General features: G+C 37.3%; 4 protein-coding genes across 5 annotated transcripts; all 4 read left to right on the forward strand.

Annotated features, from left to right (window-relative positions):
* The first annotated feature begins 22,001 nt into the window (after positions 1-22,001).
* On the forward strand, positions 22,002-52,813 carry DCN (decorin). The gene is made up of 8 exons (XM_014056490.2): positions 22,002-22,173; positions 25,809-26,040; positions 33,088-33,200; positions 42,721-42,934; positions 45,715-45,828; positions 48,630-48,723; positions 49,510-49,648; positions 51,151-52,813. The coding sequence occupies exons 2-8, from the start codon at positions 25,845-25,847 to the stop codon at positions 51,343-51,345; spliced, it is 1,065 nt and encodes a 354-aa protein (XP_013911965.1). The 5' UTR covers positions 22,002-22,173; positions 25,809-25,844; the 3' UTR covers positions 51,346-52,813.
* Positions 52,814-68,777: 15,964 nt separating this feature from the next.
* LUM (lumican) lies at positions 68,778-80,676 on the forward strand. 2 transcript variants are annotated; one of them, XM_014056492.2, is made up of 4 exons: positions 68,778-69,162; positions 71,730-71,775; positions 77,302-78,201; positions 80,412-80,676. In XM_014056492.2, the coding sequence occupies exons 3-4, from the start codon at positions 77,322-77,324 to the stop codon at positions 80,564-80,566; spliced, it is 1,035 nt and encodes a 344-aa protein (XP_013911967.1). In that variant the 5' UTR covers positions 68,778-69,162; positions 71,730-71,775; positions 77,302-77,321; the 3' UTR covers positions 80,567-80,676. The 2 variants fall into 2 exon arrangements, with proteins under 2 accessions (XP_013911967.1, XP_013911966.1); XM_014056491.2 differs by lacking the exon at positions 71,730-71,775.
* Positions 80,677-90,004: 9,328 nt separating this feature from the next.
* On the forward strand, positions 90,005-94,886 carry KERA (keratocan). Its single transcript, XM_087722540.1, has 2 exons — positions 90,005-90,890; positions 94,720-94,886. The coding sequence occupies exons 1-2, from the start codon at positions 90,005-90,007 to the stop codon at positions 94,884-94,886; spliced, it is 1,053 nt and encodes a 350-aa protein (XP_087578666.1).
* Positions 94,887-100,107: 5,221 nt separating this feature from the next.
* On the forward strand, positions 100,108-238,773 carry EPYC (epiphycan). Its single transcript, XM_087722548.1, is given in 8 exon segments — positions 100,108-100,142; positions 101,413-101,548; positions 119,973-120,117; positions 121,369-121,523; positions 122,021-122,191; positions 123,006-123,101; positions 126,471-126,537; positions 238,607-238,773. Coding segments are annotated over 8 exon segments (972 nt in total).
* The last annotated feature ends 49,585 nt before the right edge of the window (positions 238,774-288,358 follow it).

A 288,358-nucleotide genomic window follows, 5' to 3' on the forward strand; every position in this document is an offset into this window, starting at 1 on the left:
AACAACATCTTTTTAGAAAGGGGAAACTCAATTTTGGCATAGGACATTATATATTATATACATAGGACATTATGCATATATATACATACACACACACAAGCATACATACATACAAACAAACAAACAATTCTACAGTAAAAGGCTACTCTTAACAACATAATTACAACATAATTACAACTGCCTGCAGTTCCACAAAAGAGTATATTATAATACATACGCTGGAATTTTGGGCACCACAAAGGTGTTTGTTTTTTCTTTGTATGCTGTTGTTATTGTGTCTCAAAAATATAAGAGCCAACAAGATGGCAATTTTAATTAACACAACCACCGGATCATTGCTTCAGAAATAATTTCTTACCAGGTCTTTCAATGCTATTTGACAATGGTAGAGCTTCTAATAATTCTTAAACATTCAGATAAACATTCAGATATGTGTCTACCTTGAAAATAGTCCATGTTGAACTGTATAGCACATCACCACAGGAAATGTTTTATGAAATTTTGTATTATGTCATAAAATGCTTTATGAAAACACAGAATGTTGGTTGCTCCAAGGTTTACCCCAGTGGTGGGTTCCAGAACCTGTTGCAACCGGTGCAGTTGCAACAGGGCCCAGCATCGTCCACATGAATGTGCGGGCTGCATATGTGCACACACATAGCGAGCGCATGCGTCTTACCATCCAGCGATGTCTCCGCAAGACTCCACGACGGTCAGCTGCTCAGCAGAATGTCGCACAGGCGTTGTACGCACCATGTGCATGCACGGAAGCGCTGAAGGGTTTAAAGACAGGTAATGAGCGTGGACAGGTGGTGGGCCCTCTGGAGCACAGGAACGATACCCAGTGCTCCAGTACGCCCATACCGGGGCATTCCACCCACCACTGATTTTTCCATATTACAAACCTGTTGCAGAAGTTGCATTGGCTCACAGTTTTTTAATAATTGCAATTCAAGATACTGGTTATCACCTTTAAAGTCCTACATAACACAGGCTGAGATTATATGCATTGCAACTGAGGGTATCTGCCCATCCCACCATGCTACAGATTCCTTTTTTCAAATATGGCTATATTGTGGGTCTTTGTAAGCATGTCTTTTCTATTGCAGCCCCTGCACAATGGAACACCCTCAACTCTGAGATCCAATAGGCCTCCATCCCTTTATCTGCTTAAAAAGAATGTAAAACTTGGCTCTTTCTTCAGGCACTGGAAGAATGAACTGAAAATGTGGGTTGCAGCAGAGAAGTGTGGTTGTGGCACCAGGTTTTTCTGGCTTTTTGTTTAATTGGTTGGTTTATTGTATATAATGGTTTGTTAGTTGTAAGTTGCCCAATTTGTTTCTAAAAGTTGGTTTTAAAACATTTGTTTCCAATAAATAAGTAAATAAATAAATACATATTATGCTGTGTTATGTTCCACAGATGTTTAATTCAGTGGTTTGTCAGCAAAGCACAAATCTATATTTATTCTACAAATGTCTCTATATGGAAGTAAGACAATGATTTTTGCAAGAAAGAGAGAGCAAATCATACTGAGGACTGGTTGATCTATACTGTCAGACATGCAATGCTGAATTAAGCCATTCATAAAAGGTTATTCCCCCTGTAGACTAGGGTTACAGCTCTAGACTAATGGACTGTCACATTCTGGACATTATCAGTGGAACGTTATGGTTTAGATTTCTTTGTAAATCTATACTACCCTTGTGTATCTTGTATTGTATGCTACAAAATACTGACCTTGCAAAGTAATGGTTTCTAATAATACTCAAAACAGTAGTTGAATTGCAGAAAGTACTAGCTAGGAGTGCCAAAAGTTTAACAAACGCTGCAATTGTCAGCGAAATGGATTGCTTCTTTAGTAACCATCAATCATTCTGTCTTGCATGCAATCAAAAGAAACTCAGCAAAATCCATCTAATACATTTACTGTAATTCTCCCTATGTGGAGCCTCTGATGCACATTTATGATATTCAGAAAACATTTTTGTGTCTTGCCAACCATCTAAGTCAGTATTTGTCTCAGGTTTATAATTTTTTTTCAAAGTGTCTCTGCAATGAAAAACATACTTCTTGCTTTCACTCATATATTTTTTCTTTCCCTGAAGACTACCTACAATATACTTTGCTGCTTTATATTATTGGAGCGGTCTTGACTTGTATGTTTTTTTCCATTACTCTGACTTTCTCAGAGATGAAATATTTTCATGAATCAGTACTTGACTTAAGGCATTAGAATGAAAAATAAAACTCAAGACAAATAAGTAAATAAAAAACTACACAGTGAGTCAAAGATACCCAAAGATATACATACTAATGATGTTTCAATTGGTGATTATTAGGGATTATAATGAATAACTAGATGAAAATGTTGGGAATGATTAGAAAAGCAACTAAAAACAACACTGTCTGAATACTGTTGCATGAACTCTATACAAGTCCATGGTGAAACCTATATTTAGAACATTGTGTACAATTCTGGTCATCAGAAAAAAGAAAAAAGTATGCAAATTTTTGAACACAATTGGTGGATTGTTCATTTCCAATTTAATAAAAGACAGCAGTTAATGCCAACCAACAATGTATTAATGATTGCAAAGTAATTAGTCATACCCGTACTGTCAGTACTATTCCAGATAAAACAAAACATGTATAAGATCTTCCTAAAACCCAGAGCTATCGATGTTTCTTTCTGAGGGAAATAAGTACATAGCCCACATCTCCTATAGAATTAGACCCTTTACATCCTTTCCCTTGAAGGTAATCTCAGGTGCGCCAAATCTCTGCTGGGGAGACATTTCGTGTACATCAAAATAACCAATACTATGACCCATAGGTGAATCAGGAGCCACAAAAGGACAAATATGATCAAGGCAGTAATGAGGAAACATAAAATACTCAGAGCTTCAAAATGTAAGGGAGGGGGGAGTAAATAAATAGAGACAGGATCAAGTGGAAATAGTAGACAAGTAAAAATGTCAAATTCTTCCTTATACTCAATTAAATTACATTTTAATGAAAGTAATTTAAATTTAGATTTCTATTTTATTAAACTTTCAGAGAAAATTGATGAATAATGATGATTCTTAGTCCATTGAATCACATAATATATGTATATGTGGAAAGTCACAGGTGGGGGATGGGGATGGGATAAAGATGGGGTTAAAAAAAAGGTGGGCAAAGTGCAAGGGAGAAAATGGGAAAAGAGCCAAAAGAAGAAAGTAACTTGCTTTTCTTCAATACAAATATAAAATACACTAACTTTTTGATCTGAAATTCAGTAATTCAGTAATACACAGATAATCATAAACAATTCTAATAATCAAATCCCACAATTAATATAGAATTCTTTTTAGTCTCCAAAAGTGATTTCCACACAGAAACAAAACTAAAGTTGTTCTTTAATCAGAGTAATTAGTTTCAATATCCAGTCCGTTATGGGAATCTGTGGATCTCTGTGTATGGAAACGTCCCATGGCTGTTATCATAGGTAAATACAAAGTCCCATTGTTTTTTTCTCAACTGCTTATCATCACACTTAGAAGGGAAAAAAAACTTATACTTATTTTAAGAATTTTTTGAATTAATACACATATCTGATCTCAATAACTTACCATTCTTACATGTCCACCAAAGGTGATAAGCAATACCTTTGGATTGATTACAATTCCAATATATATTTTAAACATTATTAAACATCTTAGACAACTTAATAGGTGTTAAATTCTGGGGGGGGGGAATGTTCATGTTAATTACTGAGATACTGCTTAGTAATGACAATTATATTTTATTCCATTTCAACAAGTCCTTTTAAATATCATTCCATGTCTTAACATAATGATTCTGAAACAACATACAGTTCATATAAGTGAATGTAACTCCCAGATATTTAACCTTTTTCTCAATTTTGAAACCAGCCTTTTTCATCAGCCTCTTGATCTTCTGCAATCATATTCTTAACCAACTTCTTTGGTTTTGGTTTATTTTAAAACAAAAGTTCTTCAGTTTCTTCATTAAGTATTTAGTGCTATCACTTGGCTCTGGTAAAATCAAAACTAAATCATTAGCAAAAGCCCTCAGTTTATAAGTGTCTTTCTTTTAAATTTTCAGACCCCTTATTTACTCATCCTAATGTTTTTGTTCAACTCTTCTGAAACTAAAATAAAAAGCAAAGGGGAGAAAGGATAGCCTTGTCTTGTCCCCTCTTAGTTAAACCATAATTAAGCTTAATTAAAGCATATAATGTGTGACTTTTGAGATGTGTATATCAATTTAACCCCATGTTTAAAATTCACTCCAAAGTCCATATCCTCCAAGACTTTAAACATAAAAAAACAGTTCAAATGATGAAAAGCATTATCTATATCCCAAAAAAATCAGTGCTGCTTCATTCTTGTTATGTTGTTGTAAATGCTCTATCACATCCAATATAATTTTCATATGGTCTCTCAATTGTCTTCTGGGTAAAAATCCACAATGATCCACGCAAATAAAATCCTATAAGTTTTTCTTTAATCTATCAACCAATATTGTAAATATTTTATAGCCCAGCTTTTGAGACCAGTTTGGTGTAGTGGTTAAGACATCAGGTTAGAAACAGAGAGTTTTAGAGTCATTTTTGGCATGAAGCCAGCTGGGTTTCCTTGAGCCAGTCACTTTCAGCTCTAGGAAGGCAGCAATGCAAAACACTTCTGGAAAAACTGCCAATAAAATTGTGGAGACTTGTCCAGGTAGTTTCTGAGAACTGGACATGATTGAATGGAAGGAAAAAAATAGCTAAAGTAAGTTTTACATGAATCATATCTGACTATGGTGTTACACAGAATTAAAGGGAAACAAGCCATACTTTTGAATCTGTGCTTGATTTTATGTCTATAATTGCATATTGAGTAAAGCCCTGCATTTACAAGGTTCCACATGATCTGAAACTTTTAGTTTTTCACCATTTGTATCCAACTTGCAATTATTCACTCCATTTCTCTGGTAAATACAGTAAGCTTATTTTGTTCTTGGATACATTGATTTTGAAATCTATACTCCTCCCTTTATCATACAATATAATATTTACTTCAAATCATCAGGCTTTCTCAGAAAATAACACAGCATTGTTGTACATGTACATTCATGTCCACAATAGGTGTTGGAGACTGCTTGCCTAATTTCAAAAAATATCATTTCATCAAAATAATTTTGTATTTTCTTTACCTTTTTTAATTGTAAGCATTCTTTGCTCCCTTTTTGCGTATTATTTGCTACTTTTTTCTTCTGTACACATTAGATTGTAAAATATAATTTTTTGCTTTGCTTTTTTATAGCAATAATTATTTTGTAGTCTTCTCTATAGTCTTTCAGGGAGAAATCAATAAGGTAAAATGCCTGTAGAATGTGCAGGTTTCTTGATAAGTAGAATTGTTTATATCTACTTTGGTTGCACTCCACATAGACACAATTCGCTAGAGTGAACAAAGTAGGATTTTGCATAGTTAACTGATATTTTTGAGCTTATTTAACATCTAAAACTGAATAGAGGCTTCAGAGGAGGAACTCTGCATCTATTGGATGGATCCTTGTCATTCTTGGTTGAAATGTTCTGTGAATGTGAATCTTCCTGAGAATCGAAATTTGACCTGACTTGATTAGTGATGTGGCCTTTATTACTGTAACAGAAGAGATATTTGTTTGCAGGAATAGGCAAAGTTGGTCACTAGCTAGCCTCATCTTACCAGGAGAAGACTCAAAAAGCATATGCTCCATGTGCGAGTACCTGGGAAGAAAAGCAGAAGAAAGTGACTTCAAATGATCCTAGAAAAAAAACAGACATCAGTTTTGAGATGAAAATGGATCTGGTTGTTCCTTGTCAGTGATCTTTGTTGCAACCTGAATAAGGAGTGTGTCCCTCTTGTCTTATCAGACTTCTCACAGTATTCTGTACCATGGTGTCTTACTGGACCGTCTAGAAGGGTTAGAAGTCGTGGACATTCTATTGTTCTTGTCCTATCTGAGTGGGTAATTCCAGTTTATAATCATAGGGAAACATATGTTCATAGCCCTAATTGCTTCCAATCCCTTTTACTTCATCATTCCACTAAGCATACCTCCTGTTTGTCAGTCTCTTCACTTTCATTACATGTTGTTCTATTTTCCTTTACTTCCAGGTCCATTTTTCCTAACAGCTTTTTTTGTAATAATGAAATAATGGTGTCCATCCAGAAATTCTTATTGTCCTTGTGTTTCATCAAAAACAATCAAACCATGCCCAAATGAAGGCGAATACGTTTGTAGCCGTGTCTGCCCTGTCAGGTTATACCGCTGAAATGGAGAATAAATTGGAAAGCTTGGAGGAGGCTAATTCTAATTTGACTACTAATATCCAAACATTACAACAAAAAATTAGAGATACTCAAGAACAGCTCGTTATGATAAACTTTAACAAGAAGGCATTTGCAATAAGAGTCAGAGGATTCCGTGAAAAGGAGCGAGAGAATCTGAAACAGACCTTTGTTGAAGCCCTCAGCCATGCGGTGGGAAGCCCGGGACTTAATTTTGATTGGCAGATTCGGAAAATCTATCGCCAGAATTCGTTGGTAGCGGAACAGCGACAGCTCCCGAGGGACATAATTATATATTTCTCCACAAAAGAATCCAGAAACGCGATCATGCAAAAGTTTCACAATAATAGTTTGCGAGTTGATGGCCAGGATTTGATTGTCTTCAAAGAAATACCATCCCAGATGTTAAAAGCAAGAAGAGACTATACTTTCTTAACTAAAGAGCTTAGAAATCATCAGATTCAATATAAATGGGAGGCCCCAGCCGGCATTACGGTCACATTTGAGAATCAAAGACTTCGTCTCAATTCTGTTTCGGAGGCTCGAGATTTCTATTACAAGACTTTGAAGGCGGGACTTCCTGATTCACTTGGAAAAGAGGAAAGACAAGCCGAAGGAGAAGGCAAGCAACAGACCACATGGCTGCAAGATGGAGGGGGTAGCTCTCCCTCCCTCGGAGAAGCAGAAAAGCGGAGATCGAGGATTTAGATATTCTAAAATATTCGTCAAAGTTGTGGATTGAATGGGGCTTTGCGACCTCTCTCCGGTAGAAAAAGCGGAATTGGATATTGGTGGGGTGAAGCTGAATGTATATTTGTAAAATGCATGCAGAATGATTTACGCTGTTTAAATCCTGTTAGAAGGGAAAGTTTGATGAGACTATTTTAAAATAGAAGGTAAACTGATTCTTGTTGAAAGTATTATTTGAATATGTGGAATGATCCATGCTATTTAATTTTTATTAGAAGGGAAAGCTTGGTGAAATTATTTTGAGCTAGATTGTAAACTAATGTCTGCATAAATTTCATAGTGGTAAATATCAGAGAAGCAAGGGATGAGGGTAAAATGCATGTGGAATGATTTACGTTGTTTAAATCCTATTAGAAGGGAAAGCTGGATGGGATCATTTTAAGATAGAATGCAAACTGATTTTTGTGTAAAGTAATATTTGATCCACGCTGCTTAAATTTTACTAGAAGGGAAAGTTTGGTCAGATTATTTTGAGCTAGATTGTAAATTGATGTTTGCACAAATTTGTATAAATTTTGACTCTTGTGTGAATTACTGTTTGAAAACAAGGTTAAGAAAGATTATCTGGAGGGATTATGGGAAATAGTGGTAAATATTAGAGAAGCAAGGGACGAAGGTAAAATGCACGCGGAATGATTTACGCTGTTTAAATCCTATTAGAAGGGAAAGTTTGATGAGATTATTCTTCTGTAAAGTAATATTTGAATATGTTGAATGATCCACGCTGCTTAAATTTTACTAGAAGGGAAAGTTTGGGGAGATTACTTTTGAGCTAGATTGTATACTGATGTCTATACAAATTTGTATAAATGTTTATCTGAATATAAGGTTAAGGAAGAGGAACTGGAGAGTCTACAGCAGGTTGGGGTAAATAACAAAGAAGCAAGAGACGAGAATAAAATACATATAGAATGACTTACACTATTTAAACATAAATAAAGATGGGGGCTGAGCTTAATACAAAGAGTTCTTTTTTTCTTTTTTTTCTTTTCTTTTTTTTTCTTTCTTTTCCTTTATATAATTTGTATTTTCTTTCTATCTATTTTTTTTAATATATTACTTTTATTTTTAATCCATACGATCATAAGATACTTTAGATAGAGGGCAGTGCCAGGTGTGGGCCCTGGGAAGTCGGGAGGATTAGGGATGGGGATTTATGGGGGGTGGGTGGGTGGGTGTTAATATAGTCTCAATAAGAAAAAGAATGCACTTGTATACGGTTATTCTTTTTTTTTCCTCTTTTCTTTCTTTATATTTTTTTTCCTTGGTTTATTTTATTTTTTATCATATTATATTAATAAACAACAGTTGAATAAAGGAATACACCAAGGAGGGAGGTAGAGGGAAAGAAGAGGGAGGAGTAAGGAAGGAGTAAGGGCGTGCTGGGAGTAAGGGGAGAAGGAAGGCTTGAGGGGAAAGGGAAGTAGGAGGGGAGTGTTAGAAGGAGGAAAGGAAAGTTGGAGGGGGAAGATGGGGTGTATGGAGGATGGAAGTGTCAGGTGGGGTTGTGAATGATGAGTTGTGTTTTCTTTTTTATTTTGTTTTATTTCTTTTCTTATAGCAAATATCCAGTATATAAGTGACTGTAAAATGGAATGTGAAAATGAATAAAATATATTTGAAAAAAAAAACAACAATCAAACCATTTGTTTTCCATATAAATATACACAAATTGACTGATTCTTAAGTTTCATATAGAAAACAAGCAGTCATTTTTCTAAGTAAATTCTCAACAATTATTCTCAGTTGTATTTGGGTACAAATAAACTAATTACTTTTTCTGCTGGTTCTCATTTCAGTTCCACCCATCTGTCACCTAAGGAACTAATTATTTCCACATGTCACATTCCTATACAATGCAATGCAATACAATTCCACAGTTTTCCCCAAGAGATATTCCTAGTTTTTCCATTATCATCTTTCACAGATTACAATGGCTGTTATTATTATTATCATCATCAGTATAGCAATAGTGTATTCATTACATTAAAAAGTGATGATCAAGTGATCAAGAAAATATCTACTCTAGCTGCTGCCACCATCAAATTAGCACCATGATTCCTATGACTAGGATATGATATTTAATTCTTACAATTAATGGCCAGTATATTTCTTCTCTTGATTTATCAGATCCACTTTTAAAGTTTTCATTTCCAGCAGTAATTATCCTGAGGATTGTATCTCAAGTGGGTAACTTAGTTTTTCCCTTGAGAATGCAAGGCTATTTCTGCTGCTCCTGCTCAATTCACAAAAGAAATAGCAAAGATGTACCTAATGAATTCACTCAGTGAAATGATACATACATGGAGCTTGGCTGTGAGCTATTGCTATTTTTTCCTTAACACATCAATGATGCTTTAGCTTTTCTTCAAAGAGGTAATATACTCCAACTCTTTGCACATTTCAGTTGCAAAGAGTTAGATTGTTTGCATGTCTTCAAGTTGCATGCATATTTGGTGCTTCCTGAATTCTTGGTTTAATATTTTCATGAAGGACCTGGTGAATAAATTGTTCTGAGATTCCTGCTCCTCTTTTGGAGGAATCCCTATTGAGAACATCACCAACTGAACTGTACTGCACATGGATTGTACTTTTGTCTTTCCATGTAAACTCTGTATTATAAGAGAGAGATGAGCAAGCCTTGGAGGAAGGAATGCCCAGAATATCCCATTAAATTACTGGAGGAAAGGTAGGAAATAACTCTAATAAAGAAATACAGTACAATAAATAAAATCTTTGGGACCAACATTTGAGCAAAACTATGATAGAAAAAAATTGTAAATAGGTATAATCTGGTAAAGTACAGAAAGTTTATACATTAAAATATAGTATTGCTTGTATTATGGCTGGATGAAATTAGATTCCCAATCATGTTGTAATCAAAAGAAATAATAGTAATGAAAATACTAATAGAAGTGCTCTAATGCACTGAAAATAAATATCAAGTAGTGTTTATTAACTAAAATTATCTTGTTTAATTTCTGCAATGCATTCCCTATTCCTATATTGTGCATATATATGAATAATTTCAAATGGAAAAGGAATAAAGAATAACACCCCAGTTTTCACATTTATCAAAGCAGCCCAAAGAACACTACTATCAGCAGCCATAATGCCAACCTTGTCTTAGCGAATAAAATTCTATAAGCGATGCATAAGAGTTGAAATAATGAAGATCTTTCCTTTACCAGAAGGAAGACCTGATAGGCTCCAGTAAATTTAATCATTTACTTTTCATAATATATGTTTATTTTACTTAATTACTATGACTGAGATGGTTGCAGTCCAAACTCCTGCCTTTCTTCATCTAACAAAGAAACACTTTAAAAGTGTAAGGGAAAGAATGAACATACCAACACTTTAAACAATGGTCTGTAGTTAGCAGAATTGCATTGGATTTTGGTGTCTGTTTTATAAAAAAAAGTTGTGCAGCTGGATAAGAACTAAAATATTTTGTTGTTTTGTTATATTTTGAATAGTTTGGAGATATATGCTTTTGATAACAGTCTAGTTACCAGTTAACTGTAAAATTAAGATGGCATATGTTATGTGATAATAGTTCAAGCATTGGATAATTTCCAGAGACAAGTCCGAGTATGCATTTCATGAACTTTGAATCTCAGGCTCTCTATACAAAATAAACAGTTTGAGATTCATAATTTGCACGGCTATGAACACCATACCGTATCTCTGGTTTTTTTCCCAGTCCAAGAAAAAAAAAACTACCAATGCATTTCATGAGAATTCCACTATTTCATTAAAAATGAAAATGCTAACATTCATTTTGATGCCTATTTGACTAGTTTACTAAATGAGTTAGAAATTTAGGCTTTTTTCGTTAGAGTTTCATTAGAATTATATAACTAATGATACAGTAAGCCTGCTACAACATGAAATTATGATATAATTTCAATAAGCAAGTTCAACAGGAAATATATCATTACTAAGTCAAAAAAGCTACAAGCAAAGCAAAAGAACAGCCAACCATAACCATAATAATTTGTTTTGGATTTGCTCATAGGATTAATGAAATGAAATGAAAAAAGCAAAAATGAATTAGAAATAAATTATACAATTCTCTCATCTAATTTGTGCAATTTATTTATTTACTACAGTAAATTATTAAAAACAAAATGTTTGTGTTTTGATTAGTACATTTGATATTAGTCAGTGTAAATATCACTTTAGTTTACACTCCAGAATTTACTGCTGGGGTCATTTATTGATTTATACTATTGTAAAGAATTAGGGGGGGGGCATTAAAAAGTAAATTTATTTAGATACAATAAATAGTGCTGTGGAATGATTTCCATGTTATCCACCAAACATATAGACTACCAAAATAGTCAGATTTGATGATGACCAAAGATTTATTTTTAGTACAATAGCTGATAATCCAAATCAAGTATCTTCAAATATCAATCATGAATATGTACAGTAGATTAAAAAAAATAATTAACCAGAAGACATCTGTTTATTAATGATTACATTATTTGGGAATTTAAAGTTGATTTTCCTGCTTTTGTTTTGTTTATTGATTTAGTACTCTGTCCATTATAATAGGCAATACACATCTGCTCAACATAAGGAATGAGAGCTCAAGATACAGTATTCTAGTTTTTCTCAACCCCGGGAGCTTGAAGATGAGTGAACTTCAACTCCCAGAATTCTTCCTCAGCTAACTAGGCCACCAAGCTTGAAAAACACTGCAGTATTCCAAATATGGAAGAATTCAACTCAAATGGTATCCTACTATGAAATTCTGTGAATATTTATTTTTCTTAATTATTGAGTTCACTGCCACTGCTCTTACCTTCAATACAGAATATGATCAAATATCTATGAAGGAGTATCAGTAAAATAAATGAGCTTCTACTATACTGTATATATACAGGTCAGTATATTTTTTGATGCTGGGATTACATTTGTCTAGAGAAATATTCCAGGTTAGGAATAAGTTCTGTAAAACATTTATAATAGCAATAGCAATAGCAATAGCAGTTAGACTTATATACCGCTTCATAGGGCTTTCAGCCCTCTCTAAGCGGTTTACAGAGTCAGCATATTGCCCCCACAGTCTGGGTCCTCATTTTACCCACCTCGGAAGGATGGAAGGCTGAGTCAACCCTGAGCCGGTGAGATTTGAACCGCCGAACTGCAACTAGCAGTCAGCTGAAGTGGCTGCAGTACTGCACTCTAACCACTGCGCCACCTCGGCTGGCGTTGCCATTATAACAGTGCTGGGAAGGACCTTCTGGTCCAACTCCCTGCTCAGGCAGGAAGCTCTATACCATTTCAGACAAATGATTGTCCAATGTCTTTTTAAAAAACTTCCAGTGCTAGAGCATTCACAACTTCTGGAGGCAAGTTGTTTAATTGATTAATTGGTCTGTCAGGAAATTTTTCCTTAGTTCTAGGCTGTTTCTCTCTTGATTAGTTTCCATCCATTGCTTCTTGTTCTTCCTTCAGGACAAGTGTTGGAAGGCCACATCCATTCTGCTACTTCAAATATCAATACAATTACGGCTTGAAAACATGAAGCAAAATTTCACATTTGTTATGATATAGTGAGGCTTTCGGCTAGTTAGTGGGAAAATTGTCAGGAAATTAATGGTCAGAACGCAATATTGATCTTACTTGTTATCATGTTGGGTAAGTTCAAGACAGTGGACGTCTATCTAGCTTTTTTTGCCTATGATCATTTCTCTCATAATTCCTTCAAACTGTGCATGATGTGTAACAAAACAAAATATTATTTGGGTTCTTTTTAAAAAAAAATATCAATGATCCATAGAAAATAAATTTGAAGAATTACTTAGAAAATGTTGTTTGTGCTTTTCCCATCTCTTTATAAAATTATTTCCAGATCATCTCATATGGTTGTGGCATATTCAAATATGTAGCAGTGATTATTCCTAGCTACTCTGGATACAATTTTTGAGAGTTATGATTCTAACATATCTGAAATATGCCAGGTCAAGGAGTGGAATTGTATTCTTAAATGCTAAACAGTCAATATATCTTGCAGTCTTTGTCCTGGCAATATGAAGGCCACTTGATTAGATATAGTGAATAAAAACAATGAACTTGGGCCTGAAGAGTACATATTGAAGCTCACTATAAACCAGGATCATACATTCTTTTTCACATACATTACATTATCATATGCATAGACTCTTATGAGTCATAACTGTTAAATTATATTTCATACATTTTAAAATTATGAATTTCACATCAAATGGTAAATGTATTTATTCTACATTTTAAACATAATATCTATTTTGAAGATGAATTTTGCAATTTATTTTTGTCAAATGGATCTGGCTATATAGGTAGTCCTTGACTTACAAAAATTGATTTAGTGACCATTCAAAGTTACAACAGCACTGAAAAAAGTGACTTATGACCATTTTTCTCAGTTACAACCTTTGTGGCATTCCCGTGATCATGTGATCAAACTCCAGGTGCTTGGCAACTGTTTCATACTTATGACTATTAATGTGTCAAAGTCATGTGATCACCTTTTGTGACCTTCTGAGAAGCAAAATCAATAGAGAAGCCAGATTCCCTTGACAACCAGGTTATTAACCTATCAACTGCAATGATTCATTTAACAACTGTGGCACAAAAGTTCATAAAATGGGAAGAAATGGGAGGAAACTCACTTAATAAATGTCTCACTTAATATATATATATATATTGACATTTTATTAGGATTTATAGGCCGCCCTTTTCCCTGAGGGGACTCAGGGCGGCTTACAATCGTAGGGAAGGGGGTGCAATACAAAAACAAACAATATGTGAACAAAATAAAATGATAAGACACAACTTGCATTCAACAGTCAACACTCGGGCGGGTAAATTGGGAACCTATCCCCAGGCCTGATGGGATAGCCAGGTCTTAAGGGCTATGCGGAAGGTCTGGACGGTGGTGAGGGTGCGATAACAAAAATTTTGGGCTCCATTGTGATCATAAGTCAAGGACTACCTGTATTTATATATATTCATATACAGAATTTTTGGATATGTAAATTCTGCCATCAACGTGCTATTCTTATTGAGAACAATAATTCTGACTATTATACTATATGCATTTTCTACCATACTATAAGCCAGTCTTAAAACAATAGATCACAGTCTTGCAAGCAAATCTTTAAAAATTGATCAAACTGTATGTGAGGAATGATTTTAAAATTAAGCAGATACTTAATGATTTTTAGTAAATACTTAATGTCTCATAGTAATGGTGCTTATTCTATGTAAAAGGTAAAGGTTCCCCTCACACATATGTATTAATTGTTCTCCCTGGTCAGGTGGCCAGCATGGCTAAGGCACACAGAACACTGTTACCTTCCCACCAACGGTGGTTCCTATTTTTCTACTTGCATTTTTACATGCTTTCGAAATGCTAGGTTGGCATAAGCTGTTGTGGCACTAAGGATTCTAACCGCCAAAGTGCCGACCTTTCTGATCGACAAGTTCAGGTCTTAGCCACTGAGCCACTGAGCCACTGCGTCCCTATTCTGTGTAGCTCACACTTACATTTTTTTCTGCAATAATGATGCTGATGATGATGCCATAGAAACTTTCAATCACTTATAAAGTAAACTTTTAAGAAAAAAAGATATTGTAAATTAGATAGAGAAATAAATAAAATTAATCAATTAATCATAATAATACCAGAAATAAAGAAACAATTCATAGAATCAAAATCTATAATTTATCTTTCAAAACAAACAAACCATAATGTTGATTAACAAAAGCATCCCCCTGAGCTTTCAGAAGGTCAGTTACCAAGAAGACCAGTGAAGATGGAGATGATTCCAAATAATGATAGAAAACCATGCTTTCTAGCTTTAGCCACCCACACCTCGTGTAAATACAACACTACCAGCATCTTCTCCCAGGACTTCCTTAGTCAACAAAGGTTGGAGTCAGTAGTACTGCAAATATCTTGAGGCGTGTGTGTGTGTGTGTGTGTGTGTGTGTGTGTATTTTGTGTCATCACCCCTCCCATATTTGGGCATACCAGGGATTGTGACACAAAATACATACCTATTTCCCTGGCACTATACTAGTCTCCCTTTATTTATTTATCAGCACAAATGCAATGTATGTATGTATGTATGTATGTATGTATGTATGTATGTATATATATATATACTTTGAACTGCACTCATAAACCTATTTGCAGTATAACCAGTGGAAGGTGACACGATATGTGTAATGTGAACATAGCAATCAAATATATAGTCTTCAAAGGCAGCCCCATGGAAAGTAGGTAAAGGAGTTCCTGTGGATTTTATTCTGCTAGTCGTAGCCAACTTTAGCGGGAAATGCTCATCTGTTACTTTAAGCCATTCAGACAGTGCTGTCCAAAGATGCTTCTGTGGCCAGTATGACATCATGCCACAGCACAAAGCATATGGTGAAATATGGAATGCTGTTACCTTCCCACCAAAGGGGTACCTATTTATCTACTTTCCTTTACATGCTTTCAAACTGCTAGATTGGCAGGAACTGAGGCATGTGACAGGAGCTCATTCCGTCACATGGTGGTAGGATCTGACCTGCCAAAGTGTAGATTTCTCTGGCATCTTTTAAGCCACTGAGCCACTGCACCTATCCCATGAAAATACATTGCAGAAAACAATATGAGTTACAGTAGCCAAATATTTCCACTCATTATATGACTATAATGAATGACTAGTCAATGCCTTTACCTGACTATCAAACAAAAATTGTGAGTCCAGAACACTTCTAAGTCACAATCTGCTTCCTCAGAGACAATGCCACACTTTCAGGATATATACCCTGTTTCCCTGAAAATAAGACTTCCCCAGATAATAAGCCCAATTGGGCTTTTGAGCACATGGACTAAAATAAGCCCTCCCCAAAAATATTGCAACACAGTAGCAGCCATGAGGTGACCTCACTCACCACTTCCTGCACCTCAAAAGTAATAAGACCTCCCAAAAATAAGGCCAAGTACTTATTTCGTGGGTCAAAAGTAAGGTGACCAGACATCCCGCTTTTGGCGAGACAGTCTCAATTTTTAACAATTTGTCCTGCGTCCCGCGGCATTTTAAAAAAGTTCCAATTTTTGTATAAATAACTGAGTTACATAGAGGTCACACACCTCGTTTGAATGGCAGCCTAAGTAAGGATGATGCCCAGAAGCGTGTCTAATTTGGGGCGCGGGTCTAATCTGAAGCATCGGGCAGGAAAGGGTGAGACTGTTAGCTGTGAAAGAGATATTGAGATTTATTAGACTTATATGCCGCCCTTCTCCCAGGGACTCAGGGTGGCGTACAACAATTAAAAGAAACACATAATACAAAAGTTAAAAAAAATATTAAATGGGATATCCGAAACCCAATTAAAATTGACAATACATTTTTTTAAAAAAATTTGAATTAAAATTAACAGTGATCTATAAGTTATTTTGTTTTGTTCAGGCCAGACTGGCTTGCTGGAAAAGTCAACTTTTTAGGGCGCGTCCGAAGGACTGGAGGTCGGGGATTATACGGAGCTCCAGGGGCAGCTCATTCCAGAGGGAAGGCGCTCCCACAGAGAAGGCTCTCCCCCTGGGGGTCACTAGCCGACACTGTCTGGCCGATGGTACCCAGAGGAGGCCAACTCTGTGGGATTGACACTGGACGATGGGAGGCTACCGGTGGCAGTAGGTGGTCTTGCAGGTACCCTGGGCCTAAGCCATGGAGCACTTTAAAGGTCATAATTATTACCTTGAATCGCACCTGGAAGACAACTGGCAGCCAGTGCAGGCCGCCTAAAAGGGGTGTAACATGGGAGCACCTAGGTGCCCCCATGATAACCTGCGCAGCCGCATTCTGGACCAGTTGAAGCTTCCAGGTGCTCTTCAAGGGCAGCCCCATGTAGAGAGCATTACAGTAGTCCAGGCGAGAAAGGATGAGGGCATGAGTGACTGTGCACAGAGCATCCCGATCCAGGAAGGGGCGCAACTGACGTACCAGGCGAACCTGGTAAAAGGCCCCATGATCACGGCCGTCAGGTGTTCTTCTAAACTAAGCCGTGTACCCAGGCGGATGCCCAGATTGCGGGCCAGGGAGGGAGGGAGAGATGGGGCTGAATGGTCATACGTGATTTGCACCGAGCGGCGGTCACCCAGGGTAGTTTAGTAGGAGCTGGGTTCCCCCTTTTGAGTTGTATTAAAATAATAATAATCCCGGGAGACTTTTGTGGGATTTGCAAAACTGATAGCAATTTGCTAGGAAGAGGGGGAAAAATCCATCCCAGATGGCCAGATCAGCAGAAGGCAGGTTCTCTTGCAAGCCGTGATCATTTTGCACCCGGGAGAAAGCGCTTGCTCGGCTTACGTGCCGCTGGCAAAGGATGGGTTCCGTGGGCGGGGAACAGCCGAGTGAGTGGCCAGGTGTGTGGGATGTCGACCGTGTGCCTCTAATATCCTAGGCCGGTCACATGCAGGTGTGAGGAGTGCAGGTGTGGCATGATTGCCGAACGTGCCAGGCGGAGTGAAAAGGTGTGCGCAGGAGCAGCTGCTTTGCCTAACTCTCTTGTTAAGGAGTAGGCTTGGATCATCTGGGACTCTGCCGAGTTCAAGCTTTGGTTGGGGCTTTTATCAGGTTAGAGCCTCGTCGAAGTGGTGGGGGGGGGGGTGAAAAATGGGTGGGTGGAAGGAATGAGGGGAGACTGGTTTGCCACCACCTTGAAGTAGGCTATGAATTAGCCAGGATAGGACTTAGTTGGTTTTCACATTTTCTTGCGCCGCCCTTTTAAGCGCAATATAGTCTGACTTTTTATACTTTCTTTTCCAGGGTTCCTGTAAAAAAAAAAAAAAAAAGAACTTAAAATGTAGAGGGTTGTGTAGGTAAAAACCTGAGAGCTTCTGTTGTGCTAAAGCCGAGGACCATAGGCTTATTTGGGTGTGGTGTATATGGACAATGGACCATATAGACCAAATTTTTAATCAAGAACACCCCCCCCCTCCGTCAATGGTGTCCCGCTTTACCAATGTTAAAAACTGGTCACCTTAGTCAAAAGAAAATAAGACGCCATCTTATTTTTGGGAAAACATGGTAACATTTCATGTGGTATAGAATTGTGATGATCAAACATTAATTTCAACTTGTCAGGGTTCAATATTATTAATCTAAAACCCAGATAATTTTACCCTTTTCACTTCTTTTCATATGTCAGGTCTTTATTATAACATAGGAAAAATTCTTTGTTCATTAGTAGGACTGAGTTAGATTTTTTTCCCCATTTGCCTTTTGTAAAGGCAAAATGCATAAAAATATCTTGTAAAATATAAGGCCAAATATAAGGTAAAAGATTAGGGCTTGGAGTTATACTAGCCAATGCTGTGCAAAGCTTTATTGTAGAACTGTATTCTGTCTGTAGTTTTCCTTGATGAAGTATAAGACATTACAGAACTAAAACATAGACCTGAATTGTAAGTAGGTTCCATTTAACTATCCTCTCTATTTTAATTATAAACACAAGTCCACAGTGTGTTTTCATTTTTGAGTAAGAATTCTTCAGATATGATTTCACAGAAGAAGGAATAAAATGTTTCCAGACAGACTGAACCTTTCCTTTGAGGTCCAAGAAATATTTTAGTCAATATAAAGCCAATCTGCTGTCTCCAGTATATTTAGTGGAAACATTTTGTACATAGTTTACTGTGATATTACTGATTAATTGCAAAGCATAATGGTTTTGAAAAGACAACTGGAAGAAAATATTTTACTTCCTTTATTTAGAATCCTTTACAGAATTAGTGAATGATAGTGGGAGAAAATTAGCTTTAAAATAAATGTGGCACAATTTTATTTATTATTTCATTTTTATGCAGTCTTGGCCCTGGGTGGTTCAATTTTGGGATATCTTGGTGTCCAGCTTTTGCTGGTAAATGAAGCTGTATATAGAATAGCACCACATCTATATAAAAAAGTGATGTATAAATATGCCAACCTGGTCTGTATATCTGAAAACTGGCAACAGAGCAACAAGGGAGCCTTATTGGAAATTTGCCCACTCAGGTTTTAGGTCCTTTGGCCATTATAATCCCAAGGCTGGAAGTGAGCTGCAGCCCTAATCATGACAGACTTAGAAAGCTGTACTTAATTGTATCTGCTGAGTAGAGAAACATCACAAACCCCTGGAAGATTGAGTATGCTGTTGAAGTTTCCAGTTTTCTTCATTTGGATGACTTCAACACCTATCCCTGGAGGAAGGTTCCAGTGCATGAATTAGTGGCATCCACAATGATGATGGGCTTATCACATGTGGTTGTGGTCCCAGCACACATAGGTGGGCACACTCTTAACTCCACCTTTAATACTAAGCAGATCAGATAATTGGACATGGCATCTTCCTTTTCCAAGGTCATATCTCTCTATCTCCAATAGGTCAAATTCCTTATAGCTCCTATAATACCTTAAAATCAGTAAAAGGAGAATAAATATTACATTCATGTTCCTGAAACATTAAGGGCACCTTCACACATACATTTGTGTCTGTTATCACCATCATTGTGCTGTTTCTGTTTCATTATCCATGGATACCTGAAACTTATAGATGACACATCTCAAATAGTATCATTTCCTTTTTGACGTTTGTGATAGTGCTGTTTCATGGACTAGGTTAGAATAGAATAGAATAGAATAGAATAACAGACTTGGAAGGGACCTTGGAAGTCTTTTAGTCCAACCCCCTACTTAGGCGGGAAACCCTACACCACTACAGACAAATGGTTATCCAATATCTTCTTAAAAACTTTCAGTATTGGAGCATTCACAACTTCTGGATGCAAGTTGTTCCACTGACTAATTGTTCTGTCAGGAAATTTCTCCTTAGTTCTAAATTGCTTCCCTCCTTGATTAGTTTCCACCCATTGCTCCTTGTCCTACTCTCAGGTGCTTTGGAGAATAGTTGAAATAGGCTTTCTTCAACAACCTGTATTTGGAGTCTTCTAATAGATTCTCAGGCAGTTTTCTCAATAAACCCAATCATATGCTAGACATTTTGACAATTCCCATGAAAACCTGCCTCAGTTAATTTCTTTTTCCCCTCCCTTCATTGATTTCTTGTCTCGCCCTCCTTCCCAATCCCTATGTTTATGTGCTATTTAATGCCACCCCAGTGACCCCACCTTAAAGATGACATATTGCATGTACAATCATAGTTATAGCATGTACCGAATTCTCCCTTTTTCTACATGGGGTGGAGATATGGATTTTTGTTATTTCAGAAGCCATTTTAAGGCCCTGATGGATTATATTTGACCTTATTGGAATTGAGTATGTCAAGTTTAATAAAAAGAAGGAATAGAGGGAATATGATAGCAATGTTCCAGTATCTAAGGGACTGTCACTCAGTATTCTTCAAAACACATGAAGGTAAGACAAAAAGCGATAGATGGAAATTAATTAAAGAGAAAACCAACCTAAGGAAATTTTTTTTGATACTTAGAACAATTGATCAGTGGAACAATTTGCTTCCAGAAATTGTGAGTACTCCAACACTAGATGTTTTTAAGAAGAGATTGGACAACCATTTTTCTGAAATGGAATAAGGTTTCCTGCTTGAGCTGGTGGTTGGATTAGAAGATCTCCAAGGTACCTTCCAACTATGTTATTTTGCTATTCTGTTATATGGTTGGAAGAAACACTGATTGATGCCTGCATGTTAGTATTTCGAGGTGACAATTGTAGAACTGACTTAAAATGTTTTGGAAGGATGATGGAATGAAAACAAAGCCACATAAAAATATTAAAAAAACCAGCTTTCTCTGACAGAATCATTGTAAGTAAAATTTGAATGAACCTCTTAACCTAATTACTTTTGAGTTTCTGGTTTCCTTTTAACCATGTTCAAATAAATGAATTAGCTATTATTTCCAAACTTCCAGGTCTAATAATGCATATCCCCTTCTCCCCCTCTTTCTCTCTTAAGCTGATAGCATTCACACCTGGATGCAGCCTGAGGGGGATGGAGAACGGTGCAAGTCTAAACAGAGCCACAAATCTACTCATTTTATTCAAGGAAGGTAAAAATCCAGAGAAGTCCCATATACTTATTTGATAGTTAGCTCTCAGTCCTGTTCCTATATTCCAAACAACACTGGATTGTTTTTTTTTTTCTAAAACAGGAATTATGAGTAACTTTAAAGGCCAATTATTATAGTTGTCCTCACTGGGACATGCAAAGTACAGGTTCTGCAGTTCAGAGAGTCATATTACAATATATGCATCAAAAGCTGTGCTTTGCTATATATCATTTCAAATTAAAATAAAGAAATGAAAGTGTGATTTTATATTGCTGGGCCTATTTTAGAATTTGGTTCATGCAAATATCTATTGTGCACTTATTATGTTATTTAAAATTGTCAATATGACACATTTGTAGACTTCACCTTAAGTAAGGGATATAAGATTACAGTCTCAAACAGTTTATAAACACCTATTGAATTACTTTATGGCAATTATAGATATAAAGATACTTGCAAGAAAATCTATTATTTAGCATTTACTCTCCAGCATAATTATATATCATTTCAAATTTAACTTGTCTTCCACTTCTTTCAGTATCATTTTTTTTTTTAAAAAACTTTCTGAATAAGTTTTTTCCTCTGATATATAATTTAAAGCTTGGGGGTGGGGTGGGAATGCTCCAAAGCTAGAAAATCCTCAAATTAAGTTGATAGTTGGGCATGCTAAAGGGGAAAAAATGACCCATTATTCTGGCTAATCTGTAAAAGTATTTAGGAAGTTGAACACATGAAAAAGAAATAAAGGAAAAGGGAGAAAATGGGGGCTGATAAAGTTTCTGGCTACAATACAGGAGACATATCATTACCATATGATGTACTGTGGGTGTCAGCTGCCTGGAATCTTTTCATTGAGGAAAACTTTGCTTTTTAACTGTGCTATGGAATAGAAGAAGCAGGAGGGGTTCTTACCAAGTGACAGTCTCGCCTCACTCAACTACCCCTCCTCCTTTCCACACCTGCAGGATCTTCTGCCTGGCTCTTTTCGGTTAATTGCATCTCAGCTCCAAGAGTGCCTGTTGCAAATCCCTGGATGAAAAGGTATGGATTTCATTAATAATTGTTCTGAATGCATTTTCACTTTTAAGAAGCAAAATCTTTCTGAGAGTGTAAGAAAAGTTTTAGTTGTGGAGGGAAATGTTGTGGTGGGGAATGTTGTGTCTGTAATATTTGAGAACGTTATTGAGAATATTTGATATTTCCTAAACGTATTGAACCTTTTAGGGAGATTTGTTTTGGTTGTTATTTTTAGAATGCTTTTTAAGGCATTTTGCAGCTATGGATTTTCTTGCATTGTGGAGTTTGGAGAGGGTGATATTGTAAGAGAAAAGAACTGTGAGATTTCATGTTTGCACTTGAAAAACTGGAATGTTTTTCTTCCCAATGATTATTTTAAATTAAAGAGGAAATTCATTCCCCCTAGGATCAAAGGTCCTTACAGTCTAAAGTTGTATATTTCGCATGTATGTAGTTGTTAGATATTTTAGACAGGGAAATTCTCAGCTGAAAAGTACTAAAGACAAACAAACGGAGCTGTACAGTGGTAAAAGCAAAGAACTGTAAAAGCAGATACTCACTCTGTCTGAAAATTGATATTCATATGTTTCTCTAAGACTCTGACTGCATCCTGCAGAATACCAAATTTAACTCACCAGTTAGCAATCCTTAGTTAGTTAGTTTTGGATACCTGAAATCCATTTACAGCTTTATCAAAGAATGATTATCAAAGGATAATTCTGAAATAAAACAGAACTGTAGTTTCCTCTTGTGTAAAAGCAAGGTAAAGTATTGTCTGCCACCAGTCAGTTAAGTTAAATATTTATTTCAAGGATTGTGGCTACAGCTGATTCATCTTGCAGGAAGAGATCTAAAATACTGGACAGAAATACCACAACAAAATGCAATATGCACCACCACCTCTGTGCTCAGTGTAATGTAATGTATTGTTTTAAAATATGTTTCCCATAGCTAGTTTGTAGTTTTTGTTGCTTGAGGAATTCAGAGGTTTTGTATGTTTCTTAACCATGCATGTTTATTCTGAATTTCCTATTCAAATTTATGCAGAAGAATAATCCATTAGGCTCATGGAACTCATTCCCATTGTACAGTCTTGGAGAACTTGATGAAAGATCCTACAGTTACTAAAGAATACAGCAGGTTAAGGCCCATTATTAAGGGTAGAATGACCTTGTTTAATTATAGATTATTAAAATGCTTCTAAAGACAGCATTGGCTTATGAAATGTAATAATCATGTATTATTTATACTTCCAAACCAATAATCTAAATTAGTTAATCTTTAATTGAAAATCCTTTAAAGTATACACTATCTAATCCAAAGCATCCCTTTGTTTTTATAGTGTCATGATATTTCATTACTATTAGAGAATTAAAAATCATCATCATATGAATTAGTCTATATGCGATGACTAATTTGATGGCCAAAATAGCAATTTTAGTATATATTTTAATTTTAATGCCCTAGAACATCTGTTACCCTGATATTCTTTCGAAATAGAAAAATACATTTATTCACTATACACTAATGAATCAGTTAATGCAAAATAAGGCAATTGGCTAGAATTTCTGGGCTCTCTAGTCTAGTATAAACTATCTACATAGTTTTGGGTTGAGGTAGTTAGCTCTGGAGTGTTAAGATCTGGGTGCTAGTTTATATCCCATAATGCAATTTAAGAGGTGACTTTGGGGCATTTTCCTCTCCTGCTTTTCCCCCATAAGATGATTATGGTAACAAAAGATAATGCATGCATATGTGAAGGAATCATGAGGATAATCCAATGTTTCATAAAGGAGAATCCATTTGTACAATGGAAGTTTTCCCCCCCTCCTTTTCTCCTTTCTATGCTGCATTCTCTGCAGCCTTTTATGGATAGCTGCAGAGAGAATCAAAAATGCCTCTTCTTTATCTAAGTCTTGAATAATTTCCACCTCTGGAAAACCTGATTGAATTTCATTCCCTATTTTGTACAAGGATTTATCTGAAAATATAATTCTATAATTTTGTTACTTCCACTATAATTTCCCTGCAATTAAATAGATCACCTAGTAAATTACTATTTCAATAAAATTGCATGATGGTTTTCTGGTGTACAGATATTAAGATACAGTTTTCATATCATTTTGGAAAATAGCAAGGTTTCATGTCACAAATATATATAAAGAGCAAACAAGTAAAGGACATTTTTTTTCCTTTTCACAAATGACAATGTTCATGTGGGAAATAATTGCCAACCATTTGCCTCATGAAACTTACGTTGATAAATATTTATTGACCCTAATTAGGATTGATAAGAGGGTGACTTTTATGCCACACTAATACCATCTAAATTAGATCCAAAGAAACAACAAAAAAACAACATATTTGTCTGAATAAATATACTATTTATTCATATACTATTTTTATTCTAAAAATGTATTAAGAACAGTGAGCATTTGTGTTCATTCCATTTGTTCATGGAACAATGAAATATTTTTAAATACTCTAGCAATAATATCAATATTTTCTGTCATTTGACTTTTGTTTACTTTTGCTCTTGTATACAAATTAAGTATACAAAAGGAGCTTTATATAAATTTCTATTTATAGAAATCCTTTCAGCTCCTCCCATTTCTCCTTGCATCATTCACCCTGGAAGACCTGAATCTGCAATTAAATATCAGTTGCCTAATTAGTAATTTAAGTTCCTTACTATTTTATCAGCTTAAAGTTCATTTGCACTAATATGACAACTGAAGGTTTTTTTCTCCCTTTGTTGCATAAAGTTCATTTTAGGCAATTAAAACTTCTTTTCACAGAGTATAACTACCTGATAACTTTGTTGATTGTCAAAATCAATCAAGCAATCTCACCTACTCAAACCCCACTCATAAGTTTCAGAACTTCAGAAAAACCATCCAAATATAAAAAGTAGGGAGAGAAAGATTTCAGTTCAGTTTCTACGTTGACTAAGAATTAGAGATGGAAAGTTTGTGTGACTTTTAACCATCATTATTGTTCCAGTAAAGGCATCTGTTATTAATAAAATGTAAGCTAAATCAGTGATATATACAATTGTCTCTATGTTGCTTTTTGTAACTCTGGGTTACAATGGTCCTCTGTTTCTTGTATAAATTGTGAAAATACAATCCTTCATTGTATTGACATGTGGACAGATAGACAAACATGCCCACATTTTATTACCATTCTATTCATTTAAAACGGAAACCCCCCCACAATGCTAAAAATGTTTTAAAATAATTTAATAAAGGACTTCTAAAATATTTTTTAAAATCCAAACTTTACCTGAAAACTATATAAGATATAATAACAATATCATGCAAGAACAGAAGGACCAGAAATGTCATAACTGTGTTTGCATGGGGTCAGAAGGTGTCAAATGACACAAGATACATCATGCTGCTGTAATACAAGCCCTGCCCTCTTCGTATATGCATTATGGCATCACACACATGTATGAAATAGGTACAGTTTGGGTTGTAACAACACAATGATCTCTTGTCAGTTTGACAAAAGCACTGGATACTTTGGATATGTTTGACCAGACATCTGGAAAATGGCACCAGAATACTGTGACACTAGAAGCTTGTTAAATGATAAATGTGCAAAAGATGCCCAAATTATGTTTCCATCTTGTATACCTTTGCTTTGACTTCTAGATCCATTCCTGCTCTGCTGAATAGATGAACTAAGTCATGAAACTGGCTATCTTTTTTCTTCTATTCCTGCCACTTTGCTTGGCCAAACCATTTTATCAAAGAGGCTTGTTTGATTTTATGCTTGAAGATGAAGCAGGATCTGGAACGCCTGAACCTGCAGGATATCCTCCAATGCCAGTATGCCCATTTCGTTGTCAATGCCACCTCCGGGTTGTTCAGTGCTCCGATTTAGGTAAGTTGAATGAAATGTTACCTCATAAAATGTTTGTTTTGATTGATTTAAATGAGTTTGAATTAGCCTGTGGCAATAACACTGTGTTCAATGTGTTGAATTTCCTCTAATTAAATTGAAATATGTGATGTTGAATAATCTTATCAACATGTAGAAAAGTAAGGCCTTGGTTTCCAGTTCCTTTCCATTCTCTTTATTCTGTATTGTCTGCCTAATCATATGAAGAACAAAAGAGATATAATTAAATAAAGAGAAACTTCATATAATTTATCGGTTTAACTGCAAGTTATTCATCTAGCATTAATAATATATTTTGTCCTCTTTCAACCCACGTTGTACATGTGTTTTTAAGACTGGCTGAGGCAGAAGAAAAACAATTCAGTACAATGTATCAATAATAAATAATCAGAACATGAATGAAAAATATTGAATATAAAGGCTATAATATCATTATACTTTGAAGTTTTCCTAAATACCTTCAACTATAGTAAGTTGCAAGTATAATGGAAATAGCTTTTTATCTCCTGAGTTGTTTTCTATCTTCAGTTCTTATCATTTTCAGTTCTTTCTTCCAGTTACAAACTCTTTCTAATATGTAATGCACATTAATTATGTTTTATTATTTCTTCCCTTAAGTTGTATAAGAGGTCATTTTCCAGAGGCATTAACTATTTAGTAGAAATATAGATATGCAGAAATCATGTGATTGTCAGAAAGCTAATAAATATTTGTATTAATCAGTCATTCTTAACCATTTAGAAATCCAAAAAATTGAAATTTATATCATTCACTTGCTTGAAAAGAAGTGCCATCATGGCCTGGTAATTCATTTCTAAAACAATTTGCATTTCACATATTGATGCCATACATCTGAAACCCTGCTATATTTCATATATAATGGCAGTGAGTGATGACAAAGTAAACCATAAACTGAAAACTCTTAAAAAGTTTTTTTTTCTACATCACAAAATGTTGGTTTAGTATTTGTGTTCACATTATGAGCTGCATTGTTCCTAAGTGATAAACAGTACATAGAAAAATGAAATCTGAGCATTAACCAAAGACTCTTGGCCCTATATCTTAAAAGGAATTTCAAGTTTTCTTAAATTTCCTATTGGGATCATAAGAATTATATAAAAGTTTAAACAGTAGCATATATTGATTTTTTTGAGCACATTATGCATTTCTGGATATAATTTTTGGATTTACTGAGAGTATAAGCGTATACAATGTTTTTGACAATACCTGAATCAGACAATTCATCCAAAACATTTTAAATGGTTATTAAAAGTGGGCGTATATTAATTATTATCCATATTAATCTGCACTGAATTATTTCCTGAATTATATTTTCTCCAGTTTTGAAAATACTTGAGTAGAAGCAATTAAGATACTTCTTTTCAAAAAGATTAAACATATTTAAGTTTAAAATCCTTTGATGCTTTTATGAACTTCTAAAGGGTGTATCTATCTTGTATTCGTGGTTGACTTTTCCTTAAAATGTTTTTTTTAAAATGTTTTTAAAATGAAATGGTTGAAATAACGACAAATGATGCTATGGAACTTTGAGTATAGTTTTATTTCAATGCAGTGTTTCATTTACATATATTTATAGAATTCCAAAGATAAATACTGTCCTTGCTGTAAAAGAGGAAATTGTTATGTTGCCTACTAGGTAGTTGTGTTGCCACAAGTAAGTTCCAAAGGATATGACAGAGCTCCACAGATTCTCTGTTCAAATGTCGGGTCAAAGATTCTGATTATATTCTAATTCATCAACATATTTTATAACTCTAATAAATGATTTGTATTGCTCATATATCTAAGTATATATTGCTTTATTCCAAATTACTGGGCTAAAAAAATAGGAAATCTGCTTTCCCTTCTTCCCACATCAGCAAACTATTGCTTTGCAATCAGCAGTAGAAGCTTCCCAGACTGCAAGTGAATTAATGTTGCTATGCTGTAACAAGGCTAATTGCTGCTCTGCAGATTTCCCCATTTCCAATGGAGAAAATGATATTATCGCCAAACATCAAAATACCACTTCTTTACAAGCTTAATTGCATAGAAATATTCTTTAATTGCACATTGGGCCAAATTTGGTAGTCAGTGATAGTACTGATTTAACTGTATAACAATTTGGGTGGATATTGAATTTCATAACTGGTCTTAATCTCTCTCACACGCAAACACAAACAGAGAGGGGCGGAGAGGGGGAGAGAGGGATACACATACATTTCCCCATTCTTTGTTGTATCCACAATATCATGCTTTATTGAATCCACAACTATAATTCCATTCTAACAGACAAAGGCATGTTGAATCATTGATTCTAGGGGCACAATGGTTAAGCAGTTTAAAGATGAGTTTGTCAGCTGGAAAACTGACAGCCTGGGTTTGAGACCTGAGCACTGTGCAATAGGGTGAATTCCTGTTACTTGCCTCAGCTCCTGACCACCTAGCAGTTGAAAATCATGCAAATTCAAGTAGACAAATAGCTATCCCTTTGGTGGAAAGGTAATAGTTTTCTGTGCACCTCAATGTATAGCTGGCCCCATGACCATGGAAGTATCTTCAGACAATGCTGGCTCCCTCTACTAAGAAACAGAAATGAACACCTGCTCTAGAGTCAGACACAACTGGACAGTGGAAACCTTTACCTTTCTATTCTTAAGTTCTGAGTGACTTATTTTCAAGAATTTGACCTAATAAGTACTTGTAAGAGTTAATTTGTTATTTGAATTTAGGTGACCCCAGAAGAATAGCCATTTTGCAGTTCACCACTCATTTTGGTTTATTAACAGGCATTCTTCCCAATACAGATTCTTAAGGAATCTAAGCATTTGTATGGTTCCTTTGGCAAGAATGTATACTTTATTTTTATTCTCTGTTTTCCATCATGTTGGCTTCCCAATCTTCTCTGGTGTAGGCCCTCTTAGCAACATGATACATGTATTTATTAGAAGATAAACAATTTCATAGCTGAATTCTTTGTGAACCATCAGATGGATACCATCTGGACTGAATCTAGTGCTCTGTTTGTTTTCAGTATTTCAGGGGGGGGGGGGGAAGCTAAATATTCATATTTAAAACCTCTCTGGAAAACTTACTTCTTTCATCTCTCTATCTGATTTTCTCCAGCTGATGTATTTAAATGTTTAAAACTATTTAAACTATTTAAACTTAAGGTTTTTAATTTTAATATCATCTTAATATCCTGTTTTGTGTCCATTGCTATTTTCTTCTAGTTTTGTATTTTTTTGCAAGTATCTGTTTTTGTTACCATTTGCAAACAAATACCTTTCTCTAATGTATCCTTTACTGCCTACTGACCATGTTGGGAATCCTTTAGACTATATTAATTTCTTGATCTTCTAAGTTTCTGTTATTGTGGTTTTAATTAATTTTTCAAATAACCCTTCAGTTTTGGAGTTATTTGATATTCATGATTATTCTTCCAATTTCTATGTTACCAGTTCCTTAATTTTCCAGAAGTTTCCTCTTAGAAATATGACTATATTAGTTAGAAATGTTATATGTATATATACATACGTATGTACGTACGTACGTATGTATGTATGTATATATATATAACATTTCTAACTAATATAGTCATATTTCTAAGAGGAAACTTCTGGAAAATTAAGGAACTGGTAACATAGAAATATATAAACTTGATTGGCAATTAGAATTTATTCTACAAAAGATAGAAAAAACAATGGACATATATTGGTCGTCAGGCTAAGCCTGAGTCATGTGTGAATAATAAATGGAGAAAATGTTACAGAAAATCAATCATTGCCATATGGTTTCTTAAGATTGGATTTATTTCATGTAATATAATTTGATAAAAATCCAAAAAGGATAAATTATACAAATGTCTTCAACCTGCGTTTATAAGAAATTTGACAGATAAGAGATGACATAGGTGGCAAGGTTCCTTATTTTAATTTTAATTTTAATCCTTAAAAATCAAATGCTCATTAGACAAACTCTACAGCTGATTTTTACAGCCTCACAATTGATAGAATTTAGACTTTGAAATAGAGGCTAGAAATGGTTTAAACAACAGGAAACCAAGAGTGAATTACTTTCTCTGAAAAAGTATTGGATAAAACAGACAAGTAAGTTTAGAGACAAGAATCTGGAGTTTTATAGTTTTGATTTAATTTTGATAATTTTTGCCAAAATGATATATTTCATATAATTAAGCAAAATTATAAACCACAGTAGACACTTTAAGTATACAGCATCTTACTTTCTTAATACAGCAGCAATCATTACATTTCTAATTCGTTTATCTCCAAATCTTTTGAAGAAAGGTAGCCTATACCAGTAATATATGGTTCTGCATCTAGTAAGCACAGAGGTTCAAAACTTTGTTGCCAGTTGGCAAAATGGCCTCTTACTATTTGCTGTTTGCTTTTCTATCCCTACTTTGAAAATTGCTTCTCTTCTCCTTGTCCTGTAAATGCTCCAATAGTTCCCTTTTACAGTAGTTTTGTCTACCTGTAGTGGAAAGATTACTTATTTCTCAGTGATAGACATAAAAAATACAGGAGATTTCAGATGCAATAAGAATTGGCACCACCAGAATAAAAAATGCCATTAAGGATTAGCATATCCTAAGCACTCCCCACCCCTCATCAGTGTAATTTATACCTTTATAAAATATACCACATCATATAAGGCATCCAGAATAAAGCACCCACTGAAAGACAATGTAGTAGATCATAGCAGGTTTCAGCTTGATTACATGATTAGCTGTACATAAATGTTTTGTGCATTTTGAATCCTGGAAAAAGAAAATACTGCAAAAGAAATTGCTACTTGATATAGTTAACTTCTGACAAATCGCTTTAACTGTGTTTAGTGCCTAGAAGGGAGACATCTGGAAATTCATTCATGCCACTACTGGCTTTTTTATGAAAAAAAAAAAGATGAGATATAAATATGCTAAAATACAGTTAAACTGATGAACAACAAGTAAAGTCACTTCAACTCTCTTTTTACAATTTGTTATCCTATTACAAAACAATACTAAAAACCCCTTTTTAAATATTCCATAGTTGTGTGGTCCTATTTTTTATCATGCAATAATAACACAGAACCCAGGAACACATGCTACAAGAATATACAATAGGTCATTTAGACTGTGGGTAAAGTGAGATTGTATGAAATAATTTTAATTCCATGTAAACTGTATTTGAAAATGGCTGCACATTTTAAGCAATCTGTCTGATGGTATTAAAGCATAGATAGCTGTTGTGGCCCAGCAGGAGCCATTGGAGCTGCCACCAGACTCCGACAGTGAGGGGCCTTATGAGTCGGCTCTGGACCCTGGAGAGGGTTCTGACTCCGAGCAGGGCGCAGAGAGGCTGGTTGGCCACCAGGAGGCGCCTAAGCCTTGGACCAGTGTGGAGGGGACAAGGGAGTGTGATCCAGACGTCAGCACTGGGGAGGAGCCAAGGGAGTTGTTCCTAGATGCCCAGCACCGGAGAGCTAATAGGCGTAAGGAGCAATTACGCAATTACAGGAGGTAATTGCACTCAGCTGGTGGTCATTAGGCTCCTCTCCAGACTATAAAAAGACTGCTTGTGCACACGCCTCTTTTGCAGAAGACAACACAGGAACTAATGTTGGAGAACATTATTGTGAGCTTGGCAGGCTGGATTGCTGCCACGGCTTATCTGTACTGGATTACTGCCCGTTTGCGCCGGTTTGCTGCCAAGGACCTGTCTGTCTGTTAATTAAATGCCATAACTTATCTTTGGCTTGGAGTGTGTGTTGGTGTGGGACAAGGTGGGTCAGAACAGACAGCTAAGTAGAAATACATTCTTCACATAACACATAAACATGTATGCACAGTCACGTATACATACACAAACACATGCTTTTACATCGTGAGGGAAGACGCAGGAGCCATGGATTGCAAGAACCAGATCTTTATTAAGTACAAGATGACAGCGATTCAAACTTCCCTGAAACGGTCAGGGTATTTATACTCGAACCCAAAGCAACTGTCAAATGACCAGCCAATCAGGGCTGGTAACCGGCTAGCAACAGGCTATGCTGCGTCCCAGCCAGCATAGGCCAGCATCAGGGCGCAGCACAGGCTGTTGCTGGCCTAAAACTATTTGCATATTCAACACTCCTTCCCCCCAGTTATTTGCATACACAGTTATTTGCATATTCAACACATGCAACTTGAATATAGTCTCAGTTTCAAAAAGAAATAATAAAGTTCATACAGTTCAATCAAGAAATATGTTTAGCTTTTATTAATCCAATAAAGTGAGCATTTACATTGTGATCAGTCATATGAGTGTATTAGTCCTTTTTAAAACGTATTTTGGAATTGTGATCATTACAGAAATAATTTCACAGTTTATTTTAGTAGAAGGATACATATCCAATTAAACAACTGCTTGATCTGCCCATACTGATTGTATACAATTTACTCTCTTCAGATCCCAGACAAGTAACTGAACCCAAACAAGGCCTTTCTTCAAGCATTTGTCTGACGAAACCTGCAGAATATAATATTGAGAAAGTTTCCAAGTCTGGCCTCAGATTGTTGTACAGAATTATAGTCTAGTTCTAACTGACCATAATTAGAACATGGAATTTTCAAAATGATTGAATGCGTTTAAATCTTTACCTAACTTTTTATTTATTTTACATACATACATGCATAAATCACCAGTTTACAATAGTGAAAAATGAAAAAGCAATGGACATCTGAGAGTATTAATGAAATTGGGAACTATGATTAGTAATTGGCTTTTTAATCCTTTCACATCAATATGAATAGCATTTAAACTGTATGAGCTTTCAGAAATTCCACTTAGATAAAAAGAGAAAGGATCACAATGATTTATATTACAAATTGAATATGATTTTTTCATAACTTTTAGATAATAAGGTCTAGTATATATTTGTTTGCAGTAATTCTGATTAAGTTGAAAGTCTAAAATATAATTAACTTCTTTCAGGTATCTTTATTCTTTGGTTGTAATAATATTTCATCCCCGCCCCTTATAGGTTTGAAGGAAGTTCCGAAAGATCTTCCCCCAGATACTACTCTACTTGACTTACAGAACAATAAAATAACCGAAATAAAGGATGGAGATTTCAAAAATCTGAAGGATCTTCATGTAAGTTATAGTGAACCACACTATGTTATTAGTGTTAAAGGGATAATGTACAAAGGAATAATGTACGAACACCTTCATCCCAATTTTCCATCTCAATATGGCATAAGGTATAACTTTCTTTCAAGGTAATGAAAGTCTAGTGCTGTGGGTTAGCAGAAAAGAACAAAAAGTAGTGATCAAATGGGAATGAAAAAGGATGAAAAAGGAGAAGCAGGAAAGGAAATACTCCAAGTCAATCTCCTAGACCAGTGGTCTCCAACCTTAGCAACTTTAAGGCTGGCTGAGGAACTCTGGGAGTTGAAGTCCACAGGTCTTAAAGTTGCCAACATTGGAGACCACTGTCCTAGACCATCTTGGGACCATTTTAGATGTGTGTGTGTGTGAGGGGGGAGAGAGAGGGAGGGAGAGATATTTACAATTGCCAATGGAAACACTATTATTTGATGTTTGATAATAAGATCATTCTTAAATCTAAGGAATTTGTTGGAATGTGCATCTAGGAATTCAGGGCTGCTAAAGTTTCCAGAAAATGACCATTCTCCAAAAAAAAAAAAAAGCTTTTTTGTTTCCATGGCAAGTATACTTTGGCTCTTGCATTGCTCTTTTAATGTCTAAACTATTTAACATCTACATAAAGCCATCAATTGAGGTTTATCTGGAGCTTAAGAGTGCCACGCATGCCATCAATACACCGATAACAAGATTTCTCTTTCTCATGAAATCCCCGAGGAGAAGGGAAAATGTTTAATCAGTGTTTGCCAGTAATGGACTAGGTAAAGACAATGCACCTTAATCTTATGCATGCATCAAAGAAATACTGTTAATAGATGATTTTATATCATTTTATTGGTCAGCTTTGCATATTTACTCTAAGAAATCATGATTTCATGCATGACTCCAAGACAACATAGCATCAAATGTACGTACACATTATACATGCTCAAGAGGGAAACACTTCTATTTATGTCCTCTATGTCTTTAAGAAACCCTGAAAAAGGATAGGGAGAACTTCTTCTTCCCTTCCTTCCAAAGGTAAGACCAGAAATGGAAAGGAAAACTCTTATTCACAATTAATCTATGGAATTCAGTACCAGGAAGATTTTAATAGCCATTAGTATGCATACATGGTTTTAAGAGAAAATTAGATTCATTTAGTTTCCAAGCTATTAATCTTGAAGGCTTAATGTTACCATACCTCTAAATATTTGTTACAAAGAAACAATAGTGGATAAGGGGTATGTCTTCATCTCCATCTTCCAGGGCTACTTGGTTAGCTACTGGGGAAAAAACAGAATGCAGGCTTGGCTTGTTCTGACAAGTTTGTTCTTACATTATTTGTTCTTATGTTGGAGTTGATCCATGGATTTCCCTTCTGTTGGATATTAATCCACCGGTTCACATTATCTTGCTTAATATTATATCATTTAGGCAACTAGTTCAAAAGAATAACTTTAGAGAGCCCTGATTTAAAGTTCTTTAAGCTCCACAATTCTTTGGATTGATTCTAATGGTGATTAACATAGAATGTCCTATACAGCTGATTCAGATGGACAACGGATCATTCTTATCAGAAGGTCCTAAATTCTAATCCTATAAACAGAATGTATTAAAGAAGCAATGTGGTAGGGCATCATAACAGTTCAACAGTGTCTGATGGTACACATCAAGCCCAATACAAACTTAATTTAGTGATTTTTCATTCACATCACATATGGATGGAACTAAGCTACTGTGATATGTCAACATGTATAATTTCTCTGAACCCTGGTCCAGAGTGACTCTGCCTTGCTAGTAATTTATACTGTTATTACATGATCAAGGATCTTAAAACATTTTTTTAAAGCATATCCATTTCAATTTGGAAGGTGCAACTGGCTACAAGCAAATGAAGTTCAATTCACTTTTAATTGAGATTGATGTAACTGAAAGAGTAGGATTACATGTCAAGTTAACATGTTGGCATCAGTGTCTATGGAATAGCCTTCCTTCCTCCCTCCCTCCCTCCCTTTCTCCATTCTTCCCTTCTTTTCCTTTCCCTTCCCTTTCCCTCTTTCTTATATTCTTAAAAAAGAAGTTGCTTAGCAACCTTTATTTGTATTGTGGAAAAAGAGACAATCCAAGCTCAGTAATATTCAGAGACTGGTATTAAAACAGATTAAATTTTATTCAGCAAGTGGATGTTCTTGCAATTCTTATCTTGGACTGAAAAGTATTCCTATACCTTCATATGAATGGTAAATGGTTTTAGGAGGGTATGACGGGATGGGGGAGACTCCTTCTAGTGCTGTTAAACTGTGCATGACCTTTTCGTCTCCCAAATGTGCCCATTGCTGCTTAGAACCTAGAATTAAAACCATATGCATATCTAGATATGCACAACAGACCCATCTGTAAAATATACCTCCTGTTTTTACTCATGATGAACAGGAAATGATATACATCAGGGACAGAATGCTCTACAACACAAACTCTTCAAAATGACAGTTTCTTTACTTTTTGTGGACACTTTCCCTCCTCACTTTTTCCCCCAGAGCTGAACATTTTGATTTTCATTAATGTTCCTTTCTTTAACATGTGTTACTTTTACAGATATCTTCTGTATAACTAATGATGAAAGAATTTCAAATGGCTAAAAATCAAAGCATAAAGAGAGGAACCATCTGTTTTTCCCAGTCTTGCAAATAAGATGATGCATTTAGTGGATAAAAATGTTTTGCAGCTGTACTACAATGGTTTTAGAATAATAAGGCAACTTGTCCTTGAAAAAGTATTGTTCCCCAAGTATCTCAAAGCTCTTCTCTTAATACTCAAGTGTATAATGAGGAAATAGGTAAGCAGAAATGATAGCATGAGATTTATGTAACAGTTTCTAAACTTATAATTTACTAAAAAGAGAAAGCAAATAGGTTATTCCATATAAGTCTTGCAATGTGTATATCTGATTCTCTTTGTGGTTATTGTTGTCATAAAAAGTGTAGGAGTGAAGATGAGAGACAAGAGTAGTAGATTCATTCTGGAGCCATGCAGAGGTGGCTAGAAGATGCTTGACTATGCAAATATGTTAAATAAATAAATCCTGCTACTGATTGGTTGATTTTGTTCAAATGTTTTTTTCAGTCACTTCCAACTCACTGAATGATGATATCCATGTAGTCCAAATGAACCTGAAATCCTCTCGCCTGTATTCTTCCACTGTTCTTTCTACATTATGTTTTGTGTAGGCATGCCTTTATCACCTCCTAACAAAAGCAAAATTATCATGAGAGAGAGGAAGTTTGGTTCCTGCTTGCAGATCAGAACTCTCTCATCATCAATTGTTTCTACTAAGTTCTGCTGCAGAAATTTCTGTAGGAAGGCATAAGATCTAATCATATAGGTTTTTTTTGTTACTTTTTAAAATTATATTTGTATCTTATATTTTATATGTTTGTCTGTTTCTGATACATTATTTAATTTTCTTCATTTTTTTAAGTCTTAGCATTTAGGTTTCATATAACTCATTCACAGCTTTTTCTGTAGAGGGTCATTACTTTTGTATTTTTTTTAAATCTTGCTGTCATTGACCATAATGGAATTTTGGGTTGAATGATTGTTCTTATTTTTCAGTTGTGTGCATCTGTTTTCTACCTAGAGGGAAGCAGTCATAACTTTGGCTTTGTCAAAAACAGATCATGCCAGACAACTCTTATTGCTTTCTTTTACAAAATGACAAAATTAGTGGACCCAAGAAATACTGCAAGGAATTTGATAAAGTAGCCTACAACCTACTATTTGTTAAGATAGAAAAATGTGGGTTAGACAGCATCACCACCAAATGGATTCTTAATTGCCTGATCAACCATACTCAATATGTAGTTCTTTAATGAGACTGCATTACCATGGTAAGCAGTGGTATACCCCAGGACTCTGACTTAGGCTCAGTACTCTTCAATAATTTAGATAAGGGGAACTCATAAATTTGCAGGTGACACCAAGATGGCAGGAATAGCCAAAACTCCCGAAGATAAGTGCATGATATAGAAGACTTGAACACCTGCTCTATCTAACAAATTAGATTAATTTGAAGTATTAACAGAGGGATACAATTGAAGATCGTGTGAAGTGTTAGTACCACTTTATAATGGCCTGGTAGGACGAAGTTGGAATATTGCATCCAGTTTTGATTGCCACGATATAAAAAAAGATGTCAGGATGTGAGAAAGAGTGCGGAGAAGAGAAACAAAGAGGATTAGAGGATTGGAGGCTATAACATACTAAGAACAGCTGAAGGAATTGGATGTGTCTACTTTAATGAAAAGAAGGAGTAGGGGTGGCATGATAGCAGTTCCAGTATCTAAACGGCTGCTACAAAAAAGACGGGGCCAATCTATTTTCCAAAGCACCTGAAGGCGGAAGCAAATCAAAGAGAGAATCAGTCTAGCTCTAAGGAGAAACTCTGTAATTCTGTTTGTGAATGTTTCACTATCATTGTCAGAATTCTTAGCTCATGCTTGAACTATTTAGTAATAACATTTAGTTATTTTGCTTTTTTTTGTCTAAAGGGTCTTCTCCAAACTGGTTTTTGACTTATGCATTTAAAATATTTAAGTGTTAGTTTCATTTTTCAGACTTCCAGTGAACAGTCTGACTTTACTTTATCCTGTATGGAATTATTTGTTCTTCTTCTAGTCTAAGATATTCTCAGTTATTTTCTTTAACAGCACAATTCAAAGGCATATTTTTTTCTTCCTTCAGTTTTTGGAATGGTCCAATTTTTCACAGCCATATATTACAACTCAAAAATCATAGTCTTAACAGTATGTAAATTTATCATCAGTATGACATTTCTGCACTTTAGTGTTTTATGTAGATCTGTCTTTCTTCCAAATGGCATATCTCTATTTTATGGATATAGTAATCATTCTAAGCTTAAGAAGGAAAAGTCTTGTTATTTTTCTCTGTGTATTTGCAATGCAGGGGTTATTTCCTATTGTTGCATATCAATGTTTGCACTCTCTCTTTTAATAAATATCTTCAGCAAGATACTTATTAAAGTTTGATTCAGTTCCACCTATCAGAAAGATACCAAGGTAACTGGAGTTGTTAGTGTTGTTAGCTTTTCACTAAACATTGCTTGTTAGTAATGTTGGACTGTCTCTTCTGATTTCAAAATATACATCTGGTAGTTCTCATTCCAATATTTGCAAATCTGGAATGGAACATTTTGAACATTATCTTAATAGCATGTGAGATAAGGGCAATTGTTTGGTGATTTGAGTGCAATTTAGTACTTTTTTAAAAAAACTGGAAAAAGAACAGTTATTTTCCCCTGCCTTGATCATTATTGCATTTTCCATATCAGGAATCTAGTAAAATTTTAAACTCTTATGCTAGCATTTCAATAATTTCTATCTTTTGATTAGGAGATTTGAGCGGCTTCTGACTCACATAGCAGGTGGCAGCCCTGCCTATGGGGCCTTTTGCACAAATCCATTTTCTGCATCAGTGATAGTCACCCATGCCTTGTCACTTTCCAATTAGAGTTCTACAATGTGGTCTATATGGGTTGCTGTTGAAGAACATTCAGAAGCTTCAGCTGATCCTGACTACAGTGGTATACATTGTTTTCGGAACACCAATTTAATTAATTGCTGCTGGAGTTGTACTAGATCCCAGTGTACTTCCAAGGTTCTGACTTTCACTGTTAAAGCACTGCACAGCACAGGGCCAGACTCTTGTGAAATGCCTCTTCCCTAGCGTTTCTGTCCAGGCCACCAGATCTGACATGTGGGTGCAGTTCAGGTCCCTTCTATCAAACATTATCATGTGGTGGGACCTAGAAAATTTCCCTTTTCTGTTGTAGCACCTGCATTATGAGCCGACCTTTCCTCACCCCGAGATCCAGATGGCCTGGACTCTCTTGGACATTAGGAAAGCTGTAAAACATCTTCCTCCAGGCCCTAGGCCAGGATGTTTGTTGAGCTCAATGTTCATTGTTTATTGCAAGTTTGCTATGTTACCTTGGTTAATTGGTTGGGGTTTTTTTAATTTAAAAGCCAAGAATTCATTTAAAATATTTATTTAAAGTTCTTTAAAGTATTTATTTATGTCAGACAAAGTCTGTGAAAGGTTATTTTTGGAAGAGTGATAGGACAAAATGACGTCTTTATGAACAAAACTTTCCTGGATTCAGCTGTATTGTAAGAGTAGTATAGAAACCAGTAGTTTCTCAGGCCTAGGAGGTAAACATGTCTCAACTGCTTCCCAAGGCTTCCAAGCCACTTGACAAGCATACATTCATTCAAGAGAGTTTGAAGTATAAATATGTAAGCATCTGTCTTCTTTGGACCATATTGGGAAATCAACTAATGGATGATGTTTCATTCTTGTTTGGAGCATAGATTTTAAAGTAATCAAGTGAAGTCTGCAAATCTTCTGCCAAATTTATCTGAAATCTGAAATAGGATTACATATTTGAAGACCTGTCTTTCAGCCCTAGCTATGAAGGGCAGATTTCCCCAGGACTGAAAGAAGAATGAAGGTTAAAAGAAGATAATTATGCAACAAATTCACTTGTGGATAGGGAGGCTAGAAAAGAGCTAAGGAAATTTGAAATAAGCAAAGTATGAGGAGGAGAGTTATTTAACTGCATAGATATTGCAGGAAGGGATTGGTATAAAAGGAAAATGCTGAAACCTGGCGTTTAGAATAGAATAGAATTTTGACACCTACTGGATTATTCTGTAAAATTATATATTAAATGTCAGAAAGAATATTACCGCATGATTGTACCAGTGGTGGGTTCTTACCGGTTCGGCTGAACCGTTAGCTCTGATTGCAAGCTGAGAGCGAACCAGTTCTCTGTTTTCATGAAGTTGGGCAGCCTGTCGCCCCTGGCTTATACTGGCCTTTATTTCTGCTTCTGAAGCCCAACAGATCAGTGGCAGCAGACTGAATTACCGCTCCTCAGCTGGTATCCTTGCTCCTTTCCTTATTTGCAATGTGGAAGTTCTGTTTTTGAGAACCTGCACACACACATGTAGTGATGCAAAGCCCGCGTGAAGCGAACCGGTTGTCTAGCTGGTAGGAACCTACCTCTGGATTGTACTTAATATGAGTGCAACTTGCATGAGAAATAAATAAGATGAACAAACATGGTTTTATAGCTATAGTAAAATCTTAAGGGATGAAACGTTTCTGAAATTAAGGAACAATAATAATACCTATATATCTATATCTACAAAACCTACATCTACATATACTTACCTACATATCTCAGCTCAGAAAACCAAGTGAATGGACTTGGGAAGGCTGTTGGAAAGGATATGATTTTAAAAGGAAGAAATAAAAGCAGTGCAGTTGTTAGAATCAACTGTCATCTATCCAACCAAGGAGAAGACGCAAATAATGCATTTTCACCTGAGTCAAATAGCCATTACTTTTCCCCTCATACTCATAGAGATACTGACTGCAATCTACATTGCTCAAGCTATTGTGAAACATCTAGTTAACAAACTGGGACAAGTAATGGGAGCTCACTCTGTTAGGTGGTGTTAGAGATTCAAACCTTCGAACTGTCGACCTTTCTGATCAACAAGCTCAGAGTCTTAGCCACTGAGCCAGTATGTCCCTTATTTCAACTATAAATACACTTTAATTATAGCCTTAATGGAATCTAGAGAAACATTTTGTTTCATCATTCAAAAATTGTAAATTAGTCTGAAATATTTTATATACATTTGGTTTTCAATATGAAACCTAATTCAGTCATATTAGCATTCATTGTGCAGAGAGAGAGAGAGACTGACTTAGATGTCCCAGCTTTGATTTGTTATTAGTAACTAAGGTTCAAATTGTCACCAGGAACTTGACTTTGTGACCTGGCATACCAGCATTCACAAAATGGCTAGAGATCAGATATTATACAGGGGGATCATTCTACTTTCAGCAGTTTTTCTTCCCCCAAGTTCAAGAGTAGAGAAATGAAATAAACCACCACTCTGTACATAGAAGTATGTCTCTTTCCCTTTGGCTCAGACGCCCCCATTCAAGTCACCCTTTGCTGTTTCCCACAGACCCCACCAACCATATATCTGAAATACATTTGAAAATATGATGATGCACACTTTCACAGCCTCGAGCTTTCACAGCCAGCACCAATCCAATTGCAATGCGCTTCTAGGCTAATAGGATATCAACATTGGATATTTGGGGTGAAAAAGTCCAAAGAACCTGGTTCAATTTTAAATGGTTGGTTGGTTTCTTGGTTTATTGGATTTATATGCCGCTCTTCTCCCAAGGACTCAGGGCGGCATACAACATTAAAAAAAAACACATATTACAAAAGTTTAAAAAAAATTAGATAGAATATCCAAAAAACAAACCCAATTAAGATTAACTAATAACATTTTTTAAAAAAATTCAATTAAAATTAAGAATAATCAATAATTTATTTTGTTTTGTTCAGGCCAGGCTAGCTTGCTGGAAAAGCCAACTTTTTAGGGCGTGTTAGAAGGACTGGAGGTTGAGGATTATACGAAGCTCCGGGGCAACTCATTCCAGAGGGAAGGCGCTCCCACAGAGAAGGCTCTCCCCCTAGGGGTCGCTAGCTGACACTGTCTGGCCGACGGCACTCTGAGGAGGCCAACTCTGTGGGATCGCACTGCATGGTGGGAGGCTACTGGTGGCAGTAGGTGGTCTCGCAGGTATCCTGGGCCTCAGCCATGGAGCGCTTTAAAGGTCATAATTATTACCTTGAAATGGAAAGGGGTTAACTCAGAGGTTAAAGACACTGAGCTTATCAACTGGAAAGATTCAACACCAAGTGCCACATCACAGGATACACTCCCATTACTTGCCCCAGCTTCTGCCCACGTAGCAGTTTGAAAGCTTGCAAATACAAATAGATAAATATGACCAATGTGTCCCTCATTGAATAGTCATGCTGGTTACATGACCATGGAGATATCATCACACAACACTGGCTCACTCTATTAAGAAATAGAGATAAACCTCACCCCTTAGAGTTGAACATGACTGGACACAATCTTTACCTTTTTAAAAATGAATACAGAAGGATTCAAAAGTCTGGTTATCTGGATGTGCCCTTAGTTTTCAGGATTCTTACTGAATGAGCTATAATTGATGTTGAGCTCTCATCCCATTTGAAAAGCTAAATAAGATTTCTCAGTAGATATTTGTACCCATCTTTCATTGAAATTTTGAACATTGAAGTGAACGTGATAGAGGCAGTGTCAAGGCAGAGTTAAAGTTCCTTCTCTTCTGCCACAATCTTAATCCAAGTATTTCTCCCACTCTATTTGGCAGTTATTGTAAAATTTCAGCCAAACCACATTTCATTTTGCACTCATATAAATACTGACTGCATAAAAGTAGCACAGCCAACATGTACTTCAAAAATAAAATTCAAAACAGGCCATTGTGAGATTAGCATACAAGTATTCTGGTGAATGTTTATAATCTTGCTTCTGATAATATGTTTCCTGTCTGGCATTAACAACTGTCCTACTTTACTATTCAGGCATTGATCATTGTTAACAACAAAATCAGCAAAATCAGTCCTGGAGCTTTTTCTCCACTCAAGAAACTGGAGAGACTTTATCTTTCCAAAAACAACTTGAAGGAACTCCCAGAAAACATGCCAAAAAGTTTGCAGGAACTGCGTGCACATGAAAATGATATTGTCAAATTAAAGAAATCTGCCTTCAGTGGACTGAATAATATGATTGTCATAGGTATGCAACACTACTTATAAATATAAGTTTATAAGAGGAACTTATTAGTAGGTAAAATGGAAAATAATGTTGACATTTTATGAAATCCAAATTTCATTAGAGCTCCTTCATTGGAATGTTAAGGTAAATTTCCAAAGAGAATTAAGTAATTATGTCACAATTAATAGTTCAGTATTAAAAAATTTGAAACTTTTTAATTATATATAAGATATGTTTTATGGTTCATGCTGAGGTTAAAAAAAGGTAGTCATTTGCATCATACATTGGATTCTATGTCAAGAGACATTTTGGGTTGCATTGGGATATAAATGTCAGGAATAACCCACTAAACATTTTTAAAGAATGTTCATGTGTACAACTTTTATCCAATCTCAATCTATTTTGGAAGAATCTTCCTCTAGCTTTTCTGGGTTTGAAGCAACACTTTCCCTGTTCTTCTGAAACGTTTAGTATACATATGTTTCTTGATGAAGCTTGCTATCATGTACTCAGGCAGAGTTCTCCTCAGCTTCCAGTGATCAGATTTGGATGCTATAAGCATACCCTTCTCTCCCAATCACTGGGCTCTACTCTTCATGGCCAGTTTGGCTTGAGCAGGACAGGAAGTTGGCACCTTTTGCAGAGATACATGTTCACATATTGCCTAAGCAGCACTCTGCAAACTATACACATACATACACATACACATGCACATGCACATACACACACACACACACACACACACATATACACATAGATACATAGATGCATACACATACACACATGCATACATACATACATACAAGTCATGTATTTGAAAAAAACTATATATATATATAAGGAGTCGAGCTCTGTAGCTCAGTGGTTAACACATCTGCCTTAGAGGCAATACAGCACAGGTTCGATTCCCAATAAGGGTATGGCTAGCTGATGAGAGCTAAATAGCTTGAAATAGATCTATACTAGTCTCCCTTTATTTATTTATCAGCATAAATATAACAAATGTAACAAAAAGGCAACAGTAAAAAACATTGGGTTTCTGTCTGGATTGTCTCTTGTGACGAGCCGAAGACAGAGAGTGGAAGTGTGACCTTCCTCCCATATTTGGGCATACCAGGGGTTGTGACTTTATATATATATATATATATATATATATATATATATATATATATATATATATATATATATATATATGTGTGTGTGTGTGTGTGTGTGTGTGTGTGTGTGTGTGTGTGTGTGTGTGTGTGTGTGTGTGTGTGTGTGTGTGTGTGTGTGTGTGTGCGCGTGTGTGTGCGTGTGTGTGTGTGCGTGCGTACATACATATATATACATATATATACATATATATACATATATATACACATATATACACATATATACACATATATACACATATATACACATATATACACATATACATATACACATACACATACACATACACATACACATACACATACACATACACATACACACACATACACATATAATATAAATATATATATAGTTTTTTATATAGTTTTATATAGTTTTTTTCAAATACATGACTTGTCATGTTTTGAAAGAGCAACACACCTATGTTTAAATAAATAGCAAAACATCATTTCTATACAAAAGATTGGTATGGATTTGTTGCAAATTGATTTATCTCAAATGTAACCATTACATATTTTAAGATGTTTCTGCTAATTTTATTTCTCCAGTCCTAGTGACAGGTCACAACAAAAGCACTTTCTCATATTTGCTGAACTTCTCTATACCACATGTTAAGGAAAGCAAATTGGGACAGTTTTTCTCACTGGCTAATGATGGTTGGAAAAGGATTCAGTCAATCACAGCATTAAATTATCTGCCAATTGAAGAAACTGAGGAATGCACATTAACACAACTGCAAGGAAATATTTTATTTTGCTAGTAATATTCAAATTTTTAAGGTGATAGATAAGAAAAAAATTAAAGGAAGTGTTGCAGAAAATAATATTTATTTCCTTGTTTAATGTTTTTGTTTACCACTTTCTATTATGAAGAGTGAAGTCTTTACAAATGTAGAAAAATAACATTCAATTTAAAAAGAGAAGTGAATAAAAGCAACAAAAATGATCGGCACAACGTTCATAAAAGGAAGGCCTGGATGAAGGACTGCATTTAACAGAGGCCTAATGATAAGAAGAAGAAAAAAACATTGGTGCCTTAGATATATTCTAAGCATTTGGAGTGACCACAAAGTGCAATTTTTAATCATCAATCTACCTGGCTGGTAGCAGGAGGGGCCGTCTGTTAGTTCTCCTGGTTCCAAATTACTTAGGGTCCTAAATATTAAAATCAGCAGTCTGATCTGGCTTGGTACTAATTGATAAATACTCCATATATTAGAACAAATAAAACTTTTTCACTTTTTAGGCTTGCCAATAAGCTTCTATTTATTTTTAATTAATCATATTTCACATATCTAAAAATCAGAGTGAAACAGCATGGGGTCCACCATTGAACCCCTAAATACTTAATCAGGCTACTTGTCTTATTCTAATTCTAAAATTAGAATTTTAGAATTCTAATTCTAAAATCTAAGAACACTGTCAGGTAAAGGAAATTCCAATAGATGGCTACAGACTGAATCCTATTACCTTTTATCCATTTCCTTCAAAATCAAGAATAATTTTATAGAGATGCAACAATTAACTGCATTAATTAATTAGCAAAATTAACTAGATAAGTTAGAATTAATATATAACTTGGTGATGGTGATTCTATAACTAGTATACTGTTTGTTTGTTTGTTTGTTTCTTCCTAATGTATTTTAGAATTGGGCACCAATCCATTAAAAAGCTCAGGGATTGAAAATGGAGCCTTTCTAGGAATGAAGAAGCTCTCCTACATCCGTATTTCAGACACAAATATAACTTCTATTCCTAAAGGTAAAATCACTTTTTTAGAGATCACCGTATGTGAAACATCAGCATTCAAGTAACCTGTTGTTTATATTTCATTTTAAAATATATATAAAATAAATGATGTCTAGATAAAAGGAATACATCATGTGAGAAAATGTTAATGTTCTGAAATTAGGATAAAATGCATTTTAATCTTAGTAATACCTTAAATTTGTATTTGGCTATTTTTTAATTTTCAATTTAAGGAAAATGGCTACGAATGTAAAGGACACATACATTTAACTTTTTATTTTGCTAATGTGTTGAGTTTATTATCTTTATACAACTTTTTTCTGTCCCCTATCAAGAAATGGTTACCATTTACCACTATGGTAGTGTTTCTCAACTTGTGGATCACGACCCCTTTGGCGGCCAAATGACCCTTTCACAGGGGTTGCCTAAGACCATCCACCTCCACTGGCATCGCCCATGCTCAGGAGCGTATCCTGAAGTGGCAGGTGCATGAAGAGCACCGGGTGGTGAAGCAGCCTCCTCCTAGCTCTGAGCACAACCTAGATGCCACCCCGCCTGATCTCCATGCCAGGGAAAGCCCAAGGCGCTTAAGTGGGAGAGAGACGGATTCTTCTGGGTGGCAGATCAGCCTCGGCTTCAATGGACGTCCGAAGGGAGTGCGGTCGGCGGTGCTGCTTCAGCCCAGCTGCCTGCACAGGGGCTCGAAGGCGCCCATAGAACAGAAGACCAGTAGGGCATTTGGGCCACCTGCTTAAGCCGGCAAGACAGGCTCTCGCCCAGGCAGACACATGCCAGGATTCAAGCCGCCTTGGGCCTGAACGCTGCCTTTGCCGCCCCCGCCGCCGGTCCTGTCCGGCGGGCTAAACTGAGCTCAGAGGCTTTTGGGACCCCAGGAAGGGCTGGCAGGAGAAGCCAGAGGGGAGAGTGGTCCCGCCCACCCATTCCTTCCGTCCCGAGGAATTCCACTCAGGACGGAAGCACAGTTTGATGTAGCTTAAGCCTCTGTTTAAAATCCCATTTAAAGGGCAACTTCTTAATCTGTGTTTAAGAAATAAAGAAGAGGGAGGGAGGGAGAAATGGAAGGAAAGAAAGAAGAAAAGGGAGGAAGGAATGGAAAGAAAAGAAAATGGAAGGAGGAATGGAAAGAAAGAAAGAAAGAAAGAAAGAAAGAAAAGAAAAGAAAAGAGGGCAGAATGGAAAGAAAGAAAATAAAAGGGAAGGCAAAATGGAAAGAAAGAAAGAAGAAAAGGGAGGGAGGAATGGAAAGAAGGAAGGAAAGAAGGAAACAAAAATAAAGAAAGAAAAAACGGTGGGTGGAGAGGAAATGGAATGTAAAAAAAGTAAACTTAATAAAGTGAAACTCATGTAAACCACGGACTGCTGCTGGAGGCAGGCAGGGTGGTTGTTTTATCCTGGAAAATCCCAACCTGGCTGATCTTCTCCCAAACCAAGATTGGCAGATTAATCACTATGCTTTAATTATGTTCAATTTGTAATAATGTAATACATACTGCATATCAGATATTTACATTACTATTCATAACAATAGTGAAATTACAGTTATGAAGTAGCAAGAAAAATAATTTTATGGTTGGGGGCACCACAACATGAAGAACTGCATTAAAGGGTCAGGGCATTGGGAAGGTTAAGAACCACTGCACTATGGCATCAGCCCCTCGGAGTCCTTCGGGATTGGGCGGCATATAAATATATTTAATAAATAAATTTAATAAATAAATCAGATAAAGGAATACATAGATGCAAAGAATGCCTATTAAATAGAGTACTTCAGCGGACAGACGGGAATTCCACAGGAGAGATGTACGCAATAAAAACATAGCTTCTTTACAACTTCTCAGAATCTTTTTAGTATATACATTTCTAGTCTATGTGTATTTGTTATGAATACATTAGTTGCAGGTCCAATTTCAAATGGAACAAAGGAAAAGAAAGTGCCTAAATTAGTTTTCAAGTCTTTCTTACAGAATTATTTATTAAATGGATGTGTTACTGTAAGAGTCAAAACGTTTAGCCTTTCTTTCAGCTTATTGGGACAGGAATGATATTCCAATTTCAGTCTCTTGCTAACAAATCTCAAGAAGCAGGACTGCACCAGTTCAGTATTATATAACCCACATACACATTTAGATGTAGGAAACTAATCTGAATGCTTGTGGCAGAGTTGGAACAATACAAATAATTATGAGCTAGACAGAAGCAAAATACACCTTCAGCACATCAATCTCACAGTCTTGTCCTTATACTGATAGTATTCAGTGTTCAGTGTTTATCAAGATGATTTATACTTCTCTAGCTCCATATGTTGATTCCTCACTTGGGATGTAAGACCTGACACATCAAACTAATTAAGCATTCTAGCAAGATTGATGCAATACTTTCCAAAATTCACTCTTCTTAAACAATAGAAAGCATGGAAGAATCCTTTCATATCTGAACAGGAGTGTATGTTAATTGCAGTAAAGACATGGTGAACCGTTAATCCAAAAATCACTAATACGTCTGACTATAATTTTTCAAGATGATTTAAATGCGAAGGGTAATTGAATTTCAGTAGGTCTTTCTTGTTGCATGACTGTATTATCATAAAAACTGGCAAATGAGCTTAAGAGTAGTTTGTATATAAGAGATCCAGAGTGACTCAATGCCAACAGTAAAAAAAATATGCTGTTAGTTAAACTGCAAAATTGTTTTTCATCAGTGTCATGTGATACCTAAATTAAAAAAATAATCTTCCTAGGAATTGTGCAGTTGTATGCAACATATATACATAAACACATTTTTTTAAATTTTAGGTCTTCCTGTATCTCTGACAGAACTTCATCTTGATGGCAACAAAATCAGCAAAATTGATGCAGATAGTTTAAGTGAACTTCCCAATTTGGCTAAGTATGATTTTTTAATATATATATAAATATATTAAGGCAGATTTAACTCTGTAACAGTGAGATCTTTTAGTTTTGATCATGCCTGACATGTTTGCAGAGAAAATTAGAAATATAGAAGAATATCAATATTAAAGCTACTATAGAAAACAGACATTTTAAAATACTAGTTTTAACTAGTTATATGAACTAGTTTTTCAAATCAACTAGTTTTTTTCTAATCTTGAACAGTTATCTTCATTATTTTAATAACTTTATCAAGGTAGATTAAAATTCAATAACACCATACTTTAAAAACTGGTGTGAAAAGATTTAAGGGGTAAAATTTCAGATCATTAGAACAACTATATGCTTGAATATATAAAAACAGAACACCCCAAAATATGGGGTCCTAAGTGATGCTATTGAGGTTTCTGTAAGGTTTAAAAAATTTGCTTTATCTATTAAAATTTTCACTCAATGACAGTCAAAATATTATGTCTATGCCTATTCTGGGATCATACACAGCTGAGGATCTGAAGGGATCACATGCAGCCCACATATATTCTACCTGCTGTAAAGCATTAGTTTTTAAAAATGTCTTCCTTTTGCTGGGGCTTTCATAAATCTTTAAACTCTATACAGGGCATCTGACTTCTGTGGAATTGCACCTGCCAGCTTGCAGCATAGTTAAGACTCCATAGAATACAAATAAAATCACAAGAAATCAAGGTGTTAAATTATGTTTAATGAACATGCAGAAACAAACTTTTACTTCAGCATAGTTGGCACAATGTTTTTCTCCTTATAGGCTTGGCCTCAGTTACAATCGCATTGCTAGTGTGGAAAATGGATCTTTAACCAATGTGCCACATTTGAGAGAACTCCATTTAGACAACAATGATTTGGCCAAAGTACCTGCTGGACTAGGAGAACACAAATACATACAGGTATAGTATATACTAAGGAGAATAATTAGAAATATTGTTAAACGCACAGATAAAATGCACTATGTTGGAGAGGTGTCTTGGCCTGAAAAAGACATGTGCAGAAAAATGCTGCATTTTGGCTTCAGAATTATAGCCTGAGTAATTGCCATTTTAATAACATGATCATGCATGTCTTGATAGAAAACAATGGTCTGAAGATAGTAAATACAACAGGAAACCCGAAAGAAAGTTAGTTTGGGTTCATGATAAGTATCTAGATGAGAGTTTACACAGCAACCTTAACCTTGGAGTTTATAATAAACATGCAATAATATTAAAACCTCTCTGACTATACATATTTCCTAATTTAGTAACTTCTTTTGAATTTAATTATGCAGGGAAACATTGGAAATTTTACATTGCTACAGATGTAATTTTATAATGTAGCATAAACTGTTTGTTTTATGCTCTCCTGTAATTGGAGGTGGTACATCATACCCGTGAGAATGTAATCATTTTTCCACCATATAGAATCATAGGTTTGGAAGTGATTATTTAGGGGATGAAGTCCAATCTCCAGTAGAAGAAATATTTATTGCAGCATTTAATGTTGCACTTGAGAGACCGCCTGCTGCCAATCACCTCCACTAGACCGATCAGATCCCACAGATTAGGCCTCCTCCGAATTCCATCCGCCGGCGAGTGTCGACTGGCGACTACCCGGAGGAGAGCCTTCTCTGTGGCTGCTCCGACCCTCTGGTACGAACTCCCTGTGGAGATTCGAACCCTCACCACCCTCCAGGCCTTCCACAAAGCCCTCAAAACCTGGTTGTTCCGACAGGCCTGGGGCTAAAGAGCTGTTGCCCCCGTCTCGAATGGTATGACTGTTGTGAGTTTTAAATTATATATTGTTATGCTGATGTTTTTAAAAATTCTTGTCTGTATCCCCCTCCCCGGTTCGAGTTGTGAGCCACCCTGAGTCCCCTTCGGGGGAAAAGGGCAGCATAGAAATTTAATAAATCTAATCTAATCTAATCTGATTATATTTTATTTTACGTTATAAAAATAGCACAGCTAGTTCAATCTTGTAGTGGTCAGGATTATTACAAAAAACATTATGAAAGAATATTTCATTACTCAATATTAACAAATGAAGATTTTCAGATTCCTGAGTTCTACAGAAGGATATCAAATATCTGTGATTAGAACTCATGCTTTAACATCTTGTAGCTGGTAAAGCCTAGCATCAGAAATTTATGTACCTGAAATATTCATTTAGTTTGTGGAATGTAAGTATTTGGAATGTACAAATATATGGAAATGACAAACAACAGCAAGATAAGGCACCAAAATTTCCTTGCTATCCCAAACTGATTACATGTGTTTATGATCCTTTCCAATGAGAATGGATATAGTTGAAAAGTATTTTGGCTCAAACATTTAGATATTCTTACATATTAATTTTGCCTTTTTACAATTGACTACAGTAAAACAGTTTTATTTCTATGTTTTTTTATTTTCAGGTTGTCTACCTTCACAACAACAAAATTGCTGCTGTTGGCCCTAATGATTTCTGTCCTCTTGGATACAACAGCAAAAAAGCTGCTTATTCAGGAGTAAGCCTGTTTAGTAACCCTGTGCAATTCTGGGAAATTCAGCCATCTGCTTTTCGATGCATCTATGAACGATCTGTAATACAACTTGGAAACTACAAATAAATGCACAAAAGTGTTTCCACTTAAATACCTGTTGCTTTTTAAAATTGCTGGTAACTATTAAAGCCTGATATTGGAGACTTAACTGCAGAGTGGATATTATTATATTTGTAAAAGACCCATGAGATAATTTCCAGAGAAAAATAAGTGAATTTATTTTGGGGTTGAGTTTTTTTTTCCCCTTCATCAACAACACCTGAGATAGTTAGTGGTATCTCTCCCTTAGGTGAGCACAAAATATTTTTTTAAACATTCCAGAGAATGTTGAGATTTGGGGGTAAATATTGGTCAAGCATTTCATAATTATAAATAGTATAAAGCACATTTTTACTCTAAAGCTACACAAAAAAATTATTTTGGGGACAAAGTAATGAGGCATACTTTAAAAAAAAACCCAATCAAGTCTTAATAAACTCCCATCTATTTAAAATTTATATCAGAAGTGCAGGTATTAAAATATTAGATATTCAGATAAGCAATATAGAAATGTTGCTTTTGTTAATATTTTTGGTTAAAATACTATTTTAATATATACCTATTTTCTTTTCTATGATTTTATGTTAAAATCTTCCCAGATAATTTATGTACAATTAGGAAAATATTCTACAGGCTTAAAATATATTCATGACCCTGGCTTTTTCTTGAATATATCAGCTAATGCTGATACTGATGCTTTTATGTCCCCATGGAATGGAGATAGTGGTGCCTCACCCATCTTGTAATGAAAGTCACTAAGAACTTTTGCTGTTTAACTGAATTTACAATAAGCATTAGGTAATCTTGCCTTTATCATTTAGCATGCAGGGAAAGGACTTGGAGCCTTGTCCACAAATTCCTGCTTCATTCTCCAATTTTTCATTGTCATTTTTACCTTCTAGGTGACAAAGCTAATGTTTTCAAAATGCAATTTATTTCTCATTGCTCACACAATGACTGTTCCTGTTCATAATCTGATAAAAATAGTCACACAGAATTCTCATTAATTTGGGAGTCTTTGAGAAAATACTATGTGGATTGTGACTCGTAAATCTGCAACCATGTATAAATTAAGCAATATTGGCCTACTATATTAAGTTCTAAAATGCAAGAGTGGACATTCACACATTTTAACTGATTTTAATTTTAACACTGTTTTCAAATGTAATGTAAACAAATATTCAGATTATTTGCTCAACAATACATAGTTTCACAGGGGATTATCAAGTGGCCAGAAGTAGAAGAACATTATCTAAAATAATATTTTAAGACACATCTGAAAGCAAAGTTTATTTTTACATCACTATAACTGGTTTTATGTAGTAGCAATAATATAAAAAATGGCTGTACATTTCTGGGAAACCTATCTCCAAATTTAACTGTATTTCTTTCAACATGACACATTAAAAAAAAGTTTGGATGCCTCTTAATTGTTCAAAATACAATATTTTCAATGTATGTATGTTTTATATTAAACAGTACTGGCAAACTCCAAGATCCTGGTGTGTGTTATATAGGCTCTGCCATCTAAAGCAGTGGAAACGAACCTATTGCAAAGGGACAGATTAACAATCATTTTCTAGTGCTATTCAAAGTAGTTGAATCCAGTTAGTTATCATATAGCAGATTTTCATAAAATGAAATAGCTAAAGTTAAAACCTGGTTTATCACATACACTAATATATGAGAATATATAGAGATTTATTTTCTTTTAATAACCATGTAATAATCCCTTGCATTAGAGTGGAATCGGGGAGACTGAATGTAGCTGAGTGTTTACAGGCCAGATGCCCTTCCTAACACCTATGTGCAGCTCAAAGCAGATATTTTCTATTTGCGCCCAGAGAGAAAAATATATCTCATGAGGATCGACTTACAGTTTCTCGATTGTGAGGCAAGAGCTCCACTTCTAGCCAAGCACAGCACTCTTATATAGAATATGCAATATTAAAAAAAAAACCTCCTTTTTACGACTGTAATCCCTTAATTTGAGGTGGATTTTGCTGGATGCCCTTCCTGATGCCATGTGGAGTTTTTTCTTTGTTTTCTTTGAAACATCTGCCACTAAGACTGAATTCTCAACTTTCTGAGGTGAACATCTTCACCATGCCACTCACGTAGTATATACAATATAATTGTTCATAAATTAATTAATATATTTATTGAAAGATAAAAGTGTAAAAATAACAGCTCTTTCTTTTACTTGTACAAAATGTTAGATTTTAATCTAACATTAAATTATATAGAGAAACCTCTTTATATGACCAAATTGAGGGGAATTACACTATAACAATTTCTCTGATACAGCAAAAATAATGGAAAATCTTACAGTACCCTAAAGATATACTATGTCATGAATGTTCACTGTAGCTGCTTCACAAATGCATAAGAATGATATTTGAGAGGGTAGTATACAGGCATCTGTTGTTATGAAAGGCAGATAGTAAGAAGAAGGGATAAGGAAAAATGTAATGAAGAAATTATAGTTGAATTCCTGTTTTATGAATGCTGTTCATAAAACAGCTACTTGTACAATACAGATAGTAACCAAATATCTATTGACATTTCAATAATAATAAAAGATAAAAGTTTCTCTGCCCAGTTGTGTTTGACTTTAGAGCAGAGCGCTGATCTCTGTTTCTTGGATGAGGAGCCAGAGTTGTCATAAAATAAAATAAAATAATAATAAGTTGCTAAGATCATTTATTGGAAATTGTGCCAGAAGTTTGAATTTGAGTACAGCAAAAACCACTGGGAACATCATGTTGAGAAGGTGCTAGAGAATGAAAAAGTCAAGATCCTGTGAGATTTCAGAATTCAGACTGACAAGTACTTGGCCTACAACACACCTGACATAACAACAGTTGAAAAGAAAAAAAGTTTGGTTCATTGATATTGCAGTGATGCGCAAATAAACGTTATGACGTCCTAGATCCCTGGGTGGGGCCCGATTAGTAATCAATGCTAAATCCGGCGAAACAACTGACCGCTGTGTTACAATTCTGTTGTTGCAATAATAATAATAATAACCAGGACTTAAAAATTGAAATTCAACGACTATGGCACAAACCAGCAGTGGTAATTCCAGTGGTAATTGGCACACTGGGTGCTATTCCAAAAGCACTGGAATTACATTTAAAACAGTTGAAAATTGACAAAATCACCATCAGTCAAATGCAAAAAGCCGCACTGCTTGGATCTGCACGCATATTACAAAAATACGTTACGATGTCCTAGGCCCCTGGGTGGGGCCCAACTAGTAACCAATGCCAAATCTGGTGAAACAACTGGCTGCTGTGATACAATTGTATAATAATAATGTAATATTTTTAAAAGATGCACACTGTCAACAACAAATATTATTTCAATTAAGATTTTGATCGTACCAGGATAAAACTATATCCAGTCTTATGTTCTATGTCAGCCTTCTCCAACATGATGTCCTCTACTATGTTGAAGTCCAGCTTCTATAATTGTGTCACCTGAATATTTATGTGAATTGAAAGGTAACATATCTGATAGGATTTGGTTGGAATAACTTATTCTACACCTTCCATCCATTAACTCAGTTAAAATTCTCAGCTTTTCTGATTAAAATCTTCTGGAAGTCATAAAAAAAATGCAAAACACAAAACTGCAGTCAGGCATTATCTTATAGATAGGTCAACAGACTGAAGGCATTGAGGCAGCTAATAAACTGAAAACCACAAGGATTTGTATTGGATTCTGAAGGAAGAACATTCTGAATGGAATAAAATATTGGAATTTTCACAATTTTTCTCATGACTTTTTCCCAAATAAAATTACTGCTTTATGTACCGGTAATTGGAAAAATGCAGTGCATACTTGAAAGTCCATCACCATTAGTGTCATGGGGGTTGTTTATGAAAAGTTCAAAAGAGTTTGGTAATGCAATCATCTGATTTATCTCTGAGCTATTTAAAACAGCTATGTGATATTGGGGGAGTCTACTGTATGTTTCTATTACCAAAACAACTTTGGAGGAAAGAAGTATTCAAGATAATGTTTAAGTTAAGGAGATATTAAAACAGATAATGGGAATACTTTGTGTTTTTATGGTCTGCATCAGCGGTAGTTGCTCCTGGTTTGGCCCAGATTGGGCGAACCAGTAGTAGTGGTGACAGGAGACTTTGCAAACCTGCCCGGACACTTCTTTTTACTACTTTACCGATAGTAAAAAATTTGGAAACCCACCACTGGTCTGCATACAAACATACATACAGATGGACACACATACAGAAAGAAAAAGGGAGAGGGAGACAGTCAGAGATACAAACATGTTTATTCTTAAAATTAATAACACAATAGTAGTGCCCCTAGAAAAGATGCATCAAATTTCTCTCTTCTGATCCATATTTCTAACTCTGGAACTGAGATATTTACAAATAAGGCAAATATGAGTGTCCCAGGATAATTGCAGGATCCAAGAAGATTATAGGATCCAATTGGGTCAGTCACCTGGACCAGAGGTTTGGTCTTCTGAGCTTTCAGACTTGTGTTGGAGCCCATCCTCAGGGAGTTTCTCTTTAATAAGCCAATATTTAAAGCAATTTATGTTTGTTAATTGTCCAACTCCTTTTTGAATAGGACAGAAATGTAAAAAAAAATGAATTAATATTTTGTCCAAGAAAAGTAGCCAGAGCTCATAAAAAACTTGGCAGAAATAGAAAAATCAAGCTTTAGATAAAGAAGCCAAACATGTTCAACTGTTAAAAGAATGTAGCTAATTTTGCAGACTAGTGCAGAATAAAACATTATTAACTTAAGTTTAAAAAACATGGAAGCATATAAAGATTTTGTGAGTAAATTGAAGATTCCTACAAAATTAAATTGATTGAACTGGGATTAGGATTTTGAGAACTCAAGAGTTGAAAAATATTATATTTTAGGGTGGATGAATTTAATCCTGGTGACCCTTAATTCCTTGCCCAAGTACCTTCACGAAAGTCAAGTAGTTAACCAATAAGTGTGACAGTGGCCTCTAGTGATCAGACATTTTCCTTACATGCTTTTTGAACTAAAAGAAAAAAGTCATTTCATATATTTATTATAGCTACACAGCATGTGAATAATTTCCCATTAAGAGATATTCTTTTCTTCAGAGAATTTTTAATTTAATATGTTGTAGTTTATTGTTATCTATTAACCTTTAAAAAATGAACTGCTTTTTTAAAAGTAATGATCTCTCTGGTAATAAAACAGGATTATATTTTTTTCATTACATGAGGTTTGTATAAACTTCTATAGAAATTTACTACATTTCCTGAAACTGTTGATAAATATAAGTACATCACCAATATTTTTAAAGAAATTTACAACATATTTTTTTTTATATCTACATATCTCTACCTCTATATCTCTAATTCCACATGAAATCCTGTATGGTTTCAGAGTCTACTTATTCATGTACTGTGCTAAGCAAAGCTATTACTGCATGATTCAACAATGCTTTTGTTTAGCAACTGTTTTTTTTTTCAGATTGGGGTTGAGAGGGAGAAATGCTACAAGGTCGACCAGATGGTTATGGGCAGGCTAGAACGTGAATCTCTTTATTCATAGTGCAGGATGTCAATCACTATACCACATGGGCTTTCTCATTAAATGATCATAAATCGCATATTAATGAAGGGTGGGCTGGGTGAACAATGAAAGTTAATACCTTGTATAATCCTCTTCAAAAAAAGCTATCAAAATCTTGGCATCAACCTATAGCAAAGGAGTTGAATGATATCTTACACAACTCAAGGGGTTCTTACCTGCTTTTAAAATTATTGTCATAAAGGCTTCATAATTTGATAATAATGTTGCCCCTTTTACCAAGGATTTCTAAAAGATTTCCCCAGAAATAGGCATTTAAAATATTTCACCCAGCTGAAACTGACAAAAGAGATTTCTAGAAGATATATTCCTTAAAAAAAACCTCACAGTATTTAAATGGATATTTCTATGTTTTCAGAAAATATTTTTTTTACAAAATTCCAAAAATTGGAAAATAATTTATGTATGATCACTAGGAATTAGGGATGCGATGACCCAGTGGTTAAGATGATGAGCATCTTGGCTGGAAAGCTGATACCCCAGTCGAGACTTGAGCGCCATGCAATGGGACAAACTCCTGTTACTTGCTTCTGTTCCTGCCTACCTAGAAGTTTGACAACATGTAAATGCAAGAAGATAAATAGGTACCACTTAACAGCATTCCACGTATCTCAGTGAATAGTCATGCTGGCCACATGACTACAGAAGTGTCTTCAGACAATGCTGGCTCCCTCATCTAAGAAACAAAGATGAGCACTGACCCCTAGAGGGGGAACCTTTACCTTTACTAAGAATTACTAAGGGCTGCCATTTAACTTGTAGTTATAACAGGTAGTCTTCAATTTACAACCAGTTGTTTAGCATATCCCCAAAAGGTACTTATGACCCAGCTAAAAGTTCTGATGGCGGACCTACAGTCACATGACTACATTTAGGCACTTTGCCACATTTAAGACCATTTGCAGTGCCCCATGGTCATGTGACTCTGATTTACAATATTTTTGCTGAAAACCAGTGTTTATTTCTAGTTTACATCCTACACCTCCAAATAAGTTTAGAGTTTGCCTAGGTCCACTGTCCTACTATTCCAAAGCTTAAGGGAATGACCAGGTGTTTACACTCTCAAAAGGCTAGGAAACTAATAACCTACTGGATCTCTAGGGGTTGGGTGGGATCTTCCAAAGGAAGGAGGCAACTACCAAGAAGGCATGCTGTCTAGGTGCTACACGGTGGCAACATTTAAGAGAAAGGACCTGGAACTTACCAATACTGTCAGACTTAATGAAATGGGCAGGTACCAAATTATCCATAAGACAATCACTAATTCCTTGAATCATATCCAAAAAGATGTGTAACATGGGGAAACCAGGTGGCAAAAACTGCAGGTCTGCTGAACTACAGACAGTTATAATTTTCAAATGGTTGTCTAGGCACAAGACATAAAGATTGGATATATAATTCCTAACACAGGTATTCAAAACTTCTGTTTATGCTATTTTTGTTTCTTTCTATTATTTCAAACATAAACAAAATTTTCCATTGTTACCAGATAATGAATAGAAACTATAATTGAACCAATACTAAATTTACCTTTTAAATCAACAATTAATTGATATATTAAAATACTTTGCCATCCAAGATAGATATCCAGATTTATTTTTGATGTTTAAATACTATTGGTGTAGTATTATAGTAATACTATAGCAGTGGTGGGTTTCAAAACTTTTTAGAATCTCTTCTGTAGGTGTGGCCTGCTTTGTGGGAGTGGCTTGCTGGCTATGTGACTGGGTGGGAGTGGCTTGCCAGCCATTTGACCGGATGGGAGTGGCTTGCCAGCCATGTGACTCGATGGATGTGGCCAACTTGAAAAATGTGGTGAAACTCACTTAACAATGCTCTTGCTTAGCAACCAAAATGTTGGCTCAGAAACTCTGGCATTTGAAGCACATAAGTCTTAAAGCTGTCAAGTTACAAGACCCTTGCATCCCTAACCCTTTAGAAAAAAAACACCAGGGGTGTTCAAACTTAACAGCTTTAAGGCTTGTGGACTTCAACTCTCAGAATTCCTTCTCTCGCTCTTCATCTTGATGATGTGCCGAGGGGGGTGGGGAAGGAAGCTGGAACCAGTTTTAAATGGCACTGTAGATTTGTGGAACCCTTCTATAGAAGAGGTTAGAACTGGCAGGAACCCACCCCTGTACTATAGTATAGTATAGTAATTCCTTTCTATTTCATGCTTCATGGTTTCTATGATGTTTTCAACCAAAGAGAAGGCTAAGCAGCCACTTTCCTTTGTATGTACTGTATATAATGCTTTAGAGATCTAAAGAGTGGCTGCTTAGCCTCCTTATCTCCTTTTATCATCAGAATAATTTCATTCTATGATTCCTTGGGTTTTGGGCAGTGTATTGTTATGTAAGATATGAAGTAAAATGAAGCAAGAAAAGGAAAAGACCCATTCTTCATTTCACCAAATACATTGCTATCATTTTAGTTGCTAGTCCCTGAAAAGTAAATAAACGGAAAAGCAGTGTGAGTTTGGAGTTGAGGAATTGGCACAAAAGTTAGATCCATTGTCTGAACCTTTAAATTGGCTTGAAAAGAATGACCAGAGTTTCAGTTAATCCAATGACAAATCTTCGAACTCCACTTGGTTTGTCCCCATCTGCTTGATGTCTCATTCCATGCATGAGAAATGAGCTTCAGTATTGTCTTCTAAAAATACAATATTTTACTGCATGCTTTGTCAGCCTCAGCAAGCTAAATTATTGCATAATTTAAACCATCTTCATAATTTACATATGGTGATAAAATGAAAAGTTATGTATGTGATCATGACCATACACCCAAGACATTGTGTAATCAGAGAGAGAAAAATAAAATCCAAATTGATGCTTTTCTCACCCTTCTTTAATTATCAATTCAATAACTTTTTCAAATACATCTGGCAACACTGAAGCCTCCAAGATGGACTCAGTCAGAATTATATCCAAAACTAATAAAATTGTGTTGTGTTTTATTTCATCAATATATTTACAGCTTGTGTATAATTTTTTCAAATAATTTATTACTCATACTGGCCTGCTTTTCTTGTTCTTTCACTCTGTGTACTATTTTAGCCTCTAATTTAGACTTTCTTATTTTTCTTTAATCTCTTTCAATCCTCACAAAGTAATTTATTTCACTTGGATTTCACATGGGCTGCTGCCTTTTAGCCCAGCTGAAGTTTCTAAATAGTATTTAAAAGGAGCTTCATGTGGAGATGTAGAATGCATGGCATTCGTCTAGCCAGATAGTAATGGTTATAGTCACAATGAGTATAGGAAGGATCCCTCTAACTATAGTTTCCACCTGATGCTTGAGTATGATCCATTGAGCCGTAGCACCGCAGTGGTTAGAGTACAGTACTGCAGGCTACTTCTGCTGATCACCGGCTGCCAGCAATTTGGCAGATTGAATCTCACCAGGCTAAAGGTTGACTTAGCATTCCATTCTTCCGAGGTGGGTAAAATAAGGATCCAGATTGTTGGGGGCAATATGCTGACTCTGTAAACCGCTTAGAGAAGGCTGTAAAGCACTATGGAGCGATATATTGTGCTATTGCTATTATGCAGAAGGATCCTGAATTGCAAAGATGCCCCCTCAAAGATAATTGAAATCTGTCCAAAGAAAACATTTGTGTCAACTGACAATCTGGATGAACAAACCACAATTACAATTTATCTGGTTTAATTCCAGTATTTTCTCTCCCATCCACAACCAATCTTCAAGTTCCTTGGAATAAGGGATGGATATCATCTCTCTATAGCATGGGGTATCAATGTAAAGTTAAGTATAGTGAATGCACTCACGATACCACATATTATACAGGGTTGGAGATAAGACTGAACCTTGTAGCATCAATCAGTCAGGGGCTTCTGGACCAATGTCTCACCCTTTGCCACTATGAATTGAAGTGTTGTGTTGAAAAAAGGGAAGACCCCTGCACAACAGTGCCCTAATCTCCAGTCATTGCAGACAGTTCTGATAATGGTATCAAAAGCCATCGGCTGGTTAAAACAGACCAGCAAAATACCACTATGCATATTCAGGTCCTTTTTAACCAGCTGTTATGTTATCAACAACAGCAACCAATGCAATCTCATCCCCATCCCCATCCCTGGATCTGAATCTTGACTAAAAAGGGTCCAGATTATTCACTTCTTCCAAACTGAACATTCTAGCAACTAATAAAAACACAACTATCCCAAGCTACACAATGTGCTGAGTTCTCCTCATGAAGTGTCCTCTTCTGTAAGAAATACAAAAAAACACAAATTACGTTGTATACGTTGTATACGTTGTATACGGGCTAACTGATGCAGGCTTAGCATTAGGATGTCCTTCAGAAAAAAGCTCAGAAAGAGCCCAACAATTCACACAAATCAGGTTAGATAAAGCTTCTGATTTAAATAGGGTTTTAAATATTGGCTTCCATGCCAGCCTTTGGAACAGTAAGCCAAAATACATAATTCTTTAAAAGAACTTATAGTTCTCATTTACCATGACACATGTAATAATACATTTCTCTCACAAAATCATCTACAGCACTAATCTCCTTCTTCTCTTCCTCTTTTGTCTTAATCCCATGAAAATAAAATAAAAGAGTAAGTCCATATTTTACAGCTGTATTTACAACACAATCCTTTTCTTTAAATTTGAAGGAGAAAAAGATAGTTGTCCTTTCCAAATATCATTTTTTTTCTAATTACAAGATTAATTGCAATTTATATATAAAAAAACAGAGCTACCATATCTGAGCTTCAACATTTCAGATATCCACAAGATGGCAGAAAAAAATAGTTTTATGTATCTCTTGTCTGCTATCTAGTGGTTATCTGGATTTTTGCAGATTAGATAAGCCTTAGTTTGTGCTTGGTGATTTATTCATTTGTTTTATGTTAGTTGAAATTCTAATGTAATTTTGTCACTGAAGTAAATTGAGATGTAAAATTAGTAAAAATAAAGTCTAACTATTGATGTCAAATAAAAAGCTTGATGCAATTTATCACCTAGATATGTCACCTGGATATTAATTTTGACAGTCTCTTTTTTATATGTGCATTTCTATTTCCTTAGATTAGGAAGAATCTAAAAGTATCTGGTACTGTCAAAGCACTCTTATTTTCCCCCCAAAATCCTTCTTTGTGCCTTGTGAAATAAGACAGTAAGAAACAACATGGGTTAATGGTAGTCAGTTTCATATATTTTGAAGAAGTGAAACAAGGCAATACGTAATTCTTAATTCCCATAAAAATGATATAGTGTTTCAGTAAGGAATCTTGTGGTCTGCTAATAGGGTGTACAGAAATACTACTTTGTAAATCCTCAAATCTCTCATTTCCATTTTAGGAATAAAAAACAAGTCTAAAATGACCACAAATTCCCAAACTCTAATTACAGTATGTGTCCTAATACTTTCCATTTGAAAAGTGAGTGCTGCGTGGATGTTAGGCAAAATGAATTATAGATTTGGGGCCTCCCTATTTAAAATAATGAAGGCTTTTATTTGTTGAAGTTCAGTGTCATACACTTCTGTAGAAATCAAAGCCTGGTTGTATTTCTAAAAATAAAAGAATTCCAAGAAAATTAAATTGTTGCTAAAATGTAGGGACAATATGATATTCTTCTTCAGGTGGAAGCAATAATGCCTATATTTATTCATTTCCTAAAAAGCACACTTGTAATTTTTCATGTTATGTGTCCAATATTTTTAATGACAAGTGCTACTTGTTTGTTTATTTATTTGTCATTTGTGTGTCTGTGTGTGTGTGTGTGTGTGTGTCTGTGTCTGTGTCTGTGTGTGTGTGTATGGTATGCCCAAATATGGGAGGAAGTTCACTGCTTCCATTCTCTGTCCATTGGCTCGTCATAAGAGACCATCCAGACAGAAACCCAATTTTTTTTTTACTGTTGCCTTTGTTACCTTTGTGTTGTATTTATGCTGATAGATGCACTGCCTAAGATGCAATACAGCACAGATTCTAATCCCAGTAAGGGTATGGCTAGCTGATGAGAGCTAAATAGCTTGAAATAGATCTATACTAGTCTCCCTTTATTTATTTATCAGCATAAATACAACACAGACACAGACACAGACACAGACACAGACACAGACACAGACACAGACACAGACACAGACACAGACACAGACACAGACACAGACACAGACACAGACACAGACAGACAGACAGACAGACACACACACACACACACACACACATATATATACTTAAAGTCACAACCCCTGGTATGCCCAAGTATGGGAGGAAGGTCACACTTCCACTCTCTGTCATTAGGCTCGTCACAAGAGACCATCCAGACAGAAACCCAATATGGCTAGCTGATGAGAGCTAAATTGCTTGAAATAGATCTATACTAGTCTCCCTTTATTTATTTATCAGCATAAATATAACATATTTATATATATATAACCAATTTCACTCACAGAGTTTGCACAAAAGTTTACACAGTTTGATGGTCAAAACATCTTCTATCTAGTAAATAACAGTATATAGTTCATCCACACCCATTGTTTGGCCTTGAAGACGTGGCTGTGTCAGCTATCCTGGATCCCTATTGGGGATGTGGCACTTTGGTGGTGACTAATGGAGTAGATGGCACCCCACCTAGTTCTTAAGTGCACTTTGTTTTCTTTGTCTTTATCCTGGTTAATTTTAATTGAATTTTAAATGTTATGATCATATGAACCTTATTCATTGCTTTAATGTTTTCTGGTGCATTTTAATTGAATGTCTGTCGTCTGTGGCAAGATGGGCTGCATACAAGTTTATTAGATAGATGTACATAGATAGAGGACAGACAGACAGGGTCTTGGCCTTATTTTCAGGGAGGTTTTATTATTTTTGAGGTGCAGGAGTCAGCACGCATGGTCACCTCATGGCTACTGCTGTGTTGCAATATTTTCGGGGAGGACTTATTTTTGGGGAAGAGCTAATTTTAGTGCATGTGCTCAAAAGCCCAATTGGGCTTATTATCTGGGGAGGTCTTATTCAGGAAAACAGGGTTGATAGATGATTGATGGATGATAGATGATAGATAGGTGATAGGTGATAGATGATAGATGATAGATGATAGACAGACAGACAGACAGACAGACAGACAGATGATAGATAACTCACTACAGGCATTATTGGCATTTACTTAAGACAATATATAAATTAGGGTATGGACATGGTGAAAGGACTGTGTATCAACAGAAAGAAACAGTGAAAGGTGTTGATTCCTTTACACCTACCCTATTCCCTTGTCTCTTTAATTTAATTTGGTTAGGTATTTTTTTTAAATTTTTCTAGAAATTTTATGGAAGAAATTTTGTGAAAGAAATTTTATGAAAGGCTATTTATATATACCTAAGGTACAATATATTTATAATGTAGGGCAAATAGAGTCTTACCCAGCTACTCTTAGTCAATATTGACAAATAATGTAAAGTCAGATCTGACTGGTACTCAGGCATGAGATCTCCTGAATATGCCAATGCTAGACAGGGAAGAGAACAATAGCAATTATTTTTAATGGCTGCCAAGAAAATATAGCAATGAAATCTTCAGGAGTTAAGTTGGCCCAAGGATTTTTTTTAAAATGCAGATGAAAATGCTCTGAACTTTTATCAAGGATCCTGAATTCTAACTCAAAGGATCAAAGGATTTCAAATCATATTTAAGCTGAGAAATATGATGGAAAGATGCTAGTCATGACATCACAAAGGCACTATGATGAAAAAATAATCTAATGTTATTTTTGTATTTTAGCTATAAATAAAGCTAGTAGTTCTAATGCATAAGTTAGTTTAAATCAAAGGCGATGGAAATGCAGAAACACTCAGTTGAAAAAAAAACCCAATATTGCTGAAGCAAACTTATTTTCCATGATGTTTCATACAATGTTTCCAATGTTCTAGTAATGCATCTCTGTATACATTTCTTGTTTAGAGAAGTTGATGTGAAATTTGGAAAAAAAACATATTTTGTTTCATTTTACTATGGTAAGCAGATATTCAGAAATGGGTTGTGCAGTACTTTTGAATTGAGAGAACTAAGGTTCTTTGGAACACACAGTGGCACTGGTCCTTCAAAGCAGTTTTTTCTTTTCCTCTCTTTTTAAATTAAAGGATAAAATGGGATACAGTTTTTTATGCAAATAAAGTATTGATTTGAACCTTGTGAAACATTGCTTTTATAGGAAACTAAGGTAAAGAATGGTGTAAGTTGTATATTAGAAGTTGGCAGAGACAGAAAAGGCAAAACGTTTCTAAATATATTTTGATCCCCAGTGTGTTTTCATGTGCCTGGGCTGTTCTGGTGCCTGATAGAAGTACAAATTCTTTGCTTTCATTTATTTTATTGTTAAAACAAGTACTATATGCTGCATCTTCCTTTAAATTAGCTCATTATGTAAACTCACAATAAATTAATTATGAAAAGTAAAAGTTGACAATGTATAATGTACAGCAACTATGAAATATACAGTTAAAACTACCCAAATCACTCTCAAAGTTGTGACATGATTGACTTGAAGGTTTATCATACACTTCAATATACTTGTGAACATATTATTCTCATGCAAAGGGTATAATTTAGTACTAAATATCAAGACATATGATGTCAATATGTACATTGATCAATTGCGTTGTGATGAATATTTTGACATTAGATGGCCTACGCAGAAGGGTAGAGCAGTTCAAAAAGCTCCAACATCTTCCAGCAATGTTTTGTGTTGCCACTGAGTAGGTCTAATGGGTTGCTCTGTACTTAGACAAGAAGCTTGCATAAGTATTTGGACAATTCTGTTTAACAGATTACGTCTATGCTTCTGTATCTATTTCCTGGGTGTAATTCTTGCTGAAACTCAGTAAAATTAAGATCTAAATGTTTTATTTAAATATAGATAATTAATTGAGAGTAAACTCAGATATGACAATCTGGTGCAGTGGTTTAAGGAATCAGACTAGAAACCAAGAAACTAGCTGGATGACCTTGGACCAATCTCTCTGTCTTAGCTTTGGGAAGGAGGCAATAGCAAACCACTTCTGAAACCTTGTCAAGAAAATTGCAGAGACAGGCCATCAATACTGGCTAAAGTCATGCAGAAACACAACACAAACTCAGATATGATTGCATTTTAAATGACTTGTGTTCTTCTTCAATACTTTCAGCACATTTTGAAGCTAGAGCCATACTCATGCAAAGAACTCTTGAAAGATATTTAATACAACCTGTGCCATCAAATTTGTTGTCACTGTTGGAACTGTGCAAGTCTTTGAAATAGCCACTTTGGAAAGCATAGAAGAAATTATGAATTCCTTCTTTTCCAATAATTAAAGCAGCTGTGTCTTTTTCCAGGTTCATACAGAACCTCCCAGCCCTTTATATATCCTCCTGCATTCATAGCCACTTTGCTTTACATCCCGCAGAACAAAGTAAAATGATCAGGACCAGTTTCTAAAGCAGCTATGGTAATCCTAAAATATGCAACTTTAGTAATTTAGAAAGTAATGCTTTGTATGCACTCCTACATTTTCAGAAGAACCGCTTTAAAGGATGTCCAGAACTCTATAATTTTGCACAAATCATGGACTCATAATGAGGAATACAGTAAACAGTGAGACAGAAAGCTCCTCCAAATACTTTAAGTACTGGTATTTGTTAAATAAATCCTGTGATTTTTTTAAATATATGAAATATATAGTAACACACAGAACAAATGTTATTAGTGGTAATAGAGTTTTAGCAAGTTTTTAATGCTTGTTTTTACTGAAATTAGAGAAAATTTATTTCAGATTAAATAATTGATTTAAGATTTCAACTCTGAAATTCTTTTTTTTTTTGCTAAGTTCTTGCTAATATTGATTCTAATTCTCTTTTACTGTTGCACGGACATTAAAAAATTTTATTCTTGGAAAGCATTCTTTGATTTTGCACATATGTTATTTTACAATTCTCTATCAATATCAGTTTTTGATATAGCTGCAAAATCTGCATATAGGGATGTAAGAATGCCACTGCTTAAAGGCAAATTGGGGGGAAAAATCCATACAATGATATTGAGGTGACATTTTGCAAAATGCAAGTTGACTTGCTTAAACATGGCTGCCAGAATAAATTATGTAATTCATGTAAAATTACATAATGTATTGTTTATCTTTGAATATTTGGAGCCCAAAAAGATTAAAAGAATGTAAGATAATCTCTCCGAGGTGGCGCAGTGGTTAGGGTGCAGTACTGCAGGCCACTTCAGCTGACTGTTATCTGCAGTTCAGCGGTTCTAATCTCACCGGCTCAAGGTTGACTCAGCCTTCCATCCTTCTGAGGTGGGTGAAATGAGGACCCAGACTGTGGGGGCGATATGCTGACTCTGTAAACCGCTTAGAGAGGGCTGAAAGCCCTATGAAGCGGTATATAAGTCTAACTGCTATTGCTATTGCTATTTCTCTCTCTCATTCATTTTCCCACCTTTTGGTCTGCTATTGTTTCACATCTCTCCTTTTGTTTCTCCTCTCCCCTAGTACCACAATGAATATATGAGTCCAGTGCATCACATAGCTATTTAGATGAAACTATATTCCTTAAAAGGATGTGGTGGCTCAGTGGCTAAGATGCTGACCTTGTTGATCAGAAGATCGGCAGTTCAGCAGTTCAAATCCCTAGCGCTACATAACTAAGTTAGCTCCCATTACTTGTCCCAGCTTCTGCCAACCTAGCAGTTCGAAAGCACATAAAAATGTAGAAAAATAGGGACCACTTTGGTGCGAAGGTAAGAGTGCTCTGTGCACCATTAGCATTTAGTCTTGCCGGCCACGTCTTAGGAGACATCTTAGGACAGTGCTGGCTCTTCGGCTCTAGGAGCACCACCCCTAGAGCCTGAGAAAACCAGCATGCATGTACAGGGGAACCTTTACTTATATTCCTTAAATTGAATCATGTGACCATGGGAAACCAGGGCAAGAAGTTCCTTCTTCCTATATGGATGTATCACCAGACCAATACTTATTGCCTTGTAAATAGCAAGCCACATCACTGCAGACATGTCACAGTACAACATAGTGCATTTTGGCATTCAGTCAGTGAAGCAAACCTCTGAAGATGTACAAATTTAGTTATCCATTATTAACACTCCTACAAATATTACATATCATAAATATACAGTTGATAACTTTTTTCTTTGATATTCTTTCTAGGTGATTTTGAAAAGTTCCTACTTCTTTTTGTCATTTATAGTTAGGCCCTTAAAGGAAGCATCTATCTCAGACAAACAAGGTCCCTCGTGGGAATTTCTTGGTGATATTAAACCCAGAATGAATACTTCAGAGGTTTGCCAATCATTTTTTATTATTATTTTATTACATTTTTGGCAAGGTCTCTTTCAACAACATTTGCATCCAAGCTTTAGGATGCATTCTTGAACAGCATCCATAAATAAGAAACTTGATTGGTTCCAGATCCTAATAATTCTAAACGTGACAAATGTTTGTGTACTTTTAGAAAGCTGCCAAATATTTATCTCTTATTACAGACAATTCATCGCTGTTATGTAAATATTTAGATGAATACATATACCATAAACAACATATAGGATCTTAATCTGTGCTAATGAACTTTTTTGTTCGACATGACAAAGAAAAAATGTACATGATTCCTTCATTATTTTGTATTGCAAAGACTTAGTGAGTAAATAAGTTTAGTAAGACTTTTAGGCTGTACATAACTTAGTGGGAAGAAAATAATGAAAAAGTGAATGAGTCACTTGGTTGAAAACTTATGGTTGAACTGACGCTTGAGGGTTATTTGTTAGATCTTGCTAAAGGTTATAAAGTGAGTTGGGGAAATGAAATGTCTGTTTGCAATCTGGACATTGTTTAGAATAATGTCTCCCTTTAGAGGTCTGTTGTTTGTGCTGTAGCAGAGCTTGAACTTTTCTTAGGTTGCAAAAGGGGTTATCTCTCATTGCATGGAAAGAACAGATGTGTTGTCTTTTACCCTTTTCAGCCTCCACCTGCATTTGATTAGAGACAGCAGCAGTTCTACATATCCCATTCCAGAATACCATGATGACATAGCAGCTTCAGACAACAGCGTGACTAGGATTTTTTTCCCCTAAACCCTTGAATCACAGAGGATCTGGCAGCCAGTTACCATCTGACACTGTTTATAGCATATATTGTTCGATCCACTCCCTTACTGAATCTGCTGTGGGAATTAAAGCAAGCAGTTACAAGTCAGAAAGGTAAGTTCTCTTGCATGTTTTAAACACTTAGAATCAAGCAACTGAACAAAGCAGCACTGAAAATACAACTCACCTTTGTCAGTTTGCAGACACAACTACTGTTGTGAATTTGTTTTCTGAGTTTATGTTAAAATGCTCTTCATATTTTTTGGGTTACTGTTGCATTTCTTTGCAAAATTTAATCACTTCCAGAAGAGCTATTCCATACCATAGGGAGGAACAGAATATCTATCTAATAAATATTTCAATTTCAACTCTTATAATATCAAATAGGTGGATTACTCTGAAAATTGCATTGATAAAAACAATAGTTCATGTCACTGAAGAACATAACTATTAAAGGTTATTCGTCTATTAATGTTAATCAAACTTTTATGGAACTGCAATGGTGGTTTTAGTGTGAAACTTTGAAAAGTGTATAGAATAAGATTCCCTCTTTTTAACTGCTAGTGAAAAAGATTTTTCCATATGAGGGAAGGTGCCAACTGACAATTGTAACCTTTGCATGCAAATTTTTAGCAGATATTCACAGGAATATTTATATATTTGTACTAGAGAAATAAAGATTTGTACTAGATATTTGTACTAGAGAAGTATCTATATACTCTGCTAACTTCTGGTTCCTGCTCATCTTTTAGGAACCAGACCAAATTTTCACAAACAAGTTTATGAAATGTACACAGAGCAGAGAAGGGTCTCACAAATTTCAGAAATTATAACCTTGCATGAAAAAGATTATCCTTGATTTTTTTTTATGTTCATAGATTATTCACATGATTAACAAATATAATACTGCACTTTTGTTGGATAAATATTACTATTACTATATTACTAAATATTAGTATCTTGAAGCAAATATTTAAGTCTGAAAAATGTAAAACTACTTTATAATATTTTGAAATGTTTAACTAAATATTAATATACTTTATTAATATAGAGTGGCTTACCAGTCTGTAATTCAGTAAGTCAAATGGATACAAAAAGTATAAAGTAGTACAAATATATCAGAAATATATGAGAAATATTTCCAATACCAAACTGTGTGATTCTAAACAAGACCTTACATTATTATATTTCTTTTAAATAGAAGCAGGAAATGTTTCTTAACCTATTAAAGGGAAGATTGTAAAGTATCTCTGATCAACCAACTCAGTTCAGTGTACTGTAACAACAACTAAGGCTACTGATTTACAGTTAATACTATGTTCTTATAGAAAGACATTTACAATTGAAATCTGTACAATGAGACCTAAACTCTAACCAATCTTTCCAGTATCTCCAACAACAATTCCATTACATAAAACAATATTAATTTCACACTATATATATTTAATATATAAATTTGCAAGCCACAGAATTGCCTGACATGTGGAAACATTTATTAGACAAATTAAAATATTCCATAAATATATGCCAAAATACATAATAATTTACTGATCAGAACTAAAACTTCAGTTATTTTATATTCAGCTGTAATCTACCATGTTACTTCAACACCCCCCCTTTTTTTTTACAACTGACATTGTTTCTAGCTAATTTTGTAATTCTTCTCTAGTGTGTTACACAAAATGGTATTTTCTTTTAGTTCATTAATTTTAACCCTCCTTTTTCATTCAAAAAAAGAATTGGGGAAAATAGTTTTTGGGACATTAATATAGGAACTTGTTTCTTATAAATCCAAGATGTCCTTCCATGAAGATATAATTGGCAAAGAAATCAAGTGATACCAGATTATATTGTAGTATACCTATCCATTCAAATCCAGCTGTGATAGCTTTATTTCAAAGATGCAAGTTTCATTATAATTCAGCTGTCTATTTTTCTAATACTAAACCTCATACCACAAACATCTTCAGTGGAATCATTTCATGGGGTTGGTGGTTCTTATGCACTCTGAAGCCAACACATCTTGTACTATTTAGTAGAGTGACTAATTATTTTTAAGATGAGGATGAAAGAACTAAAGAAGATAAAAGAGCTTTTATCCTGGCAACTGAACTGAATGAACTGCATCTACCCCTCCCACTGTATTCTCTGTGTGTTGGCCAAACCTCCTCCAAATTTTTGGAATAAAACTAGACTGAGTATGTTCAGAGAACTTAACAGACAAGTAAACAGCAAGAGGATATCCATTTCATGAGAGAAAGTCTATACTTTTGAATATGGCCCTTGTCCTAATCTATATCAAAATTGTAAATATTCAGTCATGTCTCTGTCATATAATTATCTACTTTTTGGTTAAAGTATTAAATTTATTATTCCATATATAGTCTTCATTGAGAAAAAAGCATCAAATCATCTATAATAACAATTAAGAAGTGCAAATGCCTAATTTTACATGAAAATGCAGAAGGGCAAAAACCTCCTTGTGGTTATTTATTTATTTACATTTGTTATAACTACCTATCTATAATAGACTCTGGGTGGCATACACAACCCAAAAATATATAAAACCCCATAAAATGAAATTCTGTGAAAAAATATGGGTTTTCCCAAACCACACAATATAAGGAAATGCAATAGTTTTTATGATACTGACAAAAGCTCAATATAGATTTTATCTACAGGCATATATCTTAGGAACTTCACTGTGAAACAGAGAAATATAACAAAGTAAGTCAGTATTAGACTTGTTTATACCAATAATATTTTTTACTGATGCTGTATGCCCCTTTATCTGTCCTTAGGTTTTGGCTCTTTCTACTTACCTGGTTTCTGTGGTCCATGATCTGCAGCACATCCTTATATTTTCATCAAGTTTTTAGTTTCCAACAGCTCTTCTGAAGCTGAGCTAATTAGATTCAGGGCCAGAATAGCTTCTGCATTAACATTAAGCATTTTGCAGCATTAAGATTGAAGTGGAATACCACTTCTGAGAATTCATGTACAACCCATCCTCCTTATCTCTTTCCTTACCCTTCTATAGTTAAGATACTACAGCATCTTACCAATTATTTCATTATATTTCTTAAATTTAAAAAACAGGTATTCTCTCTCCCCGCATTCCCTCCTTCCTTCCCTCCCTCTCATTCAACCTTTCATTGCATTAAAAAAAAACAATAATTGCCTTGAGTCTCATATAAGATTGGGGGAATAAAATGGTGGTTAGTTCCAATTATGCATACTGTTGCATCAGAGATTGTCTGGAGATAAGATAAGATTGATGATAGATGATAATGATGTTAAATAGATAGGTGATAGATAGAATGGTGAATGGTGAAATGATTAAGTAAAGTGAAAAATTATCACTCCAAATCTCTGCTAGCCCCAAAACTTGTTGATTTGTTTCTGAACTGGCTTTCTCAAGCCTCCATATCATAAAGATTTTGGGTGAAAACCCACTAGTTTCTTGGTCTTTTTTGCCCAGGAAGAAGTAGATTTATCAACAAACACTACTCGCACCCTCATGGCAGCATCACATGATGTATCGGGACTTTTTTTCTTCTTTGCTAAACCAGGAGGGGGTGGGGCCAGCACATGACACATCCAGGCTGTGGGCTTCTGGTTTGACAGCCCTGATCTACATGAAGCCACTGTAGGAGATCATCTATCAGTACAAAGTTAGGGTTTATCAGTATGTGAGTGATTTTAATATATCAACTTCAGGACAGATTGGAAATGCAGGTGGGGCTCTTTCTTAAGGCTTTTAGATTCTAAAAGCAGACTTAGAACTTATCATCAAGGTAAGAGTAATTGTATCTGATAAGCCATCCAATGCCAGTGTTGTTCCATTTTTGGTTGTGGTTGTGATCATTCTTCTCACCACCTATCCATGTTGAACATTTTGAAATTATTTCTACTTATTGGCAGATCACTGCTATGGCCAGAAAGGCCCTCACATGGTTTTATCTTTTGTGCCAGATATGACCATTACTAGATTGGGAAACTCATAGTCATCATCTTTCACATGGAGCTGACCATGAGGTCCACTTAGAATATATTGCTAATTCACAGTGTAGCAGTTTGAGTAGTTATGGTTATAATTAGGTTGCCATGTAACATCACTATTTTGAGAGTAGCCTTGTTAATAGTTGACTTTCAGGTGCAATTCTAAGTGCTGGTTGCTACCTTCAAAGGTTTATATGGATCAGGACTTGGGTTTCAGTAATAAACCTCCAAGTTGCCTCCAAGTTGCCTCCAATATATGAAGAAGTAGCGTTTAGTGTGGAATAGTGGAGGGCCAATTTTTCTTTGCATTCATTGCCTGGGACCAGGCACTCTTAACCTTCTTGTGAGACCTTTTGAGAGCTTTTTGAGAAAAATCTATTAATTAAGTATATTTAATAAAATAAAATGGATATATAGATTGCACTATAAATAAACCCAAGTATACTCAAATGTAATTATTAATATATTAAAAATAATGATATGATGTAGAAATGTGTATTTCTTTATTAACCCATTAAATCAATAACATGACAAACTAAATTTCAGTTAGAAGTTAGTGAAAATAAATTTGTAGTTGTTTTTCTCATCCAAGTTCACAGACCTCCTGAAATCTATTTGTAGACCTATACTAAGAATCCCTGCCTTTGACCTTCCTACCTAATTTGAAAATGGGTTTATTTGCCAACAATGTATGGAGAAACCTGATGCTATACAAAACATGAATATTGGAATTAATATAGAAGTTAAAGGGAAGAAGACTAAATATGCATCCATGTCTAACTCATTTTAAAATAAGAATTGAAACAGATTTCCAAAGATAACTCATCTAACGTATATCAACATAATTAATTGAAAAAAGAGTAATGTATAGTTGCTTCTGCCAGTTTAACTATAGATTGATTTTGGTTACTGAGTCTAAGCTACACTCATGGAAGCCAAAATAAAATGTTTCATATAAATTGAACAGAATAGAATACTATTCTGCCAAATACTGAAACAAAATCCTTTATGAAACATTAACAAATCAGTTCTAAACCCAAGACCTTGGCTAGCATCTTATCTAGAATAACATGAATGGTATCAGAGTCAGCAGATTGATGTGGAATGAGATCTTGAAGTAAATACCAAAATTCCAAGAAAGTGTCAATGCAATGTTTATCCAGTGTAAGAAAGGCCAGTAGCATAATAGGAATAATAAGAAAAAGTACTGCAAATAAGGAGACCAATATTTTAATGTCCTTATATAAATGGTGTGATTCAATTCTAGAATATTGTGTGCAGGTTTGCTAGCCATACCTCAAAAAGGAGATAGTGGAAATAGAGAAGGTTTAGAGGAGGCCAACAAAATGGGATATGATTGAGGTATACAAAATTGCATGCCATAAATAAAATGGCTAAATCTCCCAAAATACACAAACAAGAGGTTATCTAGTTAAAGTAAATACTGGAAGAAACAGGAAACATTTTTTCTACAATGCAGATAATTAAGTTTTGAAATTCACTCCTATAAGATGTGGTATAGCTACCAGACTGTCTGGCCAGATATTTGGACCTATACATACTGGTAGAAATCATGAAGATCAATGGCTCTTAGCCTTTATGATGGTCTTATGGTATGCTGGGAGAGAAATCTGCTTCTTTCTACAGATAGTTAGCTATTTTGAGAACTAGTGCAAGCTGGACTAGATGGGCCAGAGATATTGATCCATTATGTCACTGATGATGTTGTTATGTTCATAGTCATTCAATACATTTCACATATAGATCTCCAGGCCAGTTTCCTCCCTTTGGCATCTGAGTTTTACTCAGCCTGAGTAATAAGGGAAGAGAATACTGGGAACCACCAGTCATAATTTATAAAACCACCAACTGTGATTTTTTCCCCCTTTCTTAAAATAGGGCTTTTGTCTAAAATCAAATGATGGATTCATTCAAAGGGTAGCATAAGAATGCTTCCCAGAGAAGTGGGATATGAATCTGGTGAATCTGATCCCAGTTGAATTTATTTACAAATTAATTTATTCAGTTAGTTATATATTCAAAAAAAATGGAAGAATATAAGAATAAATTTCTTGGTTAAGTTCAGTATTTTGTTTCTCACCGGCCAATGACAGAGACAAATTGCTTTCCCACCATTGTTCTCTTCAACTCAGATCTGGGAAGTCTCCAAACCACAGATAGCAACACGTTTCAAGAAAAGTAGTCCTTCATAGACTTGATCATAAATGTATTAATTCCCATTTCTTTATTTAATTTAAATACCATCCAAATTGTATGATTCCTGGCAGTTTCCAATTGAAAAGTTTATCTATATAGATTAGGTGGTCATCACTACATCTCAGGATAAATATCCATTGTGTTCTTTACCTGTTCTAAATATCCTTCTAAACATCTATGTTGGTTGATGTCCTAGCATTTTGAGAAGCAGAAAGATAGAACTCTGCTTTTCTATTTTTCTATGATTTCAGTCAAAACAAAACAATGTTCCCTTTAGAAGCCCTGTTTTTGAAGCTAAAGCAGACTTTTCTTGTAAAATAGCTATTGGAACCTATCATAATCTTATCTCCAGCATTATATTCCTTTCCAGATATGATGAGCAGACCTATGCACATTTTTACAGATGCAAATTTACATCATATGAATATTTGTTTATGGAATTCCTCTCTGTTTTTTTAACTGAAATTAGTCATTATGCTGGACTTATTGAACATGCTCACCATCAAGTAAATTATGAATCAGCATTTTACAACCATTATGTTTTGATGGAGGAGTCACTTGGTAAACTGCCAAGTAAACTACTGTGTATACCTTCCATTTCCCTCCTCCATGGGTAAAGCTATTTTTACTCACATAGACAAATATTTGGAAAATAATGGTTGGCCCAAGTGATCCATTTCCTTAATCTCTAGAAGTTTTAAGTCAACATTTTAGCAATTAGAATTGTTAATAATATATAAGGACATGGTGGCTCAGTGGCTAAGAAGCTGAGCTTGTTGATTGAAAGGTCGGCAGTTTAGTGATTCGAATCCCTAGTGCCGCATAACAAGGTGTCCTCCCGTTACTTGCTCCAGCTTCTGCCAACCTAGCAGTTTGAAAGCACATAAAAATGCAAGTAGAAAAATAGGGATCACTTTGGTGGGAAGGTAATAGCGTTCCATGCATCTTTGACGTCTAGTCATGCCGGGCACATGACCACAGAGATGTTTTCGAACAGTGTTGGCTCTTTGGCTTTGAAATGGAGATGAGCACCACCCCCTACAGTCAGAAATGACTAGCACATATGTGTGATGGGAACCTTTATCTTTACCTTACCTTTACCTAATAATATATTAAATTTCTCTATACTTTCATATAAAATTCATATCATCTGTATGTAATAACATTATAGAAAGTTTATTTTCCATATAAATATTTAATAACCATTGCCATGTCATATCAGAAACACTTAGCCGCACCCTGCGTGTGTGCACACCCATCACCTTGTGACCCAGAGTGAAACCACCCAGAAATTAATCATGAATTGTTAGCATGAATTTCTTCAGTTTGTGTAGGTGGGACAGTGAGTCTTGGCAGCTGGCCCTGTCTTCTCCCCTGAATGGCAGCTTCAGGCCTCAGAACTTGTATTGACTTGTATTATTTAGTCATTGATGAAAGCTGTAAATACTTAATATAACATTATAATAATAGCCTATGCATATAACCATAATAAATACTACAGTTTTCAAAAAGTTATACCGTTTCCCCAAAAATAAGACCTATCCTGAAAATAAGTCCTAGCATGTTTTATACGTGCATCTAATATACTCCCTACCCCCAAAATAAGACCTACTTAAGAGCCTGCACAGCTGGCTGGCTGCCCATTCTGTCTGGTTGCTCAACGGTGCTGCACCACAAGGTGAGGTTGGGTGGTAGTGAACTGCCCTATGTGCACTGCACTGGCTTACCCCAGGGCCCCTGCAGCCAGCCATCCACACCCTGACACCTGTCTTGTGGTAGCAGCACCAGCAGCCATGTACAGCAGGAGCCCACCTGACTGCCACCCCACTTCTTCTGCTTGCTTGAAGATAGATAGATGATAGATGATAGATAGATAGATAGATAGATAGATAGATAGATAGATAGATAGATAGATAGATAGATAGATAGAGATAGAGATACACAGAAGTTATATTTTGTTTTGTTTTGTTCTTCTAATATGCTTCTTTATTACAACATTGAGGTAACTCTATGTTTTTTTATCTCCTTTAACAGAAACAATCCTGGCTGCAAAGATGTATCTGACTTCTCTTCCTTTCTTCCTTTTTTTTATCACCGGCATCTTCTGTCAATATGATTACGAGCCTAACCCAGATTTTTCTTATTATTTTTCAATGTTAGAGCTATCATCGGTCTGTGCCCCAGAATGTCATTGTCCTATAACTTACCCCTCAGCCATGTATTGTGATGATCTTAAACTGAAGAGTTTCCCCATTATTCCTAAAGGAATCAAATACCTGTATCTCCGCAATAATCTGCTTGAAGGCATAGAAGATAATGCTTTTGAGAATGTGACAGATCTGGAGTGGCTAATCCTAGACAATAACCAACTGAAAAATTCTAATATTAAAGGCAAAGTCTTTGCCAAATTAAAGAATTTAAAAAAGCTGCACATCAATCACAACAATTTAACTGAAGTTGTTGGGCCACTTCCCAGCACTCTGGATGACCTGCAACTCACTCATAACCAGATTTCCAAAATCACTCCCAATACACTTGAGGGACTAGTGAATCTGACTGTCATTCACCTACAGCACAATGAACTGACTGAAGGTACACTCTCTGGAGTTTTTAAAGGCTTAAAATCACTTTTGTATCTGGACTTGAGCAATAATAAACTGACTAAACTGCCTACAGGACTGCCTAATAATTTATTGATGCTGTATTTTGATCATAATCAGATTAGTGGCGTTCCTGATCAGTATTTCCAAGGTTTAAAAGTACTGCAGTATTTACGTCTTTCTCACAATAAACTGACAGATTCTGGAATACCAAGCAATGTATTCAATATCTCTTCACTTGTGGAGCTGGATCTCTCCTATAATCAGCTAAAGAACATTCCGACAGTCAATGAGCACCTTGAAAACTACTACCTCCAAGTCAACGAAATTACCAGTGAGTATTATTTCCATTAAAAGAAGAGAAGAGAGAAGAGGGTTGGTAATAGTTAAATTAGATTATCTTATTTAATTCTCAATCCTAATATAACCATTGTATCCCAGTCTTTATGTTCATTCCATCTCTTTTTAAAAATAATAGGTATTATGATACAAATTTGCAATTGTTTTAAAGATAATTGGTAATCATACATATTCTAGCTAGCAACAGCAGAAGTCCATAGGTCCTGCTTTCACTTCATGATGTGAAAGCCTTCTATTCTGGAAGTAATAGTTTCAAGCCATGTCTCGATTTTGACTCATAATAAATTATGTTGATGAAGATAGTCATAATTATGATGGCTCATCAAAACAGTTTGGTCAGGGTTTTTTAAAACCCATCATTTACTTTTACTACCAAACAAATTCCATAGTCTGCTATGTAATGCATTTTATTCATCAAGCATCATTGCTCAAATTTTAATAACTATTTTAGTTTTGATGCCATTTATTATAGCAAATTTTCAATTGAAAAAAATCAATTTCACTATACTTCTCACTATAATAGAAATAAATAACAACAACAACAACAACAACAACAACAACAACTTGGTAATAACTATCCACAAATCTATGATTATTATGCATCTTGATGTGACCAGGATATGAGAATTCCTAAAATAGTAATAAAAACAAAGCTTTATTTGAAAATACTTGAAAATAGATTAGGGAACTAGCATAGATATTAACCATACTACTTTCTGTTACTCTCAGCAAGAGATTAAACAAACACATTAAAAACTCATTAATATAACTCCTTCAGGATTATTTCAATGGGATAAAATCTGAAGCAGAAACTGGAAGCCACATATTTAATGATTGGCTATTTCCACAATCAAGCAACTGTGGCATAAAAAGAAAATGAGAAAAAAACAGTTGAAGAACCAGTGAAAATGACATCAATACTTCTTCTCCATACTTACCTGAGAATAAATCACAATAACGTTCCAAAAACTAAAACCAGGCAAGACAATAGATACTGCTGCACATTTTTGCTATTTTATTCTGTAATACTAAACAAATAAATACATTCTAGATTATGTTTCTCAGTTTCATATATATATATATATATATATATATATTGTTGGCACACCTTGTAACAAATATTTGTGACCATAATATTATAGCTTATTTAAGGAATAAGAACATTGCCTTCCAAAAAAAAGGGTGTAATTTATTTATTTATTTGTTTGTTTATTTGTTTATTTATTCATTCGTTCATTCGCTCGTTCACTCACTCACTCACTCACTCACACATTCACTCACTTACTTACTTACTTACTTACTTAACATGTGGCATACAAAATGTCAAGGAAATCTACAAATGGTAGACACAATACATAATAGCCCGACAGCCTAGATTGCTAGTTCATTCTGTTTGGTTCTTGTGTGTCTATCCTTGGTGCATTGCGAACTAGCGTTACACCAATTAACTAGCAGCTCTCTGGTTGCTGGATCTTCGAGGCTCCTCTGCTGGTCTTGCCCCACCTCTCCTAGTGTTGATGTGCCTCATATCTGGCCTGGCCCAGTGCCTGCTTTTGGTCTCATGAACATACAAACGCAGCTAGGTTCCCCTCCACAAAAAAAGTGGTATCCATTTATCTACTCACAATATTGCATTTGTTCAATATGCTGGATGTGCAGGAGCTAGAGATTGAACAATGGAGCTCACTCTGTCTCATGGAGCCGGGCTCAAACCGCTGGAATGGAGATCATTCTTGGCCAGCAATTTCAGCATCATTAAACCTCTAGGCCACCACATCCTGTATAAGGGTGTGAAAATCACATGACCTACAGACCAACTATAAAATAAATGTATCCTAGCTACAATAGGCACATTTCACTATATTAAAGCACAGTAAAGACAAATAAAGCTTGTAAGCAATACCATCATGTTGAATTGGTATGGAAGCATCTGTTCATCTCATTGCTTAAAACTAAAAGCTCTTTCTTAGATAATGTTTTTGTGTTTAAATTTTTCACATCAGGACTTTAAGCATAATGTCTGATATCTGGGTGCAATATAACATATATATAACTTATGGGAAATAGAATTTAATTAGCTGAGCAACCTAAAATGTGCTAGAACTCCTGGCATTAGTTAAATTTAGAAATATCTTAGACTGATTGTGAAAGTTATATTCTAATATTGTGTTATTTACATTACAGAATTTTCAGTGAAAAGCTTTTGTAAGGTTGTCGGGATACTGGCCTATTCCAGGGTATCTCATCTGCGTCTGGATGGAAATAATATCACAAGAGAGGATCTTCCACAGGAAACGTACAACTGTCTCCGAGTGGCCACTGAAATTTCTTTGAAATGAGTTGTACAACACTTTCTCTCATGATGCTTTACACACCATAGTAATACTTTAGTACTAAAATGTCACCTGGGATAAGATCATTTGTTTTGTTAATAAACAGCATTATTGTGTGGCTGGGTTTTTTTTTATGTGTATATGCTAGAATGCCTGTGATGCAGATTTGTTTTTTTTATAAAGCTAGAAAGTCCCATAGATTGTGGACAAAAATGTTCTTATGTTTATTTCTTAGATTGTTTTATTCACACAGCTATATACAGCCTGAGTTTGAAAATGTTTTTTTTTAAAAGCACTGGTGTATACTCACAATAAACTCTTACCACTCTCCTTGTGGGTGTGAACTTCTACTCAGGTTTGAAATCAGGCATTTTCTCATCAAAATAGTATATTTAGTACTTAGGGCTGGACCAGATATGTACAGTAGTTCACACTTTGAAATAAAATCTCTCCTGTTTTATTACATTACATAAAACAATAATTCAACATAACTATCTACATTCTTTATATATAAAGGAAAATAAAATTAAATATTACATCAGCATATCCATGCGAAGAATTCAGAAAATAGCGTCATTTTAAAGTTTTTATTTTATTAATGCATTTTATTTTGTTCTATTGAGGTCAGTTTAAAACTTTAAAGGAATGGTTATTTTACAGTAAAAATACTATTATTGTTATACTCTTATTTCTGCATGCTATATTAAATGACTTTAGAAAATAAAAACAGCAAATGAAAAATGTTGAGTGTATATTATTGTGAAAATAGATTTACATTTTTTTAAAAATGTAGATTGATGGAAACTAAAGTTTTTTTAAAAATACTTTGGTGAATGTAATGCTATTTATTTCATTCACATGAAATAAATTGTTTTATACATTCTAATCTTTAAAGATTCTTCAAACAATTTTTTAAATGGTTTTTATATCAGGCTTTGGATTCTACTATGTACTGCAAAATGACTATACCCATACAGTACAGAATGTAATTTACAAATTACCGTCATAAGAATCCCTAAAATCAATAAGATTTTACAGGGGGAACATTTTTGATGCAATTTGCATTAACAAATTGTATAACTGAACTGAACAACGGCACTGAAAAAGTGACTTATGACCATTCTAGAACTTATGACTGTTTTTCACGCATATGACCCCTTGGTCATGTGATCAAAATAAAGATGATTGGCATCTGAGTCATTATCTATGATGGTTGCACTGTCCCACCTTTTGCCACTACTAAAGCAAAGTCAACGGGGAAGCCAGATTCACTTAACAACTGCACAGTAATTGAAAAAGTTGACTTAATTTGGCATCTCCAGGTAAGATTTAAAAAATATTCATAAAAATTTACCTTCAGAAATTTTGGGTGGCCCAACACTGGGGGCTTTTAAGAATAGACTGAAGCCATCTGTCAGAAATAGTATAGGTCTTCTGCAAGAGCAGGGTGTTGAACTAAGTGACCTCCAAGATCCCTTCCAACTCTATTACTGTTAACTGCAGTGATTCATTGAACCACTGTGGCAAGAAAGGTCATAAAATGAGACAAAACTCACGTAACTGTCTTGCTTAGCAACAAAAATTTCACTCTCAATTGTTATCATGAGTTGAGGACTGTCTATAGTTGAGATGGTGCATGTTATGAAAATAGTAAGGACACGGTAATTGAAAAAGTTGACTGGAGTTGACATCTCCAGTTAAGGTTGAAAAATATTCATAACAAATAACAACTAGATGGACACATGGTATAGGCATTCTTTTATGAAAACTTTAATCTCAGCCTTGCCATAGGATTTTTCAGATATGTCATGCAATTCTGAAAAGTCTTCTTTGCTGAGGTTTTGTCATTGCTCATAATCATCAACCAAAGAAAGTCATGAGCTAGAAGTCCTCTGTCCAGGAGATACTTGCAGCTGCTTCTTTTTGTCCTACTTGTGAATGCAGGTAATAGGTGGAAGATGAACTGTTCATTACTTTTCCTATTGCATCCCTTGAGACATGAGCAGTAAAGCGCAACTATAGGAATTTGTTTCTTAAAGCAGACTCACTAAAGCTTTGCAAAGTGAGAGGCTATGTATGTATGTATGTATGTATGTATGTATGTATGTATGTATGTATGTATGTATGTATGTATGTAGCTGAAGTTTTTATGCCAAGTTCTTAAGCTGAAGATGTGCTGCTAAGGTTGAAAACTACTGATACACTAAATATTGCACTCTGGATTTTGTCACAAATCCTTTTTCATTAACTTGCTTTTTTATTCTGACTTTACATTTGTTGTTAAGTCTCAAATTCCATTTTAGTGTAAATTTTTCTGGGTTATGTTTTATAGACAGAATATCTAAAAGCTCTTTGTATAAGAGTGCACAGGTTTATAGCCAACAAGCAAACTGAAATCATTCCAAAAAAAATCAGAGGACAGAGGGGAGAAATATATATGCACAGACTACTTTTGGAAGAAATAAATTTATCTGGATCTTGTTATAATTTCATTTGACTTCAATAGGAATTCCTATTGAAGTCAAATGAAATTATAACAAGATCCAGATAAATTTAGTTTCTTCCAAAAGCCACATCATCACAAAATGTTGCCTTTTAAACTTCTAAGAATATTGGTAATCCATTACCCAAAATATCAGACAGGCAACTTCTAGTGATTTTCAATTGGTGCATAATCTGGGGCTTCCCCTGCAGTCCTTTCTTCCTGTTCATGCAGCAGATGGCAGCCATAGGCCGGACCATAGCCTTTGCACAATTACATCTTGCACACCAGTTATAGTTGTTTCATTTAGGAGGTATTGATCATGATCACCCATGGCTGCTTAGTTACTTCCTGACTGGATTATTGCAATATATTCTACTAAGTATTGGGGATTCACTTGAAGGGCATTACAAAACTGTAGTTGGTCCAGAACAAAGCAGCACATTAATTGTTTGGCACAACACTCCAGACATGGGATGCATTGTTTTGCAATGTCTTTCCTCCTTCTTGAATGACTGGTTCTAGTTGGGGAGGGCTGAGCTACGCGGAGAGGTCAATTTTTTTGAAGTAGTACACGGTTCTATACTACTTCTTTTTAATGTTTACATAAAGCAACTATGGGAGGTTTTTATTAGAATAGAGTTCACTATTATCAGATGATGCTGTAGAAATGCTGACCCAGTGTCTGAAGAAAAGATCAAACTCAGATTGTATCTTTCAAGAAGGGGTGGCATTTGTTTTATGGGTCAAATTATTCCAGGAAATACTAAATATGTTTCTGTATGGAGTTGTACTCCCCCATTTAAAGGTAATTCACAATTTGAGAATGTCTTCTCCAGTAACATTGTACTGCAAACTAGAACATACAAATCTTCCTGGAATCCACACTGTATGTTGGACATTAATACAATCGAGCAAGTCCAGAAGTATTTCATGAGAAGAGTACTCCATTCCTCTGCTCACAATAGAATCCCTGATGCCACCAGTCTTGAAATTTTGGGCTTGGACAACCTAGAACTTCACTGTCTACACTCTGACCTAAGCATAGTACACAGAATTGTCTGCTACAACATCCTGCCTTTTAATGACTACCTCAGCTTCAACTGCAATAATGCACAGGCAAACAATAGATACAAACTCAAGGTAAATCTCTCCAAAGAAGAAAGAAAAGATGACTTCAGCAACAGAATGGTTAATACCTGGCATGCACTACCTGATTCTTGTTACATCCTCAAACCCCCATAACTTTAAACTTAAATTGTCTAGTGTGGACCTCACCCCATCCCTAAGAGGTCTGTAAGGGGGTGTGCATAAGCGCACCAGCATGCCTACCATCCCTGTCCTTTGTCCCCATTTATTCGTACCATTTCCTGTGTTCATGTCCATGTTTATACATACCTATTATCTCCTACACATTTGACAAACTAAAGAAATAAAAAATAAATAAATTAGCAGTTCCTTTTCAATGAGCTCTTGACAGCTGTAGGAGGAAGGGCTTTGTCTCATGCATCAGTTGCACCAGTGGTGGGTTTCAATTTTTTTTAGAACCTCTTTTGTGGGTGTGGCCTGCTTCGTGGGAGTGGCTTGCCAGTCATGTGACTGGGTGGGCATGGCCAACTTGAAAAATGTGGTGAAACTCACTTAACGACCCTCTTGCTTAGCAACCAAAATGTTGGCTCAGAAACTCTGACATTTGAAGCACACAAGTCTTAAACTTGTCAAGTTACAAGACACTTGCACCCCTAACCCTTTACAAAAAAAACCCCAGGGATGTTCAAACTTGACAACTTTAAGACTTTAAGATTTAGATAGGATTCTTAGAGGTGGGCAGGGTGATTGGTGAGCCAGCCAATCAGTGAGTGGCAGGCGGGGTAAGCGTGGTGCAGACGGGTGGGGGGAGGGAGCTGGAACTGGTTCTAAATGGCACGGTAGATTTGTGGAACCTCTTCTATAGAAGAGGTTAGAACTGACAGGAACCTGCACCCAGTTTTCTCACAGTCACTTATATCTTAGTTACATGTGCTTGGATTACTGAAAAATATTTAAAACTATAGCTGGTATAAAATTGATGACCTGGGCAGGTACAGCTATCCTGATACTTTCAAGTGATGCAGTACTTTGGAAGCTGCATTGTTGCCATTTGGCTTTGGCTTGAATCATGTTTAGATATGTTCAAGGTCAGTTTATTTAAGGGCTTGCTTTGTCCAATATTCATCTACCTGACTGATTATAGCCAATTGGATCAGTTGTCTCCAGTTTTTCTCTACAAGATCATCATTTGATGGTAGGACGGGAAAGCACAGACAAAATAAACCAATTAAGGTATAGCTGACTCCTTCTCTTCCCAAAAAGCTTGGATAATTCTCCAGTCTTTTTGAATAAACAATCTTTCCTTTTCAGTCACTAGTCAGATGTTTCTAATCTGATGACAATCAAATGTTTGTTTGTAACTTGCTAATGTATAAATATTGGTTCTGGCCATGAAAGTTTCATTAAGCAATTAGGAATAATTAAGAGCTTCTGTGAATGGAATTCATTAAAGGAGCAGAGATGAAAAAGCTATGGGATGACTCAGCAGGTTCATTGAAATCATACCTTTCTCAATAGAAAATCCAGCTGAAAGAGGGTCTAAGGATAACTACACATCTTTCTAATCCTAATTATTGAATGTTAGGCTTCTTAAAGGACTTTGAACATTAATTTGCTTCTGAAATGGGCTAATAATTTTGTCTATCTGCAGGCTATAACTACTGAATAAAATAAGCAAAAAAATCAGATGCCATATTATGTTAAGAATTACAATGAAATTATTTTTCAGAGAAAACTGATCAAAATGAGAGAAACATAACTGATAAAGTTTGCACATAACTGTTCATTTCCAATTAACCTTTATTCCTCCCTCTTATTTTTCTAATTGACAGTAGAGGCTTTAGAGTTGTTTTACAGAACATACGTTTGTTGTACACAGATTTATCCAAACAAATAAAATGAAAAAACAAACAAAACAGGATGGCTAAAAAGGTGTTTGTCAGACCATAATTTTACTGAAGATGAAAAAGGTTACCATTTAAATTACAGCCTTTAGGTATTCAGTGGTGGGATTTAAATAATTTAACAAACGGTTCTCTGCCCTAATGATTTCTTCCAACAACCAGTTCACCAAATTGCTCAGAAACTTAACAACCGGTTTCCCAAAGTGGTGTGAACTGGCTAAATCCTACCACTAGTATTCTCCAATAGAAGACAGCATAGTAATGGCAGCAGAAGCACTGAAAGATTGTATTTTCATGGGACTTTAATTAACTTGGTACATTTCAAAGTATTTATCTTTAAAACTGAATTATTAAAGCTTTAAGTTCCCTGAAATTTACTACATAGCATACTCATAACTGCATTTATTTGAAATTCAGTGTTAAAACTTTGAATAAAGAATTTAGATGTGCCTGAAAGATAACTTTTTCTCCAAAAAAATTATTTTTTAATCAAAAGATCATCATATCATTATGAGTACAAAAAGGACACATATAAGAATTTTGGTGTGTGTGTGTGTGTGTGTGTGTGTGTGTTTGTGTTTGTGTGAGAGGTCTACCTCAACTTATTTTTCTAAGCCCACACAACTCCCAAGCAAGCATAGAATGAACTGGTTCTTTTAAGGAACTACTTACAGGTGCAATGAGAGTGCCAACTTTTACCTTTGAAACTGAATCCTGTGGATTTTCTATCTTATTCAGGACTGACCAGCTGGTTCTTTGATACTCTTACTACAGTAACTGTAATTAAATCCATAATCAAAAGGATCTTATTCTATTTCAATTGTGCAATTCCACATTCACTTATTTTTTTTCTTTCTTTCTTGGTTATATGCATTTACATATTCAAAAATTGTTAATATTTTCAACTCCAATTAGATTCCAGCTGGCATCATGTTCAATCCTTCCTTTTCTTTATAAATTTACTGTATAAATTAGAGATCTTAAGACAATAGGCATCCTCTATCATCCTCTATCATTCTCTTCCTTATTTTGAACTTCTTCATTTTAAAAATTTATAAGAAGAATAATCAGGTGTTCTGCTAGTCTTAATATTTTCCATATTATGCTATATTGTTAAAGAATTTGCCAATGAAACAAAAGTAAACTTCTTTCTTATATTCCCTTATTTTTCATTGTCTATTTAATACTCTCCATTTCATTTGACATTTTTCTTTCCATGTATGACTTTATTCAGCATAAGCAAAACTCTTTTTTCGTGATAAATTAGCAAGTGATTGAATAATTGCTCTTTCTCTTTCTTCTCCCCTTTTGTGATAATAGCATACATCTTTTCCACTTTCTAGGCTACTCAGTTTAATCCATATTTTCCATATTGTTGACACAGAGATGTTAGCATTCTATTTTCTATTTTCCTGCAACTTTTATGACCAGTAAGATTTATGGAAATTTTGATGTGAAAGTTGCACAGACTGAATATGGATTGGATTCTCTATCTATATCATAATGCAAAGGTTTCTCAGAAGGTTGCAAAATGCTTATATGATATTTTGGTATCACTATAACTGAACAGATATCATGTTTTTATAATGTCAGTCTCATGATGAAAGGAGATAGTAGAAGGAATTAAATTCAGTGCCTCTGTGGAGAGGCATTGGCTATTGCAAGCACTGGTTACATAAGAATCCAGTAGCCAATAAGGCATTTTCAAAAGTTAATTAAAGTAGATCTTCATGATGTTGAAGCCGATTCCACAAAACTCTGTTCCTTCTTCTCAACAACTACTGATGAAACATGTAGGCCATTTTGCTTGTTTGCTCTTCAGGTGCTAGATCAAGTGCTCTGTCATGAAAACCTAGAGCTGCTACAAGTCTAGGTTGATTGTACTAAATGAGATGATGAATCCATGCTTCACTCAATGAGACTCATAAGGTTATATAAGTATCTCTTACCCTACATCAGGGTGTCAAACTCAAGGCCCGGGTGCTTAAATGTGGCCTCCTGGACTGGGCTGGAACTAGCAAAGGACCAGCTCACAGTACCTGTGACAGCCAAAATGACTGGGGGGCTCACATGGTTTCCTCTTGCCCTGTTTTGCCTGGCAGCATGCTGCAGGAGGCATCCGTCCCATCTCCCCACTCTGGCCAGCCCGTGGAGAACTATAATGCTGATCTGGGCCTCAAAGAAATCCCCCTGCCCTACCTCATCAGCTGAATCAGCCAATGAAAAAGACAGATTTTCTGGAATGTTGATCTGGTTATGCTAATAGTAATGACTTTTGGTCCTATCTCTTCTTCCTTCCATGTGTCATACCCTTAGTTGGAAAACCAGATGTAAAGAAATTAAAATGATTTAAGATAAAAAATATAAATAGTGATTGTAAAAGAAAAATTTAGAATATGTGACAAAGTTTTAATCCTAGAAAATGTCCTTATTTTGGAGACAAGAAATTTTTCTTGTTCATGGAAAGTACAAGAATTGTATCAAACTCTTCCAATAGTAGCAAACATATTTCATCAAGATTTCTGAATTGTCTTCTCTAGTCTTCCTAATCAAGAATAATATCTGTAAAAGCATTCCTGCATCTGTTTTTGATCAAAATCAAATAAAAGGTTTCCACGGGAACAGATGGCACTAGTTTGAATACTTTGTTCTCTAATTGGAGTAGCTTGAAAATGAATGCAAATATCTGAATGTATCTGCATTAATATTACTGATTTCTACTACAATCACTCCATTATTTTAAACTTGAGTTTAGTATTTACTGGGAATGACTCCAAAGGCATCTTGATGGGAAATACAGAATTTCCTGTATTATATTGTGTAGGTGCTGAGGTAAGAAGTTATTTTAGGGGTTAAATTTGTAGTCACTGATGCACACACACACACACACATATATATGAGGTTGTATTCATAAAACACTGCCTGTTGCCTGATCAACTCATTTACTATAGTCTAGCAACAGTTATCATAGAAAGAAGAGAATCCAAGCTGAGGTAAGTTAGAATCTGAAACAGTGTTAAATTAGAAAAAATAATCAGGTATTTGGAGTGATGTATCTGTATATTTTAGACTTGAATGCTATAAATTTCTGAGAAATGAAACTACAACTAGTTTTGGAAGGAAAGTTATTTGTTTTTAATGATTTTTCAGGTGCCTCCTGTACCAAACCTGTACAGGAAAATGTTGGGAATGTTTATGTACCAGAAGGAAATGCAAAATTAATATTAATAAATTAATAAATTACAGTATTCCCTCAAAATTATTTAGCCTCCCTCTGTGTTTTTCCCTGAGTTTATATACCAAGAAATTTTGAAGGTTATTATCCATCAATTTCAAAGCCTATCAAAACATTGTGATGTTGGATTTCATGTTGTAGAGGAGCAGTATAGAAAGACAGCCAGCCCCCAACTCCCTGCACAACCATACAGAATGCAAATTATTGTTTTCCTGTTTCTTTAATAATCCCTTTAATTTTCAACATTAATATTGTTTGTTATTAATAAATGTACTTAGAACATTTCAGTATATATTTTTCCAGCTGGTCTCTCCTTTTTTAAATACTTATTTGTATCAATCAAGATCCTTATAATTTCAGATGTATTATTGAGAATTGTACAAATGCTACCATATAATAGAAAATTGGCTTGTAGGGCAGAATAAACTTGTATGGTATCAGTTAGTGAATCAAACTTATCTAAAGTTTCTTTTAAATAAATATTGACTGTGGATGCAGCTTAGTTGAGTAGAAACTTATAAGGACTCTAGACAAATCAGTTGCAGTGTGCTCTACTAAGCAATACTTCTGAAAATAAATGTTGGGGTATGGAACAGATAGAGATGATATAATACTATATTTTACTCTTATGAGAATACATTCAAATTTTATTATAAAATTAATGTTTTGTTGCTGGAAACAAAAGATACAGGTGTAGTGTGTAACTTCATTTTGCCCTCTTTTTAAGGTAAACTATGAATATAATATTTTGTTCCAGCCTTTTGGTATCCTTCTTAGCCAATATCGTGTGGACTCGCACTATCAGAACAATGGAGGATGAATCTGATCCATACAACTGGTTGTTTTATACCTTTGAGTGTCCACAAGAATGTGTCTGTCCTCCAAACTTTCCAAATGCTTTATACTGTGATAGCAAGGCAATTAAAGAAATACCTGCCATCCCACCGGGTATCTGGTACCTCTATCTCCAAAACAATCTCATTGAAACAATTACAGAGAAGTCTTTTGCGAATGCCACCCAACTAAAATGGATAAATCTGAACAATAACAAAATCACTACCAATGGAATTGAAAAAGGTGCATTTAACAATTTAAAAAGTTTACTCTACTTGTACCTGGAAGACAACTATTTAGAAGAAGTGCCAGATCCCCTGCCAAGAAGTCTTGAACAATTGCGTTTAGCAAGAAACAAAATCGGGATAATCCCTCAAGGTGTCTTCAATAATTTGGAAAACCTAACTATGTTAGACTTACATCAAAACAAACTGTTGGACAACACTCTGTCAAACAACACCTTCCAAGGACTGAGCAGTCTCATGCAACTTAATGTTGCTCAAAATTCCCTTACAAAAATGCCACCAATTCTTCCTGCTAATGTGAACCAGCTTTTTCTGGACAGTAATTCTATTGAAACAATACCAGACAATTATTTTGATGCAATGCTCAGATTAGTTTCCCTACGGCTGAACCACAATAAATTAACTGATGGAGGCATACCAAGCAAAGTCTTTAATATTTCATCCCTTCTTGATCTTCAGCTATCGTACAATGAACTCACCATAATCCCAGATATCAGTATCCATCTTGAGCATCTTCATCTTGATAACAACAGAATCAATAGTAAGTGTATATGGTCCATGCTTTTGCAGGAACTCTATTTTCCCACTATTTACATAAATTTGCCATCTGTACTTACATGTAAGTACATTTGTACTTAGAAGTCTCTCTTCTGAATAATATGCATTGGATTATGTTTCATATAGCAGCATAAAAAGGCAGCATTTTGAAATTGTTCACATGTATCATTATACCTTATCATTATTTATATATTTATTCATTAGTTTTCAAGGTAGCCCAAACATTCTGTGTGTCTCGTGTATGTATGTATGTATGTATGTATGTATGTATGTATATATATATATATTAGATTTTTACAACCCCTGGTAAACCCCAATTATGGGAGGAAGCTAACTGCTTCCATCATCTGTCAATCGGCTCGTCACAAGAGTCCATCACGACAGAAACCCAATATTTTTACTGTTGCCTTTGTTATATTTGTGGTTTTTTTATTTGTGCTGATAAATAAATAAAGGGAGACTAGTATAGATCTATTTCAAGCTATTTAGCTCTCATCAGCTAGCCATACCCTTACCCTTAGCCCAGGTTCAAATCCCAGTAAGGGTATGGCTAGCTGATGAGAGCTAAATAGCTTGAAATAGATCTATACTAGTCTCCCTTTATTTATTTATCAGCACAAATAAAAAAATAAAAATAAAAAAAATAAAAAAAACACAAATATAACAAAGGCAACAGTAAAAATATTGGGTTTCTGTCGTGATGGACTCTTGTGACGAGATATATATACCAGTGCTCATACAAAGCCATACAAATAACAAACAAATAATTGTCAAAATACTCGAATGCCAGGCATCAGGAAAAGCAAGTTTTGGGAGAATTCAGAATATTTGATGTATGTATCTCAGATGGGATGCTGTTGCCATGTTAGAGGAGGCATTTTCATCCTTGGTTATGCCAAATAACAATGTTTAACTTGAGGCATCCAAACACACCCACTTTGTGACAATTATACTAAATGGGTAGAAACTATTAGAAGCATACATTCCATCAAAGAACTAAACCCTATGCAATGAAGTGCTTTATAAATGACAACCAGTATCTTAAATTGCACTGGGAAGCCAAGTCATAATCCATGCAGCTCTCTAAGTAGTGATGAGAATGGGTATAACAAGAATTTTCTGTCATTGCCTATGTCACTGCCTATTGAATCACTTGTAATTTTGTATGGTTTTCAAAGGCAGTCCCATATACATTTCAATAGTCACATCAGAAATTGAATAGGGCATAACTGATGGTCTGAAGGACCTCTAAATTGAAAAAAAGGTTGCAGAATTGCTGTGCATGGCAGACCTATACAAAGGCCCTTCTGGACTTCTTTAAGCAAGATCTCAAAGCAGGAGAGCTCCCAAATTGTGTACTATGTCATGAATGCCAAAGTGCACCTCATCCAAGAACAGTATTTCTTGTACTACTATAGTGATACCCACGAAGTGCCAATCTAGGGAGCCCCAAACACCACAGACACGCAATCTTGACAGGATTGAGCATGAGTCTGTTCTTCTTAGCTTCCTTCTGAACAGCTTCCAACACTAGATAAATTCACGGACAGCTTCCCCTGCGCAGCCATGTAGTCTGTATTAATTGGTATATACAATGGGTGTCAAACTTGCTTTGTCACATTGCCATCACATGATGTTTCATGATGCTTTCCCCTTTGCGGAGCTGGGGTGGGTGTGGCCTGTGTGTGATGTATCCAGCCCGAGAGCCATCAGTTTGACACCCTGGTATATACAATTAATACAATATGATGATACTAGATTCTGAACTTACGAATAACATTACCAAGCAGTTTTATGCAAATGTTAAATGGAGAGAGGGTAAGAACATTTATCCCATTAGTGAGGGATTATGGGCACAATCTTTTCCCTATTCAATGCCAATTAAAACTAATTACTGAGGAAGGAAGCAAATCAGTGCAGCACAGATTCCCCAATTCCAACTCTCAAGCTAGTCAGAAGGATGCCATAGCCAATGTAATCAAAACACACTGAGAGTACAATAATAATATGAGAATGAATATACTACTTCTATCCCAGCACCGCAAAAGGTAATCGAACATATAATAATAGCCATAAAGGGAAGATTGGAAACCGGACAGTAAATATCTCCAGTGGCAAACCTCATGATGGTCCCTTGAGATGGGCCCACCTCCTTCAAGGTCAAAGTGATCATTTCTGCCCTCAAAGAGGCTGACATTATTGCATGGGTCTCCTACCAGGTCATCTTCCCATGAGAGGTCTGGATATAATAAACAGGTAGATGAAGTCACAGTTCAGAGGATCTTATTCACCTCATTGTAAACAATTGTAAGCAGAATCAAATTCAGCCAATTAGCATCATAAGACTGTCCTAGTGGCTCACTTTGTCTCTCCAATCAGAATCCAACTCCAAGTGAAATAATTAGAATGGATAACTAAAAAAAATGCTTATTTAATCAGAACTAGCCAGAAATCAGACATACAAATTATGTAGGATTATTTGATGTATTTTATCTATTGAAATGTCTATCACTACAACAATACAAGAACTAATTAGATAATCATGATGAATGCTACTCAGTATTCACAACAAAGTTTTGTCTACTCAAACTAGGAAGAGACATCAGAATAATAGTAATAATGGGATAATTTGATAGATGGATGCCAAATCCAATCTAAACATTTGATTGACTGTGCGACCAAACAAAATAATAATATCATCAAACAACATCTGGTTATCCTAGGTCCCTGGGAAGGACTTGATAGGAGAGTAAATACACTAAATGCAGTCTAAGCATCTGGCTGCTGTGCAGCCAACCATAATGGTATATTAAATTGATATGCCATCTGACTCCCAGTAACTCTGAGAATATTCTATCCTTTTTAATGTGAATATAAAGTAATAGGATGAGCATCAAATGGTTGAATCTTATGACAAGCAGAGATATCAACTCTAAAGTTTAGTAGTAGATAAATAAATGGGATGGGGGTTGGAGACAAAGTCCCGATCTGTATAATTCTCTGATATTTGCCCTTTGTAGCCCTCTTTAAAAGATGCAAAGAAAGGAAGAAATTAAATATTAAATTAAATGTGCCTCTGCATTAACCTCCCCTTTATCAGTGACTTCACTTTGATTACAATTCTTAGATTTATTTATTAAATTTACATATCATCCTGATTCCCAACAACTCTAAGCAGATAGATGGATGGATGGATGGATGGATGGATGGATGGATGGATGGATGGATGGATGGATGGATGGATGGGATGGGATGGGATGGATGGAGCTATTTAGGGAGATTGAGAACTCCTGCAATTTATTGCAAGTGCAGCTTAAAAAAACGAAGTAACTCGGTTAAGCTTGACTCCTTGGCAAAAATCAGAAGTGATTTTTAAACTGTCAATATTTCAACTTCTACCTGTAGTCTTTATCTAAAGATTAGAACCTATTTTTTGTAAATTTCCCATCCAAATTCTAACCAGATTTGACCCTGTTTAGCTTTTGAGCCTAGACAAGGCCAGCCAGATGCTGTTGTCTGCTGAGGCAAAAAACAAACAAACCTCTCAAACATCTTTATAACTTCAGAAATGACATTGACAGTACCTTGCCACTTAATTGATGGTTTACCAGCATAACATCTCTATTTTATTATCTTTCTCACCTTCCATAAACGAAAGAAGAACACCATGTTGACTGATGGTCTTACTGACTCCTGAGAAATGCAATTAATAATAATAATATTCCAAAGTATCAATAGCTTTTACCTAGTAATCTAATAAATTTATTATTAGTAACTTTTCACATATTTATTTCGTGTTGTTGTTTTTTTAGGTCTTAATGGAACTCAAGTATGTCCAATTCCTATCCCGGGAGATTATGTTTATGAGAGAAATTTACCACAGCTTCGTTATCTCCGCTTGGATGGCAATGGAATCAAACCCCCAATTCCATTGGACCTCATGTTGTGCTTCCGTCTCCTTCAGGCTCTTGTTATTTAAAGACTACTTTGTGATATAATGATTTAATGATCTTTGCTGGCAATTGACTTGTTACACTTTCCATATATTTTGTAACATTTTTTAAAAAGTTCCTGCAATATTGAAATATTTTCTATTTTTTTCCTAGTAACTCCTTTACTTTAAATTTCAGAGATGGATTCTAAGGGCCAGAAATATTAGTTTAAAACAGCTTTTGTTGTGGTATATTGTATGCATTTTGGCCTGGATATTCAGGAATTGTGTTTTGACCTATGTTAAGCAATAATAGTATAATCTTTATAGGTATAGTATTACAGTACTGCAAATGTCAGATTGCTGTGTTTAATTATGGAACTAACATCAGCAATCTTCCCCCTTTACTCACCATTTAAGCTGCATTATTTAAGCTCCATTATTTTACAATTAAAAAATAAGAAATACTTTTATCTATTGGGTAAAAAATGAAGATAGTTTTGTGTTTGAGCTACACATATCATTCTAGAGAATGTCATTCTATCCTTTTTAATAAAATGGTCTTCATTTCTATAGAAAAGCAAAACTTGTTTTAAGATTTACTCAAAGAGTGATGATAAGCTTTGTAAGACATTCATGTATTTGTAAACCCTGTCTTGCTGAAAACTTATTTTCTCCATATTAGTTCTGGATAGCTTAATCTATATAAAATATTGTATGTATATCAGATAGATACAGAAACACATACACATTAAATCTCTAAATATAAATAAAAGATAAGCATAGGATATAATAATAATATGGAATGGAAAATCATCAAGAATAATACTGGTCATAAAGAGGAGGAATAGACAAAATAGAAACACAAAATCAAGCAACCTGGGAGGTTACATCAGAGACTTCGTCTGACAAAATAATTTGACAAGCTTTGTACCCTTTGCCTTCTGAGTAGCAGAAACAATTCTTAGTTGTCAAGGAAAGAAAACATGAATACTAAGGACATCCTATTGTATAGTTGTTCCTTCATACTATTTACATTTAAATCAGAAAGAAGAAATTACTGAGCATGTTCCATAAAAGTGTTATCATGTAATATCTTTTTATGAATAAGCTGCAGTCTTGAACAAGCTCATTCTTTACTAACTGAATAATGACAAATTGGTGGCATGAAGATAATGATACCCAGTTAAATAGCAATACTAAGCCATATTTGGCTAATTAGGAACATAATTAAATAGATTGACCTATTAATGGGCCTGAAGGAAATCCCACAATCACAGGTTGTACTACAAACTATATGTCCATACACACATACATACATACATACATACATACATACATACATACATACATACATATGAAGAAAGAAACAGTAAATCTGTATTACGGTAAAGAATATATGTTCATATATCTAAAAAAAAAAGTCCCATAAGTCATTTTTAACCAGAAGAGAGCCTAACATTTTAAGACAAGCATTTCCAGCAGTAATAATTTATGCTTAGTTTAAATTCTGAACTCCAGTTCTTTTCAATTAATGCAAACTGTCGTACCTGCTGAATACAGAATATCATATGTTTATAAATATTGTTGCTAGATTCAAATCTCAAAATGAGCCTTGCACAAATAAAATGAATGACACTTAATTCAAAACTAACCTACCTTGAGGTTATGCAGATCTAAATGGGGGGTTTTCTAGACTGAGATTAGGATTGGTGAGCAATGTGAGATTCTGTTCACAGAACAGGTGGCATCTACAAACCGAAAAGTCTTTAATTAATGTAGCCGTAACTCCTATCTTGACCAGCACATCAGCATTCACTCATGGTTTAGTTATTTCATGTTCTGGCTGTTGCAACATACTCTACATGGGACTACCCTTGAAAACTATTTAGAAGCTACAGCTGTTCCAGAACACAATGGCATAGGTAGTTATAGTATAGCATCTCTGCTTCATGAACTGCACTTCTTATCAGTAGTTTTCTGGATATAACTCAAGATGCTGGTTATCATCTATAAAATCCTCCTGGCATATGACCTGGTTACCTGTCTTTTGCAGCTTTTATCCATCCTGGCAATTGGGCACAGTCAACCTGTGACTCACTGATTACAAACTAACACAGAAAATATTTCATTTTTTATATTGCATCACTCTAAAGTTTTTCCATTCCAGACTATCAACGTGTGTGTGTGTTTGTGTGTGTGTGTGTGTGTTGTGTGTATATAAGTAATAATTTATAAAGAAGAAAATCTTTCTAGTCATTAGGCAAGACTTATTGCTTTATTTTCAGTTGAGGACAAATGAGTCAAATGATTGACATGTCAATTTATTTTTTAAATTAGTCTGAGTTCTTTCTTTTTTCTTTTTTTATTATTGAAAATTTTAAAAAAGCTTTTACAAATATTTACCTCCCCTCTCCCACCCTCCCCGCCCAAACCCAACCCACCCAACCTTCCTTCCCCCCCCCCCGGCTTTCCAGAACAAATACAGGGTATAAATCTTTAACAAGCATATTCTATGATAAACTAAAAGAGAGTTAGTATCATCTTTCATTTGTGCTTTAACTCCTCTTTTGTTAGGCTAATTCTAAACAGATTATCTCATTCCTCACTTTTTTAGCCATAAACTATCTGGAATTTCTTAGTTTGTTACTTTTAATGTCCATTCTTGAATAGTAGGCAAATCTTCTTTCTTCCAGTATTGCGCCACCAACATTCTTGCTGCCGTTATTAAGTACAAAATCAAGTTAGTCTTGATTAAGTTAGTCTTATCCACTTGTTAAAAATATTTTGCATAATCCACCATATATGGTAATATGTAGCATCAACACAATCACATCTCCAGCATTTAGGTTGTAAATTCGGATACATGCAAGCCAGTTTTTTAGGATCTAAATGCCATCTATAAAACATCTTATAAAAATTCTCTCTCAGATTTTGGGCTTGCGTGAATTTTACATTTCTTACCCATATCTTTTCCCATGTATCCAACATTATTGGTTCTTCAAAATTTTGTGCCCACTTTATCATACGGTCTTTAACTAATTCTGTTTCAGAATCCATTTCTATTAATACATTATATAACCTTTTTATATGCATTTGACTTTGATCCCTAATTTGTTTTAGTAGATTGTCCTCATTTTGCATAATACCAATTTTCTGATCTTTTTTTCCATGTGGTCTGTACCTGTCCATACTGAAACCATGTTTGGATTGCCTTTTCCTCTTTTAGTACATTCAAAGGTTTTAACTGTAATATACCTCTTTCTATAGTAAGAAGTTGTCTATATATGGTTACATCCTCTTTTTGTGCTATACTTATGTTCTCTATTGCTCGTCTGGGAATTGCCCACATCTTATGGTTTAGTTTGTATTGATATTTTTTCCAGACACGCAATAGAGCATTCCTTAAAATATGACTTTTAAAATTCTTATCCACCTTCTTGTCATATATCAAATAAGCATGCCAACCGTATACCAAATCATGCCCTTCGATATTAAGTATTCTATCCTCTGTTGAATTGATCCAGTCACTGATTATTGATAAAACTACTGCTTCGTAGTATAGTTTTAAATTTGGCATTTTCAAGCCTCCTCTCTCACGTACATCTTGCATTATTTTAAGTTTTATTCTTGGCTTTTTCCCTGCCCATACATATTTGTTAATACCCTTCTGCCATTCAAGCAAATTTGCATCTTTTTTAAGTATTGGTATCATTTGGAAAAGAAATAGCAACTTAGGCAAGACATTCATTTTCACTGCTGCTATTCTTCCCAACATAGATAATTGTAGTTTTCCCCAATTTTTCATCTCTGCCTGTATACTATGCCATAGTGGCTCATAATTATACTTATATAGTTTCCTGTTTGAGGTTGAGATGTGAACTCCTAGATATTTAACCTTTTTAACTATTTCACATCCTGTTATTTTTTCTAAATCTTCCCTTTGATTAGTGTTCATATTTTTAACTAGGATCTTATTTTAAACCCACATACTTGGCCATATTGATTAATCATATTCATTAAAACTTTGATATATTTCCCAGGTTGGATTAAAGTTATAACCAAGTTGTCCGCAAATGCCCGTAATCTATATTCTTGATGCCTAATCTTGATTCCCTGTAAATCATCTGACCCCCGTATTTTATTCAGCAATAATTCCAAGGTTATAATAAACAATAATGGTGATAGGAGGCAACCCTGTCTTGTACCTTTCTCGATTTTAAATGGTTCTGTTAAACTTCCATTGACTATAATTTGTGTGTTTGTTCTTTTTATATTGCTTTAATTGATTGTAGAAAATATTATTATTTTTTCTTTTGAGGACATACAAAACAATTACAATAAAGAATTTACATATAAAAACCTAATATTAAAACAAATCTGTATGGTTTACTATAAATAATACAAAAGTGATTTTGTCTGTAGTTACTGTGTTTAAAGTTCACTTTTTATTGCTATATAGAAAAGAAATGGCATTAAGTATTCTAGTTTTCTGTTTGTTCTTGAAAATGGCATGAATGATGAATTAGTTATTTCAGTACAGACTTAGAAACATAATATCTTTCCTCAAAAATAAATTACACCTAACTACTCTACAAGGTTAGGCATTCAGAAGATGTTATCTGATTTGCTAAAACACCAAGACATTTCTCAGGATTTGATCTTTACCATACCATCCTCCCTCAGTCTCAGACCAGACCACAGCTGGCTAGAGTCAAATACTATCAATTCTTCATTCAACACTCAATAACTCTATGTGCCATTTGAGCAGGCAGAAGTAAAAGGTAAGCGTTCTCTTTCTTTTGTCATTTATAAGCCACTAGTTACACCTGGGAACACACACACATGCATGTACACACGCACACACACATCAAATTATATGATTATTTTTCAAACAATTTTAATTCTTTGAAAAGAGTAATAATTATAAGCATATATTTTAATTGTTTGCTTTTTAATTTGAGTTTGTGGTTTCCAAAGAAAATGTGACCTCAGCATCTCATTTAATGTTTGTACTATTTATTATCTTTGTCCAGCCACTGAAAAGATATATTTCTTTTAGTAGCATGATACCTCAAAAGAATATTCTAAATAAAGCATTGTTGAAAAGTTCAGTACAGTTAACCTTTGAATAAAAAATGAAAGTACAGAAACTTAGCTGCCTGTAGATTCTGCCTATTAGCTATTTTTTTTTAAAAAAACTGAAATACACAAGATGAAAATGAAGGCCTTCTGTTGTTTACTATTCCCATTGGAATCTCATACCTTCATGAGGAAATCTACTCCACAAAGGCCTTCTTTCAAGTATTTAATATCAGAATTTTTGAGTCAAGGCAACCTCAACAGCAGAAGTGTTTCATGAATTTCTAATATTATAAACACAGTTTATAAATGACTTCTTTAAAAAAAATAAAAGGCATGAGTGAAGTAGTCGGACATCAGATGTATCCATATTTTCCTCCCACATCAGTACTTCTTTTGTTCAGTATATGTGAATAATGAAAATGAAATTTTGTTTGTGAATGTTTATATTTTATTAAGACCCATTATGATCGGTGGTATATGAGGTGCAAATTATAAACGGAGTTAACAAAAACTGCACTGCAAAACCAATCATTACATTAAAAAAATAAAGTTAGTCAACTAAATCTAATACCTTCATGAGATTTCATGATAAACTAAATGTCAAGGAAAGAATATAAAAGTTATTGATAGGAATCATTCAAAAGAACCTACCTTTTTTGGCTGAATATCCATTATTATCAAATACTTTCATCCACCTCATTGCAGCAGCTTACCCATTTAATCATGGTTGCTATGATTATACCTGGGTAATTCTACTGAAATATAATCTTTCTGAGTTATTCTGCAGAATAATGTTAGGGGGTTAATACATGGAATTTAATTGCCTCAATCCAAATCCACTTCCAGAGATATTCAATCTCACCCTACTAATCTTCCCACTGGATGTGCTCTCCTAGTTTGCTAATTACTTGTCTTGGCTCTATCTGATATATCTTATACTCTTGCATGGTATATATAAAAAGTGAAATTGAACACACACACACACACACACACACACACACACACACACACACACACACACAAAGCATTGACTTGTTTGAACACTTGTTTGAATCATTCTATCCAGAAGCAAAACGTCTCCAAGGGGAAAAAAAAAGTCCAGTTGCCTTTTGAAAAAACACTTTTGAGACATACTTTGAAAGTAGTGCCAAAAATGTACTCTGAAGTAATTTTGAGTGGTAAATTAATAAAGGATGAAATTATATATTTATGTTCTTCAGAAATAGTTCCCTGATCATTAGTTACCTACCAGGCAGACTAGCCCTAAGTCACAGTAGTCTTAAAATAGGCTCTTGAAATAAACTATATCTAGAAATTTGTGCCTGGGATATTCCACATATGAGTACATAGTCATTGTTAAATGTATTATTATATGGTCACTGCTCTAATTTGCCTCTTAATAGAAATCCAAAAAGAGTTTTGTTATTATGAAAGTACCATTCCAGTAACATACATAACTCCCTTTTCCAGCAGGGGATGCCCCTTGAAGACTGTTGCAAGCCTTTGTCTTTGATGCTATTATGGCTGCTCCTACAATGAGTTCTGTAACTTATGTTTCCGAAATATATGAAGACCTGGATAAGTTACACGACCATGATGAAGAACTTTACATTGATCAAGCACAGGTAACTTAAATTATGCATGTTGATTTATTTATTATACAACATATATTGCTGAAGGATGTTGAAAGATTTTGAATGTGGGGCAGACTCTTCTTTGCTAAGAATAGATTTTAGGGAGAGATAATCATGTAAGAAAAGAAAAGAGGTGAAAGAAACTAGAACAAAGTAGAATGACTACAGGAATAAGACACAAAGTCCTATATGAATATAGATTCAAATTTCCCACAAGAAAAAAGAATGTGGAAATTGTTTGGAGTAGAGTAAAACAGAATTATGTTACAAGGTACCAGAGAAATGTGTGAAATTAAACAAATGGGAAGTATGAAAGAGAATATTTTGTGGACTCGGGAAGTGAAAGAGGCTCTAGAATCGTCAAACTGGTGGCCCATGGGCCAAATGTATCATGCACAAACCATGCCCACTCCAGCTCCATGTATCACAATACATCACAATATGTCACATGAGGCAATCGAGTTTGACACCCGTGCTCTATATGAACAAAAATGGAGGGAAGAGAATGACTGATAAATATGAAACCGAAGGACAGGAATTGTATAATAGGAGTCCTTTGGGATTGGATGGCCTATAAATCTATTAAATACAAATGCAAATACAGAGAAATAAATATATATCTAGGACACAATCAAACATGGCAAGAAACTGTTCACTTTTTAAAATTGCTTCAGAAAAGGGTTGAGAAGGGCTAAAGTATGGGTTTCCAGCAGAATGACTGGAATTAGAAATGACAGATTGAAGACTGATGACCATGGTGAAGAATGCAGCACTGGCCGATCAGCTTTTCAAATCTTTGTGAATAAAGGAGAGGACCAGGCATCACCCATAAATGTTCCAGACAGTTGTGCCTTATGAGGAAATAACACAACCACAGTCTCCACCCAGTTTTGAGCACTGGAAGATGAGGGAATAATCACCTTACTCAAACCATGATTGATTTCCTTTTCTAGTCATGTTCAAAAATTGCTTATTAACTACTATTCAGCTATTAGAAATCTTTGGATCAAGAAGTCTGAAAACAATGAGTGAGTCTGCTTTCAGTCTCATCATTGATCATGCCTATCTAGGAGCAGAACCTATCTTGTGGAAAAAAAACCCAACAACACTAGAATCTTAAGAGAGAAATATGACTTTCAGATCCTTTTAAATATTCTATATTATGGCTTCTTATTCCTTGAGACTTGAAGTTTTTCTCAAGATGTTTAGTAAAGTTCATTTTCTATGCAGATTGCAACTTTAGGAAGATGGTCTCAATTCCCATTCCATTCTTCTTTGTTCTCACTGTGTTGGTGAAAATCTTCAGAATGGGTAGTTAGTAGTTTGAAATAGAAGCCTGGATCTATTTGAATAATCTTCTTGTGATAGCTAACAATAGTGGAAAGTGTTGAAAATCTACTGTTCCTCAAAACTCTGCAGATGAGATGATATATTGGCTTCAATTTCTCATTTGGTTTCCAAGTCCTAGGAACTTGGAACTTTTTGAAAGATTTCCTGCTAAGGGAGTTATTGTTTAGAAGAGGACTTAAGGGAAAAATATTATTCAAGTAAATAATTTACGTGGGTGTTTCCAAGCAGAGACAACAGGAAAAAGGAAATGTTATAAGGAGGCAAACACGAGAACAAGGAAGATATGGTTAGGTCCAGCAGGAGAAAGGGACTAGGAAGGAGTGCATTCAGAAGGGTAGTTTTTACTCATTTTTACTCTAAAGGTGACCTTGTGAAAATGTTCCACAAAATGTTTTCATCAATATTTCTTTTATGAGATTTATCCAAGTTATCCCAGGAGTGCCTGAGTGTAAGCTTATTATTGGTAGAATATCCCAATTTTTATAAATTATTAGAATGGACACAGGTTTAATGTATCTTATTATGGTAGAAGCATCAGAGTGTTATGACAGCTACTTGACAGCTATTCTGAGGACTATCCTGAAATAAAAATAAGCAAAGCAACACAACACAAAATGTGAATCAGCTTGTAAAAGATAGGTTTCCAAACTTTAACAGCAATGTAAATCTAAAAGCAAGCTAAACCACAAATGGTTTTGAAAACAAACCCGTTTACTTTTAGCCTATGCTTCACATGTATAAAATTAATATATGCATACTGCTTCTCAGTCATAGAAGAAGAATTGATGTATTGTTATCATGATCTAATCACAGTCCCTTCTTATGATGTCTATAAAAAAGCTTTGTCAGTCGTCAATTTTTTTCCTCATCAGTGAAAGTTCAAGGGAAGCTCTACTTTGAGGCCACTTTTCATCATGGCCACTTTTCATTTTAAAGTGAAGTCAAGCAGCTGCCTTGGCTGTGCTCTGCTTCACAATTCCTTGTAGCTTTTCTGACTGTACTTGCTAAACAACTGTTTCTGCAGAAGGTGCTCTTCAGAAAAACCAAGCAGACTTTATCTGGTAGGTTTCTGTTCTGACCCCCTCCTTTGTCCAGTAACGAAAGCCGAGACATGCTTAATGAGAATGTCCTTTAACAGCAAATCCAGACTCTCGGTGGCTGAAAGCCAAGTAAACAAACAGATAAGGACCTTGGCAGCAAGTCCGACAAATCTTAGCAGCAATTCAAACAAACTCTGGCAGCAATCCAGCCTGCCAAGTTAGTTTCTCTTTAGTCCAAGCGTTGACTTCTGCAACAAGGGTGTGGCACAAGCAGGCTCTTTTATAGTCTGGAGAGGAGCCTAATGACCATCAGCTGAGTGTAATTACCTCCTGTAATTACGTAGTTGTTCTTGACGCCGAGTAGCTCTTTGACGGCGTGCATCCCGGAACAACTCACTGTTGGTTTCTGGATCACTCTCCCTTGTCTCCTCTTCACTGATCCAAGGCTCAAGTGGCCCTTGGTGGCCAACCAGTCTCTCTGCGCCCTGCTTGGAGTCAGAACCCTGTCCAGGGTCCTCCACATCCTCCAGGGCTGACTCATAGGGCCCTTTGCTGTCGGAGTCTGGTAGCAGCTCCAACGATTCCTGCTGGGCCACAAATTTTTGCAAACTGTGCTGGAGAACATACTCAGCATACCTTTGTCAGAACTGAAAAACTTTCTGCCGAAGACAATATTTGGATAGAAGGTAAGAGGTATAGCAGAGTTTTGATCCCTATGCCCAGGGGTTGTATATAAAACAAATTAGACAGCATAGCAGATAAATTAGCCTTTAATATTGCTGAAAACTAAAAGATGTGAAATTTCTTCCACTGGATACTTGAGTACCCAAAAAGAAAAGGCATAGTTGCTTTTGAGGAGCAACTTTGCCCTGCTCAACGTGCTTTAAGGTAGGTTGGTATTACTGCACAGCACTCCCTAAGCTTCCTCGGTTTTTAAAATCCCATTAGACTATTAATTATGACCAATGGAAGTCTGCTGAAAGTGACAACTAATCAAAATTTCATCCTTTTCCTCATTCATTCTTTAGCATATTGCCGTGTATGGGGAGCATGTTATTCAGCTAAGGTAGCAATAGCAATAACACTTATATACCACTCTACAGTGCTTTACAGCCCTCTCTAAGCAGTTTATAGAGTCAGCATATTGCCCCCAATAATCTGGGTCTTAATTTTACTGACCTCAGAAGGATGGAAGGCTGAGGGAACCTTAAGCCTGGTGAGATTCGAACTGCCAACAGTCAGCAGGAGTACCCTACAGTACTGCATTCTAACCACTGCACCACCGAGGCCATATAATATAGTGCAGTAATATGGCAAAGCCTTTGAATTCTGCCAGAGACAGTTGTTGACTATATCTTGGACTACACGCACAACAAATAAGAGATAAAACCAATTGCTAAATGGGAGCATTAAAAATAAAGTTAAACGTTAGATATTCTGGAGAAGCATGAATGCAAAGGTCATTGGGAAAGACTCCTAAAATTGGAAAACTGATGGCAATAAAAAGGCAGACAGTGATAAAGTTGATCAATATGCATAAATTAGAGTGCACAATAACTTAAATAGTTATTTATTGTTATATGCTTAGTTTAGATTTGAAGTGAAATGTATGTGAAACAAAACCTGAAGAGCAATATTATTCATTACAAAAGCATGATACACATCTAAGATTTTTGTGAGTGGACGTTCTGTTGCCTGACTTTGCCCATTATGTTGAAAAGGTTTTTAAAAGATTTCCAAAAACGACATTCATAAAGTTATACAACCATGTATTAACATCAAGCAGAGTTAAACCATTATTCATATTTCACCTCCTCTTAATTAGTCATCTTGTCTACTTAAAAGATCAGTAATGACTGTGACAAAAATATTCACAGAGTGAATATGTGTACTGAAAAATAATTTTCACAATGAACAATTGGGTTCAAATAATCAAAATACTTAAATACTAGACTTTGCTTTTGGAAAACGCAGCTCCTAATAATTCTAAAGGACTGTTGTTGCCAAAATTAAAGGTAAAATTCTGATTGCCCAAAGAACAAGAAATATTTTTTATGACCACCAATCAGGATTAATTTCTATATCTAACTTATAACTGTAATAACAATCCTTTCTGCCCTGAATGAAAGTTGCCCAACAGGTACTACATGTTGTTCTTGGCTTATGATTACAATCGAGCTCAAAATTTATGTTGCTAAGTGAGACATTTGTTAAGTGAGTTTTGCCCCATTTTACAACTTTTGTTGCATATTTGTTAAGTGCAGTTGCAGTTATTGAGTTAGTAACCCAATTGTTAAATGCATCTGGCTTCCCCATTGACTTTGCTTGTCAGAAGTTTGCAAAAAGTGATCACATGACCCCAGGACACTGCAACCGTTATAAATATGAACCAGCTGCCAAGCATCTGAATTTTGATCATGTGACTATATGGACGCTGCAATGGTCATAAGTGTCATAATAGTCATAAGTCACTTTTTTCATTGCCATTGTAACTTTGAATTGTCACTAACCGAACTGTTCTAAGTTGGGGTCTACCTGTATATTGTGATTGACATCATTTAGACTGTCTGGAATCTTAAGTAGGGCAAGTAATAAATAAGCAATTGAAACCACTCCATAGCTGCTTTAATCTGAGGGAAGAGTCTCATTTGTAAGAAATTCAAACTATCTGCTTAGGTAAGGGGAAAAAGGTTGAATGAAAAATTCATAAATAAAGCAGCAGAATCCAATTATGGATATTAATAATTTTATGTAATATTTTTATATCTAAAATAAAAACAGAAAATGCCTCATTCATATATGAGAGGGTTTGAACAACTTCATCTTGTTTCTGCCTTTCCTAGATCAGAAGACCCTGTGGTTGGTCACTCAAGCCCTAGTCATCTCACGTTTGGACTACAGCAATATGCTCTATGTGGAGCTACCCTTGAAGAATATTTGGAAGCTACAGCTGGGTCACAGTGCAGTGGTATAGGCGGTTCTTAGCAGAAGCTGATGATATTGTTAGGAATATAATCTAATGGTTGGGTTGGCAATATATATATCATGTAACAATGCTATACCTGTTTCTTTAAATCATACTGTGATTGGTAGCTGTTTTCCTCAATTGGCCATAAGAGGGAGCCAGAATGATTGTTAGCTCTCTGTTCGTTAGATGCTGGGCTGATCTGATTTGAGTGTTTTGGAAACTGGCTGTTAGAAAGTGCCGTGAGCTATTGTAAGTTTTGCAACTGCTAGCAAACTTTGAGTACTGAACTGATTATATGATACTGGACTATGTTATTTGGATTATCCCTTAACTGAAAGACATTGATGACTGACTGTCTTATCCATGCATGACTTGGACTGTTTGATGAACTCTGATACCTCTATTTCCACGAAAGTAAAAGCCTATTTAAACTGTAGTGTCTCTGTATGCTGGTTTGTGTGTTCTCCAACACAACTCTAACAACGCTTCTCTGAACATACTTGCTCTCCCAACAGGGAGCTTACTTAACAGATGTTATCCAGTTTTATAACGAAATGTCTACAAGAAAACAACCAAGTTCAAAAAGACCAAGGACCCCCTCCCCCCAAAAAATTTAGCCCTGAGTTACAAATATTCTCTTCTAAAGATATACCCTATCTTCAACATAATGGTATTTATAGAAAGGATATCAATTAAGTATCATGCTTTCCTCCCTTGGGTATTTATACCGTTATGCCCAGTTGCACACATCTGTTAATCTCAGTACATTTTTTCCTAAAATAAAGTCTAATTATTACTTAAAATTTCTTTTAGAAAAAGAGATGTTGCTTAGTATTCCACTGAGAAAAAATAAATGCTTTCCCTTCTCGTGAGTACAATATGTTGCATATTTATAATACAAGCAACATAGTGCTGTGCCAAGATATCTGAAATGCATTTCTCCCTCTAGGTTTCTTCCAGAAAACATCTGCCTTGATTTCCTGTTTCTTGGTCTTCTTTTTTTTTTAATTTGTCCCCAAGTCCATTTCTTTATAAACTGTCTTCCTTTCAAAATGACAGATGGCAACAATATGTTTTAGAGGCACACATATATACTCTAAAGATCTTCATTCTTATATATTTTCACCCTAGTGAAACAAGGACTACCACATCAAGTTTTTTATATGCAGTTTCTTGCAATAGCTTTAAAAAGGTATAAGAAAACAGATTCCGAGTTAACCTATCTATGATTTAACATTTTTTATAATATCCATTGCTTTTCTTGGAAAATGCCCACAAACATACATACATGATATTGTCAAGATTCCTTATAGTATGTGTGAAATAATATATTCACATATAATTAGGAGTAAACTATATTCAGTGCAATGTAACTTACATCCAACTAAAGATTCATAGAAATTGATTCACTGTGTGAAGTTCAACTATTGGGAGGAAAACCCACATATATTATCATAGTTCATGCATGATAATCTCACTTTAAGCTCACTTTACCATGTTAATAAAAAGATATTTCTTTCCATAAATTGACAGAATGTGAGGTAAAATTAGTTTATGTAGAAAGCTGAAATATTAACAATGCAATTAATTAAAAATGTGCTTCAAAGCTTTTAATTGGGTCAATTGTTTGATCATATTTCCACTCATGTGACTTTTAAAATCTCTCTGCATAGAAACTCATAGACATGTGGAATTGAAAGGGGCCTTCTTTGACATGCAGCCAACTCCCTATTTATTGCAAGGATTCAATTAAAACATCTCAAACAGATGGTTGTTTAACCTCTGACTGAACAGTCTGCTGCCTTTGAAATGAGTTTCGTTAATGGACTGCTTTTACTAATAGGAAGTTAGGAATCGGCCATTAATCCATTAATCTATGTTTTGCACTCTGGACTTGATGCAAAGCAGATCTTGACCTTCCATGGGGCACCTCCTCAGTTATATTATAACTGCCACTTCTTCATTCTTTTTTCACAGGTATTTCTGATCATCTTCAAGCCATTTCTCTAAACATTTTCACTTACCGTATTTAAAGTGTGTGCTTGACAGAATACTGTCATATTGGGTTTGACCAATGTAAAATAAAATGAGGTTCTTAACTCTTATTATTTTATGTTAATGAAGCCTAAAATGGCATTTGCCTCTTTGACTGACTCTGTTTTAATCAAGTATTACATCCAGATCTTTTTTACATTGCTACTGTCAACCAACCTTTAGTTTACCCCCAAGGTAAAAGTACTTTTGCCTTGGTTAAATTTCATTCTAATATTTTCAGTCAATTTCTGTGTCTTATCAAACTTTCCTTTATTTTTCTGCCTTCTGCTATATTAACTATCTTAAATGGGTTGGTAACATTTCCAAATTTATTAAATTTTCCCAGTTTTTTCATAAAACTCATTCATAAAAATGTTGAAAAATATAATATATGAGACTGAATCTTATAGAAAAATTTCATGGGATTTCCAAGCCAGCTATATATTAATTTAATTATATATATTAATTTAATATCCATTCTACCCATAATTTATTGGCTTACAAATATGAGTACCCTTTATTATATTGCCAAATGCATTGAAATAAAAATGAAATGAAATAAAAATAAGATATTAAGCTACAATTTACTGATGAGTTTACCTTATTAAAGTAGAATAAAAAGTTTACTCTGCTAAGACTTGTTCTTAGCAAATCCATGTTATTCTTTCTGAGGGTTTTCCAATTGATCCCATTATAATTTGCTCTAGAAGTTTTCCAGATATTGTTATTAAATAGTATGAATTTCATTAACCTCCCTCCCCCTCTTTTTCTTTTTCTGGGCTATGTACCATCCTCAATTCATTTGGTACTTAAACCATTAATCCATACAAGTTTTCTCAAGATAATTCATAAAGTTTCAACCAACAATCAGCAAGTTTATTCAGCATTCTAGAATGAAATTTATGATTTATGCCAGGGGTCTCCAACCTTAGCAACTTTATGACTTGTGGACTTCAACTCCCAGAATCCATCAGCCAGCACATATTGGCTGAGGAATTCTGGGAGTTGAAGTCCACAAGTCGTAAGGTTGCCAAATTTGGGGACCCCTAATTTATTTATTTATGCTTTCAAAATGAATTATTTTACGCTGACCATTTTTGTATAAATCCCAATTTCTGTTTTGCCCCTTACAGTTGTCTGATGAAACATATTTATATTGATGTGTTTGTTTAAATTATTATAGTGACCACAGTCAAAATGCTGCAATATTGTCAGGTTACAATAAATAGTAGCATAGAAATAGTAACCATACTGATAAATATAACATAATTAAAAGATTGCCCTTGGTTTTTTAGGTAGTTGCCAGATGACCTTTAAAAAAAGGTTTTGATGTCTTCCTGATTGACAGAAATTCAAGGCCCAGGTGTATCTCTGAGAATAGCATATTCCTTAAAGTGACAGCAACCATGGCCCTTTTAGAGCTGGAACCCTAAATAAGGGGTCCCAACCCTTGGTCTGTGGACCAGCACCAATCTGCAGGATGCCACAAACTGGGCCATGAAAACAAGGGAAGCCCCATCCGTGGCATGCAAGCAGCACATGAAACCACACCCTCTTGTCTGTGGAAAAACCTCTCTCCAGGGAATCAGTCCCTGGTGCCCAAAAGGTTGGGGGCGGCTGTCCTAAACAACCCTTCTATAGATTATGTCATGAATTATATTTTAAGTAGACAGAGCTAAAATATGAGTTGACCATCTTGTTGCAGCTGCTAATATGTTCATTGTACGTTTCTGAGTCATTCGAAGCCATGCCTCTTTAATGGCTTAAACTTAGCCCAGACAGTGTGAACATGAAGTGGGCAGAAGATTGTTGAGTTCTTTCACAAAGTTTAAATTGCATTACAGTCCCAAGGATGCTGATTGGCTTTTGAGGAGTCAAACACAGCCTCTCCAGTATATTTCCCTCTTAAACTGAGAAGCAAAAGATTTCCTGAATAATCTGAAATGATATAACATAAAATAGTGTCAAGCCCTGTAGACAAGGATCCTCTTTTCACCTTCCAGGCTGGAGGCTCCATCAGTCCTCAAGAATTGTCTTCCTGTCTCCCCTCTCCCCCCTTCTGAGCAATACAGTATGTACATAAAAGCCTACAAGTTAGCTTCTCAGCCCCTTTTCCCTGTCCTTTTTCTCCCCCTTCTCTATTTCACAAAGACTGTCTCCCAGTCCTCTTTCCCACTTTATTTTTATTTGCCTTAAATGCATAGATAAATGCATATTCCTTCCCTGCCTCAACATTTTGTAAGGCAAAAGGATTTATAAGGAGTACAGCAGTGATGGCTAACTTTTTTGTTGTTGGATGCCAAAAAAGCAATAGTACGTGCACATACCAGCATCCATAATGCAAAGTGCGCCCCACATGTGTATGCACACACAACCCACACACACGCTGTTTCCCCATGCACGCTGCACTGATCACCTGCAAGCTGAGCTTGGTATTTCTTCCTGTGGGCCACCAGAAGCCGTTTTCGGCCAGGCTCCAGGAAAGCCTCCGAAGCCTAGGGAGGGCGAAAACAACCAGCCCTCCGGAAGGCAGAAAATCAGCTGGCTCGTGTGTACATGCGTGCTGGAGCTGACGGCTCATGTACCAGCAGATATGGCTCTGTGTGTTACCTGTGGCACGCGTGTCATAGGTTCACCATCACAGAGCTACAGTATATGCTGTCCCATTGCTTACTTCCAGGGTATCTATCTCAGTGCTACCTCTTTTACAATGCTATTTTCCCTTTTATTGTAAATTCTCACTGGATGTTACATTCCATTATGAATGACTTAATCTTCTTTTCATCTCTTGCATGTGTGTCCTTTTAAATTTCAGAACTTTGGTAAACTTTCTGTGCCTCCACATTGGCTTCTTGTGATGGTCTTGTCATGACTGACTTTGTTTTACTTTATTCCTTCTGACATGGTTTCTAATTAGTAGTGATATTAAAATCTGTTTCTTCCTTTAAAAAAAACTAGTAGTATTTTTTGTCTTTTTATATACAATTGTCCATATGCCTTATAAGTAGCTTTGAAAAATTGTCAGCCTAAAAATTGGAATCAGTATTATCACCATTATCATAACTATCATCATCTCCTTTATCTCTATCTCTTCCTCCTTGATAGATAATTATCAGAGTTAATATTAAAATACTTGTAAAAGAATTTTTAAATCAGTATTGTCTAACAGCATCTCTTGCCGGTGAATTATGTAATGAATATACATTCAGATTTTATTCTTATACATTTTAATTGATCCATTTTGCATTTTCAATTTATACTAATTTATTACTTGCTGAATATTGCTTTAGACATGTGAAAAAGAGTCCTTGTAGCACAGACAATGATAAAGTCAATGCAAGGTAGCAATTTGCAATGCAATATGCTGTGATAAGGCACTTTCTGTCATGGAGGCATCAATATGCTTTTCATCCATTGTCTCAAAACTTCGTGGCAGTCCTTTAAGCAGAAACCTCTTTCAGTGTCCATTACATTGGTGGGCAGAAAGTTCCAGAAGACAGATTCCAAGCCAAGAATTCTGCCCCTTTGAAGATCTGCAGTTACAGAACTTACACCACTACAAAATGCCATCTGATGGTGATACAGTATGAACCACTTAGCGCAGGGGTATCAAACTAGATTTCGTTGAGGGCTGCATCAGAATTGTGTTTGACCTGGGGGGCGTGGCAGGGGTGGGCATGGCCAGCAATGTCACTTGTGTCGGGGGAGCCTGTGGTGACCCCAGCACTCTGCCAGTAAAAACAGAGCTCCATTTACACTGGCAGAGGCTTGCAGGAAGCAGTTGCAGCCAAAAATGGAGCTCGGTAGGGTTGAACGCAGCCCTTCCATGCTCCATTTTCTCTGGCAGAAGCACGATGGACTGGTCCTTCACTGTTTTCAGGGCAGCCCCACAGGCCAGATCTAAGCACCCACAGGCCAGATCCGGCCCATGGCCTTGAGTTTGACACCCTGCCCTGCCTTAGTGTAATGTCATTCTATTGCGGTGTTTCTCAATCTTGAAAAGTTTTACATATGCATCAGAGGTGGGTTCCTACCAGTTCGCACCTATTCGGTAGAACCGGTTCGTCAAATCTACTGAACCGGTTAGAAGAGGTTCCACCAGTGGACCCGGAAAGCAGGCCACACCTACAGAAGAGGTTCCAAAATTTTTTGAAACCCACCCCTGATATGCATCCATCTATGATTAGCCTGGGAGAAGAGGAGATTGCTGTCAGATTTCTCTGCCCAAAGCACCCAAGGATTCCAGGCTTGAAATCTTGATGAATCTATGGTGATTATAGCAGCAAATTCTTAGGAATCTAAATTTGCAAGTTATCTTTAGCAGCATTTTAAATAATATCTGGTATTTATTTATTTAAACACTGAATAGCCACCCATTCTATATTGAACTCTGAGCAGCTCCTCACCAACAATTAAAACATCATCAAAAATAAATTAACCTAAAATGTATATAAATCTATTAAAAACTGCAGATATTAAAAGCCTACTATTATTACTATTGATAATACTATTAATGCTTTGCCTACAAAAATATACAAAAAAAATCATGTAATCATTTTTTTCAACAAATGGCAGACTATTTTTTCTCACATAGTTTATTCTTGCCTATTATATTTATAGAACGTTCTATATTCTATAAATATAGAATATTTATAAGATGCCACTATTACTCTGAATTAATTAATATAGTATATATGAGAAAGTTTTATTAATAAAGCTACAGTGGATGCAGAACTGAACTGAGAATTCAATTCTCATTATTGATGAGAATTGTATTCTGGATGAAGAGAAATAAAATCAAATGAAAAAAATATTGTGATAAAGGAGTTACAGAAGTTCCACTATCTTTGTTTCAAAGCATATGCGCCATCTAGTGGATGTACAAAATAATAAAACAATATGCTGCATTTTATTCAGGGATCTAAAATCACTCTCAGGCATCCAGGTCATGGTTGTCCCAAAGGTGCTACTTTCAAGAGGCAAGTGGACTTTCTGTTTTTCCTTTGAAGATGTCTCACTTTTCATCCAAGAATATTCTTGTATGAGAAGCGAAATGTCTTCAAAGAGAAACAAGAAAGTCCAGTTGCCTCTTGAAAAAAGCACCTTTGGGGCAAAATTACAAAGAGTTTCTGAAAGTTCCCTCTATTCAAGAAGATACAATTCAAAACATTTGGGGTATGCTGAACTAATTGAAAAATTTCTTAATTCTGTGTTTTTCTGAATTGTTATGTTCTACCATTTTAAAAAAAAACATATACATTTGCCACTAGTAAAAGTCCTTGAAATAAAAACATTATTTACATTTGTTAGAAATTCCATAAAGGAAAAAATTTTCTTAAAAAATCAAGTTTCATTTAAAAAAAGCATACTCACACTCAGTATAGGTTTTTAAAGAAACATGGATTAATTTAAACATTCTTTAACCTTAATGACAATGATGAGTGATACAATCTATTGTAGGAAATTCAAATATACATTTCTGGGTATTTAGGACACAAATTAATGAATACTAAAACTATTACATCTTTCCTCTGAGCTAGTAAAAAAACATATTTTCCTTATAGAGACAATCTAACAAATAAGTTTTCATTGAGACAATCTTGATCCATTTCATTACATAAGCATGTAAAACATTTAGCAATAGCAATAGCAGTTAGACTTATTATTGTGTATTCATAAGTTCATTAATATGTATGAGCCATGCAAATGGCCTCACTGTTTCTTGTACTTCAGCACCTTTGTGCTGGCCAGCAACAGCCTCCTGCGTCTGGATTGGATAGGATGCGAGGGAGGCTGTTGCCGGCTGAAAGGATTGTTCCTATTGGTTGAAGCCCGAGTATATAAGGTTTGGCGGGCTAGTTTACGAACTGAATCGCTGTCATACTTATCTAGAATAAAGCCTGTTAGTTGTTCACCCTGTGGTCGCGTCCCTCATTCCGAACCTCTAAACTGGCGACGAAGGTGGGATCAGCGATTCCGCGACGCTAGGGTGAAAAGAGAGAGACAGACAGTTAGCTGCCGTTTCCAGACCGGCAACGAAAGCTGCCTGAAGAGGAAAAAAAATTTTTTTTTGTGGCCTCTCAGTATCTCTCCCTTCACGACCGTCAGGATGACATCTGCTCTACCTCCCTTTGCCCCCTTTGGTTCGGCCGGAGAATCATGGGAGGGGTTTATGGAGAGGTTTGAATGTTACCTGATCGCTTCCAAAAATCAGGCTCAAACCGAAGAGGAAAAATGCAGCTTTTTCCTCTCATGCTGCGAGCCATCTATGTTCGCCTCAGCAAGAGCTTTGGCAGCCCCACGGCCCGCATACAAGCTTGGGTGGGACGAACTCATGGCCAGATTGAAGAATCACTACGCACCCACCCCGTCAGTCATAGCTCGCCGTTTTGCCTTCCGCAGAAGAGTCCAAAAACAGAATGAATCAATCAGCCAATTTTTGGAGGCCCTGCGGATGGTGGCGGCCCAGTGCGAGTTCTCCAATCTTGAGGAAAATTTGGTGGAACAGTTTGTGTGCGGCGTCCGCGATGTCAACCTGCGGAGCCGCATGTTCAGAAATCACCGAATTACACTACTTCAGGCCGTGGAAACTGCCCGAGCCGCTGAACTATCTGAGCAGTCCACGGCCGATATTGAACGGTTGCAGATTGCCACACCGGAGCGTTCACCGCCTGAAGCATCGCCACAAGCCCACATGGTCGAGGACGACCTGGCTTATGAGGATCCAGAAGAAGAAGTGGTGGCCCAGATGAGGACTGTGACTAAGAGGAAGCCAAAGCCGCAACCTGCAGCGCAACAGGCGTCCGCAGTGCCCTGCCGGGGTTGCGGAGGCCGTCATAAACGCCAGGCTTGCCCATTTTTAAATGCCATCTGTAACCGGTGCAAGGGCGAAGGCCACCTGGCTAAGGTCTGCAGGGCCCTATTGCCTGCACCCTCGTTCCTTCAATCGCCCAGCCGTCCCCAGGCGCAACCGCGCCGCCAGCAGCAGCGGCCACCGAAGAGAGCGGAAGATTGCTACCAGTCCACCAGCCAACCATCTAATTTTGACAGTACGGCGAGCCACGCCGTTGCAGGGGCCCGGAAGGTCTCGACCTCCGTCCAGCTGGAAGGTCAGCCGTGCCGGATGGAGGTGGACTCTGGCTCCTCCCGGTCCCTCCTGCCCTGGTCGCTCTTCGCCAAGCTATGCCCTAAAGTGCCCCAGAAACGCCTAAGGCAATCTGAGGTCTCCCTAAGGGATTACCAAGGGAGGTTGATCCCTACGCTGGTATCCTTCCCTATCTCTGTATCTTATGGCCAATTCCAGGGGAAGCTACCCATCCTCATAGTCAGGGATGACCTGCCGGCCCTTCTGGGCCTGGACTGGTTCCCAGCCCTGGGATTATCCATTGGGGGGGTCCACCGGGTGGTTCCTAGCACCCTCGAGGACACATTAAGGGAATTTTCGGACGTTTTTGACGGCCAGTTGGGCTGTTATAAGGGGACCCCCATATCTTTAAGTTTAGACCCTCAGGTTGCTCCCATTAGGCTGAAAGCCCGCAGGGTGCCCTTTGCCTTAAGGGCCAAGGTTGACGCCGAACTTGATAAGTTGTTGGCGCAGGGAGTCATCGAGCCCGTAGATCACTCCCCTTGGGAGACCCCAATTGTTCTCCCAATTAAACCTGACGGGTCGGTGAGGATCTGCGCCGACTACAAGTCGACGATCAACTTGGCCCTTCAGGCAAACCCCTATCCAGTCCCTGTAGTGCAACACCTGCTCCATTCCCTGGGGCAGGGTTGCACATTCGCCAAACTGGATATGGCGCAGGCCTATCAACAGCTCCCGGTGGATGACGATGCGGCGGCTGTCCAGACCATCGTCACCCATCGTGGGGCTTTCCGTTGTCGCCGCCTGCAATTTGGTGTTTCCGTGGCCCCGGGGATCTTCCAAAGCCTGATGGAGCGGCTGCTCCATGGGCTGCCGGGCGTAGTTCCGTATTTCGATGACGTCCTGATCGCTGCTTCCAGCCGCTCAGAACTCATCGAAGTACTGCGGAAGGTCCTCAGTCGTTTCAGGGGCGCAGGCTTAAAACTGAAACGCAGCAAATGTTCATTTGCTGTTCCGAGGGTGGAATTCTTGGGCTTCATGATTGATGCCCAAGGCATCCACCCCACACCTTCTAAGGTCGCTGCCATTAGGAACGCCCCTGCACCCACCTCCAAGGCGGAGCTGCAGGCATTCCTAGGGCTTCTGAATTTTTACGCCCCTTTTATACCGCACAAGGCGTCACTAGCCGAGCCGCTGCATCGGTTGCTCGACCGATCTGCGGCCTGGCGCTGGGGGAGCCGCGAAGCGCATGCGTTCGCGGCTGTCAAAGAAGCTCTGACGTCAGCGGCAGTCCTGGTCCAGTACAATGACAGGATGCCACTGACGTTAGCTTGTGACGCCTCCCCCTATGGAGTCGGGGCCGTTCTAAGCCATGTCCTCCCAAATGGCTTAGAGGCCCCTGTGGCCTATTACTCACGGACACTCTCCTCGGCGGAGCGTAATTACAACCAGATAGACAAGGAGGCTCTGGCTGCAGTGTCCAGGATTAAGAGGTTCCACGACTACCTCTATGGTCGGCCTTTCACCCTTGTCACTGACCACAAGCCACTCCTTGGGCTTCTGGCAGGTGACAAGCCGACCCCCCCCATCCTCTCCCCCCGAATGACTAGATGGACGGAGTTCCTTGCAGCGTATTCTTATACGCTGCAGTACCGTCCAGGCAAGCAGCTGGGGCATGCCGATGCCTTAAGCCGCTGCCCGTTACCGGAGACCGACACCGCCCTAGTGCCCTGTCTCTCGGTCCTGTCTATCGCGTCTTCCGGTTTCCCGATTTCGGCCGCGGATGTCGCGGCCTGCACCAAGGCCGATCCGATCCTCTCCCAGGTCGCTTCCTGGGTCTCGAGGGGATGGCCAGTGGACAAAGTGGCAGAGGGCTTCAAGCCCTTTAAAATCCGGCAGGCGGAGCTCTCCCTCCACGGGGGGTGCCTTATTTGGGGGGATCGAGTGGTGATCCCCACCGCGCTGCGGCCACAAGTCCTGTCCCTGCTCCATAAGGATCATCCGGGCATAGCACGAATGAAGGCATTAGCCCGTAGCTATGTTTGGTGGCCCTTACTGGACTCAGAGATAGCGGCCTATGTTGGCCGCTGCCACCCCTGTCAGCAATCTAGGCCTAATCCCCCAGCCGGGCCGGCTCGTGAGTGGGAGGCTCCGAGAGGCCCATGGTCACGCCTCCACCTAGATTTTGCCGGTCCCTTTCACGGCCAGAACTTCTTGGTAGTGGTGGACGCTTACTCCCGCTGGGTGGAGCTGGTCCTCATGGGCTCCACCACAGCTGAGAGTATGGTCCGGGCCTTGAGAAGGCTATTCGCGACCCATGGGTTGCCGGACCTGATTGTTTCTGATAATGGGCCCCAATTTATGTCCACCACGTTCCAGGAGTTCCTGGCCATGCAAGGGATTCGACATGCGCCCATAGCCCCGTACCACCCGGCCAGCAATGGCCGGGCGGAGCGGGCGGTCCGCTCAGCAAAGGAGGCACTGGGCCGCATGGACCGGGGCGACTGGCAGGAGAAAGTGGCGGCTTACCTGCTAAGCCAACATTCCACTCCCTGCCCAACGACCAACCGAAGCCCCGCGGAGCTCTTGATGGGCAGGCGTCTGCGGACTCCCCTGGACCGGCTACATCCGTTGTATTCAGGGGATCAGCCGAGCAACCTGGGGGTTATCCCTTCCCGTTCATTTAAATTAGGGGACGCGGTATGGGCCCGGGCATTTTCGGGGCCTACGAGATGGGTGCCAGCCACTGTGACTGCCCTGACAGGCCCGTGTTCTTTTAGAGTCGGACTGGCTGACGGATCCCAATGGAGGCGTCACCTGGATCAATTGAGGAGACGCCTCCCACCGCCAGCCGGCAGCCCAGGCCCAACCGATGCCGGCACCGCCTGCCCGGAAAACCAGCGTGAGGCCTTCGCCGCTCCAGGCCTCTCCTGTCAACAACCGAGAGCTCAATCCGGAGAGAACACGCCGTGGGCCTTCGCCACACCAGGCCCAACCTGCCCGAGCGCCCCCTGCCGGGAACTTCCACAATCATCTCAAGCCGCCGCCGAACAATCCCCACCTAGGCCAAGTTTCCTCCCTCCCGACACGCCTTCCAAACACAACACTATCCCAGTGGACACGCCACCTCGCCCCTACTCACCAGTACAGTTGAGCCCTCCTTCTGGGCCATCCCAAGAAGGCGTGCCTTGGAGCTACACCCCCTTCCGGGAGGAGCTACCACAAGGAGGTCCTCCTCCGCCGACGACTAGTGGAGAACTGCGTAGATCAGGGCGGGTCCGGAACCGCCCCGCCTACTTAAAGGGCTACGCATGCTCCACCCGCGGAGCATGCGCGGAACTGGGGGGAAGGGGTATTGTGTATTCATAAGTTCATTAATATGTATGAGCCATGCAAATGGCCTCACTGTTTCTTGTACTTCAGCACCTTTGTGCTGGCCAGCAACAGCCTCCTGCGTCTGGATTGGATAGGATGCGAGGGAGGCTGTTGCCGGCTGAAAGGATTGTTCCTATTGGTTGAAGCCCGAGTATATAAGGTTTGGCGGGCTAGTTTACGAACTGAATCGCTGTCATACTTATCTAGAATAAAGCCTGTTAGTTGTTCACCCTGTGGTCGCGTCCCTCATTCCGAACCTCTAAACTTATATACCGCTTCATAGGGCTTTCAGCCCTCTCTAAGCGGTTTACAGAGTCAGCATATTGCCCCCAACAACATTCTGGGTCCTCATTTTACCCACCTCGGAAGGATGGAAGGCTGAGTCAACCCTGAGCCGGTGAGATTTGAACAGCTGAACTGCAGCTAACAGTCAGCTGAAGTACTGCATTCTAACCACTGCGCCACCTCGGCTCTTCTGCGCCACCTCGGCTCTTTAATACAGAAGATTGGAACAGAGTACTGAATGATACATTGGCCTTATTCTGTACAATTTTCTTTCTTTAGGCAGAGATCGGAGCAGTCTTATCTTCCATAATTCAAGCAATTTGTTTATCTTCTCCACTGTCAGAAAAACACGAAGAGAAAGCATCCACATTCAAACTTATTGATGGTTCTTTACCTCATAAACCAGAAGTTTGCAAGTCACATTGTGGTGAATTTCTACTTAATATAAACTTAGAACTTTGTCCACCCAGGAGTCCCACATTTTTATCTTATTTTTTGTTAAGTATGCAGTTCAGCAATTGTGTTCATTTGGATAAATCATGTTAACTATTTTTTTATTATCAATCCCTGAAGAGTAAGTTTGAAGTTTAAATCAGGATACTCATTAAGTTTAATCTTTATTCATATTAGACATCACTTGTTTTGTTGATTGGATCACACTAGAGAATAGCTCTAGCTATTTATTGCCTTTTCTATGGCATGTAAGTAGTTCAAGAATCACTTCCTAGACAGGCCCTTTGTAGAACTATATTATCCCAGATGTCTCATATTGTCTTATCTTATCCTCAGGTCTACACTGCTACTGTCTTCTTCAAACAGAAACTGGAGAAATGGAGACAGCTGCTCAAAAATATAGAGTATACGGGAACCTTTAACTTGGAAGAGAAATACAAATAAAGTGACTAGTATAAATAGAGAGGTCTTAATTTGAAGACCACCAGAAAGAAAGAAATAAAGTATATCTAAAAAATACAAATAGAAATATTTTTCCACTTAGCCCAAACATACTCATTAAGACTATCTTGCATTTTTATCAATGAATATATGCATATATTGGTGCATTCCAGGCCCAAAAGATTCATATATAATAATTTCATTATAATAGTTGTCAATAGTCCTGTGGTTCAAGCTATAACAAAGACGTACTGACAAGAACACAGTGAAAAACCACCGATACTGGTTTTGCCTTTTTTAAGAATGCATATAAAGCTTTGGATCGACATCTATATTAAGAGGGGGAGGGAGAGACATTATTTTAATTTCTTTTATCTCTACACATATCACACACTGTGGTGTGATGTCATGCTGGCCACATGACTGTGGAACTGTCTTCAGACAGCACTGATTCAATGGCCTTGAAATGGAGATGAGTACTGCCACTACGGTTGGCTATGACTAGTGGAATAAAAGCTGCAGAGACTCCTTTACCTTTACTTAGACATACTTAAATGTTAACTTTCCTCATCATGTTATGATAACATTATCCAGAGATTTCAAAGTGGTGCAAACTAATTATGATTTTTTTTTAAAAAAAACCTATGCATAACATAGAAATAGATATGCTATGCACACCAATATCATAAGACATTAGATACCATTTCATATTTCTAATTTTAAATAACCCTTGAAACAATTTTGTACCCCAAAGCAATTTGTTTCTTGTTTTGTATTTTAGCTGCCCAAACTTGTTTTCTTTGTACCTGTCTGTGTACCTCAATATACCGTGACGATCGTGAACTAGAAATTATCCCACCCTTGCTCAAGCAAAGCACCCATTTCTATGCTCGCTACAATAGAATAAAGAAGATAAGCAGAAATGTTTTTGCTCACCTGGATACGCTGATAACTTTCCTAAATTTTATTTTTAACATGGACTGTAATACAAAGAATTTGATGAGACTGAATTATTAATATGTAAGATGTGGCATCTTTTAGGTAGTAGGTAACAGATGTTTATTTGAGCCATGATGCCACAGTGCTTAGAATGCAGTATTAAAGGCTACTTCTGCTGACTGACTGCTGCCAGCTATTCAGCAGTTCAATTCTCACAGGCTCAAGGTTGACTCACCCTTCCATCCTTCCAAGGTTGGTAAATGAGGACGCAGATTGTTGGGTGACTCTGTAAACTGCTTAGAGAGAATTGTAAAACACTGTGAAGTGGTATATAAGTCTAGTGCTATTGCTATTTAAGACTTAGAACTAATGTTTTAGAACCATTTCTAGTACAAAATATTGTTAGCTTCCCCCTTCCTACACAAGCATTGGATATCAAACCAGTCAGAAATTCTAAGAGCACTTGTAAATATTTCCTTGTTTTATTTTCTTGGCTAGGCAACCTGAAAAAGTTTGATTTGACTTCTAATTTCATCTCAGAAGTGGATGAAGATGTCTTCAGAAATTTACTACAACTTTAGGAGCTGATACTTAGAGATAATAAAATAAGGCAACTTCCAGAATTACCAGCAACACTTATACAAATATTCATTGATATCATTCATTGATATCAATAATAACAGCAATAGCAATAGCAGTAGACTTATATACCGCTTCATAGGCCTTTCAGGCCTCTCTAAGCGGTTTACAGAGAGTCAGCATATTGCCCCCAACAATCTGGGTCCTCATTTTACCCACCTCGGAAGGATGGAAGGCTGAGTCAACCCTAAGCCGGTGAGATTTGAACCGCTGACCTGCTGATCTAGCAGTAACCTGCAGTGCTGCATTTAACCACTGCGCCACCTTGGCTTGATCACAAAGGAATAAAGCCAAAAACATAAAGTGAGTCCCTCTGCTTGATGTTAAAAATTCTCCCAATTGGGAAAATGATTTATACTAACATCCTGAGCAAAAGGTAGAATTTATAGGATGAGAGTCATCCTGGATTTGAGGTGCTATTACAGCACAAAAAAAACCTGCAGAAAATTCTGATTTATGCAAGAACTCAGACAGTGTAGTAGAATCTTTTATAATGTCCTCTAGTGGTTTTGAAGAGATTTGGGGTTAAATTAAAGATGAAAGGAACAGAACAAGAATTAAGTCAAGGACCACAGCTTGATTTAATTAACTAAAGCATATTATGCAGGTCATTAGTTCCTCATCTTAAGATCATAAGTCTTTTTTCTAGGTGCTCTAACTCATTTCCTTTGATTCCTTTCCATGCACATCTGTTAAAATTTCTGTATCTGAAGTATATAATAGTTTATTGTCTTCTTCTTGCTGTTGGCATATTTAAAGAAACTCTTCTTGCTAGAATATCATGCTTCATTTTGACTGAGATAAATATATTTATAGATCCCCCCCCCCTTTTTTCTGTAGGATATGATTGACTTGCACCATCTTTACATCACTAGTAATAATTTGGATCACATCCCAGTTCCACTCCCTGAAAGTCTCCAATCGCTTCATCTACAGGTATGCCACAATTTTCAGTGTATTTTGGTGTGGGGGTGGGGGTGGGGGGGTGGGGAGGTGTACAAAACATGATGGCATTTTATGGCTGCAATGTTTGGGCAGTTGTCTAAAAACAGCAGAATCTCATTTTGAAAATAGTAGATGCGTAAATCTGATTAATGTGTGTGTGCCTTCAAGTCACTGTTGAATCCTTGGAAATGTATGAACAAGTTTCCATGATTTTGGAAGTGACTTGACATTGTATTCTTCCTAGGCTGAGAAAGAATTATTGGCCTAAAGTCACCCAGCTGACTTTGTTCCTAAACTCTCCTAGTTTCTAGCTCAGTGTCTTAATCAGTACACCAAACTAACTCTCTCAAAATACAAATTGTAAATGATAAGTTTTTAATTCCAAGTTATTAATCCACTTTGTTGTTTCATTTGGATTCACTACAGTTTGAAATGTAGTACTCAGAGCTTGATGCAATATTGTATTGTATTGTAACCAGCACAGAATGAAGAGAAATAATGAATTCCATTGAGCTTAGATTTTAGTGCATATGTCCCATTTAAAGTTCAGAGAAAATTGGCAGGGATAAATAACATGTGGTCATTCCAATTACGTAATTGTTCCTGACGCCTAGTAGCTCTTCGATGGCATGCATCCAGGAACAACTCACTACTGGCCTCTGGCTCACTCTTCCTTGTCTCCTCCCCACTGGTCCAAGGTGCCTCCTGGTGGCCAATCAGCCTCTCTGCGCCCTGCTCGGAGTTGGAACCCAGTCCAGGGTCCTCCACATCCTCCAGAGCCAGGACCCCTCGCTGTCGGAGTCTGATGGCAGCTCCAACGGCACCTGCTGGGCCACAACATTTTATAATCCCAACATATGCACTTAAGACCATAAGGGCCATACTGGAGGACATCAAAGTTTCATAAAGTCTGCAATGCTTCATTTAAATGATGCCAATTAGATACAAGATAAAACTATTTTGAATTAGTTTGTTTAATATTTAACATTAAAAAGGCTTGTGTTCTTTTGTAGAATTGTTAATTCTTTATTGTAGTAGAAAAGCAGTATATAGTACCAGTACATAATAAAATTCAGTAATGTGAAACAAGCTGCATATACAGAAATAATAAAATCATCCAAATGTATCAGCCAAAGCATTTTTCCTGTAACATACTAGAATTTACCTACTCTTAGCATGCTGGAGTCATATATACAAAATATTTGTCAGAATAAATGGTAAATTTGATGAAATATGGATTTATTACAACTCAGCATGTACCACCATAAAATGGAAAGACCAGGAAATGTGGAAAATGTGGATAAGCAATACTGTATGTACCACTGAGTATGTGTGCTGTTTTTTCTTTTTGTTTTAATAATAATAACTCAATTAATTTAGATTTCCCTAACCCGTAATTCTCCAAACCTCCATCAGACCTATCATTAGGAAATGTGGACTACATAAAAATGAATAAACAAATAAAAATACTTCTAATATCTTCACAGTAAAAGTGAGCAAATATATTAAATACTTATAGAAATGTGCATAACCGGACACATAGCATAAGCTATACAAATGCTGCTATTCATATATTTAATATTGTAATAAGTAAGACATTTTCAAGTACAAAAGTTTATTTCTTTAAAGCTTAAATTCTTAGAAGACCAAGATTCTAAAAGATGGGCATGTTCTTAAAGTCTTAGTTCTTACATCCCTCATGATTTTAATGATAGTTTGTAATAGTGTTAAGAATGCATGTCATACTGTATATCCTTACATGTGGTGGACCAGAGGTTAGAATGCAGATTGCCACTTGAGTTATTTATAAAAATGTGAGGGGAGGGAGGGAGGGAGAAACTTGGGAAGTCTCTCTCTCTCTCTCTCTCTCTCTCTCTCTCTCTCTCTCTCTCTCTCTCTCTCTCTCTCTCTCTCTCTCTCTCTGTCTCCCTCCCCCTCCTTCCCTCCCTCCCTCCCTCCCCCCTCTCACACACAAACACGCTACAAGTGCTCTGAATGTGCTTCATTTACCCATATTTATGTCATGATGATTTTGCAATCTAGTACTGCCCTCATGTGTTAAAACAGCATATAATATCTAGCTACCAACATAAATTATGAAAGTTCTAGTCCAACACATCTGCAAGGTGGGTAAAGCAATGTTTCTCAACCTTGGCAACTCCCAGAATTCCCCAGAGTGAAAGTCTACACATCTTCAAGCTGTTATAGTTGAGAAACACTGGTCTAGAGATGGTCTAGAGAATAAAACATCTACATTGTTATGAAGCTAGAAAGAGAAAGGGTGAGAGAGATTTCCTGTATGTTTTTGTAAAGTTTCTTTTTAGGGGAAAGAAACAGCATTTGTTTTTTAAATGATTACATTCAGTTCTAGTGAAACCTGTCAATGCAGCACATACTAGAATTAGAATCTTTGCATCTCTTAACTGCCAAATTATCAGAGGTTAATGCTCAAATATCACTTGGAATGTTCAGAATTATACATGTCCAAAATATGCAAATAAATACAGACAGGTGATAAAGGTAAAGATACAGAATCAATAGCAGACTTTTAGTCTTGTTTGAAAAAAAATGAATTCTATAATTTTCAAAAGGATTTGCCTAAAACAAATTGTGGCTCAAGCACAAAGGATGACATAGTACCTCCATTTCAACTGGTAATGCATTTTATTTCAACAATCTCATACATCAAGCTTAAAAACCAGGCAGGTCATATGAATGGCAGCTCAGTTTGGTCCTAATCACTCAATATTTGTTGCCTGAGATAAGTGTCTTACTTTGTCTAAATACACAGCTGACTCTGGTTCATTGAATACATTTACCATCTATTTTAGGGAATGAAAAAGGTTTAGCCCTTTATTCTACTTTACATGGAAGCCTAATTACTTTATCTTGCATTTACTGGAATTCTTGAAGTATTTGATCATTGTTTAAGCCCATATTCTAATGGCTTGGATCTTATGTTCCATGTGAAAAGTTTTATTTAAGGTTTGCCTTCCTGCTTCTCGCTGAAGTCTCTATGATTCCTATATCTAAGGGTTGAAGAACATCTTGAATGAGATGCTAGGATTTTCAAAGAAGATGTCAACAAAAACAAGGGAGAAACATATTACACTAAGTTAGGGTTCAAAAAATTATTTTGGGTTAAATTATATTTGGCTAGAACATGTACATTAGCATGCCTATTACTGCAGTTATATAAGGGCAGATGTTATAGAGTCTCAGGCAAATAAATTGGTTTTGCTTTCACAGGGTTTCAGGCAAAATAATACTACTAGCATGGTCCTATTTCAGTTTGCTGGCCATCGGAATGCCCAGTTTCAGCCACGCCCATTGCTTTATGATTGGTTCCCTGTTGTCTAGGGTGATGAAGATGCTTTGTTCAATCTACACAGCAGTCCCAAGAGGAAAGAGGTCAGCAACGTCAGTGGTATGACAACAAAAATCTACTGAGTCTGGGTTGAAGCAATACCTCAGATCAGCATTTTGTTGTGTTACAAGCACGATATAAGGCTAGGAGAGGAGTCACAATTGAGAAGGAAGACAAAGAAGTAAATCAGAAGTTAGACTGTTGGACAATTGATAGTGGGTACCTATCTCATTAAAAGCAGAAGAAGAAAACTGCCTTATATATCAAACAACACAACAATAACAGCACAAGAACATCTTGGTAAGCAGATCTCTGGCAAGAGAGCAAATATAAAAGGTGGAGGAGATCCTATTTGAAACAGGGTTCCCACCATTCTCCAGCTAAAATGTGGAGACAAGGACGACTGTGTTATCTGCAGTTGTCTTTACAACAAGGATATCACAATCAATGGCCTGTGATGGCAGGGAGAGCAGCAAAGGGAGGAAGATACAATCCCAGAGGGTCTCACTGCAATCATTATACTACTAAAATTCAGCGGTACAAAGGTAATCTATCCTCAAAATGGAAGAATTGCAGATTTTCTAGGAATGGTAGATTGCGGAAGAAGAAAAGAAGCTATTGGAGGGGGAAGAGGTCACATAAGAAGCAGCAAATAAAGTGTCGCCATATTGCAGCTCACCAGCGAAAGCCCAGATTCTGTAAGATCTGTCAAAAACAGCATCATAAAATTAACCGAAAGCGTTTCATCAGAAAACAGCGTTTGTTGTCATATATGCGTACCGCAATAAAGGGACGACTCCGTCCAATGAATCTATGTGAGTGGAGAGCTCCTGGAATGCGAGCCCCTCGAAATACAACACAATTTATCATGCATCAAGTGTATCAAGACATGCATCGGGAGAAAAAAGCAGCAGCAGCTGCGGCTGCAGCAGCTGCTGCAAGCAAAAGAGAAAAGGAAAAATCAGATTTACATCTCTCCCTCGGGGATAATGATTGCAACATGGGATCAACAAGTGCCAGTTGCATGGCTACCAGATTGGCTTTAAGCCCAGAAAGGAACATTCTCTCAGGATACGAGGAGGTTGGAGAAAATGAAAACAGTCAGAACAGCTACACTTGTGAGAATAGTGCTCTGGAATCTCACCTTAGCATTTCATGGGAGCCATAAAGCATACAGTATTGAACAAAAATGCATTTGATGTTGGATTCATCAGTAGTTCAGAGTTGCTGTTGATGTGCAGAGTTTTAAATAAATTTAAACTGTACTATCTCTATTCCACTTCATGGCTGCCTGTGTCTGTCATATATTTATACATACCCAGAAACATAACATAAGATAGTCAAGACTATATTTTTAGTTTACAAAATTGATTCAGAACATATTTAATGATGTCAACTCTTATCTTATAATTTGATTATCATTTATCTTTTGATACGTAAGTACTGCAGCAGTTATAGAACGCTTCAAGCTTTGTGCTAGCTAATTGTTCTCAAAAGTTGTACATGAGTAGAAATGGTGTCTTAAGATCATAATTAGGATTCTTTCAGGCTTAATTCAGTTAATTGACACTGAGAGAAAACACTTAGGAAGCTGTTACAGAACTTTTGCGCAGATCTATGTATAGCATAGTTTTATTGGTAATTATAGCAATAGCACTTAGACTTATATACCACTTCACCATGCTTTACAGCCCTCTGTTACAGAGTCAGCAAATTGCCCCAACAATTTGGGTCCTTATTTGACTGACCTCAGTAGGATGGAAAGCTGAGTCAACCTTGAGCCTGGTGAGATTCAAACTGCCAAATTTCAGGCAGCCGGCAGTCAGCAGGAAAATTCTGCAATACTGCACACTAACCACTGCACCACTTAACTCTTACTATGAGTTAAAAGAATAATTTTTGTATCAAAACCATTGAATATAAATAAAAATCCCACCTTTTGAAAAGGAGTGTAAAATCATGAAAAAGAAAGTGATAAAAAGAACAGAGAAGAGCAAGATTAGTCCAAGGATACCCACAACCATACAATAAAAGTCAAACAACGATGTAAGGCAGATATAGAATTAGCAACATATGAAAGACCTCTGATATTTAGTTTTAGGCAAAATGAATAAAAAAAAATTTCTCATATTTCTTCTGCATCATGAATTCAGGAAAGTTTTTATTCAAGTTTATTTAATGAAAATGCTTTTGAAGTCAGATACTTTTTGGATTACAGTATATGTTGGATTCTATCCCTCTGTGGTTCACAGTGTCTGCATAAGGGATTAAACCCTTGCTTCAGTTATTAAAAAATAGCAAGGGTATATTGGGGAGTCAGAGAAGGAAAGAGATAGTAATAAATGTGCACCATAAAGGAAAAAAACACTGCTGCTCAGGTGTGGTTTAAATCAGGGGTCTCCAACCTTGGCAACTTTAAGACTTGTGGACTGCTTTGCTGGCTGATGAATTGTGGAAATTGAAGTCCACAAGTTTTAAAGTTGCCAAGGTTGAGGACCCCAGATTTAAATCATTTATAAGACACTACATGGCTTGGGACCTATTTATTTGAGGGACCATTTGTCTTCCATGGTTTCTGTCTGTCCAGAGCAGACAAAATGGGCATGCTCTTAGTCCTTTTGATCAAACAGTGTCATAGTGAGGTTAGAAGGCGCAGGCCAGTGGCTGGGTAGGAATGTATAGAAATGTCATCAGAATGCCCTTTGTGGACTCACTAGCACCATGCCTTGCTCTACTGTTTACCTTGGACTTACATGGGCCAACAAATGAATACCCATATTCCTTGAGTACTATACTCCTACGCTATTAGCATTATTCAGTATTTCTAAATCACTGCCCCTTCTGAAAGGGTACTGTTTTTGATAGAATTACTCTGTGTGGAAGTTAAGAAAGTTAGATTATTATTATGATGATAATAAAAGACCTGATAGACATTTCTGCTTCAACTATGGTAGAAGTTCATCAATCTCTCTAATTTTCCATTGGTATAATTCTACCCATTGTCAGATTTTTTCCCCACTAAAATTTCATTTCACGGTTAGTTTATAAAATTTAACTTATCATATGAAAAAATATATTGTAAAGGACAATAGATTTATGTAGAAGAGTGATTCCTTTTTATTCAGTAAGACTGCCACAAATAGAAAATCAATTCCTATTTCCTGTTTTTCATTATAAAGAATAGATTATTGCAACCTTCAGGGCACTTAGTCTAAAGCAGTCCTCTTGACTGTTTATAAAGGCTTTTGTTTATGTTCCTACAGTTTCAAGAGAATGACATTTAAAAATGAATTTTAGATAAAAGGAGCCGAGGTGGCGCAGTGGTTAAATGCAGCACTGCAGGCCTCTTCAGCTGACTGCAGTTCTGCAGTTCAGCTGTTCAAATCTCACCGGCTCAGGGTTGACTCAGCTTCCATCCTTCCGAGGTGGGTAAAATGAGGACCCGGATTGTTGTTGGGGGCAATATGCTGACTCTGTAAACCGCTTAGAGAGGGCTGAAAGCCCTATGAAGCGGTATATAAGTCTAACTGCTATTGCTATTGCTATAAAAGATAACTCACTTAAGTTAGCATGAGGGTGAAACAATTTAGGGAAAGTGATATTTTTCAGGGGATGAATATGTTGGTAAAACAGATCAATGTATCACATATATATTTTCCACATAGTATAAAATGCAAACGGAATAAATTCAGTTTGGTATTCACAAAAACTCCTTTCTTTAATAATCTCTAATAGGTAGTGAACACCCATTGAAGCAAATTTTTGAAGCAAATACCTGGAAAAAATTAAAAATACGAAGCCAAACCCCTTAACCTGGTGACTTCTAGATATAATGAACACCAATTTCCCAAACAATGTTAATTGAACTGGGAGGCTATTGTGCAAAAATTATTAGATTGGAAGATGTCATTTACCTGAGAGACTGTGGGTCATTATTTTAATGGTTCAGTTTGAGTCTTTGTACAATGCTTAGACACATTATTAGTTGGACAGCCATGTAAGTACATGAATAAATACATAAATAAATTTGTACTTAAAATAATTCTTTAGGATATAACTTCATTACTCTTCACTGCCAATTTCAATAAAACCCACAAAATGCTTGAAATATTGAACTGGTTGAAAGTCAAGGCAGAGGTATTCTTCCACAATTATTTCATAATAACAATAGGACTGGACTGTGCTTTATTGGGTTCATTTTTAAAATGAAAATCAGGTATGAGCCTATCTATGGATAAGACAACCCTTGAATTTGTACCAAAACACTACAAAAAGTGCATCACCCATTGATAAGGCAACTCTCAAAATTTTCATCTTTTAATTTTCACAGTTGACTTATATGAGTATTTTCAAAAAAGTATTATTATATTTACCAGTAGACAAACCAATCTGGGGAGAAATTGAATGAAACTTTTGGCATCCAAAATGCTTGGTTTATCTGTGAGTATACATGATATTAAAGATTAGCTATTTGCTATTTACTGATAATGAAGTAGAAGACATTTGATATTAAAATATTTCTAATATAAAGCAAATTTATCTTTCCATACAGACTGTGTATCTTTTCCTGCAGTTATAGTGCTAAATTAAGATACCAGTATTCATTCATTTTATCTTTCTCTCTTTTCCTTTCAGGCTTCTCTTTATTATATCCCAGGGACAGTGGTTGGTTTCAAAAAAATTTTAGAACCTCTTCTGTAGGTGTGGCCTGCTTTGTGGAAGTTGCTTGCTGGCCATGTGACCGGGTGGGAGTGGCTTGCCAGCCATGTGACTGGGTGGGTAGGGCCAACTTGTAAAATATGTAAAACTCACTTACTTTGGTTGCTTAGCAACCAAAATGTTGGCTCAGAAACTCTGGCATTTGAAGCACGCAAGTCTTAAAGCTGTCAAGTTACAAGATGCTTGCACCCCTAACACTTTAGAAAAAAACCAGGGGTGTTCAAACTTGACAGCTTTAAGACTTGTGGACTTCAACTCCCAGAATTCCTCCTCTCGCTCTTCATCTTGATGATGTGGGGACGGGCAGGAGGAGGGAGCTGGAACTGGTTCTAAATGGCACTGTAGATTTGTGGAACCTCTTCTATAAAAGAGATTAGAATTGGCAGGAACCAGGGATATAAATATAACTTGACTAATGTCAGAAATATTTCTATCTCTTCAAGTTGGCTATACCAAAGTTTGTATATTTATTTTTCAACTGGATGAAAAAATGCATTTTCAGTCAGATGGGAACTGAAATAGATTTCTTCAATCATAGCACATAGTCTTCATATTTTTGTTATACATATAGAAGTGTGAATGCCTGAATACATCGGTATATATATTCATTTCATTTTTTTTTCCAAAATGAAAGCATAATGTTCTTAACCATGTAGATAACTGTAAATGTAATTCCACTTGGTGGTACTATTTTCAAAACAGAAATAAGCTGATAGCTTTGCAGGTTTAAAAAATATCTTCAGCCTCAAAAAAGACTCCCTGAGTTTTATTTGCACATTTCAGGAGAAAGAGAGGGGGGAGGGAGGGGAGGGAGGGAGGGAGGGAGGGAGAGAGAGAGAGAGAGACTGAGAGAGAGAGAGAGAGAGAGAGAGAGAGACTGAGAGAGAGAGAGAGAGAGAGAGAGAGACTGAGAGAGAGAGAGAGAGAGAGAGAGAGAGAGAACAAATTTTGAACTTCCTGAATCTGATGTTTTCTCCATATCTTAACTTCATCTTTCTTATTGTCTGATTATGTAGTCCATAGTGTATAACTTAATTTGGAGCCAAAGCTTCATCTACTCTTTGCTGTCATCAGCTGCACTCTGAAAAGAAGGCAGGACAAGCCAAAGAAATGATCAGGAAAAGATCAAAATTAAATTAGTAAAATATTTTCCTTGCTGATGGGGAAATTTATAAATTATAAATAAAGGAGATCCAAACGCACCATTCCTTTTCATCAATATCAATAACTTTTCCATCTATCCTTCTTTTAAAATGCCCCACAGGGAGGTAGCCAGATTTTTTTTAATGCATGCAATTCAACCTTCCTATCCTCCTTGCAAAAGTGTTAAAAAGGTTTAAGTACCTTTGAATGGCTTGTCATTTCTGACAACTGATTTTTGCAGGCTTGCATTTATTAAAGGGTATAATAAATACACCCTTAAGTATTCGCTGAATTTTTGTTTAAAAATACTTGAACTGCTTAAACTTTTCCTTAAATCTCCCCCCCAAAAAAGACCTAAACAAGGGACTAATTTATAATCACTCCCATTCTGAGGGACCCATGGGATCAAAAAAGAGGCCTAGACAGTCAAATACTGTATAAGCATCACTATACTTTGTAAATGTACTAACGGATTATTTCAGTTTAAGCAGAATCTTACCAAAGCTGGCATGGTCATTCACCGGTGTCATATTTGGTCATTGAAAAATGGGATAAGGCTTTAGAGGAAGATGAGGTGAATTCTCCCACTGACCTTAGTCTTTGTAGAGGTCAAGAAGAGATGGATAATCAACTTAATGCCAATCCAGCATGCTGTGCCAATTGACGAGATCAGGAATAACCAAAGTGCTGAGAATGGCCTTCCTTGTGGTACCATGGCAACCTGTTCTGCAGTGCCTGAGTAATGGAAACATCAGCTGTGCACTTTATTTGCATTTCATTTCCCTTCTCCTATTAATGTTCTTTTCTTTTTAGTGAATCCTATGCAGCACACATTTTTAGAAACATATTTTTCCGTAGATGTTGCGCTTGGTATATCATTGCCCCAAGATGTTCCACAGCTGGAATAAAGATGTTCTGCCCACACATGGATTTTATAGCTTTTGTTTTCAAGTTACTTTCAGAAGAATGCAGTGTTCCAAATATATATCTCCAGCATCATCTAGCTAGATACTGTACTTCAAACATCCATCTAAGATAACTTGCTGAGAAACTATAATACGTCAGTTTTAAATATGAAAATTGGCATTGTCTATTGTACTTTAAAGCAGCATAGTGGCCTAGAAGACAGTTACCTCCCACTTGGAAGGTTGAGAGTTCAGTCAAGTGACAGATGTTTCTCTCCTGGGGCACAAAGAAAAAATATCTGCTACAAACTCTGCATAGGTGTCAGGAAAGACATCTGGCCACTAAATGCTTAGTTCCATCTATCCAGTTACCCTGAATCTATCCTGAATAGAGTTTATAGCATGGGTGTCAAACTCGTGGCATCAGATTGCCATCATGTGACATTTCACAACATTTTCCCCCTTTGCGGAACTGGGATGGGTGTGACCTGCACATGACGATCTGGCCCGCAGGCTGCCAGTTTAACAACCCAGGTCTAGAGGCTGGAAAAAGAGGGAAAAGGGGGAGTCTATTCTACTATAGGATTTAATGAGCAATTAATGACTCTGAGGATTTAATCAGTGGTGAAATCTATTTTTTTGCCACTGGTTCTGTGGGTGTGGCTTGGTGGTGGTGGGTCATGTGACCGAGTGGGCTTGGTCAACTTTTTCCCACTTTTTAAAGCATTTTTTTTCTGCCAGTTCTGGCAAATAGGTAGGGAAAAAATGCTTTAAAAAGTGGGGGAAATGGTTCCAGTGATTACAGGGATTAGCTGCAAGCCGCACAATTGTTGGACCCTCTTTATTTTACTTTTTAAAGCATTTTTCCCCTACCTATTCACCCAAACCGGCAGGAAAAAATGCTTTAAAAAGTAAAATAAAGAGGGTTTGATGATTGCGGCTCACAGCTGATCCGTGTGATCATCGGAACCATTTCCCCCCACTTTTTAAGGCATTTTCTTTTACTACCGGTTCCGGCGAATAGGTAGTTAAAAATGCTTTAAAAAGTGAAAAAAAGGTTCCATGACAATCACCAGTTCCCCGTGATCATCAGAACCTTTTTTTTTCACTTTTTAAAGCTTTTTTCTTACTATTGGCAATTGGCAATTTAATAAATTTGTATGCCGCCCAATCCCGTAGGACTCTGGGTGGCTTACAGCAAGATAAAATAAGAATTAAAAAATAACATGAGATATAATTTAAAAAACAGCACACCATACATTCCATTTAAGTGGGGCTGTACCTTGTTCAACAGCCCCAGGCCTGCCGGAACAGCCAGGTTTTGGTGGCTTTTCAGAAGGCTGAGAGAGTGGGAATAGTCCAGATCTCTACAGGTAGATCGTTCCACAGGGCCAGAGCAGCTACAGAGAAGGCCCTCCCCCGAGGAGCCACCAGCCAGCATTGTCCCGTCGACGGCACCCAGAGAAAGCCCAACCTATGACTTCTAATTGGTTGTCGGGAGGTATGTGGCAGGAGGCGGTCTCTCAGATATCCAGGTCCTAAGCCATGTAGGGCTTTAAAAGTAATAAATAGCACCTTGAAGTGCATTCAGAGACCAATAGGAAGCCAGTGCAGCTCGCGGAGGATAGGTGTAACATGGGTGTACCTAGGTACACCCAATATCGCTTGCGCGGCTGCATTCTGGACCAACTGTAGTCTCCAAACACTTTTCAGGGGCAGCCCCATGTAGAGCGCTGAACTACCAGCATTACTTAGCATTTTTTGATACCGGTTCTAGCAAACCAGTCAGAACCGGTAGCATTTCACCCCTGGATTCAATGTATTTCTTTTGAGGAAACTGCGCTAATAGATGTAGAGTTTTAGTCACGACGAGTAGTGTTTGGCACATTAATACAATTTTAATGCAGATTTTTTTTCCTGATATGCAAAAGAAATTAGTGGCTAGTTAATCAGAGTCTATATAATATTTTTTTCCAAAGGAAGTCATCTTAATCTAGTAAAATATGTTTGTATAATTTATACCTTATCATTTGGGGGGGCATTAAAAATCTCACAAATATTTACAACTATTATTTTTTCAATAATCCACTCTATTCAGCAGGGACGTGCAGTCACTAGAGGCAAGGGAGGTGGGGCCTCACCAGTCTCCTCAGGGAAAGGAAAGAATTTTAAATATTTTTTTTTAAATAATTAAGGCCAGGGTAGTTGCTACCAGATTTCAAGTCACAGTGGCTTGGTGTCTGCTCTCAGAATTAACTAGGAGGAGGCCAGAGAACTCGGGTCCTCCTTTGCATAAGGAATTTTTCGCCTTTTAAAAGTTAAGAAAGAGTTAAAAAGCAAAAAATTCCATATGCAAAAGAGGCACTGATTCTCCCGCCTCCTGATCGGGGAGCAGCGAATCATGCCTTATGAGCACGCTTACGTTGAGCACGCTTACGTTGGGCAGACAAGAGGAGAGTTGAGAGAGTTTCCACAGCTGGAAAAGGTATATGGATCGGACGGAGGGAGGAGGGGGATTCAAATTTATTGTAATTAAATATGCATTTTTTTTTATTGTGGAGTGTATGTGTGTGTGTTTCTTTCTTCACGTGGTCCGGTGGGGTTGGAGGAGGCGTGGGGGGGGGGCGAGGCAGCAGAGCACGGAAGCGGCAGGGACGTTCTTGCCGCTGTGTCCCAACAGGCTAGGCGTCTCGTATTTATGTCCGCCATAAATGTGAGACACCTGGCCTGTTGGACACAATGGTGGTGGTGGGAGGAATGGGCTGGGTGGGCGGGGAGGACGAGCGGGGAGGACGAGGAGGAGGAGGAGGAGGAGGAGAAGAGCGGTGAGTCCAGGCAGGGAGCAGGTCGGGCAGGGGGTGGGCTGGCTGGCTGCAGGCTGGGACAGCAGGATTGTTTGTTGGAAGAGGCAGGGAGGGCAAGGTGGTGGAGCGCGACGGTGGCGAGAAGCATCTCAGATGGAGCCGGGACACCCGGAAGGCAAGCCGGCACTTAAAGGCATGCCGAAGCCCAGCACCGAGTGGGGAGGAAGAGGAGGAGGAGGAGGAGGAGGAGGAGGAGGAGGAGGAGGAGGAGGAGGAGGAGGAGAAGGAGGAGGAGGAGGAGGAGGAGGAGGAGGAGGAGGAGGAGGAGGAGAGCGGTGAGTCCAGGCAGGGAGCAGGTCAGGCGGTGGGTGGGTGGGTGGGCTGGCTGGCTGCAGGCCGGGGCAGCAGGATTGTTCATTGGAGGAGGCGGACCAGGAACTGGAGAAGCCGGCGGATCGCTCGGAAGCCATGCTGCGCCCTTTCCATGGAGGCTCCAGTCCAAGCGATCTGCCGGCTTCTCCAGTTCTTGGCCCAGCGCCTCCTTGCAGAAGCAGCTGCTGCGCAGCAAAGCGGCCCAAGGCGGCAGGAACGCCCTGCTAGGTGAAGGAGGGGCGGTGGCAGTGGCAGCAGCTGCTTTAAGCACTGCCTTGTCTCACAGCCGGGGCTGCTCTGGGCTGCCGGCCGCTGGCACGCACTCATGCGAGAGGCTCTGCGCGGCGCCGGGAGGCCGCGGAGAAGCTTCGCTCCGCTTCTCGCTCAGCCTTCCCCCAGAGGCTATCCAGGACTTCCAGTGGCAGAGCCTGGAAAAGCAGCGGTTGCAGGCCAGGGCAGCGGGCGGGTGGCAGCGGCGGGGCACTTTGCATCGCGGGAGCCGCCAAGCGCCTTTGCTGCAGACCCGGGCACTTGGCGGCTCCCGCGATGCAAATCCCCCCCCTGCCGAGGCCAACTGCTGCCCTGCTGAGCTGCTTCGCCAAAGTCTGGGAAGGAACTCCGCTGGAGCTGGCGAGTCTTTGAAGAGATGCCCAGCTGAACCTCACCAGGCATAAACCTCACCACACGTCACTGCTATTCAGATAGTTTACAAAGTTTGGCATTAATGAGATGGAAAGTTGCCCTAAACTGGCTCTCGGTAGATAAAAATGCTGACTGATGCAACAAAAGCCCATTATTACTTAATTTAATAAAAAGCTACTTGGGAGTATATTATAATCAATATCCTGATTCCGATAAATCCTATTTATCACAAAGAGCCATCATTATAATTATACATAGCGTAAGATACAAGAGATCATTTCTGTCTTTTCCCCTTCACTTCCCCCACTCTTTTTTGGCACCAAGCCTCATGTATCTAATTTTGTTGCCTAAACCTGAGAAAGAAATGGGATAAGCAGCTAAATCTTCAGATGTTGACTATATTCCAGCAGGCTAGATTCTGCCTTATCGAGAATTCCCTGTTTTAACCACCATTCCTATTGGTTTTGTCTACTCTGCCCAGTTAGCATCCCATGTGCACAGAGGATTCAATTTGATTTTACAGTAGTATCTGAAGAGGTTGTTCTTCTACGACATCAGGGCTCTGCTGAATTTGCAGCATCTAAGGTCTTTTATCCTGTGGACTAATAGATTCATGTTAATTTTATGAGCACTTTCTAGATTAGCCTAATAAATGTATAAGAATAAAGTTAATAGGGAGATGATATAGGTGACCTTTCACATCTGTCTGTCTGTCTGTCTGTCTATCATCTATCTATCTATCTATCTATCTATCTATCTATCTATCTATCTATCTATCTATCTATCATCTATCTATCTCTCTTAAAGTGAACAGATTTTCAGATTGGTAAAGAGGGACACCATTGACCGGGGGAGGGGGGGGCTTGATTAAAAAATTTATATTTTGTCAAAAGGTCACAAAAGGCGATTACATGACCCCAGGATACTCAAACCATCATAAATGCGAATCTGTTGCCAAAAATCAAAATTTTGATCGCGTGACCATGAGGATGCTGCAACAGTCGCTAAGTGTGAAAATGGTCGCTAAGTGTAAAATTTTTTACAGAGGTTGTTCTTCTACGACATCAGGGCTCTGCTGAATTTGCAGCATCTAAGGTCTTTTATCCTGTGGACTAATAGATTCATGTTAATTTTATGAGCACTTTCTAGATTAGCCTAATAAATGTATAAGAATAAAGTTAATAGGGAGATGATATAGGTGACCTTTCACATCTGTCTGTCTATCTATCTATCTATCTATCTATCTATCTATCTATCTATCTATCTATCTCTATCTATCTATCTATCTATCTATCTATCAATCAATCATCTACCTACCTACCTACCTACCTACCTACCTACCTACCTACCTACCTAGCATATAGCACACCATGTCAAGGAAATCTATAAATGCTAGACACAATGCAGTCCTGACAGCCCTAATTGCTAGTTCATTCTGCTTGGTGTTTGCCTGCCTATCCTTGATGCACTGCAGGGGCTGAACTATCTCTACACCAGCTGACTAGCAGCTCTTGGGTTGCTGGCTCTTCCAGGGTCTTGCCTCTCCTCACCTTGCCTCATGTTGTGTTGTCTTGTTTCCAGCCAGATCCAGTGCTGGCTTCCACTCTTTGAACACATGAAGGCAACTAGGTTTCCCCACTGAACTGGTACCTATTTATCTATTTGCAATATTGCACGCTTTAGAACTGCTGGGTGGGCATGAGCTAGGGATTGAGTGAATGAGCTCACTCCATCTCATGGAGCCGGGCTCAGATTGCCAGTGTACAAATTACTTCCAACCAGCATCAATAAACCACTGCATCACTGTGTCCTCACCTTTCACATATTTCATGTTTTCAGAAAGGTTGTTTGGATCCCACATGTAGAAATGTTTTATAGACATCTGTTAGCAATTCTGTTTGATTGAGTTTTCTCTTGAAATATTTTGGCAAGTATCATATTGCTGCTTTTCCCAGATATTAGAGAAATAGATGTAAAATATATTTAAAAGTTTGTGAGCTTCATACAGTTCTGGTACTAGAAGGTACTAAAAGCTAAGTCTACATCTATAACACTAATTTGAGCTATTTTTTTAAATGTTGTAGTTTAGGTATTTAGGTATTTAATAAATTTATAGGCCGCCCAATCCCGAAGGACTCCGGGCGGCTTACAGAAATACATTTTTAAAAGAAATAAAGAATTTAAAAAAACAGAGAAAAACAGATTAAAAGATCATTTCATGCACTCAATATAAGCGGGGCTGGACCTCATTCATCAGTTTATTGTACAGGTAGTCCTCAACCATGGTCACATGATAAAACTTCAGGCACTTGGCAACCAGAATGTATTAACCATGGTTGCAGTATCCTGGCATCATGTGTTCAACATGAACAGCTGGCTTCCAAAAAGCAAAGTCACTGTGGGAAGTGTGTGTCTCTGTGTGTGTATGTGTGTGTGTATGTGTGTGTATGTGTGTGTGTGTGAGAGAGAGAGAGATTGGACTATGTGATGGACATGTGAGTGCTGGGCAGGGACTTGAACTTTCACTTGGGTGGGGAAAACCTGGAAGCTGTCAGATTCGGGTTTTCCCAGATGTGCCAATATGACATCTCTAATAAAATGGAACTTTGAGGAAACTCGGAGTCTTCTTTCTTCGGAGGTTTTACTTGGAACCCTGACAGGCAGACAATTCCTTTAAACTGGCTTTGCTTCCACTCCTTCCAAGTTCCTATGAGAATTCAGTCCAGGAATTCATCATGGAAGATGGGGACTGTTTTGAGGAGAAGTTGATGTCTGACAGACTGTCCAAATCTGGAAGAGGAGTCAAGCAGGAAATTAGTCTCGAATCCTTACATGGGCACAAGAGGGTAAGGTCTAACACCCCCACCCCCCACCCCCGAATGCCATTGAACTTTATCTAGTCTGGTGTGACAAACATGAGCAATGACATAGCTAACTGCATTCTTCACATGTTCACACCTAAAAGAAAATCCATGTCTTGAAACTATATTTTAGGTTCCATCTTATCCACATAGTCCGTACTTTGCTTGGTTGCTATTATTCCTGATGATATGGATTCCTTCATTTCCTTACTGATTTAGCTAGTACATTTCTTAAAAGAATAGTAATTTATCACACAGAGGTTTTATTGGCTCACTGCCTCCAGAACAGATAACTACTTGGCGTCTATTTGTCAGAGGAAGGGAACATTCTATTTGGCTGGCTACATTATAAATAAAGTAATTAAAATAAGAAATGTCATCCATTTCCACACCTACAATTTTATATAATAGGTCATAAAAGTCTCACTCTATTTGCATTACCAATTTCCAAAAGATATGAAAAATGCATCCAATACTTAAACTTAATTGGACTACATAAAATACGGATATGGAATCAGTTCACAGATTTGATATATGTATTTTCTTATCTGGTTTAAACAGATGTGAGGTAATGCCACTCCTATGGAAGACCATATTTACTTCATGTTCCAGATAAAATATAAAGTTTGTAATTATTACTTTGTTTTGTGTCATCACAAAGAGTTAAGTTTCAACAGAACATCACAATAAACTTTTGATAGGAAGAGCAATCAATATGACCACTTTGGGAGAGAATTGTCCACTATTGGACGTTCCAAGCAAAGGAAGACCAACTGCCATACTTTGTATGAACGTAACAAATCCTACATTGAATTCATCTGAAACAACTGAAGCTAGTCCATCTCCAGCCAAATAGATTATTTATCTGTCAATTACCACATTTGAACCAGGAGATCGCTAATCATCTAAAACTAAAATATTACATAAGGACAGGCATGGATTCCCCATATTTCTCTATCATTTCCTCAGGAATTCATAATCCTGTGTTTAGGGGGATTAGCTACCTGCACAAAATATTGATTAGTACTTTATGTACATGGATAATATAGAGGCATCATTAAGAGTATGTGCTAGCATGTTATGTTAGCTTTTGTTTCTATAGCTATTATTGTGCTAATAGTTTTGCTACTTGTGTGCTAAAAATCTTCCCAGAAATCCTGCCACACCTACCTGAAAAAGGCATTTATTATTTTTCAAAATTCTGAAAGTTGTTAAAAGTTTCATTTAAAAATCAATTGGAGATACTTTGAGCTTACTTTATTGTTGAATATTGTTAAAGCAACAAATTTCCATTGTAAAAAGGAATACAAAAATCTGTCACAAAGCATTCCTAGGATATGACAAAATATACAAACTATTGCAACACTTCCCCAAGGGCTCCCATTTTCTTATAAAGAAGCCAAGACCAACTATTTAATAATGAGTTCCTTATAAACAATCCATCACCAATTTCATTATGAACCCAGAATTATCAGGTCAGTTCAGTCATTTCTTCCAGATCTATTTATAAATAATACACTGAGTAGTTGCTGGCAAGGTTGATGGAAAATTCATGAGCATCTAAAATTTTGACTTCCAAAAATGCAGTAAATCTTAGAACTCAGATTGTAACAATGCTATTTTTTAACAAACCTTTATTTCTTGGCTTCATCGAAATTATTGAGATTTCTACAATCTTATTAGTAGTTTATTGCCTGGTTATCAGAGGATTATCAAAATCTCTCTTTCTCTCTCTCTCTCTCTCTCTCTCTCTCTCTCCCTCCCTCCCTCCCTCTCTCTCTCTCTCTCTCACACACACACACACACAGAAACACAAACTGAGGATCTTTTTGTCCCACTTCTAATCTATTCAGCAAATGTTTGTATTCCTGATGATATAAGTAGCATTCTTACCAGCTGTCATATTCAAAAACTAATATTTGGCAAATAACAGGTATCCTGCCCTCTCCTTGACCTCATCCATATCTCATTGGTTTGTTTTCATGGAGTAGGAAAATAAAAGTCACAAGGGAGCAGCAGAATCATCTTTGTTCCACCAAAATGATAGTTGAAAATATGCCAATTTCCATAATCTCTTGATGCCAGCAAAGAAAAAAAATATGTGAAGTTAACGTGAGAATTCCTCCTGTCACCCAGACCCCCATGGCAAAAGTGCAGTATGCAGACTGCAGAAGTGTTCTTTTACTTGTGTTTCTTTTGCACTGCAGTTGTTGTCATGTCCTCATCAGAGCCTGAATCCAGAGTTATGACCAAGTGAGACTGAGGGGGAGGTTTTGTTGATTTGGAGGAATGGGGGAGGACCAGGACAAGGCAGCCCTGGGCCCCCTGGGCTTGGGATGCCTTGCCAATAGGGAGGAATGGGTGCAGAATGACCAAGAGAGGGCAGGCAGTGGAGATGAAGAGTGACGGAGCTCAGGCGAAGAGCAAGGACTGCCCCCTCCCGATTCCTGAGCACAGAGAGTAAAGAGGAGACAAGAACAGGGCAGACCAACCCAAGAACTCAGGAGGAAAGTGCCCTCCCTTCCCAAGGCACACCTGGGGACTGACACTTAAGGAGACACTGTGGGGAAAGGCATTTTTTGGGAACAAATGCTGAATTTGCACAGTTTTGTGTGCCATTGCCAACATCTGGTATTTGCAGGACTGCTTGCTTCTTCTTTGCTTCGTGGACTCATTGTTTATTCCTTGCTTCATGGATTCATTTCTTTGCTCCTTTGCCTTGCTGGACTTCTTTGAAGCTGTTGTACTAACAGTGTTCGCTGGACTACTTGTTGTTCGAATCCCAAGTACAGGTCTGCATGAGCAGGGGGTTGGACTAAAGGACCTCCAAGGTCCCTTCCAGCTCTGTTACTGGTTACTGTTTACAGCTAGAGGCTGGTGTGTGTGTGTGTGTGTGTGTGTGTGTGTGTGTGTGTGTGAGAGAGAGAGAGAGAGAGAGAGAGAGAGAGAGAGAGCGAGAGAGCGCTTTGTTCTGGGACTTGCATAACGTGGGAGCATTTGGGGGGAAAGTTGGAGCATTAAAGGAATGTTTGAACTCTCAGATGGATGTATGGCTTCCATGCCTTGCCCTGGGTCATCACAGTTGTGCTCTTAGTTTCAAACATTCAAAAACATTATAGAAGCACATGGTGTGGCACCAGTTCTGTATAGTATAAATGTCACAAATGGAAGGGCATCTTCTTACAATAGATTCAGGCACTGTCAAGATGACATTCCACACCATCCAGTCAGAAGATCCTGAAGAAGCTTCTTGGATGAGAAGTGAAATGTCTTCAAAGAAAACAAGAAAATCCAGTTGCCTCCTGAAAAAGGACCTTTCGGCAACCATGACCTGAGTGGCTGAGAATCTCCATAGACATCTGTCAAAATAAAATTTAAAAAATCAATTAAATTCCATCTTAGTGATAAAGTTCATTCATTGTGTGATATTGGAAAGTCATATAGTCTTAATCTAACCTGCCTCAGAAGCTTGCTATAGGAATAAAATGACAAACTTCTGAGTCACATTAGATAGCATCCTGAGTTTCTTGGAGAAAAGGCAGATTATAGCAGAATCACCACCCCCACCCCCACCCCCACCCCCAATGCATTAGCACAATGCAGCCAAGAGAATGTTGTCTCTAGAGGGGACAACAAGGGCATTTAATTAAATGCTTTTGCAAATCTTGTACTTAAACACTGTAACTCTAGGATTTTGACATTCAATCAATTTGTAAGATACGATATCGAAGTAAGATAACTGGAATGCCATTCATTTGAAGTCCTTAGTACAAATTAAATGTGTGCTATCTATTCCCACATAAAGGTGTTAAAACAGATACTGATCAGGTAAATAGCTAGAATAGAAAAAAATTCAGTGCCCAGAAAATTGTTCCAGGGCATTTGTTGCTGCAGACTACAAATGCTTTTACCAATGTTTTCAAGGATGGCTTAAGACATGTAATTGTTCATTTTTTTTTTGTCATAGAGATTACAAGTAGTCCTTGAATAGGGACTGTCTTGTTTAGAGATTGCCTCATTTAGTGATGGTTGCAGTTACAATGGGAATGAAAAATAACTTCACAACTATTCTTCACAAGTCTGTTCAGCAAAGAAAAGCCAAAGTAAGATTATAAGCACAGTCTCAGTTTCACTTAGCAACACCTTAGCTTAACGACTGAGTTCCCAGCCTCAATTTTGACTGCTAAATGATAACTATCTGTATTCATCTATCAAAATACATCACAATTGTTTTGGAAATACCAACAATTCTATTTATACTTGTTATTGTTGCAAATATGTATTAAATTGCCCATTTTGAAAGGAGCAACTTCCATAGGAGGAAATTTGGATATTTTCAGAGAGTTTAGGATTCACCGTTATGAGAGCAAATAAGTACCATTACTTTTTTCTTAGAGAATGTGTAGTTTTATTTTATTGTACTGCTTTTGTATAAAAAATAAAGGAAGGGGGAGAAAATAAAGAAAAAATATTAAGCTTTATGATACATATTAATTCATTTCGACTAATTTTTAAATGCATGAGATAAAAATGACCATGCAGAATCATACCAATCTGTTTTGTTCTGTTCTTTCATCATATTGAGAACCAGAAAGTGAACATACAAGATTGTAAATCTGTGGTTGTACATTTCTCCAACCCTAAAGCATAGCTGTTTTTGCTGTTTATCATGATTGGTATATTATATAATTTATCAGACATAACCTTTTTATATAACAGTTAGCATATCATCACCCATTTTATACTTTCTACTACAAAGATGTATGAATACCTGCATGGGAAGAGATAACAGCTGGAATTAAAAATAAACATTGAAACATTGACAAATGTAAATATGCAGAAAATACAACCTTGTTATTTTTAAAAATCTGCGATGAAGTGATTGTTTCTAACAAACTGACAGGGATAGGAAAAAGAAAGACAATGGATAAAGTGCAAACACAAGTCTACAATTTCACTAGAATGGCCTTAGAAGAGTTGCAGTTCGTCACAAGGGCAGTTCAAGATGGGGGAAAATTTTCCATGCATTAAACAGGAGGTAGTTCAATTTGATGTTACCTAACTCACCAGATGAATTTTGCATTTATTTTATATATTACACATACTCACATAACACATATCACCATTTTTGTTACTCAAAGCTTTAGGAAAAAGCTGTACACAGGAAAGGGAAATATTTAATTTTTTGTTCCGAGAAACAATTACAGTAGCAGTGAATGATTTGCATTAGTTAATTGAAGACAGAACTTCACACAATTCATTGTTAGCTTCCCACATCAACTCTCTCCTCCTGCATCAAATGCAGAAAAAAATCAATCCTCACTTCTTCAAGTTCACTGCTCATTTCATTTTCATTTTAAGTAGCGGATACAAAAAGCTTGATTATGATGCATTTCCCAAGATTCATCCCCAAATTGTGTAGTATTCACTTACTTTCCCTACCAGTTCACAAATGTGAGTGTGCGCCTGTTACAGCCTACTCTTCATTGGGTCTTCAAATTCACTCAGAATAAGTCATTTATCCAACTCCTAGATCTGAGAAACAGAAGACTATAAATTCAGCTAGAGGCTTATCCCAAAATTTAGGCCAAAATTTTTGTTGCTCAGCAGGACAATTGTTAAATGGCTTTTGCCCCATTTTATGACTTTTCCTGCCACATTTGTTAAGTGAATCACTGCAATTGTTAAATTAGTAACATGATGGTTAGGTGACTCCAGCTTCCCCATTGACTTTGCTTGTCAGAAGGTCACAAAAGGGGATCACATGATCCTGGGACATTATAGCCATTATAACAATGGTATGCCCCGGTATGGGTGTACTGTGTGACCCGACAAAAGGGTGAACGACAAAACCGCGCCCGACTAAACCACATCGCTAAAACCGCGATGTCATCAATGTGCCGACAACAGCACAGAGACAACAGCGCGGAGACAGAAGGGCGATTTCAGTCAACAGAGGGGCGATTTAAGTTAAGGTAAGGGTTAGGTTTAGGGTTAGGTTTAGGGTTAGGTTTAGGGTTACGTTTAGGGTTAGGTTTAGGGTTAGGTTTAGCGTTATGTTTAGGGTTAGGTTTAGCGTTAGGTTTAGCGTTACGTTTAGGGTTAGATTTAGGTTTAGGGTTAGGTTTAGTTTTACAGCGCGCTTCTGTCGCCGCGCTGTTGTTGGCGCGATTCAGTGCTCATTCATCGGAGCGCTTTAGAACACGCAGTTTTGTCACCGCGGTTTAATCGGGCACGGTTTTGTTGTTCACCCTTTTGTCGGTGAACCGGTGTACTGCTGCCTGGGAGCACCAGGTACTGTTCTGGTACTGTGCTCTGGAGGGCCCACCCACCTGCCCATGCTCCTTACCTGTATTTGAACTGTTGGGGGCTTCCGCGCACGGAGCATACGGCGCCTGCGTGATGCTCCACCGAGCAGCTGGAGTATTGTGGAGATGTCACGGGTGGTAAGTACGCATGCGTGCACTACACATGTGCACGCTTTGCATGTGTGAGCTGTGTATGTGTGTGCTGCACGTGTGTGCATGTGTGCTGCATGCGTTCATGTGGTGGACGCCCAGCCCTGTTGCACCGTACTGGTTGCACCAGGATCCGGAACCCACCACTGCATTATAAGTATGAGTCAGTTCACAAGCATCTGAATTTGATCACGTGACCATGGCGACCTTGCAAGTTGTAAGTGTGGAAAAAGTCATAGGTCACTTTTTTCAGTGCCACCATAACTTTGAATGGTCATTAAATGAACTATTGTAACTCAGGAACTACCTGTTGTTAATGGCCTCACTTCGTATAATGTATTACGATACCACACAATAGCCAAATGCCTTAAAATTTTACTGTTGTGGAGGAGGAAAATGCTGGCCATTCTTACCATAATTAGGATATTTAATTCCAAACTATCTGAAGGCTGAGTACAACAGCTTCATACAGATTTTAAAGAATGTGAAGGATAATATATAAGCCTTCCAAACCCCATAACTCAACAATGATGACTCAGATAGAGATCCTGGAATGCTACCATTAAAAACATAGCCTGTAATGTAGAGTTGGAACCAATCAAATGCCACTCTCCCAACTTCCAAATCCTCACTTGATGAGAATAGCTCCCATTCAGGCTAGGGTTAAGATTCCTGTGTCTGCATAGATCTAGGTGAGTTTCTCTTCAAAGTACTGAAAAAAATTGTAATAGTGATTTATCATTTCCCCCCTCATCCTAGGAACTTTAGAAGTGCTCTATTAAATTATACTTTCAGAAATTAACAGAGGGAATAAATTTATGGTTGTATTTGTCTCCGTTATTGTCGTGTAGTAAGTTCAATGGTTCTTAGCCTTTCATATATTAAGTCCCACAGAACACATTATCAAACAACCTATTTTTTTCTTGCTTTGATTTGGAAAGCATGACTGGAAAATTAATATCAAAGATAATAGCAACAATAAAAGTTAGCATCTGGATAATGAATACTAATTTATTGATGTAGGAAAAGAATTTAATGTACTGTTGTACCAAAGTGCCTATTGGCAGAAATGCAAATATTGTTGCAAAATACTTTCATTTTCCCAGAACACAACTTAATTAATGTTGTCATTTACCTCTGAGTAATATTAATTCTAATAGTCCTCAAACACTAGAATATAAATGGAACCCAGCAAGCTACAATAGAAAGAAATTAAAATCTGCATCAAATTTGTCCTTTGTGTATGTTTTCTATTATTCTTGACCTCAATACCAGGAAAGATTCTGGAAAAGATAATCAAGCAATGAATTAGCGAACACCTAGAAGTAAATAAAGAAATAGGCAAAAGCCAACATGGGTTTGTCAAAAACAGATCATGCCAAACTAATCTTATTGCATTCTTTGACAAATTGACAAAATTAGTGGACCAGAGGAATGCCATCGATATAGTTTACTTGGACTTCAGTAAGGCATTTGATAAGGTATACCATAACCTACTACTAGATAAAGTAGACAAATGTGGGTTAGACAGCATCACCACCAGATGGATTTGTAACTGGCTGACAAACCACATTCAACATGTAGTCCTCAATGGAACTGCATCTACATGGAGGAAGTATGCAGTGGAGTAACCCAAAGTTCTGTTTTATGCCCAGTACTCTTCAACATCCTCATCAATGATTTGGATGAAGGAATAAATGGGGAACTCATCAAATTTGCATGTGACACCAAGCTGGCAGGAATAGCCAACACTCCAGAAGATAGGCTTAAGATACAGAAGGATCTTGACAAACTTGAACATTGGGCACTATCTAATAAAATGAAATTCAATGGTGAAAAGAGTAAAGTTCTACATTTAGGCAAGAAAAACAAAATGCACAGGTACAGTATAGGTGGTACCTTGCTCAATAGTAGTAACTGTGAGAGGGATCTTGGAGTCCTAGTGGACAACCATTTAAATATGAGCCAGCAATGTGCAGCAGCTGCCAAAAAAGCCAACACAGTTCTAGGCTACATAAACAGAGGGATAGAATCAAGATCACATGAAGTGTTAATACCACTTTATAATGCCTTGGTAAAGCCACACTTGGAATACTGCATTCAGGTATGGTCGCCACGGTGTAGAAAAGATGTGGAGACTCTAGAAAGAGTGCAGTGGAAAGCAACAAAGATGATTAGGGGACTGGAGACTAAAATATATGAAGAACGGTTGCAGGAACTGGATATATCTAGTTTAATGAAAAGAAGGACTATGGGAGACATGATAGCATTGTTACAATATCTCAGGGGTTGCCCCAAAGAAGAGGGAGTCAAACTAGAACAAGAAGCAATGGGCGGAAAATAATCAAGGAGAGAACAACTTAGAACTGAGGAGAAATTTCCTGACAGTTAGAACAATTAATCAGTGGAACAGCTTGCCTCCAGAAGTTGTGAATGCCCCAACACTGGAAGTCTTTAAGAAGATGTTGGATAGCCATTTGTCTGAAATGGTATAGGGTTTCCTGCCTAGGCAGGGAGTTGGACTAGAAGACCTCCAAGGTTCCTTCCAACTCTGGTATTGTATTGTATTGTATTGTATTGTATTGTATTGTATTGTATTGTATTGTATTGTATTGTATTGTATTGTATTGTATTGTAAATGGTTGCTCAGTAAAAGAGATGAAAATATACGGAAATAAACTCTTCCTTGTAAAAACATTGCAGAGTTTCTAAATAGATTCTATGCAAGAATGCTTCATATTGTACTTTTGCTTTAAGCCAGGGGTCCCTACAGCGCTGGAGCCGCATGTGGCGCTTTCATCCCTCTGCTGCAGCTCCCTGTTGTCAGGAGGAGGAGACTCTATGCCAAGTGGTGGGTTTTTCGGCGAGTTCCACAATTGATAGGGCTTTTGGTTAGGACAGGTAGAGGAAAAAGGACACCACGCTAGAAGGAGACTCTATGGTGGGGAAATTGGACTGCCAGTCAACTCCAGAATTGAGCTTCCGGTTAGTACCTTTGTGTCTCTTTGAATGTTTAAGGTTGCTGACCCCTGCTTTAAGCATACTTAAAGAGGCTACTGCCTCTCCTTAGATTTAACGGTTATGATCGTTATCTTCCATTTGTCCTTTCTAAGTGGTTCTTCTATCTTGCATGCTATACAATGTTATCCTTGTATAAGATCTTTGGTGCATTACATGGCTGGTGATGCTATCCTGTCAATATAGGTTTTCTCAATCCCTGCTAAACATGTGGTATAAACAACATTGAACATTTATTTCAATTACTTATAACTTTAAGTGTATTTTCTGATAACATCACTGAGTCATTTGAAATGCTAGCATAGCAGTGCTACATTGGAAGATAAGAAAGAGACAACTGACTCTTCCCTGATGAATAAAACAAGCCATCCCCACAGAGATATATGCATCCCATTTAAGATAGAAATTTGAAATGCAGGTAGCTGTACTTCTTCTACTACATGAGAGCCACCAAGTATGAACTCCTCTCAGATAATCAGGCAAGAATAGAATAGAATAGAATAGAATAGAACAGAACAGAACAGAACAGAACAGAACAGAACAGAACAGAACAGAACAGAACAGAACAGAACAGAACAGAACAGAACAGAATAACAGAGTTGGAAGGGACCTTGGAGGTCTTTTAGTCCAATCCCCTGCTTAGGCAGGAAGCCCTATACCATTTCAGACAAATGGTTATCCAATCTCTTCTTAAAAATTTCCAGTATTGGAGCATTCACAACTTCTGGAGGCAAGTTGTTCCACTGATTAATTGTTCTAACTGGTCAGAAAAATTCTCCTTAGTTCTACATTGCTTCTCTCCTTGATTAGTTTCTACCCACTGCCTCTTGTTCTGTCCTCAGGTGCTTTGGAGAATAGAGTAGGCCTCTAGCAACTCTACAGGATCCATATGAACTCCATATGAGTTCATTCAGATGAACTCAAGTGATTTTAGCTGAAATATGTTTGAATAATCCTCACAGCAGCCTTGCAAATGTTCCTGTTGTCCTTCCACATTCAAGAGATACCAGGATATATTTTTAAAAAAGTAATTGATTAGCTCTCTGATGATGCAACAAGAGTATTTTTTTAAAAAACCTTTCACTGCCCTAACCACAACAAGGTAATCTTTAAGAAAAACTCTTTCTCAAATTTAGTCAGATTAACTCTTTGTCTTCTTCCAGGTGAGTTGTAGACATATTTTACACTATTTAATCACCCAGCATTTCTAACTAAGGGGTCTTTTGGAATCCAAGGTCATAGAGAATTCAGAGAGAATTCAGATAGGCATGATCCAGTCTAAGGTCAAAGTAACCAAGTGTTGATTAAAACATCAGTTGAACTGCCCTCTAGAGTGTCGTGAACAACTCCAGATTCCCTCTGAAATCATTAAATGCCTAGGGCAAATCATTGGAATAGGTTCTGTCACCCAGAAAGGAGGTGTGCCACCAGAAAGCTCTGTCCATGGTAAAGGACTAAGAATAACTTTCTCCAATTCCAGATTCAATCAGCCCAAGATAAAATCCAGCTCTAATATATGGTCTCCTTCCCTCCTAAAAACATTACTCTGCATTTTTTTTTTAAAAAAAGCATATTATCTATCTGGGTTTTTTTTTTAAGTTCCATTGTTTTGTAAATACATCTCATAATAAACCCTTTCCAATAATGCTGTTGCTTCTTTGTTTTTTTCAGGTTCTTTTTGAAATCCAAGACTCTTACGGTTCAAAATCATAGAGTTGCTCAAAGCAAGAAACCAATTTAAAGAATCCAGGCAGCTGCTTGAAGGCTTCTGATAAAGGAGAATTACCCTCTTCTCAGGTAATTGGTTCCAATGTTTGAACTATTTAAATAGATAGGATTTTTCTTTTCTTTCAGTTGTAATCTGCCTTCCTGTAAATTAAAACCATTATTCTGCCTCCTGCACTTTAGAATAAAAGAGAACAGGTTTTGACCTTCCTTCAGGTATTTGAAAAACATTATGATACAAATCTCAGTTATTTTCCCCCTCAAGGCTAAACATGCCCAGATCTTTCAATCTCTCTTCACAATGCTTAGTTACTGATAATCCCTCTGATCTGAACCTGTTCCAGTTTTTCTGAACCTTTCTTGAAATGTGAGCTCAGAACTATACATGATAATAAAGATGGGATCTGATCAAAGCAGAATGAAATGGAATGACACCCCTTGATTTGGGAATTATTCCATCTATGCTGTCTAAAACTCTTCATATTTTTGCAGTCACACTATTGCTACTTCTCATTCAATTTGCAATCAATGGCTACTCCCAGACCATTTACAGAAGGGCCCTTAGTACCTATCATGGAAACCTGCTTATTGTTGCTCTGAGTTTATTAAATCCAAGATACAAGTTTGACTATTCCCTATAAGTGTTATTGGGCTTTGGGTTTTATTTAGAAAAGAGATCTCTGGAATATCAAGTTATGCTTTAATCTGATTTCATACAAACAAAGAAAAGATACATAGTGGCCCAATCAGAAATTAGTCTGGATTTAGACAAATGTTGGACTCTTGATAAGATAAACTGATAAAAAGCTAAGGTTACAGCCTGGGATAAGTTCAAAAGTATGCAAATGCAAATATATAAATACTACCACTTTGGTGGTCTCATGTGGCTCTGAATAGTCATGCTGACCACATGACCACAGAAGCATCTTCGGACAATGCTGACTACCTCAGCTAGGAACCAGATATGAGCACTGCTTCTAGAGTAAGACACAATGGACAAACCTTTACTTTTTTCACTTGGAAGACGTAGTAGACCAAGTGACAATATTGCTCCCACTTCTTAACCTAACTAAAAATGATAAAGTGAACATAATGAGAATGATCTTTTCACAACATCATAAACAGGAGTGTGGTAGTCACAGAGCTTCTACAACACATGTGTCAAACTCACTGCATCACATTGCTATCAGCTGATGTATCACAAAGTTTTTCCCCTTCATGGAGCTGGGGTGGGCGCATCCAGCCCATGGACTGCCAGTTTGACACCCCGTTCTACAACATCAAACTTGATTCAACAGAAACTTGATTCTAAAACTTTATTGTGCAATTCAAATTTCTTCTAATAAATGAGTTGTTGTTAATTGCGAAGTCATGTCCAACCCATCGTGACCTCAAAGACAACGTTCCTCCTCACCTTCCTATCCTCTACCATTCTGGAGTCCATTTAAGCTCATGCCTACTGCTTTGGAGACTCCATCCAGCCATCTCATTCTCTGTCATGCCCTTCTTCTTTTGCCCTCAATCTTTCCCAGCATTAGGCTCTTCTCCAGTGAGTCTTTCCTTCTCATTAGGTGGTCAAAGTATTTGAGTTTCATCTTTAGGATCTGGCCTTCTAAAGAGCAGTCAGGGTTGATCTCCTCTAGGACTGATCACTTTGATCACCTTGCAGTCCAAGGGACTCACAGAGTCTTCTCCAGCACCATAATTCAAAGTCCTCATTTCTTTGGCGCTCAGTCTTTTTTATGGTCCACCTTTCACAGCCATACATTGCAACTGGGAAAACCATAGCCTTGACTATACGCACTTTTGTTGGCAGGGTGATGTCTCTACTTTTTAATATGCTGTCTGGATTTGCCATAGCTTTCCTCCCTGGAAGCAAGCATCTTTTAATTTCTTGGCTGCAGTCCACGTCTGCGGTGATCTTAGAGCCCAGGAAAATAAAATCTTTCACTACCTCCATTTCCCCCCATCTATTTGTCAGGAATTGAGAGGGACAGATGCCATGAACTTAGTTTTCTTAATGTTGAGTTTCAAGCCAACTTTTGCACTCTCCTTCTTCACCTGCATCAAGAGGCTCTTTAGTTCCTCTTCACTTTCTGCCATTAGAGTGCTATCATCATATAAAATAAATCCAAAATCGATATATTCCTGTTTTTCATACAATCCTCAAAAAAATACTGTGTATCTGTTTCCTCATCAACAACAATTCAACTGAGTAAGGGAAAGCTTGATGTACTTCCTTTTGTTGAAAAATGACACACAGATAGGATTTGTGCCCATAACATTCACATCATCACGTCTCTTGGCTACAGACCTCTGTAAATTCTGTGGCAATGTGTCTTTATTATCTACAAAACAGAGGGCTTGATTCAAGTGATTCTGTAGGTGGAAACTAAGAAATCCTTCATTTATCAAGCTCTGTGAATAATGCTTCTATACAATTAATATTAAGACCACTTTGCTAATGCTTTTAGTTTCATCAATCATTATAGAGAAAACATTAGCTAACTTTAGTTCCTGGCTTGGAAGTTTAAAATACCATTTCTGATATAATGTGAATCATTTCATTTTGTTTTGATGAGTGGGTGTATTGTAGATGGCAAAATCCATTTTCACTCTTTTTTTCTTACTGAATCCATTTTTATCTGGCTAACACAGTAAAATGTTCAGACAGTTGCCCTTGTCAGCATTGCTTTCAGGCTCATTATTTTTGAATAACCAGAATGCAGTGAATGTTAGGCTAGTTGTCGCCCTTTCAATGTATAGATCCCTTGAACTAAAACAGAATATGAAACAATAATTTCAACTGGCCTAAAAGAATGATATCATTGTGTGAAGACATTAGCATCTGATAGTTCTTGTGAGTGATATCCACCTTTCTTTTTTCAATGACAGAAGCCATTGTCAATAACCAAAGGAATGGGGATCTATGTGCTTAAAACAATATGCATGGATATCAGAACCCTTAATGCATTTTCATTATATTTAATCCCTGGAAATAGACTAAAGTAGTCATTTTGTCAATGTACAACCCTTCCTTATGATACTCATTCTATATTGTCTTAATTTTATATCTACTCACTGGGCCAAAAAAACTTGCATCAATGTGAGCATCAGTGTGTAACCTGACACTGAAAATTAATAATGATAGATTCTGGCATGATGCCGACGGATACTTTGAGTAATTGGGCAAAGGAATTGAAAGAAATTGAGAAGGTATTGTTAAATGTTTATTGAAATATTAGTGCGTCAATAGGAATCATCTCCACTGACATCAGATGATAAAACAAAACATGTAGCATATGAAATTTTAAGAATGGTGTTAAGCATGTTAAATTGGGCCTCAGGATGTATCTGAAGTGAGTTCCTTGAGCCTATCTAATAATTAGATAGATAGTATCTATGTAAACCTATCTATTGCATTATTTTAGAGTAAAGCTTGGGTAAATGTTGATTAATCTTTTAAAGTGCTTTGTTACTGTTGTGGCCCAACAGTGGCTGGCCTAGCTGTTGGTGGAATCTGACAGCGATGAATACTATGGGACTGCCCTGGAGGCTGAGGAAGACTCTGGGGGGTGTTCGGAGTCAGAGCAGGGACTAGAGAGTCCTGTTGGCCACCAGGTGGGGTCTGAGTCAGGGAGCAGTGAGGAAGAACAGAGGGAGGCTGTCCCTGACGTACATATGCATAGGGCTGTGAGGAGGAGGGAGCAGCTTTGGAAAAAGGGTCACAGAAGGAAATAGGAACAGGTGGCTACTGATTGGCCCCTCCTGGAGAGCTTATAGGTGGGGCGACAGGAGGGGAATTTTGCAGGAAACAACAATTTACTGATCCAGACGTAGGGAAAGATTGGGAGAATTTCGTGAATTCAAGCCTTGTTTCATAGAGATAACTTTCTGGGCTCCCAGCCAAGTGGTTGCTTATCTTCCTCCTTATGGCAGATAGCCAACTCTGCATCCATATATATTGTAGAGGCTTGGGTTATTAATAACCAGTTCAAAGTAGACTACTTGGCTGTACAGCCATACAGAAACATATGTAGTGAACCTCTTACATTAAGAAATGTCAGAGGTATGATTACAGATATGAAACAATAATATGTAAGAACATGTTGCTTACATAATCATCACAATGCAGAGGATGAATTGAAGATTGGTTATATGGTTGTGCACTTGAAGAAGCACTTGCAAGAATTGTAGCTGAGAACTTGGACTTTCACAGTTTTTTATTTAGATTAAATGGTGGAGGTGTCATGGAATTCAGAATTCTCCTTAGCTACATCTTGGGCAATTAGATATTTCATTAAAAACTCTAGGGAACTAGGTTAATCTGAGTGACAATGAAAGTATAGGCATTTATCAATTCTGCAACTTTAAAATAAACAATCAGACTTTCATACTATGATTTAAAATAGAAGATCTTAGTAATTCTGACATTCACTTCAATAACATATTACCATTCTAAATATATTTTCTATGTATGTTGACTATAAAATCCAGGGGTACAAACATTAGAATAAGGATATTGTAAGGATGCTTAGGTGTACACTTTTAAACATTGCCAAAATTCCAACACAGCAAGAGTCTGTGAAATTTTGCACGATATAGGGCCAGGATGGCGAACCTACAGAATGTGTGCCAGAGGTAGCACACAGCCCTCTATGCTCACATGCATGCTGACGACATGTGAGCTCACAAAAGAAAAAGACCTTACCTCGTGCCGTGCTGCCAGTGTTGGGATGCCCCACCTCCTGCTGGTTAGCTGGTCTTCAGGTCTCTGCTGCACATCCATGCATGCCATGTGCATGTTCATGCATGCTCACATGCATGCACCTTTCCATTTGGGCATGCGCGTGGACACAGTTTGATCACTCAGTGTCTAATAGGTTTGCCATCACTGGTTTAGGGACATTTGCTATGCCTTGGTAGTTCAGTTTGTAGTGTTAACAGTAATTTGTCAAGTCTTATAGATACAAACATGTCCCCAACCCCCGGGCTGCACAAACAAGTGAAGCCCCATCTGTACGTATGCAGGATGCAGGCAGTGCATGAAACCATGCCCCCTCTGTTCCACAGAAAAGCCTCTCTCCACAGAACCAGTCCCTGGTGCCCAAAAGGTTGGGGGCCATTGATTTGTAAGATTTGAAGGCTACCAACCCCTATTTAGGAGCTCACAAAATATATCTGAGGAATGATGGAAGCATGCTATCACTTCGTCCCTTTCATTTCCATCCATATTACTTAAAATTGTTTTAGTTACCTATGGGATCAAAAACCCTGATCATGAAGAGAAAGAAGGTTATGGCTGTTCTTCAGAAGCTGACAGTGAAGGGAACAGGATGCATTTAACCATTTTCACTTTAAAAAGTCTTTCAAAATGGACATCATGTATAAGCAGGGCCGGATTTTCCTATAGGCTAACTAGGCTTCAGCCTAGGGCCTCAAGATCAAGAGGGGCCTACATTCAAATTGTTAGCAAAATTAAAATTACACTATTCTAAAAACAGTGAACATTAAAACACTGAACCGAAAATAAGGAGAAATTCTATGCATATGACTAATAAACAAACATAAAAATGTATTGGTTAAGATCATTCCAGCGCCGCAGCAGTTGGGGAGCCCACCCACGTTCCCGGGACCGGCAGTTGGGCGAGAGGCGCGGCCGCTCCCAGTAGCCGCCCCGTCGACGCGGAGCCCACCAGCTGCCAGGCAGGTGAGGACAAGGGGGCTGAGCCGGGCAGCTGAGCGCAGCAGGGGAGGCGGCTGGCCTCGCTGCCTTTGCCGCAGAGCAGAGCTGCCCTCTGTCGGGAGGCCAGCTATATATATTAATATATATTGATATATATCACAGTAATGATGTATTTTATTGTCTCTCATGTAATTTACAAACTTAAAAATGGGAAGTGAAAGGGCCTCATAAGTGGAATAGCCTAGGGCCACTTTTCATCTAAATCTGGCACTGTGTATAAGAATAACTGCGTAGTCCAGTTGTTCGCAGTGTCCAACTAGATGCCACAAGGAGGGGAAGGAGCTATGCCCCTCTCCTGTTATCGTTCCTACAGATTGCGGATTTGGAGTTTTCAGGATCTGTAAGCCATAATCATCACAATTATGATAAATCATGGCTTGAACTATCTTGTTTTGCATGTAATGAGTCTAGCTCATATATATGAGATAGACTAATGCAACCTTTTAAGTTGCATTACTGAAATAAATGAACTTTTGCATGATATTCTAATTTTTCGAGTTTCACCTGTATTAGAGCCCCCTGATTCTTTGGGTTACCCTTTTAATACTTCTTCTACTTCCGTTGTATCTTTTGAGAATGTAATAATAAACTGAGCATAATACTTGAGAAAAAGTCATAGCTTTCTAAAGGGGCAATACAATGTGGGTAAGACTTATTTTCAGACCCTTTCCTAATGACCCCCAGCATGGAAATTGCCTTTTGCACAATTACCACATATTGACTTCAGTTCAGTTAATTACAGGCAGCATATCAGTTATGGGTATAAAGCTGTGTTTGGGTATAAAGCTGTGGGAGCAAAGGGTTTTTTGTGTCCATATACAGTATGTCATTTTACTGAACAACATTTCCAAGTTGGGTCACCCAATCTCTTGGGACATCTGTGCAATTATTTCCGACAATTATCAGGCTGAATAATTTAGCATCATCCACAAACTTGGATAATTGCTTATCTCTAAGTCACCATCTGATGTGATGGTACCTTCTATATTTTCTTAAATGGTTGTATTCTTCCTTGTAAATTGTAGGAGGAGAGTCATGTTAATCTCTAATAGACAAAAAGCAGCAGGAATCTGGTTGCATCTGTTCAGACTTTTTTTTAAATTAAAAGGTACATCCTTTTATGAACTGTAACTTGCTTCTTTAGATGCATGAGTGGCTAACCAATGTAGGAAGCCATTCCATGCATCCAATGAAATGAGCTGTATTCTTTATTAGGATTTGTTACTCTGAAAAAGTGCTGCAAGACGCCTCATTTTTATATAGTAATTGCTTTAATATGAGTTGGTTGAATATAACATGATTAGCAGGGGCAATGCCACTCAGAATGCAAATTAATATAATCATACCATTCATTATTTTTTCCTCAATGTGGCTTCAATGCCAATACTAATTTTAGTAAATAATAATGTACAAATAGATAGGTGAGGCAAAATATATTTTCCTTTGTTTGAAATCTTTTATTCATCAGAGGTGAAAAAATATATAATTAGCTTTGCTATAAATGTAATGTATAATTGATTTATTTTAAATAAGAAAATAGGATCATTCTTTTACCTGAAAACTGAATATTAGTAAAGCACAATGATATATTGCTATCAGAGAGAAATTTCTTCACAGCATTACTTTGATCTGTTTCACTTCAAAGCAGAGACTTTCATTTTAATTTAAAAGTGGAATAATTCAAAAAGTTGTTGTCCCAGTTTCTTTGAAAGATATGTCAAGAATCTAAAAAGAGATCTATTGAAAAACATGCAAAGAAGTTATTTTTAGAAACCAGAATGTCATAAGGAAAGGAAAGCAATTCTTTCAAAACCACAAAGAGAAAGGATTCACTACCTTCAGAATAATGCTGCTTAGCAACACATATGGTCTTATTATCTCTAGTTTTTCAAGTTCCTTCCTCCAGATAATGTTGATTAATCAACAATTTAGAGTCTTCGAACTACCACACTTCAGACTCTCCAGTTTCAGCCTATATTGGGTCAAATTTGCATCAAAATAAATAGAACTACTTCCGTGACCTTGCTGGGTGGACATAGACACCTATTGTCCAGTGATCTTACTTAAGACAATTTGGGCTTTTTTGAAATGATAAGATCCAAAGCTCTTATGATACATTCACTCTGTGATAAAATCACTTGTATTCCCACATAACTGTACATATAATGGATGAATCTGAAGTGAACCGAGGAAGAACGAGGCAGGAGGCTCCTGAGGTAAAGTTAACAGCGTTTATTTGAACAGAACTGAACATTAGAACAGGCTAGTGGTAGATCGGGACTCCGCCCTGCTTGACAGCTATTTATACGGAGCTGTCAAGCAGGGAAGCCAATAGGCGCACGTCTGACAGCCCCCTTAGCCAATCAGGCGCGGCCTGGCTGTTGCTGGCTGTCAGTCGTACGTGCGAGGACTAAACAGAATCCACTGAAGTGATTAAAGCCATGGTTTGTTACATTATGTGTGATACTTTTGAATCTGTAAGTGTGAAGAATTGGGCAGGATCTTTTGTACCATGACATCAGTCAGTTGGATGCTAGCCATTTTATGTGAGCCACCAAGGAAGGATGGTTGCCTTTTATGTGAGCCACCAAGGAAAGAACAGACATCTGCATTTGAGGGATTGTGAATGTGTCTTTTAAAGGAAGAGGTTGGTATGCTCCCTCCTGAAGAAGGTGTCCCTTGATCCAGAGGTACAGACCATTTCGTTTCCGTCACCAACTTTCTGGAATAGGTTATTGAGGAGGTAGTGGAAAGGAATTGTTGGATTTTTGAAAAAACTGAACAGTCTGAATCACTTGGAGCTAGGCTTCAGATCTGCATGGTACTGAAATGATCAGTTTTGCAAATTACTTAGGGTGTAACTTGGATGGAAGATGAAGAAAGTGCTCTTGATCTTGCTTCTCAATGCCATTCAGTACCTTTTACTCTATTACGGTATACTGAAGCCACATTTGAGACATACTATTACATTTCTTTCATTCCTTCCTGATCAAGTGGATCCAGTTGTTGAATGAAAGGTTGATATTGACTTGAAGACACACTTACAAATATTACAGATCCAAGAACAATATGAATATTTTATTTTGTTCTTTGTTAAATTCATTCATTGCTTGCCTGCTTCCCAAAAAGCCTTATGTAATTTGTTCCAGAGGTGGTATTCTGCCAGTTTGTCCCGGTTTGGATGAACCAGTAGTGGTGGCAGTGGGAGGCTCCGCCCACCTGCCCAGACATCATCATGAATGCTCTGCGCATGAACAGAAGGTTTGTAGAAGCGCCACTTGCACATTCCTGGTTCCAAACCAGTAGCGAAGGTAAGAGAATTTCATGCCTGATTTGTTCCCTAGTATTAACAGTTTGCCTTATTTGGATTTTCATAAGAGTGGAATTGTTATTTGGGGCTCCTTGGTATTCTCTGAGCTCAGTTGTTTTCTTGCAGATGTTCCATTATCCAAACTAGGTAACATCATCATGATGTAGTTTGGGTAATGAAATCTCTGCAAGAAAACAACCAACTCAGAGAGCATCAAAGACCCCTCACTTCAACCCTTAATTATAAATATTTGTAACCCTTACGTACAAATATTAAGAAATAGATTGTTTAGGTATGTAACTTTTAAAATAATAAAGCATGTCCTTTATTTGAATTGTTATTATTTTAAAAGTTACACACCTAAACAATCTATTTCTTAAATAAATATGAATCTGCATTAAACAATAGTGATGAGAATATATACCAGATGTGGATTGCTGCTGGTTCGGCCCAGTTTGGCCGAATCAGTAGTGGAATTCAGGCCTGGGTCGCAGAACCAGCAGCGACCCAGGCCTGCCACACCCCCAAACCAGTTCCCTTGCCACTGCTGGGTGCTATCATTTTGTTTTTTTTAATGACTGAACATGCGCAATTCACTATAAATTGTTTTGCGCATGTGCAAAGAACAATTTACAATTTGCACACACAGTGCACATCTGGCACGTGCAGGAGCGGGATGCAAACTGGTAGTAAGACTGGCAGCAGCCCACCCCTGATATATAGCCTCATTACATCCCTGTTTTGAGTAAGAAAAACAACTGGTTTTGTCACTATGCATTTTAACCTTGCAAAAGGTGCTTTCGTATTGGACAATACATTGGAGTCCTCAAGTACTTGCCTGACAATGAGAATCTAGTCTAGGCAGCCATAGCCTTGTCTAAAGCCACATGGCTCTTTCTAGTGTGGATAATCCAGTGTTTCTCAACCTTGGCAACTTGAAGATGTCCGGACTTCAACTCCCAGAATTCCCCAGCCAGCGAATGCTGGCTGGGTGAATTCTGGGAGTTGAAGTCCGGACATCTTCAAGTTGCCAAGGTTGAGAAACACTGAGATAATCTATAAAAGATTCTTATATTGACTGTAAGCATGCTCTGCACAAGGTCCTTTGCCTTTATGAACAGGAGGCCGATTCCCCAATAGTTTTTACATTTTATTTTATTATCCTTTTAAAATGCAGACATAAAGTCAGCAGAACTTTATACATGTACCATTGAGAGTAGAGTGTGACTATAATTGAATCCCAGAGAGTCCCTGCCTCCTACCTCCACAGTGACTCAATTGGGTTCTTCAGATTTGCCATCTTTAAGCTGTTTGATAGCTTCATCAATCTCTGTTTTGCTTGGCTCAGCTTCACAATGAGGGTGGACCTGGGCCCTCATCTGATGCCACCGATGAATCATAATTTGGGAACAATAATAATTAATAATAAGACCGTTAAATCTATGTGCCACTGAACTCTCAATGACTCTTCACAACAATAAAGCAAAGAAATTACAGTAAAATCAATGAAGATAAAAGATGGCAAGTGTAAAAGATGATGGCAGAGGGCACGAAGTGAGGCCTGTCCCTCTCCTTCAGCAAAGGCCAGATTGAATGTGAATTTAACAGACCCAAATGCTATTATTTCCAGCACTGCAGCTTTTCATCCATCATTTTAGCAACTTGTCCTGTTGCATTATGGATGCTTGTACTAGATCAACTGTGCTTACTTTGTGGTGATTTTCAGGCTGGCAAGAAGATCTACTGGTTACTGCACTCAGCTGCTGCTTCTATTTCTGCAGCTACCTCAAAAGTCTCATTTTCACCTTTCCTCTTTTTGCTAATGTGTTTTGTCTTGTTGGAATTGCAAGCTTAGCTGCATTGCTTTCTTGTAGCGAGTGAAGGGGTCAGCCATTTTTGACACTGTCTTTTCTCCTTGAGAGGGCAGAGTGTTTCTGTCACTGAGTTAATGGTGTCTGCAAATTCAGATTAGTTCTGTCTATTAATAGAACATAATTATAATCCAATAATTCAGAAGACTCAGCAGGAGTTCGAGACAATAAACCAAAAAGTTTTCAATGAATAGATGGTATTACTAAATAAATATTTGCCATAAATGCATATTCTAAATTTTAATAATTAAACAGAAAATGGCATACAATTTTGTATATGACTTGTACTTATATTTTAAGTAAAAACAAAGTTTAAGCATAAAGTATTAGATATAGAAACATGTTTTACTTATGACTGAAAACTACTAAATATTTGTCTATGTGATATTTAGTTTATCAATTACCGTCACATGATCCTATTCTTTAGAAATTCAGCAGCCAAGTTCTTCAGCTACTTGGACACTTCTACAGAGGCAAATCACAGTTTTATACAGTTCTCTAACATTTATATGCTATATAAATTATATACACATATTTGTTTTATAATTTGAATGTTTATTTATTTTTTATTTATATGCCGCCCCTTTCCCCCGAAGGGGACTTGATTTTCTTGCATCCTCTTTCATGATCAAACCATATCAATGTACTTCTTTTATATCGGTTATTCCTTTTGTATTCACTCCACATTAATTTAGGACTCATTCATTCTTGGTAGTCTTCGACTTACAAACAATTGCTTAGTGATAATTCAAAGTTACAATGGACCTCCCCTAGGCAGTTTGAAAGCATGTTATATGCAAGTAGATGAAAAGGTACCACTTTTGTGGGAAAATAATGACATTTCATGCAATAGAGTGAATCCAGCTGGTGCCGGAACTTTCCCAATTGATGCCTGAGTGCAAGGTGATTTCTGTAGAATGCTGTGAGCCTTTCTGAGTGTGAAGCTGCCTGGCACCTGTGGTGCATTTTGGATATCACATCATCATGAATGAATGGACTAGCACTCTGGCAGCCAAACAACTGCTATGTACTCACCCTGTAGTCTGCTGGCTAATGTAACATCGCTATACACTAAATAATTATTAATAATAATAATAATAATAATAATAATAATAATAATAATAATGACTTAAAAATTGAAATTCAACGACTATGGCACAAACCAGCAGTGGTAATTCCAGTGGTAATTGGTACACTGGGTGTTATTCCAAAAGCACTGGAATTACATTTAAAACAGTTAAAAATTGACAAAATCACCATCAGTCAAATGCAAAAAGCCACACTGCTTGGATCTGCATGCATATTACAAAAATATGTTACAATGTCCTAGGCCCCTCGGTGGGGCCCGACTAGTAACCAATGCCAAATCCAGTGAAACAACTGGCCGCTGTGATACAATTGTATAATAATAATAATAATAATAATAATAATAATAATAATAATAATAATAATAATAATAATAATAATAATAATAGGACTACAATAAGGAAGCAAAGTGGATACATGACTTTGAGAAAAGGATTGGCAACAAACAAATGCAAGTATTAGAATTAACAACTGAGATGGTCAAAAATCGAGTAAAAAAGGTAAAGAATTGGACATCACCTGGAAAGGACCAATTACATGGTTTCTGGCTCAAATATCTGACCAGTTTACATGCAATATTGGCCAGGCAACTGAATGAAATTTTACAAAAGGGCCAAATTGATGAATGGTTGACAACTGGAAAAACATACTTGATTCAGAAAGATGCAACTAAAGAAACAACACCTGAAAACTACAGACCAATAACATGCTTGCCAACAACCTTCAAATTACTCACAGGCATTATTGCAGATAACATGATGGATTATTTGGAAACAAACAACATCTTGCCAGTAGAGCAAAAAGGCAACAAAAGAAGGAGCAGGGCTACAAAAGATCAGCTCCTAATTGATGAAATGATATTAGAAAATTGTAAGAACAAAAAAACGAACTTGAATATGGTCTGGATTGATTACAAAAAGGCATTTGACTCACTCCACATAATTGGATCATAAAATGCTTAGAAACAACTGGCATTAGCAAAAATATTACATCCTTTACTGAAAAGGCGATGAAGCAATGGAGAATTGAGTTGGCAGTAGGGAATGAGATCTACAGAATGGTTAATATCAAGCGAGGAATTTTCCAGGGTGATTCACTTTCACCTCTTCTCTTCATCATCGCAATGATCCCACTATCAGTAATCTTTAAAAAAAATGAAATTAGGCTACCAAACAGCCAAAGAAGCTGGAAAAAATTTCGCATTTACTATATATGGATGATTTGAAACTCTATGGAAAGTCAGAAATAGAAATCCAATCATTGACAAACACAGTCCGAGTATTCAGCACCGGTATTTCAGTGCAGTTTGGCATGGAAAAATGTGCCACTGTATCCATAAAAAGAGGCAAAATCACTGCATGTGAGGGAATTGAAATGCCCAATGGCCAACTAATTAAATGCAATGAAAATGAAGCCTACAAATACTTAGGCATTCTGCAGTTGGATAACGTCAAGCATGGAGAAGTAAAAACTATTGTCAAGCGAGAGTACACCAACAGAGTTAGGAAAATTTTGAAATCTAAATTGAATGGTGGAAATACAATCAAGGCCATAAATACCTGGGCAATACCAGTTATAAGATACACAGCTGGTATAGTTAACTAGACATAAGCTGATTTGGACATTCTGGACCGAAAAACCAGGAAACTAATGACAATGCACTACAGTTTACATCCACGTGGTGATACTGATAGATTATACCTGCCCGGAAATCAGGTGGCAGAGGATTATTACAAGTGAAGCAAACAGTTGAAGAAGAAAATCATGCACTGGCTGATTATTTAAAAGAAAGTCAAAAACATCTATTAATCGAAGTAAAGAACAAAAATCTACTGAAGGCCCAACAGACGAAACAAGAATACAGAAAAGATGTGATAAAATCAAGAATGGAGAGTTGGCAGAACAAAGCACTGCATGGCCAATTTCTGGAAAAAATAAAAGATAAAGCGGACAGTGAACAAACTTAGTTATGGTTAACAACAGGTACATTAAAGAAAGAAACACTAATTCTGGCTGCGCAAGAACAAGCTAGGCCCCTGGGTGGGGCCCGACTAGTAACCAATGCCAAATCCGGCAAAACAACTGGCCGCTGTGATACAATTGAATAATAATAATGGTATCACCTGACAACTGTAGCATTTGCTTAATGACCACCGCATTTGCTTCACAACCAGTGTTCACTTAATAACCACTGTAAAAAGGTAATAAAATCAGGCACATTTACATGGTGATCCACATAACAACCAACATGACTTACAACCATAATTCTAGATTCAATTACAATTGTAAGTCAAGAACGTTATGTATTCCTTTTTCTTTTACTAGACACATATCTTAAATACTTCATTCATAGGCATTGAAAGCACTGCTATGTTTCTGACATATGTAACTACCACTTCTCTGTTACAAAGTATGCATTAAATATGGTCTTATATACATTCATTTTTACTTCATTAAACATTCATTCCAAATACCCCAATAGCTTTGTAACAGAATTTATTCATCTTAAAATTTCCTTAGTAAATTCCAATAAAGCCAGGAATGTTGCCAAGAGAATTATTTGGGGAAGTTGGAAATGAAGAATGACTCCAGATATCTGTTTTTGAAAAGGCTACATACTGTGTACTTGCTTTTGATGTAGACTAATTAAAAATGATTCAATATTATAAAATGTCATAAAATCTCTGTCAGAAGGAAGTTTTAATGATTGATGCAAATGATATATTTCAGTAAATGATAAACTTAATTCCGAGTTAGAAACTTTTACGCATAATATGGATAGTTTGCAATCTCTTTTTTTCTTTTCTATATTTAGTTGTAATTTTTTTCTTTTCCTCTTATATATACACACTATATATATATATACCAAAAGTATTCACTCACCCATCCAAATAATCAGGATCAGGTGTTCCAATCACTTCCATGACCACAGGTATATAAAATCAAGTACCTAGGCATGCAGACAGTTTTTACATTTTACATTTGTGAAAGAATGGGTCGCTCTCAGGAGCTCAGTGAATTCCAGCGTGGAACTGTGATAGGATGCCACCTGTGTAACAAATCCAGTCATGAAATTTCCTCGCTCCTAAATATTCCACAGTCAACTGTCAGCTGTATTATAAGAATGTGGAAGTGTTTGGGAATGACAGCAACTCTGCCACGTAGTGGTAGACCATGGTAAACTCGTCCAACATCAGTGTGTGACCTCACAAATGCTCTTCTGGAAGAATGGTCAAAAATTCCCATAAACACAGTCCTGAACCTTGTGGACAGCCTTCCCAGAAGAGTTGAAGCTGTTATAGCTGCAAAGGGTGGACCAACGTCATATTGAACCCTATGCATTAGGAATGGGATGTCACATACAATAAGTTCATATGCGAGTAAAAGTAGGTGAGCAAATTTTTTGGCAATATAGTGTATGTCATATCTCATGCCAGAAGGAACAGTGCAATTTGTAGCAGAGGTGGTATTCAGCAAGTTGTGACCAGTTCTGGAGAACTGGTAGTGGAAATTTTGAGTAGTTTTAAAAACCGGTAAATACCACCTCTGACTGGCCCTGCCCCCATCTATTTTCTGCCTCCCAAGTCCCAGTTGATTGGAACAGAATGGGGATTTTTCAGTAACCTTCCCCTGCCATGCCAACCAAGCTGCGCCCACTAAGGCACACCCACAGAACCGGTAGTAAAATTTTTGAATCACACCACTAATTTGTAGGTACTTATTTCTTTTCCTAATAATTTATCTTAAATTTTATCAGTGTACATTTCCAATAAATGTGTTTTGAAAAACAGTGAAAGGAGAATCAAAAATATAACTTCAAAACAAGCCTTAAGATTAATTGACCAAAATTATTAAATGCTTTCAGTTTCAGTTAGTACCAATAATTTGACAACAAATATATTATTCCTATATTAACCAATTAATCACAGCACAGTGCACAACATATATGTCCTGATTAAAATTAGATTCCTAGCATTCAGTACTCTTTTCTTTCCACTCTGAATTTAATGGAGCCTCTCCAGTGAAGAGGATTTTGCTCAGAAATACCTTTCCAAAGGTTAAAGCAAGTCATTTAATTTGAGACACAATTTCCTGATGCTATAGAAGTATGTACCTCTAGTCCTTGGATGTACACAGGAAAAATATACATCTTGTACATAACCTGTTTGAAATAGTTGCCTGCTTCAACATGTCTGAACCCTCTTTCCTTGGAAATCCATTCCAGATTTTAAGATCAATGAAATGGAAATGAGGGAACTGACTTACAGTATCCTTCTGTTTCCCTTCTGCCATTATTTAAGCTGTTGAATGTAATCTGCTAGAAGATCTGTTTAGTTGGAAAAGTAAAGTTATTTTTAACTTGAAGTACTCTGTTCCTTGCAGACAGAATAGGGAAATGCCCACCTGCTTTCTCAAATGAATGTAAAGGAAAATATTTTTATTCTGTGTGCCTGGTGCAGAATATTTTTTTACTTCAGAATTGGATACCCTAGGATTGTCTGCTAACGTGCCCTCATAAGACTGGGCAAACACAAGAAGGCATTCAGAAATCGATGCAGTTTTGATACCAATTATATTTGGGTGTGCTGAAATACCATTCCAAAGAAACATAAACTGAGACCTGAAAGAGATACCTATAATAATAGAAAAGAAAGAGAGAGAGGAGGAGAGAATGAAAGGAAGATGGGGGAAAGAAGAAAGAGGTAAGGAGAGGAGGATGGAAGGAAGAGGAAGAGACGGAGAGAGGGTAGGTAGGGGAAGAGGAAGGAGTAGGAGTAGGAGAAAGATAAGGGAAGAAGGAAGGGAAAGGAGACGAGGAAGGAGGAAAGTAGAGAAGGGAGGGAGCGAAAAAAGAAAGGGAAAATAAGGTGGGGTTACAACAGGAGGAAGGGGTGGTAAACTAAGCAACCCAAACTGTATATGTATATTAAAACCTATAAAATGGAATAATAAATGTATAAGAATGATAAATGTAAAGAAAAAAATAATTATGTGAATGTATACTTAAAATGGTATGTAAGAGAATAAAAAAATAAAAATTTTCTGGGAAAAAAAAGCAATGCAGTTTTGGGAGTATTTATTACTTACACTTGCTCTTCTCTTTCACAAATAATTGGTAGGTCACTATTTTGTTACTTTCCATTTTTGACAGCTATGATCTCATCTTTGCCACGTGGAACAAATAATCTATAATAACTTTTGTAATACTCTGGTTTTTTAGTTAACACATAAAATCAATCCTTCAAAAGAATAGATCAAAGTCAAGGTGGGAAATGAATTTTCTAGTATAATCTGAGCTCAATTTCTTCATCCATTGCTCATTTATAAATATCATATTCTATCATCCTCCAAACCCCCAAAATGGCATGTAGTTGTGAGTTCTAAGCCTAAAATTACAGAATAGGAATGGCTATTCCGGTGAATAAACTAATCCTAAGGGTTAAAACTTGAAAACAGATATCAGTGAACTCGGGACAATTTTCATCCAATCCAAATATCCAAAGATTAGTCTTTTAATTTCAAATACTGTAGTGAGAAAAGAAAGCAGACAAAAAAAGTAAGATCACCAATACAGTCATCACAACTGCATGGTGATTTAGTCTCTTTTTTCAATAAAATCTACTTGCTTGATTAATATGTAACAGAGTGCCAAAAATAGGACCATATGTTTAAATCAAGAACAAATTCTACTAGGTCTCTTGTTTGTTAGAATTTACAATTTTTATTTTTTCCATCAATAGCTATTTTGAATATAGTGAATGCTGTAATAGAACTAATGCATTTATTTATTTAGATCTTTTCTTAGAATTGGTAGGGCTTCCACATAGGAGCTACATAACTATGAATGGACATTACATTGCAGGAAATAATATTTTTATTTCTAATCACCTTTTTGATTTTTACAGCCCAGATACAGGAGATCTACAATCAATTATGTTATGACAGCAGGTGGAGACACTAAATATATTTTGTGTCATTCAATTAATGCCAATTTTCATTATGCTGTTACACTCAAAGAATATACACACTGAGAATATACTTCTGGTTAAGCATTCTTTGGTTTGAAATCTGATCACAATGGATAGTTCATCAGATTGGAAGTTCCAAAATACCTATCTATGTCACTTCTAGAGAAAAAGAAGGGTCCCATTAAGTAAAAAGGTTGGAGAAGGGCTTCAGCTATCAACCAAATAACAAGAACCACAAATTGTTTCTCATTTGAGATCTTCAGGAAGTGAAAACTGCATTAGGCTGAATTGTAAATAAATGTCAAAACTTAGCTATAAACAAATGTTATCCTGTTTTTCTATTCACACTACTATGAATTTTAAAATAGCAAACCAACCACAACATGGACGTACTGAAGTTGTATGTTCTGAAGAAGTAAAGCAAAACAAAAATATGACAAATATGTCTCAGGACATGGAAAGGAATATATTTAAATCCCATGATAAAGTGAATCATAAAATACACATTAGGGTAATATGGTTTTTCCATATGGAAAAACAAATGTGAAAATCCAGGTCCAGATGAAGGCAATAAACTTAGAAATATTATTGCCTTTTTGCAATAGTAATTTTGCAAATGTTTAGCAAAAGGGGAATAAAACAGACCTGAAAAAAAAATAAACACAAGAATAGTAATTGAAAGAAAACTCATAATGGGAAACCAATCACATTTTTCCAAATAATTCAACTTTATTTTTCCTTCAGGCAGATTAGAGGTTCACAATTGAAGAAAATAACATCTCAGAAGAAACAATGTAAAGGTCATCCAACTGATTCTACCTTAATTTGTCAAGATGAAATATATGGTAAGGATAATGTAACAACCAAAAATGACCACAACTCAGCCCAAAATTTCTGGCGCTAAGTTAGGCATTTGTTAGATGAATTTTATCCAATTTCATGATCTTTCTTGCCACATTTCTAAGTGAATTGTGGCAGTTGTCAAAGTTAGGAACATGGCCATGAAGTGAATCTGGCATCCCCATTGTCTTTGCTTGTCAGAAGGTTGCAAAAGGTGATCACATGACCCCAGGACACTGCAACCATCATAAACATGAACCAGGTGCCAAACGTCCAAATTTTGTTTCATGAGAGCATGTGGATGCTGCAATGGTCTTAAGTATGAAAAATGGTTATAAGTCACTTTTTCAGTGTTGTTGTAACTTTGAACAGTCATTAAATGAACTATTGTAAGTCGAGGACTGCCTGTATTAGGAAATGCATGTATCACAGGTTGAATGTATGAAAGTACAGTTGCAAGAAAAAGTATGTGAACTCCTTGGGATTACGTGGAGTTTTGCATGAATTGGTCATAAAATGTGCTCCGAACTTCATCTAAGTCACAACAATAGAAAAACACAGTCTGCTGAAAATAATACTACACAAACATTAGATGTTGACATGGTTTAATTGCACATATGTAAACATTCACAGTGCAGGGAGGAAAAAGTATGTGAACCCCTGGTCTTAATAACTGGTTGACCCTCCTTTGGCAGCAATAACCTCAATCAAATGTTTCTTGTAGTTGCAAATCAGACCTGCACAAAGAACTGGAGTAATTGTGGACCACTCCTCTTCACAAAACTGTTTCAGTGTAGCAATATTCTTGGGATGTCAGGTGTGAATTGCTCTCTTAAGGTCATGCCACAGCATTTCAATCGGGTTGACTCGAGGACTCTGACTGGGCCACTCCAGAGGGCGTATTCTGTGCTGTTGAAGCCATTTTTGTGTTGACTTACTTGTGTGCTTTGGGTCATTGTCCTGTTGCATCACCCATCCCCTGCGGAGCTTCAGTTGGCAGACAGATGGTCATATGTTTTCCTGCAAAATGTCTTGATAAACTCTGGAATTCATTTTCCCATCAATGACAACAATCATTCCAGGCCCTGAGGCAGCAAAGCAGCCCCAAATCATGATGCTCCCTCCGCCATGTTTTACAGTGGGGATGAGGTTTTGATGTTGGTGTGCTGTGCGTTTTTTTCTCCACACATAGTATTGTGTGTTTTTCCCAAACAACTCAATTTGGGTTTCATCTGTCCACAGTATATTTTGCCAGTAGTGCTGTGGAACATCCAGGTGCACTTTTGCAAACTTCAAATGTGCTGCAATATTTTTTTTTGGAACAGCAATGGCTTCCTCTGTGGTGTCCTCCCATGTACTCCATTCTTGTTTAATGTTTTTCTTATTGTAGATGTGTCAACAAAAATGTTAGCATGTGTCAGAGATTTCTATAGGTCTTTAGCTGACACTCTAGGATTCTTCTTTACCTCATGAAGCATTCTGCACTGTGCTCTTGCAGTCATTTTTACAGGATGACCACACCTAGGGAGAGTAGCAAGAGTGCTAAACTTTCTCCATTTGTAGACAGTCTGTCTTACCATGGACACATGAACATCAAGGCTTTTGGAGATACCTTTGTAACCCTTTTCAGCTTCATGCAAGTCAACAATTCTTGATCGTAGGTAGTCTGAGATCTCTTTTCTGCGAGGCATGGTTCCCATCAGACAGTGCTTCTTGAAACCAGTAAACCCACAACAGGTGTGTGTTTTTAAAGGGCAGAACAGCTGTCAGCAACACATCCAATATCATCACACGGATTGGAGTCAAGGTTGGCTCACTCCTGGCTCCAATTAGCTCTTGGGGATGTCATTAGGCTAGGGGCTCACATACTTTTTCCTCCCTACACTGTGAATGTTTACATGTTATGTGCAATTAAACCATGGCAACATCTAATGTTTGTGTAGTATTATTTTCAGCAGACTGTTTGTCTATTGTTGTGACTTAGATGAAGTTCAGAGCACATTTTATGGTCAATTCATGCAAAACTCCATGTAATCCCAAGGGGTTCACATACTTTTTCTTGCAACTGTACATGCCAATAATTGTACTGCTATCCTCCATTTTTTTGTCGTTAGGTTATTAAAAGACAACTCACATTTCCCCATACATTAGTATTTTATTTATTCCTGGTTAGGGCTGCACATTTTCTCCAGTTTCTTGATGTCTAACTGGATTTTGAAATATGTCTTCAGAAAAGGATGAATTATTGGTATGGCCAAGATATGTCATATCAGTGACATATATGTGGATTTAGTTCATTTAATTTATTCTGGAGCCTTTGTATAAAGTTCAAAAACATTGAGTTTAGGTTAAGTTTATATTTCAGATTCTCCATTGCCTTTGCTTTTAGCTCACATGCTGACTGTAACTGCAGAATAATTGGTAGAGTTATGGATCTCTCAAGGTTTATAATGATTCATTTACAAATTGTTGCAAACTGGGATGAGTGGATGTTAACAGCTTCTCTTCTGGAATAATATGACCATTTCAAAAAATGTCATGTTACCTTTAAAGCACTTGAACAATATGTGCTGATAGGTGATTTAAAACATTGCAAATGAACACAAATGTCAAGCTGATTTATTCAGGACAAGCTATATTAGGTACTGAAATAGATGGAGTAGTCAGAGTAATTAGAGTCATGCAGAATATAATTCATCTCTGATGAAGTATTTAGTCAGTTAAAACCTTTGTATCACATAATACACATAAAGAAAATGAAAGCACATTTTTTTAAACCTGTGTTCCTGAATTATCAAACAAAACAAAAAACAAAAAAAACCACTCCAAAACTAAAAACCAGAAAATTTTGATGATATTTAACAGTTTGGTTGACAGTCATATTTTTAATGATTATCCCTGAAGATAAAGATAGATGATAGAGAGAAAATAGATAAAAACAATAACAATTCTAGCTACAAAAGACCAAGTCTTAAGAACAAATGCATACAAAGTCAAAGTAAGGGCTGCCTGTGCAAAGAAGCTGAAGAAACAGTGGACCACCTAGTAAACTGCTGCAAGAAGATCACAAAAACTGGAAAGAGCTTGATAGGTAGACAAAAATGCCAAATCCAGTCAGAACATCTGGCTGACTGTGCAATGAAATAATAATAACAATAATAATAACAACAACAACAACAACAACAACAACAATAATAATAATAATAATAATAATAATAACTCCGCCGTTGCCGGTCCCAAGCCCGGATGAGAAAGGAGGAAGGTTGGGATCAGGTTGGCATCTGGTCCCGTAAAAAAACCCCCGCCAACCCATACAATATGGTGAAAAAAACGAATAAGAATTCCATACCGCATCGGTCGTCGCGCGGGTTAACAAGGGCCGCGGCGGATGTTGGGGTCCCTGGACATCCGTCGACAAGTGGGCTACAAGTGGACCAGCCAACAAAACGACAAAAATATAGTGCAGATGAAAACCGTGCCATAATGGCCTGTTACTACAACTCAGAGCCAGAAAAAAGAGGATATTTAAAGCGAATGTATGAATTATGGAAACAACAATATCCAGATTCAAATGTTAGTGAACAACGACTAGCAGATCAAAGGCGATTTATTATACGGAATAAAGTGTTTAGTGAAGTTGAACATGAGGCGATTCAGGCAAATTGCAAAACCCAAAAAACAATATCACAAGCGGAAATAACTGATATTCAAGACACAACTAAAGACACTATAGTAGAACTCCCAGAAGAAGCTCTCGGGGAGGAAATAACATCACCACCACTAGAACCAGTTATCATTGAACCAACTGATGAACTAACTCAAAAACAAAAAGAATTGAAGGATAAGATCATGGAGCATTTTCTACTTAATGAGGAAAGGCAACGTTTACCATCACTAAAAACTGTGCCTAAGAAAATTTTGGCCCCTATCATGAAAATGGTTAATGCAGTGTTTTCAACAATTGAACCGGGATCCATCTTGGAAACAAACCAGATAATGTACAGCGCAGCTGTAATAGTCACTAATGAACTAGGCATTAAAATTAAAGTACCTAGTCACACAACAGAAAAAGCATCAAAGCCAAAGTGGAAAATCCGTTTAGAACAAAAAATCAAAAAATTAAGGGCAGATGCTAGTAACTTAAAGAACATGCATGAGCAACGGCTTAAAAACAACAAAATCATAGATCGGCTAATCAGAAGATATAGATTGGATACAAGAAACATCAATGAAGCTGTAGAGATTGTAAAACAGCAGATAACAGCAACAGCTAGAAAAATTGAAAGATATGAGGCACGAATCATCCAATATAAACAAAATCAGCAATTTCGATCAGACCAACGGCGTTTTTATCAAAGTCTTAATGTGAATGGTGACACCAAAAGTGAAAAACCAGAAAAGCAGGCCACAGTTGAATTCTGGAAAGAATTGTGGGAAAATGCAAAGGACTACAACAAGGAAGCAAAGTGGATACATGACTTTGAGAAAAGCATTGGCAACAAACAAGTGCAAGTATTAGAAATAACAACACAGATGATCAAAAATCGAGTTAAAAAGGTAAAGAATTGGACATCACCTGGAAAGGACCAATTACATGGTTTCTGGCTCAAATATCTGACCAGTTTACATGCAATATTGGCCAGGCAACTGAATGAAATTTTACAAAAGGGCCAAATTGATGAATGGTTGACAACTGGAAAAACATACTTGATTCAGAAAGATCCAACTAAAGGAACAACACCTGAAAACTACAGACCAATAACATGCTTGCCAACAACCTTCAAATTACTCACAGGCATTATTGCAGATAACATGATGGATTATTTGGAAACAAACAACATCTTGCCAGTAGAGCAAAAAGGCAACAAAAGAAGGAGCAGGGGCACAAAAGATCAGCTTCTAATTGATAAAATGATATTAGAAAATTGTAAGAACAGAAAAACGAACTTGAATATGGTCTGGATTGATTACAAAAAGGCATTTGACTCACTGCCACATAGTTGGATCATAAAATGCTTAGAAACAACTGGCATTAGCAAAAATATTACATCCTTTACTGAAAAGGCAATGAAACAATGGAGAACTGAGTTGGAAGTAGGGAATGAGAGCTACGGAATGGTTAATATCAAGCGAGGAATTTTCCAGGGTGATTCACTTTCACCTCTTCTCTTCATCATCGCAATGATCCCACTATCAGTAATCTTAAAAAAAATGAAATTAGGCTACCAAACAGCCAAAAAAGCTGAAAAAATTTCGCATTTACTATATATGGATGATTTGAAACTCTATGGAAAGTCAGAAATAGAAATCCAATCATTGACAAACACAGTCCGAGTATTCAGCACCGATATTTCAATGCAGTTTGGCATGGAAAAATGCGCCACTGTATCCATAAAAAGGGGCAAAATCACTGCATCTGAGGGAATTGAAATGCCCAATGGCCAACTAATTAAATGCAAAGAAAATGAAGCCTACAAATACTTAGGCATTCTGCAGTTGGATAACATCAAGCATGGAGAAGTAAAAACTATTGTCAGGCAAGTGTACACCAACAGAGTTAGGAAAATTTTGAAATCTAAATTGAATGGTGGAAATACAATCAAGGCCATAAATACCTGGGCAATACCAGTTATAAGATACACAGCTGGTATAGTTAACTGGACACAAGCTGATTTGGACCTTTTGGACCGAAAAACCAGGAAACTAATGACAATGCACTACAGTTTACATCCACGTGGTGATACTGATAGACTGTACCTGCCCCGAAAATCAGGTGGCAGAGGATTATTACAAGTGAAGCAAACAGTTGAAGAGGAAAAACATGCACTGGCTGATTATTTAAAAGAAAGTCAAGAACATCTATTAATCGAAGTAAAGAACAAAAATCTACTGAAGGCCCAACAGACAAAACAAGAATACAGAAAAGATGTGATAAAATCAAGAATGGAGAGTTGGCAGAACAAAGCACTGCATGGTCAATTTCTGGAAAAAATAAAAGATAAAGTGGACAGTGAACAAACTTGGTTATGGTTAAAAACAGGTACATTAAAGAAAGAAACAGAGTCACTAATCCTGGCTGCGCAAGAACAAGCTATCCGCACAAATGCCATTAAGGCCAAAATCGAAAAATCCTCTGATGATGCCAAATGCAGACTTTGCAAAGAAGCTGATGAAACTGTTGATCACATACTCAGCTGCTGTAAAAAAATTGCGCAGACTGATTATAAATTGCGGCACAATTCAGTAGCACAAATGATCCATTGGAATTTGTGCAAAAATTATAATATTAAAACAGCAACAAACTGGTGGGAACATCAGCCTGAAAAAGTCACCGAAAATCAGATGGTCAAGATCTTGTGGGATTTCCGTATACAAACCGACAAAATACTGGTGCATAATACACCAGACATCACACTGGTTGAGAAAAATAAGGTCACAATCATAGACATCGCAATACCAGGTGATAACAGGGTCGCCGAGAAGGAACATGAAAAAATCGCAAGATACCAGGACTTAAAAATTGAAATTCAACGACTATGGCACAAACCAGCAGTGGTAATTCCAGTGGTAATTGGCACACTGGGTGCTATTCCAAAAGCACTGGAATTACATTTAAAACAGTTAAAAATTGACAAAATCACCATCAGTCAAATGCAAAAAGCCGCACTGCTTGGATCTGCACGCATATTACGAAAATACGTTACGACGTCCTAGGCCCCTGGGTGGGGCCCGACTAGTAACCAATGCCAAATCCGGCGAAACAACTGGCCGCTGTGATACAATTGAATAATAATAATAATAATAATAAAAATCTTAAAAATCGAAATTCAACGACTATGGCACAAACCAGCAGTGGTAATTCCAGTGGTAATTGGCACATTGGGTGCTATTCCAAAAGCACTGGAATTACATTTAAAACAGTTAAAAATTGACAAAATCACCATCAGTCAAATGCAAAAAGCCGCACTGCTTGGATCTGCACGCATATTAAGAAAATACGTTACGACGTCCTAGGCCCCTGGGTGGGGCCCGACTAGTAACTAATGCCAAATCCGGCGAAACAACTGGCCGCTGTGATACAATTGTACAACAACAACAACAATAATAATAATAGAAGTAAAGAACAAAAATCTACTGAAGGCCCAACAGACTAAACAAGAATACGGAAAAGATGTGATAAAATCAAGAATGGAGAGTTGGCAGAACAAAGCATTGCATGGCCAATTTCTGGAAAAAGTAAAAGATAAAGTGGACAGTGAACAAACTTGGTTATGGTTAACAGCAGGTACATTAAAGAAAGAAGCAGAGTCACTAATCCTGGCTGCGCAAGAACAAGCTATCCGCACAAATGTCATTAAGGCCAAAATCGAAAAATCCTCTGATGATGCCAAATGCAGACTTTGCAAAGAAGCTGTTGAAACTGTTGATCACATACTCAGCTGCTGTAAGAAAATTGCGTAGACTGATTATAAATTGCGGCACAATTCAGTAGCACAAATGATCCATTGGAATTTGTGCAAAAATTATAATATTAAAACAGCAACAAACTTGTGGGAACATCAGCCTGAAAAAGTCAATGAAAATCATTATTAATAATAATTAATTATTATTATTATTATTAATAATAATAATAATAGATGATGGTGATAGAATATCTACTCTCTGAAGCTATAACTCTAAACCCAATTCCTAACTGATATACGAAGAAGAAAAACTAAGTTTGAATGATTATGTGAACCAAAGTACAGAAAAATTGCTACAGACGGTGAAAATGGAGAACAATATAAAAACAACAGAAACAAAGGCAGAATATAAGGAAAAACAGCTGGATAACAGATTAAATAGATGGAAAACCAAAGTTTTGCATGGACAACACTTGAAAAAGATTAAAGGAAAATGTGATGACAACTTTACATGGGCACGGCTTAAGATGGGAATTATCAAGAAAGAAATGGAAGGTTTAATACTGGCTGCTCAAGAACAAGCACTACAAACTAATGCCATGAAAGCGAAGATACAAAAAATAACTAACAATCCAAACTGCCGACTTTACAACAACAAAGTTGAAACTGTTTCATATTTAATATGTGAATGGAGCAAAATTGCACAAACTGATTACAAAGCTAGACATGACCAAGTTGCTAAATTAATCCACTGGTCATTATGTAAAAAATATGAATTAAATGTATCCAAAAAGTCATGGGTGCACAAAGTGGAAAAAGTTACTGAAAATGGGAAGGTGAAGATCTTGTAGGACTTTCGAATACAGATGAATCATCATTTGGAACACAACATGCCAGATATCATGGTTGTAGAAGGTCGAAATTTATTGACATCACGGTACCAGGAGATGGCAGAGTCAAAGAAAAAGAACTGGAAAAAAATCACAAAATACCCCAACCTGGCCATCGAAACTACTTGATTATGGATGAAACATGTAACAGTGATACTCATTGTCACTGGGGCACTTGGCACCATATCCAAAAATTTTATAAAATACATCAACAAATTGCAGCTTCCTGCAATAACACCAGTGGAACTGCAAAAAACTGTGTTACTCGGAATATCGTATATTTTAAGAAGATACTTCATTGATACCTAGGACGCTGGCAGCAAACCGTATCAACCATTAGCACCAGTCAATAGTATTTGTGATGCATTTTTGAATGTTCAGTTGACTGAGATTCATGTTTAATGAATAAAGTATGATGATAATGATGATGGTGGTGGTGGTGGTTGTGGTAATAGTGATAGATAGAATATCTAATCTCTGAAGCTATAACTCTAAACCCAACTCCTTAACTGATATACTTCCAGCCTTGTTCACAATTTCTGAACATATAAGAAACTCACCTGCCACATAATAGGATCTTTTTACTACTGTCTGGCAAGTCAATGCTACTGGGGGCACGTTTCTGATAAAGCAAATATATTCTTAGTACCCATTGGATAGAAACAAAGGAGATAATTTCCTTTGTACACAATTCTTTCAACTGAGAAAGTTATCACTTTCTCAGCAAGGTTTGGCTGAGTAATTTAGAATATCATCAATAAAATTTATCATAAAGAGAAGATATTAAAAATATTTTAATCTGAGAATATTTAGAAACATTCACTTTCACATCTTCATATAGAACCAAAGTGAAATGGGATATAATGAAACCCAGAATTCAAGCTGCAACACTTCGCTGAAGTTTCTTTTGCTTTTTCCAAGTTGTAAAGGACCCTTTGCTATTTTTGTGAATTCTCTCATCTGTGTCAAACTGGTTTTATTAGGGAGCCTATTTGGAATGACAAGACTACACAAGTAATGAAAGACTACGAGTTGCACCTACTGTTTGAAATGGGGTGGATGTTTGCTTAAATCCTACTAATCTTTCCTCCCACCACCCAAAAAAGGATTCTATTAGTGGAAGAAATATCTCAGCCTAACTTGTGAGAATTATCTATATGAGAAGAAATGCAGAGAATGTAAACATACAGCCATCTGTATGAGGATAAATGACTTTTATTCATAAGGAACATTTGTATCCTGCTCCCCCAAAGATTCCCAACTCTTTGATATGGCTGCTATGTATCCTATATAATAAGGAGTATTTTCTAGCTAAGCAGCCCTTGGTTTTGTAAATAGTCAGAGAGGTGTTTTGTCCTACTTGTATTTTTATGGTTTCAAATCTGGGTAGTAGAAAAATCTGAATAAGAGGAAAATCTGAAGCAGTCTGTAAAGGGGCATGCATAAGTGCACCAGTGTACCTACCGTCCCTGTCCTATTGTTCCCATTTATTCGTACCCATTTCCTGTGTTCATGTCCATGTTTATACTTATACCTGTTATCTTTTACATGTTTGACAAACTAAATAAAATAAATAAATAAATAAATAAATAAATAAATAAATAAATAAATAAATAAATACACTGGTTACAATTCACAATTAGATAATAGCCATAGTATATTTTCCTCCAAATATATGTTCCCCATACAGTACTAGCATTTGGGGAAGGAGATAAAATTTAGTAACTCCCTAGACTAGCTAATTCTTGTCTCCTCTTGCTATTAAAATGTATCTTGGATTTACACAGTGGCTTAAAGTACCAAAGCAGAAAAGGAAATGTATTAGGAAGGAACCACTAACTCTCTCCCCACCAAACGTATCTTCTGAACTGAAGGAAATGATGATGATGACAATGAAGATGATATGATTATAGCTTGTTCTTGAAAACTGTTGAGTCTGAAATGTCTGTTTAATTATCCTCTTCTGAATTTAAATTAACATTATCACTTAGTGCCATATCAAAGCTATTCTTAACTAGCTCCAAACAGGTTAAATAGCTTAAATGTAAAAAAGCTGAAAAATCTGGACAGCTATTAAATGTTAAACTAAATAAATATTTCCTTAAAGTATTTTAAATGCATGGAAAGTGGGGACTCAAACAATCTCAGTGAAGGAAATAGCAAATAGATTGGAAGCTAAGAATACTGCTACTGGGAATTATAAATATTTTCTGAATGGCCCAGTGACATCAACAATTGTAATGGACATTTTATGGAAATGCTATTTTCACATACTGTGCCAGATATTAATAGAAAGGTTTACTAAGCATTTCATGCACAGTTTCAGGCAAATAACAAAGCTAGCTTTTAATCTGCAATTCTTAACAGTTCATTTGATAAAGGGCAAATTCTGTTTCTCTTCACCCATTTGGAAATTATTTCTGTAGACTTTCATTTGCCATAATTTAATTTCTTTAGAAAATTAGAACAATAAAAGGTTAGTCTGTTGCTTGTCGAAGATAGCTATGAGTGCCTCAGTTAGTAGCTACATATATTATCCCAAAAAGGACTCCCCAAAATATGTGCCATTGAAATCTTTTGTTTAAAAAAAATTAGGAGGTTCTATTTATACTATGTTTATTTTTATGACCATTCAAAAGGAAGAGTCTATAAAATCTAAGTATGCTTCATTGTAGTCTCTGATTAATATTGAAGTAATAAAATAAGATAAAATAAAATACCAATACAGCAAATCTGTATATTCATGGAAACAGTCAAGAGTAATATAAACTGCAAACTGCCAATGAATCAGTGGTGGGTTTCAAAAATTTTTAGAATCTATTCTGTAGGTATGATCTGTTTTGTGGGAGTGGCTTGGTGGTCATGTGACTGGGTGGGAGTTGCTTGGCAGTCATGTGACCGGGTGGGAGTAGCTTGGCACTCATGTCACTGGGTGGGAGTGGTGAAGTCGATGTCACTGAATTCTTTGCCCCAAAGAAATTTATTATTTTGTGCACTTACTACTTAAATAAGAATAAAATAAGTACACAAAACAATAAAACAGCTACTTACAGAAGGAAGATGATTGTCCTTACTGTCTTCAACATTACTGTCCACCTTACACACACCCTTCCAGCCCCTCTGCCTCTTTCCTCTTCCTGGATTCCCTCCAACGTTTTAAAACTCACAGCCTGTGCTCACGGACACACCCTTCCAGCCCCTCTGCCTCTTTCCTCTTCTCCAATATCCCCCCCCCCAGCCACTCACCAGTTCTTTCTTCTTCTGAGAACTTTTCAGCAGCATGGTGTGTTCCGGTACGGGGCCTCCAGACCAAGGGGTGCAGGAAGGCATGCTAAATTTCACCATCCAGTACGGCCATACAGGTCCGTACCAGTTGAAATCCACCCCTGCAATGAATTAACTTCTACCATATTTTAGACCAACAGAATAAGTTGTTTCATTGTAGTTTAATCTGCTCTTAATAGAAATCATATCTTGTGAACTACTAACACAGATTTGGCAGTTCTAATGTTTTTGCCCAATATGAGTTGATGTACATAAAATTAATCTGGCTGCTAGAAGTGTAAGAAGAACATAATGGGCAATGGGCAATTATCACAAAAGTCAGGATGGCACTCACAGTTGTATGTTCAAAAGCTTACTCCTTTGTTCATGTAATGTTGATTGGTGTACAAAACAAATCTATGTACTGCTATAACTGCTTTCCTGACTTTTTTTGTCCCTCATGGCAGATGCATTATTAATAGTTGTAGGAATCATAATAAAATTGATGTGAACGAATAATTCAGTGGGATTCACACTGTAAAGACAATTCTTTCTGAAAAGGAGATATTTCTGAATTTACACTCAAGAACTGTTAATACTGAATTACGTATGTGTGTTGCATGAGGTGCTTTGGTAGTTTAAAACCATTCTTATCATTTCCCAACTGAGCTCATATACTGTCAAAGTGTTACATATTATAGTTTGGAATTACATGTCCAGGACCATTTATTTTAGCTTTGCCAAGGCTGCTTCATAACCAATGTTCATGTGATAGTATTGCAATTTAACTGGGTTCCACTTCTAGGAAGTTCAATAAAAGTCAGCCATAATTAGAAGAGTTATGTGTTGTGTTAGAACATTTAGCTTTAACCATCTGAAACTTGGTAACTTATTCCTATTCTGGTCTCTGTTTTATTTCACCTCACTTCGTTATGCAATGGTGCATTAAGCATATCCTGAAATAGATTCCTTTAAAAATGGGTTGAACCATGTAAAATAAGTAAAATTAATAAATGGGTACAGCTGTGCCTTATTAAGGAGTTAGAGCTGAGCTTTAGGATATACATGGTTCACAAACTGCCTGTTAAACTCTATTTTCCACTGGTCAGATATAAAACTGATGTTCTTCCACAACACTGAATGCCCTAAGAAAAAATAAAAATTAGCAAGGTAGTTCCTAATTCTAAGCACTAATAATTTAAATGCTACTGGAAGATATTCTATACTAGAAGAGAAGAGAAGAGAAGAGAAGAGAAGAGAAGAGAAGAGAAGAGAAGAGAAGAGAAGAGAAGAGAAGGATAATTGAATGGGCTTTTAAAGATATTATGGACATTTTCAGGCCCAAAGTTTGAATCATAATTTTTGTTTTCATCCTCCCTCTATCTTCATGGTAGATAGAAAGCTGCAGATAGTGAAATGATAGTAGTAGGATCCACAAATATCTAGAAATTGTACAATTTATCTAAAAGACATATTTTCACTATGTAACATACTATATGCAGATTTTCCCTACTATTCTGTGATTGTAGGAAAAATATGCAACCTCACTGCGATCTGGATGCCCGATGCACCTTCCTTTCCTCCGCGTTCGGCCCTTTTGCATGGAGCCTCAAGATTATGAGCAATGCGGGGTTGCTACGCTAAGAGCGCCCGGTCCCAACTGTGAACTGCTGCTGCTGCTGCCGCCGCAGGGACCCAGCAGCACCTGATCCCTGCAGCAGTGGCTGGCTCTGCTCCCGGCCGTGGGCCTCTGCCGTGTCCAGCGTGTCTTCATCAGCAAGCGGGTTGCCTGCCCGGCTCACTGCCACTGCCCCTCCATGGCCAAGTCATCCCAAGCACGCACGACCTGGAGCTCCCTGCGCCTAGCTGCATTGGGCACACACGTGGGCATTTTTTTTAAAAAAAACCTGCCGGATTCCTTGAATGCCCGTGCATGTGCGCAATGCAGCTAGGTGCGGGGAGCTCTGTGTCATGCACGCTTGGGATGACCCGACCATGGAGGGGCAGCGGCAGCGAGCCGGGCGGGCAACCCGCTTGCTGATGAAGACACACTGGACGTGGCAGGGGCCCACAGCTGGGAGCAGAGCCAGCCACTGCTACATGGGTGCCGCTGAGTCCCTGTGGTGGCAGCAGCAGCAGCAGTTCCCAGTTGGGACCGGGCACCCTTAGCGTAGCAACCTCGCATTGCTCATAATCTTGTGGCTCCGTGTGAAAGGGTCAAACGCAGAGGAAAGGAAGGCACATTGGGCATCCAGATTGCAGAGAGGAGGAGGAGGAGGAAGGGGAGGAAAAAGGGGAGGGTGGAGGGAAAGCAGCCGGGCAGCCTCCATCGGGCGGTGAGGCGACCTGCATGCGAGGTCGCTCGGCCAGCCCACCCCGGGACTCCTACTAGTGCTCAGCAGCACGCAGTTGCCGCACAGCCTACAGCCCTGCAGGCCGCCCTCCCTGAGCACAGCCACTAGTCTATAGACAAAGATAGACCTGGAAAAATGAGTGAAAATGTTTGCAAGAGGAAGCCACGTGGTAGAGCCAAAAAAGGGTCAGGCCACCCTTTCTACAAAAATCTGGACTTTTTTAAAATGCTGCAGGACGTGGGACAAATTATTAAAAATTGTGACCATCCCGCCAAAAGCAGAACGTCTGGTCACCTTAGTTTTGGGCTGTATCTGTATACCAGAAAGCCCAGAACAAACCATCTAAGGTCCACTCTAGATCATGTGCCCAGACTTGGAGCACACTCATTCTGTCTGAACATATGGGTGGGCAGAAATGATTGAAGAATGCAGTCCTGCAGATAACCAGACTACATGCCATGAAGATAAGACCAAATACTGAGAAAGTAAGAGAGGTTAACAGCAAATTGTCAAAATGAGAAATCAGGTTCCAATCTCTTCCTTTAGAAATAAGTTCTATTAATTTGAAACATGGCTGGCAGTGCAGTGCTTTGGAGTATATGAGGACACAAATGTTTCCAACTTCCATCTACAATTCTTTAAAGCAATACAATACAATAGCAGAGTTAGAAGGGACCTGGAGGTCTTCTAGTCCAACCCCTGCCTAGGCAGGGAACCTTATATCATTTCAGACAAATGGTTATCCAACATCTTATTAAAGACTTCCAGTGTTGGGACATTCACAATTTCTGGAGGCAATTTGTTCCACTGATAATTGTTCTCACTGTCAGGAAATTTCTCCTCAGTTCTAAATTGCTTCTCTCCTTGATTAGTTTTTACCCATTGCTTCTTGTTCTACCCTCAGGTGCTTTGGAGAATAGTTTGACTCCCTCTTCTTTGTGGCAACCCCTGAGATATTGGAACACTGCTGTCATGACTCTCTAGTCCTTCTTTTCCTTAAACTAGACATACCCAGTTCCTGCAACCGTTCTTCATATGTTTTAGTCTTCAGTCCCCTTTGTTGCTCTCCTCTGCACTCTTTCTAGACTCTCCATATCTTTTCTACATCGTGGCAAACAAAATTGAATGCAGTATTCCAAGTGTGGCCTTACCAAGGCCTTATCAAGTGGAATTAACACTTCATGTGATCTTGATTCTATCCCTCTATTTATGTAGCCTAGAACTGTGTTGGCTTTTTTGGCAGCTGCTGCACACTGCTGGCTCATATTTAAATGGTTGTCCACTAGGACTCCAAGATCCCTCTCACAGTTACTTTTATTGAGAAAGGTACCACCTATACTGTACCTGTGCATTTCTTCTTTTCTTGCCTAAATGTAGAACTTTACTCTTTTCACCATTGAATTTCATTTTATTAGATAGTGCCCAATGTTCAAGTTTATCAAGATCCTTCTGTATTTTAAGCGTATCTTCTGGAGAGTTGACTATTCCTGCCAGCTTGGTGTCATCTGCAAATTTGGTGAGTTCCCCATTTATTCCCTCATCCAAATCATTGATGAAGATGTTGAAGAGTACTGGGCGTAAAACAGAACCCTGGGGTACTCCACTGCATACTTCCCTCCATGTAGATGCAGTTCCATTGAGGACTATATGTTGAATGTGGTTGGTCAGCCAGTTACGAATCCATCTGGTGGTGATGCTGTCTAACCCCATTCTTCTAGTTTATCTAGTAGTAGGTTATGGTCTATCTTATCAAATGCCTTACTTAAATCTAAGTAAACTATATTGATGGAATTCCTCTGGTCCACTAATTTTGTCACTTTGTCAAAGAATGCAATAAGATTAGTCTGGCATGATCTGTTTTTGACAAACCCATGTTGGCTTTTGGCTATTACTTTGTTTACTTCTAGTTGTTCGCTAATTTGTTGCTTGATTATCTTTTACAGAATCTTTCCTGGTATTGAGGTCAGCCTGATAGGTGTGTAGTTTCCTGCATCTATTTTTTTCCTGTTTTGAAGATGCAAACCACATCAGCTCTTTTCCAGTCCCCTGACAGTTCCCTGGTGCTCCAGAATCTCTGAAAGATATAGTTCAATGATTCTGAGATCTCATCTGCTAGTTCCTTCAGAACCCTGGGGTGTAATCCATCCAGTCCTGGTGATTTGAACTCATCTAAGGTAGACAGGTGCTCACTTCCCATTTTCTTCCCTATTTCAACTTGTGTTCCTAATCTGTTTTTTGTGGTGCTGTTTTTGATAGGTTGGACTGTTTTATCCCTTTGTGTAAAGACAGATGCAAAAAATGAGTTAAATAGTTCTCCTTTCTCCCTGTTGCTTGTCACCTTCTTGCCACTTTCTCCCAGCAGTGGACCAATTGTTTCCTTAACTTTTTTCTTGTTTTTAACATGTTGGAAGAATCTTTTTTTGTTATCTGTTACTTTTGTGGCAAGCCTTTCTTCATTGTGAGCCTTAGCTTTCCTCATTTCATCTTTACAGGCTCGGGCTATTTGCTGATATTCTACCTTAGTTATGTCCCCTTCTTTCCACTTTTTATACTTATCTTTTTTTTCTTTCAATTTGTCAGAGAGTTCTTTATGCAGCCATGCTGGGTTTTGGGGGGAGCTGTTATTTTTCTTATGCATTGGTATTGTGTTAGACTGGGCTTTTGTAATCTCGTTTTTCAAAATTTCCCAAGCTTCTTGAGTTGTTTTCCCCTTGAGGATTCTCACCCATGGAATTCTTCCCAAGCTCTTTCTAACTTTATTGAAATTAGCTCTCTTAACGTCCAAGACTCTAGTTTGACTTTGTTCTACTACTTGTGTTTGCATAATTTTGAATTCCAATATTGCATGGTCAGGGTTCCTGTGACTTCAAAACCTTCTATCATTTCCTCTCTGTTAGTGAGAATTAAGTCCAATATGGCTGATCCCCTTGTTCCTTCCTCTACTTTTTGGGAAACAAAGTTGTCTGCTAGGTTTGTTAGCAGCTGGGTCTTTTCCTGGGGTAATTCAAGTTCATACAGTTATGCTTGTTGTTGACAGTGAATAATAACTACATTAAAGAGAACAATCTTTTGAAAGAATTTTTCCCTATTTTTCTACAACCCTTTCTAAACATAATCACTTTTGATTAAAATAATTAAGATACACACATACTTACAAGATAACTTTTGCTGTTATAAAGCTTTTCCATTAAGAAATGTTAACTTGATTCATTTGCAATAAGTAAAATCTATAAACTGTTTATAATTCTTTACTTGCTTTTTCTAGCAGAATATGATTTCCCATATAACTGTTGCTTCTCTTTTGTTCTTTCCTTGCTCCAGATAAGATAGCAACTGCTCCTATTCACTGATTAAAATAAGAACCCACCATAAATACAGCCCTCTTTTGAAAACATATATTCACAGAATGATGATGATTTTCATCTATTGGGTTTGAAGAGGACCTTGACATCTAACAGGTTGTAGGCTGTCCATGATGTGTCTGCAGTGGCTGGTAAGGCCTATATGGGCATGAAATGTTCTGCCACATGTCAGGCAGACATGTGTGGGCACCATTGTTGCAGCATTTGCAGCTCCGGCTTTGCGGAGTGCTCTTGTGCTATGGTTGTTCTTCTGTCCTCAGATATCTTCAGATGTCTGACAGCATTAGTGGATCAGTGTCAGTGGTGGGTTTCAATTTTTTTTAGAACTTCTTCTGTAGGTGTGGCCTGCTTTGTGGGAGTGGCTTGCCAGCCATGTGACCAAGTGGAAGTGACTTGGCAGTCATGTGACTGGGTGGGCATGGCCAGCTTGTAAAATGTTGTGAAACTCACTTAACAACGCTCTTGCTTAGCAACCAAAATGTTGGCTCAGAAACTCTGGCATTTGAAGCACGCAAGTCTTAAAGCTGTCAAGTTAGAAGACTCTTGCACCCCTAACCCTTTAGAAAAAGAACCCCAGGGGTGTTCAAACTTGAGAGCTTTAAGACTTGTGGACTTCAACTCCCAGAATTCCTCCCCCAGTCATGTTGGCTCAGAAACTCTGTCATTGAAGTATGCAAGTCTTAAAGCCTGTCAAGTTACAAGACCCTTGCACCCCTAACCCTTAAAAAAAAACCAGGGATGTTAAAACTTGACAGCTTTAAGACTTTAAGGTTTAGATAGGACTCTTAGAGGCAGGCGGGGCGATTCGTGAGCCAGCCAATCAGTGAGCGGTGGGCGGGGCAAGAGTAGTGTGGACGGGCGGTGGGAGGGATGGAGCTGGAACCGGTTCTAAACGGCACTATAGATTTATGGAACCTCTTCTAAAGAAGAGGTTAGATCTGGCAGGAACCCACCCCTGATCAATGTGCGCCATGTTGCGCCAATCTTGTGCCAGGGTTTTCCAGGAGGTGGTGTCAATTTCCAATGTTAAAATTTCCAGAATAATTTCCAATTATTCACAGAATGTGTTTCAAAGGGTTAATCATTTGATAATCCCACCATATGATAAATATCTTTCTTTGTAAGAATTTAAAGTGGAAAAACCATTAACCCCTCTTTCCTCACCCTGGAGCAATGACTGAATGAAAATTTTGGAAGATGAACCCAAGACACTTGCAGAATATCAGAAAGAAGAAAACTGAATTCAGATTTCAACCATAAGAAAAATTTCTACAGAGGGTGTATTTTCCAAGAAGTGCATGTGGAGGTAGCAACATTCCCATGAGAGATGTACAGGACATATAATAAGCACCTATAGGTTCGAATTAGTCTTCAACTGACATGTATTTCACATATTTACCATCAATTAACTTTTACAGTTATTTTAAGGAGCTGCTTCCTAAATGCTTTTTTTCTGCTGTCCCTTTCACTTACTAAGAGTCTCTACATGTAATTATGGATAATAAAATGAGTCAGTAGTTGCTGGGTGCGGGTAGGATTATTTTTAAACCAGACCTACTGATTTATGGAAATGCAGTAAGTGGGTGCACAAGGGAGGAGACATTTCTCCCACAGAAACTTTTGTAATGTAACTTCAGCTGAAATGATCTTAAACTCAGTGGCTCTCTTGGGATGAGGAGGTAACTGTCTTTTTATAGCTCTGGAGAGACTGCCTTCGGGACAACCGCACAGTGCATGAAAATTTGCAATGTTAACACAAGGCAGTGCAATTATGAGCTTCAAAAACAGGATGCCTGAATCAGACATTCCATGTCCCAGCTGGGCCAGGACAAGAGTAAGCATATTAGGATGTTCTTGCCCAGATAAAGTGAGGAAGGAAGATAGAATTAGGGAAGAGTCAAATTTTCTGGGGTTACAAAACACCAAGAAGTTCATATAAATTTGCTACTGAAGGAATCATCAAGATCAATCTGTGAATCAACTAATAATAGAATTATGAACTCAAAAGAATCAGATATGAGTGAAATTAATATGAACAGTTTTATTATCCAGGAAAATAAAATAAGATTAAGTTTTCTGGATTAAAAAAATGAAATAGCTTTCTAAAAACATTGTCAATAAGGTGCTTAATTTGATATGCAAGTTCTCATAGTAAAATTTCTCCTTAACTTAAGTCATGTTGACTATCCCTTTTCTTAGAAGTACATTTTGAAATGTTATTATTGAATTATGGCTAATAAAGTGAAATGTAATTCACACATACAGAGTAGGGCTACCGAATCTGGATTTCAAAAATCCAACTGGCTTTGAAGAATTCATCCTTGTGCCATGAGGACCCGGATTGTTGGGGGCAATATGCTGACTCTGTAAACTGCTTAGAGAGGGCTGAAAGCCCTATGAAACGGTATATAAGTCTAACTGCTATTGCTATCTACAGACTGAAAATTACTGGAAGCTGCTCAAACATGGTTTCGTCTTGCTTGAATTTGTTCATTTGACATTATAATATTTCTCCAGAGTCACATCTCTTGTTATCTCATTTTTCTAAGTAGATGCAGCCAGGAAGCATCATCCAACCAGTTGAATACAAAACATGTGATGTATCAGTCAGGAATAAGAGGAATAAGTGAGTTATTTAGATGAAAGGAATTGCCCTTATTTGAAGGATGAAGTGGAAAGCTTGATAATATACTTGAAGATTTTATAGCCATCCATTTGTAATCATGATGATGCCAAAATGCACACTGACATGACTTAAGTTTCATCTTTTTGTAAGTGCATCACAACATCACATGCAAATACATGAAGGTGTTTATCTTTAGTCATCATACTGTACAGCGCATTTCATCGTGTTCCACGTTGGCATTCCAGCACATGTTTATGGGAAATCTGGCTTTTTCCTTCTAATTCCTAAGTCCCAGTTATGGTCTCATTTTTTTTTCAGTGATGAATTTACATAACAGATACTCAAGCAGGTGGAGAACATTCAGGAAGTGAACTTGAATAGGCACATGAACTAGACACCAAATCTAAGTTTCCCTTATGTTAACTGCATGTTACAAAGTAGAAGTAGAAATAAAAGTATTTTTGCTTAGTTAAAGATAATACTCTCAAAGTTATTGAGGAAGTAAAATAAGCATCTGCTTTATGTCATTCAATTTGCCTTCCTAGGTTGGATTCAATAATGAAGATCTTTATCAGTAAGTCACATATTGAAACCATTAGAATTATTAAAATTTGTGCACTGATGGCAGATGCATTATTCTTTTTCAGAGTATAATTATGTCTTACATTTAATAGTGATAATCAGTATAGAATTGCCATTTATGTACTGTAATTATAGTCAACAAATTATTCTTTTTGAATGACGTCAGCAGAGATATAAAGTAATACTTGCCAAGTGTGTATATTGCTTATTTTCAGGCTATATATTTGCAGCTCTGTAAACTGTCACAAAATAACTTATGAATATTTCATCATTTTCATTAATAAAAAATGTAGAATTTTTTTTCCAGCTAGATGGCATGATGGCTGAACTGTCTGTGATGCTAAGTATGCTTATTATTAAGCAATTACCAAGCTTAACCAAGATTGATGTTCTCTCAGGCAGTGGATCAAATGCAACTATTTTTAAAGGCACTCTAAACATTAAATGACAAAGATAGTAAATCAGTGAATTAAGTCATCTCTAGGCTTGCAGGATCTAAAAAAGAAGTATAGCAGAATGTGTAGCCCCATGATGGTGAATCTATGGCACGTGTGCCAGAGTGCATGCAGCAGCTTCTCTGATGGCACACGAACCAGCTCGGCCGCATATGAGCACGCACCTCCCACCAGCCAGTTGGTTTTCAGGTCTCTGCTGCAGATGCGGGGGGGAGACATGTGCGAGGGGAGCCACACATGGATTGCATTTTGGGGGTTCCGGCACATGCATTCGTGCGCAAGCATGCACTTTGGGCACTTGATCTGGAAAAGTGCCAATCTTTAAGTTCAAAAAGAGATATATGGTTATAATAATGACCTTATTTATATGGTTATTATAATGACCATAAGTCATGAAGACTTATTTGTCCTAGTGCTGCACATTGCAAAAGATTGATATTCTGTAATTCTCTATTTAAAAGCCTGAAAACACTTTTTACTTTATCATTTTACAGGATCTACATTTTAAAAAGATGCCACAATAATTGCTTGTTAACTTGCAGTATGTGAAATGATAAATGAAGTTGTAATGCCATGAAGTACAGTTCTGTAAATATTTACCTTGTTAATGCAAGTGAAGCAAGATATTTTAGAACTAGAGAAACCACAAGTGTGGTAAATCCAAAAATGTGTCCATTAAGGGGGAAAAAAACTGTATGAAAATTGCATTAGTGTTCATAGGGATTTTATAAAAAAACCACATACCCAAATACCAGAGACATATACAAACTTGAAGCAAAAATGGGAAAATAAGAACATGAGCAAAACCAGGATAGATTAATCTATCCCTAATAATAAAGCATGTGCTTACCCTGTAGATAGAATAATATTCTCAGAACCACAAGACCTGAGGGAAACACATAAGCATTAGGGTTGACTGATTGGGTTCCAATGTTATAAACAAATTGGTTTTAACATCTTGAAATGTTTAGCTTCAGCTAAGGTGAGGAGGTAGTCTGTCTCCATTTTGAGAGTCATTTATATTGCTTTTTAAGGACTGAGTAGCTGTCTTATTATGGGATGATCACTGTTCCTTAACTACTACGCAATTAATGAGTTTTCTTTTTTTATTCAATTTCTATAGCTGCCCATGTCAGTCAATGACTCTGACCAGCTTGCTATTCCAGAAATATATTCCAATTAAAATAATAAAAACATTTTAAACAATAAAAATAATAAAAAGAGTTTGAACAATAATAGATTTATTATTTATTGTGACATTTATATGCTTCCTGTCACAGCAAGAAGTGGCTCTAGAAAGCTTACAACAATTAAAAGGAACAGGAAAAACATTAAAATATTACAATAATAAATATAACACTAAAATTAATCTTAAAATTGACAAAGATGGTGAGGAAGGAAACAAAGTACACAGGGGGTGAAAGCAGAACCTTCTTTTAGTCCATCAGCCACCTTCTGTATGATGCACCCACAGGGCTCTGAACCAATTGGCAAAGCCCTTACAGTTAGAGTACTTATTCCCATTTCCCATTTCTCTAGTTCAGTAGTATTTAAATTTTGTCCATTTTTATATAAATAGTTTGTGGAAAGCCAGTTTGGTGCAGGCTAGAAACCAGAAGACCATGAGTTCTGGTCCTGCCTTAGGCACAAAGACAAATGGGCCAGTCACTTTCTTTCTGCCCTAGGATGGCAAACAACTTCTCAAAAATCATGTCAAGAAAACCTGGGAGCTTCTCCAGTTTCCAAGAATCAGACATAATTGAACAGAAGGAGAAAATATCCAAATATGGCGTTTTCAAATAGATTGGACTTGTATTTTCTTTTTCCTGCATATTTTCAAGATACTTTCATACTAGGCTAAGGCTAGTATGGAATGGAACCATCTCCATTAAATGTGTGTAAACATAATCCTAAACTCTACAAAAGAGAAATAATGGGAATTTATTGAAAAACAACCTACTTTATGCTATTATGTTTCATATCATTCCCTTTTTTTCAATCCTGCCCAAAGTTCTTTGCATACTCTCCTGAACTTGTTTGTGTTTCATAGTGCATGTTTATAGAAGATCCCATTATGATTTGAAGAACGAGTTCAAATGATAGAGATATAAAATATTGCTACTTCTGTTCTCATTTTATTAAACTTCAATTGCTGTACATTAGGTTAGAAATATAAAAAGAGATATAGTAATGCACTATTACATAGTACATTTAATGCATAAGCTGTGTATCAGACAATTGATCAGTACTTTCCACCTTAAATTGTTCATTAAAATTCAGAATAAAGGGAAAGACATATCTAAGATCAAAGGACATTTTTTATCCAAAGATTTTTTTAAATCAATGAATGCCCTGCAAATATGACTTGCATTAATCATGATTATCTTCCTTAGTATGGAAGGCATACCATTCTAATACATTATTATTTTCGTCACATATAAATAAATTTGGGGGGAAATCCCTTGACACACAACTTCATCTTTTCCTCCTTATTTTGTGAAAGTGTATTACACTTAATACATGTTATGTTGCCTTTATTGTGAATTCTTTAAAATTATGCACAGTGATGTTTATCTCACTGAAATCAATACACCAGAAGTCACCTATTGATTTAAATTCATCTGGTCTGCTTTGATTAAGTCTGTGATGAAGCCATAATAAAGTAGAGTTTCAACTGCTCCTATACAAGACAGAATGGGCAAAAAGAGGGAAAATAGGATGACCACCAAGATAGAGAATAACACAGAATAAGTGTTTTGGGAGGGACCTTGGAATTTTTCTGCTCCATCCCCTGCTCTAGCAGGTTGAAATTGAAAATTACTAGGAAGAAATAAATCTTCAATTTTATTGTAACTATATAACCCTATACAAACTTTCAAGACTTACATTTTGCAGAATAAAATGTAGCTTATTTAAAGTTAGGTGCAGGTAGTCCTTGATTGGGCTCAGTCCATGACTGAGCCCAAAATTTACATTGTTAAATAACATCTATTAAATGTGTTGCATCTTATTTATGACTTTTTTTGCCACCGTTCTTAGGCAAATCACTGCAGTTATTAACTGAATCATACCATCATTAACATATAAGTGGTTTAAGTTACAATGAGTTGCAGCCACAACATAGGCAGCTTCATCTTGGAGGATGGAAGATGGGGACAGAAGAATAATGGCTGAGAGAACATCAATCCCTGAATCCTACTGGTTTAAATTGAGATGAGGGCTTATTTTCAGGCTTCCTGTTTCTTCTATATCTTTAAGTGTTTTCTCCTACTATTATTAAAAGAGGGTTAATAAGTGCACTCCTTCCAAACCAAGGTTCCAGAAAGGCTTATTGAATCCATTCTTCATGCCTCCAAGTGTCCTTTTTCTCTTCCTCTGTCTGTGGAGCATTAATACTGAAGAAAAACTAGCTATAAAGATTTCCAGTGTTGGACATCTAGTGGCAGATGTTATTTTCTACCTGGCCAAAGGGAAATCACTATGTTCTAAAAGTGATCTCTTCCTGAGAAGAAAACACTGCAACTTTAATCCGAGGAGGAAAATGGTAAAAATTGTAAAAGAAACTACAAATGTATATGTTGGGGAATTAAGGCAACCAGGTGATTTGAAAATTGAAAGGGATAATTGCTAGAATTCCTGTTTAACATGGATGGTGACAAGAAATTGGGCCATATTTGAATGGATCTGGCACACATCCATGACAGGGTAAGGAGCAAGAACCAAGACATCTACCTTGGGAATCAATTATATAGGGACAACAAAATCATGAAGAAAAGTATGAGAAGCTGGAGAAGTACCAGGGCGTGAAGGAGAAATTGGAGAGGTTATGGAAAGTAAAGGCTAAAGTGGCCCCAGTGGTGGCAGGAACATTTGAGGCAATGACTCATAAGCTGGGAGAGTGCCTCCAACAGATCCTAGGAATAACATCAAAACTGTCTGTCAAGAAGGCTGCATTGCTACCAACAGCTTAGAACCTGCACAGAACCCTCAAATTCCCAGGCCTCTAGTAGAACCTGAGTCTGAGGAAGACACATACCACTCATAAAGGTAAGAAAGGGATTTTTAAATGTGTATCTGTCCGTATTCCAAATCGACTACAAACTTTTAAAATAAAAAATGTGCCCACTGAATCAAAAAGTATACTGAAATCTCATATCTGAACTATTATTCAAGTTAATCTTTGGATGATAAATGTCTATAAATTTGCATACCTCTTGATAAATCTCTACCAAATTATTCATTTCCAAAGTGATCTAAAGGCAGGCAAAGTATACTAAAAGTATACTTATTTTTTAAAAAATCTGATCAGTTTAGACCAGTGTTTCTCCACCTTGGCAACTTGAAGATGTCCAGATATCTTCAAGATGCCAAGGTTGAGAAACACTGGTTTAGACTTTAGATTGACAATATCTCATTTTAAAAAAAAACCTCTTTTTTCTCTATGAAGTGAAATAGAGTGAGCTATCCTCATCATTTTGTTCTTTGAGTGAATACAGTTTGATCTTTGCCTGTAAACAGATTGTGACAGCTTTTAAAGGGACAATTATATGTTACTTTGGTTGGATGATTCATCACATTTGCCAATTCAAGGGCTTTATCGTGCTCTTTATATCAGAGACTAGAGATAGGGCTGGCTAATTGAAAATAGTGCAGTGGTACTTTGAAAATTGCTCTAGTGCAGTGGTTCCCAAACTTGGCAACTTTAAGACTTGTGGACTTCAACTCCCAGAATTCTCCTGCCAGCAGAGCTTTGGGAACCACTGCTCTAGTGCAGTGATGGCGAACCTTTTTGGCACTGAGTGCCCAAACCAGAACACACATGCATGTGCACTGGAGTTCCAGAAACCCAAAGACCAGCAGGCTGGTGCAGATGCGCATGCCGGCCAGCTGGTCTCCAGTTTTCCGGCATGCTCATGCACACTGGCCACTTGGTCTTTCTGTACGCAGGAGCGTACAGAAATCTAGAGACCAGTTGGCTAGTGTGCACATGGCTGTTTTTTGGGCAGTTTTGGGGCCTTTTTCAGGCTGTTTTTCAGGCTGTTTTTCAGGCCGTTTTCTGGTTCTCCAGTACCTGCGAAGATCAGCTAATGCATGCCGGAAACTAGAAGAGCAGCTGGCGATGGTGCACGTGCCTACAATGAGGACTTTCCGTGCCACCTCTGGCATATGTTCGCCATCATGGCTCTAGACCATGACTAGTCTCGTACCAGTGGTGGGATTCAAATAATTTAACAACCGGTTCTCTGCCCTAATGTCCATCTGGGTAGGTGGGGTTCAGTGGTCATGTGACTGGGTGGGCATGGCCAACTCAAGGTCACTCACTCACCTTAGCTGTTACAATGTAATAAGGGTTAACCAGAGAGGCAGTTTCTGTAAGCAGGGCAATAAAGATTAGGCTAGAAACAACATTCGAATGTTTCCTTCCTGCCTTCCTTACAGGATTAGCCCTGCAAAGTGGGAAAAAACAAAAGGAGATTTCTTCCAACAATTGGTTCTCTGAACTACAACCGGTTCTCCCTAATAGGTGCAAACTGGCTGAATCCCACCACTGTCTCAAACCCTCAAAATTTATTGGAATTCCAGCTCCCAGAGTTTTAGGCAGTACTGACAATGGCAAGATCAGATGAAGAGATTCCATAAATGCTACTCCTCTCTCTTAAATAGCCTTCAGTCACAGATAGGGCTTGCTATAAAGCCTCTTTATAAACATGTGGAAGGGAGAAGTTCACAGCACTTTTTCCACTGGTCAATAAATTGAATGCAAGTATGCAAACACCAGGATTGCACAGTTTTTCCAGACTCGGCTTAGGCTTGGAGTGGCATGACAGAAACAGCATTCTAAAAAGTAACAGCCCAAGCCAGGACAAAGTGTAAATCTGATTTGTCTTACAACAACTTTTATCTTCAATTTAGATATATTAAATGTAATACTGAATGGTTTTCTCTTTTATCATATTCAAATTCAGTTAGCAAATTTGGAAGACTCTGAATGTTTGGATGCTTTACGTTGCCATGATGGGGTACTAAATTGAGAGTTAGCTATTATTAGAGTTAATCAATTGTATCAACAACTAATCATTATCCAGCTTCAAAACTGAACTGCAGAGAAGCAGTCAGTTGCATAATTGGAATGGCAAGAGAAAGAAGAAACAGAAATAAAACTACTATGTCTATAAAAAGGAAATTGCCTCTTCTTGACAAAGAAACATCAACTATTTTAGTAACTTTTTCTTTTTTGTTTTGTTTTAGTTTACAGTAAAAAAAATTTTTAGCCCTGCTATGTTGCACAATAAGGGCTCAGTGAGGTGGCTCAGTGCCTAAGATGCTGAGCTTGTCGATCAGAAGGTCAGCAGTTCAGCAGTTAGAATCCCTAGCGCTGTATAATGGAGTGAGTTCCCGTTACTTGTCCCTGGTTCTGCCAACCTAGCAGTTTGAAAGCATGTAAAAATGCAAGTAGAAAAATAGGGACCACCTTTAGTGGGAAGATAACAGTGTTCCATGCACCTTTGGCATTTAGTCATGCCAGCCACATGATTACAGATACATCTTCGGACAGCACTGGGTCTCCGGCTTTGAAACAAAGATGAGCACCACCCCCTAGAGCCAGAAACAACTAGCATTCATGTGTAGGGGAACCTTATTTTTACCTTATGTTGTACAACTGAGAGTGTAAATTGAGCTTAAGTCTAAAGCTCAAACAAACCACACAAAGTTGAGTATTCAGTAACTTTTGCCAAGGTCTTATCAGTGAGGCTGATATCTGGGATCTATGTGCCTTTCTACTAAACTTAACCTTTCTAGGTGCAGGTTAATATTTAGCATGTGCTAAATATGCAGGGAAAAAACATGACCCCTTGTGGCTTGGTCCTGTTATCTACTTATGGAAAGGACATTTGTGTAGGCATCCCTTTACTGAGGTGAAGAGAAAAGTATATAGTAGCATCAAATTATGGAAACTGATCGTCTTTATGGAAATCATTAGGTTACATATACGTGAAATAATCAAATAGGAATTGAGCAGTAAATTAGGTAGCATGATAGCATTGTGAAAAATAGCTGAAAATGTTGTAGTTGATAAAGAGTCTTGAGATAGAGAATAGATGACCTTAAAGATAAGGAAGTCACTTGATCAGTACATAAGGAACAGTTCTGATCTGGCTGTTTTCTTTGTTGTTCTTGTTTTAAAAATACTGCTTTATAATCTCTCTAATGTTTTCAAGTTATTAATACCAAATCAATTTAATTTAATTAATATCAAAGAATAATAATAATAAAAACTTTATATAAACATGTTTGGGAGGAAAAAGGGCTGTTAGAAAGTAGAGATTTTGTAATTTTGACTATAATGCTAGTTAGCTTTCAAGTGACCTTGACCAACACAAGGTAATCAGCTCCTTAACTCCACAAGACTCTGTAAACAAGAACATTTAGCAAAGACAAATTGGGTCTTCTAAAGTAATCCAAAAACTATTCCGGGATAATGTCATTGAACTAACAATTGGCGTTAGCCCCTAGATTTAAATCGGTCACTATGACCAAACTGCTGACTGAAAGGAATAATAAAACTTAAATAGTTTGGCTAATACAATGTGAAGGGAAATATCATTGGAAAAAGATCCTGATACTTGGAAAATATGAGGGGATTTGAAAAAGACCTTGCTAGCTAGAAGACTTACAGAAGGAGTAATAGATGGGAAAATAATGGTAAAATCTTGCTTGTAAGGTCAAAAAGAGTCAATGTAACTGAATCAATGAACAACATGTGTAGCAAATACTTTAAGAATACAAATGTATTATTTTAAATATTTCTAGATACTGTCTAAGAAAATAGGGTCACAGTCAATCCCCTGCCTGCATTGCATATATGGGCTTGTTCCTGTAAGATTGTTATTGTTGAAACATAATTCTGACTAAGCTTATGTTATCAATTTGCTAATAATATTTAAATCCCACTTGATTGTCAAACCAAATACGCAGCCCAGCATCTCCCTGCCTCCTTGAGATTGTGGAAAGTAAGAAAAGGGATACTTGAGAAGGGTACGTTGGGTGAAGAAGGATTTCGTTTTCTGATCACTGCAGATTGGCTTCAGAAATGAACCAATGAATCTCCAGTTACTTGAAGGTGAATGTGGGATGGCATAAGGAGAACAGATGCTGAGCTTGCCTATCTATCTAGAGTCAAAGTGAAAATTTATAGTAAAATGCATGTCCTTGTAGGAATACCCTTTTAATTGCACATTAAGATGTAGTGGTACCTTGGTACTCAACTGATTTGAAACTCATCGAATTTGGTACTCAATGCATTTTGATGCAAAAGGTTCATCCCAATACTCATCATTTGTTTGGTACTCATCGCACAAGCTAGAACTTGTTGGTGTTGACTGCCTTGTTATTCATTGCATTATTTCTTATGAGAAAAAATTATTTGGTATTCAGCATTTTGGAACTCATTGTGTGTTCTGGAACCAATTAACAATGAGTATTGACATACCACTCTATGCAGATTGGAACCTCTGCAATTATTCACCTCTAATGACAGAAAAATCCTTCCTATTTCTTTTAAATTAGTTGTGAAAAGCTTGTGATTTTGGAATAAAAGTGTTCCCTAGAATAGGAGTACTAAACTGCCAAACATCAGTTGTTCAGTTTGTTGCAATTTTATTATTTTCTTTTAAAAAATGTAAAAGCCGCTTACAATAGACAGTACATTAAAAAAAAAGATGAAAATTGTAAATCTTTCCAAAACTGGAGGCCAGCGGGTGGGTGGGGGAAAATCTCAGTATGGGTGACACAGCTGCACTAAGATTTTATCACCGCCCCACCCATTGCAGACATTTTCCCCTCTTCCATTAGCATTAGCAATTCTTGGCAACTAAACTTCAACTCTGAGCCACAAACTAATTGGAAAAAAATAGTCCTGTGTCCTGCTTTGATTGAACCACCTATTTCTCAAATCTGTTTGTGATGACTGTCCAATATTAGATATTGCTGTCTGCTTAATGGTGATTAATTATTAGCCAGTATCCAGTATCCATCAAGAATTTTATTGTTGCTTTTTATTCGCATTTGTCAGTATTACAGTTTTTTCGCAAGACTCTACAAAAGATACCAAAGAGTTAGCAAGTAATCTGCATTTAGGGTGGGAGTAGATGTACTATAATGATTATTATACAAGACATAAGTGGATAATTTTCTTTCATTAACTGACAGGTTTGCCATAGAAATGAATAAATAGAAACCTAGCAAATCTAAGAATAATAATTAAAAAAACACTGAGTTTCAGATAGGATTAAGAGCCATGCTATTCACTATTTTTGAAATTGCTAACTCTGCTTTTTTATTTAGATTAAAATAATCTTTGCTATGGCAATTCTCATGAAATGTAGTGCATTTTTTTCATCATTTATACAATAATGCACATATTTTTCAATAAATAAATGGAGAAGATTCAGAAACTATTTACAAGAGATTCTGTTATGGCTACTCCAAGTATATCTCTATCCAAGGAGGAAAAAGAGATCAGGGGCAAGGTAGGATACATCAGCTGAAAGACCAGATCCTATAACCACAGATCAGAGCCCTGGAGCTATGGAAGGACTAAGATCTGTCATTCTAACTGAGCAACCATGAGATTGGTGAACCATTTGACCAAAAGATCATTGACAATGATATATTGAAATCCACAAGGATAAAGTGATGGAGAACGCCATACGATTTGGAACAGCATCTTGAGAGTAATTGTCTACTCAGGAGTAAGCTATTGCTACCAAGTCATTGTTCATGTAATCCAGCTAACTCAGAGGAGAGTTCCAGCAGGCACTACTGCTGGTTTGCTCATGTGCGCACCATGTGCTTGATGCATGCTGTGTGCGCATGCACAGTGCAATTAAAACTGAAAAACAAGATGGCACCGCCTATGGTGCTGCCCAGAAAACAAGTTTGGGGGCATGGCAGGCCTGGGTCACTGCCAGTTCCAGCGACCCAGGCTGCCAAACCAGCTGAACCGGTCAGCTGAACCAGTCTGCTAGGAACCCATCACTGAGATAACTGATATTAGACATGTTCAAATGAAAACTAAGAGCTTCCATCATAAAAAGCTCTTCTGGACAGTAACAGCTTCAATAATATTCCTGTCTTATATGTTCTGTGCTTTATTTATTTATTGATATACTAGCTGTACTCAGCCACACATTGCTGTGGCTCAGTCTGGTTAAATAGAAAAGAAAGAAAAGAGAAAGCACAAGTTTCTAATATGTTTAATTTCACAAAGCTTGTGGGTATACAATGTTTTTTGTTGTTCCATTGTCTGTGCAGATATAGAGATTGTCTGGTTTGCCGACTCTAGAACACACAATATATAATTGTCCATGTGAGAAACAATTTTCAATTGCTGGAAAGACATTGGACGGGCACATTTACCAACAGCATGCAAAGAACGAAACATTCCCAGGATGGTTCCCTCTGGGCAGGGTCATACCATTGCCAGCAGCAGCAAGGTTTCTGAGGGTCTATCCCACCTGGCGGGCCCTGCCACTCGCTGCACTGGCCACAGCTCCCCCAGCAGAGGTGGCCCCCATATGGAAGTGAGCCACAGTGGAGGATGCTCCCACAGGCCCCGGCCTGGCACCCTCCAAACTCCCCGTGATGATTAGCCTCTGGAACGATGGGCTGGATGAGACCACTCAAGACATGGGTGGGTGGATCCCAGTGTGGGAGGGAGGCTGGGGGTGTCCCCCGTGACATAGTGAGGCAGCAGGTGGGTGCTGCCATTGGTCAGGCCTTGAGGCTGCTGGGCTAGACGAAGCTGGTTGGGGGAGACAATGCCGGGGCTTTTGGCCTTGTGGAAGTTGTTGAACATCTCCTCAGAGGAGCTGAACTCGAGCTCCCTAAAGTCAGTGGCCTGGGAGAGCGAGACGTCCAGGATTTGGAGGAGGAGAAGTCCTCATTGTGCGACTTGTCCAGGTCATCATAGCTCTCCCTGTCTTCGGCGATGCTGTTGTTGGAGCTGAGGCAGGCTGAGATCTGTGCCAGGGTCATGCTGGTGATCTGGAAGCCGCTCTTCTTCTTCAACTGGGTGCCCGCCGGACCCCCGATGCCTCCTCCTCCCTGCAAGAGCAGCGCCAGGCTCTGTGGCAGAGGTGTCCCGGGAGGGCAGGAGGAGACCAAGACGGAGGTGGCGATGGAGGCCAGGGGAAGCAGCAGTGCCTGGGCCAGCAGGCCAGGCGGGAAGTCCTCCAAGCCAGTGCCGCTGCTGCTGCTGCTGCCAGCCTGCCGAGGCAGCATCGTGGGCTGCGCCATCTTCTTCCTCTTCCACACCTCCGCTGCTGAGTCAGGCTGCTGCTGCTGCTGCTCCATTGGGGCTGGTGGGGGGAAGACCCGCCACCACCACTGATGACAACAACGCCTCCCTCAGGTGCTGGCTTGGCTGGGCTGAGGAAGAGGAGGAGGAGGAGGCCACTGCCCCTGACCTGGCTTCCCTCAGTGGCGGCGGCAAGAGGAGGTGTCCCCTGAGGAGCAGGAGGAAGAGGAAGGAGCCACCCCTGGTGACGCGGACATGAGGCAACCCCCGCCAGCCACAGCCCCATCCAGAGACGCCACCGCCACTGCAGCCGCCACCTCACAGGGCATCCAGCGGCTTCCCCAGCCCTGCTGCACTCCAGGCTGACACTGCCGCCACCACCCCACTGGAGCCGCCTCTGGAGCTGTGCTGTGCTGGGCATGGGGAGGCCAGCTTAACAGCAGGGGGAGGCAGCCGAGGGATGGAGCCCTGCCGCAGACAGCAAAGGCCCCGTGGGAGGGAAGAGAGGGGAGGCCAAAGGGTTTTGGTTTCCCTTGGCAGAAATGGCCAAAGCTCGTCAGAGGAGGGGCGGAAAGGGGAAAGGGTGCGGCTGCAGCCCAGTCACACATATAAAGGGACCGTGAGGATGAAGCTGGAGAAAGGCCAAACTGTTCCGAATATACTATATTCACGAAATGAACGCTATGGTGAATGACACAGCTCAATTCCAATGCAATGTAACACGAAATAATTAAATCAAAATGAAAATAATTTGAAATCTATGAAAATTCGATACAGCAAAGCAATTGGAAACATTGAAATGGAATCGTGAAATATTTAGTATAGCATGTGTTGCTTTTATGTCCAACAGATGGCGCTGGTTTTCAAAAAAGCATGTTTTTACCTGTCACAGGTGTGACATCTATATAATATTGGTATATAAAACATGTGCGTATTTGAATGCAACGTTGTGTCAAAATTTCAAAGCAATCGGTGAAGAACTTTTAGAGATTTAAGATTTTGAATAAACAAATATTTACATTTTTATTGATACACATATGCCACCATCTGATACAGTGACTGAGAGGTTTACAATATATTAACATGCTAAAAGTGCTAAAAGAGTTAACATTAGCAAAAGAAATAGAGAAGTTAAACATTAAATACCGAGATGTGCGTAGGAATCTTCTCTAACCCATCAATCACCACCAATGTAGCAGGCCTCTGTTGGGTCCCCAGGCCAAACAGCAGAGACACATTTTGAGGCTGTTCTGGAAGGCCAGAAGTATGGGATTGGACCTCACCTCCAATAGAAGAATATTCCAGAGGGGGCCACAGCAGAAAAGGCTCTTCCCCTGCCACTGAAATTCTTTGGCTAAGTGAGCCAAAGTAAGTCCCTTCCACTGAAAAGAGTGAGGTGGGTTAGTCCCATTGGACTGAGATGGTTCTTTAGATATCCTGGATCCATGCAAGAAAAGGGTTTGAAATTAATGATGAACACCTGGAATTGGACTCAGAAGAAACTGGCAGCCACTGCAGTGCACATAACAGTGGTGTCACATCTGTCACCCAGAACTATCCTTACTATTGTGTTCTATACCAGTTGTAGTTTCCAAATACACTTCAAGAATAACTCCATGTAGGTCATGTTGCAATAATCCAACTGGGAGATGAACAGGGCATGAGTGACTGTGCACAGTTCATTTAAATTCAGGTTTTTGCCCGGTTACCTGGAAATCCTGTCCTTAACCAATATTTAATGATACCATGTTGCTTACTCTCTGTTGCTGATATAAAATTGTGATTACATGTGCCCTGGCTTAGAGAGAAACAAACTTGATAAGTGTCAACAGAAGAAAAGATACAATAGTATGTCTATTAGATTGCTTATTATTACATTGCTATCCTGTCTTTCTTTTTGGAAACTCAAAGTAGCATATATCACTGTATTTTATCCCTACATCTATTAGCCCACACAGCATGTTTGACTGAGAGTTAGCAACTGGCCCAATCAGTTCCATAGTCAAGCAGGAACTTAAATTTATACTTTCAGCAGATTTCTTTATCAGAGTAAGTTTTCCGCTACCCTTATAACAAGCTCTGGCAGATAAGTTACCAACTTGTTTTCTATGGGAGCAGGGGTGGATTGCTGCCAGTTTTACTACCGGTTTGCGATCCGCTCACATGCACCCCAGACACATGCACTGTTCAATGTAAATTGTTCTTTGAACATGCACAGAACAATTTATAGTGAAGTGCACATGCCCAGTCACTAAAAACCAAAATGGCAGCCGCCCAGCAATGGTGAGGGTTCAGTAGCATGGCAGGTCTGGGTTACAGCTGGTTCTGCTACCCAGACCTGAATTCCACTACCGGTTCGGCTGACCGAACCGGGAGCAACCCACCTCTGTATGGGAGGTTATATAGAGCCTTCCTCTACTCCTTAACTAGAAAAATCTCTGCTTCAATGCCTAACATTTACAATTGTTAAGAGGCAATAAAAGCTTCTAAAACATTTGCTCTTCAAACCAACCATCAGCTTTCCTTTCTATTTAGCTCTGAAAACGTTACTGTTGACTAATGTGAAGTCTAACTTCAGCCAAACAATTAAATACCTAATGACTGATGAGTATATAACTATCTGGGCATGTCCATAAAATTTTCTTGCATCAATATGGAATTGATTTGGTGTTGTATTCTTTTGAGATTTTTTTTTTCTCTAATCAAAAACCCAGTAGCCTCATACTTTGGTACTTTTTATTCTTTTCTGAGGTTAACCAAGGTCATCAAACATTGAGTCTTGTTGTGAGTTTTCACCAAGTAATGAAAGAAGCTGAGGTTGCCATGCATGTCATCATAGTGAAGGTCTAAATCATCAAGATCTAATATTTTATCATCATGATAAGAAATGTTTGCCACAGAAGGTTCATTGTGCAGCTTTTAAAATAAAGATCAATGTGGAAGACAATAACACTTTGCTGTGAGATCTGTCTGCTGCATGACAAACAGTTTGGCATTATCTACTGCAGCATATGATTATACTATTAAAAGAGCAACTACCTTCCCTGCAGACTTTAAAGTCTTTGTGCTCAGATGGATTATGATTAGCTTTTAAGGCATGCCTGCTATGTCCTGAGAGGATAGAAAACAAATCAAGTTTAGTAATCTTGAAGTAAGATTTTATTTGTCTCCTAGTTTTAAAAAAAATTAATTCAACTCGGCTAGATTGTTGTGCTAGTGGCAGAATAAAAATACTAGCTAACTGGTATTATTTCACCTTTTTATAAGCTACACAATTTACATCAATCTTTGACATTTTCTTCATAATGTCTTTACATTATTATTTTTTTAACAGGAATAAAACTAGGAGGAATTAGGAATACCTTCCAAATTTTCAGATGCATTATTTTTTAGGACTGGAAAAGTAAAAAGAAGATTTAAAAAATAAATAAATACTGAACTGAGAAAAGTTTTCAATAATCTGGAAAGACAGACTTCCTCTTTTTTTGAGACTTATCTGATCAGTTGTATTTGTTCTTTATTTTCTTCATTTTCTGTTTATACTATTTTTGTACTTACATTGTTAATTTCTCTTGTTCTCAGAGTTCATTTCCCAGTTCATGAGTGACTTACAACATCTTCTAGGCTCATCTAATTATTATTCTGCCACGAGACAAGTATAAGGACAGATTTAACTTCTTTTCAATGAAGAATAGATGATGTCCTAAAGACACTTAAGACCCTAGTGGCACAATGGCCATGGTGATGCTTCTTGAATAACGATGGAGAAGATATTGATGGGTAAATTGATTGCAAAAAAATTAATGCGAGATTAGAAAAAGGGCATTATTAAAAGAAATATGCATGCAAATATATACTAATTTGGGAACGTATACAAGTCATATATAAATATACATGCACACTGTATGCATTTCCAAATTCTCAAACTGATGCAGTAAAAGTTCAGAAACGAATTTATGTCGTGAACATGAAAAATTATTCTCAGAAAGATTCACCAATCCTTATTTCACAGTCCTGTTTCAAATAGAAAGGAGTTACTCTAAGCTGCTTCTGAATAAGCCAAGAGAAATGTGTGGAATTGGTGCAAGAAACAGATTCCATTATTTTCACATTTTTGGATGAAATTTCATATGCACAGTACAATGTAGGAGAGGCTATTCCTGATATCTTAATTCAATTCAGCTAAACCCCAAAAAGACTTAAATAACATCATTGGGAGGAACTATTATGAAATAGATAAAGTCTGGGGGAGGTAACGGTCCAAGAGGCTGTCTTTAATTAGTTAGAACTAGCCCTACTATTAGGCAAAATGAAGCAATTGTCTTTGGAAGCCCATAAAGGGGAACACAATTACTTCCAAATGTTACATGTGAATCACTATTCAAGGGGAAGACAACTTTATTTTGGCTAGTGCAATCACACTTTTACAACTATTATTATTTCCAGTTTCCAATTACTCTGCAGAGGTCTTGGCAGTGATGGGAGGATGACATTGGAGGAACCAGGGCTGAACATTTTGTCTCCTTTTTCAGGCTGTGTTTGGGGGGGGGGACAGGGGGAAAGATGCTTTTTAGAAAAAGGCAGAACAAGTATTTTCCCCAATAGCAGTGGTTTAATACACCTATTATAGGGGTTTTTTTAATGTAAAAAAATCATACCACCAAAATGTCCACCAAATTTCAGCAATGTAATTTTGGTAGCTTTTTAGAGCCACTGATGGCCTATGAAAAACAATGTTAAAGTCTAAGTTAATTTCTTTAATAAATAATAGCATTTAAATGGAAGCTACATGATTTTTCTTAAATCCCCTAAGTTACATAAAAATTCAATTATCTATCTAGTCTATTTCTACATATGGAAAGGGGAAATGACTAGCCTTAATGTCATTCACTTCAAATTCCAAAACTGCTGGGTCAACCCAGTGGTTAATCTTTAATTATATGCTATTCATATTCCAAAAAAATTTGAAGTCATAGATAATCATTATAGCTTCTTTAAAAGAAGCATGTAAATTGGTTGTTTTTTATATATATTATTTTTTTATTATTTTTTATTTTCATAACATATAGCCACATGTATACTATTACATAACCAACATTGTATTATATTATTAACTGTTTACATCAATTTGTCTTACCATCAACTCCCAAAAACATTTATTTCCTCTTCTGCTCTCCATACACCATATTTGTACCTTATCCATCACTTTCTTCTCCCTCTCCTCCTCCTGCTCCCTACCTCCTTTCTTCCCTCTGTTGTCCTTCTCTTCTCTACTTCCCCTTCCCTTCTCCTCCTCTCTCCCCTTTCCACTCCTTCTTTCTCTCCTCCTTTCCCTCCCCTGCCCTCTCTCCTATCCCTCTCTTCTTCTCTTACCTCTTTCCTCTGCTTCACACTCTTCATCTCATTTACTTGGTGTACTTCAGCCTCTGAGCCAGCTCCATTTTATGTTGATGGTATTTATAATTCATCTTCACTATATACATCTTTAATTTTAACATATATCTTCCTCCTTTTTTTAAAAAAAGTATACATATATAATAATTGTATTTTTAAGCCCACCCCCCCAACCTATTTTTGGCTGAGATGTAGATCTGGTTACAATTCCCAGCTATTATCATCATTATATTTATATAAATATGCATCATATTACATGCTCCAAATTCGTGATTCTGTCTTGGCAATCTCAATAATTTCCCATTGTAGGTAAATTTCATGTTCCCTCTCCATTTTTCCATATCTTGGCTTAGATTACCCTTAATTGTCTTTAGATAACAATCCTAACTGTTCAATGTTCATTACAATTCCCTTAATCTACTATATAGAATAACAAGCAGTACATATCTCAATTTGTTCATCATCTTAGGAGTTCTATATGTATCCATATTTCATATATTTTAACTCATACTTAATTGTTCTTCCATTGTCATATTCAATCAATTAGCAACTCAGTTTAATTATCATGGTTAAAAATGAATCACATACCTCTGCTTTACATTCTCCCCATAACAGTTTCACATTTGTCCATATTCCATATATTTTAACCTTTATTTAATTATCTTTCCATTATCATATTCAATCAGTTAGCAACTCAATTTTATTATCATGTATAGCAGTAAACCACATATCTCTGCTTTATATTTCCCCCAATAACAATTTCTAATTATCTGATTTTTTTCCTAGTAAGTCTTTTGTCCCACTTCTCTATTCCTGTCTTCTCCCTTTTCTTTCTTTTGATATATCCACTCTCTTCAATTTTCCCCAAACCACTGTCAAAACCCAGTGTAAACTTTTGTATTTCCCTTTGTTGGGGCATAACCCCCTTCTACAGTTTTCCGTAAGCCACTGTCAACCTCAGTAAAATCTTTTGTCTGCTTTTTATTTCCTTTTGTTGGGACACATCCCCCTTTTTCAATTTTCCCTATAGCACTGTCAAACCCAATGAAGTTTTTGTCTGAAGTTTTTTTATTTTCCGCCATTTCTACCACTTCATTATCCCTCCCCCCTTCTTCGTTCACTTCTTCCTTCAGTTCCTGCTTCTCTGAGTTCAAAATTCTATTTAGACTTAATTTTAATGATTTATGCATATTTTTATAATTTCACGTAGTTCTTCAAATTCCCACCTTTCCATAATGTCCAGTTCCAAAGTTACAGTTCTTATTTCAAAGTTCTGGTCCACCTTAAATTTAGCTAGTTCTGCTGATGTGGAGAGGAAAGGCTGGAGCCATCTTAATCTTTTGTTTTTCCTCCAATGCCCAGTTCCAAAATTGCAGTTAGTTATACAGTTCTTATTTCAAAGTTCTGGTCCATCTTAAATTTAGCTAATTCAGTTAATGTAAAGAGAAAGAGAAGCAGAAGCCATCTTGATCTTTTGCAGAGAGAAAAAACTTCGTATTTTCCCAGTTCTTGGTTTTATTATTTTTTCCCTTGTTGCCTTCCACCTCTCATTGGTTATAGTTGCTCAAAATATATTAATTGGAACAAACTTGCATATAGCCAAATTCCGACATGTTTCTCTTCGCCACCTGCTTTTCAAAGTTCTGATTTGTGGCAATTGGTTAATTAAATCTTCCTGCTCAGAGTTTTACATTCCATTCGTGCAGAGGCAGATTAGGTGAGAAAATAGTGCTTTTTTCTTGATTATTTTTCCCTTGTTACATTCCACCTCTTATTAATTGGAGTTGCTTGAGATATGTTAGTTAGAATAGCAATAGCAATAGCAGTTAGACTTATATACCACTTCATAGGGCTTTCAGCCCTCTCTAAGCGGTTTACAGAGTCAGCATATTGCCCCCACAGTCTGGGTCCTCATTTCACCCACCTCGGAAGGATGGAAGGCTGAGTCAACCTTGAGCCGGTGAGATTTGAACTGCCGAACCTCCTAGTCTCTTTTAAAAACACAACCTTTTCAAATCCAAAACCAAATTTAGAATTTTCATTTGAGTGGGTTTGTCACTTCTCTACTTTCTCCTTTTCTGTCCAGATTTCTGTCCACATGCGTTTCAAGCAAATGGCTCTTTTTCGGCTAGTGGTTCAACCCTTCATTTTCCCCCTTTTTTCTTTCTTTTTGCCAGAATCCAAATTTGTCCATTAATATTATTTATACTCTCAAGATTCTTTGCCTTTTTCAAGTTCTGATTTATGACTGTGGGTTAATTAGATCTTCTTACTGGGCTTTCATCTCGTCCTGCATGCTCCTGTTCAGCTGCTTTAGCTGGAAGCCAGCTTCTTGTGCAGCCATGCTGCTGCCCCAATTCTGATTCAGAGAGCAAATCTCTGACCTATGAGGGACCTGTTGCACTTCCTCTGGGTCTGATGAGATGCTGCCCCTTCTTCACCCCCAGGGGGGTTCTGATCCAAAAAGGATCTCAAAAATAGTTTGTCAGACAGAGTTTGTGTGAGACTCTTCAGAGCTCACACACCCCTCATCTGTCCAGCTGGAGAACTTCCAGACAACTTGTATATTGGTTGTTTTGATTTGTTCTACTTTCCTGAAAATTCTTACAAGGGTATACAAAGGCATCTTTTTCCAGCATTATTTTTCAGATAACAGCATTAAAAACAGCCCTGCATCTTAGGTGCTACAGAAAAGTGGAAATTCATAGCCACTTCTATATTTTTCATTTTTCAATTAATTCTCCCCCTTCTTCTAGCTCAGGTGACCATTTATGAACTAACAGAGCAATTAGTTGTGAAAGTGAAAAACACCTAAACCTTAACCTCTCCTGCTATAGTTAAGCATGCCAGCTCATCAAGCAAATACAAATCTCTGTGCATGTTACTAAAATTATATTCAACCAAAAATGAAACATTATTATTCACTTGAGTAGAAGTAGCCACCTCAAAACGAGCAGTGTTATTTATGGAATAATGTCCTTGCCAGCATGAGGTAGGTCCCTGCAATTTTCAGCTAATGTACAGCATAAGTAGTCTAAGCAAAAGGTATTTATAGCATGCCTTACATAGCTTCCACCTCTCCCTAAATAGTCCATTAAATTAATTTTTCATTGTACTGCAATCCCCAAGAAAAGAGAAGACAACCTTTTAGCAACATTCCAGGTGTGTTGATTTAATATGGGAATCGGATAAGTTGAGATCATTCTGTTTGACTCTTTGTCATAATATAAAAGACTCTAAAGAAGCTGATACACATCTGAGAATTGCTTGTTTGCTCAGTTTGTTAAAATGCTAATAACAAAAGGGCTTTTTATAAGGAAAATTGAGAAGTATGAAGTGATGTGTAATTGGAATTTGCTCCCTCTGTGTAATATAGACAGCATGAGCATATTTCATAGTTTTTACAGCTAGAGGCCAGCTTTTTGAAATTTAAAAAACTATATAAATTGATCTTTTCTATAAAAACCAGCTTATCTACTGTATCTGTACAATTATTTTAGGTAGAAATATTCCTGTAGTTTTAGTCTTCATAACTGTTCTTTTTACATGTTATACAAAGGTAAAAGTTTCCTGTCCAGTTGCATCTGACTCTAGGAGATGGTGCTCATCTCTGTTTTTTAGCCAAAGGAGCCAGCTTTGGAGCCAGACTGTGTTCATGTGGCCAACATGACTATAAGCTGAAGCACATGGAAGGTTGTTATCTTCCCATGGAAAGGGTACCTTTTTTTCTACTCGCATTTGAATGCTTTTGAACTGCTAGGTGGACAGGAACTGGGAAAAGTAATAGGAGCTCACTCCATTTCACAGTGCTTGGGTCTCAAACCCGGGCTGTCAGTTTTCCAGCTGAGAATCTCAGCATCTTTAATTGCTGAGCCATCATATATGTAAAATAAGATATAAAAATACATTATAAATTTGTATTAGTGATTGTAAATACATTGTTTTATGTTTCTCATAGACAATTGGTTGTTTATGTAACATCAAACTAAGAATAAAGAATGGACAAATACATATCATCTGTACTAAAGCAATCACATATTTGCAAAATTTCAATTTCAGAGGAGTCATGAGTCCTACATTTTGGACTTTAAGTTAGCCCATTTGAGATACTTTGATTTAAAAACTCTTGCTCCGTGATGCACTGTTTACCCAATTAAAGATTACAGATACAAGAGTTTTAATAATTTATAGATAAGTGGATACAATGTAAACAATAATATATCCCCTGATTTTTGCCAATTTGTTTCAAAGCCATTATATTGATATTTGCTCATTAATTTTAATTCTACTTATAGTGTTTATAAACACTAGTATTAATTAATACTAATTCAGCCTCACAAACTACTTTTAAAAATTCAGATTGAACTACAGCTGGATTTTTCAAGACAGTAAATTGGGAACATGTTTAAAAAAAATACTTTTAGTGGAGCAATTCTGTTGCACAGTGTATATTCTTCCAAGGTTGCATCATGCTGGCAAAATCCAGCCAATTTTAATAGTCAACTCATTTGTCTTTCCACAAGGCTTCCTTTCACATATTAGGAGACTGAATGGCATGCATTAACTTGCTGTCTTAGGAAGGAGCTGATTATATCAGACACCTACTAAATAAAGGGTCCCCAACCCCTACTGGGACTCGGTCACTTTGAAATTGGACCGCAAGAGAAATTTGCAAGCACAAAGCTCTGCTTGCGCAAATGGAGCTTCAGACGTAAGTAGCCTCTGCTCATGCGAGCACAAGCATAGGTACAATCAGCCTCTGCTCAGGTGCCCTCCCTCGTGCAAGGGGAACTTTGCCTGCGAGTGCAAGTGCCTGTGGCTCATGCTCACAAGTGAAGGGTGCGCACATGAAAGTCACACAACCATTATTACTATGCCATTATTTCAATAAATGTCATAATCTCAACCTACTAAAATAGCTTGTAACAATTCCAGATTGGACATTCACATTATCTATAATATAATAACTTTGACAATTTCAATGTGCTTCCAACATTCTTCTGTTATTGATGAGTTATTTTCCTTCATTTCTGAAAGAGAAAGGGAAAGCAACCCTTTCAGTCAGAGATTGCAGGATGTTCCACTGAAGGGAAAGAGATATTAATTACATGTTTTCTATATTGCTATTAATATCTTTGATATTATTTAAACTTTTGCATGATTTGAACTTTGAATATGAATAGTTGATATTAGGGGGAGATGGAGGGTGCTAGTTCTGTTTTCTGGAAACAGCATGTTTTGTGTTTGGTGGTATATACCAAAAACTAAATAATATTGGTGAGATGTTCTGAAATGATACTGAAATAGATGTTGTCCAGGGAAAGGGCAAAGGAATTTATGAAACTGGGGAAAACATTAGACACAGGCAGCCATAATGATTAGCAATGATGTGAAATAATTCTTAGAATGCTGATTTTTTTTCTTACCTCTACACACACACACACACACACACACACACACAGACCCTTTCAATGCATATCACTACCGCCCTGACTAGTAATTATTATAAGCCAGCCAAACTTATTGTAGAGTTAGGAGGCCTTAAATTAGAATATTAAATATTAAGTTAAATTAAAATTTGTTTGCGTTTTTTTTGTGTAAGTGTTCTTAGACATAATATTTGGCATTCTGCTGGAAGAAGTAGATGACGATTATGCTTTCTCTGAACTTTGAACTCATTTCATGATGTGCTACAAGAGTCACTGGTAAGAATACTTTGATGGTTTAAATCTGCTAAGTCAAATCTACTTAAATGATAGATATAATATCTAAATTCTTTAAAATATTGGGTAGAATATATTTTATATTGCACCTTTTGATGTAACTACTTGGTTAGCTATGCTTGATGAGAAATAAATAAATAAATGTCTAGAATTGCAGCTTCCAACCAATTTTGGCTTCCTCTTTTACACTCATAGATATTGAAACAGAAAGATAGGTACTTCCACATTTTATTGTTCCATAATCCTTCAAAAGCAGATTGAACTGGGCCATCTGATCCTTGGACGCCATGAATATGATGAACCAATGGATGTGCTTCCCTCCTTTTTACAAAAACCTGTTTGATAAAATATGTAATTCAATCAGTATCCTGCTCAAACAGTTGCCCATCTTGAAACAATGCATTTTTTTCAGATTTCCATGCAATCAAAGTAAAAACATGCAGGTGTGTTTTTTAAGCCTGAAAAATATGGACTGATTTAATAAATAGCAGAGGTGTTTTGTACCTCTTAAATTATTTTTGAAGGATTCATAGCATTACTTCGCATTGAGAGGACTTCATTGATTCTTGTCTTTAGAATGCTTATCCTTGGGAAACAAATCAATTAGTCCTTCAGTTTGTGCAATAAATTAGATCTGATCATTGCTATTTTATTTAAGTGTCCCTTTAAACTTTAATTAACAGTTAAGAATATACCTGTTAGATTCCAGTACAATGTTATTTGATTTAATACGTTCTTTGGCTACCCAACCTATAGCAGCTCTCCAAGATGCTTGTCTCTAAAGAAGCAATGCCATATTGTCTACTGTTTTAAAACTAAATTAATTATTACAATTGTACATACATATAGTACAATATACAATTAATATTAACCTTCTCAGTGTGCAAAGTGTCATTTAAATGATCATTCTCTTAGATGATCTTTGTTGAGACCTGGACAGAGGTGGGTTCCTACCAGTTCAGACCGGTTCAGCCAAATAGGTAGCAACTCGGCTGGACACATCCCTGAACTGGTTCTATCGGCGGAGATGGAATAGCTTTCAAATGATGATGATCATTCATGAAGGGAGAATGGGAGGGGGGAACCTAGTCTGACACTATTCCTGAGGGATCTGTTTATCTTCAGACTGCCTGCCTGCAGTAAGCAGAATATTAGATTCCTATGTGTCTGTTGCCGTCTGTTTCCTCTTTACTGGAAAGGGTAGCTCCATCAGGGGTGGCATACACTTACCTTCCCTACCGGTTCACAAATGTGAACATGTGCATGCACCATCTCAGCACATGCACAAATCCTTCTGCACATGCAGTTTTGGTGAAAAAAGGGCCATAGAGCTGGGCGCAGGTGGGAGGAGCCACCCACAATTTCTGCTACCTGTTCAGGTGATCTGGTTCAAACTGGTAGAATACCACCTCTGAGCTCCATATCACAACAGAAACTTAAGAAAGCTATTTACAGATGCAATTGGCATCAGTGAAGCACAGAAGCAAGTCTTGCACACAGTTGTATACAGCTTGAGTGTCAAAAGTGAAGAAAGAAAGAATGAGTTGAAGCATTAAGTAAACTGAATTCCTGTTCATGGAAAGTGCCAAAAGTATATTTCCCGGAATTTAATTTGGTAGATATATCATGGCTTGGATTTCCACTTCAACATTATTATTTTTATTATTTTTCATAACAAAAAACTCATAAGAGTTGCTGGCATTATTATTTAATTTCTGGATTAAGTAGATAACTATACCACGATTTAACTGTAATATCAGACCATATTCCAGTTGCATCATCAATATCTTAAATCTAAAAAACCTAAACAAAAAAAAGATTTGCAAAACACTGAGGAATCAATGTATGTATCTTGTATCTTGGTTTTATAGAATAAAGTTATAAAAAACCTTTTGCATAATTAAATGTATTTATGACACATTTATCACTATAAGCCTGTAGTATTCTGATTTAATGCCTACACATTCTTTTGCAGTTCATTGATTTTAAAAGTGCATAGCATTGGTTTATACTTGAGTAATTAATGTTCTCTTTGGAAATAGTTATATAAAATATGCACATTTACCAGTGAAATAAATAACATTTATTTTAAAAAGAAAAAAAGATGACACAATAATATTTAGTGTTGCTTTATAAAACTAACATTAAATAATAAAAATAAAAACTCAAACATGAAAAAAAATGGAATATTTTGCTCTAAATTGCACATCTCATTGATATAGATACATCTGTGCTAAGATGTTAAGAGTTGTGGTATGGTTGTGATTATTTACTTATGAATTTCCATTTTATAGAACACATTGGGGTTGCATGCAAAGAAATATAAACTGTTTTTTATCTTTATTCATGTAATTATACCTGTTTTACTTTATACTATTTTATCTTATTTTGCTTTTATTTTTCCTTCATCTTACATATTATATTTTATTCTATTTCATGTCACCAGTCTATTTTATCTCATTTCTCTGTATCTTATCTCATTTTATAATTTTTAGTATGGCTGATACTCATGCTTTGATATGGTGAAGTGACCAATACATAAAGTATACTAAGAGTAGAACTGTTCATTTTGAAAGTAAGAGTTATTAGTAACATTTTGCCTGAGCAAAATTTTACAAGCAGAAAGTATGATTCATAGATAATTGGAAAAAAAATTCTCACTTTTAATCTTTCAATCTATGCTCTTTATAAATTACACAATGGTCACCTTGGAAATATTGGAGGAAAATTATTATTAAGTGTATAATAAATACTGGTTTAAAATATGTTTTCTTTATTGACAAAAATAAAGATTTATATCTTAAGACAAGAAAAATAAGGTATAAACCAAGATTCATGTCTGAGAGAAGATGGTCCTTCCAGAAAAAAAAAATCACATAAATCCAGGAGGAGTTTGGAATAGAACATAAATTTGGGTTTACATGTTGTGCAAAGTGACAATTTTGTTAATTAAGGATTCTTGAATAAATCACTGTTGGTTCAGGTTATATAGATAGCACAGGAAATCATAAACTGTCAGCATAAGAACTAAAAATCTTTTCTCATTAAACTACAAAAAGTGATGAATCTTTCTCTTCCTGTGAAAACAACATGAACAATTCCATAGTTACTACAAATAACACCTGTTTCTGCTTAGTTTCCCATAATCTGCTTTGAAGGTGAGGGTTGGATGGAGAGTTTAGGGTAGATCTGTAATTGGATATTAGAGCAAGGTATGGCCTTGAGAAAAATCCCAAGTGGTATTTGGTCATCTACAGTTATGAATTGAAATAATCATTGATACCCCACTTTGTGTTCTGCTACGTGAATCTGATATTTTTACTTTTGCAACATGACCTGCAGTAGGGTTGAAAAAAAGAATTAGTTGTCATTATTTCTCCAGGTGCTGCTAATGGTAGCCAGGAAATTACTTTCCAGATCCCAAACCTTGATGGTGATACAGAGGCCCCAGAGAGTTCACCTGGTTCTATAAAACTCTTAATGGTGGACCTGATATAAAAGCACATGGCAGAATGACCTATTACAGCTGAATTTCATGACATGTTAAATATACAGCAGCTGCCTTTGTGATTTTTATTCATGATAATATAAGTGTATGCATGCATGGAACCAATCGAGATGATGGCTTGCAGCTGGAGGAAGTTTAAATATTATCCTATTGCTTTTAATTTGAAAACTCCTTACAACATATGAAGGAACTTCAGAGGACAAGAATGCATTAGTATCAAATAGAATTAGGCCCTCTTAATGTTTATAGTTGATGTTTGGAACTTATCAGCATTTATGAGCCTCACAAGTCTATAAAGCAAATAAAGGCTAAAGAAAGATCATGAGCACAGTCATAGTTTCACTTAATCACTACTTTACTTAATGGTCAAGTTGCTAAATGAGGAATATCTGTAGCTATGGTACATAGGGTTAAGAAGACAGGTGGTGCAGGTGGTTCACTGGAGGGTCCATTAACCAAAGTTTATGGCATGGACAGGTGTTCTGATCCCCCTCATTCCACACCCAAGCACACTCCGAACCAAAAATAAGTTAGGGCATTTAATTAACAGACCGACAGGTCCTTGGCAGCAAACCGGCACAGACAAGCTTGGGCAGCAATAAACACAGATAAGGCTTGGCAGCAATCCAGCCTGCCAAGCTCATAACAATGTTCTCTGACGTTTGATCCTGTGTTGACTTCTGCAAAGAGGGGAGTGTGCACAAGTAGTAATGACCACCAGCTGAGTGCAATTACTTCATGTAACTGCGCAACTGTTCCTGACGCCTATTAGCTCTTCTGTACCATGCATCCAGGAACAATTCACTACTGGCCTCCGGCTCACTCTCCCTTGTCTCCTCCCCACTGGTCCAAGGCTCAGGTGCCTCCTGGTCACCAACCAGTCTCTCTGCACCCTGCTCGGAGTCGGAACCCTGTCCAGGGTCCTCCACAGCCTCCAGAGCTTACTCATAGGGCTCCTCGCTGTCGGAGTCCACTGGCAGCTCCAACGGCTCCTGCTGGGCCACAACAGACAGGTAACTAATTTCCTGAACATGTGATGGGGATAATCAAACCTGTTATTTTGACACTATCTGAGGTGGCATTATGATATCATCAGAGTGGCTTGGACTAAATTTTTAAGATTTTTTTTTCCACTTGGAGGGATTTGGAGTTTCAAAATTCCAAAAGATGGAGAAAAAAATTGGATTCTAAGCAGTGGTGGGTTGCCAATTTTTTTACTACCAGTTCAGATGTGCTGCCGCACGTGCTTGCACTTGAAACACTCCTGTGCATGTGCAGAAGTGTCCAGGTGGGTGGGCGGAGCCTCCTGCCACGGCTACTACCAGTTCGGCCGATCCAGGCCAAACCAGGAGCAACCCACCTATGGTTCTAAGGATTGGGTTCTAAGGATTGTTTACATCAAATCTTTGTTTTAATCTCTAAAAATGGTCTGAATCTTTTTACCTGACATATTCAAAGAACCTCTAAGGAAGTTCTTAAGATCACAAAAGGGCCACATAAGGGTTGTGGATTTTCTGCCACTGTTCAGTAGCTTGCCATGACATATGAACATAGTCACTGCTAATTCTAACGCTTCTTTATCTGTAATTAAAGTTGTACTTATATTATTTATGAGGACATTTTTAAGAATAAAAAAGGTGTGTGAACTTCTTGTATTAATCCTTCAAATGGTTTTGGAGTTCTTAGAGCACTATTCTTTGGCAGGGGCTAAATAATACAATACAATAACAGAGTTGGAAGGGACCTTGGAGGTCTTCTAGTCCAACCCCCTGCCTGGGCAGGAAACGCTATACCGTTCCAGACAAATGGCTATCCAACATCTTCTTAAATACTTCCAGTTTGGGGGCCTTCACAACTTCTGGAGGCAAGCTGTTCCACTGATTAATTGTTCTAACTGTCAGGAAATTTCTCCTCAGTTCTAAGTGTTATAACCCAGCAACAACCTGTGTTGCATTCTAATTGGTTGGTCAAGGCACAGCATCTGATTGGCTGGCCTCGTGACAGTTGGGCTTGACAGTTGCTTCTGGCTAGTATAAATACCCTAACAGTTGCAGGGAGAATCTTTGAATCGCTTGTCATCTGGTACTAATAAAGATCTGTCTTGCATACATGGCTCCTGCGTGTCAATCCCTCACAACAACAACCCACACTCACACACGAGATTACAATACTGGCGACGAAGGTGGGATTGATATGCGATTCCCGCAGGAGCCAAACAACATCAGAGCCAAACAACATCAGCCAACTAGTAAGGAGCCACAGGACAGCCAGAAGCCTGTTGCTGCCTCCGTTCTCCGGCCGTGCTGCCTGCGCCCACTGCGAGCCTTGCCGCCGTGCCTCAACTCCTGCCGAAGCCGCTCGTTGCAAGCCTTCGGCGCCTACATGCCTCCAGGGCACGAATTCCTTCCTGTGATGCCTCTGCAAGCATCTCAAAGCCCTGTCTCCACTTCGCTGCCTCCAGGGCACGAATTCCTCCCCGCGATGCCTGCCTGACCAGGAGAGAGAGAGAGAAGAAGAAGGAGGAGGACTGAAGCGTGTCCCTGCCATCCGTCTCCTGCCTTGCTTCCTCGGACTCCCGACGCCTCCAGGGCCTTCCGTCGTTCCCTGTCTTAGCTGCCTCCAGGGCCTGAAATCCTCCTGTCCTGCCTGTCTCCTAAGATACAAACCTGCTTCCCACACTGCTCGAGGCCTTCAACGAGCCTGGACTGGGGAATTCATTGGGCATGTGCAGGATTGCGCCTCCAGGGCCTTCCGTCGTTCCCTGTCTTAGCTGCCTCCAGGGCCTGAAATCCTCCTGTCCTGCCTGTCTCCTAAGATACAAACCTGCTTCCCACACTGCTCGAGGCCTTCAACGAGCCTGGACTGGGGAATTCATTGGGCATGTGCAGGATTGTGAGGGAAAAATAGAAAAAAAAAATGTAAATAAAGAAATAAAATGTGAATAGGCACTGGGGGGTAAGGAAATTTACTAAACTAATTGAAGCTACTAACCCAGAATGTTCCTGGACAGAGTTGCTAAATTTCTACTTCTGTTTGAGTTGCTAAATGTCTACTTCTGTTACAAAGTTAAGCATTACATTAAAGTGGTTACAAGTGGTTACAGTTATCAGGTTGACTGGGGGGAAGGAGAGAACACAATTGCAAATGGTAAAACTGGAAGAAAAAAAATGTGAATGAATTGTACAACACAGAAGGGCAAATGTACAATGTACAATTGATTGGTTATTATACAAATAACTGGGGGGAAGGAGTGTTATAACCCAGCAACAACCTGTGTTGCATTCTAATTGGTTGGTCAAGGCACAGCATCTGATTGGCTGGCCTCGTGACAGTTGGGCTTGACAGTTGCTTCTGGCTAGTATAAATACCCTAACAGTTGCAGGGAGAATCTTTGAATCGCTTGTCATCTGGTACTAATAAAGATCTGTCTTGCATACATGGCTCCTGCGTGTCAATCCCTCACAACAACAACCCACACTCACACACGAGATTACAATACTAAGTTGTTCTCTCCTTGATTAGTTTCCACCCATTGCTTCTTGTTCTACCCTCAGGTGTTTTGGAAAATAGTTTGACTCCCTCTTCTTTGTGGCAACCCCTGAGATATTGGCATGAATGACACAGATTCTATTGAATGAAAGATGGCAATGAAGCAAATGAAGATCAGTAGGAAGAAAGACAAAGCACTGTATAGTCTCCAATCTTCTTTGGTAATTGATGGTCTAGCTGAAGATAATTGTTCTAATGAAAGAGTTTTCTTGATTACAGTTTCTATGACAGCAGTAATCCTTAAAATGATACTTTTGTTTTCCTTCTAACTTCAGGGTAATGATGAGTTTCACTGGAGGGTCACAAAACACAGAATTTTCAAAGGATATGAGCCAACATATTTTTTGGGTACATGTAATGAATGTACCGCAATCATGTACAACTTTGGAGGTAGCCTCATTTGACCATCCAAATGGTGCATTCAAGTCCAGGTGCTTGTCTGAATGGCTCTCAATTGCATTCTCCTTGTATATGTTTGTTAAAAGAGAGTTTTTCATAATGGGCTTAGTGGGTTATTCAGACTGCTAATTCACTCTGCGTTGCCCCTCTTTTCAGGCTCATGGATAAGATTGACTAATTCAACCTGTTCTTTGGAATTCTGCTCTATTAAATATGTCATCAAGTTGCCAACATCGGGCAGAGCCCTAAATTCAGCAGTCATGTTCCATGAGGTTCTGTTGTGAAACATATTCTTGTCAATAGATACCTATTTCCCACCACCCATCTCTGTAATTTTAGCTAGTCTGCATAGCATAACAAAGTTGAAGAGCCACTGTATTCTGCTGCCACTCTCCTCATCAGCCAATAAATCCTTCAGAAACAATGCAAACCATGGGGCTATACTTGAATCAACTGGCAGGCAGCATGAAAAGAGACATTTCCTAGCCACACTCCCTCAACTTCCCTGTCTAGCCAAGCCAGGAAGGGGGCAACATCAGACTGGATGTGGAAGCTGTACTCACTCTGGAACCTAGCCACTCTCCATCACCTGGCCTTTTTCTATCGTCTTTGCAACTCTGCAGGCAAGAGGTCCAGAGCGGGGCCTGGTCAGGAGAACAGTCTTTCTTTGCAGATTTGGAAACAGGAAGAAGTGTGGCTCCCAGACACAATTCAGAAGAGGGAAGCAGCAATGGAGAAAGGAGGAACCAAAGCAGTGAACAGATGCATATGCTGCCTGAACTCAGTGTTGTTTGAGGGAGCTGCCACTGGCTTCTTTTCCCTTAGTAACATTGCTGGTGCCAGTACCTGAGTCAAGGCAGTCCTTAGGGGACTGGGTGTAGAACAAGTTTTGCAAGTCAAGGACCAGCCTGGTCAAGAGCAGCTGCACTGGCTCTACCATGTACAGGTGGTGGCAGTGCAGCCTTGAAGAGGGAAAGGGCTCACAAGTTTTCCTCCTCTATCTAATAGGAAAACAGCCCACAGAATTGTACACAATTGAGAGAATTGTACGCAATGGCTTTTATATGGAAACATGTCATGTGTGTGTCGTGTGTGTGTTGCATTTGTGCTGATAAATAAATAAAGGGAGACTAGTATAGATCTATTTCAAACTATTTAGCTCTCATCAGCTAGCCATACCCTTACTGGGCAGTTGTATTAGCCACTAGGCCACAGGCTTTCCTCCTTTATCAGCTAAGCCGGGGAAATAGGTATGTATTGTGTCACAACCCCTGGTATGCCCAAATATGGGAGGAAGCATATTGCTTCCTTTCTCTGTCTATCGGCTCATCACAAGAGACCATCCAGACAGAAAGGCATTATTTTTACTGTTGTCTTTGTTACATTTGTGTTGCATCTGTGCTGATAAATAAATAAAGGGAGACTAGTATAGATCTATTTCAAGCTATTTAGCTCTCATCAGCTAGCCATACCCTTACTGGGATTCGAACCTGGGCTGTATTACATATTAGGCAGTTGTATTAGCCACTACGCTATATATCTCTATCTCTATCTCTATCTCTATCTCTATCTCTATCTATCTCTATCTCTATCTCTATCTCTATCTCTATCTCTATCTCTATCTCTATCTCTATCTCTATCTCTATCTCTATCTCTATCTCTATCTCTATCTCTATCTCTATCTCTATCTCTATCTCTATCTCTATCTCTATGTCTGTCTGTCTGTCTGTCTGTCTGTCTGTCTGTCTGTCTATCTATCTATCTATCTATCTATCTATCTATCTATCTATCTATCTATCTATCTATCTATCATCGGTCATGTGAATTCCTCAGTGATATTCTGACCGTGGTATATTGGCCACCCTTTGCCCCTGAGTTGGCAGATATACAGACAAACAACCTTAGTGTTATTGTTCTTCCCATAATCTAAGGAGATTTTCCGGCCTCTAAAGCAGAGCTATCAAACTTGCTGCCCATGGGCCGGATGCATCATGTGCTGGCCACACCCACACCTAGTTTAGCAAAGGGGGGGGGAGTTGCAATATGTCACATGATGCCTCTGTGATGAGGCAAATTTGACAGCCCTGATCTAAAGCATCATCAGAATGGTGTTCCTTTCTCTGTCCAGTTCTCTTTTATTAAGGTGATTTTTTTTAAAAAAAGAATAAATTGATAAAATATATAATCTAACATGGATGAGGACTATCATGTTTCTATTATATCAAATAATTAACACTGTGCACAGTGAGAATGGGAAGCATGAGCATTCAAAAACATTTATAAAATGTGCCAGAAAGAGGATCTATTTTTTTTCAAAGTATAATCTCCATATATTCTGTAAAATTAACTTGATTCATTCACACTATAATTCAGAATGGCTTCTGTTCTGTACAAAATTGACTTCACATTTAAAGATTATATAGTACTTCTTCATAGTTAATGTGGTCATGCTGCCTTAAAACATTTTTCACTTACATGAATATGCAATTTGATTACTTGCGATATCAACTGGTGTACCAATGTAGTCACTGACATTTATTAGTTTTCCCATAAAGCAGCATTTATTTTTGCTTTTTCCCAAATTATGGGGTGAACTGCAATACTTGGGTGTACTACATAGTGTTTCTCTTTGTATAATGGATACCCAGGAAATCTTTTAGCCAGCTGCAAAATGTATGGGTTGTAAAGTACATCACATACATGCTGGCAATGGTTTTGAAAAGTGTTTTCTTCCCCTTTCTCCTTAGCACAATTCAATTAATCCATTTGTGTATTCTAGAAAGGAATAAAATATAACAGCCTAAGTAAGCCCTCCAGTAGTGGATGAGAATGCAATTCTTAGAATTCCCATCCAATCTGGAATTATAGACTACCGGTAAAATATCTGGAGGGCACCAGGTTGGGGAAAGAAGCAAAAAATTAGAAGAAGGTAAAATGTCACCCATGTGTCTGGCGAAAAAAGCCTGTGACATCCTAAAGCTAATGGAGCCCTGTCTTCATCACTTTGGATAGGTCTCCTTTTAAGGAACAGGGATTATTATGTAAACTTTGAATAATCAGGCCTGTGGATAGCTGCAGCCAGCAGCTGTTTGCAAATAGCTGCCCACACAGTTGAATAAATTGAAGTCACTTTTTGACTCCACAGATTGTTTCTCCATCTAAAGGAAAATGGGTGATGCTTAAGGCAACCTATCCCACAAACTGGGAAACATAAAGGCTACCCAAGTGGGAATATTTATTTATTTATTTATTTATTTATTTATTTATTTATTTATTTATTTATTTATTTATTTATTTAGTCAAGTGTGTATAAGATAATAGATATAAGTACATACAAGATCATGAATATGTGAAATGGATACGAATAAATGGGGTTGTTAGGACAGGGAAGGTAGGACAGGGAAGGTAGGCTCACATTGGTGAGCTTTTGCACACCCCTTACAGACCTCTTAGGAATGGGGTGAGGTCAGGGGTGAAATTCAGCAGGTTCTGACAGATTCTGGAGAACCGGTAGCAGAAACTTTGAGTAGTTCAGAGAATTACCATCTCTGGCTGGCCCTACAGTGGGGTGGGAATGGAGATTTTGCAGTATCCTTCCACTGCCATGCCACCAAGCCCCGTCCACAGAACTGGTAGTAAAACAATTGGAATTTCATCACTGGGTGAGGTCAACAGTAGACAGTCTAAGATTAAAGTTGTGAGGGTTTGGGGAAGGAACCACTAAGTCAGGTAATGTATTCCAGACTTGGCCACTCTGTTGCTAAAGTCGCATTTTCTGCAATTGAGTTTGGAGCGGTTTACCTTGAGTTTGTATCTATTACTTGCTCATGTATTATTGTGGTTGAAGCTGAAGAATATTTCTTCATCTCTGAAAAATATATTGCTGCAACCTGCCTGAAATAGTAGGAAAAACCATTTTTTGGAGTTTGCAAAGTGAGCTTGCTGTGGACGTAGCTCTCCATTTTCTGTCCTGGTTTCTGACTGACAATTAAAATGGATTAAATCAGAAGAGGGAGCTCTCACTGCATCTTTCAAGGAAAAAGGAGAGGAAAGAGAATTAACATGCCAACATGCCTTGTGATAATGTTTTAAAAAAGAATTAAATATTTGTACTTGCATATACTTTTTATATCCTTTTTTTTTTAAGAACATACTGTAGGAAGAAAAAGAGGCAAGACTCTGCACTCCATGTGAACCTGGACAAGCTGTTTTGCCTAGCCAACTCATCTACAGAGATACTGGCAGAGTGTGCTGTGCTCAAATACTTCAGGAATTTTAGGAGAAACCTAGCACCATATTTCAAAGGAAGACAATTTCACAAATGTCTAAAGCTACTTGGGAAAACCTGTATCCATCATCCTTTGTAGCTTTGAGAACATTGACAAGACTATTGCTGACATTGTTAATGAAGTATTAAATTCTATTATGCATTTTTAAAAAGAGTATTTACACAGGTTTTTTTTATATTTTTAATAATATGAATATAGGTAGCAGCAGTTATTATCATGAGCATCAGTTATAGGACTGATCTGCATTATTTGCTGTACAATATGCAATTTCAGTACAATAGAATAGAACATTTATGGGAATAAATGTTCCCATATTGTATTGATACAATTCTCTTTAACTGGCATCCATATCTCTGGAAACATTACTTGTCTAAGCAGACTTCTTTCAAAACAGATGACATGATAATCTAGCAAATAATTTCAATTAAATAGGAATTAATACTAAATTTTAAAATTAAATCTATTAATTAATTTTTAAGAGAGAAACAGTAGAAATAAGAAATTTGCTTTTGCTTCTATAGCAAATAAAAATGTTCTTTATCCCTTCATTCTTCTTAACATACTATTTTAGGCTTGCCTCTACATCTCACAATGCACTCTTGAATGTAGCGTCCCTACACCATTGTTTTATTTTCAGATTCAACCCAAGTCTCTGTCTCTACCTCCCTCCCTCCCTCCCTCTCTTTCTTTCTTTCTCTCTCTCTCCATACACATACACTTACACACAGATACACACAGTGTGTATAAGTATATATGTATATATTTGTATACATAATGTACTCAAACAGTGATATCCTTCATTCCTCTTAACATACTGTTTTAGGCTTGCCTCTACATCTCACAATGCACTCTTGAATGTAGCGTCCCTGCACCATTGTTTTATTTTCAGATTCAACCCAAGTCTCTGTCTCTACCTCCCTCCCTCTCTCTCTTTCTCTCTCTCCATACACATACACTTACACACAGATACACACAGTGTGTATAAGTATATATGTATATATTTGTATACATAATGTACTCAATCAGTGATATCCTTAGAGAAACTAATTATGCATGTCTTTGTAAATTAAGCTTGATGAATTGTCAGCATGAGATTGAAAGACCAAAAATAAAACATAAAACACAGAGTCATAGGGCTGAAAAGAGATCCCAGAGGTCTTCTAGCTCAGTCTCCTGCTTAACGCAGGAGCCTTATACCATCCTAGTCAAATGGTTGTCCAGTCTGTTTTTGAAAACTTCTAGTGATGGAGCACCACAAGCTATTCCATTGATTATTGTTCCACTGTCATAAATTTTCTCCTTACTTCTAGGTTGGATCTGTCTTTAACAAGCTTCCACCCATTACTTCTTGTCCTGCCCTCTGGTGCCTTATAGAATAAGTCAATTCCCTCTTCTTTGCGACTGCCCCTCAAGTACTAGAAGACAGTTATCATGTCTCCCCCAATCCTACTCTTTGTTAAGCTAGACATACTTAGCTTTTTCAACCATTTATCAGGCAATTTTGACCCTTTGTTGTTCTTCTCTGCACATTTTCCAGAGTCTCAACATCCTTTTTGTATTGTGATGCCCAGAACTGGATGCAATATTCAAAGTGTGGTATCACTAGTGCTGTATAAAGCAGCAACATCACTTCTTGTGATCTTGATGCTATCCATCTGCTGATGCAGCCCAGGATTGCATTGGTTTTTTGGCCACTGCAGCACTTTGCTGGCTAATACTTAAGCAGTAGCCTGCTAGGACACTAGGACATCTAGATCTTTCACAGTTGCCACTGTTGAGTCAGGTATCACCTATTATGTATCTATGAATTCAGTTTTTCCTACCTAAGCACAGGACCTTAACTTTTCTTACCACTGAATTTCATCTTGTTAGATAGAATCCAATGTTCAAGCCTGTCAAGATTTTCTGGAGCTTGAACTTCCAAAATATTCTCCCACCCTGGCTTGGTGTCAACTGCAAATTTGAAGAATTATCCATCTATTCCCTCATCTAAATAATTCATGAAGATGGTGAAGAGTCCTGGACTCAAAACAGAAGCTGGAGGTACCTATGTTGATGTAATTCCATTGAAGACAACATGCTGGGTGCAATTGATCAGCCAATTACAAATCCATCTGTCTATTTCACATTTTTCTATCATACCAAGAAATAGATTATGTTCTACTTTGTCAAATATCTCACTGATATCCAAGTATACTATGTCCACAGCATTTCATTGGGTCACTAATCTCATCACCTTATCAAAAAAGGCAATAAGTTTTTTCTCACACAATCTATTTTTAATACTGATTAAATATTTCTATTGCTTTACATGTAGAACAAAACAAAAATTTGTCACATTAAAAAATGCAGCCTAACCAGGCAATTACATTGTACTTCAATGCCACTGCCATTCTTCCTATAGGTAGTAGGCTTTTCCTATTGAACACCAGAATCTGAAGCTTGAAGCAATGCTTTCCTTTACCTGGTGGTGGGATAGCCTCATTGCTTGGTTTCTCGTAATACGGGTAGTAATTACATATATGGTTATTTAGAGGTACCTGTATCCCTGGTATTCCATCCCTTTGAAATATTTTTTAGTAAATAAATCGTAGATTTTCTTGGAATCCTATCTGAACATAGGCATTTATTTAGCCTCCCAGACTACAATTTGACCAGATGCTCAAGGGAAGTAAAGAAACTTGGTTTAACTATCAGTTTAAGGTTTAAGGTTTAAGGTTTATTATTTATAGGCCGCCCTTTTCCCTGAGGGGACTCAAGGCGGCTTACAATTTATAGGGAGGGGAATACAAAACAATAAGACATAAACAATACATAAATTAAAATAGAACACAACATTCATTCATCATTCGGGTGGGGACGGATTACAATCTTTATCCCCAGGCCTGACGGGATAGCCAGATCTTGAGGGCTGTGCGAAAGGTCTGGATGGTGGTGAGGGTACGAATCTCCATGGGGAGATCGTTCCAAAGGGTCGGAGCTACTACTGAAAAGGCTCTCCTCCGCGTAGTTGCCAGTCGACACTGACTGGCGGATGGAACTCGGAGGAGGCCTAATCTGTGTGATCTAATAGGTCGTGAGGAGGTAATTGGCAGGAGGCGGTCTCTCAAGTACTCAGATCCACTACCATGGAGGGCTTTATGGGTGGTAAGTAGCACCTTGAAGCGCACCCGGAGATCAACAGGTAGCCAGCGCAGCTCGCGGAGGATAGGTGTTATGTGGGCGAACCGTGGGGCACCCACAATCACTCGCGCGGCTGCATTCTGGACTAGCTGAAGTCGCCGGATGCTCTTCAAGGGCAGCCCCATTCAGCCCCAGAGTTTCTGCAGAAGATATTACCACCAACTATATAATGACAGCAGAGGGTAGTACTTAACTGACCTTAACGGATTCCAAAAAGCTAAGCAGAATTGGATCTGGTTACCACTGGGATATTCTATATCTGAAGGCAAGATTGCGGTTTGGGGTGTGGGGTGTGGGAAGTCATAGAAGAAGACAATATCAGAACTCTTCCATGTTTTTATTTAAAAGAAAAAAAGCTTACAAGGACCTGTCACTGAAGTCACCAACTCATTTGATTTGATATGCCAATCTAAACAAAAAGCAATTCTTGCTAAAGCTCTCTTGTTTTTTTAAACTGTTTATCAATCCTAGTAATGCTGTTTTTATAAGTATAATCTTTATTGCCATTGTACTTAAATACAACGAAATTGGTTTGAAATTTGAAAATCAGATTAGTCAATCTGGGGTGAAGTCGTTAGACATTTTCCATTCTATTCTATTTAATCAGCAAACACCTCTTACCATCTGCCATTAATTCTATAGAAAAGTTAAAAATAAATTCAGCAGATCTTTGAGGAAGATATGAATCAGATAATGTACATGTATTACATATGTGTTAGTTTGGGGAAAGCTCATAATAAAGTGAATGAGCTTGAATTATGGAATAATTTGAATATGGCAGTAAGATTAATTATTGAATGCAGGAAAGGGGTATATTAATGAGGTAAAGCAAGGGTAAGAATAAATAAAATACTTACAGAAAGCTTCAACACTAAGCAGCAAGGCAAGGTATGCAACAACCCTTGATTGTTCAGTGTATCTATATTTCTTTCTCTTATTTCTTGCACTAATTTCTTTGGCTTATTATTTCTTATTCGTTTTCTGCATTTTGCATAACGGGAATAGCATGATGTGTATGTATGTGTAATTGAAGAGAACAAGCAAATACATTTGCCATCAACAATAACAATAACAGTTTAGCTACCTCTATGTTCTTTTCTGTCACAGTTACTAACAATGGAAGGAGAGTAAGGGATAGGGAGAGTTAAGTATCGTCTACCCTATTGTTTATCTCCTGCTCAGAATATCCAGATGGAGTTGCTAATTATTTTGTTTTGTTTTTTAAAAAATGGGTTTTCTTCTTTTGCTTTTTTTTTTTTTTTTTTTTACTAAATCTGCCTTATCATGCATGCAGCTTTTATAGAACAAGTTGTTTTTCAGGTAGAGAAGTATGGGAAAGGGGGGCACATCTGGAAGATAGCTCAGTGGCAGTGCAGTAGAACCTCTGGTCATGACCATAATTTGGTCCATAACCTTGGTCACAAACTGATTTGGTTGGAACCCGAGTCTAATTTTGGAAATTTGGTGCTTACAAAGAAAATGGTGCGGAAGGTGAAATCGCCTGCAAAAAAGGGAAAAAAATGTGCATTTTTTTGGTCAGAACTCGATTTGTTCATGGTCAAAAGTGTTCATGACCAGAGGTTCTACTCTATGTAGTACCATGGTCCTTTAAGCTCCAGTGATAGCTGGCAGATCAAGCAAACCCAATAAATATCGGGGGTGTAAGATAGAAAAGGTGACACATCACAGTAAAACTGAGTGGGTAGCAAAAAGTCATATACTCTACCAAGATAAATCAAAAGGGAGCCATTCCAAGCTGTTAGATCAAGGTCAGATTGTTGGGAAGAAAATATAAGAAAAGTCTGAAAGATTTCATAAATATGTATTCTAGTGCAGGAAACATAGCCTTCTTTCTCCCCCTCACCCCACGTTGCTGCTGTGCATAGTTAATCCATCCACAGATTAGTTGTTTAATCCAATCTTTTGATGGAGCATTTTATTACTTTTTTTAAAAAAAAAGGATTACTTCACTCACTGTGACCTTGAATTTGGTATAGATATCTTCTATGCACCTGTTGTTTATCTCTGCTCCCTGTCCAAAGATTGAAGCAGGCAATATGCAATGCAACAAATGCAACCTAGAAGATACTTCCTTTTTTGTGTGTGAATGAAGAGATAATGATTATTTACATTATAGCTCTGAATTCTTTATTACTGGAAGAACACAACATTAATTGCGAATTGGAGGCTCACATTAAAGGCAGAGAATTTCAGGCTGGACACTAATTCAAGCAACAATAATCAGCTATTACATCTTGAAAGTATTGTGGTAGGTGAGATGGTTTCTTATACTTGTACAAGGCAAATAATGTGATAATTGGCATGCATATATCATTTTTAAATCTTAGATTAATAACATGCCTACATCAAAGCTTTGATTGATTCAGGCACAGCATCTAAAATGTTTAATAATTGAAGAGCTGAAAGGAACAGGGCAGTGAATCAAAGTTGGCTGGCCATTGTCACTACATGAGTTGGGCCTTTCAGACTATTTCTCTGAGTTTTGGGGTTGTTGAGAAGTTTTCGATTTAAGTGATATTATATCTATTTTAAGGATTTTACTAGTGATTGCATGTGATTGTTCCTCAAGGAAAATCTATCACCAACTTTCAGCAATAGTGATTAGAAGTGGAGGCAGAATCTAGGAGTTAACACAAGTAGAAAAAAAGTTAATATACTACATTCAGCCATGAAGCCACCGACTGACAATATACAACATACATCAGGGTTGTCAAAATCACGGTAAGACATTGTCATCATGTGACATATCATGACTTTTTCCGCTTCACTAAACAGGGGGTAGGCATGGCCAGCATGTAGCACATCCAGCCCACAGGCCATGAGTTTGATAGCCCTGACCTACACACTCTTGATAACCAATGCAATAAAGAAAGTAAGCTGGAACTATTGCAGGCAGTTCATTGCCAGTTGTCTTGGGTTATTGTTTAAGTTACCTAGAGTATATCTACGAGACCGTCTTCTGCCACATACCTCCCAGCGACCGATAAGATCACACAGGATGGGCCTTCTCCAGGTGCCGTCGATTAGACAATGTCGTCTGGCGGCTCCTCGGGGGAGGGCCTTCTCTGTAGCTGCCCCGGCCCTATGGAATGATCTACTCCCAGAGATCCAGACCCTCCCCACTTTCTCTGCCTTCCGAAAGGTACTAAAACCTAGCTATTCCGGCAGGCCTGGGGCTGTTGACCTCATGACCTCCAGCCCCACCAAGATTGAGTGCATGATGTGTTTTTTTTAACCTGCTTTTCTTCCCTATTTTTAAATTTTTTTTATTCTTTTAGAGTTGTATCTCTGTAAGCCGCCTGGAGTCCTTTGGGATTGGGCGGCATATAAATTCATTAAATTTGAATTTGAATTTGAATTTGAGTTGCATTAGTGCAGTGGTTCTCAAACTTGGCAACTTTAAGACTTGTGGACTTCAACTCCCAGAATTCTCCAGCCAGCAGAGCTGGAATCTTAAAGTTGCCAAGTTTGGGAACCACTGCATTAGTGAAATGAGTGATCATATAAATTGTTTAAATAAATACTATGTAGGTCTGCTAGATAAATATTTACCAAGGATCATTATGACAAAGATCCAAGTTCATTTCAAAGTATAAATTAAAAATATCCCAGATAAAATTACAACATAGTGGACTTTTATCACAAATATGAATAAGACAGACAGGTGGCCAATATAGATGCCAATGTGTTCAAGTCAGCTTTAGTTTGCGAATCAAAGTGAAATGAGCAGAAAAACTAATTTCACGTCATTATTGGAACTCCAAATGAGGAAGATTATACTTTAATGATGCCCATGCTCACAGAAGGCCCAGCTAGTCCCCACAGAGTTATCAATGTAAAATTGTTTTTGTGAAAACAATTTCACAAAAAAAGATACAGATTTTTTTTAAAAAAGGATAAATCATAAGCATCCCATAAAAAGAGAAGGCAAAGATACATGGCCAAAGTCCAATTTGGTTCCACCACGCATAGTTCATCAAATGACCATGAGGGTAACAGCTGGAATATCAGGAAGAGAAGCAAAGGCAGGAAGTAATTTACATTTTTTTCTAGGACTGCCTCCTGGAAAACTGAAGGATTTAACTCAGGGCTTCCAGTAATTGCACCCAGGCCCCAGCTGTCCACAATCAGGGTTCTTTGGAGAGGATTCATATTCAGCTTATTCCTGGGTAGCCCTTTTCTTATCAATCATTTGAATTAGGCAAATATTTTAAAGTCATATGAGTATTTCAGCACAGAAGACATGCCTTTTTGTATGTGTTTCTTGGAAAGGAACTCCTGTTTTAACCAACGTTATTAAGTTTAAGAAAGCAATAAAATACAAAAGTTGGAAAGGAAAAGATCAGGAAAAAGAAAAAGGAGCTAAAAGGAGAAAATTCTGATTTTCTTAAGTACAGATACAAGCAATGGTGGGATTCAGCCAGTTCACACCACTTTGGGAGAACCATTTGTTAACTTTCTGAACAGTTTGGCAACATGGTTGTTGGAAGAAATCATCAGGGCATAGAACCGGTTGTTAAATTACTTGAATCCCACCACTGGATACAAATATATAAAATGCAACTTCTTACTCTGTTAAAATGGGGGAAAAATGTAATAGAAAAAGTAAACAAATTAAACAATCAAAATGACACTATATTTTGTACTACATCACAAGTGTCAAACTTGTGGCACCAAGTTGTCATCATGGGTTCACCGAAAAAAGGGCGAATGACAAAAGCGTGCCCAACTAAATCGCGGTGACAAAACTGCGAGTTCTAAAGCGCGCTGATGAATGAGCGCTGAAGCGTGGCGACAACAGCACAGCGACAGAAGCGCGCTCTAACCCTAACCCTAACCCTAACCCTAACCCTAACCCTAACCCTAACCCTAAACCTAAACCTAAACCTAAACCTAAACCTAAACCTAAACCTAAACCTAACCTTAACCCTAACCCTAAACCTAACCTTAAACCTAACCCTAAATCTAACCCTTACCTTAACTTAAATCACGCTTTTGTCGGTGCGCTGTTGTCGCCGCGTTGATAATGTCGCGTTGATGAAGTTGCGGTTTTAGTGCCGCGGTTTTGTTGGCGCGGTTTTGTCGTGCGCGCATTTGTCAGGTCATGGTGTCGTGATGTATTGTGACTTTTTTCCCTTCACTAAAATGTGGGTGAGGATGACCAGTGCGTAAACATAAAGGTAAAGGTAAAGGTTCCCCTCTCACATATGTGCTAGTCATTCCTGACTCTAGGGGGTGGTACTCATCTCTGTTTCAAAGCTGAAGAGCCAGAGCTGTCCAAAGACATCTCCGTGGTCATGTAGCTGGCATGACTAAACACCGAAGGCACACAGGATGCTGTTACCTTCCGACCAAAGGTGGTTCCTATTTTTATACTTGCATTTGTACATGCTTTCGAACTGCTAGATTGGCAGAAGCTGGGACAAGTAACTCTATTACACAGCACTAGGGATTTGAACTGCCGAACTGCCAACCTTTCTGATCGACAAGCTCAGTGTCTTAACCACTGAGCCACTGCATCCCTCTCAGGGTAGACATAGTAACAACAAAAATACCCAATAATTCTCTAATCATAACAGATAAAGTCATCAAATCATAAAATTGAAATTTCATTTTTTAATCTTTCTTAAGCATACTTCTAAAGGTTCAGAGAGCTTCCTTGTTTTAAATCTGAGCTGAAGCTGTTAACTCAGATAATTTTATTCTGGGAGATTGGAGGAGAGAGACTTTTTTCCATTATTGATGATTCTCCAGAGGAATGGCTTTTCTCAGGCTGCTACCTCTTTACTAGATTATGTTTGAGAATGTGAGGAAACAAACATCCTTTCTCCTGTACAACTATTGTTCAGAAATTGTGAAATTTACTTCAGGTCATGATAATCCTAACCCTAACCTTCAGAAAAATCCTGAGCAGAGTTGATTCCCTGGAAAGAATATAAAGAAAAAAAAAAGGAACCATCTTTAAACTTCATGTAGATTGAGAAGGCTGGTATATCCGGATATCAGTGAAAACACGCAGGAATATTGTGGAAAGCAATAAATATGTAAAGTGATTGTTTAATTTCAATTTTGATTAGCATTGCTGGAAAAAGCTGAAGCCATTTTCAGTGCACCTAAAATACAGAAATTTGAGTAGATCTTGAATGCAATAACTTGTAACATTGAGATAAAAAGTATATATTTGGTAAAAAAAATGGCAAAAAAAACCCTTAAGAACATTGATATTGGCAAAAAGAAAAAAAAAACTGGGAAATCAAATGACTGAGATGAACAACTAATTAATAAATTCTACTGATATTTACTGAAGATAATTAGTGGACTCTCAGAGAGGACAATTCCAACTATCAGACTCTTGATAATAAAGGTTCTACCCCAATGGATTCATGATCAATCAGGGGAGCCATAAATGTCAAAATAGTCAAATGAATCAGATATCCTTGTGACATTCTTTATGTATTTTACTACAAAGTTAATTATGTATTACCATACTTGTCAGACTAAATATATATTTTATTCTGTTCCTTTTGGAGGTGTTTCCCTCTTAGCATCATCAAGAATATTTATTTATTTGTTTAATAAAATTTTATAGTCACCCAACCCACACTTAGATGATTTCCAGGCAGCTTACAACATTTAAAAATCCACAACAACAAAACTCCCACAAAAATCCCCCCCATCCTTTGGCACCAGCAACATAACTAAGTCACCTTACAGGGGAAATAAGTGACATGAAAATTTAAGAGACAGAGGGACAGATCTGACAAAACCATGTTTTTAGCTCCTTTCAGGAGAGCAATAGGGTAAGGATCAGGAAAATAGATCAGGAGAATGTGTTCCATAAAGAAGGGGTCTCCATAGAGGAGGCCTTTTTCATGGTCCCATCAGATGTATATCCCAAATTGATGGGACCTATAACATACCCTACCTTCCCATCCAAGTAGGCTAGATGGATATAATAAGGGAGAGATCTGGCTCCAAACCATATAAGATTGTAAAGGTGATATAACAGAACCTTGAATTGTATCTAGAAACAGATTGCCAGACAGTACACCTCCCACAAAAGAGGTGACACTTGTGCAAGTCTAGGCTTGTACAAAATTGTTTGACCTACTGCATTATGAATACATACTGGCGTCATTTAGACTTAAGGATTTTCTAAGGTAATTTATTTACCAAAACAGTAAACAATGGTAAAAGATGAAAGAAGCAATAAGCTGTTTGAACAGCTGATTGCTGTTGATTGCTGAGTTACAGTATACATTTTGTGTCACATAAAAGTAATGAAACAATCAATAGAAAAATGTCATTAAACTATCTCTGAGGTAATTATTTAAAACAGATAAATGAAAGATCAATTCATCTTTTTTTTTCAAAGTTCTTCTTGGAAATAATTGCTTTTATTCTACTAAATATCTGGGGAATTAAATGGTTTTGGTTGAGATGTTTGAATTACCAATTCAAACTTTAATTCACAAACCAGTAAAAACCACAAAGTCAATACAACAGGACAAACTTTCACTATTTAGCAGCAGGGATATTTCAATGGACTTACCCATTTTCAATTGGCTTTGGATCATTTATGGGAGAGAAAAAAGTTTGGAATACTGCTTTAGTTGATGGTGAATGCCAGGAACAAGGGAAGGGATGTTCTCTGGTGGTTTTTATACAAACAGTCATGGTATTTCTAAGCAAGGAAGCTTGATTGAAACATCTCACTGTTTCAATGACTCTGGGCAGCTTAGAAAATGATAAAAGAGTAAAAATATAATACAAAATGATTAAAATTAAGATTAAATGAGAAACAAAAAATGAAGATGGCATGTGATATGTGTGAGGGGATCTGAGCCATTTGGGCCAGGTTTTAAGGCTTTTCTGGAAGGCCAGGAGGGTGAGAGCTAACCTCAGCTTCAGTATAGGAATATTTGGGGGGGGGGGTTCATAGAGGAAAAGGCAGTAAGATTGTCCAAATATATTGATTGTTAGGTTATCAATATGCTCATGATATCCACCTATTTTTTTCCATTAAATCTCAGAGAAGATATTAAATGCGTCTCCACACAGATTCTTAGCTGCACAATGAGCACCATTCCATTTATTGGCTCCAGTACATGTCTCCTCATTTCAAAGGCAGCCCACATTTCAGGAAGCCCAAAATATCTGGTGCTCCAATATAGAAATGGTGTTTTCCATATTACCCTGTGTTTAGACTTCACAGGTGGGCAAAATAGGCACACTGATGCCTATAAAGGAGGTAGCCTGGAAATATATATTCTGTTTCAGCTCCTTTTAGTTCTGGCAATTCCTATGGAATCAGCCCTCCTCTCTGTCTTCTTTAGACTGCAAGTACAAGCTCTCCAGTTGAAATAGCAAATTTCTGTTTTCCATTAATGAACAAGGCACATTGTAATGTTGAAAGGACACTACGCAAACTAAAACCATCTCTATCTATTGGCCCTGACCGATTATGTGCCTACTTCTTTAAAAAGCTTTCCACTGTCATAGGAGAACCTCTAAGCATAATCTATGAGATATCTTTCAGAACCAGCTCCATGCTCAACCTATAGTCTTTAGCCACGGTCATCCCCATCTTCAAAAAAGAAGACCTCAGCCTGGTTGAAAATTACAGACAAATCTCACTATGTTGTGTCACCTGCAAAGTCATGGAATCAATCATTAACCAATCCATTACCCACCACTTAGAGACAAACAACCTACTCTCTAAAGAGCAGTTTTGTTTCATAAAAAACATGTCCTGTAATCTGCAACTTCTACACTGCAAAAATATATCGATTACACTACTCAACCAGGATAAAGCCTTTGATTCAGTGGTACATGACAAACTTCTGTTAAAACTAAGTTCTTATGGCATTTCCGGATCCCTACATAAGTGGATAAATCTGTTCCTATCAACAAATACTCAGAATAGGGAGAGCTCTATCAAATCCTGCACCAGTTAACAGTGGTGTCCCCCAAGGCAGCGTCTTAGAACCCATGCTCTTTTATACTTTACATAAATGACCTTTGAGATTATTTCAAAAGCATCTGCATCCTCTTCATTGATGACATAAAACTATTCAACATCACCGACAATGCTGTTGCCCTTAAAAATGACCTTGACTATGTGTCTGAATGGTCTCAACCAACAAATGCTCTGTCTTAAACATTGGCAAAAAAAACCAACCCAAACACCAAATACAAGCTAGGTGGATACAACTTCATAGATGACCCCCACTCTCTCAAGGACCTTGGAGTACTCATATCAAATGATCTAAGTGCCAGAGCTCTCTGTAACAGCATTGCCAAAAAGGTATTAAGAGTTGCTAACCTAATCTTGTGAAGCTTCTTCTCTGGTAATATTGTACTGCAAACTGGGGCATACAAAACCTTTGCTAGACCAATCCTTGAATACAGCTTGTCTGTATTTTTAATTGTCTGTATTTTTAATTGAAATAATGAATTCTGCTAACTGTGTCACCAGCATCACCTACATACCATACTAAATTCTATGTCTTTTGACAAAAAGATTTACAGACTTAATTTTTCTTCTCCTAAAGGAAATAGCTGGGTTTCTTAGTAGGAGTTTAGTTGCATTGATGTGAAAGATCAGTGATTGTTTGAAGCAAAATAGTAAGGAATAGTTTACCCATGTAGGCAAAATTCTGAAAGTGATAGAAATTTTATTTCAGCAATGAGGTTTGACTAAAAGAGCACTGAATCTTTGATGTAAGTTAAAATACTTAAAACAGAGTATTATCTCACTTCCGAAATCCATCAACAATTAGTCTCCATGGTAGCCAGAAATTTTAGCTTGACAAATATTATCAAAAAATACATATTCAAAAAAATGTGGCAAGCAGTGCAAGCAATGATGGCATTTCATACATATTTCATATATGCCAAGTTCATAAATCTAAAATATATGCTTTTTTATTTTATTGCTTGCAAGAGAAACAAATGAATGGAAATCTATGTTTCACCCACTACTATAAAATAATTTAAACAATCAAATGTTCACATTGAACTCAACTGCTGGTGAAAACATAAACATGTCCATTGTACTTACTTGGGAATGATCTGAAATTGTTTGCCGTTGGTTTTTTATTTTATTTTATTACATCTATGTTAATCAGTTTTTCTGAGATCAGTCAGTTTTGACCAAAAATTCTAACATCAACGGGCATCTACAATTATGACATATCTCATATCACCATACAAATGACCTGATATTCATACTGTTTTAGATTTCATAATTCTGTCACTTATAAAACAAGTACCATGGCATGTATAATTTGATTTTGATGTCATAGTGGCTTACTACAAGCTCTGCTGCTTATATCCAATTATTTTTTCTATCTTTAGACATCATGGGAAAACATAGTAAGAAGAGTCAGAATGTTCTGAGAATGAAGATGATTGACCCTATGAATAAGCAACTGTATCAGACTCGTGAATCAAAGTATGCTGCAGAACTGAATGATTATTTTAATGAATCAGTAAATAAAGATGAAACAGATGAACATGTTTAATATGGCTAAGATCGAGTTTGCAAATGAGAACTATTGAAGATATAACCAAATGAGCAAACCTATCAACTTGATCATCTATTTCTTTCTGCAGATTGTTTATTTTACTATCAGGTTTTGACCTTTGAGTGTACTACTCACTAATGAAACAATGGAAGTATCTAGAAAAGTTTAAAATACAAATACTAATTGTATATTGTTATTCTGGGGTATGTGATGGAAAAGTAGCACTGGGAAATATTAAATGTTCCTCAAAGTAGCAGCTGTCCAAACTAAATTATGAGACATTGACAACTAGAAAGATATCTGGAATTCCATATCTGAAATACACTTTTATAAAGGGCAAAAACTCCAGATGTAAAATAATAGCATACAAGCTCCCTACAGCATTTCTAACAAGGTCATTGCTTGGTTTCCAAAGCCCAGGGAAATAGGGTAAAGAGAATCCTGCTTCAGTTTTCTTACTTTATTCTCGGCGCCCTTGAGAATTTTCTTTCTTTCAAATTTCTCCCTGTGATGTTTTGAACTTGTTTGATTGTTGGAGGGGATGAAGTATGCTACTTTGGTGTTGTCCTTTGTTACACCTTTTTTCCACTCCCATTGTTTCCTGTGAGAATGGCAAGAGAGACAACAGTGAGCGTGGGAGAATCATCAAGAGTGCTTCATTCTGAACCCTCCCTAAAAGAAAATGTGATGTTTTGAGATATTCTTTGGAACTCTGCCATTTTAATCTACTCACTGTATGAGGAGGCAATATTTTAAATAATAAAATAAAACAATACATTAAGCATTGCTTACTGTATTAAATGGAAAAGCAGGGGGAGAGGGAGCTTCCCTTCTAAAAGCTCTATGCAAACATGCCAAGCTCTGATCCCCTCTATTACTTCCATTTGGCTGAACGCAAAGCAATTTCATTTAGCCTGATAGATTTATGTTAATGTAAAATTGTAATCTCTTGTGACAGTTAAGATCAAACACCCAGGGTTCAATCTAGGTGTTATCCCAAGGAAAGTAATGTAGAAATTCCAATACACTTAAGCAGCTTTGCCAACAGAGATGAGAAACAATTCACACCTTTCTCCCTATGGCACATAACCAGAGAAAAGGCAGAAGAGTAATAGCTATTTTTGTTTCTGTGTTTAGAGAGGCCATAATTGGAGTGCTCCATTCAAGACAGTAAGCCCTGTTCACTAGTAATGTGTGTAAATCTATCAATCAATGGACAGGAGGGGGAGACTAGGATCATACTATCCTGCAGTGAAAACAATCTAGCATTGCACATAATAATCCTCCTTTTCAAAGGCAATTAGAAGAAACCATAAAAGTCACATCTGTTCTTGCCAATTAGTCTAGCAATATTTGGGGTTATTCTTTAAAGTTGCAACCTTGAGCAAAATTATTCTCAGAATCCATTGATTTGTAAAATATTGTTCATACATACCTGTTGTGGCCCAGCAGAAGCCATTGGCCCAGGTGGTGGCAGAGCATTGGATCAGAGGGAGTGTTCAAGGAAACACTTGAGAGTTGTTGCAGGATGCACCCCGTCGAAGGGTTACTCAACAGAAGGAACAACTGAGTACTTATAGGAGATGATTGTGAGCAGCTGTGGCTCATTGGGATCCTCTCCTGAGTATAAAGAAACTGCTGGTGCCACGCCCTGGTTGCAGAAGTCAATGTTCCATTTCGTTCCGTTCCGTTCCTGTTCTAGTGATTGTGCTTGTTCACGTCCACATCGAGAGAAGCTAACTTGGATAAGTGGCTTGCAGTGCTTTTGTGAGTTATAGGACTGTTGCCGGAGCTATTATCTTTGTTTATTTGGGCTTGCAGCCATCAAGAGCTTGGACTGATTAAAAGAAACCTTTTTAGTTACGTGGCTTTTGGCTTTCATTCCTGGATGGAGAAGGGTGGTCAAAACACATACCCATGTTTACTTGGTAACCATTGCATGAAATGGAAGCTTCTAAGTGTAAATGGGCCAACACTGGGAGTCAGTATTCTTTCTTCACAATGCTTTTAGAATATAATCAATATTTTTGAATTTGTTTTTCTAAGACAGGGTATCAAACACAAGGCCCATGGGCTGGATTTGATGTGGTCAAATCTGGCCCACAGGGCCTGCCTGGAAAATATAAGGGCCCTCGGCCCAGTCTACCCAATGCGAAGAGGAAGCATTGGGTCAGCATGGCTTTGGCCCAGTCTACCCCATGTGAAGAGAAAACATGGCAGCACTGGTGTTAAGCTGGCCTCGACCACCCATTTGGCCATGCCCAGTGAGTGGTGTCAAGCTGACATGTCGTAGTAAAAAAAGAAGCCAATCAGGTTGGTTTATTTCTGAGAGAGAAGGTAATGAGCCAGAACTTGACTGAGAAAGAGACAACATTTTTAAAAAATGCATGTCATGTAGGAAGCCAAGGAAGGATGTTGTACTGCTCAGTAGAAATAGCTTTGAGTTTGGCATTTGAAAGGCTGAAAGATAATCCCTGGGATTTCCAGCATGGCATATTCCTTTTAGGAAGTCCCTCTGAAATGTAGACTCTTCTAAGGCTGGTACTAATATGGAGTGCTCTTGGCTTCAACAACTAGAAATCCCCGGAGCAGATGTCATTTTAACCCAGTCCGACTCACATCTCCCCTCATCCCCAACTCACGGTCACTAAAGGTTAACATGGAAGCAGGAGTTGTCTAATATAGCTCACAGCTGAGAGTTGCAAGAAAATTATTATATTGTCAGATGTTGTAAACAGATCATGACCTCAGAAAACTCTCCTCTGCCTACATGTAAAATGACCTGCTTTCAGAAGTCAATTCAGTTTTTGTATGTAAAAAAAAATCCCTAAATATTTACACTCATATCAGTTTATGCTACATTTACTTTCCATACTATCTCCCCAGCTAGGCAACTGCTGAATGATATAACGAATGATATAACCCACTATTCAGTAAATGGGAAGCAGTTATGAAAAAGAGTCAGTTTGTATATCATTGATTAATAGGAGGATTTCCTATCTTTTTGGACGAGAAGGCATATGTGAATGTTGAGAAAGTGATATTTATGCTTTCTTAAAATACCATCGGAGAGATTTGCCCATTCACAAAGTCATTCCATATTTGGCATAGCCTGTTACAACATACTTTAAAGATGAGAGTACATATTGTCAATATGCTTCATCCTATTGCTACCAGCACTATCAACTTTCTCTTGATTGTTTTTGTCTTCATTTTCTACAATGCTGTAATAAGCTTTTTCTCTACTTTTTAAAAATATTTTTATTAAAGAATTTTCTTCAAGATATAAACAATATAAATGTTAGAGATGAAATAAAGAAAAATAGTAAAGAGATTAAAAAAGAAAAGATGCAAAAGAAAGAAAAGAGAAAGAAAAAGAGAGAGGTTATACTGTAAAGAAGTAGATTCTAATCTTAGCCGCAGTTAAAAATGCATTTATATTTAACTATCTCTCTTTAATATTGCATCCTTCTTTCCATGGTTTACTCTCTCATCATCAAACCCATAAATCATTTTTTCTTTCCTTCAGCAAAAACTCCGTAAGAGGTTTTTCAATCACTAATAAATGAGGTTATTGCCCTTTTTCTAACCAGACAAGTCAATTTTGCTTTCTCTGCACTTCTCTTCTGCCCTTTTAATGACATGGCTCTTACATCCCCATAGTTTAAAGCCTCAGCATGTCTTAATCCAGACCTGCCACTCAATTGGAGTTTTAGGGAGATGATTTGGGAAGGAAAAAAATATCAATGGAGAAAAGCTTAAATATCCCTTTGTCACTCAAGATTATATGGCTGCTTTTTGTAAAATGAGTATAAAGAGAGATCCCCCACATGGGATAATGGAGTAAACTCTGTGAGACAAGTTAAAAATATTATACTATATTCTTGATTTCATAGTTCCTAAATCAAAAACAGATTCAATGTACTTCAACTGGCAGACTTGCACTCCAATCAGTTGATCTTCATTCACTATGATGGAAATAAGTAAGCTTAAGCACGATGGTGCCAACTTTTGCAGTCAACCATGTAAGATTCCATTTCCTTTCTGCTAGCATTTTTAATAAAACTGTTTTTGCCTCAGCTAAGAGCTGAGTCTTAGAGCTTAGCAGCTGAATATTCTTGTGAAACATGTGAGAATTTTGTTAAATAGATACAACCGTAGTCTCTTGGGTATTAATAGATGGCAAATTGAGCTGCTTGCTGAACCATAGCATATAAGAAAGGAAATCTTTTTAGCATATTTTGATTTTGCAAAAAAAAAAAATAGAATACAAGTTTTTCTTTCATGATAAACACATTTTTCTTTGGATCGCTTTAGGATAAAGTAGGATTCAGATTTCTTAAACTTCTCCACTACTAGCTGTAAATTTTGTGTGTGTGTGTGTGTGTGTGTGTGTGTGTGTGTGTGTGTGTGTGTGTACATAATGTTCTCCAGAACACTCTATGTGAATTGAACCAAGAGAGAAAATGTTAGCTTCATATTACCCTAAGGCACCGGTGTCAAACTCAGTTTCATTGAGGGTCACATCAGGGTTGTGTTTGACCTCAGGGGGGGGGGGGGCAGGCTGGGGTGGGTGGCCAGGAGGCATGGCCAACTTGATGTCACTCATCAAAGCTCCATTTTTGGCCGTGATGGTCTTCTGCACCCTCTGCCAGGTAAAATGGAGCTCAGGGAGGCTGCGCATGGGCCTGCCCAGGCTCTGTTTTCCCTGGCAGAAGCACCATAGGCCAGTCCTTTGCTGTTTCCAGGATGGGTCTGCAGGCCAGATCTAAGCACCCCATGGGCTGGAAGTGGCCCGCGGGCCTTGAGTTTGATAACCCTGCGCTAAGGATATTATTATTTTTCTACAATTTTAAATCACTGATTTAAAAATGACAATAAAAGTGTGACTACTACAAAAAGAATGGTTGAAAGCTGTCAAATCATCACAGAAGTCCTTAAATAATAGACAGGCAAACACACATGGCATGCAAACATGTATACTTTTACCAGATGGATGGATAACAACTTTACTAAAGGCAGTGGAAAAAGCATTTGTGAGATATTTTAATACATATATTATCTATCCAAAGGAATAATTATAAGTTCAACTGCCCAATAGCAGTTGTTGCTGCTGTTCTGCATTAAAAGAAAGTGGAGATGGGAGATAGCGGTGAATGAGGGGAGAGAGAAATTAAAACATTGTTAAACACTTTCAGTATATTCAGTTTATTGCCAATTTACAATATCAGGCTTTCCCACTTTGTTTTAACTTTAAACAAATGTTGATTTTACAAAATAAAATCAAGTTTAAATAATAGAAACCAAATAGGACTCACATGGGAATAAAGATGTTGAACATTTCAATCAAACACTCTATGTCACAACATGTTGCAATTGATATGTTTTCTCTAGAATTTTGTTACTTTTTCCAGAAGGGGGAAAATGCCAGTCTGTAGACTATGAGTTAATAACCTAAAAGTTTATTTTATCTGCCAATCTTATAATTATGCATAAGAACAGACAAAAATAATAACCTAGATACATGTATGGATCTTTTTTTCCATCAAGGCCAATGGTGATGCAGTGGTTAGAATGCAGTACTTCAGGCTACTTCTGCTACCTGTCAGCTGCCTGTAGTTTGGCAGTTCAATTCTCATTGGCTCAAGGTTGACTCACCCTTCCAGCCTTCTGAGGTGGGTAAAATGAGGACCCAGATTGTTGGGGGCAATATGCTGACCGCTGTGTAAACTACTTAGAGAGGACTGTAAAGCACTGAGAAGAGGTATATAAGTCTAAGTCCAATTGCTATTTCTATTCTGCTATAACTTTCTTCTATTTTGTTTTAGCACTGTCTAACTAGGGCAAAAGAACTGAATCAAGACTTTGTTTAAAAAACACCAAAAAAGTGAAACAAAAACTGACAGCTATAAAAAGCTTGCAGTTTCAGTGTCAGTCTTTTTCTTCCTTTCACACTCACATGTACACACAGCATCAAGTCTTGAATGAGGAAATGCTTGAGGCATTCCCAGTTGTACCATTATAGGTTTAAACTGCCTGTATATGAACAACATTTCATACATTTTCTAATGTATACAGAACAAGAAATTACACACACACACACACACACACACAGAGAGAGACAAACACACACACACGGAGAGTATATCAATGGAATAGGAGGTGCAATTGGAGGACAGAAGTCAGGTAGAGGATTACAGATTTCTAGGCAATAGTTTGCACCTATAACAATTTTTCATATGAGAGAGAGAGAGGGAGGGAGGGAGGGAGGGAGGGAGGGAGGGAGGGAGGGAGGGAGGGAGAGACAGACAGTGTTGAGACTGAAAATAAATTTCTAAAGCCTAGCTAATGACTTCCAAAGTAATCAGACTGACTGACTAAATAATTTTTACAGGTAGTCTTCGACTTACAATCATTTATTTATTTACTTTATTTAGTGAGCGTTCAAAGTTACAACAGCACTGAAAAAAGTGACTTTTGACTGTTATTTCACACATACGACCGTTGCATCATCCCCGTGGTCACATGATCGAAATTCAGGTGTTTGGCAACTGCCATGTATTTATGACAGTTGTGCTGATCCAGGGTCATCTGATTACCATTTGCAATCTTTCTGACAAGCCAAATCAATGAGGTAGCCTAGATTCAGTTAATAACTGCAGTGATTCGCTTAACGGCTAGCAAAAAGGGTTATAAAATAAGACAAAACCCATTTAGCAACTGCCTTGCTTAGCAGTGGAAACATTAAAAATAAAAGCAACAGCAAAGGAAGACAAATATTACAATTTTTGGGATATTTGTCAGTGGATAATATAGTTCGGCTAATTTTATAGGTGGTATATTGATTTGTAACTGTCCTCAATAAGAAAGGAACTCAAACGTGGGGAAAACTGTAACTTCAATTCGACTTTAGGTAACTTTTTTTAGTTCCCTCTTTTTTTAATACTAAATTTGGACACAATGGAGTACCCAGAATATAGCCCTTTTGAATTTAGAGTTAGGCCTTTCATGAGGAGTAAAGGAAGTAAAAGGTCCTAACTGGGCATCCAACAATAATTGTGTTTGAGCCTTAGTAGAATATACGGTAGCTTCAGTGCTAGTGGGATATGTTATGCTTCTCTGATGAAATGAAAAACTTGAATTGTGACCATTGTTTTTGGAGCATTTTTGATGATATAACTTAGGTACTCGCTGTTTTTGGTAGAGCTATTGAAAACAATGCCCAAGTATTTAGAAGATTTAACCCGATTAATACTCTTGCCATTTAACCTCCAAGAATTAGGTCTCTTTATATCTGGATCTTAATTTTATGCATTGTTGTCAGTTGCAAAGTTGTGTCTGAACAATCGTGACCCCATGGACAACGTTCCTCCAGAACCTCTGGTCCTCTACCATCTCCTGGAGTCCATTTAAGTTCACGCCAACTGTTTCAGTGACTCCATCCAGCCACCTTATTCTCTGCCATCCCCTTCTTCTTTTGCTCTCAATCATTCCCAGCATTAGGCTCTTCTCTAGTGAGTCCTTCCTTCTCATTAGGTGGCCAAAGTATTTGAGTTTCATCTTCAGGATCTGGCTTTCTAAAGAGCATTCAGTCAAATTGAGCAGTCAATTTTATACATTAGCATAACATAACAAGAGATCAGGAAAAACTATACCTAGTCTGACATTCTATGTCTCATGGACTATTCTCTTAAATTTATACTTTAGTAGTTCAGTTTTTTATTACTATAGTAAAAACAGGGAGATATATAATTCCCCAAATGCAGAATTTACTAGAACTTTTTAACTTCTCTAACTTACTTTCCAAGACATACTGCTTCACAAAATAGCTTTTCAGTATACAGAACAATGGATTTGTTGTGTGTCTTGTGGGTATAGATTCTTGCCTTCCACACATCAATTTCTTGCATTAACAAGGAGATATGAATATGAAATACTTGCCTATCCACATTAAACATTGATACTTTTAAGTTTTAATTTTTGTATGAAAATTATTGATTCATATAGCCTTTAGACTAGGTTGAAAATAATGTTTTGGCTATGTGGGTTTGAAGAAACCATATGATAAAATGATGCTTTCTTGAGCTTTCCAAATCCCAATTTATTTCCACATAGGTTGATTTTATTTATTACAATATTTATAAGCTACCTATTTCACAGACTTCTAAACATGTAAAAAAAATGATTTCTCATCCATCTTGTTATTGCCAAATTGAACTTAATTATTTTAACAGCTTTCTAGAAGAGGCCATGTTTCACCCCTGAGATTACCACGTTCTACAAATTTGGGCCCAGCAGAAAAAAAGCCTGCCTCCAAAAGGGATCTGAAAGCTAAGCTGTAAAAGTCTTGTTAGATTAAAATCAGCACATTAAGTTGGACTCAGAAACCTTTTCAACTGGCTTGAAATGGTTATATAATGCTGAATATCATCAATATATTGATAATAACTCTCCCAAAGATGCCAACATCTGAATATAGATGTTAAACATTGAGAGATCCCATACTGAAGCCATTATAGACTTGATTGCTTTTTCCCGCATGATAGTTGGCAGAAAGCATTCATTCAGGAAGCAGTGGAACTAATATAAAACAATGCTGCCTGTTCCTACTTCTGGCAGACAATTCAGACAGATACTGCAGTTGATGGCATCCTGAGTGTCCTAACTCATCATATGTTCCCCAGTAGAAGAATCAATGTTAGTTTTGTTCCATGATCAAAACTGAATCCTGACTGGATTATCTTGAATCTTATGTAGATGACACCTCACTACTTCCTCCATTCTACCCTAAAAGACTGGAATATTATGACGTATTACCACAAAAATATTTTGAGGATTGGAAAATATGCATGGCATATTACAAAAGTGCCCCATTATATTCTCAAAAGCCAACATTCATCTGAATTATATTTCAGCTATAAGAAAATTCAAGTGATCAGCACCCAATAGGACTGAAAGTGAATCAGCCGCTGTAAACTAGAGCCTGGCCTCAGGGTACTTGATACTACCAAGGTCCAAATGTCAAGGCTGAGATGGAGTATTTTAGAAAAAGATAGTATAGCTTTACTATTATACTGAATACAACTATTCTTGTTAAGAAATAAGAATTTACTGCAACATTTTCTGCTGCTTGATAACTATATGTTTGAATTATTCATAAAACTTAACATAGATTAAGCAAGAAATTGTCTTTTTCATCACAATAACTTTACCATGAAATTTGTAAATAATCATTTTTCTCATTTAGGTAACCAGTGAAAATATTTTTTTTAAATAGCACAGTTCTGGTAGCACAGATGTTATATTTATTTTTTATTTTTTGTCATGTATTGCTTTAATATGTTTGGTTAGCTCGTCCCGAGCTAGCTGGCTCGCCCGTCAGGCCTGGGGATAAGGATTGCTACCCCGCCCGAATGTTGTATGCATGTTGCTCATTATTTTATTATGTGTTGTTGTCTCAACGTTGTATCCCCCCTTCCCTGGTTTCTGTGCGCCGCCCTGAGTCCCCTCAGGGAAAAGGGCGGCCTACAAATGCAAATAAACCTCTATAAACAACCTCTATAGCAAGCTGGGAAGTATCTTATATAAAACAATCTAAATGAATTAATAAACTAGGGAAGCAACTGATATGGGAAGCAGATGGATCAGATGTAGTTCTGATAGGTACTTGTTTAGGCTGATACACCAGCTATAGCCCTATGTGAAGACTATATAAGCCCTGATAATATGCCAACTAGGGCACTATAATAAGGTTCAACAGAGGATACAGACTGCAACAAATGAGATGCTTGTGGGAATAATACTGTACCGGTTATATTCTATGTATGTAAGTCAATGAATATTTATTCATTTATGAACTTTTAGAGTAGATTGTTGGTAGGGCAAGAAACATGAATATAATATTACAGACTTAGAATCTTTGTTGTTAACCTACATAGGATTAAGCCCATCATATTGCAGATATACATGACTTTGATATTGATCTCTCTTCTTTGGAAAGTTCTGTTTCTGCAGAAATACCTGTATCTATCTTGGGTAGATAATCTTGAAAATCTTTGCTTTCAGTTCATATCATTAGCTCGTGTGCCAATGTTTTTAATTTATGCTGTTATTAGATGATTTGGAGTTGCATGCATGTTGATTTATTATTCCTTTTGTTATTTCAAAACATTCACATAACCTTTTTAGTAAGAGCCTTTTGTCTTGAAATAGAGGGTATCAAATATTTTTAAGGAAATAAATAATAGGATAAGATATATACCTGCAGCTGCCCAGATGAAGAAAACAAATTCACATCTCCTGAAATGACCTTCAGTTTCATTCGTAGCTTTGGAACCCTTCCAGCTTTATTTATCATGGGAAAGAAGGATGAAAAAAGTCTAATAGTCTGACAAAGTTAAGTCAAAGTTAAACTCACATCTGCTTTGTAAAGCTCTGGAGAAAATGTTTCTACAATGATATGAAGTATTATTTACTAATAAAAAGCCTTTAATTAAAAAAGCAAAAACAGGCACAATCTGAAGCCTAGTTATTATTTGCAAGTTATTTCTTTCCTGTTTCCTTTCTAACTTTCATTTTCAGACTCAGTATCTAGAAACAAAATCAGTCTGAACATGTTACTTGAAAAAAGTGTTGGTTCCCAGCTTCTAGTTATGAATAAAATATGAGAAGCAATTTATTTGTGATGAACCAATTCAACCCTGTGTTGTAAAAATTACAATAACAAAAGAAATAATAACATTACACAAAAAATATTATACATATTGTTAATATATAGCAAAGTCTATCACTTTCAAGATAAATCTGTCCAGAGTAGGTAAAGCCTTGTCTGGCTTTCTTTTGTTGTTGTTTTGCTAATTTAAACTGTAATGATCTGCAATTAAATAAGAATCACATAACTTTGAGTCATTCAGAAAAGTCCTGGAACATCAATAGCTAAAAGTAGAGTTTCCTGAAGGAAGGATGCCATAATCCTGACAGGAAACTGATCTAAATAGTTATTTATAAAATTTAACTGGCAATGAACTACGCCAAGCTAAGAGAATGTTTGACAAAAGTTATTAAGCCTTCCACATTCTTCACCACTTCAGTGCATCCAGTGTCCCAATCAGCAATGGAGAGGCTGTATTAAAACAGAGATATAAATCTATTTCCAGCTTTGTAAATTAACAAGTAGCAAATATTGCAGCTTCTTTCTTAATGGATTACCACTTGCATCACTCTTTCCATGCCAATGGAGATTAGTAATAAATGCCTCACGTGAGTTAATTTTCAAATATATCACATAGTTTATCAGTCTCAGTTGAAAGTAGGGGGAGTCAAGTGCTTCCATCCTAGAATATTAAATTTCTAGCTATCAGCATGCAGCATTCCAAGATGACTTTCTTAGCCAAATGTATGGAGATTGTCAAGAGAGATCATTATCTTTTTGAACTGGAATCTCTATGCTAACTAAACATACAAGAGGAGAATTTCCAAAATGCTCCCAGTAAGAGAGATTACTTGAGTTCATTGTGGAGTTTATTTGATACTCTGTGAAAGAAGGAAAACAAGGACCCATACTCACTAGATATCCTTACAGTCCAAAAATAAAGATGAGTTGAATAGAACAGATACCCAGAATTTTATTTGAGTATTAACTATCCCTTAAAATAGAAGAGAGGAAGTTGCTGAGGGGATACCAGGAACAAAAATACTTCAGAAACCTAAGACAGCCTTATGAACAGATGGGAGATATTAAGTTGAATATTTATCCTGTTTATTATTAGGCTGTTTGGTATTAAACTCGTTTTCCTGAATTGTTATTTAAAAAGATGCATTATAATGTAAGCAAATAGCCCTGATTCATATTTATTATTTATTATATATGAATTATTTCTTCAAACACTAATGCCTGTGTTTATTGGTTAGTTCCTTATTAGTTCCTTCCAAATAATTTTTTTCTCCTGGGTCAAGCATAGCCTGTTGGCTAAGGTCTACAGTAAGATCACCTACAAAAGGCAGAAGAATAATTAGAATGATAGCTATCTTTCACACTCTCTCCTAAAAACCAGTCTCATTACTCTTGTCCCCGTGACAAGAAAAGAAATAATCATTTTAAAATATGTAGTATGTATATAACTCTCCCAATCCCTGCTGTGCTACTATGCCCCCCCCCCCCCGTGGTCATATTTGTGGTGGGTGCTCCTGGGAGGGATGAGCAAAGACCTTTGTCATTATTGGGAGTGTATATCAAGAGGGACGCGGTGGCTCAGTGGCTAAGACACTGAGTTTGTCGATCAGACAGATCTGCAGGTCAGCAGTTCAAATCCCTAGCACCGCATAACTGAGTGAGCTCCCGTTATTTGCCCCAGCTTCTGCCAACCTGGCAGTTCGAAAGCACATAAATATGCAAGTAGAAAAATTAGGAACCACTTTTGATGTGAAGATAACAGTGTTCCATGCGCCTTCAGGGTTTAGTCATGCCGATCACATGACACGGAGACGTCTTTCAACAGCGCTGGCTCTTTGGCTTTGAAATGGAGATGAACACTGCCCCCAAAATTGGGAATTACTAGCACATATGTGCGACGGGAATCTTTACCTTTACTTTACCTTTATCAAGAGTAGATATTCCTTGAAGGATCACCCTAAATGTAAAGGTCATGTCAGCTGTGCAGCTAAAGCAAGTATACACTAGACAGCAGTGATATTGGTAGATGCTTGCACATAATCACTGTAGTAACAATAGCAAAGGTATCAATTAATACTGTGAAGGAGAAGGCAATGGTAAACCACCCCTGTATCTTTACCAAGAAGATAATATGGCTACAAAATACACAAGTATAACATTTGTAATCTCCTTATTTAATTTTAGGACTTGTGTGGAGAACTGATTATATTTATGCAGAAATATTGAAAATTCATGAGGATTGACAATTTTTTAAGCATCACTAATACATACTAATTTCCAGTAATGGGCTCCTGCAACTACCAGAAAAATAATGTGCACTTTATCCAAGCTTGGAACTACCAATTTGTTCCTTAAACCTCGTTTGTGCATTTGCAGGGTGGGGTGTCCAAGGAGGAACCAAAAGGAGAAAAGGAGAGGCATTGGGAGCCCAGCTGCTACACTAACACGGCCCACAACTGACCTGGGTTGGTGGAGAGGAACTTGGCTGACAGCTAGAGAAATGCTGTGAAACAGCCCTGGAAGGCATGGGAGGTGCTGATGTCCTTCCTCCAGGCCAGGAGGAGAAGGAACGCTCCTCTTCCATGGGAGAAAGTGAAAATGATTCAGATGATGACCACTTGGTGAGTCCCCGATCGGGCCCCATGACAATTCCAGTAGAATTAAAAGTGCAATCAACTGGAGCCCAGGGAAAAATGCTGGCCCTTTTAGACTCTGGATGCACCTGATGTGTAATCAGTCCAGAGGTGGTGGAGAAAGTGGGTTCATTTCATTTCATTTCATTTATTAAATTTCTAGGCCGCCCAATCCCGGAGGACTCCAGGATTAAGACTGAGAACTTTGAAAGTGCCCATTGCCTTTTGCCAGTTGGATGGGCCAATCGCTGGTGGTGCCCTTGCCCATTTTATAACTGAACCAATAGACATGTGGATGGGGGATCACCAAGAAACCTTCAGTTTTATCGTGGCACCTGGGATGGATCGGCCCCTCATACTGGGATTACCGTGGCTATGGAAATGGAACCCTTACATGAATTGGAGGAAAGAGTGGTTGCCCATTCATTCCGCTAAACTCCCTGAGGGGAAGAGGATGACGTCCCACATAGCCAATGCTGAAACGAACTTAGCTGCCGCAATGCAGAAAAAGATTAAAGGGGAAGAGAAAATCCCCAAAGAATATTGAGACTTCAAGGAGGTTTTCAGTGAAAGGGCCTCCAACAAACTACCCCCACACCGCACCACTGATTGCAGCATTGAAATCATCCAAGGGGAGAAATTCCCAAAGCCCCAGCTATACTCGATGACCCCACGTGAAATGGAGCAATTATGAAAATTCATTGACAAAACTTAAAAAGGGATTTCATACAACCTGCTAGGCCATGAGTGGCCACACCTGTATTGTTCAGAGAAAAGAAAGATGGCTCCTTTCATTTATGCATTAAATACAAAAATCTTAATGTGATTTGTGTGGAAAATGTATACCCACTGCCACTCATGAAGGATATGTTGGCCCACTTGGGGAAGTGGGAGATTTTCATGAAGTTGCACCTAAGGGAGGCCTACTATAGAGTCAGAATCAAAGAGGGAGATGAGTGAAAAACTGCTTTCAACTGCCCTTTGGGATGCTTCCAATTCAGAGTACTGCTGTTTGGACTGCAGGAGGCGCCAGCAGTTTTCATGCAATTGATAAATGAAGTTTTTCATGAGCACCTGTACAAGGGCATGTTAGTCTACCTTGATGACATCCTTATCTACACAGAAACATGCGATGAACACATGATTTTGGTGCACTCAGTCCTCAAAAAACTCTGGGCTGCTAAACTTTATGCAAAATTATCTAAATGTGAATTTCATCAGGAGATCAATTACCTAGAATACCACATCTCCCATAAAGGCATCAAGATGGACTCAGCAAAAGTCCAGGCTGTCACTGATTGGGCATCTTCGTGCACCTGCAAGCAATTGCAAAGTTTTCTGGGATTTGCACATTTTTATCGTCAATTTATTCCCTCATTCGCTAGCATTGCCCATTACAAATCTCCTAAAATCAAAGGGAGAAACCAAACCTAGACTGGGCAAGTCTTTGAACTGGACTATGGAGTGTCAAGCCGCTTTCGAGAAATTAAAACGGTTCTTCGCAGCGGAACCAGTTTTGAAACACCCTGATATGGATGCGCCATTTGTGATACAAGCTGATGCCAGTGATGTGGTGGTAGGGGCAGTATTACTTCAAACAAACATCGATGGTAAATTACAACCATGCGCTTACACCTCACATAAGCTTACAGAGACAGAAAAGAGATTGGCCATATGGGAAAAGGAAGCTTTTGCTGTCAGATGGGCTTTGATGACCTGGTGGCACTTCCTAGAGGGAGCGAAACAACATTTTGAAGTATGGACTGATCATAAAAATTTAGACGCATTGAAGACTCCGCATAAGCTGCCACCTAAACAAATATGTTGGGCACAACACTTCAACCATTTCAATTTTACCCTGGAGGGAAGAACTTTATGACTGACGCTTTGTCCAGGCTTCCCTAGTACAACAGCTCTAGGTTGAGCATGGTTCATCCAGTCATCACAGCTATAAATTTAGCTACCCCAATGGTTACTAGGTGCCAAGGCCCAGTAGACTTGGATGTAACTATGGACCAAATGAACAAACTCAAAGATGGCCTTGAATCTGATGACTGGTTCAAGAAACATTGTGATGAATGCCCCATGAAAGATGGACTGGCATGGGTAAGAGCTAAACTATATGTTCCTGCTGACCTGAAACCTGTCGTACTTCAACGGGCCCACGATTCGAAAATGGTGGGCCATTTTGGATTTGTAAAGACTTTGCATCTGATTAAGAGGCAATTTTGGTGGCCTTCATTGAAAAAAGACATTGAGTCCTACACAGCCAATTGTCCTGTCTGTGCGGCTGCAAAAAGACCACCGGGGAAGCCCTAAGGTCTTATCCAAAATGGGGCCCCAAGGAAAGAGATATCAATGGGCTTTATTGTCGAGTTACCAGAAAGTCTGGGGAATACCGTTATTTGGGTTATCACTGATCTGTTTTCCAAACAGGTTCATTTTGTGCCTTGTTCCAAGATCCCATCAGCGAAATTGTTGGCTAAATTGTTTATTTCACATGTATATAGGTTGCATGGAGTGCCTGAATGTATTATTTCGGACAGGGGGTCCAATTCACCTCCTTCTTTTGGAAAGAGTTCCTGAAATTGATTGGTTCTGCCCAGGGGCTAAGCTCTGCCCACCATCCGCAGACTAATGGGGCTTGTGGGCTAACTCGGTTTTAGAGCAGTACCTCCGATGTTTCATCAATTATCAACAGGATAATTGGGCTGAACTGTTACCACACGCAGAGGTGGCCTACAATAATTCAGTACACAGCAGTACCTGCATGACCCTTTTAAAGTTGTGTTTACAACCCAAATGTTGGAGATGTGGTTCTCTCGATGCTACATATTTCCATATATGGTGAACTTGCCAAAAGGTTAAGGCATTTTGGATAAAAATATGGTGGATTATGCAAAATATTTTTTAAAAAAGGATAAAGTTTACTCCTCAGTTATTCTTGTTAGGTATAATTACTGACTCTACAGCGGTAGAGATTAACTTGATTTTGCACTTAATAATGGCAGCAAGACTGTTGGTGACGCAATACTGGAAGAAGGAAGACCTGCCTACAATTCAAGAATGGACATTGAAAGTCACAAATTTAGCCGAGATGGCTAAAATATCTGTATATCTTAAAGACCACTCAAATGAGAGATATAAATGAGACTGGAAAAAATGGATTGATTATATACAAAATAAATACGGGACTAAGAAATTCCAGATAGCCTATGCTTAAGATCAGGAATGATTTAAATTGTTTAAAGTTAGCTTAGCAAGAAGGAGCTAAGCTCAATGTAGAGATGTTATTAATTTCTTATTCTTTTTTTTCTCAATATATTTTAGACTGTGTTTGTTAAAAATCTATACCATGTACGGGTTCTGGGAAGTCGAGGGGATGGTTGTGGGGGGTTGGGGAGGAGGGTTGGGGGGAGGGATATATATCAGGTTAGATAAGATGTGTTAGATTTCAATGTAATGTGACTCCACATGTATACTGTTGTTTTTTTTTAATTTTTCTTTAAAAATAGGATAGGCCAAGTATATTGACATGTAGCGGAAATACACCAAGGAAAGGAGGAGTGGGAAAGAAGAAAGATGGGCAGAGAGGGATGGGAGAGAGGGTGGGAGGGGAAGGTGAGAAGGATGGGGGGGAGTGGATGTGGAGAGAGGAGTGGTAGAGGGGGAGGGGAAGTAGGGTAGAGGGGGATGATGGAGGGAAGATAGAAAGTTGGAGGGTGGTGGAAGAAAGAAGTGTATGGAGAGCGGAAGAGCTACATTGGGTTTCTATTTTCTGGGGCATTGTTGACAAGAGGAACTGATATAATTGTTGTTTAATGCTGTATGGTGTTGGCTATGTATAGTATACATGTGAGTGTATGAAAATGAAAATGGAAATAAAATATTCTCAAAAAAAAAGTTGTGTTTGGTCAGGACTTTGTGCCAATTCCTGAATTGCCTCAGGAGAAACTGCAAATTTTGTCCTTTTCTGAATGGAGTGATCAACCTCAGCAGTTTTGGCCCATGACCCACAAAGCTTTAGATGCGGCCCATCAGGCTCACAAAAAACAAGCGGATAAGAAAAGGACTAAGGCAAGAGAGTACAAAGTTGGGGATATGGTGTTTTTGTTCACCAAGTTCCTATAAACCACCCAAAAATCGAAGATGCTGGGCCCAAAGTATGTAGATCCATTCCCCATTGTGAAAATCATAAATCCAGTATCAGTAAAATTGGAGTTGCCAAAGAACCTTAGAAGAATTTATCCGGTATTTCATGTGAACCTGTTGAAACTGGAGCACACTTCTTCCTTTTGTCCACCTCAACCTTCACCTCCGGTCCTTCTTCTTATTGAGGGAGAGCAACATTTTGAAGTTAAAGAAATGCTGGACTCCAGAAAACATAGGGGTCACATTCAGTATTTGGTCTCCTGGAAACATTTTCCCCCTTCCCAGGCTGACTGGGTTGATAAATCTCATGTTAGGGCTCCCAGAGTTTTACAGAAGTTCTACCCCAGCTATCCTGATAAGCCTTGATTTTATGATAGATGTGTATACTATATTGTTATTTTGCATTGTTTTCCGTCTCTCTTTTCCTGCAGGAATGATATCTCTTTCTGAAGGAGGGCTGGATGTCAGCCTCTGTTTTGCTTGCTCACTTACGGCTGCTTTGCTATGCTGGATTGCTATTGGCTGCCATAGGAACGGTGGGGGGAGTATGGTATTGGGTAAGAGAATTATATTGTACTGGAGGAGTCTTGTTCTCACCGCCTTCTGCACATGCTGGTGGCTGATGTTTGGACTTGGTCACGATCAACTGTTTCGCATACCAACTTGATGAGACTGTTTGAAGATGCAGCCCACATGACACCTTAGGGAGTTGCAGATTGGACACTGGGTTGGGAAATTGAGGGGGAGGGTGCTGGGTAAACATTTGATATGTATATGTTCGTGCCTTTCTGGCTCAGATCTTGCTTTCCTTTTTGCTGCTTTCATTTCATATCTAGTAAGTACTTTATCTCTATTAAAATGGAATTGAGATTTTTCATTCTTGGATATTGAAGGAGGCATGCCTGACAGTGATAAAAGTGAGCCTATCTGGAAAAGGCTCTCAGTTCTTCCTTTTAAGTATTTCACAACTGCCTATGCTGAACAACAGAACTGAAACAATCAGCAACAAACTACAAAGAGGAGGTAACAGAAATATCCCTATTGATAAGAGACTGGGTTTAAAGAGATAATGGTTTTACCATCTGCATTTCAAGAAATGAAGATCATTCTTAGCCAGATACTGTATATGTTGACGTTTATGATAATTGACACATTCATCAAATTGTTTACATTTTATTTTATCACAAATTTAAATGCAAACATACTCTTTGGCTGGGCATGATATATAAATGCATGCTTGAGTTTTCTCCTCTTCTTCTTTCCCTAGCTATGGACAACAAGCCTTATGAATCTGGAGCTTATGCAGCGCAAGTTATTGAACAAAAAGTTCATTTGCTCATGTACTTTATAGCACATGCACAAAACTAATTGTTACACACTTGCTCTTTTTATTTTATTTAATAGCCATCTGTGACTTCCAGAATCATTGAGAATATTTGAGGTGGGTTTTTTAATGTGTTGCAACTGTATGAAGATGCTTGGAAAGAGCACACAAAAAGGCTACCAAGCCACTCTCAAGGAAATGCTCTAAAATATGCCAGTAAATGGTTCAGCAGTTAAAGGTGCTGAGCTTGTCAGCTGGAAAGCTGTCAGCCCAGGTTCAAGATCATATTTATTCAAGATAAAGCCCTTCATGGTATTGGACCTGGGTACTTGAGAGACCGCCTGCTGCCAATTATCTCCCAAAGGCCCATTAGATCCCACAGATTAGGCCTCCTCCGGGTTCCATCTACTGGCCAATGTCATCTGGCTACTGGCTACTACCTGGGGGAGGGCCTTTTCTGTGGCTGCTCCGGCCCTTTGGAACGAGCTCCCCACAGAGATTCGGACCCTCACCTCTCTCCAGGCCTTCCGTAAAGCCGTTAAAACCTGGCTGTGCCGGCAGGCCTGGGGTTGATGAGTTCCCTTCCCCTCTCGAATTGTGTGACTGTTGATTGTCTTTTAAATTCCCTTGTACCTTTTTGTTGTATTTCCTTTGTGTTTACCTTCCCCCCCCCCGCCCTTGGGTTTGTGAGCCGCCCTGAGTCCCTCAGGGAATAGGGCGGCATATAAATAAAATAAACCTTCAAACCTTCAAACCATCTGAGTGCCAAGTGATGTTGTCCCAGTTCCTAACAACCTAGCAGTTCAAAAGATTTATCTACTCATGCAAATGTGAGTAGATAAAGAGGTACTACTTTGGTGGGTAGGTGACAGTGTTCCATGCACCTCAGCATATAATCATGTTGCCCACAAGACTGGGGAGAAAGGACAGATGTATATCATGAAAAAGAAAAAGCAATTAATTTATTCTAAAAACTACATATTCAAACTGTGAGAATGTATGTGAGTGTGTATATATCTTCTTAAGATGCAGTTTATAGCTTCAGAATGCATTTATATCTAGTTCTTCCTCTGAATGCCCATGTGACATCTGCGTTTAAAACAAAACTTATCAATAAACAAAACACCTCCTTTTACCAGCTGTAGTTAGCGTACCAGCTGTGACATTTTTAAGAATAGCTATGCCTCATGCTCTGCTAACCTTCAGTTTAGATCACTGCAAGACACTAAATTTGGGCTGCTTTTGAAGAGAGCTCTTCAAAACAGTAGTTCAAGACAGCTGCAGGCAGAACCCATTTAAAGATACATTATCTCACAAGTAGCAAGCTTATTTTAGGGTCAGGTCAAAGCAATCAGGCTAAAGTCCTGATGTAATTTGGTGCCTGAGTCTCTTGACCAAGAATGCAAAACCTGTGGTTATAGGACAAAATGTGACTACCAACGACACTGAACATGTCCTGGCAAATTATCAATGTTAATGTGACATAGTCAGCTACCAGAATTCCTATTTCAATTCATTACATTTGAATTTATTTATACTTAAATCTGTTTCAGTTATTGTACTCCTAGCTATGCCTACTTTTTTGTCTTGTATCATTCATTTGTTATAGTGAATGATGCAGTTCAAAGGTTTTCAATGCCCTCAAAAATCTATATTCCTGATTTAAAATATTTTAAGATTGATCTCCTTACGTATGAATAGCACAAAGTAGGAGAACATCTTCTGAATTTGCAGACTACCATCAACTTGAAGAAGACTGGTGTCAGGAATTTTTCCTAAAATGGCAAAGGGAAAAATCTCATGGTGATTGTTTCTTTTCAGTCACTCTGATATTTAGAGTGAGAAAAAATTGTGAGATATGAGAATAATCAGTCTCATAAAAACTTAAAAAGGAGAGAGGTATAGAGCTAAAGTTTCAGGACTATTGAGTTTTAGAATTGTAAGCCACACAAAATCATCTGTTGGGAAGGCAGCTATACAATCTGACTAAATAAAATAAATTATAAAATGGAAAAAAAACACTGCGTAGCTTAATTTAAATTGGTTGGGAAAACAGTATATGTCATAAACATATACCCTAGGTTTTAAGTTTATCCTCAGAAAATAATTAGAAACAAGAGGGGTTTTTTCCCCCGATTTGTATGGTTAATATAAATTTTGGGAAGAGCCTTCTTTGGCTTATTTCCTAGGAAGATAAAGAGATTTCTTTAATCCTGGTGATCATGATTTTGGTAGGAAATTAGAAAAAGTTAGAGGATGGAATTAAGGCTCAAAAGATGTAATTAAGCAATTAAAAACTGGTGGCTCATGGCAGGGGATGAGAAGTTTGATCTTGATGGCCTACATGGCCTCTTTCAGTTTTGTGACTCTTTGCATGCACATACAAAAGTGGCAGGCTTGTACCATCATGCTCACCATCCTGTAAGTTTTGATCTCTGGCTTTCTTCCTCCATCAGTGCTGCTGTTCACATAATCCTACAATCAGTGGTGGGTTTCAAAAATTTTTAGAACCTCTTGTGTCGGTGTGGCATGCTTTGTGGGATTGGCTTGCCGGCCATGTGACTGGTTGGGAGTGGCTTGCTGGCCATGTGACTGGGGGGAATGGCTTGCCAGCCATGTGACCAAGTGGGAGTGGCTTGACAATCATGTGACTGCGTGGGCATGGCCAACTTGTAAAATGTGGTGAAACTCACTTAACAACGCTCTTGCTTAGCAACCAAAACGGTGGCTCAGAAACTCTGGCATTTGAAGCACACAAGTCTTAAAGCTGTCAAGTTACAAGACCCTTGCACCCCTAACCCTTTAGGAAAAAAAAAACCAGGGTGTTCAAACTTGACAGCTTTAAGACTTGTGGACTTCAACTCTCAGACTTCCTCCTCTAGCTCTTCATCTTGATGATGTGCGGATGGGCGGGAGGAGGGAGCTGGAACCATTCTAAACAGCACTGTAGTTTTTTGGAACCTCTTCTATAGAAGAGGTTAGAACTGACAGGAACCCACCCCTGCATACAATTGAAGTAAGCTTCAGAATAGAATTTCACAGTGACCCTTGATGGTAATGAAGTTGTTAATTTATTCTTTAGAGAGATGAATTAGATATTTTGACTTTAGATAAACTTCAGTTGAAATTAGCATTTATCATTTTGAAGGTAGTACACCCTATTACAGACACTGTCTAAATATACATAATTATTCATTAATTATTCAATAGTCTAATAAAATTTAAAATAGCTCTAGGATATATCTAATTAATGTGCTCTGAATCTTCATCAGCACTATAACATTAATGCTGATGAATGCATCTGAAATCTTTTCCATAGTCATCATCATAACTGATGCCTTAACTGACTTATTAGCAAATTACATAAATCAGAAGCTACAATATATGACAAAAGAGAACAAAGAGATAGTAATCAATCTTTGTTCGGTATAGACTGCAAGGTACACTGGGTGATGCAATGATCTAGCATTCACAATACACAACTGCTTGCACTTCTGGAACTTTAATGGCAAATTGAAGATGACTCTGCTAAAAGCAGAGCCACCGACTGTGGCAGAATGAAGAACTGACCAATAGACTGGTTTTTTGTAATTCCTCTCCAGCAGTGGTGGGTTTCAAAAATTTTCACTACCGGTTCGGTGGACTTGCAAGGCAATGAGATGCGCATGCGCGAAGAATATGGTGGCAATGGCAGCAGCTTTTTCTCTGACCAGAGGATTTTTTAGCAGCCTGCTGGGAAGCGGCTGGCTGGCAAAGAAGCCTCCCAGCCACTGCCTCTTTGAGAGTCGCTTTGCAAAGAAGGCGACAAGAGGGCACCCTATTTGTGCATTTCCCAACCCGGCCAAGGCGGGCGGCGAGAGAGCGGCAAGGCCAGAGCCAGGGAATGACACATTCCCTGACCGACTGAAGTGAGTGGCGAGAGGATGGCATATTCTCCAACCTAGCCGAGGAAGGATATAGGATTCATCTAAAAATGGACACATACAATTGGTTGGGAAAGTTGGATTTTTAAAATGCTTACTTTTGAAACTGAAATTTACTTTTGGTAAGGATCTGTTTTTATGATCATTATTAATTAGTATTACTGCATGAATTGGGAAGGCAAACTCAAACCGCAACATCTGTCCTTCCAGTACAATATTAGCTCTCATACATTAGTATAAGATGTAATAATGCAGTATAATTATAGCAAAGTCAGTGAGTAATTTATCTGCCACCTGAGTTATGTTTAACCTTATCTTGAGGTCTTAAAGATAAAGAATCTGTTTCTCTTTTGGGGGGAAACTGTTGGATTCAGCATTGTTTCTAAAGCTAAATGGCTAATATAAAATCTGTGACTATATATGAACATAAAGAGATAGAAATGGAATCTTCCATTGCTTCAAAGAAGAAGAATCAGTTGTTATTAAAAGAAGCAGGATAAAATTCTCACTAGGCCTATGAAGCCCAGATGGCAAAAATCCTGACAACCATCAATAGCAACAAAGTGTTTCCCATACATCTAATGTTCTTCCAGAATGATTCTGGTAGAGTTTAGGATCATATCCCACCCTGAAACTGGTTTTAAATCCATTTCTGAATTCATTTCTAAATGCCAGTATTCTGTTTTAAAGTTGTCCTTGGATCTTACTCAGAGGTGGTATGCAGCCGCTTCTCTCCGGTACAGGTGAATTGGTAGTGCCAGCTGCAGGAGGTTCTGCCCGCCCCCTGATGTAATGCACAAGCACTACACATGTGCAGAAGGTGGTGCGAATGCAGATGAGGCACATGTGAGTGAAGCGAGCATACACCCTCACATTTGCGAACCAGTAGGGAAGGTAAGTGAATCCCACCACTGATCTTATTCAGTGTACAACCAAACTGAAGCTCAGTATGATAGCAATAGCAATAGCGCTTAGACTTACTATATCACTTCACAGTGCTTTACAGCCTTCCCAAAGTGGTTTAGAGAGTCAGCATATTGTCCCTGACAATCAGGGACCTCATTTTACCGAAGTTGGAAGGATGGAAGGCTGAGTCAAACTTGAATAGAATAGAATAAAGTAACAGAGTTATTGGAGATCTTCTAGTCCAACCCCCTGCCTAGGCAGGAAACCCTACACCACTACAGACAAATGGTTATCCAACATCTTCTTTAAAACTTCCAGTGCTGGAGCATTCACAATTTCTGGAGGCAAGCTGTTCCACTGATTAATTGTTCTAACTGTCCGGAAAGTTCTCCTCAGTTCTAAGTTGCTTCTCTCCTTGATTAGTTTCCACCCATTGCTTCTTGCCCTACCCTCAGGTGCTTTGGAGAATAGTTTGACTCTCTCTTCTTTGTGGCAGCCCTTGAGATATTGGAACATTGTTATCATGTCACTCCAGTCCTTCTTTTCATCAAACTAGAAATACCAGGTTCCAGCAACCGTTCTTTATATGTTTTAGCCTCCAGTCCCTAATCATCTTTGTTGCTCTTCTCTGCACTCTTTCTAGAGTCTCCCCATCTTTTCTACATCATGGCAACCAAAACTGGATGCAGTATTGCAAGTGTGGCCTTACCAAGGCATTATAAAGTGGTATTAACACTTCATGTGATCTTGATTCTATCCCTCTGTTTATGCAGTCTAGAACTGTTGAGCTCGTGAATATCAAATTGCCAAACTGCAGGCAGCCAGCAGGCAGCAGAAGTAGCCAGCAGTCCTACATTCTAACCACTGCAGCACTAAGGATCCTTTTCATTGTTGGTCTGCCAGCTGTGGAATGATCAGAAATACTTGCTTAGATGCCCTCCTTTATGTTATTGTTTTCTCATCTAAAAATAGAAAATAACAAGTTGCCATAAGACATCTTTGGAAACCTGAATTAGTGAAATGGGGGGATTCTTGTTCATTATGCTTCATTTCTTAAAAGCTTCTTTTTCATGCTCCCTGGGATGTGATGGCTTGGGTTATTTGACTGTTCTTCTCGTTACTGTTAAAAGGAACAATGATTTTTATAGGAGCAGCTTTGGGACACACTGGAAGGAAACTATCAGAAATTAGTCAGAGCTCAGTTAGATCTTTTTAAATGAGGCTTCTGTGGTTGGAAAAGTGTTTCTCCCACTGGGCACTTCTTCAAGAAGGGAGCAGCATCTGAAATCCCTGAGAAAATCAAAGCCTGCAAAACTCATTGGTGCAATCCCCAGAGTGCTCTAAAAGGTGTTACCACCTCATAATTTGGATGCAACCAATGGAGAAAGTTATTACATACTTGACTGACAAGCAATCACCCTTACTATATTTCATTTCAGTTAAATGGAAATTAAATGAAATTGAGCTTTTTGAACGTGGTCCTGGCACTCAACTCAATGACCAAGCACAGCCCTCAGCATGGAAAAAGTGTGCTCTTTTGGTTCTCTTTTACTGATATTTCTGTATACAAATTATTTCTTTGTTATTGTTTTATTTATTATTATGTGCGCTGCAATTTCAATTTTGAGATTTTAAAATCTATATAAATAAATAAAGTCTTATCCTAGATTAGCCTGGCATGGTTCACTCTCCCTCCCTCTTTCCCTCTCTCCCTCCCTCCCTCTCTCTCTCTCTCTTTCTCTCCATCTCTCTCTCTCTGAGAGAAACCATGCCAAAAGAAACCATGCCAAAGGAAAAGAAAAATTTCTAGAATATCATATCTTCTTATAAAATGTAACCACTGAGATAATCATTGTCTCATTAAAGCAATCAATTCAAATCATTGAACAACTCAGTCCCTTCCCAAAGTTTGTGACAGAATGGGACACTAGGCAATATAGCATGGCTATTTATATTAACTGTATTAAGTTTTTTTTTTACAACACATTCTTTTAAAACATTACTCAAAAGCCAAGTCAGCTATTTCATCTGAATGGTTTGATTAAATTGGAAAGTGATCTGATAAAATTGAATCTTTGATCAAATCAAATGCTTACAAATTGCTTCAGAGAGATATGAGGGTGACTCAGAAATTCAGTGGGCTTCCTTAGCAAAATCTCATATACTGTTAATACTTTTCTCTATTGGAGAAAAGTATGAAGAGGTTGAGTAAGTATGATGATTTTTTTAGACATTGGCCAGCCGATGAGTTTTATCACTTCTACAAATTATATCTATCAAAGTGTTGCTGTGCTTATCTCACTTTAACTAGAAAAACAGGGCAAGTTTTTATAAAGAAAGGAAAGATAACTAAGCTTTATTCTACTGCTTTTAAAAAAAATCTGGATTGTGTTTCCTGTGTGATCCACTTTCTCTTTCCATTTTTTTACCTTTTTATCATTATCCTTCCTTAATTCTCAATGCGTTAGATTCTGTGTCCAGTGTATCTGCAGTTCTTCATTGCTAGCAATTCCACTTTTATTCATTTCATTTTCCCCACTGTTTCCAAAATGAAACAAAAATCTTAGTTTTCTTTCCATAATATGTTTGTACCCTGTCTTTGTCAAACAAATGAATTTGACTGTATATTTGCTCTTCATGTCACAGTCTAGTTGGCGAATCCAGAAAAAGAAACTCCTGGGATGTTATTTTATCAAGAGTACAAAGCTTTACTGAATAAACCACATTGGCACAGAAGAAGCAAAAGTAGCTCTGGGTTTCCAGCACAAAATCAAGTGTAGTTAATTCCCGCTTTACTCTATGTGCCACACAAAGTCCAAAACATCCACCAATCTCTCCTATTCATTTTGTTATGAGAAACAGCCAGGCACTCTGGGACATCTGCTCAGTTTGTCCTTGAGATGCCAGCAATGTCTCATGGTGCTGATGGATGCTTGAATACCATTCTTCCAACCTTGCCACCACCAACCATCCACTACCTCTGTTATTGTCAAGTTATGAGAGAAAGAAAAATATAGGTGAAAGTGCCAATCAGCCTTGACACACAGTCTATTTATATGCAAGTCATCACACACACAAACATACACACAAACAATTGTATGAAGCTTTTTTTCATTGTTTCATAAACAGCACCTAATTTTCATTACAGAAGAGGCCGAACCTACCAATGAATCATGTAATTAAAACAATAAAGCTACTCAGGGAATAGTATGATTATCACCTTTAATCTGGATTTTCTTTTCAAAGTTTTGAATGTGTTTGTTTATATTTTCCCCTTTTTTGTATTCTTTCAACATAACCTTCCTATAAACTCTTGGTTCAAAAATGGAGGCTATTCCGATGTCCTTTCTATCTCCTGCTATTTATTAATTTGGAGAAGTGCAGAAAAATAATATACATTTTTATTACAATGAAATAGCTGAAGCATAAACCACTAAATTATATGCATACCTATTACATTTTGTAATCAAATATTTTATAGAATTGCATTCAAGGTTGATTTAATATTTTAATTCTCAAATTCAGATTGAATTCTGATATTTTCAAATGTCAATTTTGGTTGGATCTTGGCTGATTGGCACATCCCTATTGTGTATTCTTATTTTAAAAAATCTGAAATACATATCTATGCTAACTCAATGTATAAAAATATATTGAAAAAGAGTTTATGATCTTTGGAATAAGGTAGCATTGATTAGTTGCCAAAAATTGCCAATTGAATTAAATTACAATGAAAGAAAGATGAAACAGTTGTTTGCTTAACAACTAAAAGTCATGTCCTACCTTCAGTGAATATTATACAATCAAACAACATTTGAGGGAATTAAGTGGGACTATTACTTCACAATATTCATATTTCTTCCACTCTTCCTTCCGCTTTTGTTTAACTTTGAAAAACTATTCTACTAACAGATCATTTCAAATACAACAAGAAGTGCTTAAAGAAGTAAAGAGAACTCAGTAACTTGTAACTATTCATAACCCAAATTCTGAAAAGAGAATCTAGATGGAGTGGGGACCAAAAGTGCGGGGGGGGGGACTTCAGGAAAACCTCACAGAGAACATTCTGAAGACTTTAAAGAAAAAGCAATTGATCACACTTTACAAAGTGAAAGTGAATTTTCTTTTAAAAAATAATTGATACAACTATTGTTAGCTTTGCATTTGCCATCTGGACTGGAGTGTTATGTATCCTGTCTGAAATATCTGCAGCCTAACACAAATAGGACTGATTCATTCAATTCAGACAATGGCTCTCAAACCCATTGACAAGCATTTAGTTAGAGCATATCATTTGAAATCTCTTTGAGGACTACTTCATCCTCATATCATATAGACTTTTCCCAGTTGTCTGAAAAGACTATAAAAAAGGCAGAGCTATGAGATAAGTCTTTTAGAAAATGTCTACTGACTTAACAAAGCAACTTGTCCCATGGACATTTCTTTGCAGCTATTTAACATCTACCTGCAACCACTGGGAATGATGGAGCCATTGATCAGCAAGGGGCATCTTCCTAGATGTAGTTCTTATCCAAGTCTACTGAGCTAAAATTCCAAAATGATGGTTCATTCAAATAAATTCTACTTAAATTTGGTTATCTACAGTTACCATAGGCAAATATTCACCAGATGAATCATCTAAAAAAATAGTGATATTTCAAGAATGATATTGGGGAAAGCATATTTGAAAAAGTTCCCATTTGAAGTAGCCTCTTAATTTTAAGACAAGTTTTTTTTAAAATTCACTATGTGAAGTACTCTAACATTCAAAATAAAGGCAAAATATTTATAGGACCTGAAGAAAAACAAGAGTATTCTCTTAGAATATAGAAATGAAAGAATTCACATAACATATATGGCATAAATATTAAACAAACTCTGTTGAAATGTGTGGGTGATTTTAAGGGACGAGGAAAAGAGGGACTGCCTAGAAAATAATCAGACAAAAGAAAGAGGATCCCAGTGACTTATTAGTCAGAGAAAGAAACCTACAAAGGACTTGCTCAAATTGAACAGAAGACAGTGGGAAATTTCTTCCTTCAAACTTGTAAGATTCTGTTAATGTAGCCTTACAATAAAGTTGATTTAGCTTATTTAGCTATGTTTCTTGTCTGGTTTACTCAACTCTAATGTTTCAAGGGATCAAAGAAGCAATAATGAAACATAGAACTGGAAAAGCACCAAACTCAATGGTGACAGCCTAATATTGCAAAATATAAAAGAGGAATTTGCAAAACCATTACATATTAAAGACAATGAATAAATTCAGACAAGAAATACAATACAAAGACATCAGAAAAACTAGATGACACAAAGAAATCTCAGTCATGTAAACTAGTTAGCCAAGCTGAGAAATGCATTCCTGAAATTATATCTACAGACCAGATGGATTGCATTCCAAAGAGCAAGATGATGGATAAAGGCAGATTTGTTATAAATGCCTTAGATAATTAATAATAGGAAACAGAAATATTTTTAGACACAAAGCTTTTGACAAGTTAAAATTCACAGTAAATGGAATAATCTCTACAATCTTTTAATATGGAAAGCCAAAGGCAAGGCTGGCCATTTTTTCTTTTATTATTTATAATTGGTTAGGAGGTCCTGGCAGGCAAGAACTGAAAAGCTAAACAAATATTTCAGCTAAAGATTCAGATAGAGATACAAGATGAAATGCTATGCAGATGATATAGTAGTAACAATTATGCAAACACAAAGCTCCGTAAGATACTAATGGCAGAATCCAAAGATTTTTGGCTACCTTTTAGAGATAAAAAATTAAATGAAAAGTAAGATAATAAGGCATTCAATTTCCAATAAAGAAACCATGAAAAGGGGAATTGGGATATGAGAAAAATATAGTGAAATATCTAGAACTCTTATTTAATAATAATACATTTGAAAACAATTATAACAAATTATTGAATAAAATGAACAATTTATTGAAACTTAGATATTATCTAAGATAAATGTTTTATTCCAAATGGCACCAATTGGAAACTGGGCGGGGGGGGGGGAAGCAAGATTCAAAATCATACAAGACTCAAAAGAAAGATATAGAGCAGCATTTCCTAATCTTAGACTGGATTACAAAGCAAATTGTCTTAATCTTATTTAAAGATAAAATTGAACAATCACCTCTGTGGTCTCTTCCAACCCTGTGTTTCTATGGGTTTGGTATATCTACAAATGATTGGCAGATCACCAATCTTTTCCAACTTTCGGTATTTTAAGTTAAATGAAATGTTAAAAATTTAGAAAGATCTCTGCCATAGCTACCATTCTGATAATTGCTTGTCTTTTAACTTCAGTATAATGATTAATTCATTGCATTTGAATTAATCTATTTCCTTGGACACTTTGATCTCTAGTAACTAAGATATAAGTTTGTATTTTTTTAAAATATAGAATGAGTGATTCATGATGAGGTGCAATAGGTGACTGCCAGCACTGCTACAACCTTCCTCTGACTACTTAGCATTTTAGTCTGATTAGCAAACTTCAAGTTCTAAGGGTTTTTTTGTATTTTTTTTTAAAGAGGACTCCACAAACCCAAAGTCTCCATTCCCCTAATATCTTACTTGGTGCTAATTGAAGAAACTGACAGTTAGTACATCATCAATTATCATACTGTGCACTGGCCTTTAAAGGGTGGTGAAAGCTGCTGCTGAGTATTTGTGAAACTTTAGGAGCTGAGAGTCAGAGTTTCTTAGGGTACAGTTGTCATTATATCAACAACTAATGATCCAACTCAAGGCAGTGAAGTGCAAGTCAAAAAGTATGTTTAATCATGCCATAAGCTAGAAAAAGCAGCTCTGTAAATAAATTACAATGGACATTAAGAGGAAACAGCATCTTCCTGTCTACCTATTATTTTAGTGGCTTTTTTCTAATGTGCAAAAAATTCTTATTTAGAATATGGCATGACATATTATATCATGTATATCATGTCATGTCATGTTAACTTAACTCGTATGACCCTAGTCAAACTGCTAAATCAAGTGCAAGAAATTCTACCAAGGTTGTGAACCTGAAAGAAATAATCCTGCAAACATTGATTTAATACATCTGATGTCAAAGGAATCTAGGTAATACAAAATGAATCAACATTACGTTGTACCATAAACTAGTCATATGAAGATATGCCTAGTTTAGAAACTGGGCCCAAGATATATTAATCAGGAAATATATTATTCAGGATTTATATTAATCTGCACAATCACATTATTGCATTCAAAAGTACAAAACATTCATTATGTATAGGATTGGCTGAATAATCTTTTTCTTTCATCATATCAGTTATGTTGAGGAAATGGAGGTGTTCTGTATTTATTCTTTATTTTCTGTTACTTTTTTGTATATCCCCCTGAACCACAAATAGTGAATGAATAAATAAATATAGTAAAATAAAAGTCGGCCAGAAACTCAAAATCATTCTCTGCTGTATAACCACCTGTGGCCATTGTGTTTTCTCCAGCATAATAGTCCTATTACATAAAGAAGCTGTTGTTTGTTCAATGGTATTGCCACAAATGTGGCAGAAGGAATAAACAGCAATTACCTAATGGGTTACCAAGTGGATTATAAATGTCACTGCTCTTTTTTCCTCATGCTATTCAGAATGCTAAACATCTGGATGCAGCATCCACTTATTATCACAGTTGTATGTTTACTATAACAGTCTGAGATGATAAAAGAGGTATAGTTTTCCAATGTTATGTAGGTCATATTTAGATGCATAGTTTGTATTTTGTCTTGATTTTAGATTTTTTTAATGAAGCAATTAATAGGAATGAAAACAACTGATTTACTCAGTACCCCACAGGAAGCTTGCAACAGAAATAAAACAAAACAAATATACATATATCCTTATTTTCCAAGGCTTATATCCCGATCTAGTAAATGTTGAAGTCACAAAATGGAAATTATTGACTCAGAAAGAATACAAAATTGGTTCTGACTTAATGTGGAAAAATTAATAAATTTTGGACAGAGGAAATACAATCTCACTTATCATAAATTTGCAGAAGATAGAAGAGTTTAGAATAGAATAACAGAGTTGGAAGGAACCTTGGAGGTCTTCTAGTCCAACCCCCTGCTTCGGCAGGAAATCCTACACCACTTCAGACAAATGGATAACCAACATCTTTTTAAAAACTTCCAGCGTTGGAGCATTCACAACTTCTGGAGGCAAGTTGTTCCACTGATTAATTTCTCCTTAGTTTTAAGTTGCTTCTCTCCTTGATTAGTTTCCACCCATTGCTTCTTGTCCTAGCCTCAGGTGCTTTGGAGAATAGCTTGATGCCCTCTTCTTTGTGGCAATCCGTGAGTTATTGGAACACTGCTATCATGTCTCCCTTTAGCTCATCCACCTATGTTTTAAGTCTTTCTTTTCATTAAACTAGACATACCCAGTTCCTACAACCGTTCTTCATATGTTTTGGCCTCCAGTCCCCTAATCATCTTTGTTGCTGTTCTCTGCACTCTTTCTATAGTCTCCACATCTCTTTTACACTGTTGCGAACAAAACTGAATGCAGTGCTCCAAGTGTGGCCTTACCAAGGCATTATAAAGTGGTATTAACACTTTACATGATCTTGATTCTAAGTGATCTTGAGTTTAAGTCATAGTAGCAGCATTCTAAGTGTCTCCCAAATCCCCCAAACTTTGTTGACCAACACTTGAAGGGGTATTTCCTTAAAAAAAAAAAGGAATTGTTTATGACATAAAATTTAAAGCCCCGAGTATACAAGCATGAATTTTGCCATGGTTTGGGCCTGACACAAAAGCAGCTCTACTAATAAATCTGGAAAATAAGTCCCGGCTGCCTTTAATAAGGCCTTACAGATAGGGCTTTCTTTGTCACTGAACTTGAAGATCTGAATGTGTATCAACTTGTCCAATAGTTATGATGAGTTGATGTTTTGTTGTTTTTTTACCGTGGTGCTGATATCATGAATATTGTGTCTTTATTTTAATTCTTATTAGCTGCCCAGAGTCATAAATTTGAGATGGGAGACCATATGAATTAAAATCAATCACTCAATAAAGCAGTAATGACTGTGAAATTCATTTTAGAGATCAGTCTGCTGAAAAGCCGAACAAACCTGTGTTGAAATCTGTACTCTAAGCAGGGATATGTAATCTCCCAATTTTGGAATTCATAATGCAACTGATATGTAAAAATATCATTTGGATAAAAGCATACTTAAATTGTATTAACTAACCTGACCAAAACTTCTTGTTGCAAAATATCATTTCATTGTCCTTTCTAAATGTGAATTCTCTGAAGATATCCCCCCCCCTTTTAACAGCTTTCAAATGAAAAAGGGGGTGGTAGCAATCCCATTTCTTTTTAAGAATATGCAGCTTTTTGTAGATTACTGGCTATCCTGCTTTCCATGCAGATGAAAACAGCTATTTGGATGTATACAGTATTTACTCTAGGGGGGAAAGTCAACTAGTCATAGTCAGTGAGGTGATTCATGTTGTTTTTTTAAAGAGAAGCTTAGAGGAAACTAGCTTGCAGAAAGCATGCCCATACAAATACAATTGTAGAATAATAAAACATACTTTTCTCTCTTATGTATCTTAGAAACTTTTGTAATTTTACCACAATAGGTCTTTAACAAGACCAATTAACCAAGGAGATATTTAAAGGAAAAACCTAACTAACAGAAATAGGCATGGTAGTTTGCCCATATATTATAGTATTATCTGGTCCAATTCTAACAGTGTGGTATTCACTGGAAAACTGCTACTTGAGTAAAAAAAAAAGCCATCTTAGCTGACTTCTCTAACTACTTAGTAACTCAGTGTTTTTTCAATTTCAGCAACTTTAAAATGTGTAGACTTCAACTCCCAGACTTCCCCAGCCAGCAGGTTGAGAAACACTGCATTTGGGAAGTTCCAAATACTTTAAACAGTTTCCAACTGGATCTGGCCCAATTGCTTTAAGACTTCTCTACCACAGAGCTACAGACTCTCAGCAGCTGTACCAAGATTTCATAACTGTGCATGAAATCAGGCAGAGTCACATGGAAAACATCTTGCAAATTTATGGGATTTAAGAAACTGCTTTCCTAAAGGGCTAAGATTTTTAAAATTTGCTCATGGCAGCCATAATCTCTGAATTGGGTGTCTCTATTTCGTTACTCCTAGTTTAACAAGGAGCAAATTTGTTCTATGTTGCTTTGAAGCAGGGTTGAAGAACGTGTGGTCTTCCAGATGTTGTTCACTGCTGGTCATACTGGCTAGGACTGTGGAAATTAAGAGACTAGAAATAATTGAGAAGTCATGGGTATCTTGCCCCTATTGTAGGAAAGTCATAGGTTCCCTATTGTAGGGGCTAGAAATTAAAGTAATTATTTCAAATTACATGAGAAAGTATAATTTGAGTAAAATCAGCTTGACTGATAAAATTGCAGATCATTCTAATCCATCATATATCATATGAAACAAGACAAGAATGCTTTTTTCGAACAAATTATGATTTTAAAACTGTTTCAGTAAATGTATAAAGCTTTTGAACCTTTTAAACAAAGATGGATGGTCACCTGCTGGCAATACTTTAGTGGTGGATTTTTGCTTTGGTTCTGGTTGCTTTAATGTAATTATCTTTCTCTCTCTGGTTCCAAAACCTGCAAATGCTCAGATCATACCAGGATATTCTTAACATTAAGAATATCCTGGAAGAATATCAGGAAGAATTTTTTTAATCATATCATGTGAAAATGTGATAAAAGTTGCCAATGTACAATGAAGAAATCATTTTAGGCCTCCTATGACTTTTCCATAGCAATATGGATAGGACTTCTTCTTAAATGGCCATAAACACATGAAAACAATTGAAGCTTTACATTTGTATTAAGCAGGGTAGAAATAGAAAGGTGTATGTCAGATTGACTCAATCTGCTGTCCTCCACCTGTGTTGTCCTAAAACTCTCATCCCCCTCCCACTAATATGACCAGTCACTCTACTGCAGTGGTCTCCAACCTTGGCAACTTTAAGACCTGTGGACTTTAACTTCCAGAGTTCCTCAGCCAGCTTTGCTGGCTGAGGAACTCTGGGAGTTGAAGTCCACAAGTCTTAAAGTTGCCAAGGTTGGAGACCACTGCTCTACTGAACAGAGGTGATGAAAACTATAATCAGTCCCAGCTAAGGGTCATCATGTTAGGAAAGAATAACAAGCATCTATGTATTGGAAATAAAATGAAAACTCACCTTACAACCATTTGTTTAGAAATTACAACAGCAATGAAAAAAGTGAATTATGATCTGTTTTCACCAATCGTCAGAAGTAGTTGCAACTGACATAGAATTTTTTAAAAATAATACCATCATCACCTTAAAAACAATTGATTTCCCTACTCTGTTGAATGGTTACAATTCTTTTTGAACTTAAACCACAATTGGGAATGGTAAATTCCTACTGTGGTGGGAGAAAAAGATATTTGCGATAAACTTGGCACAGGAAACATTAGTCAGTCTTGATGGCTTTTTTCTTCTTTGGCTTGTCAAGACTTAATGGGTGCAAGAAACTTAATCAGTGTGGCAATTCTAAAAACTCTGGAATACGGAGCCATCCCTTATACCAGGTTGAAGCACTATATTCCATCTTTCTGCACTCTGTCAAGCTGTTTTTATGGATGGCCTCTTCCAGTCTTGATTTTTTTTCCCTATATTCTTTGGGATGGTGATTGGTATATTTTCTGGTGTCAATAAGTCAATAATTGAGTACGTGTTAATGCCCCCCCCCATTTACATGTTATTCATTTGTAAAAAAAAATTGCCACTGGTTCTGTGGCCATGGCTTGGTGGGAGGTCATGTGACTGGGTGGGCATGGCCAGCTTTTTTTCACTTTTTAAAGCATTGTTTTCCTACCAATTTGGGCAAATAGGCAGGAAAAATGTTTTAAAAGTGGCAGGGGAAAGCTTCCTACTATCATGTGGATCAGCTGTGAGCTGCATGATTCTCAGAAGCTTTTTTCTACTACCGGTTCCCAGAACCAGGGACCATTGTCCCTATCAGTTTGGCTGAACTGGGCCGAACTGGGAGGATTTCACCCCTGGTCCAAATGGTTCGCAGTTGAAAAGCTTTGCTCTTACTGGCCATGGCTCCTTGGGGTTTCTGAAGATTCTTTCCCCACATCATATAATATCTGAGCTTAAAAATAACACTAGAGAAGTGGTGCATACAGGTAACTGAGTAGAGCTATAAAAATGCCTTCATTAATCTATTTCCTTTACCAGTGATTGATGAGGAGGATGTTGACCCATATGGATCCCTTCAAACCTACAGCATATTTAGATACATGCATATTCTTCTTCTTTTCCTCAACCCTCTTCCTCAAAAAAAAAAAACACCCCTGAGTAAATCAGAGGCTTCCTATCTTAGTGTGGGAAAGTAGTTACTTAGCCATTGCAAGACAGATGACCAAATTACCACTGTTAAAGGCAGTAGGACACCAGCAATCTGTTTCAGTTGGACAAATGCCATATTGTAAGACACACTTTTACATGGCCAAAGATTCTGTAAAATTCTTAGCTCACACACTGTTCATCCATGCATTTGAAAAAAATAAGATTTCAGTCTGAGTTTTTCTGCATCAGGGCCTGTATCCTGCTACTAAACTGTTGTCTCCCTTTCCCATATTTGAGATTGTGGCAAAGACCAAATCCCTTATTAAAAGAGGGATTTTAATGGCAAGCAGCTAAGATCTCAGAAAATCTCTCTAAAAACAGGTGACAGGCATGGGAGTGGAGCAGCAAGGAAGGAGCTCTCCCACCACAATATCCAACTGTCCTCTTGCTATCAGCTGTTTTTAGAGCTATGTTTAGTGTTTTCAAAAATAGTTCCCCAAACATCCATTTCACTGCACCCTTTCAAAAGGGCCTGTCACCTGCTACTCGGATCCATTGGTGCTGTCAAGCTGACTTGCCACTTTTATCACTGCTCCCAGCTCTGGAGGTCTGCTGGAAAATGTTTCAAGGACAACCACGGTGGTGAGTGAAGTGTATTTCTTCTCAATAGAGAAGAGAAGCCACTGCTACCAGGACATGGGGGGATGGTAGAAGAAGTAGGGAGATGGTTTAAGTGCCCAGTGGTTCAATGGCCCAATCTCCAATCCTCTAGAACATCAGCATCTAAGATATGTAGACTTTAAATCCCAGAATTCCCCAGCCAAGAGCCCTGTCTGATATGAGAGTTGGTGGGTGCAGGAATAAAATCAGTAGGCTTCCCTGCTGCCAAAAGTAGAATATACTTGGGCTAGGGACAGGAGAGAAAGTGACAACCTCATTCAACATACCTACATCAACCATGATTGTAGTAGTAAATCATGGTTGTACAAATCATGTTTACTGTATTAAGCCACAAATAAGGAAGTCATAGGACATGGGAGTGGAGAACCACTGCACTTAATAGAGAGCAACTACTATCTTAAGGGTTTTTTTGTGTGTTGCCAAAGAAACTCAGCCTTCTTCTCTTCTTCACCAAAGTTCAGTTGATATTGATAGTTCCACTATTTCCCACTCCGTCTCCAAAAAAATGATTTTGCAGAATTCAAAATGAACAGTTCTCGTTGAAAGGGATAGCTTGAATGTAGAACTTTATGCATCGGTAATCTCAAGACTGAACTACTGAATTGCCCACTATATGTGCCACAACCAATGCAGAACATAGTTACTATATTGCACAGTTCCATATTGAACTTCACCTGCTCTTAGCTAGTTAGATGCTTCAGACTAGATGCAGTGTATCTAAATATTACTTCCTTCTGATGCAGGCCCTGTGGCAAGTTTATTGCTTTGTCATAGAACAGCTTCTGAGCCTAATCTGCCACACTTGCAATAATCTTCTTAGGCTAACCACCAAAGCACTACAGAACCCAAGCTTTAAATCCCTAAAAATAGAACAGGATTTACTCAGCTTGCAGAACTTGTAAGCTATTTTTTCATTGGCAAATTTGCCAGTTAGGAAAAGATTGATGGAAAAAAATTGGCCTAGTTAGCATTAATTACTCAACTGACACAGAGTATTAGCATTTTTCTTATGCCACTAGAATAAATCTTGAAGATCACACACACACAAACACAGACACAGACACAGACACACACACACATTTAAACATGGCCTTTTGGATCTCAGATAGGATCTCCATGTCAAGTTACAACTTTTGAAAATATGAATGGATGGATGGATTGTGTGGTTGAAGAGGCAGTGAGAATGACACTTCATTAAAACATATGTTTATGCAATGTCCTAAAGATATTTGTTGCTGTGAAGAAGTAATTGCATATACGAATTTGACTCTCAGAAAAAGTTAACATATTCTTTTGCACTTTAAACCTATTAGATGGACATTGACACTAGGACAACACAAATGCAGCATTCTCTGTTCCCTTGACATAATGAGAATGGTCCTCCAAAATTGGAAAGGGTCTTTCTTGTTTTTGTTCCTCTCTTCTGGAAAACCATGACCCCTGAGATTAGATTGTCCCTGATCCTGATGGTCTTTTGTAAAGCAATGAGCACCTGGACGAGTTCAGGACCTAAAGTTTGAGACACTTGATAACCCTTTGAGACATCTTTGTTGCTTGTTTTGTCTGAGTTTAATCCTTGATGACACTGTTTGTTTTTACCTTTTCATAATATTTTTATATTGCTGAAGTCACCAAGAGTCACATTTGTAAGATAGGAGACCATATAAATCAAATCAATCCATTCATCAATCAATCAGTGACAAAGTTATTCACAGTATTGAAAACCTGATGTTACTTCAATCTACAAAAAAGTTGTTGATGTAGATATAGTTTATGTATGAAGGATTATAATCATATGTAACGGTAAAGGTTCCCCTTGGATCTATGTACTAGTCATTCCTGACTCTAGGGGGCGATGCTCATCTCCATTTCAAAGCTGAAGAGCCAGCACTGTCCAAAGACGTCTCCGTGGTCATGTGGCCGGCATGACTAAATGCGGAAGACACACAGAATGCTGTTACCTTCCCACCAAAGGTGGTTCCTATTTTTCTATATGCTTTCAAACTGCTAGGTTGGCAGAAGCTGGGACAAGCTGGGACAGCTCACTCCATTATGCATATAGAAACTTTATATGTGTGTCTGTGCATGAGTGTCCTTATATGTAAATCTTATTTTATTGCTGTTGTTGTATGCTGTGCTTGCTTTCTTTTTTCCTTTTTCCTTTTCTTGTTTTCTATTACTGTTTCATTCTTCACCTCAATCATTGTCATCTTTTTTTTCTTCCTCTCTTTCCATATTACAGGTAGTCCTCAATTTATAATAATTTCTTTAGTGACTGTTCAAATTACAATGGCACTGAAAAATATGACCTTTTTTCATATTTACAACCATATTAGCATACCCATGACAGCATTTTGACACGATCAAAATTCAAATGGCAAGGGACTCATATTTATGATGGCCGCAGTATCCCAGGGACATGTGATCATATTTTGCAACCTTCTGACAAGGAAAGTCAATGGGAAGCCAGATTCACTTTACCACCAAGTTACTAAATTATCAATTGCAGTGATTCGCTGAATGGTGGCAAGAAAGGTCATAAAATCTCAGTTAACTCACTTAAGTGTCTCACTTTAGCAACAGAAATTTTGGGCTCAGTTGTGGTTGTAAGTTGAGGACTACCTGTACTAGGCAACAGCATTGACATATTTTCTTTCTTTCTTTAGTTCTTCAAAAGATGAAAAGGCATATGGGATTTTTTTTAAGGTGGATCCTATTCATTTCATGGATCTCTCAGAAAGGTGAGAATCCAACCCTAACAGCCTGCTCTATATCCACAGACTGGCAGAAAATACTGTCCCAAAGTATGCTTTGGATGGGGTTGCTGAAATCTCTGGAGGAAAGAAATCGTATCATATTAAGTCCATATAGCAATGGTTATCCCATGCCAAACACTAAGGGATATTCATAAAATAAATGATTTGTTTTGTTTCAGCTAATGGTGCTGTTGGGAAGACATTTCTGGCATTTGGAAGGCTATAAACAATGCAAAAGAAATGTCTGATGTTTCTGAACTTTACCCTTACAATGTAAACCCATGAGTTTTCCAAAGCTAAAGTCAGCTAAGTTTTATTTTCCAAACTACTCCCATTTTCCCCCTGCTAAGTGCTAGCCAGGTTGACTCATAAAGTGAGAATAATTACAGGGATGGAAATTATCTCAAAGTTCACCAAGGTCCTAAACATCAGAGAGTTTCTCAAACTTTGTCCTTAGGAATCCATACTGGGAGTTTGTAAAATCTTCAAAGAATATGCAAAGCCTAGCATGATTTTGAAAGATTGCCTCATGTTGTCTCCCATTTGGACAAGCACATAATGAGAACATACCGTGCAAATAGCCCTAAGAATAGCTAGTTGTCACGTAATTCATATTTAAAATGACATGATAATAAATTCTTATATTGCAACAGAAACTAAGAGCACAACTATTACAATCAGTAAGTAGGTTCAACTCCCTGCTTAAACAAAGCAAAATGAACCCACCTTGAAGGAATCTGAATCCAGGTCTGAACCCCACAAGAAGATGTAATTTCTCCATTGCATTGAAATTGAGAGCAGATGATACAAGAAGTGATGTAGAATTTCTCTCACCTGTATGTACAAACTGTACAAACATCCCTGGGCAACATTGGGGTTTTTTTCTGCCATGGCCCCACAACATTATTTCTGTGTTTTCCCCAAGCCATTGAGGGGTCTGATTTCAATAGTTTTTAACTGCATTGGTGTGAAAAGGCCAATTCACAATCCTCTTTGTCCAGCACCTTCTCAGGAAGTCTGAAAGTATGATCTCTTTTAGACTTTGTCATATTTTACATTGGAGGAAAATCCAATTGACTTGAGATAGGATTCTGATGTCCTCACTGTAGATTCATGTCAGGTGGATCAGTGAGTCGATGTCTCATTCATTCTTTGCATACATCTTGATGTCAAGTGACTGATGGTAGATATACTCTTGAACTTATATCCATATCCAGTCTTAGTGATTATGTGGCTGAGGGGGTTCAAGCCTATGCAGTACAGCAGCTGGGAGAGTGTGCTACTTTGGTATATGCCACACTTGATGACCACTAGTGTGAACTGTCTTGGGTTGACTTCTATTGTTGTCTTCCACAGTCCCGTTGAGCTCTTGAGAAAGGTTCTCAGTGTTCTGTTGTCTTTGTAGAGAGCCAAACTTTCATAGATCCATTTGTGTGTCATTGAATCATGGGCTTTCCTGTAATCAATCCATGTGGGTCTGTCTACAGCTTGACTGCTCTATTTATGTGCAACTGGTGTTTTGATGCTCTGGTGATGTTCCCAATGCCCTTCCAAGCTGTGTTCCTGTACTGGCCCATGGGGTTCTATTGCTTAGTGTCTATAAAGCCTGATAAAATTGTTCCTGTTTTGGAAGGTTGGTTATTAGCTGGTAGTTGACTGGTGCTATTCCTGTATAGGGATATCTCATAATCAGCATTGTTCTTTCTTGGGTTAGCCCAAGACAGTCTGAATGGCAGTCTGCTGCTAGCAGTTGGTTTATCAGTGCTACTGCTGATAGTGCTGCTGTTAGTTTCTTCTATCTATCTATCTATCTATCTATCTATCTATCTATCTATCTATCTGTCTGTCTGTCTGTCTGTCTATCTATCATCTCTCCATATATATATAATATATAAACATGTTATAATTTAATAGTATTATAAAATTACAATTTTAAACAAGGAGATAAAAATTAACTCACACTGAGAGGGCAGGGCTGACATCGCTATGACATGACATGCAATCTTGGAGCTTGGGGATTGCTGTTGATATCTTTGCTGCTGGACAGTCCTTTTGGACCTAAACCATCCTGTAGAGATGGTGATAGAAAAGGGCATGTCCTGCTGATCTCAGGGACACCGCAAAGTCTCTGATTGATCCAGGAGAAGCTCTTCTTTCTGGTGAAAGAGAAGCAGCCATTGAAGCTGCAGAAGGTTGGGACACGCCCCAAACAGAAGGAAAGCAGGAGAGAGAGTGTGTCAAAATGGTGAGACAAATTTTACTATTAGAGAAGAGAACACCCCAAAAGACTTAGAGTAAAATTAAAATTGAAGACAGAAGAGAGCAAGTGGCGAATTAAGCCTGAATTAAAATTAGTGTGTTATCTTTTTTTTTTAATGGATGGAATTTTTACAAATGCCTCTTACTTTTTAAATTGGACTGGTTTCTTTTTTCCCTCTTCTTCTATTTTTCCTTTTTTTTTCATATTTTCTTTCTTTTCTTTTTACAATGTTCAGCTGGATTGTTTGCTTTTGAGAACTTTCTTCTTCTTAAGTTCAGGAATTTAAAGGGAGGGGTAAAAGCAGAGGAAAAAGAAGCAACACTGCCATCAGGAGGCTGGAGGCTTGGAAGCATTGTTTTCTTTTTCCTTTGAACATCTGACTCATATCTTATACTTCAAGGCTCTTGATTTTGTTTATTGAAAGGGTTAGTGGGAAGAGTATGGATTGTTTATAGAGGTCCTCTTCTGGAGTACTATCAATAGCTGGATTGGAGCGAAGAGAAAGCCTTGACTTGAAAGATTATAATGAACTTGTTTGAAACTTACCAAAAAAAGCCTTGGATGCTTTAGTGGCAGAGTCTATAACCTGGAAGAATGGCACAACATGAATAAGAAAAAGTATTAATATTGCAAATGATTATGTTAGAAATTCAAAAAGTACAAATAAGAACAAAAAACATTGAAAAGAGGATGGAGAACATAGAACAAAAAAACAGAAAAAAAGGGAATAGTTGAGAATATTTATAAAACGATGATTAAATTTGAGGATAACGTTCAAAAAATTGAAGGAAAATATGAACAAAGTGATAAAAAAATGTTGATATTGACAGTAAAGCGAGCATGGTTGGAAATAACAGGAGTGGACTGTTGAAAGGAGAGATTAACAAACTGGAACCCTATGTCAAACCTCAAAACATAGGAAGAAGAAAAGGGAGAAAATTTGGCAGAAACAATGAGAGAAATTCTGGCAGAAGCATGGTGATAACTAAAGGCAAGTGGATGGAAGGAAAATATGGAGGGTTTCGAGTTTTACAAGATACGCAATGAACAACAAGGTGTCAAGAGAAGTCCAGATAAGACTTATCAAGAAAATAATTAGAATACAGATACCACAAATGGCAAGAGATATAGGACTGCACTACCGCTAGAAGGATACAGTATGAGGAAATGAAATGTTAGAATAAAAATTAAGTTAAACTTAGTTAAATTTATAGTATTATGTATAAAATAAAGTAATAATAGTTATAGCTAAATAAATGATTTATAATTCTTATAATTCTTATAATGCATATATATATATATATATATATATATATATATATATATATATATATATATATATATATATATATATATATATATATATACACTAGATTGATAATATGAAATTTTATATAAATTGTAAGTGAGGACTATGGAGAAGATGTTGAAAAGCTTTGTTATAAAAGATAAATAAATCTATATAGAATAGAATATAAAAATGTAATGCTATTAGAGATTTCAGGATGATGTAATGAAATGCCATAATATAAATTTATTTTAAATTTAGAATAATTTACATAAAAAGGATGTAATAATATCTATAGTCAAATGAATGTTTAATATCCATAACAATTGTATACATATATATTAGAATGATATGAGTATTTATGTAAATTGCAAGTGAAGACTACTGTGAGAAAGCACAAATGTTTTGTAACCAATCGACACACTGTAATTGGAGAAAGGTTTTTATTTTGCGTGTGTTTATGTATGTTTGTTTTATGTTTGTCTAAAAATAAAAACTTTTTCGTAAAAAAAATTAACTCACACTAATAGAAACTAAGGGGGGGAAATAATCAAAGAAAATGCAAAAAGTGCAAGAAAATAAAAAGTTGAACAAAATATTCTTCACAGGAATTATAAAAACAAACATATTTGAGCTCTTCCTGTAAAGTTGCACTATACTGCTCTTCTTTCTCTAATCTATCCATCTAATCATAAAAACCATAATATATAAGTACTTTTTTTCCATTTTAAAAAAATATTTACAGGAGGCTTTCAGTTACCAGCTTGTGTAAATAATATTTTTTGTCTAATCAAAGAAATCAATGTATCTATTTCAGCAAAATCTCACCACCAAGCATTCATTTATAATGTTGAATCTTTCCATCTCTGTGTATACAATGATCACTCTACAGTAATCATATATTAAAATGAATTAGATTTTATTGGTTGCTGTATTTTTGTCTTAGTTATAAAAATGGTTAGACTAAAAGCAAAACTAGAAAAAATAAAAAGATCCATATACATTGTAAGACATGAAATTTCTCTTAAACTCAGCTTACTAAAGATCGATTGACTGCTTCATTTATTCATTCAGTATATGCAGTGCCAAACTGCAGTAGTTTGGGGCATCTTAAAGATAAAAGTGTAAATTTTAATGGTATAAAACCATAAACTCTAAAATTTTAAATATTTTTTTAATAAAAGAAAAGACAGCTTCAAATCTAGCATAGCATAAAAGGTTACCTCCCTTTGTATGTTTAGAACTAAGAATATAGAATTGTACCGAAGTTCTAATGACTATTGGAAAATGGGATTTCAAAGGATTTTTGCAAAAAGAGAAAGCGAAAGACCTTTTTTCTGTCTATAGCAACCTAAATATTTAATTATCATTTAAGAGAAGAGAATGTGATGGATCAGGGGAAAGTGGATTGAAACAGAGCGTGAAGTTTATGAATGAAAAATGGGGCAGTTGGCTTAAATTTCAATAGACCTCAGAAATAGTGTTATTTCCAATATTTCCATTTTTGTGCATTAAGAATTAAAATTTTAGGTTACTTTTGTCTATAATGTATAAAAATCGAATATTTATATATGGGCTTGAAATGCTTTATGGTTACAAACTAAGCTATGAGGAAAATTCCTTTCCCTCATCTAAAGGGAACAATTCTATCTCCTAAGTGTTGACATTTGGAAATAGAGATTGTGTGAATAAAGGGTAGGGGGAGGGAAATAACATGGGCTAAACAATTTTTTCTTATTAGGAAAAAAAGGAAAATATACAATGTTTCTCTCCACTTCTCTGTAGATCAGCTTGTTATTGGAAATGGAATATACTTGCCTATAGAGTAGTTAAGTGTAGAGGGAGTGATTAAATCACAGGAAAACAATGGCTGCTATTTCAGAGGGTGAACCTTTGCCTGTTGAAGTATTTTCCTTGTCACTAGCTTAGGTCTACTGATTACTTTAAGCAGCATTTCCTGCACTCATAGATAATCTATGCAGCAACTCTATGTGATAATAATTAAATAATTAAGTGAGAGAAAACACAGAGGCATTATTATTGTTGTCTGTTCTGTTCAAGGTATTTAAAGGTCATTTAAAGGTTGTTTTCCTCCCATAATGGAAATGAATTAAAATTATAGTACTTTATAAACTGATACAAACTTAGCTGCAGTTGCCATAACTGTTCATAGGAATGTTGCACAATGAGAAAGGAAGTCAGAAAAGCAGTGAAGAAATACAAGTAATTCTCAATTAATTGGGACCAGTAATTCTGTTGCTAAGTGATACAGTTGCAAAGTGAAAAATCACATGACCATGCTTACTTATGATGGCCATTCGGACAGTTCTGGTTGTATTGTATTCTTTAACTGAATCATGCATGGTCGTTAAATGCAATGTCACATGACCATGACTGTTGGCTTCCCCATTGAATTTACTTGTTGAAAGCTAGCATGAGGATGACAAAGGGTGACCACATGACTGTGGGATGTTGGAACTGCTGTAATTGCAAGTCAGTTGCTAAGCACCTGAATCACAATCACATAACCATGGGGCCGATGGGACACGGTGGCTCAGTGGCTAAGATACTGAGCTTGTTGAACAGAAAGGTTGGCAGTTCAGTGATTCAAATCCCTATCACCGCATAACTCCTTACTTGTCCCAGCTTCTGCCAACCTAGCAGTTCGAAAGCATGTAAAAATGCAAGTAGAAAAATAGGGACCACCTTTGGTGGGAAGATAACAGCGTTCCGTGCACCTTCAGCATTTAGTCATGCCAGCCAGATGACCACATACATGTCTTCGGACAGTGCTGGTTCTTCGGCTTTGAAACAGAGATGACACCGCCCCTTAGAGTCAGGAATGACTAGCATATATGTGTGAGGGGGACCTTTACCTTTAACCATGGGAACACTGCAACAGCCACAACTTCGATGCCCAGTCATAAGTGTCCACATTTAGCACCATAGTAACTCTGAATTACAGTGGTTGCTAAATGAGCATTACCTATAATAGTTCACTATGGCCTAAATGGGGCTTCTATCAAGCTTAACAGACAGCTGTGGCAAAACTAGCACTAGTCTTTTTTAGCTGCCTGTTCCTATAGGATAAGCTGAAGTGAAACAGAAACGTTGATAAATGGTCCTCCCGAAACTCCCCAGTGGGTCCTCAATAGACAAACTATTTAAATTTTCTCAAATTGCATCTCTATTACTTGGAATTCTAAATAAAAGTGTAATATATCACAGGGTAATCCCAATTTGATTTAGACATAATACCAGTTTAAAATTGATATAGAATATGGCTGAATCTATGTATGCTCCTATTAATGCTTTTTTATGAGCAACTTTATTAAAGGGAGGAGCCATTATGAAATTAATTTTTCAATAGATTCTTTCATTTTCTCACATTTTGTTTTCTTTTGGGTACAAGAATACAAAGTGATTTAACCAGAGTTTGCTCTGCAGCTTCAAGTTCACTGGCACATTCTTATGTTACTGAAACCATAAAAAATAAGCTTGAATGTTGCCCAAGGATCTAGACCTGGTATGAGTTGGGCTCAATTGAGATAACATATGATTGGCTCTTTATTTCCTGTTCCCAATATATGGCTCACTTTATTGAACTTTCTTCCCTCTTATAACTACTTCTCATTTGTGCTGTCAGGAACAGAAACTCTGAAGATACTCTTTAAAGTATTTAGAGAGCTGTGGCGGTGCAGTGGTTAGAGTGCAGTATTGCAGGCTTCTTGTCCTGATTGCTGGCTGCCAGCAGATTGGCAGTTCAATTGTCAACAGCTAAAGGTCGACTCAGCTTTCCATCCTTCCAAGATCAATAAAATGAGGACCCAGATTGTTGTGGGAAATATGCTTACTCTATAAAGTGCTTAGAGAGGGCTGTGAAGCACTGTGAAGCGGTATATAAGTCTACTGTAAGTGCTAAGCGCTATTGCTGTTGCTAAATAGCATCCCATGTTCCTCAGCATTGGCTTGTACAATCCAATGGGCATTAATGAAAGTAGCCATTTATTGCCTCTATATGAGGGCTTTATTTATGGTAGAATTGTATAAACGTTGTGCAAGAAACTTTCCATTTAGAAGTGGGACTCCAAGGGCTCTCAAAGACATTCAGCCCCTCCCCTCTTTAGTTCAAATTGCAAATGACAGCAGGAGATCCTTTTAGTCATTATACTCCAATTAGTTTTGCATTGTCAGGAACAGAAGACCCATTATATTCAAACGGCTGTCATTTTCAGGGACAAAGTATTGCTTGAAAATATGGCCCTTGTCAAATGCAGCTGCCTGTTAGCTGCAAGAAGACCTCTGCCTTCTGAACAGCAAAAAAGTGAACTGAAGATGGCAACCTTAAACATTTTAATTCTAATTTTGGAAGATTGCACTTGGCTGATTAATTTTTTTCCATTCCGACTTTGTAAGGCAACAAAACTGTACTGACAATGACCTAGAGAAATGATAATGTTTGATAATATTCCCAGCAGCTATGATTCAGCATAGAAAACATGCAGCTTCAAAAATTCCAGATCCCAACGAATTATGTTAATCAGGGATATCACCCGAACTGGTGCCTTCAAGATCAGGACTGCAAAGAGTATAACTTCTTAGCTGTATGTGACCAAGTTGGAGGGCAGAGGGTGCTTAATGCAACCCATGTCTGATTGACTTCCAAAGCCTTCTCTCTTCCTCACCCTGTTCCACTGCAATGCTGAACTTTACCTATTCAGCTCCATGCCTTAATATAGCATTATTCTTCTCTACTTTTCTGCCTTTTATTCTACATTCCTTGTTCTGTTTTCCCCCAATCATGATTCTATTTGTCTTTCTGAACTACAGTTGTACCTAGAATCTGTATGAAACATTGGAAAAAAATTAAGCTGTTTTAAACGAGCCAGATATTAGTCCAGTTTTGTCTACACTATCTAGTATCACTTCCTCAGAGTTCTAGGTTGCAATTTCCTTCTGTGACTGTAACAGGGGTGGGTTCCTGTCAGTTCTAACCTCTTCTATAGAAGAGGTTCCACAAATCTATAGTCCTGTTTAGAACCGGTTCCAGCTCCCCACCCACCCTGTCCACACATCATCAAGATGAAGAGCGAGAGGAGGAATTCTGGGAGTTGAAGTCCACAAGTCTTAAAGCTGTCAAGTTTGAACACCCCTGGGATTTTTTTCTAAAGGGTTAGGGGTGCAAGGGTCTTGTAACTTGACAGCTTTAAGTCTTGCGTGCTTCAAATGCCAGAGTTTCTGAGCCAACATTTTGGTTGCTAAGCAAGAGTGTTGTTAAGTGAGTTTCACCACATTTTACAAGTTGGCCACACCCACCCAGTCACTTGGCTGGCAAGCCACTCCCACAAAGCAGGCCACACCTACAGAAAAGGTTCTAAAAATTTTTTAAACCCACCATTGGACTGCAAGAACCTAGGATTTTCTCTGTGTGTGAAACTATGTCCCTGAATCACAGTACTTTTTACATTTTCTAATTAATAACCCATTTTTACCCATTGTCATTGTTTAAAACACTTACAGTATATTGAAAGGATTCTGGCTTGGTCGTCATTTTCTATGCACTTAGCATATTCACACAAGAGAAACTGAAAGGAGATCTGTCACAAAGATATCATTCTCTTTCCATTACACATTTCTTACATCCATTTCCATTATTTAAAATTATTGTTGTGGAATGGCACTTTAGAGATAAAGATGGGACAGATATTTCACATTAGTGTTCTTCTTTTAGTACGTTTCAGAATTACATAAGTTAGTTTAATATGTAACCATTTATGCTATGAAAACAAAATGGAACATTTTATTTATTTAATATCTTAAATTTATTTATATATACATTTTCAAAGTTTTCTGACATTTCCTTCTATCATGAACAATTTCAGGGGGCAAATGAGGATATACATGCCATCATATCTTCAAGCAATGACATGAATTATAGCATGTAACTGATATAAATTTACCTGATCTCGTGTCATCACAATACACATCACATCAATGTGGTTCATAGGTGCCTATGTCTATTATAAGGAAATAGCTGTGGAATAGTTTCAGTCTATATGTAAATATGCTGTATGATGAAATCCTGATTTGGGGAAGAAAAAAAATACATTGAAGACAGAATTTGTTGATATCTAATGAATTCATAAGCTTTTACTTACTAAATTTCAAACTGATAACTAGAGGGATAAGTGCTCCAGATTAATATTAAAACAGACTACTGTAACCACCCCTTCGACCTTTCAGCTAAAAAATTAGAAGTTGGCAGACCACTCAGAAATTCTGATATACAACCTATAATTGTAGCTGAGTTGTTCTAGCCTTTCTTTTGTATAGGGATACTCAAAATATTTCATTATCCTGTTGTATTTCTGGGTTTGTGGTTCTATTCTCAGAATCAACTTGCTCTGAATCTGTTGGAATCTGGGCCAAGATGTAAAAAATCATGTATGGAATTAAGATCTACCAAACTTAACATATTATTATATTCTATAAGAAAGTATCAATTTCAAACAAGAGATTAATAGATGAATAAAACTATGTACAGTAGAACCTCTGGTCACAACCATAATTCGGTCCATAACTTTGGTCACAAACCAATTTGGTCATGACTCTAACCTAATTTT

The sequence above is a fragment of the Thamnophis sirtalis genome, unplaced genomic scaffold (assembly GCF_051295495.1).
Source record: "Thamnophis sirtalis isolate CommonGarterSnake01/CBP01778 unplaced genomic scaffold, rThaSir2_p1.2 scaffold_9, whole genome shotgun sequence".
Lineage (NCBI taxonomy): Eukaryota > Metazoa > Chordata > Lepidosauria > Squamata > Natricidae > Thamnophis > Thamnophis sirtalis.

Bases quoted from the DNA above. Each gene is read 5' to 3' on its own strand.
- DCN (XM_014056490.2), top strand. From the start codon at position 25,845: ATGAAACTGGCTATCTTTTTTCTTCTATTCCTGCCACTTTGCTTGGCC. The intron at 33,201-42,720 runs GTAAGTTATAGT...TTTACTATTCAG, and splicing joins AAAATCTGAAGGATCTTCAT to GCATTGATCATTGTTAACAA. The intron at 48,724-49,509 runs GTATGATTTTTT...TTCTCCTTATAG, and splicing joins GAACTTCCCAATTTGGCTAA to GCTTGGCCTCAGTTACAATC.
- LUM (XM_014056492.2), top strand. From the start codon at position 77,322: ATGTATCTGACTTCTCTTCCTTTCTTCCTTTTTTTTATCACCGGCATC. The intron at 78,202-80,411 runs GTGAGTATTATT...TTTACATTACAG, and splicing joins CCAAGTCAACGAAATTACCA to AATTTTCAGTGAAAAGCTTT.
- KERA (XM_087722540.1), top strand. From the start codon at position 90,005: ATGAATATAATATTTTGTTCCAGCCTTTTGGTATCCTTCTTAGCCAAT. The intron at 90,891-94,719 runs GTAAGTGTATAT...TTGTTTTTTTAG, and splicing joins TGATAACAACAGAATCAATA to GTCTTAATGGAACTCAAGTA.